This window comes from Arvicola amphibius, chromosome X (genome assembly GCF_903992535.2).
Source record: "Arvicola amphibius chromosome X, mArvAmp1.2, whole genome shotgun sequence".
Classification (NCBI taxonomy): Eukaryota; Metazoa; Chordata; class Mammalia; order Rodentia; family Cricetidae; genus Arvicola; species Arvicola amphibius.
In genome coordinates, this window is record NC_052065.1 from 106,478,054 (window position 1) to 106,764,635 (window position 286,582).

General features: G+C 37.9%; 2 protein-coding genes and 1 long non-coding RNA gene across 20 annotated transcripts; 1 reads left to right on the forward strand and 2 right to left on the reverse strand.

Moving 5' to 3' along the window:
- Positions 1 to 24,122: 24,122 nt before the first annotated feature.
- On the reverse strand, positions 24,123 to 154,744 carry Stag2 (stromal antigen 2). 6 transcript variants are annotated; one of them, XM_038316052.2, is made up of 34 exons: positions 154,531 to 154,744; positions 105,087 to 105,227; positions 100,237 to 100,315; positions 93,717 to 93,881; positions 84,858 to 84,954; positions 82,586 to 82,662; positions 80,413 to 80,617; positions 78,657 to 78,808; positions 76,190 to 76,263; positions 74,753 to 74,876; positions 73,718 to 73,816; positions 73,551 to 73,630; positions 69,535 to 69,642; positions 68,767 to 68,878; positions 67,060 to 67,177; positions 66,321 to 66,424; positions 59,268 to 59,360; positions 59,058 to 59,147; positions 58,171 to 58,374; positions 55,884 to 55,954; positions 55,586 to 55,673; positions 55,412 to 55,492; positions 52,774 to 52,866; positions 51,656 to 51,830; positions 46,933 to 47,072; positions 44,747 to 44,848; positions 42,651 to 42,799; positions 40,882 to 41,010; positions 37,583 to 37,806; positions 34,855 to 35,044; positions 34,655 to 34,765; positions 31,618 to 31,744; positions 30,112 to 30,189; positions 24,123 to 26,045 (listed from the first exon to the last, which is right to left on the reverse strand). In XM_038316052.2, exons 2-34 carry the CDS (start codon positions 105,128 to 105,130, stop codon positions 26,022 to 26,024), a joined length of 3,807 nt encoding a protein of 1,268 aa, XP_038171980.1. In that variant the 5' UTR covers positions 105,131 to 105,227; positions 154,531 to 154,744; the 3' UTR covers positions 24,123 to 26,021. The 6 variants fall into 6 exon arrangements, with proteins under 6 accessions (XP_038171980.1, XP_038171977.1, XP_038171978.1 ...); XM_038316049.2 differs by lacking the exon at positions 154,531 to 154,744 and adding an exon at positions 154,455 to 154,503; XM_038316050.2 differs by lacking the exon at positions 154,531 to 154,744 and adding an exon at positions 153,918 to 154,027.
- Positions 154,745 to 209,121: 54,377 nt separating this feature from the next.
- On the reverse strand, positions 209,122 to 250,631 carry LOC119804616 (X-linked inhibitor of apoptosis). Of its 12 annotated transcripts, none has more exons than XM_038316076.1 (10): positions 250,472 to 250,631; positions 250,096 to 250,210; positions 248,700 to 248,805; positions 230,881 to 230,979; positions 229,315 to 230,220; positions 228,029 to 228,128; positions 225,309 to 225,387; positions 224,143 to 224,185; positions 221,784 to 221,984; positions 209,122 to 214,135 (listed from the first exon to the last, which is right to left on the reverse strand). In XM_038316076.1, the coding sequence occupies exons 5-10, from the start codon at positions 230,186 to 230,188 to the stop codon at positions 213,942 to 213,944; spliced, it is 1,491 nt and encodes a 496-aa protein (XP_038172004.1). In that variant the 5' UTR covers positions 230,189 to 230,220; positions 230,881 to 230,979; positions 248,700 to 248,805; positions 250,096 to 250,210; positions 250,472 to 250,631; the 3' UTR covers positions 209,122 to 213,941. The 12 variants fall into 12 exon arrangements, with proteins under 12 accessions (XP_038172004.1, XP_038172005.1, XP_038172006.1 ...); XM_038316077.1 differs by having other exon boundaries at positions 250,091 to 250,210; XM_038316078.1 differs by lacking the exon at positions 248,700 to 248,805.
- On the forward strand, positions 250,105 to 259,683 carry LOC119804618. 2 transcript variants are annotated; one of them, XR_005283828.1, is made up of 7 exons: positions 250,105 to 250,303; positions 251,611 to 251,752; positions 253,715 to 253,773; positions 253,997 to 254,093; positions 254,175 to 254,233; positions 258,488 to 258,725; positions 259,613 to 259,683. It is a non-coding gene; the product is annotated as an uncharacterized LOC119804618 (long non-coding RNA). The 2 variants fall into 2 exon arrangements; XR_005283829.1 differs by lacking the exon at positions 254,175 to 254,233.
- The last annotated feature ends 26,899 nt before the right edge of the window (positions 259,684 to 286,582 follow it).

The window sequence follows — 286,582 nt, forward strand, 5'->3', positions numbered from 1 at the left end:
TATATATATGTGTGTGTGTGTGTGTGTGTGTGTGTGTGTGTGTGTGTGTCTGCTTACACACTGAAATCAGCTGTTTAGACAGAACATGAAAAAGGTGTCTATGATAAGTTGTAAAGTCTAAAATATTTGAAAGTTTTGTTAATAAAAGTTGAGAAAGATGTGCTTGACAAACTACAAGCACCAAGCTTAGACTGTGGAAATATAACTTTGACTTAATGTCAACTACTCCTCTATGGCAAAAAGGTTTGATTGGGCCCTGAATGGATCTTTCAATTTCATATATGCAAAGCAAATATCTCTCCTTTCTTCTTGATGGAAAGTGAATGAAATGCCTTTAGATTGATGAACTAAGTTCTCTTTGGTAATATAATTTGTTGCAAAATTCATGTTGCATAGTTCAAATAAAATTGCCTTATGTTTTTGCAGAACTTTTTGCCCTAGGGAACTCTGTCATGTTTTATAACTACTGCTTATTCTTTAGAGAAATGTCTTGCCCAATTTGACTGATCACACAGAGAAAATGATGAATTGAACTAGGAAGAGAATGAAGGAATGGTGTTCATGTTAAGCAGTAGAGACTGAATTAAATACGAGCTTCCCAATTCTAGTAACTGAGGGCAAGCTTATTCAGACACTCCTATTAAACTAAAAAAAAAGTTGAATAAAACATAAAAATCACCATCTTTTTAAAAGACTTATTTTTTAATGAGTGTGTCTTTTGTGTTTCAGAGTGCTGGGTGTATATATGTGACCCTTACACCTGTGAAGATGAGAAGAATTAAATGGATCCCATGGAACTGTAGTTATAGGCAGCTATTAGCTAGTATGTGGGTGCCAGGAACAGAACTCAGGTGTCTTGCAAGAGCAGGAAGTGCTCCTAATCACTGAGACATCTCTTCTGCCTCCAAAGTCATCCATCATCTTAAAATCATGAAAGTCCTGACAAGACTTAGTAAGACAATATTACAAGGTAACTACTTTCGTGTGTGTGTGTGTGTGTGTGTGTGTGTGTGTGTGTGTGTGTGTGTGTGTTTAGGTACATGCCATAGTATGTGTGTAGAGTACAATTTTCTGGAGTCCCTTCTTTCTTTCCACTATGGGATCTGGGGATCCAACTCAGGTTGACAGGTTTGTGTGGCAAGTGCTTTTATCTGCTGAGCCCACAAGACAACTATTTACCAGAAAGCCAAATAGATCTAAATTACCTTTTCTGAGGATTTTAAAAAATAGTTCCTTTTTGATTTTTATTAAGAATAATTCACAATTGACAAGAGGCTAGAAGTCAAAGCTAGAGTTCCCACTTATAGGAGAGCCTCCCCTGAATAAAAACTCCAAATATTATATCTTCAGGAAAAGGGAGAACCAGAATAGAGAGAGTCATCACATACGGGTAGAGTCTGGGTGGGATTCTTCGAGACGTTTGGAAACTGTAAGCCTTGAGCTGAAAGTAAAGCAATGCCACATCTCTGGTGCCTTTGAGTGTCTACCATAAACAAGTGTATGACCTTTTCAGATGAACATACCTTTATCCTTGACCCCAAAGTATCCTTCAAAATGTTGCTTGAATATAGTGAGAAACACATGGTCAAAGTTGACTCTAACACTCAAGGAAACTTGATTCTGAAAGGAAGATGCCGTAGCAATAACCCACAACAAGAAATGACCTTCAGATATTTCAAATATTGGAATTCTTAACTAGATACAGACTAGGGACTAGTTATAAATATACTTACTATAACAGAATTTAAAATAAGCATGATGAAATCTGAAGAAAATAGGAAACTATGAGAAGCGACATAGAAAATGTCAAAAGGACCCAAATCAAATATAGAAAGAAAAAAATAACTGAAGTTTAAAAACCCAATACTTTAGTAGTCAAACGTTCCTGAAAGGTAAATTGGTGAACCAGAACCAATTTGGATCAGAACCAATTTTCTAATATTGCATAGAAATACAATCAATGAGACCTAAAAATGAGTAACCGTGGACTACAGAAGATAGATGTTCTAGCAGTCAATACTTGCTGTTGGTAAGAGATTTCTACATACATAAATGGAGACTGCTTGTCTTGTAAAAGAATGCTATAGGAGGGCCCAAGGAGATCCTTATTTATATGAACTACAGTTATAAAAATAATGTATTATTTTTAGCAAATAAAAAACGTGTACTAAAAACATGGCGGTCAGAAAAGATCTTATGTAGTCAGATTTTTTTGTCCCCCCTCAGAGCTTGTTATTTTGCTTATCATATACAATCACTGGATTGAGGTCCACTATAAAGGACATAACTTTGATTGAATTCTATCAAAGTTTTCTCCAAGTAAGCAATGCATTTATTTGTTGACAGAGGCTATTGTCCCGCTCAGTCTGGCAGCCATTCAGTCCCAAAGAAACACACAGAGATCTATCTACATTAATTATAAACTGGTTGGCCTATTAGCTCAGGCTTCTTATTAACTCTTATATCTTACATTAACCCATAATTCCTGTCTGTGTTAGCTACATGGCTTGGTATCTTTTATCAGTGAGGCATTCTCATCCTGCTTCCTCTGCATCTGAGTGATGACTGCAGACTGAGCCTTTCATCCTCCCAGAATTCTCCTGTTCTGGTTTCCTTGCCTCTACTTCCTGCCTGGCTACTGACCAATCAGAGTTTTAGTAAACCAATACAAGCAATAAATCTTTACAGGGTACAAGAACATTGTCCCACAGGATTTATTTCTTCATAATCTTAAAGTTTCTTTTCTTATAAATTTCTTTTTATCTTTTGAGATAGGATCTTACTATGTTGCTGTATCTGGCCTGAAACTTGGTATGATTACCAGGCAGGCCTTGAACTTGTAGCAATACTCTGCTTCCTGAGTGTTAGGATTACAGGGTGTGCCACCACACTGAGCTCAAAAGTTTACCTCTAGCATATGATCTAGTATCTGTAACTACCATCTAATTTTATAAAAACAAAAGCAGATAAGCAGATAATAAATATGTAGTTGGTTGATGCTCAAACCAATAATAAAACTCCACAGATTCGCTGTGTTTCTCATGAATGTATTTCTTAGAAGAGAAAGCTTATCTGGATAAGTTTGTAACAATCAATCCCAGAAAACTTCACCTCCAGGTTATTCCCATCCTCTGACTGATTTGAGCAGCTGAGAAGAGCAGTGGCTTTGTATATTTCATCCTCACAGAGTTATCCAGCAAGATAGGCTGGGAGCTGGAAATGTCATAGGTTAGAGTGGAAACTATGTGATGTAGTAATATCAGGCCTCTGCATGGTGCACTGTTCATAGTTTCTTGTTTTGTAGCTTATTTTTGTAACCTATTAACTTACAGTTTCACAGGATAGAACTATGACCCATATATTTTACCTGCCTTCACCCAGCTTTTTTCATATAGTAAACCTGATCTCATCACTCTGAAATATATTAATGTAAATCCTGATGGCCTCACTGTATCTTATAACGAAACCATGGAACACCATCTAGATACCAGACTTTGCTATTTTGTGGGTGGGAGGGTGATACTACACAGATGACTGGCTTTTCTGACAACTGGAGTATTGTGAGGTTCCTATTTTCTTCAGTACATTCTCAATTGCAGAAAGCATATGGTGCATGTGCAAAAGGTATCTGTGGAATAAATTATACAAAAATGACCAGGGACAGTGACATTGTATAGCTTAGTTCACCTACAGGTGCAAGAGGCTCTGAAGATACTGGCCTTAATTAGGTAACTGTTGTACGATGTGGTAATGATTTTCTGGGAAGTGCCTCTTGTACCCTGCCTTCACAAATTAAACTTTTACCTAACCTTTTAACCAAGTTAATCATAATGCCCTGTGTACACAGTTTGTCTAAATTAAACTTACCTTTAGGAAAAACAATGTAATCTATCTTATTATACCTTGGACTCACCTTGTAATCAACTTTTACACACTAAGCTGTATGCACTGCTTAAATCTTAAATTATATTTCCTATATCTCCCTTGTGACCCATCTATCCTCCTGATACAGAATACTCTGTGTGTGTGTCTGTCTGTCTGTCTGTCTGTGTTTTATGGTAATTAAATTTAATATCACTGCTGAAAACAACCATGTTGAAAACAATGTGTAACTAACTATGAATGTTGAAAGCAACACAACTTCCTTGTAAAATTCGGTAAAAGATTAAGACAAAGCCTGGCATTTGTTTTCCAAACCATGCTTGATATGATGATCAATCTTCATTTAAGAGGTTCAGGCTCATTCATGGTTAAATGACTCTAGAGACTCACAGTATGAGTTTCTTCAAGCAACCTCCTGGCCAATACCCATCTGGTGTGGGATGTCCTTCTGTCTATGTGTTGCTTTTATTGGTTAATGAATAAAGGAACTGCTTTGGGTCTATAGCAGAGCTATAGGGGAAGAGAGCTAAGTGGGGAAACCTAAGCTGAATGCTGGGAGAAAGGAGGCAGAGTCAGGGAGAAGCTATGGAGCCACCACCAGAAACAGACATGCTGATACTTTGTTGGTAAACCACTGCCACGTGGAGATGGGTTAAATTAATATGTAAAAGATTAGCCAATAAGAAGCTAGAGCTAATGGGCTAAGCAGTGATTTAATTGGTACAGTTTCTGTATGATTATTTCGGGTCTAAGCTAGCCAGGTGGCCAGGAACCAACAAGCGGTCTCCTCTCACTACACCCATCAGTTGGCATTTTAAGCATTTCCCAAGAAAATGCACTTAGCATGTGTGATGCCCTGGATTCCACACTAGGTACCATAAAACAAAAACAAAACAAAATCCTCCTCGTGAATGTGAATTATCATATTTGAAACAGTCTTTAAACTACTCTTCTGATCTCAGCATTCTGGAGACAGAGGCAGGTAGGTCTCTGTGAGTTTGAAGTCAGCCTGGCCTACAAGAGCTAGTTCCAGGACAGGCTCAGAAGCTACAGAGAAACCCTGTCTCAAAAAAACAAAACAAACAAAACAGCTACTTTTCTGGGATATGATTAAAACAAAAGGGCTGTATATATTTAATATATCTATATATCTCTATATATATATTGATCATTTTGAGATCAGTATATGTCCATGAAAATATCAATATTATCTGCCTTCATACTAGATGAGGTAAAACAAACATAAATATGTAGTTGTGTCATTAATAAAATGGACCTTGAAAGAAAAGATAAATAGTAGGTTTTAAGTATAGAGATGGACTGATAGACTTTAATGCCTGATATTCTGTAGTCCTTGAAATATTAGTATTCTTTCTCATTGGCCCATCTCCTTAACTCAAGTAAGATCTGAGACTATATTTCTTTTTTGCTGTCCATATTCATAGCTGAACCCATGCATGGAGTAAGTAGTTAATATTAATTAGGAATTCTCAATATCTGATGGGTAGAACCTAAGAGCATATTTAGTGTCATATCGTTTGGATATGTAAATCTCACAATTCAATAAAATCTCTCTTTCTTTTCCCCTAATTATCACCATATTTTGTAATAGATAACTGTAATGATTAATGTGGTGGTTTAAATGGCAATGCCCACCTCACAGGGGCATTTGAATATTTAAATATTTGGTCCTCAGTTGGTGATGTTGTTTAGGGAGGCTTAGGAGATCTTGCTGGAGGAAGTATGTCACTAGTGGAGTAGGTTTTGAGGTTTGAAAGCCAAATGACATTCCTAGTTCTCTCTCCCTGCTTTCTGTTTGTGGTTCAAGATATAAGCTCTTAGCTACTGGCTCTAACCACCCCATGCTTCCCTGCTGCCACATTTCCCTGCTCTGATGGTAATAAACTCTCACCCTTATGAAAGCCCAAATAAACCCTTTCTTCTCCAAGTTGCTTTTGGTCATGTTGCTTTAGTACAGCTATAGAAACCAAACTAAAACCATTCATTTTAAATGCCAACTTGCATAGAATCACCTGGAAAGAGTCTCAGTTGAGAAATTATCTAGATCAGGCTGCTCTGTAGGTATGTCTAGGGTGACTGCCTTGATTATTAATTGACTCAGACCAATGCAGGTGGTACCATTCTCTGGGTAGGAGATCTAAGACAGTATAAAGATAGATAAACCAGTTGAGCATTAACACTAGCAAGCAAGCAAAGATTCATATTTTTTTAACTCTTTACTCTTGGCTATAGGGTATAATGTGACTAGCTACTTGAGTTCCTGCCTTGACTTCTCTAAGCTATTAACTATAATTTGGAATTGTAAGCCAAATAAGGCAATTCTTCTCTATGTTGTTTTCTGTCATTTGTGACAGCAACAGAAAATATGCCTTTAAGATATCTACCTGTATGGGTCTGAGCTAGGTCCTCTCCATGTATTATAGTTGTGTAGCTTGGTGTTCTTGTGGGACTCCTAACAGTGGGAGTGGGAGTGTTTGTGACTCTTTTGCCTGCTCTTGGGACCCTTTCCTTCTTACTGGGTAGCTTCACTCATCCTTGATATGAGAGTTTGTGCCTTGTCTTAGTGTATCTTGCCATAGCCATGGTGTCTCTTCATAGCAATAGAACACTAAGGCAAGCTCTATTCTTAGAAAATTTAAACTATATGATACGTTGTATATAATAAAGAGAGCTACAGATATTATAGTGTATAGTAGAACTCCAATATTTGTTTATACTGCAAATCTAAATCTCTATACCCTTTAACCTCCTGGTGTTTTACCACCATTCTGTCTGGTTCTCTGAGTTGATTTAAAAAAAAACTCTCACCATATAAATGATATTTAAAAGTATGTATTTGTCTTTGTCTGGTTCATTTCATTTTACTTAATGTAATATTCATCTATATTTATCTGTGTTGCTACCAGTGGCAGAATTTCCTTCCTCCATTGTACATATGTATCATAAATTTTCTTTATTTAGTATACATTTGTCATTATTTAGTATACATTTGTATTCCTCCCATGTCTTGGTTATTATGAGTAATGCTACAATGAATATAAGGTACACATATCTCTTAAAAATCCTGGTTCAAGTTTGTCTGGATATATACTGAGACATGAGCATGGCTGGAACATATGATATTTCTATTTTTAATTTTTGAGTCACCTTTGTGAAGCAAGATTAATAGAAACTCAGAGAGAGAAATTGTGGTTCAACCTGAAGATCCGAAAAGTAAAGCAGCCAGCCATTGGCTCTTACCTCGACCTAAGTCTGAAAATGGCGATCCTGCCTCCAAGAATCTCAGAATGCAACTATGGCTGAGAGGTGTTTTCTCCCATTTTATAACCCTCTCAAGGGCTAGGATTAGGTGTGCACCACTTGGAATAAAGGCATGCACCACCCGGTTTCTATGGCAACTAGTGTGGTTACTGGGATTAAGGGTGTGCATTACTATTACCTGGTCTATAAGGTTAACCACTGGGGCTATTCTACTCTAAGGTCTTCAGGAAAGCTTTATTTATTAAAATACAATTGAAATGCCACTACACCTTTGCAATGTTTTCCATAATGGCCATAGTAATGTATATTTCCTTCAAAAACTTATGACACTCTTTCCTCCATATCATCATCTCCGATGCTTTTTATCATTTGTCTTATAAATGAGAGCCACCATAGTGAGTGTGAAGAAATACCTTGTGGGGTTTTTTATTTGCATTTACCTTATTTAGTGATGATGTACATTTTTACATAGACTTCTTGGTCATTAGTCTTCTTAGAGTGTCTATTTAATTCCTTTGCCTATATTTAAGTGACATTTGTTTTTTCTATTACTTGATTGTATAGTTCCTTGTTGTAATGGAAAAAATAAGGTATAAAAAGATTGACTGTCAGATACAGCGAGACCAACAGAAGATTTACATAGATTCAGGATTGCAGAGAATACAGTTTATTGGAGACTTACTGACAGAACCACAGTCCAGGATAGCAGCAAGACCACTGGATACTTAAAATTCAGGTCAGAGGAAGTGGGGTTGTATAACGACTTGAACAAAGGTGGTTTGAATTCAACTCGAAACCTTTGGTTTTATGCCAAGTTAACATCAAAGACATAAGACATATCCCTGGTTCTAAGGTCCAATTGTAAAACTCCACATGCTAGTCTAATACTTTTATTTATCTACAGACAGACCATAATTAAACCAGGAAAAGCATGGCAGTCACAACTCATGGTCAAGTTGGCTCTCCACACTTCTATATTTTGTTTTTTTTTTGTTTGTTTGTGATGGGGGTCTTTTTATATATATGTAGCCCTGGCTAGCCTGGAACTCACTATGTAAACCAGGTTGGCCTCGAACTCACAGGGTTCTGCCTGCCTCTGTCTCCCCAATGCTGGGATTAAAAGCCTGTGCCACCATACCTGGTCACATTTGTATATTTTGGAATATTATTTCAGACAGTTCTGGGCATCAAAATAAAATACATTAGACTGCATGATTTCTGAACAACAGAAATGTATTTGTCATAGTTCTAGAGCCACTGTTCCAAGATCAAGGCATGGACAGATGTGTTTAGTGAGAGTCTATTTCTCATAGGTGACAGATACTGCATGGGCAAACAAACTCCCATTGGTCCCTTTCATATGGACATTTAATATTTTTCATTATGGCCCTTCCTTCATAAGCTAACAACTTCCTCCAAAACATCTGACTTCATACTATCACCCTGGGGCATATGTTTCAATATAAAACTGGTTAGGGAGGGGAATGTAAGCATTCAGATCATAGCATCCCTTATAAGATATATTGTTTAAGTGTTTTCCCTCTTGTTTTGCAGATTTTTTTTTTCAATTTTGTTGATTGCTCCCTTTGCTGTGCATAAGCTATATATTTGACACAAGAAAACTTGTTTTTGAAGCTATTTAATTTTTAAATGCTGATTTTGAAACTATGAAATGTATCAATGAAGAAAAAGCCACAGTTCATGTTTGTATAGAGAAAGGCACATAAGGTTCATTGTAATTCCTATCAAAGATGGCTGACGTGAACTCCATGTGAACTAAATAAGCAAATGGCTAAAGATTAAAGGATAACCTTGCTAGAGAAGGAGTTTGTATTTGAACAGTGCTATTTCATTGTAATATGTGTTTGTACTAAGATCATTTTTCAAAATTTAGTATCCTGAAGTGATTCATTCCACCCTGTTTCTGTGCTTTCAGTTCTGCTCCATCATCATCCTTTCCAGTGCATGTTTCTACTAGTCCTTGCACACAGCTCATCATTCTCTCTTTTTGGTTCTACCTTGTCCTGAGAACAATGCTTCATTACAAATGCTTACTAGTCTACCTTCAAATTCTGGCATTTAAGTTTTCTTCAGTCTGGGTGTTTTGTTTTTTATTTGGAACGACTTCAGATTTTAAACAAATTGCAAGATGCTATAGAGAATTCTCATATACCTTTGCACAGTTTTGCCCAAATTTAAAAACTTCTGGTTCCATGGCACATTTGTTAAAACTAAGAATCCAACATTGCTAATATTACTATTAAGGAGAATACGTACTTAGCATTCACCAGTTTTCCCACAAGTGTCTTTTCCTTGTACTAGAATCTAAACCACGACATTATATTGCATATGGCTGGTCTGGTGGTTTGACCAGAAATGAGAAATGCTCCCCATAAGTAGACATCTTTGAACACTTGGTCCCCAGGTGGTAGCACTGTTAAGGAAGGTTATGCAGACTTTAGAAGATGGAGCATGTCACTGACAGTGGGCTTTGAGAGTTTATAACTTCTCACCCCATTTTCAGTTCTCTCTCTGCTTCCTGCATGTAGATAAAGATGCCATCTCCCAGCTTTGCACTCCAGTCGCCTGCTGCCATGCCTTCCCCACCATTATGTTCTTCCCCTGAGGAATCATCAGCCAAAATAAGCTCTTTCTTCCATAAGTTGCTTTTGCTCATGGCATTTTCCCACACCAACTAAAAGGAACTAATAAAGTTAGCCTTCCTTTTAATCTACAACAGACAACCAGATGCATATTTTGTGGAAATATGGTATAATCTTCAAAGATGATAATGCCAGCTCTGTATTTTTGTATAAGCATAATTATTCAGATATTTAAAAGTTAACTAAGAAATAAGTGGTTAATATAAATATACAGCCAATGTTCAGTGACCAGATATACAGATAATCAGAACTCTTTGTTAACTGAATTCTTAATTTTGGAAAAAGGATCGTGTAGTATAGCTTAGACTGTTCTACAATGCATAGTTGCCAACCTCCTGGGTGAGATATAGGGATGTCCACCAGGTCTAGTGGAGGAAACTATTCTTTTAATTAAATGAAAAATAAAATTAAAAGTTGATAACCTTTTATTATTTTCCTTACAACTGTTTTTTTGCATTTGCATTTGTAAAGATGAATAACCTTTAGTAACTGTGCTTAATTTTTAATTATTTAATTATAACAGCAGGAGTGTTTTAAGGGAAAAATGTCTTACTTGGATATATTTTGTAGCTTATGAAAATGAAATAACATATAAATGTCAACTTTTCTAGTACAGAATTTCATGAGGAGTAAAAACTCCTAAAGCATCCACAAAAGCCATAATAAATCATGCTCCATCTAAATTTAGTTAACAACAAAGGTAACTGACTATACAGAAGCAAAAAGACAAGCAAGGGAGTCTAAGTTTGTGTGCTTGTCATTTAAACAAACATCAAAACAACAGACTTTATTGATTTGTTTCTAAAGATCTAAACAAAACTTGAAGTGATTCCACAAGCCATTGCAAGTAGCTGAAATTGATGGAAGTTTTTAGATTTACCAAAACTATGGAACCCAGGTAGAGCTCCTTTTAAAAATTAAATTACTGGAAATCATTGTCTGATTTTTAAATTTTTCATTACTCATACTATCAGATGTGCTACTTTTTAAAAAAAATGTGAATTGGACAATATGACACATAGAAACAACCAGAAAACTTTAAAAATATTACACAGCACAGTGGATCAATGTATTGGTTTTAGTTGCTTACAGTTATCTATTGCTATGTTGAAAAGTACTCTTGAACATAGCAAAGTTGGAAGATTCTTCTGGGTTCTTCTGTGATCCCTCATGTGTCTATACCGAATTATGGGCCATCTAGGCAACTGTGCTTTTGATGATTGACTAAATACATGCATGCAATGAATGTTAAATTGCAGATGGAAATTCACAGATGGCTTTTGTATTTAGGAATCCATTGCATTTTAAGTGAGTATGGTGTCAAATGTCCTTAACCCCAGAACACTGAAGACAAAGACAAGAGGATCAGGAGTTCAAGGCCAGAGGCAGCTACAAAGCCAGTTCAAGGCCAGAGTCACAGGAAACAACAGTCTATTACTTTTTGAAGAAGTGTCTATCAAATTACCACATTATCACAGCTTCTTTGTCTATAGTTTGAAGATAAATTGTTTAAAAACTAAGTTTGTTTCGGTAATGATGTAGAAACCCCTACCATGCCTCTCCCACCAAAGGCAACTGTAAGATATAGATACAATGAATGAAATGGATATTTGAGGACTCTTTTTTCTTTGTTCAAAAGAACAAAGTTATGTTGCTTACAAAAAAATTGATGTAACTGAAGATAACAGTATTAGTCAGATTAAGCAAATCACAGAAGACAAATCTCAGATGTGCTCTCACTTAGGATTCTCAGATTTTATGTAAATACATAAAATCATATGTGTATACGCACATATATCATGTCCCCAAAATAGGAAAACAGTCTAGGGAGATAAACCAAACAAATCAGAGGGGAAAAGGACAAGAAAAAGGAGCATTAGGAGTATGAGGGGAGATATGCTCACAATATAATGTGTGTTTCACACAGGCATATACAAACGCTTAAAGAAAGTAGATCAAACAGAAACATTTTCAAGTATCACAAAATTAGTTTTGGTTTGTGGTTTTTTTGTTTGTTTGTTTGTTTTGAGACAAGGTTTCTCTGTGGCTTTGGTGCCTGTCCTGGAACTAGCTCTTGTAGACCAGGCTGGCCTCAAACTCACAGAGATCTGCCTGCCTCTGCCTCCCGAGTGCTGGGATTAAAGGCGTGCGCCACCACTGCCCGGCCAAAATTAGCTTTTATAAACAATCCTGTACTGGCAGGTACAATCTTAAAAGTTCCTCTGAAAGAATTCAAAAATTATTTTCTTAAAACAGTCCACAAAGTTGAGAGAGTTAAGCAGTGTGTGCTCCTGGAAGGCAATGCTGATTAACTAGATTTAATAATTCTACATGACCATTACACACACAGCAAAATGACACTGCAAATTAAAATCTGTGATTATCAATTAAACTAACATGCACAAGATTTTAAATAAGAAACCTCATTTTTTAGAATACATGTTTTTTTTTCAATGAAAATGTAGATTTATTTTCCTTTCTCAGAAAATCACTAGTAAATACTGAATTTAGTACTTGGACATTTAATGTCTGACCTGTAAGTGTTTGCTGTCATTTCTAGTCATTAAAGAAGAGCAGAATCTACTGAAATCTCTTGTTCTTCCAATAGTCATGCATCTTGGCTCTTCCTAAATTACACCAATGTTTTTATAACTTAATATCACTTTGAAGTACAAAGACACACACATACAAACACACATAATGCTTCTGCCAATCTATGAGTAATACTTAACAGAGGGGCTTCAAAACAGTCTTTTAAAATTCAAAGTCACAAGGCCATGAGAGGGTTCAGTGGGTAAAAGTGCTTGCTGCCAAGATTGACAAGCTAAGTTGGATGCCCAGAACCTACATGATGAAAAACTAACTCCAGTAAGTGCCCTCTAACCTCTACATGCACATGATTATACATGTGCACCTCTGCACACAAAATAAAAGCTTTGATCAAAGTTACCAATCTGTGTACACATTCTCAAACATCTGTTAAGTTCAGTGGTAACAATCCTATTCAGTAAGTCAATTCATGTGTTTAAGAAGACATAAAATTTATACCTAGTTTTTGATTCATGGATAGCTCAACAGGAAATAGTCATTGCTCAGAGCCCCACTCTGTCCTGACACTGTGTATGGCTCTGATTTGATTACTTCCTTAAAAATTTGCAGAGAAATGCAGCTCATGCACCAGTCTTGGCAGCTCTTGCCCTTTACAAAGAAGTTTCTTTTTGCAGCACTGTGGTGGTATTTCATTTGTACTTTAATAAATAAAGCTTGCCTAAAGATCAGAAAAGTAAAACAGCCACACTGGCCAGTCTTACAGACCAGGCAGCAATGACAGTCACCTTTAATCCCAGTAACCACACTAGCTTGTCATAGAATCCAGGCAGTAGTGGTGTATGCCTTTAATCCCAGAATTAGAGAGGATTATAAAATGGGAGGAGACAGCTCTCAGGCTCATTCTGAGGTTTCCTGGAAGCAGTACTGCCATTTTTGGACTGTGGTCAAGGTAAGAGCCAGTGGCTGACTGCTTAGATTTTCTGGTCTTCAGGTTGAACCCAAATATGTATCTGATTTTCTATTAGTTGTGCTTCACAGCAGAAACCATTGTGGAAATCCCCAACTGGCAAAAATGTGAAGAACAGCTCACCATGGGGTGCCCAGCACTAGATGAGCAAAGGCTCAAAGAACACTGAGGAAGATGGGATAGAAACATTTTAAAAGCCAGAGGGTCTGCTGTGAGATTGTGTCTTCTATATATGACAGGGAAGATGCACCCATGAAATTGAAGCAGTATGGCTGCCTAAACAAGGCCTGTTAATGTCAACACCAGTAGGTGTGTCAACATCAACAGCAAATTCCACTAGACCTAACTTCTAGATGAAGACCTACAGGCAGTTAATGGCTGATGAGAGAAGTAAAATCTGCCTTCTCTAGGTATCAGCCCTGATATGTTATCCAATCCCAAGTAGTCCTAAACATTAATTGGACTCAGCAGTTGTGTGTATGTGTGTGTGAAACAATAGTTATAGAGAAATTGTGAATTTGAGAAGCGGGGAAAACACAGGAGAAGTTGGACAGGGAGCAAAGGGTGGAAATGTAGTATGCAAATACACTTCTCGTGTATGAAATTCTAAAGAGAAAAACTGAGATACATTTTAAAAGTCTACTGGCTTTCATGGTGATCAAAGGCTGCTAGGAAAGAAGCATCATCAATGAACTTACCAAGCTATGGAGCATATCAATCACCAGGTATTTCCACTGCTGCGATAGTGGTATGACTGTTATGGGGTAATCAACCACTTTCTGACTGGCTTTGAAGCCTGCTCCACAAAATATTCATGCCTAATACTGTAAACCTTGTTAAAAGTCAATGACTGTGAAGCTCATAGTCCCTAGGGTAGAACTTAATATTGAGGTCTTGCTACATGAATAGGTTCTCAAATTGCCTTCAAAATATTTATGTTTAAGGGAAGATGGGGAGAGAAAAGCGTGAAGGGGAGAATGGGGGAAGCTCGGGGGAATGGGATGCTTGGGATACAGGAAGGGTGGATATGGGAGCAGGGAAGCATATATCTTAATTAAGGGAGCCATCTGAGGGTTGTCAAGAGACTTGACTCTAGAGGGGTTTTCGGGTTTCCAGGGAGATGCCCCCAGCTAGTTCCTTGGGCAGCTGAGGAGAGGGAGCCCGAAAAGGCCAGTTCCTATAGCCATACTGATGAATTTCTTGCATATCACCATAGAACCTCCACCTAGCGATAGATGAAGAAAATGACTGAGCCCCACATTGGAGCACTGGACTGAGCGCCCAAGGTCCTGATGAGGAGCAGAAGGAGGGAGAACATGAGAAAGAAAGTCAGGACCGTGAGGGAACCTCCACCTAGCGATAGATGAAGAAAATGACTGAGCCCCACATTGGAGCACTGGACTGAGCGCCCAAGGTCCTGATGAGGAGCAGAAGGAGAGAGAACATGAGAAAGAAAGTCAGGACCGTGAGGGGTGCGATCACCCATGGAGATGGTGGGACCATGGAGAACTAACGGGAGATCACCAACTCCAGTTGGAATGGGACTGATGGAACATGCGACCAAACCGGACTCTCTGAATGTGGCCGACGGTGGGGGCTGACTGAGAAGCCAAGGACAATGGCGCTGGGCTTTGATTCTTCTGCATGGACGGGCTCTGTGGGAGCCTTCTCAGCTTGGTGGATCACCTTCCTGGACCTGGGGGGAGTTGGGAGGACCTTGGTCTTAACATAGAGTAGGGAACCCTGATGGCTCCTTGGCCTGGAGAGGGAGGGGAGGTATGGGTGGAGAGGAGGGAGGGAAGAGGGAGGAGGAGGGGAGGAGATGGAAATTTTTAAATATAAAAAAATAAACCATAAAAAAGAAAAAAATTATGTTTATACCCATAGATTCATGTTGGCTCCAACTCTGGTCAGAAAAGCTTCTTTTTGACATGGTAGCAGTCCATGTAGAGATTCCTAACTGGCCAAAATTCTTAGACTAAGTGACTATTGAGTGATACCCTAAAGTGATATGGAACATCTATATTACAAACAAACACCCAAGACTCAGGGAAGATTTGGGGAGAAGTGTAAATGAACTGAGAGTCAGGGAAGTGTATTGTAAACTGCTATATTCTGGACATAACATGGCCATTGTATTCACAAGTTCACAGACACTATAGTTGCATACACAAGAACTATCTGTACTCCTCACCAGATGGTGTATCTGTTGCAATTAGGAACCTAGTGCTATGGAACCTTATCACCCAAAGCCTATAATTACATGGAGCCCATTTTGGATTTGTGTATTGCAAGTCAGTCTTCTGGAGTAAGCCCAATGTAAAAGGACTAGCACATGGTTTCCAACAAATGACCAACAATATGTACCTACCATCAGAATATTATATAAACTAATCTTGCTGCCTCAATGTCTCAAGTGATCTCCTTCATCACTTTCTTCTTCCTATCCCTTGGTATCAAGTTATCCTTCTTACTGTCTTTATAGCTTTGCTTTTCTCCAGAATGTCAAATAGTTGGAAATCATGCAGCCATCCTTTTGCAAGGGACATATTCTGAAAGAGTGACTTTTTTTCTCTTATTTATGTTCAATTAAAATTCCTTTATCCTTTTCATGGTTTTATAGCTCAAGTTTTATTTTTGCATCTATTTATTTGTACAATATAATGGATTTCTTTTCAACATCTTCATAGATACATGTAATATATTTTTATCATATTCATGTCCCCCATTACTTTGACTTTTTTGGTATGTGTACATGTGGTATGCAATGTAAGTATGCAGGTACAAGTACCTGCACAAGTAGAGAGAAGAGGAAGTTGTTCCATTCTTTCTGTACCACTCTCTGCCTCATGTCTTCAAGACAAGATATCTGAATGGAAAGCTGACCATTCAGGCTAGGTTGTCTGGCCAGCTAACTCCTGAAATTCATCCAGGGTTACAGGCATGTATAGCTTTTTATGTGGTGCTGGTATCAAAACTCAGGGAGGCCCTAATGCTTGCACAGAAAGTGCTATCAGTCACCGAGCCATTTCCCCAGTCATCCATTACTTTCATAGAAGATGCTAATAGAGAAAATGTTCTAATTCATGGACCTCGTCTTCCAACCTTCTGCTTGATGTAATCTATTGGAGCTTACTTGACTGAGTTTCCCAAGACTTAAAACTGGTTACTTTGAAAATATGTGTCCTTACTGTCTTTCTCATTCACACCTTTTTACTGTCTTCCTTAATTTGCCCAACTGTTTCTCTGTATTGTCTTGGCATTAACTGATCTTTGAAAGAAAACATTACTTTGAAATTTGCAGGAAGGATTTGAGACAGTCTCAAGTAGCCTAAATTGGCCCTAAACTATGTGGCAGAAATTGAACCACTAATCCTCCTGACTCCACCTACCTAGTGCTGAGATTATAAGTGTGTGCCACCATATTTGATTCTTCTTTTAAAGATAGTTATTTTTTATTCATTTGTCTGTGTATGCATTTGTATTGGGGTGTCTCAGGAGGCCAGAAAACAGTGCTGGATCCCACTGGAGTTGCAGGCAGTTGCGAATGCTAGGAACCAAATTCTAATCCTCTGCAAGAGCAACAAATGCTTTCAATCGCTGAGCCAACCCTCCAGTCCCATCTTTTGGATTCTTCATCCAAATTTTATGCCTATTATTAATTTTTGCTGTGATTAAACACTACAACCAAGGCGACTTATAGAAAGAAAGGTTTACTTGGGTTTATGGTTCCAGAGGGATAAGAGTATATCATACTAGCTGTAAAGAAAAGGATAATCATGCTACAAACCAGAGATCCAGTGATGCTAAGCAATGAGGAAATTGGGGGGATGCATAGATCTCCCTGGGAAGGGAACATAGATTTCGCAGGTGGATTAAGGGAAGGTGGGAATGGGAACAGGAGGGATCCGGTTGGGAGGATGGATGGAGACAGTACTGGGAGAGACAACTGGAACTGATCCCTGGAATTCACAAGAGTAACCCTAGTGAAGACTTAGTAATGGGAGATACGGAGCCTGAAATGGCCATCTTCTATAACTGGTGAAGGGAATGGGACACCAACCAAGCCACAAAACCGTTGACCAACAAATTGTTCTGCCTGCAAGATATAGTAGGGTAAAGGTGGCCAACCAATGAATGGCCCAATTTGAGACACACTCCATAAAGAGGGAGCCCATGCCAGACATTGCCTGGGCAGAGAACTAGGATAGAACCAATCACAACTGGCAAAAATGACTATGAAATGATTCCTAATGATACGCTACTATACTTTTAGACAGGAGCAGATACAGAGACCCACAGTCAAACATTAGACAGTTTGTGGAATCCTGCAGAAGAATGTATGGAAGGATTGTAGGAGCCAGAGGGGTTAAGGACACCACAAGAAAACTGCCCATAGAACCAACTAACCAAAACTCATGGGGCTCAGAGACTGAAGTAAAAATCAGGGAGCATGTATGGGTCTGACATACATCCTCCCCATTACGTTATGGTTGTATAACTTGGTGTTTTTGTGGGACTCCTCTACAGTGGGAGTGGGGGCTGTCTCATTTGCCTGCTTTTGGGAACCTTTTCCTCCTTCTGGGTTACCTCATGCAGCCTTGATGAAAGTATGTGCTTAGTCTTATTATAACTTATGACACGTTCAGTTGATATCCCTGGGAGGCCTGCTTTTTTTTGAGAAATGAAGTGGATCTGGGAGAGGAGGGAGGTATGGGAAGACTGAAAGGGGCGGAGCTGTGGTAGGGATGTAATACACGAGAGAAGAAAAAAAAAGCCATACCTAAGATTCCCCCAAATAGTGCCACCAACTGGGGATCAAGAATGTAAGTGTTCAAAAATATGGGGGCATCTCATTCAAACTATTACAATTCCCTTCATTACCCTTGAAATTGGTTACTCCATTTTATCAGAGCCTTTGAAAGGACAAGGCTGTCATGACATAATTCCAGTTAGATTTTGTCGTAGTTTTTTGTTACTTTGTTTCAACATAGCACATACTGTGCCGAAACAGCCCTACTTTTTTGTAAATCTCTCAAGAGTAGGATTGTTCTAGCTAATCAGGCAACTGAGTTAAACGTAGAGAATATTGTTTATACCCTTTGTGATTAGTCTCCTAATAGACATCCTACTTGGATCCTCATCAATTGAAGGCTTTTATTTCCTCTACTTCTTTTATAATTGTTTGAGAATTTCATCAAACATATATAATGTATTTTAATCAAATCTACCCCTACTCCTTTGCCTCCAATCCCCACTTCTTACTTTCAATTTCAAGTGTTTCTTTCTTAAGCCACTGAGTCCATTTGGTACAGCCAGTGTGTGCATGGGTGAAAGGCTATCTATTGGAGCATGGGTAATTCTCAAGGGCCTTATCTCTGAAGAAAGCGAATTTTCCATTTGTTTTCCTACTCTTTCAATTAAAGTGTTTGTAGAAGTTTAAGCAGTGTGGTACTACATAAACAGATTTGTGAGACAGAGAAAAGTCTGCAAACACAGCAAGTACACAGGGAACATTAGTGAGTAATAAATATGACATTTACAATCAATGAGTAAAAACGGCCTTTTTAATAGTACAGGGTAGTCATTTGGAAAAATATGAAATTATACGTGTAGGTCACACCATACAGAAGCATAAATTTCAAATGGAACAAAGACTTGCATCAATTTAAACCACTTCAATCCCGAAAGATGACTCAGAAATTCCTGTGTAACCTAAGAGTAAGGAAAACTTAAATCATTACTCAAAAACTAGATGTAATTTAAAAGACTGGTATCTCTGACTACACAGAAGTTTTCAAAATCTCATTCTTCTACTTTGATGTTTCTCTCCCCAGCACTTCATGTATGTAAGAGAACAAGGGATATTTGAGTGTTTATTTTATTTATTTATTCGGAGTGTATGTTGTGTGAACACGAGTATCACACTGTCCATGTGGAGGTCACAGGACAATGTGCAAAAATCAGTTCTCTCCCCATGTTGGACCCAGAGTTCAAGAATCTTATCATCAAGTTTGGCATCTCACCAGCCCAAGAAAAATTTCAAGAAAAAATAATTTAAAGCTGTGATATAAAAAATAATCTTCTGAGACACAATATAAAGCATGTAAATTATAACAACCAACACAATACGAGGGTAAAATAAACCTAGTCTCTTTTATGTAATCCAAGGTAAACAGTACCAGTCTGTTAGATATCTACTTTATGTAGGCCTTATTGTAGCCACAAGACAAAGAGGCCACACTTCACAAATATAGCTTACACAAATTGAAGGTCTGTGGCAGTAATGTTTCAAGCATATCAACCTTGCTATTCTTTCAATGGCTATGATTATTAGCATTTTATCAGTATTTTCAATAATGACATATCTTTTTAAAGGTACAAAAAGTGGGCTAGTGAGATGACTCAGTGGGTAAAGCTTTACTGCAAAAGCTGAAATCCTGATTGCATTGGATCAGCTTTGACACATGTGGAGATAATAAACTTGTTAATTTTCCTCTGACCTCCTCACATGTGCAGACAAAAATCAGCTCTTTAAAAAGGCATAATGCATCGTTTAGACTACAGTAATAGTGCAGAGGTAACATTCTGTGAATAGGAAAATAGAGTATTTGATTTTTTTTTACTGTGATATTCACTTTATTGCCACAAAGAACCAAACCTTCAAGATAAAACTGCAGTAGATAGCCAAAAGATAAAAAGTAATGAGTCAAAAGATACTAAATAAAAATTCCTTAACAAAAAGATGGTAAGAAAAAATAAGGGATCTACAAAACCATCAGAAAACAAAATGATAGTACTAAGTCCTTACTATCAATAATTACACTGACAGCAAATAGGTTTTATTTTCTAATTAAGACATAGACTTAATGGGTTTTTTAAAAGACCCAAACCATATGCTGCTTGTGTTGTTTTCAATGACAATGGTACTCATAGGCTCATTTTGGACTCCCAATTGGTGGAAATGTTTGGGAAGGATTAGGAGGTATGGCTTTGAGGTTTCAAAAGCCCACATCATTTCTAGATAGTTTTCACTGTCTCATTCTACTTGCTGATCAAGATGTAAGCTCTCAGTTAATGTTCCAATGTCATGCCTATCTGTCTCCCTGCTGCCATGCTCCCCGCCATGATGCTCATGGACTCCTCCTATGAAACTGTAAGCCCCCTATAAACTTGTTCTTCTTCGTTGCCTTGGTCATGGTATTTTATCACAGCAATAAAAAAAAAAAGAACTAAGGCACTTCCTATAAATGACTCTCTTCACCTATAAGGACATAGACAGATTGAAAGTGAAGGGATGAATCACACATTTCATGCAAGGGACACCTGAATACTCTGCTTTCATTAGGTAGAATAGGCATTTCATAAACTAAAGAGACAAAGGAGGTTATATAAAGAGGTCCGGTCATCAAAAAGATATAACCATTTAAATATGCATCTGTAGCTCTGTAGTACAATAGTTACTTAGCATACATAGGCTACAGATTCAATATCCAGCTCTGAAAGCCCTAATTAGCTAAGCCCTAATTACCCAACCAGAGTGACAGGGTAGGAAGAAAAACAAACAAACAAAAAGTATCTCATTCCCTCCCTCCCCATCTATCTCTCTCACACACAAAACCTACATCTTACCCACTAATTAACTTTAAAGTAAAAATTATAAAGAGCACATTTAACAAAAGAGGTAAAAGACCTGTATACTGAAAACAATGTAAGACAGATGAAAGAAACTGAAGACATAATTAAGTATAAAGGTATCTTGTGGCCATGGTATGAAAAGTTAATATTATTTAAATGCCCATACTGCCCCAAAGCAACATAATCCATATGAAAATGTTCATGACATTTTTCACATAAATGAATGAAAGAACTCTGACATCTGTATAGAATAACAGGAGACTCCAAACAGCCAATGCAATCTTAAGCAAAAAAAGTACACTAGCTGATTAAAAAACAACAAACCATAGTATTCAAAATAACATAATACAGGCATGAAAACAATGAAGAGCCCGTCCAGAAATAAATGCACATTTGTAGTTAGCTGCCAAGAACACATACTGGAGATAGAACAGTCATTGTAGTAAACAATGTTGGAAAACCTGGATATTCTTTCACTTGAAAATGAAACTAAAACCTTACCTCACACTATATAAAAATAAATGTATAAACTGGGTTCGAGAGATGTTCACACACACACACACACACACACACACACACGAGAGACTTTTCGTTTGGCTTACAAATTCCACAATGTGTGAACACTTCAAAACATCAAGATAAGTGACTGACATCCAAATTATTAGATAAAGGTTATTCTCAAACTCAGAGATCAGCTTTTTGTGTCCCAAGTCCTGTGATTAAAAAGCATATGCCACCACATTTGTAAGGATTTGAAAAGTAAAAACCTGTAAGATTCAAGTACACAGCAGCTTTCATTTTTAAATCTTAGAATTTATTAGCTAGGCAACTCTTTTCCTGTTTCATCCAACCCACCTAGCTGTTACATACAATAGGGCCATTCACACTGTCCTCCTGACCTGAAATTATCATCCTTAGTTACTTTATTCCCATTTCATCTGGCCCACCTGTCAACTTTCAAGATTCAACTTAAGTAGCAGTGCTTCTTGTTTAAAACTGGCAGAAAGTAGATACAAACAAATGCTAGTGATAAACTGTTCTGTAATGGAATATTACCCAAGAGTAGAATGAACTGTTCACACAAATGTGCATAAATATGAGAACTATTTCAAGCTAATAATTTTATACACAAATATAATACTGGATGACTTCATTTATATGACATTCTATGACAGTCAAATCTAATCTATGATGAAGAAAAAAACTAACATGCTTCCTGTATAAAGGGATGCTTCTGAATTGGTAGTGATGCTCAATCTTTAGTAGGGATTTTAGACAAACACTAAGCATTTGTCAAAACAGCAAATATGAACCTACTTTGCAAATTCATCAAATATAATTTTGTGCCAAATAAAAATCAAGTATTAAGTGCTAAATGACACATAGGCTGCAGTAGTATCTGGGAGGCAGTGTACACGTTTGCCACTTGCTTTGAAATACATAGAGACCGCTTTTGAAGGTGGATCTGTACTAATGCCAAGTACAAAATGTGTTAAATCATTAACTTTTTCCAACTTTGTTGTATGTTCTAAAGTTTTCATGATAAAATGTTAGATGAAAGTCAACTGTCTTACAAAGTCTTTCTGAGCACATTTACAATGAGAGCCTCCAATAACACCCTGCACGATATACTTGATCCATTTTGTAAAAAGCATTACATCTGCATTCTACCTCCTAAGAACTGTAAAAAATGTCAAAACCAAGTCTACTTTACTGTCTTATGCTTTAGTGACTCAATTTTGCTGAATCATTACAGCGACCATAATAATCTATCTGAGCAGGACCCCTTAAAATTTTTAAATTTATTTACTGTGTTTATGCTTGCATGCATCCATATACATATGTGTCAATCAGAGAACACTTGGAGAGTTTATTCTGTCCGTCTACCATGTGGGTTCAGGTCAAACCTACGTTATCAGGCTTGGCTGCAATGGTCTTCACTCACTAAGCCATCTTGTTGGCCCATCCTATGATTTTTTTTCCCAATTACTCTTTGTGAGAAGACACTAAAGAAATCTCTCTTAAATTAGCCTTTTTATTCCAGTATCCCAACTTTTAAAACTATTATAAGTACCTTTGGAAAGCTCAGTGTTCATGTTTATACTGTATCAGTTATAGAAGCCAGCTGAAGAGCATATTAAATAAAGGCAATGTTTACACACAATATTCAGTTTTATAGATAAGCCTGAACCCTGCTATGTAGGCCAGGATGTTCTTGAACTTGCAATGACCCTCCTGTCTCAGCAGCTGAAATGCTGGGATTAGAAGCAGGCATTAGCCAGCACACCTGGTTGCACACACTTCAACATCAGAGTTTCAACAGTATGTGAGATAAAACACAGTTTGATCGTCTGGGTCTGAATCCCAACCCCATCACTTATTACCCGCTCATCCTTAGGATTTACTAACTTTGCTGTGACTCATTTTTTCACCTCCCCTTGATCTGTAAAAATAAAGAAGTGGGGGAAAATAACGTGTCTCGTGTCATGACAGTTTGTGAGTCATTACATATAAATTCCTTAAAACAATGGCCAGCAATATTACCTACCATTGTCTAAGTTTAGTTAAGAAGCACTGACGATATAAGACTCCTTTTATGATTTACAAATCAATGAAAATGAACAATGTATACTGATAGTAATAACTTTTAAGAGTACAATGCAAATTTTCACAAAAAAGACATAATTTTCAATAATAAATGCTGACTTGTACTGACACATCATGAGCCCATTATCCAAAAGATTTCTTTAAAACAGGAATCCTTGCTAGACTTTTGTCCTAGCACTTATTTCAAACTTTATTTTTTTACATTTAACTATAAGGGGGAAAGAACTTTTTCACACATCAGGCACAGTAGGAATTCAAATATATCCTGAATGAACAATGTAAGCATTTTAAAGTCTGTTTAACCTATACCAGATAAAAACGAAAGCAATCATAGTTACAGGTTTCTATTTCAAACAACCCAACTAGGGATTTAGTCACATTTAAAAACATATGTGATTTATTAAAAATATAATCTGGTGATGTGTTCTATACATAGCCCCATTCAAACACATCAATGTGTTATAATAGATATAATTTGTAAAGCATTTAGAATTACCCTCCCCTTTTGATTACAAGAGATAAAGCATACAACATACTGTAGGTTTATTTTTATTCAAAAAGTTACTGTCTCAAGACATAAATACAAATCAGAAAACAGTACAATTAGGACAATAGAATGTGGAGGACAACAGGTTAGAGTAATATATAAAACATTTTTAGCTGGTTGAAAACAAAGCTGTAAGAACTGCTTTCACAAAGAAGTATTCCTTTCAAGAGTGAGAACAAAAATCAACTTAGGTTTAAAATCATATATACAGTCCTCTCAGCAGTTCTAGGAAATGCAGTGGTGTGTAAAAGAACATATGCAATACGTCTGCACATAACAATGTTTGTAGATGGAAAGTATGTTAGACAAGTCTGGTTTTATTCATTAACCATGAATTAATAAAATTAAGTGTATTTTTGTGGTCTTTCAACTAACCTATGGTTTTTTGGCTACCACAGCCCAATGCATGTTGATTTCCTGACTCGAAAAACCAGAAGCCTTTTGGTATTCACACATTTGAAGATACTCTTGTATTGCAAGCATATTAAGGCATGGAATGATTAAAATAATATACCTCAAGAACTGAGAGACGACTGACAAAAGATAGATATACATGTAATATAAGTTAATATTTTGTTTTAAACGATGTCTAGCTGCCTAAGCCTCGCAGAATGAGTTGATGTCAAAATGGCAAGTGGCCACTTTCTGTTTTAAACTAATTCATTTGTGAAAGGACATAAAATAAAGTTTAAAGCTTAGCTTTCAAAGAATATTATGGGTTATGAATTCTATTATCCCATCTAATTTACATACAGAGGAAATGTACTGTAACCTGTTAGAAGTATCTTTAACCTGAAGACTGCTTGCAAAGACAGATAGATAAAACAATATAAAATACAAATTTAAAAATCATTTTAAAGCATGAACAGTCACGCTTTTCTATTTTTAAACATTGTTAAACTTTCAATATATTTCTGAAACCTCATAATTTTAAGTTGGAATTCAAAAGTAAGAAAAAAACTAAACAAACTGCGCAATTATAAAATCAGCACCAATTTATATATATATATAATTTTATTTAAAATTTAGATCCCTATTCCCACACTCTAATAAGCTGTATAATTTTTGTTTAGAATTTTTCTGCAAACATACTACAATAAGCTTCTTTTATTTGGAGACAAAATACAGTGGCACTACTGGAAGGAATATCACAACATTACATTTTTATCTTAAAGGACAAGCAAACTTTCAGGGCTGATATGGGAGAAGCATGTTTGAGACTGGATACCTTCTGGCAGTTCACTGCATCTGGGAATTTCTGAAAAGTATACAGAAGCTCTTGGATTTTAAAAATATCTTAAAATACATTTTAGATGAAAAAATTGTAAAAGTTCTGCTTATAAGTTTAACTTTTTTCCACAATTACAACATTTAAAACAAAGTTTTGTTGATTGATGGTTTAAGCATTTAAATTATGAATGCTAAAAACAATTCTATCCTACAATTTCGGGGTCAGGGAATAAATCCATCCTTAACTTTTGTTTCGCGGATGTAAACAGAAATCCAGCAGAGGTCATCATTATTTAGTACAACCAGTAAATAAATGTGAGAAGATTCTTATCTGTACCAAATACTTCTTCAGATTGTTATATATTTTTTTAAAAAAGCATGAAATAATTCATTTAAAAGCCAACTAACAGCGCATAAATAAAATATTTACTTTCTAAGAAAAACTGTAGCTTATCATCAAATTGTTTACTTGTCCTTTACTTTTTTCAGGCAAACAAAACTGCCCCTCAATGCACTTCATCTTGGTAAGCATAAGCATGTTATATTCTCCTTAGAGAAAAATCTGCACAGAATTTCACTGTATCTACCACACTTTAATAAATTTCCTCTTCCACTTAGAAAATGACTTCACCACAGATTTAAATGTGTACTGGTATTAAAACATTGACACTCCAAGAACCTAATGAGAGAGGGAAAAAATTTCGTTAAAATAGTCATTCATCTCTTATAAAATCTGTAAATATTATACTTTATAATTGTTATATTAAACAAAAAAATAATAAAACAACTCTGAAAGTATCTTTTCAGAAACAATTACAAAAATATAATTACTATTAATAAATAATAACACTATTCATTAAGATGTTAATTAACTCAAACATAACTAAGGAACAGGAACTCTAGCATGATCGTTATATAATCCCCTGAGGTCTGAACTCAAGATTTGTTGAATAAACAAATGAATGTACTTCCATGCATATCCTTCTAACTAGGGTTCAATGGAAAGATTTTAAGAAAGTCTTAGGAGCTGAGCCGTTTGTACCCTCAAGTGAGCTGCTTTTGTTTTTCTTAACTGGCATCCAGCTGAACATAATGACCCAAAGAAAAATCCAAAAACAATAGAGATATGCAAAAAACAAAAAGCTTTCATTAGAAAAATCTGTTCTGAATTAGTGACAAGAAGTATAAATTTTAAGAAATCAGTTAAGGTAAAATCTGAGCAAAATGAGTTATACTGGTGCTTTTTCTTCTTAGGCATTCCAGTTAGAAAAATAATGGTAAGCAAAATCTGATAATAACCAGTCACTAAAATGAAATATCTCCACCCTTTTAGGACATAACTTTAACTGTGTATGTATGTGTGCAAATATATACATATCTGTATATATAGTGCAATACATATATGTATATATACTATAAAATTTTATACTATGTAATACACATAATATATGTATATATAATATACAGTATTAGACTACTAAGTGATATACATTAAACTTTAATATACAGTAAACTTTATACTGTAAATTAGCAAGCGACACTGGCTAGCAAACCCAGAAGGAAGTGAGGAGTGAGATCGCAAAGGAAGGGTTCAGACGTCTCACTTGACGGGAAGTCAGAACCTTATGATTATTTTCATCTGAAGACATTGTTTATTTTTAAGCAAAAGGAAATTAATGTCTTGTTGCAGCAAATTATCAAGTAAAGTGTGTGGACTCTCCAGTAATAAAAACAAAAAAGAGTCACACAGTTCTTCATTAATCACAACTACTGCACTTCTCATCCCTTTTCCTTCTTGCTTCTCTAAGAAGTCTCAGGGTTCTCTTGCTGGTTAGCCAAGAGTTGGGTGGTTAAAATATTTTAATTAAACAGGCCTAGACTTTACATGTTTACAAGTTTCTTCTAGCCAAAATACTCATGACTTTGAGTAAAGAGTCCCAAGTACTGTAATAAAGGATAAAATATTTGTTGGTGTGTTTTGCCTCCATGTATATGTGTACCACATGAATGTCATGTCTGTGAAGACCAGTAGAAGGCATGAAATTCCCTGAAACCACAGTTAAATAGGCAGTTGTAGACCACCGTGTGTGCTGGGAATGGAACCCAGGTCCACTGGAAAAAAACAGCAAATGCTCTTAACCACTGAGCCCAGTAGTCAGTTTTTAATGTAGAGTGTGGTGCTAAGATAATCTCATGTATTTTTATACCATAGTGGCTAATCTGAAAGCACACAAACAGCTGACATTCATTTTGGTTTATACATAGTGGCTTACAACCAGATTCCCCAACTAGAATATTAAATTAGCCTCATTATATTGAGCTCTCCTTTTCTATTTTTATGCACAGATAATTCTAGTAAGAGAAGCTTACTACTACTGACATGGTTTTCTGAGTTAACACATTATACCTGTTTCTGATGTCAGCATTAATAAATACTCAAGCATGTATTTCAAAGTAGAAATATTAAGCTTTGGAGTGTTATGCAAATACTGGCAGGAAAATGACCATATCACAAGAGATAAGCCAATTTTATTTCCAGGTGTAAAATCAACCATATTATTAAACTAGAATCCTATGTGTATGTAACTCCAAAGTGATGTTCTCATATTCATATACTACCATTACTAGACAATTGTGAAACTCACATCCCAAAGATAATCAGGATTTGTTTAGAGTGGCCTGGTGTATTTATAAATATTAAGTGCTTTGAGGTACACGTCATTTAGAATTATAGAATCTTGGAACCAGGCATTAAGGAATTCAAATTCCAGTTTTACTATTTTGATCACATTTACCATAAGTAAGATTATTCTATATTTACTATAAGACAGATTTTATTTTGCATTTTAGTATCTTCTATTAATCCTGTTTCTTATGTTATGTTTAAGACACTATTCACTAAAAAGATACTTTTTAAAGTCATGGAAATTTAAAATAAAGAGTTGAAGACTTCTAAAGGTACCCAAACCTTTAAAGATTACTTAGCATTCAGTTATGTGACTGCTGCCATCATGTGGTAATGCTATAAAATTACATATATATGAGTACATGTGCTCACTTCCTTATTTCATTATCACAGGAATCTAAAACATTATAAAATTAACAAAGTCTATTTACTTTCAGTATTCAATATATATTAGAATGTGATAATTATATTACTAAAAGTATTGGTTCCCCATTTCTTTTTACATCATCAAATTGTAGTTTTCTCTGCATGTTAAATGCCAAAATGGGTACAGTTTCTATGGCTGTTCCATTATTTTAGTACTCTGACAAACATCTTTTTGTACCCATTATGTTATGAAGGAAACAAATGGCACTATATAAATACATAAAAAATAGAAAGCTCTAGCTTTTGACTATAATTTATTATTTCAACTTCCTAATCACATTTCTTGGTATTTAACACAAATAAGAACTGATTTTAGCTTTCGTTAAGTAGATATGACAGTAACTACTATCAAATTAATACGGGTGCTTTTAAATACATTTAAATACCACATAATTCAATATACATCTAAACTAAAGAATTATGGGTAAGTCAGGTTTTCTCTTTCTATAGAGCCATGTACTAAAAGAATGGCCAAAATCCTGAAGCTTGTTAAGGATGCATAACCCCAGGCCACACTCCAGACCCCCAAAGAAAACTATCTAGTTGTATTTTTAAAAGTTCTCTGGATGACTCAACTGCACATTAGAAACTGAGAATGAATGGTTTTAAAAAGGTCTCTCCCAAAGGGCTGAGAATATAGCTCAGTGGCAAGGCATTTGCCTAGCATGTGTGAGGCCCAACTTCAGTTTACAGCACCACATACTAAAAATGCGTAAGATGTTATGTTCAAAGCTTTCTGTGTAAGCTTTCATGTCAAAACAACCAAATATGAGTATACTACCTGACTTGGTTTGTCAAAACATTTCCAAGATCTGTCTGAGAGCAGATTGTTAGGTCAATCAGGGCAAGAAAATGGGTAAATAGAAGATAATACTACCTCAGAGGATAGAACTATAGTTACCCAAGTTAGTAATAGGGAGGAAGTAGCATGAATGAGTAAGATGGACAGATGTGCAAATTATTTGACAAAACTAAATAATTATCATGTTAGGCAGAATTCAAAACGAAGAGAATTGCCACTGCATCAAAGACTGCAATCTATTAAGGCCAGAACGTATACTAATCTATCTTGTTATTCCAGTGTGGTAATTATCTCAATGAAAGTATGAATGAAGTATTAAAGGAACAGAGAATAAAATACTTATCTGGTGAGATCATATCTTAAATCAATATCACTTTTCATTATCAAAACCCTTGTTTGGGTATTTATTTTTTCTTTTTGAAACAATGTGGTCATCGTTGGCCTTGACCTCATGATCCTCTTTTATAGTATAAGGGCATGGTGAAAACTGTCCACATGGTGTCCAAAGTGCAGCAATAACAGGTGTGTGCTACTAGTCTCAGTTATATGTTATCAGTTTTCACCATGCCTTTATACTATAATTATTCCCCTATTCTGTCCAGTCATAAAAACCAAAAAATTCTTGAGATACAATTCTGATTTATATCATCCAATTATTTGAAAACCTTCAATAGGCAACCCAAACCTACAAGAAATTTCTAAAGGCAACATTCCAATCCCAGTTGGTCAAGAATTCCAAAAGTACTTTTAACCTTTTATCACTACTGCACATCAGGTCATTGCCTAAAGTTTTGATTTAAAATTCCTGGGGCATATTTAAATTAAACCTACTGATTCATCCATAATTGAGGCTGGATCAAAGAAATCAGGCTTCAGTTCTGTTCTCTCTCGTCTATTCTTTGATGGTGGCTAAGGAAAGAAAAGAGAAAGTTGTTGCTTCTCTATACCTATACACCAGATAGTAAATGAAAATATCCATACATATTAATGTCATTAGTTCTCTGGTCTATGTGATTTTTTCAGGTGTACCTCAAAATAATTCAATCATTGCTTGCCAACCTCCCATGCCCCCCAAAACAAGAATGGTTATAAGTACAAAGAACTTCATTAGAAAAAGTCTTTAAGTAAAAACAAACATATTTTTCACTTTACTCTTAAAAATAATCAGCCAGTCATGGTGAAGCATGTTTTTAGTTCCAGCACTCGAGAGGCAGAGGTAGGCAGATCTCTGTGAGTTCAAGACCAACTTGGTCTAAAAAGCAAGTTCCAGGACAGCAAGAGCTGTTACACAGAGAAATTCTGTTTCAAAAAACCACACACATACACAATCATTTTAAGTCATTTTCCTTGAAAGACACCATATAACATTCCTCTAAAGGGACACAGTATTTCTTTTTTCCAAGGAGAATACTCATTAAATACCATGACCACAGAGACTCAGCTTGTTATAAATTTAGCTTTACCAATTATAAGATTTCTTCTCCTTGGGTAAGTTAACTTTTTATACTTTAATGTCTTTATCATCTCAATCTATCTCACAAAGCTGAATGAGAATGTTGTCAAAATGTACAAGCATACTACATACACTCTAACCATACATAACTTACTTTTTAAAAATCTTGTATGTATTTACCATCTTGCGTTTCCAATAATTTAACTTTACTTTTAACATGAAAGTTTGCCTCAGCAAAAGGTTTCTACCAAGATTGTAATATACTACATTTTAAATATATTATTTCTAATATACTATATTAGAATGTGATGATATTAATATACTCATAATACTTTTTAAAACTTAGTATGTAAACATTACACATTATTTTATTTTTGTAGTGAAAATAAACAAAATAAAATCCTTTGTACTCCTATACATTATTTAATTAACTTCAAATACAAAAGCACAATTTTTATCATTTCAAAATGTGATAATATTCTAAAAACCACTTCTTGCCTTCAGAAACTTAAACTTTGCAACCAAGTTAATAATATGCCTTAAGACAATTCAAAACAAATATATTTTTCTTTGTTTTCTCTCTGTAGCCCTGGCTGGACTGGAACATGCTCTGCAGACCAGGCTGCCCTTGAACTCCAAGGTCTTCCTTCCTCTGTCTCCTAAGTACTAGGACTAAAAGTTATGTGTCACCACTACCCAGCTCAATTGTTCCCCTACTGTGTATTCAGCCCATTTAACACATATGCTTCAATCCGTTCTCATATACTTAAATCCCTGAACATATTTGTAGAACTTATTCTTTTAATCTTTCTCTAAGAAATATCAACTTTATTTTCAAAGGATTTAAACAGGAAAACAAATTCTTATTTCTAGATGTTTCTTACCAAGTCTATATCCATGGTGTCAAAGTCCATTCCCTCATTAAGATCCTCAATCCTTCCTTCTGAGGACATCATAACATCTTCAACAATTGGCTCTTCATCATCTTCCATTAGGCTTGTACCACGCCGACTAGAGAAATATAAAACAAGGTAAAGATCTGAACCAATATCATGACAATTGACATATAAGTGGCAAGTATGTAGCTTTCTATATTCGAGTATAATGGAAAATGATGGAATTAAAGGTCAGGGAGAATGATTAGACATTGATCATGTCATCAATGGTGTCAAAATCCCAATGTTCACTTGTTTAAAAATACTAAGAATCTGTTTATTCTACATTACTTCAATACAGTTAGTTTGTTACTTCTGATATGCCATATACAATATTCAATGAGAATTTTCCACATGTGAACATAGCAGATACCTCAAATCCTTTTTGAAAGTAGGCAGGACACAAATTAATAAAGAAACATAAAACAGACCAAAGAAATGACATTTTTAGAATGCATATATTCTGATTATACATAGCACTGATGTTAATCATTAGGTACTCATTCATTCAATGCCAAATGTGTACACCAGCCACACATTCACTCACACATCACATGACGCCTACTCCATGACAGGCTTCCATTGTATCCTAAGGATGAAAAAAAAGTGAGTAAAACAATAATCCTGCCCTCAAGGAGCTTACAATATACTAAGGGAAGACAGATAAACTTGACAACATGATACACATTACAATATATTCATCAAATGCTATAAGGGTAGGTACACTAAGAAAATTAATTCTGCCTCATATAAAAATGAACACTTAATGCTCAAAGCTGATTTCCTCCATTGTGAAATTCAGTCAAGAATTTATATAAAAATGAAAAATAACATCAAGATCAAAAGCTGTGTTTTTTCACATAATCACAGGTAAAATAAACTAAGTTCACAAATTAGCACAGATCAGCATAAAGTAGGTAGACCAGTGGTGAATTTGCATGTGACTTCTTGCTTTCCAGTTTGGTTGACATTACTGTCTTTCATTTCCAAAGATCCCTCAGATCCCCAAAACAACTCACCAAAGCCTAAATTATTTAATTAAGTAGTTTCAATGTACACAATACTATAGTGGATCACAATATCTGATTCAGGCTTTATGAACAAATATGATATGTCAGGCATAATAATTCTGGATAATAAAAGACAATTTTATTATTCTTTTGTGAAAATAAAGGCAAAGGCAATCTTTGTGTTTTGCATATCATATAATCAAAAACCAGAAATCCATTCCGTATTTCCTTTACAGTATACACTGAAGGTATATACGATATAAACTATGGAGGAAAACGTAAATCAGAAATTATTTTAGTTACAGTATAGGTATCATTAATGAAAGAAAAATCATTGTAAAGCAAAAGTACTTTAATGTTTCTGGCAATCAACCATTTATGGTACAACTACCAAAAGAATCCTCTGGTGATAGCTATTCAACTCAGATAATCCCTTTTAGTTTTCTAGCGATTGCCTACAATCAAGAACCAAACCACATTGAAAACAAAATAATGAACATGGTACTGAAATAATGAGATATTCTAGACCGCAATGGTCCTGGTAACTGGTACCAAGTTTGTAGAGGACAAATATAAACCAAATAATTATATGGCGGAATTCTGAACTGCTTGGATAGTATTTAACTAGAAGCTAAAGAATTGGTTGTAGGGTCAATCAAGCATAAGTATAATACAAAATAAGGACAATATAGCAAGAGAAGCAGGACAAAACCAAGTGCTAGTGCAGACAATGAGCACAGGAGACAAGCCATAATGGTGCATATTTAGTGCATCCATAGAGGTTCTTAAAACCACTACAGAGATAGGGTGAATATTTACATGCCACCATTTGTGTGGTGAATTCTTAAAGTCAACAAAATAAAACAAAATATAAACTTTAAAAGAGGTAACAACCACTATCTTCCAAGTTTAAAAAAATACATTATGTTACAATGCTTTCAAACTTAAAATAATTAGAATAACATTTTTGCCATGTATATAAAGCATGATATCAAGTCTACTCGTCAGCAATTTCATGAAAATTTCTAATCAAAATTTCTGAAGTATTTATCAAGTTCCCATACAGAATCCAGTAAAAACAAAGCAAGAACAATTTTTAACACTGAACATTTACTTATTCCATGAACATTTGCTTAATGTTTTCTTTGTGTCAAGTTCTAACAAGCAATAAATGAAACCCTTGCTCTTGGGGAGCTCACAGTCTAGAAAATTGGACAAAATTGCAATACATAAATAATTACAATACATTATGGCAAATGCTGTAAGAAATACAAATATAACAGTTATGGAATCATAGATGACTACAGTTTCACTTAAGGTGACACTTAAGTCTGTTTTCACCATGTTCTATCAGTTTCCAGGTAATAAGATATGATATACTAAAATGGAAGCAGGAGGCAAATTTTGAAAGATCTTGCATGCCATGAACTAAGTAAAGAAATTGAACTTTATCCAGCAGGCAATGGGAAGCCATGGAAAAGTTCTAAGTAAGAAAGTTACATGGTAAGGTTTTATTCTAAAATTATAATTCTGGATGGTAGTGTGAATGATGGAGTGGTGGAAAGTGTGAAGGGAGAGGTTTGGTGAGCAGATAAATGGGGGGTTTAAAGGAAGAAAACCAGTTAGAAAGCTAATTATAATAGTTCAGGTGAAAGATGAGGACCTGAACTAAGATGGGAATATAATTAAGATGCAACACGAATGTATTTTTAATTCTGTGTACCAAAATAAACAAGGATTCATATTTATATTTTTCCAACAGATCAGTCTAAGTATGATTGGTCCTTTGGCTAACTAGTTAGTATTTGACTTAAAACATCTTATTTTTCTGTTGGAAAGACCAAAATCTAGTTCCTTGATTATTTCAGCATAGTTACTCTAGAGTTTGCTGAAATTTTAGATACGGCACACATTAAAGTATGTTAAAATGAATTAGTGAACTTCCTAGACTCAGACAATAAGGCACTCTCACTTACATGGCATGCTGAAGATTAGTTCGCAGTTTAACATAGCTCATTGCTGCTCTCTCCTGCTGTTGCCTTGCTTCCTCTTGTTGTCTTTGAGCTAACATCCATGTTACCTGCGTGCTTCAAGGAGAATTTTATTCTTCTTTTAACTTAACTTTTTCTATGTAATTAATAAAGTTCTAGTACAGAAACTGATCAAATATACTTACTTATAATCAAGAGGAGTTTGATGGTGTTCTGTCTGCATTGGGTAGACACTCATGAAGCTATCCTCAGGCCGTAATCGTTTAGGTTCTCTCATAATAGTGGAGGTGAGCTGTGGTGTCTGCATCATAACGGGGGTATGCAGTGTTTGCTCTCTGCTCAACCACATACTGTCACTACTACTGCTTTCTTCAGCTGAAAGAAAAAATTTACAGCAATGAAGTTTGGCTACTAATTGTAACTTATCTGGAGTCTAATATAACTCATTTAAAACAACAAATATTTGGGTTTTCCATATACTAGAGTATACTGGGTCACACAAAGGTTTATGTTCCTCCCTGGTCATACAGTCTGCTTGTGAAGAAAGAACAGGCAAGCAAATTACAACACAGTATTGTAAGTGCTACGAGAAAAGCGAGACAGAGGGCATAGGAGCAGTGACAGTTTAGAGAAAGCTACACAGAAGTAATAGTAAGGGCAGGTAGCATCTGCACTAGGAAAGAGTCTCTACATAGATCATAAAAACAACAAAGCCCAAAACAACAATGACCAAATCATATTAATCTGTTGATATCTGACCTACAAAAATGCCAATTTCGGATGGTTCAACCCAAAACCTTGCTACTATAGGAATGTGAAGATTAAAACAGCAAGAAAAGATGAGATGAATAAAGAAGCAGAATTCATTATATGGTCAAGTACATGGTAGATAAGCTGCAATATTCAGGATGAGGTGGAAAAAGTTCACAGTGAGATTCTGTTTTAAAAACCAATGCAATTAAAAAAAGGAATTAATGTTTGGAACATATTGTGATCTCAGTTAAGGTGACAAGAAACTGCTAGTAACAGTTTGAAGAAAGAGGATCAACTTGGAAAGTTACATGCTTTAGTCAATGTGGTAGTAGTATGGATGGTGGGCTTAAGAATAGGAAGGTTAATTGGTATAGGAGGATCTTCTGTCTAGGTGTTACTTTCATTGGTTAAATAAAGAGACTGCCTTGGCCTATTAAAAGTTTACACCTGCAAAATCCCCCCCCCCCAAATAAGTGTCCCCATGATTACAAATGACAAAGTCACATGTCACTGAGTTAATAGTAAGGTAAAACTAGTTACTATGAGTTATTTTACTACAAGACTAAGAGTGTGCACATGTACACTGTTTTAAAGAAAAGAGTTTTGAGGATAAATGTGCTAATGTCCAAGTACTCAAGGAATTAGACAAAAACTTCACATTATATAATATAGTTAAGATTATTTTGAGTTCTATTATGTTCAGGGTTATTTTCCATTGATCTGGCATTTATCTTTCATTCCACTAATTTATTCACTTTTGTTTTGGTTTTTGAAACAGGATTTCTCTGTATAAACACCTTGGCTGTCCTGGAACTAGCTTTGTAGACCAGGCTGATCTCAAACTCATAAAGATTTGCCTCCTCTTCCTCCCAAACACTCCCAAACACTGTCCAGCTCTTTCATGCATTTATTAATGGCAATTTATATACAGCTATACAAATACCTAAAAAGGTCATTTATATTGTTTGTAAAACTTTCATCTAATTTAATAATCTACTTGTCAGATAAAGGAGTAACTTGGTGACTCAGCACAAATTGTTAACTATTCAAAAAAAAAGTCTAAGATTTATAATCATATTCAAGAAACACCCTTTTAATTTGCTGACTTATCTATTAAACATGATACTTCTTATAAAACATCACATTTCAATTTCAGGGTTCTATCCTTAGTTGCAGTGGTGCTGGGACTTTATAGCAAAGTCTAAAATTGGACACTTCTCCAGTCCAAACGCTTGGAAATGTGGACAAGAGATTCAGAGTTCAAGACCAGTTCAGGATATATCACGAGGCTCTGTCTCATAAAAACCAAACAAACAACGAGTTGAGGGAATGCACCTTCTACTGATTTCCTGACCAACAGAATATTAAAGAAGTTTCCAGGCTGAGGCCTTATACCGGTAGCTTCCAAATCCTCTTTTAGAATAATATTCTTGAAGCTTAATGAAATGCTGATATGGAGACATTATAAAATGGTTTTTGAGAGACAATTCAGGTGATGTCGGGTATGTAGGTGAAGATGCTTCCATATAAATGTAGCCACCAGTCTTTAGGCCTTTCTAGCTTAGGCACCATAACCTTACTACACCAAGTCTTAAGATAATTTCTTTCTCAGCAATGATAACTACAACAACTGCACTAAGTTGTTTAAGAGCAACTAACTGAGAAAAGAGGAAAAATTTCCCTAGGTCCATACTGAGCCACTTTTGGGATGCTAGGAGACCAAAACCACAAAGCATAAGGCGTTCCTACCTATGACAAACATCACTTTTAATTTCTATTATGTTCTTCACAATTATTTATTTCTGAATAGAAATTCAGAGGTTATACATTACAGCTTTTTAAAACATGTTTTGCTGCAACAAAATGATCTTATCTCATATTGGAACCATTTTCATATACATAGAGTACATAATAGTGATTAAAAAGTAACAATCTGTCTGTTTTACTTCTCATCTGAAAAGGGAGAATATGCCTGAAAGAGCTGACAGACTGACTGCCATGTATGTAAAATGGTTAAAACAGCACATTGATGCATAATTGATACACTGTACAAGCTACAACTGAGTATCATATATCACATGAAAAGAAAGGAGACTCTTAATGACAATTCAGTTGGTCAGCAGTAAGAATAAATTTCAACAGTATTAACTATGTCCTTACGGAGTGCAAGTTGCATGCCTTCAACAACTTTCCGTTTTCCTGTAGATGGTTTTGACTTTTTACTCCGTACAGTTGACCCCCGACTGCTCATTCCACTAATGACTGACATGGTATCATCATCACCACCAGCTAGCAAAGAATTTCGGTAAGACATCAGAGGAAGCCATACATCTTCTCTTCGGAGTGACATCTGGAAGGTCATGAACTTTTCCAAATAAACATACCTTTAAAAATAAGTAGAAACCATTAAGCTGGATGCAGAGCTGCTAGTTCAAAACAACCCTTACTTGTAAGAACCCGAGTCTAGAACTTCATTACTTAATCTCAACTCCAGCAGCACAATGAAGAGAAAATGTCTATCAGAAACCTCAAATTAACTATTTGACAGTATTCCATTGTGTGGGAGGTCCTATCTATGTGTTGCTTTTATTGGTTAATGAATAAAGAAACTGGCTTGGCTTGATAGGATAGCACAGAGCTAGGCAGGAAAAACTAAACTGAATACTGGGAGAAAGAAGGGAGAATTTAGAAGTCATGGAGCCGATGCCAGAGACAGACATGCTGAAACTTTGCTGGTAGGCCACGACCTCGTGGTGATGCAGAGATTAATAGAGATGGGTTAAACTAAAATGTAAGAGTTAGCAAATAAGAAGCTAGAGCTAATGGGCCAAACAGTGATTCAAATAATATTGTTTCTGAGTGATTATTTCAGGAGTCTGGGCAGTCAGAAAACAAAACAGCGCCTCCTTACAACAATTCCAGCTTAACATTTGTTGAACATCTGCTATATACTTGGTACTAAATAAGTATATACATCTCTTATCTTCAAAACTTCAGCTTGGTGGAAAACATGTGTCTACAATTGAATCCAAATTATCATAAAGTTTTTACATAAAATTCTGTCATCAAAATTTAATATTCATATGATGACCAAGTGCCAAGCATTTTTCTTAAGTTTCTTTACAATTTTGTATGGAAAACATTCTCTCCATTTTAGATGAAGAAATAAAGACATAAAATAATGTGATTACAATCATGAAACGGATAATGTCATGACTCATTAGGATCTCAGGGTATGTATGCAACAACATTTAAAAAGTCTACATTATGCTTAAATTAACTATAGTGCATAATTAAAATATTTGAAGTAATTGGAATAAATAATTCCAATCAATTCAGATTCATCAGCATAAGGAAAATCAAGGGGGAAAAATCAAACTGTTTTGTAGTAACGATTAAATATATCTTTCTGGTTACAACATATTTCAGCCATACTACAGTATACTTCACACTAGCCTATGAACTGGCTGCCAGTCTGAAAACTAATACCAGTCTGAGACAAGACTCAATATTTGAGCCAAAATAAACTACTTGGTAGAAAAATTAGAGCTCCACGCCCACTATATCCCTAACAGAATATTTACAATAAGACTCTAGGCAGGGGACATGGCTCAGTGGGTAATAGTACTTGGCCAGCAATCATGTGGAGCTGAGTTCAAATGCCCCAGAACTCACTCACATATAAAGTTGGGCATTGTTGCAAATGCCATAACTCTAGCACTATGGAGTAGACACATGTGGATTATTAGAGACTGGTGGAAAACAGGGCTGAAAAACTTTGTCTCAGGGAAGAAAGAACGAGACAAATAAATAAGTAGCCTTTGTGGAAACTATTCCTGTTTCTCTGCTTCTCTGTCACTGGGTTTCCACTAAGCTGTCTATTTTATATATAAACCCCATGTACACATTTTGTGAGTACATATACTGGTCTATAAGCTTTCTTGTTTGTACTCAACATTATATTATTTAAATCAATCAATTTTGACTATATCCCATAACCTGAGCCATATTGGTACATATTTTAGGTAAAGGAGAAGTTATTTTGACATTTTCCATATTCAAACAATATAACATTCACTGTTTTTTAACAGTTCTTATTATAGTCACAGTTCAAAGATTATGTAGAGTATGTACATATAAATGAAGTGACTAGGCCTGGAGATAGATGGAAAGAAACCTTAACTTTACTAAATAATGTCAGATCATTCCAAAACTAATCATGTATCAATTTAGGTCACAAATAATATATAAACAGTTCTACTACTCTACATCCCTAAAAATATAACATTACCAGAGCTATTTAGTCTTGTTCAATCAGCATTTCTCTAATTCATGGTCTAAGAATTTGGTTTATAGATCAAAGTCTAGGGGTGGTGCCATGGACCATCAGGTAAAGAAACTTGTTGCCAAGGCTGAGATGATCTGAGTTCAATGCTAGTGGCCAGAAGAGTAAAAAAAAAAAAAGATCATTCAAAAGTTGTATTCTGACCTCCACATGTGTGCTGTAGCCCACATACATGTGTATACACATACAATAAATAAATATATTTTTATTTATACGTTTATAAATGCAAAGAGGTACTCTCACTGTGTTGCTTCGGCTGCTCTTGAATATTTCTGTCTGTGTCACAAAGAGCTAGAACAACGGGTACATAGGGCATGTCCAAGCAATGCAAAATTTGCTACAATAAATTCATATACAATAAAGTGCACAGAAACCAATTATACACTTGGATCTCTATTACAAATCAATGTACTCATGGAATCTATGTACTCAACAGTATAAAATATCCCAATAGCCCTTGGAAGAAACTTAGTGTTTCTCTTCCCATTCAATAAATCCAAGTCTCTAAGTAAACATTTAGTTTTGTCTTCTTTAGAATTTCATAAAAAATCTACAGTGAGTTTTCAGAAGACATTCAACTATGTGGTATTTCTAATTTTTTTATCCCCATATACTTTAAGGATCTGGGGAGAGGGCGGGCACTAGAAAGTCTCTCCATAAGTCACCATTTAAGGAAATTAATGCACAGGAATTTCTTTAAATATTAAATTGAGGAGAGAAACAATTAATTAAAGGAAAAAATATGTAGTTTTGTTTTCCATAACAGCCACATTTCAGGATACAGACAAAACAGGGTAAGTCTGATGGATTTTCAATATTACGGTCCTTTAAATGCTGCCTCCTTAGTTGGGCTACAGCGAGTATTTAGCAAAGAATTCACAAAGCATTGCATTTATACCTCAAAAGGTACACAAATACTGGGAGTAGAACTGTCAATACGACAATGCAGTATTGTTCACAGAATATAGACATTATAAAACCATAAAGTGAAGTAGAAAGATTTATATATTAATATAATGTTACAAATGTGTGTTGGAAAGAAAAATCAAGTATAACAATTGTTCTTGAAAATTTCAAAATGAAGTTAAGCTAGACATATCTAGAAAATACATACACTGTTCTTTTATCTTGTCGGAGCAGTTTAGAAGAAAATTCACTGAGAATATCAAGAAATGCCAAATTTAAAGGTGGATGGCTCTCCCCTTGTGGATTAGGCTCCTTAAATGCAAACTCTATGCCATCTCTGCAAAGAAAATAAAATAATGAAATAAATATTACAATGCATATTACCAAACATTTTAAAAATTAAAAATAATTTTAAAATCAAAGAGATTATCATGTCATTCTAACACAGAAACACACACATACACCAGTTAGCTAGCCATCAGCTAAATGTGGTGTGGTCTAATCTACATTCTTTTCTGGTTTTTTGACATGGTTTCCTTTTATAACATTGGCTGTTCTTGAACTTGTGATTCTTCTGCTTAGACCTCCCAAATTCTAGAATTAGACAAGTGTGCTGAAAAGCTCAACATGTATTCTTTACTTGAATACTCTTTCCCACAAAATAGTACAAATTCTTATATATTCTAATCAACATTTTCCCATTTTTTTTTCAGACTATGAAAGTCATACTGTAGCACATAGGACTACCCCACCTATAATAATTTGCTTAAAGCTTTTTTTAAAAAAAATAAAAAATTAAACTCTAACCAGGGCTCATTATAAAATTAGATTAAACTCTAATTAGGGCCCAATTTAACCACATTAGTATCACAATTTAAATATCCCAATTGATCAAGATAACAACCATCTTTGTGCTCTATCAAAATGTAAAAGGGTAGAAAAACAATGAAGACAAAATTGGGAAAGAAAGCAGGGTATGCTTGGGCCTGCACTAGGTCCTCTGCATATACTATGGTTGGTATTTTTTATTGGTGTTTACTTGATGATTTTGTGGGACTACTAACAGTGGGTGTGGGGGTGTCTCTTGAGTCTTTTTTAAGATTTATTCATGTATTATGTATACAACATTCCTTCCATGTATGCTTGTATGTTAGAAGAGGGCACCAGATCTCCTTATAGATGGCTGCCAGCCACCATGTGGTTGCTGGGAATTGAACTCAAGACCTCTGAGCCATCTCTCCAGCCCCGTCTCTTGAGTCTTTAGCCTGCCCTTTCCTCCTACTGGTCTGCCTTGCCCAGCTTGTTAAGATATGCCTTGTTTTATTGTATCTTATAATGCAATGATCAGTGAATATTCCTGGGAGGCCTGCATTCTGAAAGGAAGTGAAGGAGGAGAGTATATGGCGGAGAAGGGAGATTAGGGAGAAAGGGAAGAATAAAAGGAGGATAAAATCAGGTCAAAAGACTGAGGCCGGGATGCAACAAAAAAATCTTTTTTTAAAAGGAAAGCAGGATATTAACCACATTGAAAAAAATTATTTCTTACAATTACTCTATGTTTCTTAAATTTTACCTAAAATTATCACTAAAGGCATACAACAAAATGAAGTAAGAGAGTTAATTAATATTGGAGGATACCTAAAATAAATAAAAGAAGTAAGTTGTGTGCAATTCATATGACAGTGCACAAGAAATCCCAGGCTACTGCACAGAACTTATTTCAGAGGAGGAGGGTAGCATTCTGAATGATGACACTTGAGCTCAGTTTCTTCTGACTTTCTTAAGAAAAGGTGTGCCCATGCATACATGTGTGCACTTATAAAAGAAGAGGAGATCCCACATAGGTTCTTAAAGTTAAAAAGTTTACAAACCAATAATAAAACAAGACTAACTAGCTATTCAAAACAAGCAAAGGATAGACACAAATAAGATTCACGAAACTACAAACACTAAATAAAGTATTAGGAGATGGATTACTTGTGTAGCATGGCAATAGCTTCTCTTGTTTTCAATTGGTCAAGTCCAAAAGTTAAAGCAAAACGTCGAGCAAGTTCTTTTATGCCACTAAATGTTGAAGATGATCTATCAAAATTATATCCATTCTCTTGTATCATCTCATTAAAAAGCTGTTTTTAAAAAAAGAACGCAACGTCAGTATTTTTGATGAATATGGATTAATACATTTTAAGCATATTTTTCAATTAAAATATAAGTGATAGTACCTAAAACAAGGATTTTAAAAATTATGATACAAAAATGAGCACAACTGTGTCACATCACATATTTAAAATAGATATCATTATTTATACTCCAAACTCTTTAGGTTAAGTTGGTCAAAATACCAATCACTTGGTAGTAATTGGGAACAAACACATATAACAACATAAGGAAAGGAAAACTCATTGTAAGCTATTAGACAACTATATTCTGATTTTGTGGTGATGGTGCTGAAATCCAGGGTCTCATGAATGCTAGTCACTGTATTGTTTACCTCCAAGGGGTGAATTTCGTATCATGAACTTTCATCATAAAGTAGCAAAAGCTTTTGAACTTTGATATCCTGTAACTTAGAAATTCTAAGATTTTATTCAAAAGAAATATTTATGTACTATACTATGCACATATTTTGGTGTTATTTATAATAAAGTTATGAAGACCTCAATATCTGTCTAGAAATTATAATCCATCTATAAAATGGAGTATTATACAACTATTAAATGCCAAATAAGTCTAGATACTAGGGAAAATAAAATCATTATATCAAAGAGATAAACACTACTATGCTCACTGTAAAATATCATTAACAATGACCAAAGGATTGAACTAACTTAATTGTCCACACATAAAGAAATATGTCATGTACCACATAATGCATGCAAACACACAAAAGTATTATTTAGCCTTTAAAAGGTGGAAATTTATGTCATTTGCAAAAGAGTGGATGAACCCGGAACACAATCCTTTAAGTGAAATAAGGCAGGCATAGAAAACCAAATATCATATGCTCACACTTTAATGGAACAAAACAAAGTTGAAGCCAAAGATATGGAAACTAAAATAATTAGTGCCACAAACTAGGGCAGTGGAATAGGAATAATCAGTTAGGATGATTGGGTTCCAAAAAATAACTTACAATATAGTGGGTAGAGTTAACAATGAAATGGATATTATAGGGACAAGGATGAAGCTGAGTGACAGAGGATCTTCCAAACATGCACAAGGCCCTGCGACCAACTCAAAAGAAACTACACACATGAATTCTTTGTTCCACAAAAATATTGTATATTTAAACATTGCCATTCAGGTGCAGCGGTACAGATCTCTAACTCCAGCCCTCAGGAGGATGAGGCAAAAGGAATTTCAGATCAGGAGAGCCTGGGCTACACATTGAGACAACAGCAAGGTGTTTTAATGAATAAAGGTCTTGTCATCACATCTGATAATCTAATTTGATACTCTCACAGTGTAGGCGAAGAGAACCAACTCTCCCAAGTTGTCCCGTGGTCTGCACATGTACAATTTGGCACATTTGTGCACATGCACAAACACACAGAGGAAAATGAGGCTGGGAAGACGGCATAGTGGATAAAGTGCTTACCATGCAAACACAGGGATCAAAGTTCAAATCCTAGCTTCCATAGAAAGCCAAGTGAATGTGGAAGCCTGCCTATAATACTACGTTAAGCAAGCTCTTGGTTCAGTGAGAGAACCCACCTCAGTAATGGAAAACAATCAAAGACAATATTCAAGAGTCAATTTCAGGCCTCCACACTTATAACTGCATAAAGGTATATATACATGCATACATATTCATGCACACACACTTCACACAAACATTTACCAAGAAGAAAAAAGATTAAAATGATCTTATTTCAACTTATGAGGTAATGACTGCATCCAACAGCCAGACTCAATCATTTCACATATGTATATACATTTCATATACAATATTTTGTGAATATTTTGTATTGCTACTTTTAAGAATTGTCTGTCATGTCCTCTGCCCAGGTTCAATTATTACATTTGATGTATGACAGTTAATTATGTTAAGTAAAGCTGATACTCAGTCTTACCTGCTGCAAACTGAGAATAAGAGTCTTAGCACACTGAATTTTGTCAATTTGCCTCGTTTTACTCATTGTTTCTTTGATGATATCACCATAATCATTATAATACTAGAAAAAATTAATGCAAATTAAAGTTTACTCTCTGACAATAAGACTAAGTTTATGTTAATACTATAAGCACAAAACAAATTATGCATTTGTGATTCCAAAGATAGGAAATTTATAAGAGTACTAAAGATTTAAGGTAATTTCTAAGACATCATCTTTAACTTAAAAAATCATTTGGAAACCCCAAACTATTTAAACAAAGAAGGCATGAAATAAAGCAGTAGCTAGGTTAGATTGAGTTCCACAGGTAACACTAAGTTTTCTTTAATGACAATAAATATAAACAGAGTTACTCTCATTGTTAGTGAGATGTAGGCCAACTTATAGATTTGGTTTACAGAACAAATGCCTATAAAAACAACATTTAAAAAATACTGTGACTAAAATTTGCAGAGCTCTGGGAGTTCGGCTGAAGAGAGGAAGGAGGGACTATATAAGCAAGGGGGCGGTCGATATCATGGCAAGGAAAGCCACAGACACAGCTGACTCAAGCTTATGTGGGCTCACAGACTCTAGACCAACAGCTAGGGAACTGACATGAGACCAATGTCAGCCCACTAAATGTGCGTAACAGTTTTGTGGCTTGGTCTATTTGTAGTGCCCCAAGCACTGGGACTTATGTAGGATTTCCCTCTGTATGCTGTGATTACTGTTAGTTAATGAGTAAACAACTGCTTTGTGCCTATAGCAGAGCAGGGCAGGGTGGAGCAGACCTAGGCAGGGAGGACTGGACTGAATGCTGGAAGAAGGAAGGGCGGAGTCAGAAAAAAGCCATGGAGCCTGTGGGAGACTGCGCTGGAACTTTAACCAGTAAGCCACAGCCTCATAGCAATACATAGAAATGGGTTAAACTAAGGTGTAAGAGTTAGCTAATGGGTCAAGCAGTGATTTAGTTAATACAGTTTCTCTGTGATTATTTCAGGGCTGAGCAGCTGGGAATCAACAAGAGGCTTCTTTCTACAGTGGGACCTGGTGTAAGCGTTAGCTTTTTAGAGCCTATCTATTCCCTACAGTGGAATGTTTTGCTTAGCCTTGATATAGGGGAGATGAGCTTGGTCCTGCCTCAACTTGATGTGTCAGGCTTTGTTGACTCCCATAAGAGGTCTTACCCTTTCTGAGGAATGGATTTGGGGGGGGGGGTGTTGAAGGAAAGTGGGGGAAGGAATGGGAGGAAAGGAGGGAGGGAAAATTTGTGGCTGGTATGCACAATAAAAAAACCAATAAGAGATCTAACAACACACCCAAATATATATATGAGAATGATTTGTCAGTTCTACTGGAAAAATATTGCCCTCAATTCAGAATATCTAATCTAAAACTTTCAAATTTGCTTGAAAAATTTGATGTAATATTCATTCATCATGACAAATGATATAACTTCCAAACAACTTTTAAGTGATGCTAAACCTCTCTCACAGTAAAATATTCAAACCAGAAAAGTGAATTGGCTTTCACAAATCACTGCATTTTTATTTGTAAAAACAAGGAGTGCAGTGGCTCAGGCCTTAAATCCCACAGTCAGGAGGCAGATACTCGTGGATTAAAAGGCAGCCCAGCCTGGTCTACACAGTGAGTTCAGGACAGAAAGAGCTACATGATAAAACCCTGATAAGAGAGATAGAGATAGAGATGCAAAGATTTCAAAATAATATTTTTTAATTAAAAATATGTTTTTACTTGAGAAAATACTTAGAGCATCGCTTAACCTGAGCCATATTCTTTTAGTATAATTAACAATATCCTTTGGAGTCCTGCTTCAAAATGAGGGCATCTCACATGCATTTTTGAAAGTTATGAACAGGCTCTAATTTCTAAACGAATGCAATTTCTTATTCCAGTTAAGCTGGGATGGGTCATTTTCTAATATTCAAAATGTAAATGATCACAAACCAAAATGTCCATTAACTGAATTAGTACAGATGAGAGAAAATTTTACTCAAAATGTTAACTGCTTTAAGATAAATATTTGTACTACACAAAAGCAATTCAGTATTGAAAGACTTGCAATGGTCCCACATAGTCAAGCCATTATTAAAATTTCTTTTAAGCATGAAATACATATCTATGGTATATTTCAACCTCACCTTCATATACTGCTTGAAGATATCTGCAGCTGTATTCATCTCCACCACAGTATATACAATTAGCTTACAAAATGCTGCAAGTAAATTTCTCCTCTTGTGTAAAGCTTCAATTTTACTGGCTTCATCTTCTTGCTGACCATCTGGGGAGAGGGAGAACATTCCCAATAATCAGTCAATCTTGTATTTTATTCCAATTATATTATTTAAAAATATAACTTATACGGACCCTTTTATTGGGGAGTTTTGAAAAGGGAAGAAAGTATTAACAAAAATTAAATGTCACAAACTACTCAAAAATCCCAATATACTACAGTTTTTTAGACATCAAAAAGTCATCTGATGGGGGATGGTCATCTGTCTATGTGTTACTTTCATTGGTTAATAAAGAAACTGCCTTGGCCCTTTAATAGGACAGAAAATTAGGTAGGCGGAGTAGACAGAACAGAATTGTGGGAAAAAGAAAGCAGAGTCAGGCAGACATCTCAGGCAGTCGCCATGCTTCTCCTCTCCAAGGCGGACGCAGGTTAAGATCTCTCCTGGTAAGCCACTCCTTGTGGTGCTACATAGATTACTAAATATGGGTTAAAGCAAGATGTGAGAATTAACCAATAAGAGGATGAAACTAATGGGGCAGGCAGTATTTAAATGAATATAATTTGTGTGTTGTTATTTCAGGGCATAAGCTAGCCAGGTGGCCGGGAGCTGGGTGGTGTGACGCAGCCCACTGCTCCTTCTACAGTCGACATGGAAAAGAAACAGATGCAGCAAGTAAAAGGAATTGATTAGTCAAATTAAGCTCATCTTACTTGTTCCTGGACTTTTCCAACAGGAGGATTTGTCAAAAAGACCTGTACATTCAGAACCTGCTGGTAAAGTCTCCTTCATTGAAGGCAAATTAATCTGAGAAAACCTATCATTTCCAAAGATGATCTCACCCTCCACATTACCTCTGATTTGTTCTTATACATTCTTATCTATCTAAACAGGCTCTCACTATACAGACATGACTGACTGGTCTAGAACTTCCTAAGTAGACCAGGAAGGCCTCAAACTCAGATCATCTTTTGACTCAACTGTGTCTCTTAGAGGTGGAGACAAGAGAACAGATGCCAGCTAGCCTAACACTGCAAAGATGAACACAGATAGCTTGTTTCAAGGTGTGAGGACTGAAAGTTATAGTATGTGTGTGTATGCCCAAATTAACACAGATATAGTAATATAGGCAAATACACACAAAGAATTTCCCTATGAACAGATTTCAAATCTGAACTTAATTATGAACAAAACTATGATAGACAAAAGAAATCTAGAAGAACCCTACTATTTCAGTTTTGGTTGGTTCTTAGTTCTTTACAAAAAAAAAGCTTTTCAATATCTTTAATAAGCCATTTATATTTTGTGAAGAATTTTTAGTCTATATCTAGCTAGCCTTTCAAGACAAGATTCTCAATATCAGAACCTCCCCCTGTGACACCCAATAGGAAATTATCTACCTCAATTATTTTGGGTGCTAATGACTTAAAACAGAGCATAAAGAATGCTAAACCCACGTTCCATCACTAAGTTACACCTGAAAACCCTAACACCAAGTATCAATTTAAGATAGAACATCAGCAAGTTTTATCCACAGTATGTTCCAATATGTCAAAGCCATTTGCCAAGCAACTTAAAAGCTGCATCATTTGCATTTTAAGATTATTCTGAATGTTTTAAATTAACTTAATTATTCCCATTATAGCAGATAATTTTTACATAATATAATTTTCAGTCATTAGTGATATTATTAAGAACTTGAAGTATGGATTTCTTCCTACATACTAAAATCCACCCCTCCAATTTTTTAACCAGACAGTGGTGGCACACACCTTCAATCCCAGCACTCAGGAGGCAGATGCAGGAAGATCACTGTGAGTTTGATTGAGGCCAACCTAGTCTACAGAGTGATTTTCAAAACAGCAGGGCTATACAGAAAAACCCTGTCTTGGTGGAGTGTGGGGGAGAGGGAGACACAGGATGGAATAGAACAACACAACTGTTTAACGTGGTATGAATTTCAAATCATATATGTAATAATTTACAACACAAGTATTATATGACAACTGTATAGCAATGGAAGTAGTATGTTGGTAGTGGGCTTATTAAGCAATTGAACTATGTGACAACCTGTGGCTAAAATTATACTATACAAAACAGTATACAATCAAACTTCACTGTTAGGTTTATATATAGTAAAAGAACTTATACTCCTTTCCAAGTAAATAAGTATATTTGTTGTAACAATCTATAATTAGGGGAAATTTTAAACAATAAAAATGCCTTAACATTAAGAAATGTAAATGTATAGGAGTCGATTCTTATGATGCTCAGTAGTTGAGACAAATGAAATATGATTACATGTCAATTCTAAAAACAATCTCAAAAGTATGTTGTAAAACAGTCAACACAACACTTATAAGGAAGTTAACAGAAAATTTCTTAACAGAAAACTTCCAAGTAAAATCAAAATATATGATAAATGCCAAATTTATGACAGTGGTTATTTCTAGGTAAAAGAAAATAAATTTATTGGTGAAGAGACATGCATTGAGGTAAGTCTTTCCAGAATACACTACAAATACAGCTAAATTTGAGAAAGACAGGTGGTTGTGTACATATGTGTAATATTTTTTTCCATAGGAGTAGAGTATACTTCATTTAAATAGTTTAACACAAAAAAGCAGTCAAAGCACAGAAGACAGAAAACTTAATTCTAAAAAGTTGCTACAAAACTGAAGCTTACTTTCATTTGATTTGCAATGGTCTCAATGAAGTCAAAATAGTCATCAACAAAAGTTATAGAGCAAAACTTTCCCATGGTATTTTAGAGTGCAACTATGGTTTTCAAACAAATTTTAGAGACTTTCATATGCATTTCATATTAAAGTTGCCAATCAGTTGAACTTCCTCTACATAGCCACATGTTATACAAGCTTCCATTACCTAAAAAATACATTCAACTATTTGATTTCAGATGTTTTGGACTTTAATTCCTGAGTGAAAAGATAGCCTCATTTTTTATTTTTATTTTTTATTTTTTTTGGTCCAAGGCATCTAGCAACCTGTTGATCAGTACGTCTTTGTTTAATGAATAGCAAGAAGTATACCAACAGCTGCAAGTGAAAGGTGACAAAGTGGAAACATAAATGTTTGGGGGTATTCAACTTCTGACACTGTCATGTAAATACATGCACATTCATAACTATCCTGGGATACATGCAACTAGAATATCAAAGAATAAGACATACTTGATAAACATTACTAGAAGGATTTTTAATCACAGTTTTGGTTACTCTTTGCTTCCCAGTTGTATTCTAGGTATGTTCTCATTTTGTGAGCACAAATCATTATATTGCTTAATAATGGGCCTCAAGACAAATCTAAATTTTACATTAATTTAGGAACTAAATTCTATAAAATGGAGCATACCATCTGCCAGATTTCATTCCTTAGTGTTCCCTTTGGGTTACTTCCTGCAGGTAGTGGTGTTTGGTTGTATAAAGAACAAGTGGGCATTTCCTTATAATTTCCTTGGCTTGTTGACACATAAAAACTTTTTATAACATTTATTATCGACAGGATTTTTTTTAATGAAATTCTGAGGCCTTCAGCACGTTTCTACATTACCTTGTGATAGAGGACCTGGCAGACCCATATGGGATCAGATGTGTGTTATGTATATGGGATGATTCCTATTCCTGACTGTATCTTGTAACTGAATAAATAATAAAGTCAATTCTGTATCATCTGGTACAAATTTAGTGGTTTCAATATGTAAAACAACTCTTTCTGCATATTGTGAATCAGTAACTATGTTGAGAGGTTGTTTAAAAACCTTTAGTACCATTAGAATAGCACATAATTCTGACTTTTAGACAGAATCATAAGGGCTTTGATAGGGGCCTAAATTTTCTGATTTATACCCTGCCTTTCCTGCATCAGTATAGAATGCAGGAACTCCAGTTATTGGTGTGTCCCATATAATGCAAAAAAGGATCCAGTTACTTCTCTTCTTAAGTTAATTCTATTGCTTTTGGTATAGTTGTTGTTAAACTCTTCCCAAAACTTACTATAAGCTCTTTGCCTGAGTTCATTTTCTTCCCATAATTTGTCAATTTCATCATTATTAAAGGGCACTAATTAATATATGAATAGAAAGATTTTATTTCCTTTTAAATGTTTCTTAAAAATAAAAAAGCATAACTAACACACAATATACTATTTGGTTTTCCATGACTTCATATTCAAGTAAGGGACCTGACAGTGCAATATGGAGAATAAGAAATATGAAGATAACTTTAAAAAAGGCTGATCGGTTTAATTATTGAATTATGATTATTCTGGATTACCCCAAGAAAAAAGTTTCAAAGATCATTTCCAACATTCAAAAAACCCATGATCACAAAAATATGAAAGCCTACAATATATAAATATACAAAGCCACATAAATGTCTTATTCTCAAATTATCTGAATATGGCCTTATCAATTTTAATCAATTCACTCACAATTGTTAAAGAGATTCAAACTAGAAATAAGAGTTAGCACTAGTAAGAAGCACATATCTATCTGCAACACCATATCATCTTTATAGTACACCGATATTATAGAATGCAAACCTAATTTCATATTGAACTTTATAGTGTTAGTAAACACATACACACAATGAGATGACAAGAATAACATTACCTGCACTATTACTATCATCATCCTGTTCAATGAAGACATGATCCAAAATAAAGCTGAGCAACTCAGACTGCAATGAAGAATCAGGAGTATAAACTAATGGTTCTAACATGTCACGGCCTCCAGACATAATCTGATGACTGAAGATCATCAAAATATCACACAGAATAGTGAAGGCCTGTGTAGAAAAGGGGGAAAATGTTATCCAGGTACTTAGCAAATGTTATAAATAAAAGAATACATTTAGTTTAGGGGAAAATCTAATTTTCTGTATTTGAAATCATTAATTCAGTTAGTTGTTTTCTTAACATTTTAAAGCTGAATGAGCAGTGGTGTAACATGCCTTTAATCCCAGCACTCGGGCAGAGGTAGGTAGATCTCTATGAGTTTGAGGCCAGCCTGGTATACAGAGTGAGTTCCAGGGCAGTTAGGACTACAAATAAGAGAATACCTGCTGTTGGACAATGGTCTTGTACCCTGTCACTTGTATTGTTTTAATAAACACTGATTGACCAGTAGCCAGGCAAGTAGTAAAGGCGGGGCAACCGGGTAGGAAGAAGAGGCTAGGCAACAAGAACAGGAGAATTCTGGGAAGAGGAAAGGCTGAGCCTTAAGTCTTCATCCAGATGCAGAGGAAGTAAGATAAGAATGCCTCACTGATAAAAGGTACCAAGCCATGTAGCTAACACAGACAAGAATAATGGGCTACTGTAATTTCAGGCTACAGAATAAGAAGCCTGAGCTAACAGGCCAACCAGTTTATAATTAATGTAAGCCTCTGTGTGTTTCTTTGGGACTGAATGGATGTGGAATTGGGTGGGACAGAAAGCTCTGTCAACAAAACCCTATCTCAGAAACAAAAAGAATTAAAGCTGAAAAGCTTATTTGACTACTGATACAAGCAACAATTTCACATGTTCTTTATTTTTAGCGACATTAATTGGCTATATATGATATCATATATGCACATGGGCATATGGAGATGCAATATAAACTCTTATTAAATTATACTCATTTTATTATATATAAGTTCAACTTATTTTTTAATGCACAATATATACAGATACTAATTTTTTATGTTAAATAAGCTGCTTAGAAAACAAAATGTAGCAATTACTAACCTGTTCCTTAACAGTAGTATTCACGTTGGTCAAGTAATGCTGACATATCTGACAAAATACTCTCATTTGTTTCTTTAAACGCAGTAAGTCCTCCTTGAAAAAAAATTTATCATGAATGTTTTAAAATATTGTATAAACAACTCAGTACTTCTTTGAAATGCCTGCTAACATAAACATTATCATGGATAACTATATCAGCTCTACTTTAAATTTCAACTTAAATTTATTCTTCATGATTTATTACAAAGGAAGATGAATCATTTCGCTTTTTTTTGTCAAATCTCCACAAGGTGCACATCAAACTATCCAATTTCAACGTATAAGTACCACTCAAAGGACTTTAAGTGAGCATACTACAAAGAGAATTGCATATCTATGTTTACCGATACACTATTCCCATGATTAAGCAATGGAACCCTAGATGCCCAAGATCAGAAGAATAGGTAAGCAAGATGTATTATAACATTTATAGGAAAATGGGAGGTAGTGGAGATCATTGTGTTAAAGGAAATAAGCCAGGCTCAAAAAGACAAATGTCTAGTTCTTTTATATGCAGCATCTATACTTGTTACAGATATATTGCTTTCGATTAAGTACTTGTATAATTTTATGCATATATAATTTGTATAACTGAATTTATTTTGAGTATCAAAAATAACAGTGACACTGAACAACTACAGTACAAAGGTATCTATAATGAAATTATAAACTCTATACTGAAATAATATATGGATATAAATACATCTATGCTTAAATACAACTAACTGCAATTCTGATGGGGGATGAATAGTTCTAAAGAAGAGTGAAGAAGAAAAGATAATGCAAGGGAAAAGAAGTAGAAAAATTGATGTGCTTTTTCATATACAAAATATAGATTAAATACACAATCTATATACATGCACACACACAGACATGTACACAAAAAATCATGAAGAAAATTAGGAATATTTGGGGAAAGGAAAAGAACTAGATAGAGTGGGGAAAGAAAACAAGATGATGAGATTGGGAATGAGGGTATAAGAAAGTATAAAATTATCCTAGTTTGCTGTGGCTGTCAACCTGACTCAATTGGGGAACTGTCCAAATCAGAATGGCATAAAGCCATTTCGGTGAAGAACTGTCTTCACTAATAATTGAAATGGGAGGGCCTAGCCCAGTACTGTGGGTGGTGCTACCCTTTGGCAGGCTGTCCAGAGCTGTATATATTAAAAAAAAAAAGCTAATTGAGAAATTAACTAGAAATTAACAAGCTAGTGAGAAGTATTCCTCTGTGGTTTCTACCTTAGCTTCCTGTCCTGATTTCCTTCAATGATGAATTATGGCCTGGTTGTATAAGATAAAATAAACCCCTTCCTCCCACAAGCAGCTTTTGGTTATGGTTTTTATAAAAAACAAAAACAAACTACAATAATGATATACATGAATGAAAATGTCACAAGGAAATTCATTATCATGTACATTACATTAAAGAAAGGTTACCAAAAATCAGAGAATAGAAAACTTAAAAATTAATTGGTACGTTAATAGATAATATATCTTTAATGGTCTAGAGAAACTTTCATAATTAGATATGGCTAACTTTAAGAAAAACAGCAACTCAGAATGTTTAGGGCAAAAATTTATGATTCATGCTCATTTATTATTTGAAAGTGGGCAATTCAAGGAAAATAAATGGAATGATATCTTGTATTTCTTATTTGAAAGATAATCGTTATAGATCTTGAAAACTCAATTTCATGATGTTAACAAACTTCAAAATGTCCCTTAAACAAACACATAATAAAAGAATAAATGGAAGAAAACTGAAAATAGAAAAATTCCTTCTTCAGGAAATACTTATGTACAGCCTAATTTATAACTCTCAGAAACTTAATATTTAGAAAAATGATCCCAATTAATATTATTATCCTCAATTAAAACATGAAACTTGATCTTGGGGGCTAGAGTGATGGCAAAGTAGCTAAAAGCACTTGTTGAGAGGACCATGATTTGATTCCCACGGTTTCTCACAACCATCCATAACCCCAGTTCCAGGGGATCCAGAAAAGCAAGTGATGTGTATACATGCACACAGGCAACACACTGATGCACATACCTAAAAAAAAAAAAAAAAGACCTCAAAAAGATGAGCTTGAGAAACCTTGAAGACTACCAGTAAAGTGATCTCAGGACATAATCAGAGAACAAGATAGTATAAAGAAAGTTGGCTCATTATCTTCAGTGAATATAATCCACTCACTCTGTACAATTAATTTAAAGGTTCTTGGTGGAAATATCGTTTTGCAAAATGTATCTGCCTAGGACTGGTGTGATGAAAGAGCAGTTAAGAGCAGCTGTTCTTCCAGAGGTCCTGAGTTCAGTTCTTAGCACCCACATAGAAGCTTACAACAATCTGTAACTTTAGTTCCGTGGGATCTGATACCCGCTTCTGGTGTACAGACATACATATAGACAAAACATCCACATACATAAGTAAATAAACTACTTTGCTATATCTAGTAAGCAATTTTGAGAATGTGAAAAGTCAAATATAATGATAAAATGGTAAGTATGACTTCACTGACTTAAATTGCTCTTACTAAAAGTACAAATCTGATGAAAATAGTGACTAATATTTAGTAAGAAGACTACCACATACCTTTGTAGAACTGCTTTCTGTTATCTTAGCAAGCTGCCAAAGGATTACATAGTGAGTACACTGCAGCGCATGAATAACAATCTATAATACAGAAATAGAAGATTAGAAGTCAAATTTATCTCACTAACTTTCACTTGTCAAAGTTTAGTATGTAACATATAAATAAATAAAAACCTGCTCAGGCATATCTCCATTTTCAATTCCGGTTTTCAAGAGTTTGTAATTACAAGCAAACAAATCCCACTTTGAAAGATCATGGGCACTGTTAAAAACAAAACAAAAAACAAATTAAGCTCTATTTAAAGAGAAACTAAGATTGACCATAATTGTTTTAGAATATTATAACATGCCCCTATCAAGTGATTTCTTCTAAAAAGAAAAAAAAAAGAATTTGAAAACATAATAATCCATAAATTATGCAAAGTTATTTGCTATAATTTAAAAAAATCAGAAACTCAAAGATATAACTTACTTATGAAAAGCAGTGATCCTCTTCAATGTTGATAATACCTGATATGCATCATCTTCATCAGGTTCTTCTCCCTAAGAATATTAACCATACGTTAAAGAAAGACCAAAATAATAAGCCCAGTGGTGGTGGCCCACACGTTTAACCCCACCATTCAGGAGGCAGAGGAAGGTGGACCTCTGAGTTCAAGGCTGGCCTGATCTACAGAGTGAGTTCCGGGACAGCCAGGGCTACAAAGAGAAACCTTATCTCAATAAACCAGAAAAGGTGGGGGGAAGGGAGAGATTGAGGGAGTTGAGGTACGAGGAAAGGGAAGAAAGAGAGGAAAGGGAGGGAGAGAGGGAAGGAAGGAAGGAGAGAGCAATGAAAAGAAGAAAGGAAGACAGAGGAACTGACTAACCACCCTACTGAAATAAGCCGGGCATGGTGGTACCTTTAATTCGAGAACTGGGGAGAAGCAAGCAGATCACTGAGTTCCAGATCAGTCTCGTGTATAGTGAGACTGTTTCAAACACATGCACACAAACATGTGTATACACACAATCAATTTTGGTACAGATCATGGAAAGAACTACCAAGTAATAAAATCCTAGGCTATTAAAATGGTGATATAACCTTAGAAAAAAGAAAACCAAATAAAACCCACAAATAAGCTTCATCATTCAAGTCCTCTAGCTGCCAAATTTAATACAATATGACTGAGTCAACCTAAGACTGTAAACAAAAGTACATAATGAAAAACAGAGAAAAAGAGAATATGGTTCTTCCTTCTCCTGTTATATAATACAAACACAAAACTATTTTAAAGTTTTCCAGTTTTCCAGTAATAGATGCACCACCAATAAAGAAGCACATATTAGATGACAAGCAAGAAATCAAACAGCACCTAAAAAGCAAAAGCTAGGTAAATGAAAAACAGTATTCAAAAGAAAAATAACAAAGAAAACACATATAAATGGGAGAAATTCTATGAAATATACTAGTCCTAATTGCTCACATTTTGGAGAATTTGTATGAACCCTATCATTTATGGTACTGACATCCAGGTTTCTCAAAATTAAACCATTTTATACTTTAATTTTTTTTTAGGTAACAGAATTTAGTTAACAAACTACTGTCGATGTTACACTAACTTGTCTTAACTATAGTCTATTTAGTCAAGAGCAGAACAACTAAAATCTTTACAAGTGGTAACTGCATTTGAACATATGTATATAATCCTCAAATTAGTAAACCTTAAAACCTAGAATGTTACACATAAAATGCTAAATACTTTTATAAAACAGGAAATTACACCTTAATGATTGGCCATTAATAAAACTGGTGGTATGCAAAGAGTCTTGGAATGAAGTTCTGAATGGCCTCATATACACTATGAAATTTGAACAGGTCTCAAACTAAAAATAATCCTGTCTCTAGTTCTAGAGTGTTGGATTATAATTGTTAGCTACTCCATCTACCACTGTTGCCAAATATAAAAATGTTCACAATTTCTAAGTGATGTGAACAGTACCAAGAGTGAATGTCTTCAGGGCATACCTTTAATCTTAGCACTCCAGAGGCAAAGGCAAGCAGATATCTGTGAGTTGGGAGCCACCTTCTACATGGCGAGAGACTGTCTCAATAAAAAAAGGCTAAAGAAAGTTGGTTGTATTGGCATACACCTTTAACACAGCACTTGAGAGGCAGAGGCAGGCGATCTTTGTGAGTTCGAGGCCAGCCTGGTCTACAGAGCTAGTTCCAGGACAGTCAAGGCTACAGAAAGAAACAATGTCTTGAAAAAACAAAACAAAAAAGGCTAAAGAAAATAATTTGACAATTATGACTTGATTCAAATAAATTAAAACACCTATGTGTGTATATCTAGAAAAAACAAACAAAAATATGTTTATTTGAGTACCAATGCAATAATCCTTTTCGAAAGTACAACATAAGAAACTCCAAACCTACAGTGACTATAGTAGCAACTTAAAGGGGGGCTATGAAGACTACAATGGATTTGCCCTCAGTTGAATTCTATTATCTATATATTAATAGCCGCTGTTTCAACTAAAATCAGGTAACTACCCAGCTTCTTTAGAACAAAAGGCAAAAAAAATCTAGTTTTGTCTTCATCTTTTGAAAGTTGCATGTCTTTGCCATTTTCATATTTTAGTGGAAGAATAATAGCAGTTTGATGATTCACATAACTAAAAAGACTCACCAACACACCACTAGATTATCATCAGGACTAATACTGAGTGACTCAGTTACTGGAAGGGAAGGGTCCAAAACACTTGTAAATATATACCTCTTGCAGAAAATCTTCAAGAAGCCGGTTAAACTTATCTGCCAATTCATCTATCAGCTGACTTCTTGAAATATCTACTCTGTTGAAGATTGTGAACTCTTCATTACATAATGCATGGTAAGTTTTAGAACATGCTTCTAAAACATCAGTATCTGTGTGCTTCTCTACAATATTTCGGATCTGGCGCAATAGGGCATCCAAATGCTGCAAAATAAGATTTATTTCATTACAAACTAATAAGGTACAGAGAGAAGGATATAGCTTAGTGGTAGAAGGTATGCTCATTTTGTGCAGGCCCTATTAAGTATACAGTATATTAAATATACAGTATTAAGTATACAGTAGGCATAGTGTGACTATACCATACCACCAACTGTAGCAGTTTTCAAATATATTAAATGTGAAGTATAAGACATGTATGTTCAGACACTTTTATAGTTTGGGAAATAAATGAACTGATTGGTCCATATTTATTTCTGCAACTTTAATAGAAAAAAATTACCTATCTCACAGATATTTGGTAAGACTGTTAACAATTGTGAAGAACTTTCAATAGTTATAGGAACATACAAAAAGTATTACATAAATACTAGATAAATTTGCTTTGTAACTGTTACTGTCTAATAACTCATGACAAATATCCATAAATGATCGGTGAAATAGTCATACAATGTATGACTATTGTATAGTTATTGGTATAAAGCAAAATAGTTGCCCATTTATACCATTCCCTAAATCCAATTAGTCTAAAATATAGAAAGACCTAGTAGAAACAGGTTCACTCAAAATACTACAAAAACATATTTATAATATAAGAAAGCTGTATAATCGTGTAGATTAAAACAGCATTTTCTTCTCTAATATTTTATACACAGAAAACATCTTACCTTTTCTAATCGTCCAGTGGTATATATCTCTAAATCAAAGTACTGAGGTAACTGCAGCAAATTGGTCACCTTTTCTGCATCTACAGAGTACTTTTGGGGGGGAAAAGATCATGTTAAAAACATCATAATAACACTAAGTAAGAATGTGCTGTGCCACTTTGAAAGAATATGTGATTTAGGAGTGACATTAAGAAATCAATGTAACCTTACTTTTGCTAATAACTGTGGAAGGGCAACAGCAAAAAGTTCCGTGATTTTTGTTCTGTCATCTAACTGTGTCTTCTTCTCCTTTGCTGTTAGCACCTAAACAACACAAAGATGTTCCATAAACATCTACAAATCTCAATAACATTGTTAAATCCTCAATTTTTAATTAAGACAAATAAAATAATAATATTTTAAATGATGGATACAAAAATTTTGAAACAGAATCTTGCATTACTATAGCTCACACTGACCTCAGTTCATTTTTTAAAGCCTTTCAAGTGGTAAAATTATCAATTAGTGTCAACATGCCTTGTCAAAAATTCCCTAATATAAAACATCAGCTCTAAAAGTAATACTTAATCATAATTAAAGGGGGTAACATTAGGTGCAATGGTACACAGAACTCAGGAGGCTGAGGTAGGAGGAAATAATAAGTTCAAGACCATTTTTGGCTAACTAGCGAATACCTAGCCAGCTAGCTAGGGCTACATACAAGACACTGTAGCCAAAAAGGTACATAAATTTAGTGGAAAGCCATGTAAAATAAGTAACTACAACCACAAAAAATCAAATACTCCTAGAATAAAGACAAAAATTCAATTAGAAAAAAAATTGGTGGAATAAGAAAAAAATCCCTCATAAATCTGGAAAACTTTAAACCTGTGACTTTTTAAAAACAGGTGACAATTATAGAATGGCAAGGGAGGATACATGTGAACAGTAGACTTATGAGAGACTAGGTAAAATACAGAATTAATGAACACTACATTCATAAAAAGTATTACAGGACAGAGATCTGAACATGAATAGAAGTAAATGGCAAAATCCACTCCTATAAACCATTAAATCCAATAAACAAGAGAAAAGAAAGCTCCAGTAGCAAGGAGGGAAGAAAACCCATAAATTTTTAGATGAAAAAACAAGTTGCTTAAGGCTGCAGAAATTATCAAGTGCATTATCTTCTACAATGTACCTATGAAACTGGACGGTGAAGGAGCAGGTACCAAATCTCTGTAATCAATCTATTTATTTGGCTAGAGAGCAGAAAATACTGGACAATCATGTCTCCAAAGTTCAAAGACACCCCACACTCCAACAGAAAAGACTGGAACCAAAGAAGCAGGTAAACTATTCCACAGAAACTGACTTTAACTGAAACCCAGTGTAAAATGCAAACAGAACGTAAGTCTGTAGACAATGGTGGCTCAAGTCTTGATAAGAAGAAATTTCCAACTGCAATGGTAACCTCATAATATGAAAGGAAATGGGAGGCTCAGACTATGAGGTGACACCCTCCTCAGTAAAGGCTGAGTCCAGGGTAGAAGTTCAAACCCTATGGGCAACCTGTTTGAAATCCACTGAAATATATCCAAATGGATTTATCACTTTGAGCAGGTTTCAGCTGGACAACACACACAGGCTGATTACTCTCACACTGGCAGGGTTAAGTGCATAATACATCTTACTCTTCCATAGACTTAATCATAATTTTCTTATAATTTTAATGATCTTTAAAATTCACTTATCCAAACGATTTCTCAACTCCCTTCTTCTAGTTACTTGTCCCAACTCCACTATATTTTTGTTTCTATTAAACTAATTCCTGGTCTTACAAAGCTTATTTTCTTAAATTCCTGTCCTCAGTAACTAATACCCAACAGCACACTATTCTATCATCATTCCTATATTCTACAAAAGTTATTGAGTTTAAAAGACAAATTGCTTTCAACTATTACTTTACGTTCACACCAGGCCTGCTGTCACTAGACTGAGTGGCTGTTGAGGTTAGTGTTCTCTTGGAGAAGTGCTTCAGATCATGCATGCCCTATGTCCTGAGCATGTGGGCCGAATGGTACAATCTAGTCCTACTAGATAATTTTTTTTTGGTTTATCAAGACAGGGTTTCTCTGTGTAGCTTTGGATCCTGTCCTGGCACTAGCTCTTATAGACCAAGTTGGCCTCGAACTCACAGAGATCCACCTGCCCCTGCCTCCCAAGTCCTGAGATTAAAAACGCATGCCACCAGCACCCAGCATCCTACTAGAAGATTTTTTAAAATGTAAACTGAAAGAATAAAGATGATCTCACCAACAGCCTAATTCAAATATATAAACTCCAATGCAGAAACACAGTATGCATGAAAATCCAGGGAACATGACTCCCTGAAGTCACTGGTCCTACAGCAACGGCTTCCAAATACAGTGACTAAGATGAAAATCTGAAGGATTTAAATGATCTTAAAAATGATCAGCAAAATACAAGAAGACGAACATCAATTCTTCAATGAATTCAAAGAAAATAAGCAAATGAATGAAATAAAGATGACAAGAAATAAGAAAAGAATTCAATAAAGATAAAAACAATGAAAACATCAAATGGCAAGTTGGAAATGAAAACTCTGAAGTAGAAAACTCAGTGAAAAGCACCACTATATATACTGTGGATCAAGCTGAACATGCCAACCTCATTTTATGAAGCCACTCTTACTCTAATATCAAAATCCAGAAAGATAAATACGCAAAATGAAAAACTAAAACTCAGTCATATTGATGGACATACATGTAAAGATGAATACGATTCATTTCATAGGTGAAAGGATAATTTGATATGTGCAAATAAATAAAAGTAAAGGTCTATCACATAAATAGACTCAAGAACATAAATTACATGATCATATAAACAGATGCAAAAATGACTGTTGAAAAAGCTCAATATCGCTTCATGATAAAAACTCTGAAGAAACTAAGACTCAAAGAACACATCTCAACATTAATAAAAACAAATACACCAAGCCTACAGTTCAGGCTAGAGAGGCTCAGAAGGTAAAGTTGCTTGTCACACAAAACCACAAAACCTGAGTTCATTCCCTGTAATCCACGTAAAGGTAGAAAGATGTAACTGATTCTACAAAGTTGTCCTCTGAGCTCCAAGCATCATGGCATATGCTCCAACTCATATATATGCTCCAACAATAATAAAACAAAACTTGAAAAGTGATAACCAACAGTACATTAAACTGAGAAAATCACAAAGTATTTCTTAAAAAGAAAAAAACAACAAACAATGAGCCAAGGGCGTATACTTCCTCTACTCTTATTCAATATAATGCTTCAAAGTCTTAAAGCAATAAAAAAGAGAAAGAAATAAAGAGGATACAAATAGAAGTCAGTCAATGATCTGTATTTATATGATATGATCTATAAAAAACCCTAGACTTCACCAAAAAAACCTCTTAGAATTGATAAATACACTCAGCAATATAGCAGTATTCAATAAAAAAAAATCAACAGCCATCATACATACCTGTAACAAACACATTTGAGAAAGAAATCAAGAAAACAATCACCGCCAGACAGTGGTGTACATGCCTTGAATCCCAGCACTGAAGAGGCAGAGGTAGGCAGATCTCTCTGAAATCCAGGCCAGACTGGTCCACAGAACAAGTTCTTTGACAGCCAGGGCTACACAGAGAAACCGAGTCTCAAAATACAAACAAAAACAAAAGAAAAGACAGAAAGAAAACAGTCCCGTTCTTCATAGATTCAAAAAAGTACCTGTAATAAACCTAGCAAAGGATGTCAGAGACTTCTACGATGAAATTTGTTTTGACAGAAAATAAAAGAGCTAAGAATAAATAACTGTTAAATTTTCAGTCTGAAACAGGATATCTAAATCATTCTCCCCAAGGCTCAGGGAACATTGTAGAAGAGAAAAGAGAGTAAAGTTGGAGGAGGAGGAGAAGGGATGCTGTAAACTGTCTTTTTCTCAGCAGGCAAGGTCAGTGCACTAATATCAGCTATGCATACAAAGACTAGTTCTCTTGACATTCCCTCAGGGATTGAGGAAGGGCTCATAAAGCCCACTTCCTCCCAGGGGAACTACTCAGGGTAAAGAGTTGCTAAAGAAGATGGAGTGATATAACCAGTCGTTTAGGCAAATAACACCTTATTCGTATTGATACAGTAAACCCTAATGAATAAAATGACCGACAAAAAATTAGTATAAAAGACATGAAAGAGAAGGTAAATTTATTGAAAAGAGGAGGGAATCATTGAAAAGAAGTTCACCAAAAGAGGACTTGATATGAATATATGTGCATGAAATAAAAAATAATTTTTAGAAGATAACATTTAGCTGCATTTAAATGATCAACCAGAATAACTGTTCACAATATAATACAATGACAAATAAGTTCGAGTAAAATGGCAGAAATTGTACACTCACTAATTTAAAAAGGAATAGATAATAATGTATTTCAAGAATTCTAAGACGTAATGGTGAAAAAAGGGAGATTCAAAATGTGTAACTAGGACAATGGTGCCCAGAAAGCATGTAGGAAACTCAATAGACGGAAATAAATCCAATGTGAAAATGATTGGCTTTTTGACATGATCTGTGCTTTTATATGTGTTATTGTTCTTTAATGTATAGGAATTACTATTCTAATAAATTAGGGCATGCTTAATCCTAGCATTGGAAATCAGAGGCAAGACAATCCCGTTGTGTTAGAGGATGCCCCAGTCTACAAACCAACAAGCAGGGCTACCCAGTGAGACTCTGTCTCAAGAAAGGAAGGGATGGACGGAACTGAAAAAGACAGAAGATGGAAAGACTTCCTATGCTCATGAATTGGCAGAATTAACATTGTGAAAATGGCTTTATTAGCCAAAGTAATCTAGAAATTCAATTTAATTTCCAAATATTAGAATGACATTCTTCACAGAAACTAAAAAAAAAAACTTAAAATTCATATGAAAGCAAAAATGACATCTAATAGCCAAAGCAATCCTAAGCAAAGAGAACAATTCCAGAATTATCAATACATCTAATTTCAAGATATACTATAGAGGCATAGTAACAAAGACAGCACAGTATTAGAACAAAACAGAAAATGGTGTGGAATTGAGTACTCGAGAGAAAAAAAACACATCTATAACACAAAACACACCTATTATCAACTGTTTTTTTTTTTTTTTTAATAAAGATGCCTGGAAAAGAACAGCATCTTCAATAAATGGCACCGAGAGAAGCAGATATCTACATGTAAATGAATGAAGCTAAATCTGTATCTCTCAGTACAAAAACTAGTTCAAAATGAATCAAAATCATTAATTTCAGATCTCAAAGCCTGCTGCTATTAAAGGAAAACAAGAGAAAAGAGCTCGAGGTATGGCAAGGACTTTCTGAAAAGGACTCTAATGGCTAAGCATATAAATTCAAGAATTAGCAAATTGTATAAAATTAAAAACTTCAATGCAGAGGGAACAACCAAGTAAAGTGACACCCTAAGAATGGGAGAAAAGCTTTACTAGCTACAAATTTACCAGAAGACTAATATTAAAAGCATAACTCATTCAAAAGATTATGTTAAAAGGATGAGCAATAAACAGGCTAACTTGAAGAACACAGTCCTCAAATTATGAAGTACAAATAGCCAATAAATATGAAAAAAAATGTTTAGGATCCTTGTCCATCAAAGAAAGACAAATTAAAAAAAGATAGAGAATCTATCTCACCCTAGTCAAAACAGCTATCACTATAAAAAACAATTAGCAACAACATCTGGGGGAAGTAATGGGAATAATCGAAGTTGAAGTAGATCAAGGGATATGCTAAAGCTTTTGCTATAGTTGTATGAGAACACATTTATAAAAACTAATAAATACCAATTAATTTATTTTTAAAACTTCAATACAATTATTCAAATCTACTTACAGTTAGGAACAAGAAACATGACTTTTGGAACTTAGGCAATAATGATTTCAAACACTATTTTAACTTACTCCAGGTTGTGAGTCATGAGACATAGGTAACCAGTTCAGAATTTTAACTTGCTGCTCATAATTAGAAAAACAGAAATAAAACATAAAACTAAGACAAAACACATAGAACCTGGAAACAACCTAAATGCCCCTCAACTGAAGAATGGCTTAAAAAAAAGTGGAACATTTACACAATGGAGTACACTACACAGAAGGAAAAAAATGACATCTTGAAACTTGCAGGCAAATGGATGGATCTAGAAAACATCATATTAAGTGAAGTGACCCAGACCCAGAAAGACAAATATCATATGTACTCACTCATAAGTGGCTTTTAAGACATGAAGCAAAGAAAAACAGCCTACAATTCACAATCCCAGAGAACTTAGACAACAATGAGGACTCTACATACATGGATCTAATCTATATGTAAGGAAGAAAAAGACAAGATCTCCTGAGTAAATTGGGAGCGTGGATCATGGTAGAGGGTAGAAGGGGAGGGGGGAGGAAGGGAGGGAAGTGGAGAAAAAAAATATAGCTCAATTAAAAACAACAATAAAAGAAACAAAAAAATTTTAAAGAAAAATAGAAATAGGAGGTAGGGGTATAGCTCAGTGTGGAGCACTTTCCTAACATGCAAAATGTCCTGGGTTATTTCTACAGCACTGCAAAAAAGATGGTTAAATAATTAAAGAAAACAGTAATAGAACAAGAAAGACTGCATTATACCCTGGTTCAGTATTATTTCATGAAATATTAAAACATGTAGATATACATATATTTGCATGTCATAATATAAAAATGCATTTTGAAACATTTAAAATTTAACAAATTTGCAGACATTTGTGAACTTCTAAATAAAGGATTTAAATCTGATCCCTCGAAATAGGAATTAGTTCACCATCATTAATAACCTCTGCTTTATTACTAATTTCATATTAGAATAAAATATGAATCTATAAATATACTAAAATACACAAATACAGTACTCTACATATACACACTTCATTTGTTCTTGAAGACAATGTCATTCACTGTCATCTCACCTATCAACAAATAAAAAAGATCTTACAGAAAAAAATCAAATTTCTCCAATTGCTACTACTTTAGAATTTACTTATAACATATATGCATATGTATACACATATATGTGCACACATGTGTACATGCAAAAGTAATTTAAAAAGTACAACCGAGCTTCAAACATTTTTGTTCTGTGGTAAAAATGGCCTTTAAAAAAAACTACCAAATATAGAGAAAAGAAGTTTAGAATAACAAAAACATATTGGCATACCCTTTTTCCTGTCCCTCTTCCCACAGGAGGATGACATTCAGCTGCTTGTCTAATAGTACAAAGCATTATTTCAATCAAAGCACTCTCTTGTCTGTCTGTTAGAGCTATAAAAAAAATCAGAAAGAGTTAACCTATTTCTTTTCCATATATGCCTCCTGTAACTCTTATATAAGTTTCTTCTGCCTATGAACAGGAACTGACCTAATGTACTAAAGAAAATCCCATTATTGTCACAGAAAAGATCAGAAAAAGTTAAAATCTTACCTTCCTAAACTTCAGAATTCTAAGTAAATTCACTGTTTATATACATAGGTAAAAGAAAGTATGAATCCAACCACCACACACAAATTTTAATATATATTTTCTATGTATATATTGAGAAATTGTTTCAAAATATAGCCCACACTAGCATAGAACTTCTTATGTAGTCCAGGCAGGAATAGAATTCATGATCCTCCTGCCTCATTCCTCCAAGCATGTGTCACCATACCTGGCTAAAAGTACTATATTTTGATAGAAATTACATCTTTGTACATCACATAATATTCATATATATGAATATGAGGTAGGGAATGTGTTTTAGAGTTAGTGCTTATTCAACCATGTACAAGGCCTTGAAATTGATTCCTAGTACTGATAAAAACAATTACGCAAAGTTATAACACTAACAAAAACTAACAGAATGAGGAAAATCTATTTCCAAAACAGTATTGACAAACAATAACATAATTATCCTTACCTTCCTCTCCACTAAGTGGTTCTTCTAGCAACAAACTATTCATACATTCCCAGTCCTTCAGTAGCTCAGTAGCACAGTCCCACATGCTATCCACAAGGTATGCTGCATGCTCATGTAACTAAAATTTAAAACATCATGCTCTTAGACAAATAGTATACCAGACTTAGGACAAAAGAACAGATGCTTTGTCAATACCATGTCAAAATTCTTAAAAAGCAATCTAATTCTTGAGATCAAATAAATGAAAGAATAGAGAACTACTGTAGTTTCCTGTATTCCATAACCCCTGTTAATCATTAGTACCTCTTAACTTATTAAAATAAACATTATTTTACAAAAAGATCAAACACATACTTATTGCTTATTTGGTAATAAAATATATATTTATTTTGATCTAATATTACATCAGTTAACTGTTCTTAATTCTTAGTTATACTATGATTTTTATTTTAACTGAGTGGGAGTAATAATGGTTAATTAAAACAATTAAATACATTTTGCTTCTTGATTCAATTTATACAAATATCGTTCTCTTCATTCTGAAAGTAAAAGATTATAGTTTTTCCAGCTTGTTTTAAGGGTTGAAGTTAATCAATGGAAAACATTATTTATTTTTCAAACTTTAAAGACAAATATCTTTCTAAGGAAACATCCTCAATAGTTACCAAACTGAATTTAGTAATATACAAAAAGGATCATGGGATAATCAGATCTGATTGATACTATAAAAAATATAATTCTACACATTTATAAAAAGAAAGACTAAATCAAACAAATATGAACCCTAAATAAATCTGAATTTTGAACCCTTATAAAACATTAAACAAACAAATGCTAGCTTAGTGAAGACTAATGTAAATCTGTTTGTACATTAATATTATACAAGACATGAAGCTGGGCACTGAGGCTCACACTCAGCAGGCTAAGGGACTGCTGGGTGGTGGTGGTACATGCCTTTATAATAACATCATTCGGAGGCAGAAGTAGGCGATTTCTATGAGTTGGGAAAAAGCATGAATCCCAGGACAGCCAGGAATACACAAAGAAATGCTGTCTCAAAAAAATTAAAAAAAAAAAAATCCTAGTTGAGGCAAAGGAATATGGATTTGAATAAAACCATGGTTTGTCTGAGCTAGTAAGATCCTGTCTCAAACAACAATAACAAACAAAAACATTTGAAAACTTAGAATGTTCTAAGTCTTTCTTTTACAGGCATTATCTCAGCATTAATTTTAAAAAATTTTACATACTTTTTTAAATCAGGAAGGCTAAAAAGGACTGAGTAACTTGGGGCTCTCTAGAGATGGCTCAGGGGTTAAGAGCACTGACTGCTATTTTAGAGGTAACTGATTCAATTACCAGTACCCACATGGCAGTTCACAACTGTCTACAATCCCAGTTCCAGGGGACCTGACACCCAAGGCAAAACACTAATGCACATAAAATAAAAATATATTTTTTTAAAAAAAAGACTGAATAACTTGACCAAGATTACACAATCATTAATGAGAGGAATACAGTTGTAATAATTTCCAAAATATACATCTTAATTGTTGAATATCTATCTTATTAAATTAGAAAGCACTTGAATTGAAACAGATCTCTGCTGCATTCAGTATTTGGGTATCTGAAATATTTTAGATATACATCATTTTAATACCTTTTAAAAGTCTGAAATTAAGTATAAAATAAACAATAGCAACTAACCTCACTTTCTAAGAAGAAAAAAACCAAAGTCTTAACAAGGTTGGCATTTGGACCTTGTCTTCCCCTTCTCTTCATTATTCCATCTTCTTCTGGATCTCTACGGCTGAAGAGCCTATATGCAAAGAGAAGTACTTATTAGAAAACTATTTACTAAAAACAGAAATTAACTGCATATTCCATACTTAAGCACCTAACAAGAAAATAATGTAAACCTGGGTAAGTGAGTATTAAAGTATCAAGCAAATAACTGATTAAAAAACTTTTCATTTCATTTTTGATAGCCCCAAGTCCTTTGACTTCTCAAATTAGTCATGATGAATTACAAATGCTTTTTGGAAGCCATACATTATTTTATACAATTTCTTCCTTTCATGGGAAGTAATACAATTACTGACCTAAAATATTTATACACCATAATGCTACATATTTTTAACTAAAATGGAACATATCATTCACTTTTCTTCCAGGCACATTATCTTAACACAATGACCATAACAGATAGTGTGGCTCTTTTTCTTTAGAAACAACTATCTAATGTTGGATAACAATTAAGATAAAACTAGTGTGCTTATTTCATACCAAGTAAATATCCTATGAGTTACTATACCCCAAATAAACTTAATAAAATCTTAACAAAAATATTAGCCATGTTCTCTTTAAAAGACACTATAAAATATTTGCTTAATGGTTTCTGTGATCATATATCCGGAGATTTATCTGAAATGTTAAATAATACCATAAAAGTAAGAGAGTAACAGGAACATTTACTTTTTGTAGAGAAATTCTCCAGCTGCTACTGCTACTGGCCGGTGAGCTGAATAAACCAGATGATAGACATTTTCACAATCTTCTGCAGTAAGGACTTCTTCACTACTCCTAATAATAAAAAAAAACAATAATTGAGATTTTAGTAATATCATAACTATCAAAATTTTATTAACTTAATTTCACAAATTTCACAAAACTGTAATGATAACCAATTAAGAATGAATATAGGCTAGACATATTGGCCTTTGTTTGTTATCCCAGCACTTGAGAAGGACAGGCAGGAAGATGACATCCTCAGCTATACAGGAAGTTCAAGGTCAGACTGTATTACTTGAAAAGAGATGGGGAAGGAGGGAGGGAGGAAAGAAGATGGCAAGTACACAAAGCAAAATAAAAGTGACTACAGGAAATGAAAACTTTAAAAGGTTAAGAGAATAGTGTACATACACACTCTCTTCTATACATAAAGCTGTGTATCACAGTAAATGTGTGGTCATCAGAGAACAATTTATGAAAGTTGATGGAGGAGTGTCTATGTGTTAATTTCATTGGTTAATAAAGAAACTGCCTTGGCCCTTTTAATAGGACAGTAAATTAGGTAGGCGGAGTAAACAGAACAGAATGCTGGGTAAAAGGCAGTGAGACAGACGTCAGGCAGTTGCCATAGTGAGTCGCCATGCTTCTCCTCTCCCAGATGGACACAGGTTAAGATCTCTCCTGGTAAGCAACCACCTCGTGGTGCTACATGGATTACTAAATATGGGTTAATTAACTAATAAGAGGCTGAAACTAATGAGCCAGGCAGTGTTTAAAAGAATACAGATTCTGTGTAATTATTTTGGGTAAAGATAGCCAGGTGGCGGGACTCAGCCCACCGTTCCTTCTACAGAAAGTCAGTTCTCTGTATTTAGACAAGGTCTCTCTTGTTCCTTCTGTTTCACTACATATTGAAGGCTAGTTGGCCTATAAACTTCTGGCTGATTTTCCTGTTTCTGCTTCCCATCTCACCATAGATACATACTGCACACATGCAGCTTTGTATGTAGATCCTGGAGAATGAACTTGGGTTGTCAGACTTATGCTTTTACCCATGGTCCAAATTCTTAACCCATGATTTACTAAGATTTTGTTTGACTTTCTTTTTCTTTAAATAAAATTTAAATGAACATTGCATCTTGGTAAGATTTTTGTAACTATATCTAAAACTACCTTCTTTATAATTAGTGCGATGCACATTTCAAATAAATTGGAGTAATAAGCATCGCCATTTCGATACTACTATAGTCAATGAGATAATCTAAATTAAATACTAATGATGGCTACTTTTGATACATTAATTCAATATTTTTCTATTAATACTTAAACTCTACCACAAAGAATATATATTACAGAATATAGGCATTTCAAATTTTAATAGAATTTGCAAAGATATTCTTTGAGGAATTTACACCTGTCCTAGTTTGCTCTTGAAAAAATAATCACTACAGACCATTTATTCTCTTCCAACACTGTATATGAACTTATTTCTACATATGATGGGCATTACAATTTTTAAAATCTTCCCCAGTGATATTTTAAAAAAGTGGAGAGGTTGGCCATTGTGGTACACGCCTTTAACCACAGCAGCCCTGGGGAGGCAGAGGCAGGTGGGTTTCAGTGAGTTCAAGACCACTCTGGCCTACAGAGCTAGTTCTAGGACAGTCAGGGATAAACAGAAAAACCCTTTCTCGAAAACCAAAAGTGGAGAGCCGGGAAGTGGTGGCAAACCCACACTTTGGAGGTAGAGGTAGGTATATTTCTATGAGTTCGAGGCCAACCTGGTCTACAGACCAAGTTCCAGGACATCTGGGTCTATAAATATGCTATCTCTGAAAAAGGCTAAATATATTTTCATATGGAAATTTATTACCAGGATGTAAATATCTAATGTTTTAATCTAACATTTGCTTTCTTGGTTGCTTACAAAAATATTCTTAGTTTTTTTTTTTTTTTAATAAGCTGAATGACTAAGCTGTTTGGGGAACTGAAGTAAGTACATAACATACTAGGCAAGCATAAACTATGGAGCAACAATCTCAGCCTCTTTCTACTCATAGATGGCAGATAGTTGCTCCACCCTGTCTTACTCAACATCCTAAGAGCTGCAATTACAGGTCTGCACTTCCACACCAAGCTTACTATGTTCCCCATCCCTTGATACAGCATACTTGTCACACACACACACACACACACACACACACACACACACACACACACACACCCCATTTACTGACTATTTTTTTTAATCAAGGAACCCCTCATCCTACAATAGAATCCTGACACATACATTGTCTATATTTTTATTTTGTTTATCCAAGCAACATCAGAATTTTAAGGTAACTAAAGCATTGTAAGACAATTCTGTTCAGCTACTCCTTATTTATTTATTAGATAGAATTCTGCTTACAGCCCCCACACACAGACCTAAGAATGGAGCTCACAATCTTGCATATACTGAATAAATGCTCAAGCTCCTCCATTGAACTCAACCCAGCACCAATGTCTACTCTTAATAAAATTTCAAAAATCAATTATACTGATTTTCTTATTAAGAAATGTTTGCCATCTTAAGATAACTTAAACTAGAAATATTTAAGGAGACTATAGATCTTTAAGTATTGTTTTGTTTAAAAGGCTTTCCAGCTCAAATTTTTATGTTCTTTATTGAAATCGACTATTTTTTTTTCTGAGATAGGTCAATCTCCTGATGTTGCCCAAGCTGGCTTTCAACTCAGGTTCAAGAAATACTTCCTACTTCAGCCTAGGAGATATCTGTAACTAGTGGTGCACACAATTTATTTTAGATATATGCTATCTGTGTGTATAATGACTTTATTCATTTCCCGGTATTTATTTATAAAATGTTTCTGCTATTATCAAGAGAGCACACTGATTTTAAGCATACCAACATACCATACAAGTACTTGTTAAAATACAGGACATGATAAATATTCCAGAAAGCAATGGACAATCACTGGTGCAGAAGATGTGGAATTGAAGCTGATGAGAGTGTAACATAACCACTGCATAAACACTATGATGCTTCAGCAGAAAATTAAAAATGGACTGAAAATTTAGCCTGATAATACAGTATATGGCTTCCCATGTGACAAGGTATTCACTTCCCAGCAACCTCATCCCCACAAAGTCCCAGAGAATTACTATACCAGTTTCTCAGTACATGCAAAAGAACTAAAAGCAAGTTCCCAGACAGTTAAACAACTATGTTCATAGATACTTACCTGAACAGTCATAAATTGGAAACAGCTCATGGTTCCACCAACACATGATTGGAAAAATGCAACATGCTATATGCATAAATAAAATACAATTCAACAACAACAGCAGAAGCAATTCTTGATATATCTTTTTGTGTGACATGAGAAAAGGACAAATATTATGAGTCTACATCCATGAATGTCAATGAGAGGAAAATTCATTTGAGTAGAAAACAGAAGAGTGGTTTTGAGTATACGGCAGGAGAAGAATGAGGAATTATATATTTAGCTCCAATATAAAATGATAAAAAAATTCTACAAACAGACACAAGTAACAGCAGCCTAACAATATAATACCTACTGTCACTGATCTTTATGCTTAAAATAGTCAAAATGACAACTTCTATGTTATATATATTTTACTGCAACTGTTTTTAAAAAATAGAAAAGAGTTCTTTCTTCCTCTGTTTTCTGAACTTTACTTGAAGAAACTAAATTTCTAGCTGGGGTTGGTTTTGAGTAGTTCACACCTGTAGTCTCGGCTAGTTAGCTGGGAGTATAAAACAGAAGACATATTTGAGCCCAGGAGTCTAAGACCACTCGGGCAACATAAGACCTCTACCTCTGGTTGGTTGGTTATCTTATAATATTATGACTTAAGCTATTAAAATTTAGGCCTAAATGTATGTGAACCAAGTATATACTAATGTATTATCTAAATATCTGTACATTAGTAATATACAATAAATATATACTTACTGTAAAACAAGAGTGAGTAACTTGATTGCTTGTACAGCAACATCATATTCTTTGTCAAGAGTCATAGACACAATTCTATCCTAAGAACAAAAAAGTAAAGTATTTTTATAGGAAAAGAAAAGTATCTCAAACTACAAATATTTTTAAATACTTTAAAGACTACTAACCTTGAAGCGACTGGTAAATAGTTCCAGTTTGGAATTGAGTTCTTTGTTATAATAAAGTCCTTGTAGAGCAGTAAGACATTTGAGTCTCACTTCACCTTGCTAGAAGAAAGAGGAAACAATATGTTCAAACTATATACTTCCAAGTTCAAAACTGCAGGATATATTTTCTAGTTTAAAATTCAAGCAGCATTTATTCAGAAATACTTGCTAATGAAAAATATAAATGAGTACAAAAGATTAAGCAGTGAGAAAACTGTTATTTCTATAGGTCAGTTGATAATATTTTTTTCAAAATTTATAATAGCAAAATAAGCAGCCTATTTCACAGCAAGTAATATTTAGAAGAATTACATAGAATAAACTTCTCCAAGGCTAATGAGGTAGCTTAAGAATTATAGTTTAAGGGAAAAATATATACTAAAACTCAAATTGTAAGGCCCAATTTAAGCAAGATACATGTTTATGAAAACAATAAAAATTAAAGAGAAACTGAACTGTAAGCCTGTGGCAGAATACTTGCTTAGTCAGCACAGAGCTCTGGGGTTTCACCCTCAGTACTGTAAAACAAAACTTTAAAAAAAGGTGTAAATACATAAAACTCAAATAACAAAGATTTTCTTAGTGCTCTATGGAATACATCACCCATTAGCACTTACATATGTTTCAGCACAAACATAAAGTTGATACTGAGGATGAAAGCAGTGTCCAGGCTCAACAATCCAGGGGGACTTTAGGTTAGAGACCAAATTTTGTCAGAACAGATAGAAACAAAAAAAGGGGTGGGGATGTTCAAGGGATGTGGCCTAAAGTATGCCTACATAGATAACTAATTTTTTTTAGACTGGATGTCTCTATATAGTCCTGGCAGTATTGAAGCTCACTTTGTAGAAAATGCTGGCCTCAAACTCAGAGAAAGCCTCCTGCCTCTGCCTCCAGAGTGCTGAGTGTGTGTGGCTCAGATACTGAATTTATAAATGAGAATTGAAGACAATTAGACCAGTGTATAGACAGGAGAGTCAATGGGGCATATCTTACCTTATCATGCATAGTCCAACCAACATATTTTAAATAGCTGTCATTAAGAAAGGCATCACTATACATCTTCATCCAAATGCCAATCTCCTCAATGCATATAGCTCTGATTTCAGCTATTGCATCCCTAAATGGAGGAAGGGCAAGTAATATAATCAGTGCTACTATACTACCAGGGATGTAGTGAATCAAAAGATGTCATGTATTTCTCATCTACTATTAATGAGACCATGTTAACCTTTGTTGAGGATTAAAAAGATTTGAAAGGAATCATAGCTCCAAATATTAACATGTATACAGTCTAACTGGCAAAAAAAAAATAAATGTAAAAAATTTAAATTAAACAAAATTGCTTAATTGCACAGTTGGTTAAAGAACCTGTCTCATAAACAAAACCTTTACTTTAAACTCTAGACTTGTGATTCTCAACCTTCCTTATGTTGCAACCCTTTAATACAGTTTCTCATCTTGTGGTGAGCCCCACTCATTGCTACTTCATAACTTAATTTTGCTACTGTTATGAATCATAATGTAAATATCTGTGTTTTCCGATGGTCTTAGGTGATAACTGTGAAAAGGCTTGATTTCAGAAGAAAACAGGGAAAGTAATAAAGCAAAATCATAATCTTCCAAGTATAATTACTTTATAAGATTTAGGCCAAGACTAACTGAGTTTAGCTCATGATTCCTGTTTTTAAAGATAAAGTCTCACTTGTGATGCCCAAGCTGGTCCCCAACTCTGGGGCTCAAGTGATCCTATTCCTTTTTACTCTTGGAGTACATAGGATATGTCGCCCTACTTGTCTTTTACTAAACCATTTTGAGTTCACTTTTTATTAATGGCAAGTCATTGAAAGCAATGGATTAACTCAAAGAAGGTTTTAGGAAATAGTAATAATCAATAAATATGATTAAGATAAGGGAATATAAAGTAAGAGAACAGCAGCCAAAGATACAAAAACACAAGCGTTAATATGGGAATATTATTTTTAAAAAGCATTAAATGGATTCAGTAAGTACCAGTTGAGGAAATGAGGCTGAATAAAAATGGAACCAATATTGGTAAATACGTTATAAACTATGCTAAAATTACCTTTCTCATCTGCTAAAACAAAATAACAAAATGAAGCATCTTACATTAATCTATCCAAATTTTCCCAGTGAAATTAAATAGAAGAATAAGGAATTAGCACATGCAATCAAGCAATACAATATACCCTAAAGCAATTTTGTACCCTTACCAAATAATAATGGACTACGACAAGTCAGGAAGAGTACTGCCATTTACTCAGATAAGAAATATCAATGTCAGAGCAGTAAAATGAATTTTCTAGACTTTTTCAGTGGCAGAACTTAGTATCCAACATTTATTTTACTGTGCTACTCTTTCCCTTAATTTGTAATATCTAAACCACAAACAAACAAACAGTCTTCACTTACCGGTATCTATGTACAAACACTCCTTTAAATATTGCATTCATCATATTTTCTATTTCATCTTGATTTTCCTGAAGCTATAAAGAAGAACATACCATTTCTTTTGAATTACAAAGGAACACAACCAAAAGAACACTTAAAGGCTGTTGTAAGTAACAATGTATACAGATTCTACCAGTAATTGATGAATACATTTTTTTTGTTCTACTGGACTTAAGCAACCACAGAGAAAAAAATTAAATATCAAGCAAATAAAATCCCTTGATTCCTGAAATGTATGACTTAACATCTAAAATCTGGCTTGTAAATTATTTTTTCTACTGCATATGAATCTCCATTGTGCAATAACGGTTCATATATTTCTACCATATAATGAGTATTCACAACAAAAACAGGTAAGAAATTTTCATTCTTAGTCTGATGAAAAAGAAGTGTCATGTGAACTATGCTTGCTCAAAACACAAAAAAGGTAAAATAAGTAAATATAAAAAAACTGTATTGTTAATAAATTGTTTTCAGGAAAGAAATACTGACTTGAAATAATAAGTAACATTTCATTCTTGATTAGTTTATTCAGTTTTAGAATTAAGAGAATATTGTTTTATATTCTAAGGAATATTAATTCATAAACATAATATAAAATAAAATTTAAAATATAAAAATAAATTTATAATCTAAGGAATAATGTTTTATAGTCATATTATAAAATTAAGTTTTATATTATTTCATGTGATTTTATAAAATGTATTTCTCACTGCACAAGTAATATCTTCCAAATGATGTTTAAATGGGCATGTATTTATATTCATTAATACAGTCAAGCTGTCATTATCAATTTGTTTAAAATTTTGGCCATAGACTAACGATGTACATTAGCAACACAATATTTACCTACCATACCAGCTCTTACATGACAAAGCAAACAAAAAAAAGGGAAGGAGGACAGCCGTAAAAAAAAAAAAAAAAAAGGGAAGTAGGAGGGATGGGGAGAGGAAAAAGAGGGAAGTGAAGGAAGTGAAAAAAGCAAAACATAACAATGCTAATCTACAAAAGGGGGTAATTTGTGACTGAGTCCAAGGCTTCCCACATGTAACAAAGGCATTCATCAATGCGCTATCTGTGTACCCTTTGGCATATTTGTACTAAAATTTTAATTTCAAGTACTTTTCCCATTCATTCTATATTAATAATTTATCCAAGACTACAGGCATAATTTTGAGATAAAATATACTTCTTAATTGAAATGAACCTATCAAGAAAAATTAAGGTACAGATGCATCAATTCTTCATTTCAAATTACATGAAAAAATGAGGGACATAAAAATAACTTTGCCCTCCACAAATCTTTTGAAATTATTAACCTCAGTAATAAGTTTCATTAAGGCATTTTTATCCATGATTACCCCACAATTTGCCCCTGCACATTTTCACCCCCAAAGTTTCCCTTTCATTCATGTGTACTCTATTAACCTCATAACTCTTTCCAGTTTCATGACTCAACTATATGTATACACCAATATAAAAATTTAAGTAAGTAGTTGTCTTATCTTTTCTTTCTTATTCTTCTCCCCACTCCCGTAGAAAAAAAAAGCTTTCTCTTGAACTCACTCTGTAACCCAGGGTGGCCTCAAACTCACAGAGACCCACGTACCTCTGCCTCCCAAGTGCTGGAATTAGAGGAATACACTACTACTGACTGACTTGTCTTCACTTTTCTTAGCTTTATCAAATCAAATTATTTGAATAAGTAAGAAATAAAGAATTCAAAAAAAATCCAAAGGGTCAAGTAAATAATCTGTAGATTATCATGAAAGCTGAAATCAACATTACATTTTTTTCTTGATCATGCAAAATTTTAAGTCCCATTGTAAAATAGAAAAACATTTTATCAATATTGAAGAAAAAACTTAAGTTACAACTGAAGCATCAAGAGATTTCATTTATCAATGTTTAGGATAAAACTAGCACTGAATTTCATTTGAAACTAAATTTGGTTAGCAAATTCCAATAAGAAGCTTCCAGTCATTTTACAAATGGAATTCACATTAACTATGAAATCTCATTTAATTCTATCAATAAATTGAGGAAGACAGTCAGAACAAAAACTGTCAGTAACATGAATAATTCTTGGTCTTAGATAACTTTCCAGACAAATCCAAGTCATCTTACTCAAACACAATACTCAAGAGTAGCCTACATAGAAAATGTACAATGAGGTATAATTGACATGGATATTTAATAAAATTTGGAGTCAAGTGCATAGGCAACGTTTAAATCTTTCTGGGAACTCGGGTGCTGTAGCTCAGTGGTAAAGCATATACATGTCATTAATAAGGTCCTAGGTTCTATCCTCACCACCAAGAAAAAAATAATTAAGACTTTAAAAATTATCTGAAACTGGCAATTTATAATTAATGGTAACCAAGTTAGTTGCATATTAGTAGCCTAAATATTTAATATTAGAGTTTACCTCTTTACGCTTTTGCAGCAGGAGTTCTAGCCTCTCGTTGGCTCGTTTTCCAATCATTTTATTCCGTTCAGCCTCATACTGTCTTTGTGTATTATCCATATTAATGCTAAGATTTAGTGCCACATTTACCAATGCGGTCATCAACTTCATAGCTAGAGTTTAAAGGAGAAAATGTTGAAATTAGTATAATAGATGCAAACTTGTATTAACAAGATCAAATTACAAGAAATTGAGCAATATTCTGCTTTTTGACTGAAATAAAGCATACAACTTTTTCATAGCTGAAAGCAGCACATACTGTCTGGAATATTATGGGTCAGTAAACTTTCTACTTAGTAGCTATCATGAATTGGATTATCTACTAATTCTCACAAAATCCCACCAAAACAAGAGCTAAGGAAATTGAAACTCAAAGACATTAAGAAATCTGGCCTTGAACTGAAAAGCTGGTTCAGCAGTTATAAGCACTGGCTGCTCTTCCAGACAACCCAAGTTCAAGTACCAGCACCTACATGGCAGCTCATAGCCATCTATAACTCCAGTTGTAGGGAATCCAAAGCACTATTCTGCCCTCCCCAAGCAACAGACACACATGGTATACAGACATACATGGAAAAAAAAAACATGCATACACATAAAATAAAGTATGTTTTAAAAGAAAAAAGAAATCTGTCCTATGTTATATATGTAAGTTCAACTGGAACTCAGAATAATGTATATACTAAGTACAGAACATATTTACCAGCCAGTATTTTAGGAAGTATTTCTTACAATGAAGTTTAAAGATTGTGATTTATCTTCTAAGAAAATTAAAGTTTATATAATATTCATTTTACCATCCCTCTGCCTAAAGTAGGAAGAATCAAATACTATTTTTAAAAGAATGTTTTGAGATGGGCTCTTATCACTATTGCCCAGGCTAGCCTAGGACTGACTATATAGACCAGTCTAGTCTCTAGTTTCTACCTAATGAAAATCCTCCAGTGTCAGCCTCTGGGTACAAAGATTATAAATAAAAGCCACCATTCTCAAATTTAACTGCCTCACATCAAATCATTTTGGGTTAAGAGTTTCTTGTCCATGTTTAGTTTTCCTGTTGGATATCATCACAAAGACAATAATAAATTTGTCAAGAGACATTGTATGTACATATGCATGCATCACTTACAATGAAATGACAATTAACAAAAAAAGCTTTTTTAATGAAACGTCCTCTAGATCTCTACTTTTTGTAGTAACTTGAGAGAAGACTACTTTTGTCTGGTATTTTTAATGTATTAATCTTTAATACAAAAATCTAATTCCATCCTTTCTTTACCATATTCCAGACCACCTGCCATACAGTACATTAAATGATATAACAAAGCAACAGTGTAATTTGATTTGTGGTTATTGGGTATTTTTCTGTTGTAAGTTATTTAACACCTAGAGGAAAAAAAATCAAAAATAAAAATACCAATTGACTATCAATAGTTCACACTTGGCAGAAGAAAAGAAATATTGACTTAGGGGATACACACACAGACACACACACACACATACATATTTTTTTTAAAGTAGCACTCAGGATACAGAAGCAGGCAAGTTGTCTTTGAGTTAGAGGCCAGCTCTGGAGAATGAATTCCAAGCCAGACAGAACTACACAGTGAGATGTCTCAAAAATACTTAAAAGAAATTATTACTGTTTCCTCATTGATGGTAATCTTCCTTGTCTATAAACAAGAGGAATGCTCATAAAATATTTCAAAATACCAACCTGCCAGGGTGCTTGTATGTCGAAATGCTCTGACTTGTGAATCAGACAATCCAGTAAGAAGTGAAATGACAGTATCCATCATGTACTCATCATATATGATACTATATTGACACTGCCGTACTAATACACCAATGAACTCACAAAAACTGGACTTGAACTTCTTCCACTGAGGGCCAGCCATGGTGAGTGGATAATCCCCACTATCCTAAAAAAAAGTTTAAAACAGAAATTCATTTCAAGTTCATAGCTTAGTTCATTTACTTTTAATGTACCCCAGGCAAAAGCATAATACTATCTTATCTTACTTTCTTTTTCAACAATGAATTCTCAAAGAAAGCAAAAGAATATGTAAAGATAGATGTATTCATCTTTGAACATTGACCTTTTACTTAAGATCAAAGTAGAGACTTTAATAGACCTCACTTTAATCAATGAAATTAAATATCAATTTCTGGCATCAGTACTCCCTCATCAAAGTAGAACATTCTTTTGAAAAGCACAAATATACCTACTAAATTTCTTTAGACCAAACAAAAATTATACCTTCTGTTTTGAAATAATAAACTGTATTCTCAGCCAGTCAAATAGACTAATATATAAAACAAAAATCAGTTAATTTTTTTATTAGATTCAAGACACCAGATAGTCAACAGGCATAAGCAACCACATAATTTAACAAATGCAAAACAAGGAATATAGCTCAGCAGTAGGACACTTGCTAGAATGAGTAAGGGCTTTAATTTGACCACAAGCATCAAACAATAAAACAAAATTAAATAAATATGAGAAAAGGAAATGTAGCTACTACAGTCGCCCAAAGTTAGCACTCAGGTTTTCCTCTGTATAAAAATGGGGAGCATTCATCATTCTGAACTAAGAGTCTCTAGAAATTATTAAAAATACGTCCTAGACTGAGTTTTTAGCTTATCAGTAGAGCACGTGTCAAGAGTAAGGCCCTGGGTTTCATCCATAATATGTACGTACACATAAAAATATTTAAATGAATACTTAAAACAGATACCAATAGTTTGTAAAAACTGCAAAAGGGCTTCTGACAAGAAAAACAAAATGATTTAAAATCAATTTAATGTTTAACTTCATAATTAATTTATTTAACTCATGCTATAAAGAAGTCCAACTGTGCTTGAGAATAAGGTCCTGGAATACTCAATAAAAGGATTCCTTTCTGTTTATTTTTTGGACGAATGAGGATTAAACCCAGGGTCTAGATCGTGTTAAATGCACACTCTTGACACTGAGCTACTGATGAGCTCATTTAGTTGATTATATTGAAATACAGTTGTGAGCAAATTGGTTTGCTGAGATTTTTTAATCATATTTCAAGATGATTAACTCATACCCTAGTTTTCTTTTACTAAGAAGGTTCTCACTAAAACATTTATTATTGAAAGATTAAAAAAATACCATTGCTCATAAATACCTTCCTGCTACTAAGGGACTGATTAATAGCACTTAGTGGCATCAAAACCATTTTAACAACTCATCTGTCTCTTAGAATGAGAGTTGAAAGCTTTTTCATTAGACAGAGTAAGAAAAAAATGACCAAATAAAATAAGTGAGACAAGTGTTTCTACTTGAAAATGCAAGTCATTTTGGAAGCGTAAAACTCCTGGTGCTGGAATACAGCTATGAATTAAAAAAACACACAAATTTCTGTCCTGAAGAAGTTTTCAATTTAGTAAATTTACCAGTGATTTATTGGTAACAATACTTCAATGACATTATTGCGATAATCAATTGCAATATATCACTATTTTTTGTTCATAGAGTTGAAATATAAGGGTTTTTATGTAATAATCTATACATTCTTCATCTAAACTACCTAGTTACTCAAATACTTTAACAAATCTTCCTTTTCCAATATTTCACAATGTTACACTCTCAATTATTTGTTCCTGACTTTTATTTTTATAATAACAGTTATTAAGTTCTTGCTATATGCAAAGAATTTTAAAATGCTATGCAATTTTCAAACATCTTCAGAGCAGCCTTATAACAAAACTATTATCCCCATTTACAGATGAGACTAATGCTAAGACATAGCTATCATCTGATGAATATAATAAGCAATATCTACAATATAAGGACTTAAAAATATGTACATGTTAAGCCACAATTGTCATGAATAAAATTAAAACATTTAGAATGTTACCTCATCAAATTCTTCAGTCATTTTTCGAATTATCTCAGAGTTCTGCATATGTCTAAACATCTCTGCTGTGACAACTCCTGAAATTTCCAAGTATTAGAAGTTAATATAAGGAGGAAAAGAACTACAGAGAATATAAAATAGCACATCTATGTCTACACTCACAATAAAAGCATACTTCTTAAGCTGACAGGTATGATTCTTCCTAGCATGATCACTTTTGAACACTACTACCTGTATTACTTTACTCATACCATGACATACTATAATACAACCATTCCTCTGTATCCATGGGGAATGGGATAGCACAATTCTTGGGTACCCAAGTTTCTCATGTAAAATTGTGCCATATATGAATACAACCTATATATAGTAAGTAATCCTGAAGCTATGATACTGTATCATTGTTTAGGAAATAAGGACAAGAAAAAATTCTGTACCTATTTGGTACAGGCCATTTTTATTTTTTAAAAAAATATCTAGATATTATATCTGCTATCTATAAAAGGGTGACTATATTAGTTTTCCCTCTTTTGCATAAACAATGATAACATTTGAAATTTTGAGGATGAATGTGAAGACGAGGAAAAGTAACAGGCACAGTTCATTTTGACCATGTTCCAATACTGTGCACAAAACCACTATATACTGATACCCTCTCATCAGGCTATACAAAGATAAGGGTCAGAAGTTATAGGTCTAGTAGTTGTTGAAATATGTAAAGGTATCTTCAGTAATAGGTTCTAGAAGATAACTTGGAACATTGGCACCTGTAATACTGGGGGTTTGTGGGTGCTGCTGGTCAACAACACCAAAAGAACTAACCTATTCCTAACAATGGGCTTTTTATTTCTTAGCCTACGGAGCCTATGTTGGTTGTTCAGCAGAGGAATTGTTGCCCTGTTGTAAAGTATCTATCTCCATTTTAACTCGTTTTATATACTTGTGCAAGAGAATGGAAGCCTCCCTCCCTCCCTCTCTCTCTCTCACACTGTGTGAGTGCATGTAAAATTAAGAGGATTCTACAAAGTAGGTTTCCATTATTATTTTTTCTAAAAGCCTTTAGTGTTATTTATTCTTTCCTGTATTCCCTCCTTTACCATGCCCTCCCCTTCCCAACCAATTTAATCCTTTTTATCCTATTGCCTTCTGTCCTTCATACCATTGTGTGTATACTGTGTATACACATTTATACCATTGTGTATACCATTGTGAACCTGGAAGATTCAAACCTACTGCCTAGTTTTCAGAGTGCTACAAGGTGCTATGTATGTATACTATTGAAGGAAAAAAATAATCATCAGTCTTACCAGGCAAAATATAAAACCAATACCTGGCACCACTTATGGAAAAGGAACTGATGGCTAGATGGGTCATAGGCCTTAGGGGAGAACCTACTACTGTCATTCTGGTACATGGAGAGAGTCTTAATGTAACTTCTAATGACTTCTCATTATACCCACAGATTGATTATTTGGAGATGGTAACCACCATACAGAACTACCAGCCAAGGTACAGACAATAAGAGACTACAGAATGCCCAGTCCTGAATTGAACATATATACTGATCTCCCTCCTTCCAAGATCTGGGTATCATTATGGAAGGGCAGAAAGAACATGAGACAAAGAAGGTAGATAAGAACAAGAAAGCACTGTTTTCTTGTACACAACAAATTAGCTGCACATATGCACTCATAGTGTATTAGAAAATATTTACAAAACAAGGGAGAGGGAAAATTGGTTTCCTCCAAGATTGTAGCCTCTAATAATCTGACCACAGTCTAGCAGAAAGCCACAAAAGAACAATATGTTGGGTGGGTAAGGAAGAGGATCTGGGAGGAATTGGAAGGTGTTATAACCAAAGCAAAATGTATAACATTCTCAAAGTTCTAACATAACTAGAGGTTATTATTTATGAGTTTTAATCCCTAAACTCTATTATTCTATACCATAACATTTAAGCCTATATCTCTTTATTATTTACATTCTCCTTTTTCATTCCACTTCTTCATTGTTAAACCAGATGCCAAAAGTAGGAAATCTAATAAAATACCTTAAGCATTATAAATTGCTAAGTTTTTAGATAAAGTTCATAGTGAATACACCTTTGACAACAGACTTTCTCTCTTGCTTTGTTCTTTGCTTTTCTCCTTATACATTTTGCAGATATAATGCAAATAATTCACTACCTTGACATTATTTTCCATGAGAAGGGATAAAATCTTTAAAAACTGGCTATCTAAGAACTTATGATTCTAAAATAAATATATTTTACCTTTACAGCCCGAACACTGAATAAAAAAGTTGATAAGGTCAAGAAGTGCTATATCTCGGTCATGCTTGTATGATTCTATCCAGTCATCTACCACCGACTAGAGAGAATGAAAAAAAAATAAAAAATCATTAGTTTTTACTGATGATATAAGAAACAATTAACTCTAATGAAAGTCATAAAATTCGACCTGATATAATACCACATTAATTTTAAAATATTCATTTTAAAATTGAAAGTTTGATTTTAATTTTAATAGAATCAAATTTAATAAAGTAACTAGCTGACAATATAAAATAACCACCTACCTTCTATTCATTCATAATTATTTTTTTTAAAAAACTGGGCCAATGAGATCACTCAGTAGGTAATGGCCCTTGTTGCTCAGCTTAGAAACCTGAGTTCAATTCCCAAGAACAAAATAATATTAAGAGAGAACCAGTCCCAGCATACTCCTCACGAGTTGTATAATGACTACCACAGTCAAGTCATGACATACATACATGCTTGTGTGGCACATACACACACACACACACACACACACACACAAATTTTTAAACACTTAAAAATTTCAAAAACCAAAAACTATGTTACATCACCATTCTATGGAATCTATAATTATGTCAAGGATACATTGTAATATCCTAGAAAACATAATCACCCTTATATTTTCCATATAAAAAAGAAATTCCTTTTTACAAGTATCACACCAGTATTTTGTGTTTTTACCATGACAAAGGTAAGTGCTTTTGTATGTGCACATATGCAAAATAAAACATAAACTTTTAAAAATCTAGAAATTTAAGCAACAAAAACTAAGTTATAATGTTCAATTTTATTGTTTCTTTGTGACATTAATAATATTCTAGGGAATATATCATCCTAAGATTTTCTGTATTAAAAAAATGCCTCTGCATGTTCAGGGCGGTATGACCATAGACATATAATGAGGCTTTAGCTAGCTTCTGCCTCTGGTTGCATGTGGACAACACCCATCATGTAAGATCCTGGCTCTAGTATTTTCTGGTTGAATATCAGACCTGGAGGCATACACTTGAGATCTCTACCATAGGCCCTTTCCAGATCGTGAATTGTTAAAAACTGCTTTTTCTTGGCAGGCATGTATGTTTCGGTGTGTGTGTGGGGGGGGGGGGGTGAGGGGGTGATGATGCTACAAAGATGCTGACTGAGTTTTTCCCCAGTCCAGAGCATCATGATGTTGACTAGTCAGAGACTGACTGCACTGCAAAGAAAACCCTGCATCAGCCCAGATATGGCTAAGAGGACCAAAGGGAGAGGGGAGAAACTGACTGGGAAAGAAGGCCCAGAAAAGTGAATGGTAGACACTGATTGTAGGGGTATTCTGCAATGTGCCCTGAGTAGCCTGGCTCCTAGCAGTAGAAAGCGGAAAGCGGTGGGATGCTGTCAATACCTTGAGACTGATTAAGCCAAATTTATTTCTTAAGTGATAGATATGGGGCTTTAGCATTGTCACATTTGAAAACCAGTTATATTTGATTAAAGATAACTACTTTCCCCCACAAAAACAAATGCTGAACACTGTCTCTTCTCACCTGAATTTAAACAGATGACCAAGAAGCCTTGATACTGATCAGTGATGCCAGAGGCCAGACTAACACTCAAGATAAAAACAGCATTCTGGAGAGGGAATGTGAATGTTGGCATACTGCCTCAGACAAAGGCATATTGTAGTATTGGGTGTCACTGTTTTTACTTAACTGAAAACATATTAAATAGAGCTGCCTGCAAAAGTCCTTAATAGTGTAGTATGAATACTTAGGCAAAGCCCAAGTGTTGTGATCCATTAGTCTCCAGCAAGTTAGGCATTTAAAAGCATTGTCTGCCTGCCTTTATGACCTTAAATCAACCTATGAACCAGAATGAAGGGTTATTGTCAAAGAAATGATGGGGAATTTGGTATATGATGCTGACAGCATAACAAATATTTTCTTCTAACATTAAGAAAATGTTTTTTCTTGCTTGTACATCAGCTGATTGAGTATTAAAGGGTTTGGAGAGCAAAAGCAAAAAAAAGTCACACTTCTTTCTTTAGTAAGATTTTATAAATGAAATGAGTCAATTTAAATGCACAAAAGTGATCAACAATATTTGAAAAGAATGACTTAGGGTGTATAAAGACAAACAAAATTTGAATGGCACCTGTCACACAAATGCCAGAATGAATTCCACTATTATATACAATATGTCATATGCTAATCAAGGTTAAACTTTAAATTTAAATAGAAACAAAAATAGAAATTTTTAAAAAGAGGTAAAAGCCTGAATCAGTGAAGAGATAAAAAAAAATGCTTTTTTAATAGTGAGCCCTAACAAAACAATGCTAATTATTTTTTAAAAGGCAAATTAAATGCTAAATATAAATTAGTAAGATAATTCACAGATCTGGAGAGGTAATAGTACCAGATGCCCAATACTCCTAAACTTATCTCACTGTAATTTCTATCAAAATTTATCAAAATTTGTAAATATTAAAGCTAATACTGAAATTCATAACTACAAAGGGAACTAAATATTCAAATCAGTATTTTAAAAGGAAAATATCTGACCTGGGGAGATACCACAGTGGGAAAAACATCTGCCTCACAAGCTTATACATATACATACACAGTTATGGTACATATACTTACCATATATGGTACATATACTACTTAACTCAAATTGATCAGATAACTTTTTTTAAAAAAGAAAAAAAACTATAAAATCCTAGAAGAAAAATAAAAGAGGAACTCAAAAGTATAAACACAAGAAAATATTAATAAGTGAAAACTTCTTATATTTCAAAAGTTTCATCAAGAAAGTGAAAGGTAGTCCACAGAAAGGAATAAAATGCTTTTAAGTCACATATCTAACAAGGTATCTGTGCACAAAATATATAAAGAACTTTCACAATTATGTCATTTTTAAAAAGGCAAAGTGGAAGCTAGAGAGATGGCTCAGAGACTAAGAGTAATTACTGTTCTTCCAGAGGATCTGGGTTTGGTTCCCAGCACTCCCAGTTACTCACCTGTAACTCTAAGGGATCCAATACCCTCTTCTAACCTTAGAGGGCAAAACATGCATGTGGTGCACTTACATACATGCAGACCATAGACACACAGAGACACAGGGGAAGGGGGAGTGAGAAAGAGAGGAAGGGACATGAAAAGATGTCTAATACAAAGAAAAAGTAAAGAAAAAAAGCAGAAAGAGATACCATTTCATGCCCACTAAATGGTTATCATTTTAAAAACTACAGTAACATACATTGGCAAAGCTGTAGAAAGATAAAACACTAAAACACTACTAGCAAAAATATAAAATGGTAGTCATTTTGGAAAATCATTCGGCAACTCCTGAAAAAGTTAAATGTAGAGTAATATTATATATGTATTCTATTAATACTCAGGTATATATTAATCAAGATAAATTAAAACATATGTCTAACCAAACACTTGTACAGCACTGTTCAAAACAAAGAAGTACTGACAAAACAAATGTGTAAGAATGTAGGAATATATAACTAAACAGTGAATGTTCATACAATATAGCAAACCGGCAAAAAGAAATAGTCATAATACAGGCCACAACACAGATAAAACTTTTTTATATTTATTTATTATTTATACAATACTCTGTTTGAGTGTTTGCCTGCAGGCCAGAAGAGGGCACCAGACCCCACTACAGATGGTTGTGAGCCACCATGTGGTCACTGGGTATTGAACTCAGAACCTTTGGAAGAGCAGGCAATGCTCTGAGCCATCTCTCCAGACCCCAGATAAAACTTTTTATAGAGTTACTTTAAATAACAGAAACTACTCATAAAGAGTCATATGTTCTATGATTTCATTTATACAAACTGTCCAGAAGAGGTGAAGATACACAAAGTAGATGAGTGGCAGCCTAGACCTTACAAAGTTATTGCTAAAGGCCATGGACTATAAGGACCAGGAATCCTTCCTCCCTCTGCAAAGGTCCATGTGTTAAATGGGAAAGGCTTAGTCCTCAACTTGGACTTACTGGAAGGTGGTAGAAAGTTTAACATTTGGGGTCCTAATGGGAATCTGAGGCAGTTGGAGGCATGTCCTCAAAGAAAGTTATGCACTACCTTTGTTTTCTGACTGCTGTGAGGTAAACAAGTTTATCCCAGGTTCTCCCCACCATGATGTGACGCATGATTATAGCCCCAAAGAGGAGGCCGAGGTGACAAATAACCAAACTGAAAACTCTCAAACTGAGTTCAAATAAACTTTTCCTCCTCTTATGTTAGTCATGTCAGATATTTATTATAGTAATGGGCCTAAGTTTAAGTCATTTTCAATACAACAGCTTATATAGGGTAACCAAAAAAATTAAGTATTGAAACATTTTCCCAAAATGATCAATATAAGAAAAAAATGAAAGAATACATCATACACTGTAATAGTTTAACCTGATTAAAAACTGTTCCCCATTAAAAGGTGAGGGGTCTATGCCTTCTTTCCATACAACAGAGTGTAGCAGTTATGTTGAAAATTAGGTCATAGGAAGCCACACAGCTGCACTAGTTTCGTGGAATGCTAGGGGACAAGATACTACTTAAGATTCTAAACTCAGACAATATACTGTAAAAAGTTATTTATAAGTAAAGCTCTGGCTAACTCCAACCTCTGAGTTATCACAAACTATTTACCATGCCTGAGTAAAGAAGCTTTTAGATGATTAGGACAACTAATTGTGTTAATACCAGACATTTAATGTGTACCAACAAAAGTCATGGAGCAAAGGAAATTTTTCCAAAATAGCTCTGCATAAATTCTAAAAGCATTTCTATGGCTGGGTAGCACTATATTACCAAGAATAAGGGTATACTAAACAATATAGTTACAAAAATGTCCAATAAAATTTTAAAAAGAACATCCCAGAATAATTTGAAGTATTATTAATAATACTTGAGATTCAAGGACAACTTACAATACGAATGCAAGTCTTTTACAATTTAAAAAATGTAAAAAAAAATGTAGGCTGTTACACTAAAAGTGGTTTAAAAATTCTATGGAGGTGGATACTTGTTATATACCTCAGGCTGAGTTGGAATTCATTATGTAGCCCAACTTGACTCAGAACAAAAGATCCTTCAGACATTTTCACTCAAGGACTAGGACTACCATCACAAATAGGTAAATTTTCTTCTAATCAAATAGTACACTAAGAACATATATAGAACTGAGCATAGGGGCACAAGCCGACAAATATCAGCATTCACGAGACTAAAGCAAGATAGTCACTACTTCCAGGCCAGTCAAGCTACACATTCTGTCTCAAAGAAACAAAAGAGGGGGAATCAGAGCCAGATATACGTACATTACTATAATGTGATATTGTAAATGTGCTAATGGAATGTCAAGAGTAAGGTAAGTATAAATGTTACATTGGAAAAGTGAAGACAGTACCTAAGAACTCTTTTCAAAATAGTGACATTTAGAGGCTGAAGAGATGGATCAGAGGTTAAGAACACACACTGATCTTACAGAGGACTCTTGAGTTTAATTCTGAATATCCACTCATGCAGATCACAACTGCCTGTTGTTCCAGTTCTAAAGGAGCCAATGTCTCTGTACCACCTGGGCACCTGAACTTAAGTGAACACACCCACATGCAAAAACACATATATACATATAATTGAAAGTAAGCTTATAAAAGAATGAATTTTCATTCAGTCAGCCCTATTTGATTCGGAAGAAAGAAAAGGAACTATTCCAAGCACCTAGAGAAACATAAAGGCCTGAATACTGTGGCTGAAAAATAGAAAGTATGCCATAAGGAAATCTGGGCTGAAACTTTCGAGTAAGGGAAAAACCCAGTTTCTAAAAAGCAGGTTTCCTTGATCAAATTTGGCCTCAGGAAAGTAACACAAAAGGGAAATACACATAACAACTTAGAGGTGAAAAAGAGCTTTAGGGCAATCCCTGGGGAGATAACTAGAAATGTCCCTTGGGGGCAGGCAGAAACAGTTTGTTCAGGTTTTTATTTTCACTTTTTACTTATCTTCCTCATCTCATTGCTGGGGGCCAAACACAGGTCCTTGTGCAAGCTAGACTAGTCTAAAAAGATCTGATAACCTAAAATAGTCAACAAAAGCCCAAAAGACTAGAGAAAAAAAGAAGCATCTACTTTGCAGTGACTGTAAGTTGAAATTTCTGGTAATTTGTATACTTCCTGTCATTGCATTTGAGTCTTAGGAAAGTTTGGCAGGACTTTATAAGATGCTCCATCTATGAACCAAAAGGCCCTTCAGACATTAATAATCTTACAGCACCTTGATCCCAGACTTTCTAGATTCCATAACTTTGAGAGACCAATTTCCGTTGTTTATATGCTATGTAGACCAGGTCATTTTGCAGCAATGCAAATGAACTAAAATACTGAAATTTACAAAAACAAAGGACACCAGACAAAAAGACTGGAGTTGTAGCTTAGTCAGAGGCAAAGTATTTGCTTTAGCATGCAGAAAGTCCGGCACTGACCAAAAAGAGAGTGAGTGAGTGAGTGAGTGAGTGAGTGAGTGAGTGAGTGAGTGAGTGAGTGAGTGTGTTAATGTGTTCAACTAAAACTAAACTAAAAAAGAATAACAAAAATAAGAAAGTAATGAAATGGAATACAGTACAACAGAGAGAAACACATCTCACTTGATAAAACTAATGCAAAAGGAGATATTTACAGAAATGGGTACTTTTTAAACTAATAGAATAGCAAAAGAAAACAGTATATATGCCATGAATGACAGACAACTTATCCCAACACAGCAGAAACTCAAATAATAATTTAAAACATTAAACAACAAAACTTCTAAGTATTCAACATAACTACAGAAACATTAAACTGTGGAAGATAAATTAGAATCCTCTGAGTTGCTATAAAGGCACAAATGGCTAAGTATTTCTATTTTTCATACAAAACTTTTTTTACTAATTTCAACTTATATTTTACATCTTAATTACATAGTCAAATACTTACATAATTATATAAGCAAATTTTGCATATAAGTTGATCAATAACATAAAAAACCCAAATAACTACTTCTCAGAAAACTATCCTTGTGCATCTAATATTGATTAACATTAATTATATGAAGCTAATTCTCTTTAACATTAAATTAATACCTTTATAAAATATTTCAGGTGTGTATGATGGCATATGTCTATATTCCTACCTATTAAGAAGACTCAGCAAGATTGCTTGAGCTTAAAATCTCTAGAGCATCGTAACAGAGACCCCATCTCAAAAAAAACAACAAAAGATAGTATACACTTCTTAAGAATCAGTTAGCTAAGTGGCTAGTAATATTAGGTCACTCAACTAAGAATTCCATCTATGGTGGTTCTAATGATATTGGCCTGACAGGCTTCTGTATTTCAGTGTGTGCTGAATGTATGTCTATGACTGATGTGCACATAGTGACAGTAGAGGTAAGAAAAGGTCTTCAGATCCCCTGACAGTGGAGCTACGGGTATTTGTAAATCAACATGTGGGTGCTGTGAATTGAACCAAGGTCCTCTGTGTGGTGGTTTTAATAAGAATGGCTACCATAGGCTCATAGATTCAAATGTTTGGTCACCAGGGAATGTTAGGAGATGTGGCCTTGTTGGGGGAAGTATGTCACCGGAGGTGGGTTTTGATGGTTTCAAATGTTCAAGTCAGGCTCAGTGTCTCTCTCTTCCTGCTGCCTTCAGATCCAGATGTGGAACTCTCAGCTAGCATGCCTGCCTGTGTGCCTCTCCACTCTCCCTGCCATGCGAATAATGAAATAAACCTCTTGAGACCATAAGCAAGCCCCAATTAAATGTTTTCCTTTATAAGATTTGCTATGGTCACCATGTCTCTTCACAGTAATAGAACATTGACTGAGACACTCTGGAAGAGTAGTAAATGCACTTAAACACTAAGCATCTCTCCAGCCAGCAAGACTTCCTTTGCTAATTGCAGCTATATAAATCCTGGAGAACACGAACCTCCATAGCCAAACCCAATATCATATTTTCTTACCATTTAATTTTTTTGCCTCATGTCAATAAAACTTAGAAAATGTAATAGAAAATGACTCAAGACACAGCTTTGCGTTGAAGTTGTAATTGAATGGTAGAGGACTTGCCTGGTACATACAAGACCTTGAATTCAAACACCCAAACACACACACACACACGCACGCACGCACGCACGCACTCACAAAGAAACAGGGGCCTAGAGATGTAGTGATTAGAATACTTGCCTTGAATAGATTTGAATCTAGGTTTAAGTCCCAGCCACCTCCCAAACGATAGGTATTATAAATATATTCATAGTTTTGTATTTATTAAAACACAACCAGAAAAATAAAGGGACAGTGAAATAGTTCAGTGAGTAAAAGTGCTTGCCATGGAAGCCTAAGAAGCTGAGTCTAATCTCTGAAACTCACAGTAGAGAGAGAACCAACTGCTTGCTGAAAGCTCTCCTCTGACTTCCATACCAACAGTCGCACAAGCATGCCATACTTAGACACAATAATAACAAGTAAATTTAAAAAGAGGGTCAGCAAGATGCCTCACTGGGTAGAGGTACTTGCTAAGAAAGTCTGGCCATGTTAAGTTTGCTCCTCCAAGTCCCCATAAAGATGAAAGGAAAAGATTAAGTTCATCAAGTTCTAAACTCCACATATCCACCATGGAGCACATGCATTCACAGAAATGGCAACACACATGACACAGGAGGCTTGGAGAAGGATACACACAAGAAATAATTAAAGAAAAGAAAATCAGGGCAGCACTTTATATGTTACTGGAGTTTAAAAATACACAAATATACTTCAAAGAATTTCATAACTGTTACCTGCATAGCACTCTTGCCCATTTTAACGACTTCGAACAACATCATGTTTTCCACTCCATTCTGTTGATGATGACCATTCATTCGGTTTGGACCAGAAGGAGGTTTTCCTCCTCCATTTCCACTTTTACTCTTTTCTGCTGGACCCTTTTTGCCTTTTTTACAAGTCTGTACATACACAAAAAAAGCCAAGCTGATTAACTTATATCACTCTCACTATCCTTGAGAACTGAAAACAAAAATAGCAAGAAAGCTACTGATTAAGTTTTAACTTGATATATAGAAGAATGTCATTAAAATATAAGAAAGTTACATGACAGTTAAGACCTCTTTGTTTTCCATGAAGCTCACATTATTTTTAAATTTTATTTACCTACTTTATGCCTTTGAGTGTTTTCTGTGCATGTTTGCATATATACCGTGTTTGAGCCTGGAGCCTATGAAGATCAGAAAAGAACTTCAGATCCTCTGAGACTGGAGTTAGTTATGTGCCACCATGCGGGTACTGGGAGTTGAACCAGGGTCTTTGTAAGAGTTCTTACTGCTGAGTCAACTCTCTAGCCCAGAAGCTCATATTATCTTACAGCAGATCATAGTCTTTGATGACAAACTGCAGGTTGAAATTTCTACTCCTATTAGGCTGAGTGATTCTGGACAAGTTACTTATCCACACATTACTCCACATCTGACATGGTGGCACATGTTTAGAATTCCAGCAGCCAAGGGACTGAAACAAATTCAAGGTCAACCTGGTATGAGGCCTTGCTGTGAAAGAGGAGAAAGTAAAGAAGGAGAATGAGGAGAGAAGAGGAATAAGAAAGAGTACTAAAAGGAAAAGAGAAACATTTTCTAGATTGTAAGGCAGAAGATAAAAACTATGGCTACCGCACAGGGTTGCTGTGATAATGAAAACAGAAAACATTTATTACAAATATACTCAGCACATAATAAAGTAAAACAATAATTGCTATTATTATCACTTCTATCTGAGAAGAAATTCAGTAAATGTTACTTAGATCTAAATCAAATGAATTAAATCTACAGAATTTGATTTAATTTTGAAAAACAATGCCAAATCACAGCATTAAAAGTACTCAAAATATCGAACAAAGTTTGAAAAAACACCACAGAAATAAAAAACATCTCTTCAAGTTTATTTCTTAGTCTATCATTCTGTATTAGGGTACAGAAGAGAGTAGGTAGCTAGAACAACCTCCTGTAAAGTAATTCAGACTTAGTTCAACAACCTAACATAATTCCTGCTGCCAGCTTTATAATTCACTGCAATATTCTTTTAATTTTCAACTTTATTTTATGGGCAAGTATTTTTCTTACACATATGGATGTATGCCCACAGAGACCAGAAGAGCTTACTGATCTCCTCAAACTATTACAAGCAGTCGTGAGCCACCATGTAGGTTCCAAGAATCAAACACAGGTCCTCTCTAAGAACAGCCAATGCTGTTAACCCAGAGTCATCTCTACAATCTCATCATTACAGTCTCAAACAAGTGTGTAAATAAAGCTATGAAATTCGTTTTTGTCCTGAGTCAACCCTCAAACACCATAAGAATTCAATTAATGATCACTGCGTAAAAATGAAGTTAACTTATAAGGAAGCTGTCAGTATTGGAAGTAGGAGTTTCCTGAATCAGAGAAAGGTTCCCTATATAGAGCCACAGAAATGGCTCATAAGGTAAAATACTTGTTGCCAAGCCTGATGACCTAAGTCCAATTCCCAGGATTCAAATAGCAGGAATGAACAACTCCCATGAGTTGTCCTCTGACTTCTACACATACGTATGTACATACATACATACACACACATACATACGTAATTATGTGCATGAAAAAAGGTAAAGGCTCATTGCATAATTTATGCAAAATACTCCCACAACTTTTACACCTTATTAAAGAAAAAGAGCCTTCCCTACTACATTGTCTTATTGATTGAAAATTTCATACATATAGGTTTTGTTCAAATTCCCTCTCACCCCCTACCTTTTAGTGCTCCCTCTATTCCTCCAACCACTTTTCCTTCCTAATTATATCTGTTCTCTATTTTTCTTAACGCCTGGAGTCAACTTAGTGATGCCAGTATGTATGTGGCTACAGGAAAATATACTTAAACATGGATAGTCTTTCAGGAGCTGAATCCCTATAGAAACCTGATTCTCCCTTTCCCAGTAGCCATCAATTGCCAATAGCTCCTCAGATAAAATCAGAACATTACAGCCCCTTCTCAGTCCATACCGGCTTGATCTTTCACAGGTCTTTTGCAAGCTACCAGGGGATAAAAAAAAAATCAGTAATTTTACCCTAACTCATTTTTTAAAGTATATGAGCATTTTGTCTGTATGTATGTCTGTGCACCATGTGTGTGCCTGGTACCTGGGGAGACCCAAAAAGAGTATCAAGTTGACAGTTAATTCTAAACAACATAGTCACATAACCACATATTCTTTATTTTATAAGACATTAAAAATATAAGCAATATTGTCTGTATTCTGTCAATCATGTTTTAAATAAACACTGATTGGCCAGGCAGGAAGTATAGGCAGGAAAATCAGACAGGAAGTAGAAATGATGCAATGAGAACAGGAGAATTCTGGGAAGGAGGAAGTTGATTCCTCCCACTCCTGCCCAGACTCAGAAGAAGCAAGGTGTGAGCTGCCCTGCTGAGAAAGGTACATAACTATGTGGCTAGCATAGATAAGAACAATGGGTTAATATAAGCTACAAGAGCTAATATGTAGCCTGAGCTAATGGGCCGATCAGTTTTATAACTTATGGAGATCTCTGTGTCATTTTCTTTGGGGCTAAACAGCTGTGGGAACCAGGCAGGACAGAAAACCCCAACAAGCAGGCCCCCTCATGTTACAATAAGACATTAAAAATAAAAGCAATATTCTTATGTGATGGACAGTCTAAAAGCAAGCCATTTCTGTAATTTTCTGATCGAGAGTCCAACCTATAGATTTATTTCCAAAGACACTCTGTGTATGTTTACATATTACTTTACAGAGTTCTTTCTGGTTTTGGTTTTTTGTGCTTTTCTTTTTGATGTTTTGTGGTAATGGGGATGCATTCAGGGACTCATCCATGCAAGGCAAGCAATTATTAGTGAGGTACATTTCTAGTCCTTTTGGTTATTATTTTGAGACAGAATTTTGCTAAATCATTTTTTAGGCTGGCTTGAAGTAAACAAACAGCCCATCCTGGAACGAAAATGCAATCCACCTGCTTTAGAGATTAGAGACATATGTTACCACACCTAGAAAAACTACACTATGCTTAATAATTATTTCAATATATAACTTTCATAATATTTTGAGATGTTACCTGTTAGGTAATTTTGCTAAAGGAATCAATCTTTGTGAGCCTAAATCATTAATTCATAATTGTAAAATGAAATGCTTTTGTACTAAGTAAAAGAATTTCAGATAAGGCTAAAAAAACTACGAGCCTATTAAAATGTTTTTTAAAAGTTAACATTAACACAGAGCCATATAATTTTAAATTGTGTATCATGTGTGTTAATATAGTTGGTCAGTATGAAAAGTTGGTACAATTAAAATACTTCAATCCATCTGCTGTGCTTGAGGAAAACGTGGTAAAATAAGGGAAATGCAGAAAAGGTACAGATTGGTATAGTTACATACACTTGAAATCTCAACACTTGAAAAGGCAGCTCAGAGGCCAGCCTTGGCTGCGAAGCAAGTTCAAGGTACATGACACTAAGACTCTGTCTCCAAGAAAGATGGGACATGGGCAGAAGAGGAAGAAGAAAAAATAAAAGACATTTGGTGGTAGAATCATAGTAAAAAAAAATGGATTCAGATCATTTAACTATCGACTGTGTCTAGATATCAATTTCTATCTATAAAATATGCAAGTTTTATATTCAAGACTTTCTTTTTAAATTGTAGGCAGATCTGTGAGTGGGTAAGTAACATGGGTGAAGAGAAGGTGCCTGCTGAGGATAGAGGAACCAGATTCCCCTGAGACAGATTTACAGGCAGCTATGTGTCACAGGATATTGATTCTGGGAACCAAACTGATGTCCTTCAGAAAAGAAATACACAGTTGCAACAGCTGAACCACCTCTCCAGGCTCAGGTTTTGTAGTTTGATTTGATATTAAATTAGGTTATTATAATTATATAATTATATTCATGTATACATATATACTAATTGTTACCACGGCACATAAAACATAAACAGAATAATATTAAAATGTAGTTGCTCTTATTATTACAATAAATCCTTGATCTGGCCACTAACACTTCACCTTTAGCACTGATAAATAAGCTTATCACAAAAAGAAAAACTTTAGAGGGGCTTAGGCAATATCGCAACAGACAGAATGTTCAATATATGTGAGAGCCCTAGCACTACCAAACATAAGGTAAAAGAAAACTCAGAAAAGTATTTACTCTATTGAGATGCCATGAGGATGGACCCTAATCTGAACATATAAATGAAATCATAAACAAAAGTAGACCAGAGAAAACTGTTTAATAAAAATAATCATGGGCTGGAGAGACAGCTCAGCAGTTGAGAGCACTGACTGTTCTTCCAGAGGTCCTGGTTCAATTCCCAGCAACCACATGGTGGCTCACTACCATCTACAATGAGATCTGGTGCCCTCTTCTGGGGTGTAGGTATGCATTCAGGCAGAACACTGTACAAAATGAATGAATGAATGAATGAATGAATGAATGATCAATCATATACTGCTCACTAGAATTACAAATGTCTGTTTTCCACACTTACAAGTTCCAGTTTCCATTTACATCCTTGTGTTTCTGTCTTAAATTTCTATTTTTTAAGGAACTAAGCATAAAAAATGGTAACAAATTAATTATGGGCACTGTAAGAAATATTCCAAGGTCTTGTTAAATAATTCATGTTCCATGTATAAAATGTGATGTTATGAAATCACTAAACATTACAGTTATATTCATTGATAAAAGTTGAAGATTCTCATTGAGTTTGGGGTACACACTAAAAGTAATTTGCATAGTATGGTCCCATTTATATCAAATTCCATATGGAATATGCAAACACACACACACTCCTGGCTCGTTTTATGTGAGCTTTACAGAAGCTAGAGTCGTTTGAGAGAAGGGAACATAACAGAAAATGCCCCAACCAGATTGGGCTATGAGCAATCCTGTAGTGCATTTTCTTGATTGATGTAGGATGACCCAGCTCATAATGGTCAGTGCCACTACTGGGCTGCTAGGCCTGGGTGCCATAAGAAAGCAGCCCAAGCAAGCCACTAAGTAATACTCCCCCGTGGTCTATGCACAAACTCCATCATCCAGACACCTGTTATATCTGAGTTCCTGCCCTGACCTTCCCCAATGATGGAGTATAATGTAGAACTGTAAGCTGAAATAGAAAGTTTCTGTCCCAAGTTGCTTTTGGATATAGTGTTTTTTCACAGAAGTCAAAACCCTAAAGGCGTGTGTGTTAAAGGCGTGTGTGTGTGTGTGTGTGTGTGTGCGCACACACATGCACAAACATACACATTCAAGTTCTTTAAATGTCTGAATTATAAGTAAACTCTAGATCCCAGGATTATGATAAAAGTTCACTGCACAGTTCTATACAACTTAGACTTTTTCAAAAAATGGCAGTAGAAAAATCATGATTTAAGGCTGGAGAGATGGTTCAGTGGTTAAGAGCACTGACTGCTCTTCGAAAGGACTCAGGTTCAATTCCCAGCACCCACATTGCAGCTCACAACTGTCTGTAACTCCAAGATCTTGCACCCACACACAGACTTACAATGTAAGCAAAACACCAATGGAAATGAAATACAAGTAAATAAATTATTTAAAAATCACAACCTACATCATAGTATACATGTATAATCTCATCACTTAGGAAGAAGATTAAGTCGGAAATACCATAAATTCATTCCAGCCTGGGCATGCCTAAGCTACATAGTGAAACTAAGTAATAAAAAAACAAAAAAATCAAGTAAAATAATTTAACAACTTACTAAGCTATTGACAGCTATCTGGCTACCTATCATACTCTAAATTTGTGTTCTACTGACTAAAAACTCAACTTTGCTAGTTTTCATCTTTGACATTTACAAAGGATAAAGTGATTTTCACTAGTAAAATAGACATAATGGGTATATGTTACATGTTATACATTCAGGTTATATATTACATCGGTACGGTGTATCAGAATCAATTTACAGGCAAATCAAACCAGTTGGGATACCACATTTTGCTTAGCATATTGTACTTTATAAAATGACCTACTAGAAACAAAATTACAGCATTAATTTCAATGATAATATGCTATATAAATACTTAAAAGCTATTTGGGCTGAAAACATAAAGAACCATGTATACTCAGAAGGTCTGCAATAAAATTGAGACCTGAAAACAAGCCATATTTGAAGAATAAAAATTCTCTTTCAGTGAAGTGCACACATGCATGCATATGCATGCACACACATACACACACACCTTAAAAATAGTCACATAAATGATACATACTTTGCCTTTGCCTTGCTTCTGATTTTTTCCTTCAATGTCCTCGAAATCTGTGTCAGAAGAAAAATGAGTTTCTGACTCCCTATGACAAAAAGATAAGCAAATATTTTAAACCTTTCTTACAAAAGTAGGCGATGTTTCCAATTTTTTAACATCAATAAAAGAAAGGAATGGTTGAATTATAACAAATCATCAAGTCACAAGTAAGAGTTATAGATGTGGAAAATGGGATGACAGGAGTAGGAAGGAGATAAAAAAAGAGGATGTAGGACCAGGTGGTGCTTGTGGTACACAACTTTAATCCCTGCACTTAGAAGGCAGAGACAGGCAGATCTCTGTGAGTTCGAGGCCAGCCTGGTGTACAGAGTGAGCTCCAGGGCAGTCAGAAGTATACAGAGAAACCCTGTCTCAGAAAACCAAAATAAAAACCAAACAAAACAAACAAAAACAAAATAAACTATTTTGCCATTCAATATTAAATCATTAGTGAATCTTAGCAATATTTACATATCCTGACTTCTATTCATTCAAAAGATGTATACATAATATAAATACAAAAATATACTATAATTATATATCACTACAAAATGTAATTCTGAGCGAATATAGATAGAGAAAGAGAGAGATCTCATTAAAAACTCATACAAAATAAATTGAAACGTAATAGAGAACTATGCTAAATGCTCAAAAACCTTAATGAAGCAAACAGGCAGTAAACTAATAAGGAGAATCTGTTCTAATACTAAATAGCAGTGATCTTGCAGAAATAATATCTCAGTCTTCTCATCTATAACACGATATACAATATACACAGGAAGAATGAAATCTTCCAAGTCTCTTCAACTTCCAACAGATAAAACTATAGTACTAAAAAAACTGGCCCTTGTTTTTAGTGGGAATAGGAATAACTTTGCATAACCTGAATTTTCTCATACGCACAAAAGAAACTGATTTAAATTAAAATTTAAGCAGCATGCATGGTTCTTTATATCGTGTGTGTGTGTGTGTGTGTGTGTGTGTGTGTGTGTGTGTGTGAGAGAGAGAGAGAGAGAGAGAGAGAGAGAGAGAGAGAGAGAGAACAAACTAACCCTACCCAATTTAGACAGTTAAAGCAAGATGTGTGTGTGTGTGTGTGTGTGTGTGTGTGTGTATTTACATAACCATTGGGTTTCACAATAAAGCCACCATGAAAGATAACGGTATAGCCATTGAAAATGAGTCAGTTCTGCTTAAAATAAATGGAACCAAAGGGAAAGACTATCTTTATAAAGGCAATCCTTTCTATCTAGATTTCTTCTATTTCTGTTTTTATTCATATATTACCAGCTGTCCAGACACTGTTGAGGTAGGAATACTTTGTAAATCTAAAGTAACGGTTAACATACTACAAAGAAAAATTACTATTAATCTAAAGTAATGGTTAATATACTACAAAGAAAAATTACTATTTATAGTACTTACCTACAAAGTAATTAAAACAATATACTGAAGATAGTGTGAATCCTAACTGTGCCCTATCATGTTGATGTAATAAATACCAGTTCTGAGTATTAACTACTATTCAATTAACTACTATAACCTTAACCATGAAATTTAAAAGATATTGTTGCTGGACAGTGGTGGTGCATGACTTTAATCCCAGCACTCAGGAGTCAGAGATCTCTCTTTGAGTGCAAGGTCAGCTTGGTCTACAGGATGAATTCAAGGACAGCTAAGACTGTTACACAGAGAAACGCCATCTCAAAAAACAAAAGAAACAAAAACTTAAAAAGATGGCTGTCACTTATATTTTTCTATAAATAAATATAGTATGGCAAAGTAATTAAAAACCTTTTAAAATATTTTCATACATAAATTATATTCTTTCCTTCCCAGGTACTTGGGAAGCACCAAATCTTGGCTCAGTAACTGCTAAAAATCTGAACAGTAGCCTTCCCAATACTCTAATGGCCACAGAATAGCCAAAGGCTCAGGAACATTCTTATTCCTCCCAACAACCTAAACCACAATAAGTCACTAGAAATAAAAACTGAAACATCAAAATGGGAATTTAAATTAACCCCTACACAGAAAAAATTAACTAAATTCTACCTAGTCTGTCTAAATTACATTGTTTCATAGGTAAAATGACATATTTATTAATATGTTGACAAATATTGAGATAACCTTTCAATGGTTGGAAACAGGACTCATCTACTAATAACCAGACTGAATCTTCTTTTCTCACTGTCCCTTACATCTCATATCCCCAAGCAAATGCTGTTTATTCTACTCTCATCAATCCTAATTATCCATTATCCTATTGCAGATCCATATTAAAATATTCTACATTAATACTCTAATCTATAGTATAAACTTTTTGATGATCTTGAATCTTGATGTACATAAGAAATTGTATACTTAAGAAAAGGCATACCTGTCTTAATTCCTTACACTGTCCTATTCATCTTTATGAAAAGAATTTACTATTTGAGGGATGGGTTTTACTTTGGTAAGCAGGCTCTCATTATAAAGCCCAGTCTGATCGCAAACTCTCAATTTTCCTGCCTCCACTTCACAAATACTGAGATCACAGGTATGTATGCAGCACTAAACATGGCCCACTAACTCCTCTTTTTCAAAAAAAAAATCAAGACTCGGAGAAAGTCTCACTAAAGATGCTATTTTCCCATAGAAACCTTAATGTATAGCAACAATATACTGTGATTAAAATATCACAGATTGGGCTAAAGATGTGACTCAACATGATGCTTGGCTAGCATGCCCTGGATTGATTGAGTAGATCTGCATAAAATGAGCATGGTAATATATGCCTGCAACCCAAAAACTTGAGAAGGCAGAGGTTTCATGAATTCAAGGTCATCTTAGGCTACTACATAGGGTTTATGTAGCCTAACTTTTGGAGACCATATAACTCAATATCAAATACTAGTATGTATAAGGTCCTGTGTTAATCCAAGAACATCAAGAAAAAGCCATACTATGAGCAAAACCCCAATACTCATAATCTCCACCAAACAAAAATTATTAAAAATATGAAAAGCTATACATTAACAATGTAGAAACTGGCTCCTATGTAAAATGGCATCTATATAGTCAAAATTTTTATCCAAACTTTTCTACTAAATCAAATCTCATAATTTAACAGGATCTAATAAGAAATTGTGTGTATGTTAAAATAAAGCTAAGCATATCTACAGGCAATTTAAAGACTTATTTTTATTCAGACACCTCAAGGAACCATTACTTTATATAAAAACAAATACTAAGTGGTGTGTACCTTTAATCCCAACACTTGCAAGGCAGAGGTGGATCTCTCTCTCTCTCTCTCTCTCATAGGCCAACCATGGCTACATAGTGAGACCCTTTCACAAAAATTCACCCACATCTACATGTGTGCATATAATATGACTCTTACAGAGACAGGAGAAAGGGTCACTGTATAACCCAGAGAGACCTAGATCTCATTATATAGCTCAGGCTAGCCTTGAACTTTGTTATCCAGGCATGGTGGCATACATTTTACTCCCAGTGAAAAGGAAATACTGCAAGAGCTACTATTGCCCACCAAAAAAAGAAACTAAGAGAAAAAAAGGGGGAATAATTACAATAAAAGAAAACTAAAGGGTATAGGCAGTGGTTCTTAGATGTTTATTTTATAAGTATTAGTGCTCTATGTGCATGTATGTATACCTGTGAACCATGTGCATGCCTAGTGCCCAGTGGTGTCCCTGGAAACCAGAGTTATACATAAGAAGACTATGTGATTACTGGGAAATGAACCTTGTGGCTCTGCACGCAACAAGTTCTCTTACCCACTAGCTATCTCTTCAACCTCAAGAGTGTAGATAACTTTTAAAGACAGGATAGGGAAATGGGTGAGTTATCAAGCATTCATACATTTTTAGACCAATATGTATACAATTTGTTTCTGAGATGTCTTACCCTCATTTGATTTAAAAACAAATCTTGATATGACAGCCTAAATACTTATGTATGGTAATATTCCTTATTAACAAGATTTGACATTTAATAATCTTGATATTCTCCCTCAAAGCAACTAGTACTATGTGGTGGTTTGAAAGAGAATGGCCCCCCATAGGCTCATATGCTTGGTACCCAGTTACTGACAATATTTTAGAAGGTTTAAGAAATGTAGCCTAATTGAAGAAGATGTGTCATTTAAGAAGTTTCTCCTCTCTCTGCCCACTGCCTACAGATCAGAATGTAAAGTTCTCAGCTACTGCTACAGTGCCATGCCAGTCTGCTTCCCACCATGATGATCATGGACCAACCCTCTAAAACTGCTAAGTAAGCCCCAATTAAATGCTTTCTTTCTAAGAATCATGGTGTCTCTTTCATAACAGTCATGGTGTTCTCCACAGCAACTAAGGCACACTACAATACCAACAATGGACTCAAAACTTCCCATCAAAAAATTATAGTAGAGGCTGGAGAGATTTCTCAGTAGTTAAAAGCATGTAGTGCTCATGCAGTGTTCACTTCCCAGTAACTCCAGCTCCAGGGAATCTGATGCTGTCTTCTGGCTTTGACAGGCAACTGCATATACATACACATACCCACATATAGACACATGCACATACAAGTAACTAAAAATAAAATAAATATTTGCAAAGTGATAGTATAATGCACCATATGTAAATTTTAAAAATAGATCTAAAATATTACAGAAGTACTAAAAAATTCAATAACTACAAATTAAAATAAACTTTGAAAACATATACGCTAACTTATATATTAAGATCAAGAAGAAGTAATTTAATCAAAATTATCATTTCAATTTTGTGAGAAAAGACAAATCCTTAAACATTACAACAATACAAAATACTTACTGTAGTAGATTAAAATCAGTTGGTATTTCTGGAGCTGCTATCATTTCTTTATCATCTTCTGGAACACCCCAATGTCAGAAATATATTCATATATTTATGTGAGTTAAATGAAGAGTATGCTTCCTCTAAGAAAGACGGTTCCTTTAAAGAGGAGAAAATATTCATTATAAATACACTACAAGCATCAAGAAATATTCACTCAAAGCTAAATTCCCCAATGTCTCTTAATGTGTTTTAGTAAATAAGTATTTCTCTTCCATTTGGCTAGATGTTAAGAACTCTTACAGAGCTACAGTAATAACACAACAAATATGATTGTACCATACAGTTTTGTTTAAAATATTTCATGACTCTCTAGCCTTGTGATTGTTCTATCTCTCTCTGTGTGTCTCTCTCTCCATCCATTAATCTACCCATGTATATATACATACAACATGAACCACACGTAAACATCATGCATATACAAATAAATACATATTAAAAAGGAATAGAACAGTGCTCTTACTAAAGTCAAAGTCCCTAAGAAAAGTTTAAATCATAATATGCCTAAATCTTTTTATCTTTTTACTGATGGTATTCAGACATGGCTAAAGGAGCATTTAAAAACATATTAAGATTTAATTGGAAAAGAATATGTTTTTCTACCTTTGATACAGCAAAAGGTTTGGTTTACTAATAAACAGCTGTTGTGTTAACACCATGTTCTGCTGAAAAGAGTAAAAAATGTATAAAAAAGATTTTGATCTGTTCCCCTCTCAATGCCTACACAAGCAGTGTGAATAACATTGGTCAGCATGCTTTAGTGTGATTCCCAACACAACAAATAAAAACAAAAGTCACAGAAACACAAGAATGCTACTTGTTGCCAGGCAGTGGTTGGCTCACACCTCTAATCACAGCACTTGGGAGGCAGAAGCAGGTGGATATTTGTGAGTTTGAGACCAGTCTGGTCTTCAGAATGAGTTCCAGGACAATCAGGGTTACGTAGAGAAACCACCTCAAAAACACCAAAAGAGAAAAAAAGAGAGAGAGTGAATGCTACTTGTAGTGGCATACACCTATAACGCCAGCAGTCATGAGTTTGAGGCCAGCCTAGCCTACATAGCAAGAATGTATCTCAAATACTTTATACCAAATTAAGTATAAATCTGAGCATGAGCAAGGATTTACTTTCTAGATTTGAAGGTCACAGGTATACCTCTTAAACGAAAGAATGATATGCTATTAAATGACTAGCATATAACAGAGGGGGAGGGGGCCAACAGGCTAAAAGCTAAGGTCTGAATGTCTTACCATAAGAAAATATAAAATCTTTCTTATTTATTATATGACTATGTGTCACATGTGGAGGTCAGTGGACTTTGTTGTGCTGACTCCTTCCATATTTATGTAGGTTCCAGAGATCAAATCCAGGTTGTCAGATTTGAGCAGCAATGTTCATATCTGCTGAGCTATCTAACCGAGCTTGGTTTTTGGTTTTTTTTTTTGTTTTGTTTTGTTTTTTTTTTGAAACAGTACCTCACATATCCTATACTAGCTTTGAACGCCCTATGTAACTGAGGACAACCTTGAACTCTTGATCCTCCTGACTCATTTCCCCAGTACTAGGATTACAGATATATACCAGAACACTTGACCTTTTATAGGTTTCAGTCTTATGTTTCAGTTCTGATTGTGTCTTTAAAAGAGAACCTAAATATTTGGTGGTCCCCTAAAAGTGCATGAAGGCCTGTGAGATGATTTAAGTAGGTAAAAGCACCTCCCACCAAACCTGATGACCTGATTCAATTCCTGGGACACCTCAAACTGCCCAATGACCTCCACATATGCACCAAGACATGTATGCCCACACCAAGACTCATGTATTCCTACACACACATATAGGTAAGTACATAATTTTAAAGTAGGTAAAGCTAAGTATTATCTTATAAATGCTCAAATATACTATACTGGTGAAATTCTAATGACCTTTTCCAATAAAGGAACAAAAGGCTGAGTGTGATGTTACACATCTATACTTCCAGCAATCAGAAAGCAAAAGCAAGAGATATTCTAGTTCCAGGATAGTCTGGACTACACAGTGAGTTCTAGGTCCCTAGACAGAAAGAAAAGAGTGGGCAGAGAAAAGAAAATAAGGTCCAAGAAAAGGAGTAAGTCCATAAGAAAGATGAATTGACAAAAAAATGTGTTCAAATGTCCTAGCTTATACTGTTGTCGGGGTGAAATTTAAAAAAATCTTTACAAGTATTTATGTAGCATGAATGGTGGTGTATGCCTCTAACCACAGAACTGTGGAGTCAAGGCAAGGTCAGAAGTTCAAGATCATCAATGGCTACATAAAGTTCAAGACTAACTTGTCTACCTGAAATTCTGTCTCGGAAAAAGAAAAAGAATATTCTGTGGACAGCAACATAACACAGTGCGAAATCATTTGGTTTACCTTCTATCTAAAAGGTCCTCATACTCTAAAATCTTAAACTATACCTACTATTAGTATGGTCTTCCTTATACCCTAAATTACTGTTCCCCTCCAAGATCTTTAAATGGCAATCCAGCTTTTATCACTGTATCCTAAACAAATGTCCAATAGTCTGTATTTCCAAGGTTTGTCATCACATATAGAATATCTTTGTCTTCTAATATCCTATATAATGTTTAAAAAGTTATTTGATATTTTAAGGGAACTCTAAAGGCTCAGACAAATTCTGCCAACACTTCACAGTAAGTTTTTAAAAGTATATGGAAGCCATCTATGCTGTGTCACTGCATCTCTGAGCACTTCCAACAAAAACTGTGGGACATGAAGGATTGTTCAATGGTAGTAGTAAACAGAACAATGACCTTTCTTATGGAACTACCCATACAAGAAATATGAAAAAACACTGATTTCTCTAAGAAAGCATATACCTCTTAAACCTAAAAATGCTAAACTTCATATATTTTGGAAAGCCAAGGATGTATAGTGATACCTTGTCTTATATATATATATATATATATATATATATATATATATATTTGAGTATAATATTATATATAAATATATATTTGAGTATAATATAATATATATTATACTCAAAACAATGTCTCATATATTTGAGACAGAGTCTCACTATATGCCCCTGGCTGTCCTGGCATGATAAAGAACAAACTAGCCTTGAACTCACAGAGATCCACCTGCTCCTACTTTCCAAGTACTGGGACTAAAGATGTGAGTCACCACTGACCAGGAGTTTTTGCTATTTTAATCATCTGGCTAACTTATTAGCTAAACAAACAGCATCATAACAAAAATCACAAAGCTGCTTTGGGATTTAGAAGAGAACACAGTGGGTAAAGTTGCCACTGGGAATGTTTTCCAAAATCAAAGTTTTAGAAATCAAAAAGTTGAGAATGTTTATTTTAAATGTCTATACCTGCATGTGAATACAATTTGCTTTTTCCCAAAAACTTAGATTACAAAAATTATTAAATAATGCCTTCATTCAAGTCTGGTGGCATAGGTCTATAATCCCAGTACTAAAAGGCACAAGGCAGGAGGATCCCAAGTTCAAGGGCAGTCCAGACTTGACAAACTTAATGAGAGCCTGTCTTAAAATAAAAAGCAAAAAAGAGGACGGGGATAGAGCAGAGCATTTGCCTAGCAAGTGCATGGTGCTATGTTCAATCTCCATTACACTGCCTCTCCACCAAAAATGTCTTTAAATATACTTAGTTACATTAGAACTTAAGAACATACGATGCTTAAATAAATACATAAAATATTAAAAGGTCAATCATTTCTGGACTACTGCAGGCTATTAATTTAAAAAATATATATGCTCAAAGATCACAAGGTGGAGCTCTCACCCAGTATCAAAGAAAAAGTTTGAGGTCTTGATCACATATACGGATTCTCTGTAACTACTATAAAAGAGATGCTATCCCCACGACTGGGGAAGATAGAGCACAGACATGAAGTGTGCATTAAGTCTCCATGACTATTTTCCTTGGAAGGGCCATCAGCATCAACTAGCTTCTGTTCTTTCTTATTAAAAGGTTACCTATATTTAGTGTACATTTACTGGCTGTTATTCCAACTTAGATTATAAGTTAAATTTAATAACAAAAACATCTTCTGGGACTGAGTTGCACTACAAAACAGAGAACTTGGATTACATCTGAAGCAACCAACACACATGGAAGTGACTTTCAGTTTTAAACACATGAAGAAACTTTAGTGAAGTAAATAAATGTATATAAATAAAAATAATTACATCTTTAACTAAAAAAACTGAATCACTTAAATCATACCACAAAATTGAAGCAAGCAAAAAAAACTGATATTTTGTCATGCTGTTTAAAAAATAAGAGTAACTTTAATTTTTCCTTTGAGAAGAATAATTGTTGGAAATGACTTCTAATTCAATTACAAGCAGTCCAAACAGAGTGAACAGAGTCATGACTAACACAGTCGCTCAGAATCCATGTATTATTGGGGAATCTGGTAAAGAACACCTAAGCAGCTGATGCATTAATTCTATCACAAAAATTCTTCAGCAGCTAAATGCTGGTGAATTCATGCACACCACGTCGTCATCTTAGTGTCTCTCCCCAAAGTCACTCTTCTACTCATTAATATCATATCTAAGAAATGCATACACTCTTCCAAAATGCCACTGACATTATAATACAATCACTGAAAACTACAAATCACTTAAATGTTCAACCATGGATTAAGTGGCTGTACATCACTGTAAGTAATTAAACATTTAACAATGAAACTACTTATGATTTTGTATCAATGTAGATAAATATGATACATTTAAGAACAATACACTAGGGGCTGGAGAGATGGCTCAGAGGTTAAGAGCATTGCCTGCTCTTCCATAGGTCCTGAGTTCAATTCCCAGCAACCACATGGTGGCTCACAACCATCTGTAATTGGGGACTGGTGCCCTCTTCTGGCCTGCAGGCATACAGACAGACAGAATATTGTATACAAAATAAATATTTTAAAAAAGAACAATACACTATAAACTGTATATTAATAGTAACAAAAAAGAAAAAGTAGGAAATAGGAAAAAGGAAAAAAGGCGAAAATAGCCAACATCAGACTGACCAACATGTGAGTGGTTTTTCAATTTGTAACTTACAGTCTTATTGTTAGTACAAGAAAAGTTAAATTCTGAAAGAGAATTGTACTTCACAAGGTCCATACAGTGGCATAGCATGTCATTCTAGTACCGGAAAGACTGAAGCAGAAAAAAAACACGTTTAAGGCCAGCTAGAAAAAATTTAAAGCTGAGGAATTACAAAACTATGCGTATAAAATATGATTCATTCTAACTTCAGGTCCATAATAATAAAAAGTTAAGCATATAAAAACTGATTCCCATCATAAACTTTTCTTTCTTATACTTGCAAAGTGTAGATTATCAGGGAATAGAAACTTAGGGCACTGTAAATGCTATCAGAGGCAAGCATTGTACTGAGCTGCTATCTCCAATCCAGGGAACAGAAACTTCCTCACAGAGGGACTAACAGGAGCAAAGGAGGTTTCTTCATATTGTGTTGTGGTTGGTTTTTTAACTCTTTTCACTCTTTGGGGGGCCCACCACTCAGCTCTCAAATAAAACACATGGAGGCATATTATTACTTATAAATGTGTCGCCTTAGCTTGGCTTGCTTCTTGACAGCTTTTCTTAACTTATCCGGACTACCTCTTGCCTCTGGGCTTTTCTCTTTCCTATTTATGTATACCTTGCTTTACTTCTTTCTCCATGATTTGCTGTGTAAGCTGGTGGCTGGCCCCTGATGCCTACTCTCCTTGTTCTCTTGTTCCTCCCTTTCCCCAGATTTCTGCTCCTATTTGTATTCTCTGCAGGCCAGCTCTGCCTATCCTTGCTCCTGCCTCACTATTGGCCATTCAGCTCTTTATTAGGACAATCAAGGGTTTTAGACAGACAAAAAAGCACAGCTTCAGAGTTAAACAGATGCAGCATAAACAAAAGTCACACACATTAAAATAAAATTTCCCAACAGTATTAGCCTAGTTTTAATTATTACATGTGTATATGTGGGTATGGATAGGTCATGTACTGAGAGAGGATGAGGTTTTAAGGAAGTGGAAGGTTTAATAGAAAACGTGACACAAAACGTGAATAAAAGTAGAGTACTGAAAGTGGAAGGCTACAGATAAAGGACAAGAGAGGAAATGGAGATGGATTGCCAAAAACAGAACATGTATAAAAATGTCACAATGAAGCATACATTACTTTGTATGCTAATTCAGAAACAAAGAATTTGTTTTTATTTTACTCACTCCCAATAGATTACGTCGAAAGCATCTGCAAGTCCATAGACTCAATCCCTAGCACCACAAGAAGAAGCTAAAACTGAGGGCCATTTGAAAAGTTGTACAGAAACCTAACACAGTAGAAACTTCTGAAAATATATGTGTATCTGGGACTGGATAGATGGCTCAGAGGTTAAGAGCACTGACAGCACTTCCAATTCCCAGCAACTACATGGTGGGTCACAACCATCTATAATGGGATCCGGTGCCCTCTTCGTAATATGTGTATATATATATATATATATATATATATATATATATATATGAAAGTAATCTAAATGGAATCAATCACCAAATAACAGAGGACACAAAGCCCTATTTAGACATCTCAGCAAATGAAACCTACAGAGCCAGGAATGAGTTACATCTATTGATCAAAGGGGCCTTATGGAAAGCCCCAAACAACCCAGGCAATTGTCAAGGCTATTAGATTCTCTCCACAAACTAATGATAAGGCCCTATTGCTAACACAACACCTACATAATTAATTCAACACATGTCAAGCTGGTGCCTTCCTAGAGCCTTCACCCCTACTGACTAAATGTTCATGGTACTGAAAGTCACTTAGCATGCTATCAGAGGAGACAGGTTAATACCAACCCAGTTACCCTTCGATCTACAATGGTGACTTGCCTGCAAGATAATACTGGTGCTGGAGCTGGAGAGATGGCTCAGCAGTTAAGAGCACTGGCTATTCTTCAAAAAAAACCCAGGCTTGAATTCCCAGCACCAACATGGCATCTGACAACTGTCTGCAACTAGTTTCAAGGTATTTGATGTCTTCATACAGACATACATGCAGGCAAAACATTAATGCATATGAAATAATAATAAATAAATCATAAAAAGATGCATTGGTGCCAACAGTCACACAAACTTTGTGAAACTAACCAACCACTAGCTGACTACAACCACTATCTGAATGGATTTAAGTCCTACCCCACGAGATGAAACCTATGCCCAACACTGCTCAGATAGCCAAAAACCTGAGCCTAGAAGGACCATGCACCTAGGGAAAAACCAAATACTATTACTGTTCTGCTACAGGAATATAGCAATGAAATGACATTCTATTATACTCAGAGATGCTTCCTCTTGCAGTAAATGGGAACAGAGACCCAAAATTGGAAAATGTGCAGAAAGTGAGAGACCTTTGAACATTAAGTCCTAAGTGGGATGTCTCCATCAAATCCCTCTCTCCCTCAGAGCTCAGAAAAACTCTGCAGAAGAGGCAGAGAGATTGGGAGAGTCATGGGGATGGAGGACACCAAAGAAAAAAGGTCTTCTAACCACAACCGAACTGATGAACATATGAACTCACAGTGACTCGTGGAAGCATGCAGCCAGATGGGGTCCCAGCACTGAGAGGAGAAATAGACACAAGCCCCCACCCGTAACTCAGGAGCTATATCCCCAATAGACAACCACTCTCAATGGAAAAATTAGTTTTCTTCAGTAGAATCTCACTGGGTATTCAAACCCTTCTTAAGGATAGATATCACACATGCCCAGCAAAATCAAAGGTATTTTTGAGGGTTTTGTCTCATAATGCTCTGCCTGAGCTTTTTTCTTAACCTTAAAATCTTTTGCTTAAATATTATGGTTTCTGCCTTTGGTTTTTTATGGGATTTCTGTGCATGCAAATATGTATGTCTCAGCATTTGTATATGCTTCTTGTATTTTTCTTTGGTTCTTTTTTGTGTTTGTTAGTTCATTCTACTATAGTTTGTTTTTATCCTATTTTATAGAAGAGTACAGACTTGGGTGGGTAAAAACGTAGGAAAGATTTTGGGGAGTTAGGGGTGGGGAAACTAACCAGAATATATTGTATGAAAAAAAATCTATTTTCAGTAACAAAAAGAAATTGTCAGTTATTTAGTCAAGGTATTTATGTTAAGTTGGAAGCATAACCGCCAGCCCCCAGGCCTGAGAGTTGTATTGGTCTGGACTCCAAATCCCAGCATGCCAGGTCCTACCTGGGGGCGGGGGTTGGTCAGGACCATTCCCACAAGGTATTTAAGTGAACTCCCAAAAGAGGAACACATGGTCTCTTTCCTAGCATTAGCAGCCTCCCGGTTCCCCCTCGGGGCCACCCGAGAGCACAGGAATTCCATTAAACTTGGATATTTCTTGATTTGGCTTGTTTTGATTTGGCTTGATTGTGATTTTGCATCAGCAGAGAGCTCACGTTAGGAAAAATTCCTAACAATGTAGAAAATTTAATGGGGGCAACAAATACAATGAATTTTCTGTTTGGCTTGTTGTTGTTGTTGTTAAGACAGAGTTTCTCTGTCTTAAGAGCCCTGACTGTCCAAGAACTTAAAATGCAGACCAGGCTGGCCTTGAATTCAGAGATCCTCTTGCCTCTGCCTCCTGAGTGCTGGGATTAAAGATGTAAACCATCCCTGTCCCGTCCAGTTTAAATTCAATTCTTATCAAAAATCGGAGCAGCCAGTGCTTTTTACAAAAACAGAAATAGTTTTCCTAAAATTCACACAGAATTCAAAGTGCCCCCAGGCAGTCAAGCCAAGTTTTAAAAAGAACAAAGTTATGGGGCTCAAGGTGCTTGATTTAAAAAAATGCTAGTAAGCTGGGTGCATAACTATAATCACAGCACTCTGAAGCTGAGGCAGGCAGATCCCTGTGAGTTTGAAGTTAGCATGATCAGAGTCCTAGGACAGACATGGATACAGAGTTGAGACCTTGTCTCAAAAATATACTACCAAACACTATGTTATAATATGCTGTACAACAGTAACCAAAACTGCAGTACTGACACAGAAACAGAAATCCATGGAATGCAATATAGAACCTAAAAATAAACACTCATATATATGACATAAAACTATCTTCCACAAAAGTAAGGGAGTCAACAAATAATACTTGCAAACCAAGAACCATATACAAAAGAAGCCAGTTGGACACTTACTCATTCAACAAAAATCAACTCAGAATGGAACACCTATTGAGACTTAAAATGCAAAATTCTTTCTAGAAAACAAATAGAACATTTCACGGCATTGCAATTAGAATTATTTTTAGTGATGCTAAAGTAAAGTCAACAAAAAAAATTAGACAACAAGAACTTTCTTAAAATTAAAACTTCTGTGCAACCAGAGTGAAAAGCCCATCTATAGAAGAGGAGAAATTACAAATCATGCTTTTGATAAAGGGGTAATCTCCAGAATATGTAAATAATCCTGCTACTTAATAATACAAAACATGACTCCAGTTTGAAAATTTGGTAGACTTCTAAATAGACAGTTCTAAAAAGATAATAAGGCCACCAGGATATGCAAATTTGCTGAAATCACTAATCACCAAATTAAAGAAAAACTAGAATGAGGTATAATTTCAAACCAATTAGGACAGCTACTATTTAAAAACAAGGGCTGAGGAGACAGCTCAGTCAGTATCTGCACAAGCGTTAGTATCTGAGCTCAAGTGCCAAAAGCCACATAAAAAGGCTGTGCATGGATCTGCAGAGGAAAGTTGATGACTAAAATACTTGCTCTTGCAGAGAACCTGAGGTCAGTTCCCAGCACCAACATTAGGTGGCTTATAACAGTTTCTAGCTCCAGTTCCAGCCAACACCTTCTTTTGGTCTCTGTGGGTCCTGGCAACACACAGTGCACATACACACATACACACTCACACACAATTATTTTAGCTAGGCATGGGGATGGCTGGATAGTTGTACCAGTCTGACAACTCCAGTTCTATGGCTAGAACCCACCTAAAGATGGGGAGAAAAAAGAATGAACTCCACAGAAGTCTCCTCTGACCTCTCACAACACATGTTGTGGCACACACAATAATAAAATTTTCTAATTTTTAAAAAGTTGGGCATGTTGGTATGCACCTATAATCTCAGTAATGGGAAGCAATGACAAAGACTTCCTGTCGTGTTAACATGGACAACCTGGGGACCCTGTCTCACAAAAAGGAGCACTTGCAGAATAATGCCTGAGGCTATCCTCTGCCCTCCCTATGTATGTGCACATATGCACTTACATAAATACACACAAAAAATAAACATTTATTAGTAAAAATATGTAGAAGTCAGAAACCCTTGCACTGTTGCAGGGACTGCAAAATGTTGCAATCTCTGTTTTAAAAAAAACTATAGAACTTCTTTAGCATTTGAAAACAGCTACCATATGATTCTGTAATCTCACCGAGTACAAACAAAAAGCAGATGCTTAAATAAGTATTTGCACACTCACATTCATTGTAACACTACTAGCATTGCTCAAAAGGTAACACAAATGTCCTTCCACACATGAATGGATAAACAAAATGTACTGCATAAATACAACAGACTCTTTAAAAAAGGAACTGTCATACAACATACAACCAGAATGAACCCTAAGGATGTAATTATGTTATATGAAATGATTCAGTCACAAAACAAATACTGCATGAGTCCATGCATAAGTTAGTAAAATCCACAGAAACAAAAGGTAGAGTGGCAGTTACCAATGATAAAGGAAAAAGGAACGGGGAAGTTACTTTGTGGGTTTTCAGCTATGGATTACAACATGTAAAATTTTCTGAAAATGTATTTCCTTACAATGCAAATATACTATGCAAGACTGTCACAAAGCCACATTAATATAATTCAAAAAGGTTAATTCATTAAAAAGGTATTAAAATATTATGTGTGTGCTTAGATTATTGCTTCTAAACCGCACCAGAGACTGTACATTTTATGTTGAAACCCATTCCATTTTCACTGCCTATCTATATCCATGAGTATGTATTATGCAATTTCGTATATGAAAGCAAAGCACTCCCAACATCAGATTCTAAGATGATTGGATTTTTGAAAACCTTCCTAGAGTATCTAAAACCAAAAGGCTGTCTACTTCTAAGCTACCATAATACAATAAATTAAAGCATCTTACAAAACATCCTTAAAAGGACTAAATGTATTCTAAGAAAGGAAGCAAAATAACAACTCAGAAAACATTAAATATTTTAGAACACATTATTTAAAATAAATATACAGTAAAACTAATGTGCCTATGCTTTGAATTAACCTAAAAGCACACAGCAGTGAGCCCGAAACTACAACCACGGAAGATTCTCAGTTATCTGATATTATGACATCCTTCAGTAAAAACTGGCTTGTTTGCTAAAGTCATTGGTCAGGAAAAGAACCATCTGAATTAGAAACTCTTCTACAGCAAAACAAGTGTTGTAATGATCCTACTACACGTGCACACACACAGTTATTAAATAAGGTAACAATACATATAAAATAAATAAGGTAAAAGTAAATATAAGCAGATTCTTCATATGTAAGGATCTCTCATCTTGTTCTAGTCAGTCTGTGGTTCTGACTTTGGTCAAGGTATTCAAAATGCTTTTATCATGATATATAATGCATGATATACTATATCATATATATAATACATGATACACATACTTTAATATCTATGTATATAGCTATACATAGATATTAAATACATATATATATATCATTTATGTAATACATGATACATATACAATACTTTAATACCTTTTTAATGAATTGACTTTTTTGAATTATATTTGTTAATGTGGCTTTGATCAGTCTTGCATAATTTATTTACATTGTAAGGAAATACATTCAGAAAACTTTATGTTGTAATCCATAGCTGAAAACTCAAAAAATAACTTCCCCTTTCTCCTCCACCCAATGATAGTGCTTAGCTCTACTGATTAGTAATTCTCAATTAAAATAAAAAACAAAAGTTTTTCTTCTCCAATTGCTTCATATAAATTATTCTGTTTACATTTACCAAATATGTCACTTATGTATCATTTTCCTGAATATGCTTGATTATGTCTCCACACAGGTTAATTTCATGTAACCTCCTTTGGCTAACCACATCAATTTACTACTTTGTGAATGCTAATCTTGATTGTCAACTTGATTGGACAGAAAAATGTTAAGAAGATTAGCAATCATGCCTCCAGGTGTGTATGTAAGGGCATTCCAGAAAGAATTAACTAGGGAGTGGGGAGGCCCACCACGAAGCAGGAGGCAACAAGCAGACTGCAAGTCCAATAGGAATAAAAGAGGAAGAAGGAAACCCACTAGAGCAGACAGTCTCTCTACCATGTAGACAGAAGTTTCTGTCCTTCCCGGTCGCACAGCCATTTGGTCCCAAATAAACACACAGAAGCTTATACTAATTATTAACCCTTTGGCCTATTAGCTCAGGCTTATTATTAAGTAGCTCTTATAGCTTAAATTAACCCACAATTCTTATCTATATTTAGCCATGTGGCTTGGTGCCTTTATTCTCATCTTGCTTCCTCTGCTTCTGAATTGATGACTGACAACTCTGCCTTTTGTCTTCCCAGAATTCTCTTAATCTGGTCACTCTGCCTATACATCCTAACTGGCTACTGGCCAGTTATTATATTAAACTAATATAATAGGAGTAACAAATCTTCACAGTGCACAAGAGCATTATCTCTGTTTTCTAGTTGCAATAAGGTAAGCTCCTATGCTTCTTTATGCCCTTCTTACAATTATGTCCTGAAATTTTGGAAACAAAAAAAACTTTCCTCCATTGTTTATGTCATATTATTTTGTCACAGAGATGAAAAAGAAACCAACACATGTTAGCAACTTCTCATCTGTACATTTCTCTCCCAAAATTTACTGAGCAACAAGAATTTATTCACTAGTATGCACATTTTTAACTTAGTTACCAGAAAATCTAGTATTTTATAAGTGATTGTAACTTGTAGATCATGAAATAATTCAGAAAATAAATTCAGTAGACTCAACTACTTTCAGGAGTTCTACACGTATATCATTTAAAAAAAATCAACCTCCTGCAGATCTTCTGCTAGGTGGTCCAACATCTACTACCAAGTTTTCATGAAGCAGTGTTATCAACATACTAACATTCACAAGGGAAAAGGCTATGAAATAACAATGTGTGTGCATGAATGGAAGTATCTGCATTAAATAAAATTCTGAGTGGAGGGTGCTGAGATGGTTCAGTACAACACCACCTGCTAAGCCAAAAGACCTGAGTTCAATCCAGGTTCCCCAAGACCAACATGATGGAAGGGGAGGACCTAGGACAGCAAACTGTCCTCTTAACCTCAAAGGCCACGGCATGCATGGGCATGCAAGAACTTCTACACATGCAATTAATAAAAATTCAATTTAAAACAAATGCTAAATGTTTAGAAATTTAACTCAGCAGTAGTATAACTTGACTAGAGCCACAAGGCCCTGGGTTTGATAACTAGCACAACCCAGAAGAGACAAATTAAAGAAAGCAAAAGAAGGCTGGGTGCTGGTGGTGTACACCTTCAATCCCAGCACTCAGGAGTTAGAGGCAGGGGAATCTCTGAGTTTGAGGCCAGCCTGCTCTACAGACCAAGTTCCAGGACAGTACAGACCAAGTTCCAGGACAGCCAGGGCTCTTAAGAGAAAGAAATCTTGTCTCATATCAGGAGGGGGGAGAGAGAGAGAGAGAGAGAGAGAGAGAGAGAGAGAGAGAGAGAGAGAGAGAGAGAGAGAGAGAGAGAGAGAGAGAGCGCGAGAGCGCAAGGGAGGGGGGAACACTAGAAGAACTGAATAAGAAATATTTTACAGTGACCTGTAGGGAATGATAACATGACTGATGGGTGCAGTGTCTATGCAAGACTTCTATATATACTTTTCTGTATAATTTTAAAAGTTCTGAAATAGGAAAACCAATTTTTCATTTACTTTTCTGTATAATTTTAAAAGTTTTGAAATAGGAAAACCAATTTTTCCTTCAATAAATGAAACTTAACCGTACTTAATTGTGTGTATCAAATTAGATCTTACATGAGAACACAGAGAAAGCACATATTATATCAAATGACATTAAATGCAACATTTTTATCCTTGGTGGTATGATTTCTAAGGCCAAAAAAATGAGATTAAATTAAAGCTGGGGATGCAACACATGTAAGGTCTTGGGTTTCTCTCTCTCTCTCTCTCTCTCTCTCTCTCTCTCTCTCTCTCTCTCACACACACACACACACACACACACACACACACACAGAGGGAAGAGTAAGAAGCAGGAAAAAATTAAGCCTCATACTATAGTTTTAATATTCTTTTCTTTTAACTTTACTTTTATACCATAAGAGAAAACGAATAATTATGGTAATACAAAGTTTTGAGCTGGGATGTAGCTCCGCGGTAGGATGTTTTCCTAGTATGCTGGAAGTCTTCAGTTTAGCATCAAGCATTATTATATAATCAAACTTTAAGTATGAGACAATTAGCAATGAAATGGTTTAAACACGCTAAAATTGAGGAGAAATGCAAATTAAAGACAGAGTATCACTATGCCTCTCATAATTACCACAATTAAAATGTGACATCAAATCCAGAAAGATACAGAGAAACTGCCCCCAACATATTTCTGTTGAAAACATAAAATGGTAATCACTCTTGCAAAGAGCTTAGAAGTTTCCTTAAACACTGGTCATGCATTTACCATAGCAACCAGCAATCTTACTCCAGAGCATTTATCCACAGAAATGAAACCCACTGTTTTACAAAGCTGTATGCATGTAATAGGCAAAATTTGAAAGAAGTCATAATGGGCTGAATTATGTCCCACAAAAGTTCTGTTGAAGACAAGAGTGTTGGTGAAAATCTATAATATCAGCACTTAGGTAGGATTATAAGGAAGGAGGAGGAACTCAAATGCTAGGCCAAAAGAGGTTACAGAACAAGACTTTGTTTCAAAATAAGTCGCAGGTCCTAACTTCCAGTACTTTGGTATGTGAAATCATTTAAAGTAGGGGGAGGGGAGGTTACAAAAATTACCAAGTTAAAATGAGGTCATTACTGTGAGCCTTAAAACAATGAATAATAAGAGTTCTGACTAAATGGGAATTGGAAAATTACACAGACAAAGTACCACATGAAAATAAAGGCAGGTCCTTTTACATTAATAATAAGCACTTTGGAAAAAATTAAAAAAGAAAATGAATGCAGAGAAGCAGGCGATACTTCTATAAACTTAGAACACCAAAGCATACTAGCAAGCTGCCAAAAACAAGGAAAGAAGGCAAGAACACAGCTCTCAGAAGAAACCAACTGTGCCAATACCTTGATCTTGACTTCTGTACTCCAGAATAAATTTCTCACATTGAGTCATCTATGTAAATGTGTAGGAATTGTTATGACAACCCTAAAAACTAATTTAACCACTTCAACAAGTGAATGGTTAAACAAATACTTTACAGGTATACCTAGAATATATCTAAGCAACGGAAAAAATAAAATGCTGAAATATAATAATCTCAATAGATCTTAAGGGAATTATACTGAATTTTAAGACAAAGTTTAGATTGTCTGCTGAATGATTTCCACTTATCTTACTATCCTAAAAATGTCAAATTATGAACAGATTACAGTGGCTGGCAGGGACTAGGGGTAAAATAAAGACAGGTAGATGACTGTAATAAATGAGTACCACAAATCATAATCACGTATCTACATATGTAACAAACTTGCATACAAATGTGGTCAGAACGTAGCTCAGAAAAGAGGACTTGCCTAGGTGAGGCAAGGTCCTAGGATAAATATTCAGCACTACAAAAAAATATTGTGCCGGGCAATGGTGGCACATGCCTTTAATCTCAGCCCTTGAAAGGCAGAGGCAGGCAGAACTCTTTGAGCTCGAGGCCAGCCTGATCTACAAGAGCTAGTTCCAGGACAGGCTCAAAAACTACAGCAAAACACTGTCTCGGAAAAAGAAAATATTGCATAGAAAGCAAACTGGTGAAAGTCACACTGGTGAAATGAGTATTTGCATGATACTGGGACATTTGGGTCAGCTCCAGACACTTACACACTGCAACAATTTCAATTACTGGTATGTTTTCTGAGGGGGTAAGGTAGGTTCTCACTAGGAGTTCTGACCTGGCTGAAACTCTATATGGCTCAGCGGGTAAAAGGGAGGGACCTGAATTCAATCTGATCTACACACAGAGAGAAACACCATGACACCAACATGCTTGTGGGCACATGCACACATACTAAAGAAAATGCAGTTTCCTTTTGGAGACAGTCTTACTGTGTAGCTTCAGCTAGCCTGCAACTCACTATTTATTAGATCAGGTTTACCTTCAACTCAGAGATCTACCAGCCTCTGCCTCCTAAATGCTGAGATTAAATGTGTATTATATCATGCCCAAGTATAAAATGTAATTTTAAAAAATTTCAAAGAACAATACTGTATTTTTAAAAGGTTAAAAGCTTTGTTTAAAGCTACAGAGATATTCAGAAACAAAATTTACCAGGTGTGGTGGTACATTCTTGCAATCCCAGAACTTGGGATGGTACAGGAAGATAAAGAAATATAAAGCCAGCCCAGGCTATATAGCAAAGTCGTGTCAATCAAAAGTTTTGGGGAATGTTTGGGAGTTTTTGGTGATATGGTTTCAGAAGGAAAAAAGGAGCCAAATTTCTGGATTAAAACCATTTTCTGCACATTTTCTCCCAAATTTATCTGTCTTATTAAATTAATCCACATTAATAGCTGTTCAAAACATAAATGGGATTATACTCATAAAATACTCTGAATCACTCAATGTCCAATCATAAAGGGTTCCATTTCCTTCTGTTGTATTTAGATTCTAAAACTACCACACAGAAATCCCTACATATTAAGATCTTCACTGGATGCAATAAAAATTTCATAGTATCAGTGCAAAAAAGCAATAGTTTCTTCAAAATCGCATACATAAAAAAACTCTAGTAAAATCTTGAACAAAAGTCTCAACAGCTGTATCTTACCATTAATTTTATTGTAAAGTAATAATTTGTATTCAGTAATTATACTTACTAAAGTGGATCTGTAACTCTCCCAATCTGTAGGTCTCTTTAATGACTAAAGGAAGGAAAATTAATATCTCTAAGAGAGCAGCTCTCTTTGGCCGGGGTGTATGTCTACCTCACTGGTAGAACACTTGCCTAATATGCACAAGGCCCTAAATGCAAATCCCTCCACAGGTGAAAGGGGATTGTGGTAGTGTGAATATAATCGTCCTTCATAATCTCATAGGGAGTGGCACTATTAGGAGGTATGGTTTTTTGGAGTGGATATGGAATGTTGGAAGAAGTGTGTCACTACGAGGGTGGGCTTTGAGATTTCCTACACGTAATATACCACCCAGTGTCAGTGTCTCAGCTGACTTCCTGTTGCCTACAAGATGTGGGACTCTCAGCTACTAACTACAGCATTATGTCTGCCTGGACACAGCCATGCTCCCTACCATGATGCTCCCTACCATGATGATAATCTATTGAACCTCTGAAACTGTAAGTGAGCCACCCGAGTTAAGGGTTTTCCTTTATAAGAAAGTTGCCATGGTCATGGTGTCTCTTCACAGCATTAGAAATGTAACTAAGACAGGGATATTCTCGAAAATTCTAGTATATAAAAGAGCCATATGAAATGTGTCTTAAAATAGTCACCAGCAGCCAGGCAGTGCTGGCAAACGCCTTTAATCCCAGAATTTGGGAGGCGGAGGCAGGTAGATTTCTGTGAGTTTGAGGCCAGTATGGCCTACCAAGTGAGTTTCAAGACAGCTAAGACTGTTACACAGAGAAACTCTGTCTCAAAAAACAAAACAACAAAACAAAAAAGATAACCACAGGCTCCACATCCAGGTACTCACTCTGTAAATCAGTAAATTTCAGCATCTATATTATACACAAACTCCTAAGGACAGCTTCCTCAACTGTGGGCTGCATAAAGGAATGCGGAGGTCCTGAGGAAGTTGGCAACAATAAACTATTTCCAAACACTTAACAATGAAAACTTAAATCAAAGTCAAATGTGTAATGAATCCAAGTGCCCATGCCGCAATACAAGACTTCATGGTAGCCTGGGTTCTCAAGATAAAATGTGCACTTTGCACAGTACATGCACTAACGCCATGCAACATCAACAAAGCACTTGATACCATCTCAGGTTAGATTTGATACTGCGACTTATGAAGTGCGGTCTGTACTTTTACAGAAACATTAATTATAGAAAACAGACAATATTTTTGTACTGTTATTCCTCAGCATGTAAGTATCAAATTAGCATGTATTTGTATTGCACTGTGGTACAATGTTTAATTGTAAAAACTACTGTTGGAGTTACTAGCTTTTCATTTTAAAAACTTAAGTGAATTCTGCCTTGAGATTAGGATGGAATTCCTAACAATTTCTAAAATTTCACTATTTTCTAATTCTGCCACTTTGTGGAATGTATTTATGCAAGCAGGCATTCTCAGTATTGATTATTATAAAATCAAAATACTGATCAACTTAGAAAAGCAGTGGAGATTTTCTGTCCTCAAATACCAGAATTCATTCAAGATTTAAATCTTTTGTAAAAATAAACATATCCTTCCCATTAGTATGTTAATTTTATGTTCCTTAATAAATGGTACATGTATAAGAACTTGTTAGGGGTAAGATTTATTTAGGGTTAGGAGGAGGATATATTTAGTTTTATGTGTATAAGTGTTTTGCCTGAATGTGTATCTGTGAACCACGTGTGCCTGGTTCTAGCAGAGGCCAGGGAATTCCCTAGAACAGCAGTTCTCAAACTGTGAGTCCTGACTCTTTCACATAACAGAAGCCCTGTATATCAGATATTTACCTTACAATTCCGAACAGTAGGAAAACCAAAGTTATAAAGTAGCAATGAAAATAATTTTATGGTTGAAGGTCATCACAACATGAACTAAATTAAAGGGACACAACATTAGGAAGGTTGAGAAGTACTATCCTAGAACTAGTCATAGAAAGCTGTGAACTGACATGTAGGTACTGGAGATGGAATCCTGAGTCCTGTACAAAAGCAGCAAGTGCTCTTAGCCAGTGAGCCATCTCTCCAGCATACTCCCCCCCAACAACTGATTCAAAATAAATCTTTATGATTTATTATTAGTGAATGTTGGACATTTATACCTATTTTACATATCTACAAACCCAGAGTCAGATAAAAAGAGGTCACAGGTAGGAAGATGTTAAAAAGCCCACCCTACTATAGATAGATCCAACTCTCACATTAAGAAAAAGTACTGCAAGTCATGGAATCAGCAACCTATGATATATAGGATGACCCAGTTCTAGAGACACTGAAAGCATGAATAGGAAAAGAAGCAAACACGCTTCCCCCTTTCTGCCTTGGGCCACTTAATCATCTGAACCTTATTCACTCAAATGCCAGGAACCCACAGCTCAATGATGCATTTCCCTAGAACATTCTTACGAGGCTTCCTAAAGATCAACCCACCAAGAGCCAGGAAACCACTCTTCCTCCTTTAAGATAGAAATATGCTTTTCCTGGACTGAAAACCTCCTGTCAGACCCGGGGGTGTGATGGCACATGTACAATCCCAGCACTCAGGAAGCAGAAACAGGGCTGCCACACGTCTGAGGCCAAACTGTTCTACGTTCTGCATGTTTATACAACATATATTAATCACATTTTGAACCACCTTACCCTAGTGTTCCCCAGTGCATCTTCCTCCCAATTCACGGCCTTTTTTTCTTTTTGAAGCAGGGTCTCACTTTGTAGGCCAGGCTAACCTTGAATCCTCTGCATCTTCCTCTCAAGTTCTGAGATTACAAAATGTACCATCATGCCCAACTGCCATTTTTAAAGGTCTATTTGAAACCTTGGCTATTGGATCAGTTCCTGGTATTCTCTCAACACAGCTAACCCCTACCCTATGCCAAACCCCATTGCCTGGCTGTAATTCTAATAATTATAAAATTATCTCTGTTCCATGAATCTATCTTTACTCTAGCCCCCATGTTACTGCTCCTTTCAAAAGTATTACGACGGTCAAATACACAAAAATTAGAATTTCAATTTAAATATTAAGCCCCTCTATAAAAGCACTGGTAGTTGGATTTTTAAAAATCCACAATCTTCTAAATTTAAAAACATAAACCGAGATCTTAATGGTGAAGTCTTCAGAAATGAAGTACACTAATGCCTGCAACTTACAACTTACTATGAAGTACATTTAAAAAGAAATAGACAGTAAACCAGGTGTAGTGGTATACGCCTTTAATCCCAGCACTCTAGAGGCTGAGGCATGCAGAGCTCTATGAGTTCCAGGTCAGCCTGGTCTACATACTGAATTTCAGAACAGGCAGGACTAAGTGGAGAGATACTGTCTCAAAACAAAAATAGATGACAGAAGCCAATGCCATATGAACAAAATTTTTTAAAAGTCAATATCGGCAAACCTAAGAGGTCAAACATAGGTGGTAAATACAGGAATGTTCACTGTACTCTTTTATTATTTTTCATAATAATGTGTTCGGAGAAATTAGTAATCATTCTTCTCTAATTCCATGAGTACGGCGACAGTCCTAGACAAGCAATTATTATAGAGTACACAGGCATAAATATGCATAGAATGCCCCAGGTTACAGAGAAGTGGCTCTAACGGGAAAGGGGAGCTTAGGAATGGTTCCAGGTGACCCCAATCTAAAAATAGAAAGGCATGTACTGTTAGGCTGTCAAATGTATATAAGAGCATTGAAAGCATTATAAACACTACAGGCAGAGAGACAGGTAAACAGGTTGGCGTCTTCAGAGAATTCAAATTGTTGGCTCTAACCACAATTTCTGGGGGAAGAAAGAAGGTAGGATGATTGGTTTGAAATGGCCTGATAAACTCCTACTAAACCTAAGTCACTAAATCCTCTGTGAAATACACATCCCTAAGTGTCAGATAATCATCTCTTTCTTTTGATATATTTTATATAAAAATCCATGTTACAATAATTCTTTAAGCCAGGAGGTGGTGGTATACGCCTTATAGCTCCAGGTAGAGGCAGTCAGAGGCTAGCCTGGTCTACAGAGCAAGTTCCATAACTGCCAGAACTACACAGAGAAACCCTGTCTCAAAAGTCCAAAATAATAACAATAACAATAAAAAATCATTTTGGGTTTGTATGAAGACTCTGGAACCTGAGATCAAAAATTTCTTAATAATCCTGAAATGACATGCTGACATTAAAATACATGCTCAGATGCTGGGCATGATGACAAACAGCTTTAACTCCAGTATTGGCAGAGAGAGAGATCTTTGTGAGTTCGAGGCAAGCCTGGTCTACAATGCAATTTCCTGGCCATTCAGGACTATAGAATGAACCCTGTCATTACATGAAAATCATCGGCTGGAAAGGTGCCTCAGAGGTTAAGAGCACTGGTTGCTCTTCCAGAGGTCCTGAGTTCAATTCCCAACAATCACATAGTGGTTCAGAACCATCTGTAATGGGGATCTGATGTGCTCCATCATGCAGACCTACAAGAATACAGAGTACTTGTATATGCAAATAAATAAATCTTTAAAAATATACATGCACAGTTGTAGTTATTGTTAACATAAAGCATTCATTAAGTAACATGCCCATGAGCTTCCTTTACAACAAAAAAAGACCCACACTAACTTAAAGAAATTAAAAATGTTGAGCATGACGGTGGATACCTATAATCTCAGGACTCAGCATGTCTGAGGCAAGAGATTCATGAGTACTAATTCAACTTGGGCTACAGTGTGAAACCCTATTTCAAAGATATTTTGTAAAACCAAACAAAATACTTAAGTTTTGTCACTTACTATGTTCTTCATATCTTATAATTTCATATTTTATTAAATAAAACTCATTTTTTCCCTTTGGAAAAAAAGATGTTTAAAAGAAAGAATAAAATGGTGATATATTCATAACTATTGTTCTACTTCTTTTCATTTAATGATAGATACTAACTTTGTAGAGAAGGGAAAGAATGTTATTGGGGCTTGAACCCCAGAAATTTTACCTTAGGTATTTATAATATAATATCAGCACATTTTTATGCTACATCTTTTGTATTTATAAGTGCAATCACCTCTCTCAGGGTGACTACCTGTGAGAGCTTGGAATGGGAGATCCGGAATTTATCACTTTATACTTCTTTATACTGAATTTTTAACATGAGTTATGATCATTACATATCCACAAGTAATAATACAGTTATCCCTTTTTTGAAGTTACATACTCTAATATCTGAACATCTTTTAAAGAGATGAGGACCATTATTCAGAAGCTTTTATATCTCCTGGATACTCTCTTTTATAAAATACACAACTCAAGAAAGACAAACACTTCAAAGAATTCCATTACGGGGAATTCAATAGTTTCACCTACAATAGAACTTCCAAAACATTTGTTGGAAACAAATGAGATAGAAAGAGAAAAGAGAAAACAAAGGAACGGGCAGACACAGACATAGACACAGAGATTGGGAAAAAAAAAACTCATCCGTTTAACAAGATGCTTAACTGTAAGTCAACTGGACAATGAAAAAGTACACAGGTCAATTTGCAGACCACAAAGAGAACATTGGACTTAAACCCAGGCAAACTCTTTTTAATAAAGTTTCTTCCAAATTCAAAATACAAATAAAGCAGAGAGTACTGACATACACCTTGGAAGCACACACAGCATTTAGGGGGCAGAGGCAGAACTCTCCATGAGTTCAAGGGCAGTCTGCTCCACAAAGGGAATTACAGGCTAATCAGGGTTAAACAGACCCTGGCTCAAATAAAAACCAAAGCAGAATACAAATAAACGACAGAAGAATAAACCAAGTTCATACTATGTCTAATAGTACTCACAGATGAATAGAGAAGACAATCAAACTAACTAACTAACTTTTAAGGAAGCAATGACAGAAAAGAACACAAATACTATAAAAATAGATCAACAAAACACATGGAGGAATTTGAAAGGAAATAGTAAAAATTTGTTTTCCTTATTGACAGAGACAGGCTACACGAAAAAGGAACGGGCTGGAAGAGTATATAATGGATGCGTCCCTGCAAAATAATTAAGTGGGGCATATATCTAGGACTTAAAATATGTTTCTTTGGTGACTTGAAAAAATGAAAGTTTACAAAAATACTGACACAAAAATACATAATAGATAAGTCTACTTATTAAGGTCATAATTTTTAAGAAAAATAATAACCATAAAATCCCTCATTACCATAGGAGTGGAATGATAATGTTTGCAAAGAGTTTATCAATAAAGAAAAAGCCAGTTCTTAAGACTATTAAAGTGTCCCACAAGTACAAGAAATAACAGTGTACAACATCAACTAGATCAAACCTTTGAATATTTTAATGCTTAATATTTTCCAGTGTATACTATAGAAATAATCAAATTTAATTTCCCTTTCTTTATTATAAAACTATCAATTTGGAAAAGAAAATCAAAAAAGTCTGAGACTAGAGTTCAGTGTCCTTGGCTAAACTCCCAATACACACAAACGCACATGCACACATGCATATTCTCTCTCTCTCTCCCCTCTCTCTCTCTCTCTCTCTCTCTCTCTCTCTCTCTCTCTCTCTCTCTCTCTCTCTCTCATGCACACAAACCACACAGCATTCCAATATTCTGAAAAAGCACAGAGCATTCCAATATTCTGAATATTTCACTTATTTTCATTTTTCAGCCAGCCTGTGCTTATATGCATACACTTGTCTCTAATACCTGTCTTTCAAAAGTGTAAACACAAGCTAAGGATACAGATCATCGGAAGAGCACTTAACCTAGAATGCACAAAGCCTTAAAAACTATAGTTACAAAGTGAGTACAGGATGCAATTTTTTTCTATCCATGCGGATTTCTACTATCTCTGCAATTTTCCTAAGAATCTCGAAAGAAATTTTATGAAATCCTACCAAATGTGATAATCTACTCATATACTATCAAACATTACAATCACTTATACTGTATATAAATTTAATGAATTACTTATTTTCATTAGATCAAAAATCAAGCCACATTTGTTCTAAATGACCTATTGGATCATCATACCAAATAAATTATTGCTTGCAAGATCACTGTCTAAGGATTTAAAATGACAGATATCACATACCTAACTTAGCACCTGGCACTTAACTCAATAAATGGAAGCAACAGTACTTAAAAATTTCATTTAACATTCAAACTGTTATTCATATCACTTGTGTGAACACTACCTGGAATTGTAAAACTTTTGATCATATTTGCTGCAAAAGCCGGGGTGTTAATTATGACTGTCAAATTGATTAGATTAAGAATAGTTAGGAGATTAAAGCGGCACATCCTGAGTATGTCTAAGAAGTTGTCTTCATAGACAATAAACCGAGGAAAGAGACTTACCAGGAATCCTGTGGTAACATTCCCTGGGATAAGAAACCAAAGAGAACAAAAAAGGAAAGAGGAAAAAGCTAGCTGAATGCCAGGGTACCCTTTTCTCTCCTTCCTAGCAACCCAACATGAATTGTTCTGCTCTGCTACCTGCTCTGCTCTGTCACATCCTCCACACACAATAGTCTGAAATGTCTGAAACCATGAACTAATTAATAATTAAATAAGCCCTTCCTCCCAGAAGTTGGCTATGTCAAGTATTTTGATTATAGCAAAGAAAATATCAACTAGAACTGCTTTCCAAAAATGTTCATATTGCTTATCCCTTTTATACTGTAATCAATCGTTTCATCTCTGCAATATTTTATAAAATCATAATGTCAAGCATAGATATTATCACATACTCAATATACTATCTGTAATTATTTCAGAGTAGGTGATATCCTGCTCATTTTTAAGATGAAAAACAAGTATATTAGGTAATTTCCACAAAGTCATAGTAAAGTTGTAATAGCTTAAGGTCATACAGATAAAAATGTCATAGCTGGAGGCTTATACGTAAAGACCAGTATTGACGATTCTAACTTAAATTTAGTTGGCTCCAGAGCTTAAGTTCTTTAAACTATTTCAAACTTACTAAAAATAAATTCATTTGTTTGGAAGCTATTCAATATTATAGGTATAAACATATAACAGAAAACTATTCCATAATTACCTTAGCTATTATTTATTTAATTCATTCCATAGCATACACATATCCAGGATCAAGGCATAAAAGATTAGAAAGAATGAATGGTTGGAATCATGGCTCTGTCTGTACATTATATGTACTATATATATATATATATTACATATATATATATGTACTATGTCTGTACATATATTAAACTTCTCTAATTTGTGTGTGTTATACATAAATAGAAGGTTAGAACAGTCTGTAAGGCTTTTTTCCTATCCTAAAATTCTAGTTCTCAAAAGACTAGGCCCAGACCCCAGGAAGCACTGGATATATGTCTAGGGCTTTATTTGTTTTCTTTTCTTTTTTTTAAAAAAAAAAAAAAACAACATTTCTAACCCTGTAACCTTGAGCCAATTTTGAATATCAAGATCTCACTCCCTAACGGACTATTATTCCAGCAGATTGAAAAGTGTTATGTAAAGTCCACAGTGTTTTGAACTACAGTTGAAGGCCAGGGAAATAAAAGAGTGAGTAAAGGCATTCGTGCCCAAACCTGAGTTTGATTCCACACTCATGCTGTAGTGGAAGAACCAATTCCTGCAAAAGTCCTCTGACTTGCACACATGCATTATAGCAGGTAAACATTCACACACATGCACACCCATATTTAATTAAAAAGTTAAACATTATGGTAGGATCTACTACATTTGATTAAAAGCCATAATGAGCAGCATAGTCAGTCAGATTTCTGAATTATGCACTACACTACCTTCAACACTAGAGAATACAGTGCAAACATAAATCCTCACCCAGTCTTGCAAGATAGTGGCCAAAAAAAGCAATACACTTTTAACTATTCTTTTCTCACCACCTTCCAACAGCCTAACTTCTTCAACTTGGAAAAGAAACTTGTCTATGTTTGAAAATACTACACTTAATCAGTTTCTTAAAATAAGAGTAAAATCTTTTCATAAGGAAAATGCTAATCACCACGGTTCAGATGAGTTTAGACATAGTTAAATAAAGAATAAGATTTATTTAAGCAATTCTGGATTGTAATGCTATTTTTTTCTTTGTATTTTGTTTGTTTTGAGACAGGGTCTCATGCTGCACAGGCTGACTTCAATTCATGATATAGCCAAGGTTATTCTGGAATACCTGCTGCCATACCACACTGGAGACCAAACTTAATGCCTTTAAGCAAACATTGCAAAGCACTCTGCCATCATGATACATCCCCAGCCCTTGGCTTTCTGCAAGTCTCACTATGTAACACAGGTTGGCACTAAACTAGAATTATTTCCCCCATCTTTTCCTCTCAAGTGCTATGATTAGAGATATTGGTCACTTCATCCAGATGTTTTATTTTTTTAACCTTAGCACAACTTTTTACACTATCTAGTAACAAGTTCCTCATCATTTTTTTTTCTGCTTCTCAAACTGACTTAAAATTTTGGGGAGTTCTAAACCTTCAGAAATTTGGCTACATCATAACCAGAACTAAATTTATTTCAGAATATTTTAATTCTTTTTTTATAAGATTTATCTATTATGCATACAACATTCCTTCCTTCCGTGTATGTTTGCATGCCAGAAGAGGGCACCAGATCTCATTATAGATGGTTGTGGGCCACCATGTGGTTGCTGGGAATTGAACTCAGGACCTCTGGAAGAGCAGTCAGTGCTCTTAACTTCTGAGCCATCTCTCCAGCCCCCAGAATATTTTAATTCTTATTCACATAAATTTACAGGTGAAACAATTCAGTCATTCAACCAACAGTTATTAAATAACTGCTACATACCAGGCACTGTTTGAGACTCCAAGGTTAGACAATAAACAGAAACATTCCTGTTTAGAAGTTTAAGGTAGACTGGAGAAGTCAGAAGTACAAAGAAATACCAAACACTGGCAAATACAAACCAGTAAGTAAAACACAGTGACAGGGTCGAAAGGTACAGATCAAAATAAGTAGCATGCTTATTTTTAAGTAAAGCTATAAATAATGCAGTTACATCTCCTAAATATCCTCCTTCATGACTGAAAATAATCATCATTATCAAGAAACAGACTAGATTAGTACCAACAACTTCATTTCACCATAGCCTACATTACTAAAAAGACCATTTCATTAAAAAGAAAAAATCTGGGTTTTTTTTCCCATTCATGTTGATTCTCTTAAGTTTTATTTATAAAACATTTTAATTCACCTCATTCCTTAACTGGCTGCCCACTAACTGCAACTTAGCATCAGTGGACTAAACAAAAGAATGGGTAGATTATCACAAGTTTCCTAACAGACTACTGTCTATAAAGGGAAGTGAACTGAGAAAACCACTAATAAGGTAAACAGATATTACAAAATGATATGCGACCCCAATTTAAAATAATTAGATACACATGCTTAATATCACACATTAACTCCAGTAATTAACCAGAAAACTACTATATACTCTTAATTAAGAGGCCCTCAGGTTAGATTGAAGTGTTGGTCACACTCAAAATACTCTGCTGAAAACCAGGAAATGCCCATTCTAGCTAGTAAAGAAATATAAGCAACTTTGGGGTACACTAACCAACAATGTTTACAAATAACAAACCCAGGGGCTAGAGAAATGGCTCAACTGTTAAAGAGTGTGCACTGCTCTTGCAGTGGACCTATGTTTGGTTCCCAGCACCAACAGCAGTGGGCTCACAACTCTCTATAACTAGAGCTAGAGCTCCACAGAGACCCTATGCCTCTAGCCTCTGTACCTATAACTAGAGATTCACAGAGACCCTATGCCTCTAGCCTCTCTAATTAACTGCATTCATGTGCACAAACCCATGCTGAAACCCACACACAAATACACATAGTTTAAAATAATAAAAATAGGGCTGGAGAGATGGCTCAGCAATTAAGAATATAAACGACTCTTGAAGAAGATCCAAATTTGGTTCCCAGCACCCACATCAGATGGATCACACTGCACTCATATTAAAATACCCAGATGCACACACGTACAAGCAATTCAAATAAAATCTTCAATAATTCTAATAATAAATGTTTTAAAATGAGCATCCCTGTTTTGTTTTACGCAGGGGAAAACCATATCCACAGCAAGAATAACATGCTTACAAGCAAGGTAAGATGGGTGAAAACCTATTAAAGAGCTCAATTTGAGTAATCAAGAGCTTTAAAAATATTCAAACTTAGCCAGGCAGTAGTGGTGCATGTCTTTAATCCCAGCACTCGGGAGACAAAAACAGGTGGATTTCTGTGAGTTTGAGGCTAACCTGATCTACAAGAGCTAGTTCCAAAGCTACAGAGAAACCCTGTCTCAAAAAACCAAAACAAACAAAAAAAATCAAGCTTGCTTATGCATGGTGACACACTCCTTTAATCCCAGTACTTGGGAGGCAAAAACAAATGGATTAGTCAGCCTAAGCACACAAGAAAACAGGTCAGTTGTAGAAGCAATGCTATCTCAAACAGATGACAGATAAACACTGTGATATGGTAGCCCTGTGATATGGCATAAACAAAAGTGTGTGCCTCACATGTACCTTCAAAAGTAAACTTTAAACCTGGATGATGGGTACATATCCCTGTAATACCAGCAGTCTGAGAAACTGAAGCAGTACAATTCCAAGTTCAAGGTTACACAGGATGTTCAAGATCAGACTAGACAACTCAGTGAAACAATGTCTCCAACAGAAAAAAAAAAGACTAGGGAATACAGTTCAGTAGTAGGGCACCTGCCTACCATGTTCAATCCTCAGAACTGAAAATTTTAAAAATGGAAACTCCGGAGATGCATTAAAAGTTTAAATATAGAAGGAAGAAAGGCAGAAGGTATTTCCAAATTTCCAAACTGGAGGCAATTATTGGAATACTGAAAAGCATTTGAACATACACATGACAATACTCATTTCTCCTTCTAACACTTAGTTATCACTTAATTAGCATCTTTCTGCCTACGACAAAATACATTCTACAAGAGGAGGAACCAGGCCCTTGTCCATTGCCAAATCCTCTGGGCTTACTGTAGTGTTTCTCACATACTATCTAATCAACTATTTGTTAAACAAATAACATTTCTTGGAATTAACACAACGAAATAAAAGCAGGAGTGGGGAGGACTGAAATTAAAGTTCATTTAGTAGATTGGTTAGCAAAGCATACTCTAAACTCAAAGTCTTAACCTCAGTACACACACACACACACACACACACACACACACACACACACACACAGGATGGGCTATGAAAATAGGAGTAGCATTCAATTATGGAGTAGCATTCAACCTTAAAACCATGAAATCTGTATACATGCTACACCACAAAAGAACTTAGACATCGTAACATAGTCACAGGAGCTGACAAATACAGAATGACTTCAGTAATAAAAGTGCCTAACATAGTTAAATGCAAAAACAAAGGGAAACAGCTGCTAAGAGAATGAGTAGGAAGTTATATATTGCTTAATAAATACAGTGACAGTATTCAGGTTTGAGTTTAAGATTTATTTTAAGTGTTTGGCCAGCGTGTATATGCACCATGTACATGTCTGGTGCTCAAGGGATGAAAAGGGGGCAAAAGATCCCGTGCAACTAGAGATACAGATGTTCGTGCATCACCATGTGAATACTGAAAACCAAACTTGGGTCCTCTGCAAGAGCAACAAGTGATCTCAAGTGCTGTGCCATCTCTTCAGCTCTGGATTGATCTCTGAGACAGTCTGGCTGATCTTAAAGTCATTATACTCCTGGCTCAGCACCTCTAACCTCAAGTTCTAGAACTATAGGCATACACTGTCACTCCTTGCCAGGTACTTTTATGATGGGATACTGATATAGCCTGGACATAGACGGTGATAACGTTTATGTAGGAATGCAAATGTACTTCATGGCACTGAATTATACATTTAAAGTGGCTGAAATAAGCCAGTAAGATGGCTGAGTGGGTAAAGGGTGTGTGCACATACACAAAGAGTAAAGAGGTGTAATAGTTCGTGGTGATTCTAGGCAAGTGTTCTACCACTAAGCTACATCCCTAGCAATTTTATATATATTTTAACAAAATTATTAAAATTGGAGTAAAGAATTGTGAATGACTTTTCAGACTGACAATATCTTCAGAAAAATAAGCTTTTCTTCACAATTTATATTTAATTACGTACATAAGTTTATGTAGGGTAAGTGCATGTGAGTGCAGCACCCTCTGGGTCCAGAAGAGGATGAGAGATTCCTTGGATCTGGAGTTACACGTAGTTGTGAGCCATTCTTCCTGCTATGGGTGCTGGAAACTAAATTAAGATGCTCTTCAAGAGCAGCAAGTGCTCTTAACCTATAAGCCATCTCTCTAGGCCACAGAAAAATAAAATTTCCTAAGACACTCATCACTAGCTTTATTTCAAAAAATAAAAAAAAGCTTTCCTCAAAAACTTTCAAGTTTTTTTCTCAAAAAACTAAAGTGGTTTTCACACTTATTTCACATGGATTTACAAAGGGAAAAAAACTGTCTTTCATTTTCAAAACAGACTCCAGAAAGTTCAATCATATTTGTGAGAGCTAATCTGAAGATATCAAATTACATTGCATTATCCTAATACCACTCGTGTATTCTTAAGTACAATCAATTCTTGGACTATACACACTAATAGAAATGTTTCACACAAGGTAATTCCAACAAAATTCAACTTGACATTTAGAATGCATTAAATCAGATACAGCCTCCCTTTCTATTCCTGACCATGTTTCAATGTAATTCTTTGCAGTAACCTGGGATTCAGTCTGGGAGAACCCAACTCCCATTAGATGTCACAAGGAAAACAATCTCCATAAGGGTAACTGTTAATTATATCAACTTTAAAAGTAATTTTAACTTGACACAATTTGAAGAAAAGTCTATACTGTATACATTTTAAAAGCATCTCCCAGATGGAAGAACATGCCATCTGTAGTCCATTCAAATCTGAGATGCTTATGGATTGGATTGTACATTACATTAATCCTAGACTTTCTCACATTCTCCTGCTCGGTTATAAAGTTTATACCCCTGGCACTCTGTTCTTTAAGTTCTCTCCTCTATTAAGCAATGTACTCTATAGATAGCAAAACCCCCAATAAGTATCTCCTCCTCTTATCTATAGTGAAATTCTGCCACACGCTATCAGTTTAAGATTGACATATTAACATTTTCTCTCCAAAATATAAACACTAAGATATCAGAGTGCAGCACAGTATTACTAACTTGTACAAACTATAAAAACTTTAACAAAGACTGTTTTGAGGGCTGGAGAGATGGCTCAGAGGTTAAGAGCATTGCCTGCTCTTCCAAAGGTCCTGAGTTCAATTCCCAGCAACCACATGGTGGCTGACAACCATCTGTAATGGGGTATGGTACCCTCTTCTGGCCTGCAGGCATACACACAGACAGAATATTGTGTGTGTGTGTGTGTGTGTGTGTGTGTGTGTGTGTGTGTGTATAAAATAAATATTTTTTTAAAAAGACTGTTTTGAGCCAGGCAGTTGTGGCACACGCCTTTAATCCTAATACTCAGGAGACAGGTTTCTATTGAGTTCAAGGCCAGCCTGGTCTACAGAGTGAATTCCAGGACAGGCTCAAAAGCTATAAATAAACCCTGAACCCTGTCTAGAAACACACACATACACACACATACACACACACACACACACACACACAAAAAACTGTTTTGAGAAGCACAAACACAAAAAAAAAGAAAAAAAGGTATATCAACAGAAACATGCAGATCTCTATAAGCTCAAGAGGCCACACTGGTTACGTAGTGAGACCCCTGACTTTAAAGACACCAGGCATTGATGGCACATCTTTAATCCGTGCACTCGGGATGCAGAGGCAGATGGGTCTCTTGAGTTGAGTCTACAGAGTGAATTCCAGGACAGGCAGGGCTACATAGAGAAATCTTGTCTCCAAGGCCCCTGCCACCCCCAAAATCCTCTAAAGACATCAGCATACTGTGCTATCAAATATACACATTTTTAATACACACATTTTTAACTTCAGCATATTATATTTCTATAATGTACATGCATATTCAAATTATCTAGGAATCTATGTCTATATGTTGTTATTTTCTACTAAGATATCCTATTTAAAGCCAACCCCACTTGTTATACATTAAGCTCAACTCTAGGTGCATCACAAATACACTATAAATGATTATACAAACAATCTTTAGACAGAATGGCAGAATGAATTAAAGTTATGATGGTATAGAGAAGCAGCTTTAAGGCAAACCTGAACAAAGAGTAAAAGGCTCCACAGAGCCTAGGAACTGAGCTGGCGCCAAATCCTCCTCATGAAACTCAAGGCAATTCATGAGACTAGGAAAAGTTAACTAGTAAGAGTTAGCGATCTTCCCACCTCTAGCTCAAGAAGATCAAGTATCTGCATCAGGCCTACTAAAGATTCAGTTAATTTACTTCAAGATCAGCTTGAAAATAGTCTTGTGTGTTTCAGGAAACTACATGAAGCATTCATTCAACAAGTACTAAAGACTTGCTTTGTCCAAAGCCCAGTTCTAAGTGTTAAGAGTTAAGACAACAAACATGACTGACAAATAACTTTGATCTCATAGAGTTTGCATTAATGTGAGAAAACAGATAACCCATGTAAATGTATGTTTGATGTTGACTAGAGCTACAGAAAGGAGAAAATGGAGGGCTAGGAGCAAGGGACATTAATTTTTATGCTATGACTAAAGGGCTTTTCTGAGTTCAGAAAAGGGCACTGGCTACCCTAAAACTAGAGTTTATGGATAGTTGTGAGCCACCATCAGGATACTGGGAACTGAATTCAGGTCTTCTGTAAGATAGGTAAGTGCTCCTACCACTGAGCCATCTCTCCAGTCCCATTACTTAATTGCTTTAGCTCTGTTTTCTTAACTATAAGATGAACATATTACTCTATCATATAACAAAATAGCATCTGATACAAGGAATATACTGGATAAATGAGATTAATATTCATAATCTCAGGGCTTATGCCAACAAATCCCTCAGCATATTATCTGATAAAGGTCAAGGATTCTTTTTGTTTGTTTTGTTTTTTTGAAACAAGGTTTATCTGTAGCTTTGGAGCCTGTCCTGGAGCTAGCTCTTATAGACCAGGCTGACCTCAAACTCAGAGATCCATTACCTCTGCCTCTGCTGGGATTAAAAGCGTGTGCCACCACTGCCTGGCCAGATCAAGGATTCTTACCTCACTGCTATAATAACCTCCAAGGCAAGTTAAATAAATCCCAGGCGCATATGAAGAACAAGACAATTCCTTTAAGGATGTCGAAACACTCTTCATAGTTAACATAGGATTTAAAATATACTGACAAGAAAAGTATACACATGAATATCCACTTATCAGCAGAACCTGAGTTCATCACTAGTAAATATGAAATAGTAGCAGTACCTACATCAGTAACTACATCAGTTGGAAAGATTAAATGTCCCATACTTTCAGTGTCTAACATAACTAGTGTTAAAGGCATAAAAATATAATAGGGGAAGCACCATCAAATACTTGAAAACTTTAGAAAATGTAAAAAATTCTGGAGGTGGAAAGGAACAGCAAAAGAGAGGCTGGGGCTAGGGGCAGGGCTGAGAGTGCTTGTCCAGGATGCTCAAAGCCCTGGGTTCTTCCCCATCCCGAGCCAGAGGGTAGAAGAAGCAAATGAGGATAAAAAGATAGGCTAAGGGAAGATGAAAAAACAAAAACAAAACCTGGTACCTTCGTGTTACCTGATTTAGACCAATTTATCTAAACAGATTATTTCCAGAATTATTGTCCTTGAAGGAACCAGTCTGAGTTAGGACCTGAAGTACTGGAGAAAGCAACAGCAGAGGGGAATAAAAAGGAGCAGGGAGTGTGATGACAAATATGAAGATGTCATGATGAAACCTACAATTTTTATATGTATGTTAGTCAAAAAATACTGTCCTTTAGTGGGAAAGCCACACTTGCATGGCAATAATTGCTTCGTTTTAGCTTATGTTATAAAAACGTTACTTAAAATTAGTTCAACTATTATTTTACTAAAGACTAAAACATGAATTTTACCATCTCTTCTACTCATAACTCTTATTTACATGCCAGTCATCTTCATGAAAAATATAATACATGTACAACTTTAGACAAAGAGCAATTTATCCTCACCAAGTCTCAGGAGAAAATAAGCCTTTCTCCTTCCTAAGCCTCCTAAGTTGTCTAACTAGTCAGAGGTGTTTAACCCTCCTCTATTTAGGGTCCTTGTCTCCTTTTATTATCTTTCTCCAAAGAAGGAATCACCATGAAATCTATAAATCATCCCACTGGGAGGCAGTGTATCACCATGGGAAGATATGTTCTGAAATTCGGCTGAACTGGATTCAAAAGTAAGCACTTCTTAGCTGAGTGATCTTAGGCAAATCATGTTAACCATTCTGAATTTGAGTACGTGAAAAGCCATCAACTACTTCACAGGTTATTGTAAGAAGCCAAAGTCCAATGTTAGGGAACCTACTATATACTCCCATGTACTAAGATAATGCTGTGAATGATACCTTGTCAGATAAAAATTATCATTGCAAAGCCAGCTTAGAGGAAACTGATAATTGACTAAATCCTTTATAATATACAGCTATTGGATACAAATAACAAGAACTGAGAACTATATTTGTAGAAGACCTAAAATTTTAATTCAATTATCATTTGAGAACCTGAATAACATACCCTGTATATTGAAACAATTATTTGAAATGAGATTTAAAAAACATAGCTCAAAAACTGACCAAGGCAACAATCTAGCTGTAAGAAATAAACTTGGATATTCACCAACATTGAACATTTATACATACCATATTTACCAATATACAATTACCTCATTAGATTTGCATTCTTTCTATAGCACTTTGTTAATTGCCTTGGTCTCATTTCAAAGGATTAGGAGCTCATTACCTATTAAAGGAACTTTAAAAATCCCACCATATCTAACTCATTTCCTCTGCGATTTTCAAGAACATTTAGAACATCCAAATCTTAAGGGTCTACTAAATATTTTTCAATGATAGGAAGTACTTTATGCATTGATAGTCTAAACTCAAGAAAGTACATATTCTCCAGGAGGAAAAAAAATCCATGTCACTGAAAAGTTTGCTTTTCAAAAATGTAACAGCATATTTCTACTTCTCCACGAGCCATGGCTACACCACCACTTTTTCAATTCTCCTGCCAGAGCTAAAGGAATGTCTTCTGGCCTGAATGAGTGGTGGAAGCAGGAAGAAACATATACCAGTGAAAAAATATTAGAGCTTTGCTAATGTTTCCCATGTTTTCTCTCCTGTAACATAGAATGGAAATTCTCAAACATCCCTCCCTATCCCTAATACTATTTCTTGAAGACATGAAATATTGTTTAAATAAGGGAACATTAAATGGGTTCTTTGTAGCCAAAGTCTAACTGCCATAAAGTTTGAAAATCAGCTACAAAGCAGAAGACACACTGCTAAGTGAGTCTCTGCTTTAAAAAAATGAGGGGGTTTAAAAGATATTTAAGAAAGCAGGATATCATACATCCCTATTCGAAAATGAAAAGATCTAAAGGGCTAAAAAGATGGTTCAACTCTTAGCATTTGCTGCTCTTCCAGAGGACACAGGTTTGATTCCCAGCAACCACATGGTGACTCAAAATATGCTGTAATTTCAGTTAAATGGGAACTGATATCCTCTTCTGGCCTTGAGGCACCAGGCACCAAGTGATACATGTACAAACATGCAAGCAAAATACATACATACATACATACATATATATATATATATATATATATATATATACATATATATATATTAAAAGAATCCTAGGAGATTATCAAATACATGTATGTATAATATATTGAAAGCAAATCTAGTATTATATACTCTACTAAAGAATCTCAAAGTTAACGTTATAAGAAACCAAAGTGAAAAATGAAAATATAAAATGAATACTCGGGTAGTGGTGGAACACGCCTTTAATCCCAGCACTTGGGAGGCAGAGGCAGGAGGATCTTTGTGAGTTTGAAGCCAGCCTGGTCTACAGAGCTAGTTCCAGGACAGCCAGAGCTGTTACACAGAGAAACCCAGTCTAAAAAAAACAAAACCACAAGAAAAAAAGAGGACTGAGGACTTTTCTCAGTAGTAAAGTACTTGCCTCGAATGTGCTAGGCAGTAGGTTCAATCTTGAAAAATGATTCAAAACCATTTTTAAAACCATTACTCATCCATCTTTAAAAGCCAGGTGTGGGGGACATGCCTGTAATCCTAGCACTTGGAAGAGAGACACAGGATAACCAGGAAACCAGCTACACCGCAATTTCAATGCCAGCCTGAGTTACTAAGACCATGTTTCAAAAACAGAACAAGGGGCTGGAGAGATGGCTCAGCAGTTAAGAATATTAACTGCTCTTTCAGAGGACCCAAGTTCAATTCCCAGCCCATATGGTAGCTCACAACCATCTGTAACTACAGTTCCAGAAGATCCAATGTTCTTCTCTGGTCTCAATGGGCACCAGTCACGTACCGAATGCACAGACATACATGCAGGTAAAACGCTCATATATATTTATTTTATGTATATGAATGTTTTGTCTTCATACATAAATATGCATCATGTTCCTGGCGCCCACAGAGGTGAGGAGAAGGTATTGGATCACCTGGAACTGGAGTTGAAGTTGGTTATGAGCCACCATGTTGGTGCTGGGAACAGAAACCTGCAAGACAGACAGACAAGTGTTCTTCTTGAGCACGGAACCTTTTCTCCAGCCCCAATAAGTAGAATTCGTTTTTTACAAAAACAGGCCAGGCAGTGGCGGCACACACTTTAAATCCTAGCACTCAGGACACAGAGGCAGGAGGATCTGTGAGTTTGAGGCCAGCATGGTCTACACAGCAAGTTATGGGACATCCAGGGCCACACACACACACACACACACACACACACACACACACACACACACAAAAATCCTACCTACAAAAAAACAAATAAAATAACAATAATAGTTTTTACCAAAAAAAATGAAATAAGACTGGAGCAGGAATGGGGATACAGATTAATGGCAGAACGTTTAAAGGTCTAGTGTCTTTGAAGCCCCATGTTCAAGTCCCAGAACTGGGGAGAAAAGAGGAAAAAAGAAACCACAAGCATGTTTTAAATTTCCATTTTAAAATCACACAGTATGAAGATGACATAAAGCCAAGTAGGGTGTCACATGTCCTTAATCCTGGCACTCAGAAGACTGAGGCAAGCAGCGCTCTCTGTGAGAGTTCCATGAAAGCCTAGTCTACATAGTAATGTCCTATCTTTAAAAAAAATTAAGCTGGGAAGTGGTGGCTCACACCTTTAATCCCAGCATTCATGAGGCAGAAAGAGAAAGATCTTTGAGTTTGAGGCCAGCCTGGTCTACAGAGTGAGCTCTGGGGCAGCCAGGGCTGTTACAGAGAACACTGTCTTGAAAAAATAGTGGTTGCTGTTGTCATAACTAGCCTCAAACTTCTAGGCTCCTAAAATCCTCTTGACTCAGCCTCCCAAGTGCAGGCCCAAGTCATTGCACCCCATGAACAAAATTTTCATTGCTTATTGCTTTTACACAAAGACATAAAACCAATTAGAAGACCTCAAATGTTTGAATGGTAAATGCTATAAGGAACAATCATGGCATCTATTAACCACCAAAGATGAGCATTCCAAGTTAACATTAGCATCCTCTTGTTACTTCTAAAAATTTTCATAGCAAGCTGCATATTTTAAAAATAACTGTCACTCTTTCAAATTAAGGATACTCTGTCAAAACTATATTAATGACGGGGTGAAAATATAGCTCAACGGCAAAATGGTGGTCTAACATACACAAGTCCCTGAGTCCTATCTCAGGCACTACAATACAAGAGAAAAGCAAGGAATGGCAACACATTCTAATATTGGCACTTGGAGGACTGAGACAGGAGGATCACAAAAATTGAAGACAAAAGGGGTTACATAACCATATACTCTACAGGACAATTTTTTTAAAGAACTTTGACCATGTATGATGGCACACACCTTTAATCCCAGCACTAAGGAGACAGAAATGAATCTCTAAGCTCTACGTAGTTCTAAGCTAGCCAGGGATAAACGGTGAAACTTTATCTCAAATAAATAACATTTTTATACATTTTATTGTGACAAAGTCCAACTAATAATATTAAGGGATTAAGATAAATCTCCACTAATTTAATAGCAAATCTTTGAGGACATGATGAAATGCACACATAATATCTTATGTTGTGTGCAGGAGGCCTTGGATCTAATTTCCAACATCACAAAAAAAGCACATCATGTCCCAGTACTAGTGAAACTGTACTATACATACACTGAGGCTTATGTTTGTTTGCTTTATTGTTTTTGTGTTTGTTAGACAGGGTTTCTCTGTATAACAGCCCTGGCTGTTCTAGAACTCAATCTATAGGCCACGCTGGCCTCAAATTCAGAGAGAGATTTGCCTGCTTCTTCCTCCTAAATCCTTGTATTAAAGGTAGTGCACCATTGCCCCACCACCTGGCTACACACAAGGTTTAAAAGCTAAAATACATTTTGGCTGCATTATTTTAGATACCTTAAATATTTACCTTTAACTGGACACGTTGGCGCACACCTGTAATCCCAGCACTAGAAAGGCAGAGGCAGGGGGACCTCTGTGAGTTTGAAGCTAGTCTGGTCTACAGAGCTAGTTCAAGGACAGACAAGAGTACACAAAGAAATCCTGTCTCAAAAACAAATAAAAAAACCTTTGCCCCCAGGTCACAATGCAGACAACAAATTCCTTGTCTGATCAGAAATGTCATCGTTCTTCCAGTTGTTTTCTTGTACAATTTCAACAAACTAAGCAAATTAGTATACAGAATAGTAGCTCAATTTTATTGGTCAGTTAGTGACTGCAACAAAATCTACAAAAATGAATTAGTTAAGGTAAATAAGCAGTCAATGAAATATTAAACATTCAACTATGTAAACAAAATTGAAACCTCTTAAGATCTGACCTTGAGGGGCAGTGGTAGCACACACCTTTAATCCCTGCACTTGAGGAGCAGAGGCAGGCAGATCTCTGAGTTGAGGTTAACCTGGTGTACAGAGTCTTCCAGGACAGGCAGGACTATTCAAAGAAACCCTGTCTCAAAAGACAAACAAACAGAAAAGAGGAAAAATTACATCAGATCTCATATGGTGGCTCATGCCGTTAACCCCAGAACTTGGTAAGCAGAGACAGGTGGATGGATCCCTGCATTCAAGGCCAGCATGGTCTACATACTGAGTTTCAGGATAGCCAGGGCTATGTAGACAGACCTTATCTCAGAAAAAAAAAAGACCAAAATAAATTTTAAAGCAGAAATATCAAATATTTACTACCCACACTCAGCAAAAATATGCCTTGGCCACAACTATATCCAAATCATTTCTCTACATTTGAATTCATATTCAGTTCTTTGGCAGGAAGATACCACATACACAAACAGTCCAGAAATATAAAATCAATGCAAAAACAGTCATAAAAGTAAGGAGTGGTAGGGTTGAGGAGGGGGGCTAGAGGACTGGGTGTTGAATGCGTTAGAAATGTTAATGGCACCAGCTCTACCAGGCATCCCATCCCAAAGAGAACTATCTTATTTCTGAAGTGACACATTCTTCTCTGTAAGTCCTAACTCTCAAATTATGTTACAGGATGAGGTTAACTTCAGGCAAGTCTCTAAACTAGAGCATTTTCTTTAATTTTAATACCATTTCTCCCTAGTCCCAAACATTGCCATTCTTTTATCTATCTTCTCAGAAGAACTCTATGAAATATAGCATCAATAGTTAATACAAAATAATAAAGGAAATATAAATAATACATAAAGAAATTAAACTCAGATGCTGCTATGTTGGTGTTTGACTTGTTTCACTCAGGTAAAACTCAAGAAAGTTGCTTTTTAACATTAAGTAAGACATATATAATCACCCTAATCTAATAACTTCAAAACAGTATGCTAGAAATTCTCCTGGATTTTAAAAAGCAGTGCTATCTTGCTTTAACTAGTACCCCTGTACCAACAAAAACTTACCCCAAAGAATAAAAATTAGCAGACTCTCTGAGAATAGCAATTTATAGTAATTTAAATCACTTTCATACCCACACAAATCTCTATAGGGGTTTAGAATCCCTTCTTACCAATAAGTAATTGGGCAAGTTACTAGGCCTTCATGTTTCCTCTTCTGTAAAAGTGTCATCATATACACCAGTTTTTCTGGGACAGTCCTAGTTAATGCTCTTATCTCAGCAAGCTGTCTGAGTAATGACCTCTCTTACTCTCAAAAGTACCCTAGTTTGGCAGGGTGTGGTAACTCGTGCATTCCAGCATTCAGGATGGTGAAGAAGGAAAAGCACAATGTTCAAGGACAGCCTGGATTAAACAGTAAATTCTAGGCTAGTGGAGACTACATAAAATACCTTGTACTATAGGGTGGGCATGGTAACACAAACCTTTAATCCCAACACTTGGGAGGCAGACACAGGCAGATCTCAGAGTTCCAGGCCTCACGCTACAGTGAGGTCCAGAACTGCCAAGGGCTACCTCGACTCAAAAAAAAAAAAAAGAGGGAGGTGGGGAGAGGGAGGGAGGAACACAGAGAAAGAAAGGAAGGAAGAAAGAAAGGCAAGAAAGAACCATGTAGTTGTAATACCTTATCGGTTAATGAAATTGATTATCATTACACATGAAGTATTTGTAAGTACCTGGCACATAAGAAGAGTTCAGTTACTGTTAGTTTCTATCAATGTCTTTTTTTGAAAAGATTTTTAATTATGTAAAACGCTCCTACAATATTCCTTCTTACAAATTAAATTATGCATTTAACTTCCCACATTCAACTTTTTCTGTTTGTTTTTTGAAACTGGGTTTCTCTGTGTAACTGCCCCAGTTGTCCTGGAACTTGCTCTGTTCATCAGGCTGGCCTTGAACTCATAGAGATTCACCTGCCTCGGCCTCCCAAATTCTGGAATTAAAGGTGTGCCACCACCGCCTGGCCCACATTCAATTCTTTAAAACAACTCAGCAGCACTAACTGCTTGAAATCAAATACTAAACAATTTACCAAAGAAATGGCAGTATCATCAACTGTACTCTTATTTTATCACACGTTAAGTTTTTAAGAGGCTATATCACAATTCTTAGCAGGCAAATAATATGAAAATAAATCTGCTTTCAGTCCAATCAAGCTCCGTTATACTAGTAACATTTGTAACCTCGGTTCTTCAGGTTAACTACAGAATTCAGAAAACTGAGGAACATTTCTGGCACCTAACTATCTTTTTTCAAGACAAATAGGAGAAACAAATAATTGCATATAATGGGCACCTTGGGCTATAATTCAGTCATGGAACATTAGTTGTTGGTATTAATGGAATACAAAGATAAAATATGGATGAAAATACTCAATATTGCAAGAGTCTAGGTCAAAGAAGACTGCTTGTCACCTCAAAAAAAATATTTCCTGAAGATGAAGTTTAAGGGAATGATCAACAGATGTGCATAAATTTGACTCATGGTCAAGAAAAGTATGTGCTGACACACACACACGCATGCACACAGAAAGTACATGCTATCTATATATATTTAATCTTACCTTATCTCCACTATAATTTCTCCAGATAAGAAAAACTCTCAAGCTTATGAAAAGATTAGATTATCCTCATGTTTAAATTTCATTTATTCATGTTTATTTATTGCATGTGTCTAAGTGTTTTGCCTGTATGGATGCATGTTCACCCACCGCATGCATGTCCACTGCCCTCAGAGGTCAGAGGCCAATGTCAGAATCCCCAGTTAAAAATGGTTATGAGGCACCATGTGGGTGCTGGGAACCAAACCCAGGTCCTTGGTGAAAGCAATGAGTGCTCTGAGCCATTTCTCCAGTCTCCTAACCTAAGTTTTTAATTAAAATCTAACCACTAAACAAGCTGAATGACTCAGAAACTATCTTTAGACATACACGGTATAAATAACAAAGAATCTTTTTAAATGTGTAACTATTCTATGCATCATAGAAAATAGAAACCTTTGCTCGCACCAAGACTTTAACATTCCATAAAATTTGGTGATCATACTCAAGCAATATTAAAACTCATATTTCAACTACTTTATTAGCTTAAAAATATGGAACTTCTTTAATCTTTTTATTTAAACCTTTACCAACAGGTATGGTGCAGTACATGGGAGTCAGAGGCAGGTAGGTATCTGTGAGTTCAAAGCCAACCTGGTCTACCCACAAATTCCAGGACAACCAGAACTACATAGTGAAACCCTGTCCCCAAAAAACCTTTTTACCTTTATCTACTTGGGGGGAAGGAGCACATAGGGCTTCACATGGTGCATGCATACAAATTCAGAGGACAACTTGCAAGAGCCAAGTCTCTCCTTCCACCATGAGGACTGCAGAGACAGAAAACAGGTCAGCAGCCTTGGGAGCAAGTTGTCCTTACCCACCCAGACCTCAACAGCCCCATTGTAGAACTTTTGCCTTGTGTAGCAACTCATCTGACCCTGAACAAAGATCTCTGATTGTCTTATATAATATATGGTAAAGTCTTGGTCTTATAAATAAAATTAAAGCAATGAGGATTGCAGACCTAAACTCGGTAAGAGAAACACCTGAGTTTTCACCATCAAAAAAAAAAAAAGGAAGGATTTGAGGTCAAGTTAATCAAGGTGTGATTTGGGGAAAGTCACTATTACCTAGAACCTCAACTTCCACATCTGTAAAATATTCTTTAAAACACATATTTCAAAGTTTATGAGAGAGTTCATATTAAAACATGGTTTCTGACACTCAAAGGGAACCCAAGGGGCTAAAGAGATGGCTCAGTGGTTAAGTGCACTGGCTGCTCTTGTACAGGACCCATGTTCAATTCCCAGCACCCACATGGTACCTTACAACCTTCTGTAACTCCAGTTCCAAGGGATCCCACAATTTTTACTGGCCTCCTTAGGTACCATGTACAAGTAGTAGACATACTTACATGCAGGTAAAACACCTAGACACATAAAATACTAATGATAATAATCCAAAAAAACCCAAGATACATTGAAATTATTTTTTAGATTAGTTCAGGTTTCAAAAATTACAAATCACACTCTATTGCAAAGTTATTCTTGCAAAAATATAAAGAGAGCTCAACTTTCCAGCCTTACACATTCAATGAAAATTTACTTGCGGCTGGCTCATGTCTAAAAGGAATTTTATTTTGGAATTTTACAAGAAGTTATTGAGAGCTAATAGAAATCTCTTTACCTTGTCAAGGCTAATCATGTACTTTTCAATTAAAAAATACAAGCATGGCAGCAAATGTCCATTATCCCAGCAGTAGAAAGGCTCAAGTAGGAGGATCACAAATTTGAGAGAGACCTGGGATACAGAAGGAGATTCTGTCTGGGGGGGAAAAAAAACAAACAAGCAAAGAGACCATTGTATCCACCTTCTCTGGAGAGGAGAACAAAGCAGTTTGATTAACCTCTTAACCAACTTTCTCTTCTTTCAAGATAGGATCTCAGAAAAGTAGCCCCGGGCTCGTCTGACACTAGTTTCCCAAACTGACCTCAAATTTACAGCAATCCTTCTACCTCAGCCTCCTAAGTGCTCCAACAGCAGGTGTGAGCCACTATGCCTAGCAACACTCATTTCCTAATGTCTGCTAATCAGTATCAAAGAAGTACAGTAAACATGTATTAATAACCCTAATTCAGGGGAAACTTTTCTGGTAACAGATTAGCAAAGATGCTAAGATGTTCCTTTTTTTAAAAAAAGAATACACATAAAACCTAGTCCACAAAGCCACATTACTTATACAGAAAAATGTATTTAGTTAAATTAAATGCGAAAAATGCACTTCAGGAGACTGAGAAAGCAAACCAACAATTTTATTTCTTCTTATCTTTGCCACCAGAACATGGAAAATCTACCACTTGTGACAGACAAATACATAAAGAATTACTATACAGGCACAGTATGGAACTACAAACGAAAAACCCTGAGCATAAATAAATAGTAAATGTAGAAAACTAAAAAGAAAAATGCAAAGTACTTTTAAACAGTGTGTAATTTTATAGTTCCTTTTAATTCTCCAACAATCGCATTTCAATATATACTAATAGTTAATGAGAGCTACACTAACAGTGCATTGCTAATTGGGACTATTCCTTTTCTTTCCTATTTATTATCCCAACTCCAAAATAGTGCCCCTCTAAATAACAAATTGTCCATTTTAATATAAACCTTATGTTCAAAAATTATCTTTCAACATCAAAAACTGAAGGGTTGCATCTATCATAAAGAACTGGAAGCAAAATAAAAATGCTACCACTGTTTACAACATTCCTACAGTGCTGTGCTGATCATGATAAGCATGCAGAGAATTAAACATTACTAAAGTGACCAGGGCATATTTTCACCTCTAAAATATGTATTTTTCTTGTATCTCCAAAGAAAGAGATTTGAGCCTGATATTAGGCCAAGTCCCCAATTTTACTCCATACAAACGATAAAAATAAATGTCAAATTTAATTTCATTAAAATTGTTTTCATATTTGGAGTTTAAGAATTCAGAATCAATTTCAAGGCTGCCAAAACTCAGAATTTGTTGGTTTGGTAGTTTAGCTACTCCTTCACCGCAAGAAATCAAATCTGATGCAACATCTTCACCATCTACTTAAGGATATTTGCATAGGAGTAAAAATTTGAAGCCAGGAATCTGCCTTCTCTTAATATCCTTGTAAATAATGATAACAGTTCAGAAAGGTTTGTTCCCAGACTGGGAAAAAATTTTCTATAATAATTGGGGAATACGTTTTACCAAACACAAAAATAAAATATTCATCGCTTTGAAGTCCCTTCAGAACTTTAACAGCTATTAAAATGCATCTAACAGGAACAAAATAAGCTTGACATAGAATAATACCAAATTTCAGAAACCAAGGCAATTACCTTGGACTTTGGAAGCAAATATACTATTTAAAGGAGAACAAGGGTCTTAGTTTCATTGCTGATTACAATATTGAAAACGTTTTTAAAAGAAACCAAGGTAATAGCTTTCGTATCAACTTTGAAGTAATTAGAAGAGCAGATTGTTGGAGAGGGTACATCATTTTATATGTAAACATCCAATTTCCTATTGGTTTCAAGAGAAGAACCCTCTCTACCCTGCCTGTCAGTCTCAGATACCTTATAATACTACAGTTACGTCACAGTGGGAAGGAATGGCTAATAAGTACATTTCTTTTCCAATCCACTTCTCTACCTAGTCATTAAACACCAAACACTGAAACTGTATTCAGCCATGTCAATCTTCCTACTGGGAATACTCCCTATGGCACCCCAATCCCTTCCACTGTCGCTTACTCCAATTGCCAAAGCCCCTCCTATTAATAGTAAATCCCTCTCCTACTGACTCACTGCAACTCCAAATTAATGAAACAGACCCAAGAAGAATTTTTTAAAATCAACAAATGGAATTTCCTATTTTCAAGAAAAAAAAAAAACAAATCAGAAGGAAAGTAAAAGCAGAGCACACTGAGACTAAAGCTACCTTTCAAGTCTATCTAACTTGTGGGGATTTACCTTGTTTTCCCTATACTGCTTGTGTAAATATTTTTGAAAGTTGGTATGCTAGGCATTACGTAATTACCCACACACAAGCCTAAGCTTCGTGTAAATAACTTAGGTATGTAAATATAAAGTCAGCACATCAAAATGTAAAAACTTGGAAATTTTTCTTGAAAATTCTACCTCAACTACAGAAATTTTCAAGCACATACAAAAGTAGACTATGTTACCAAAGAGCCCTGCTGACCTCAGATAGCTACAATAATCAGCTCACAGCCACTTCTCTTTTCGTCTGTCCTCCGACTCCTATCTTTAAAGAAAATGAGACAAATAAGTCCTCAGTAAGGACACCGAGAATAACCCCGAGGCAACAAAACCTAAGTAACATGTTAAAGAGTCGAACGTCTTACAATGTTACTGTAAAAGAACCCTGCACAACTAATAGCTAGTAAAATTCAAGAATTCAGTTAAAAACATAGAAATGATTATCTCTACGAATTTTAATCAAGCCCATAAGACCCAAGAAGTACATTTTAAATTATATTTTTAAACGATAAATAGAAATGAAGTGAAAATGAACTTAAACATTTGCAATGAGCTGGAATCTACGCAGCACTTAATCTCAAAACCGAAAAAAAAAACCCAGACTATTTAACATAATGTGTCATGAAATTACAATTCAACCACTTGAAAAACCGCTGAACACTTATGCATTAACTGGTCCTTCTGATCCCTAATTATAGATTGATATCAACGTAGAAAGAAAACCAGGCATTTTGACGCAAGTGGTTTAAAATGTTCAAAATTAACCCCACCGTTCATTGAGAAATATAAGAAAGCAAGACGAAACTACCTGAATTGTATGTCGTCTAAAAGAAATGCATCCACTTCCCAGGGCCATCCAAAAAAAAAAAACATAATAAGTTCACATATACCCTTAAACGCAACGCACTGGGCTCCAGACAGAATTAGGAGACCGCCTCCTGCTTTTGCTCCTAACCAATACGCAGAGAGAGAAGGTTGGCAGGAAAGTGCTGCGAGGACAGTAACAAACACCAGCAAGCTCCGAGCAGGCCCTGCTCGAGCCAGGAATGACGCACTTCGGTAACCCGACTCTTTCTCCCCTCCACCCCCCGCCCCCAGCAGCGGTGCTGACACCGCCAACAGCCCGGAGTAGAAAAAAAAGACAACAGAAAAAAAAAGGCAAAGCTTGGACCGCACCAGGTTTCATTAAGAAACCTTGATTATTCCTCTTTCGACACTAAACACCAGGACTAAACAGGAAAAGAAGCTTCGTGCTTAAGCAAGTCCCATCATGGTGGTTTAAGTCACTAAATTAAGCTGATAATGAGTCCAATCCACAGAGACATATATACAGGGTGTGGCTGCTGTGAAATACGGCAGTCCGTGGGAGAAAGGGGGTACGGAATTTACACTCCAGTGTGAAGGGAAGAGGGGGCTTTACCGGGGTCGAGGAGGCGGCCCGCGCATTTTAAGGAACCATTGCAAACCAACAGAAGCGTCTCCTTTACTTAAACCTAAGACCACAGATCAAAAGTTTCATTTAGACATAGCACAGAAGCTGGAAATAATCATTTAATCAAAAAACAAGACCCTCAATTTAAAAACTACATCTAGAAGAAAAGAGGAGGGAGAGGAAGGGGGGTAGGCAAGAGCATAAAAAACATCCTAGGCCACAGAGGAGAAAGTCTCCCAGACCGGATGAAACTACTAATGCAATATTAAAAATTCAAGTCGAGCACCAAAGCACGAAAAATCACACGATAACCCATTACCGTTGAGGATTAAAAATAAAATGACATATAACACCGGAGAGGAGCAGAAACTAAATGTCGAAAGTACAGCGGTTTATTAAAAAAAAAACAAAAACAAAAACAAAAAAAAAACTAAAGGCAAAATAAGACATTCTCGCGGCGGGAGGGAAAGGGGAAAAAAGGGCCGAAATCAACAATACGTTTACGATTCTAGGCCAGAAGAAAATGGGAACGGGGCTCAAAGTTTTGCGGAACTACTTGATGCTGTTTCCCACACCTTCTCTCTCCCATGGCCCATCCGACCCTTTTCCTCCTAAAATTGCAGCCCACAGATCTCCAGATCTGTGAGAGAAGAAAAGAGAAAGTCGCCCTCGAGCAAGAATAAAAGTGTGGAGGGAAAACAGAGGCTGCCTACCTGGGGCAAGGATCAGCTCAGTTCTTGCCTTGAGAAAGACAGCGAGGGTGGGGGTGGGAACGAAAAAGCAGCACTAAAACTAAAACAAAAGTGGCGCCAAAACCCCCCAACAAACAGCCTTCCACTCCCGCCCTTCCCCCCCCCCTCCGCCCATGCCAGGCAGGCAGGGCCCCCTTCGGGGCAAGGTCTACGCGCAGGGGACCAACGCCGCCGGACCCCAGCCTATTTCGAAAATTGGTGCCCTAAGAAAACTGACCGAAGTCGGGGCCTCGGAAAGGATGGAGAGATCGATGCCAACCGCTTTGCCCAAGCAGTTCCCCCACCACGCGCTGGAGATGATGGGGCGGGGGAGAGAAGCCGAGGGGCCCGTCACATGAATGTTGTTCCCTCTCTAGGAAGGGAGGAAGAGAGGGAGGGAGAGAGGGAGAGAGGGAGGGAGGGAGGGAGGGGAGGGGGGGGGAGGGGAGGGAAGGAAGGAGGGGAAGGGAGGGGGGAGGGGGAAGAGGGAGGGGTGTGAGCAGAGTAGATTTTCCCTCGCCTCCCTCGGTCCGAGGCCCAAATAGACACAAGCGAGCCTGCTCGCCCTCCCCTCCCCCCTCCCGGGTTCCCAGCACCACCATTTTGCTCGCTTCCTTCCCCGCACCACCACAACGCGCCCTCCTCCCCCCCCCCCGACACACAGACACACACACAGACACACACAGACAACACACACACCCGGCCGCGGCCTCCCCGGTTTCGCCTTCCCGCCGCCCCCCCCTACGGATGGCACCCCCACCCCACCTCCAGTTTAGGGGCTCTCTTCCCCCAGGCTGCTTAGGAGGAGGCCCCCGGAGGAGAGGAAGCCACCTCGAACGCTACGCGGAGGCGCGGAGCCTCCATCTTGCGCCGCTGCGCGTTCTCCATTTTGGGCCACCCATTGGGGAGGGGGGGGGTCCTCGGCGGAGGCCCCGAGGGAGAGTTGGGGCGAGGGAGGCAGGAGAAAAGCTTCAGCGAGGGTAGTGGAAAAGAAGCGTCCTGCGCTAAAAAGCGGCTCTGGGAGGCGGTAGGCAGGAAGGGGGTGGGGGGAGCTGAGGGGTGGGAGAGAGCCTGGAAGTTCCTTGCAAGTGTTGGGGTAGCGACTTGGGGGCGGAGAAGAGAGGCAGAGGGAGACGCGGGGGCGAGGCGAGGACTCGCTCCCCGCCTGGACACAGCCGCTCACTTCATGGCTGCCCCGCGCCAAGCCGAGGCAGAGGGCCGCGAAACTGCGACGGGACGCCCGGCCTGTCGCCTCCCTCCCCCGGCGGCACGCTCTCTTCGCCCGATCGCAAGCACACACACCTCACGCTGGGCCGCGCGCCCTCCGGGTGCCCCTCCAAACTTCTAGAAGCTTCGCCTCCGCCATTTTATAACTTACCTCCCCCCTCAGCGTCTACAGAGGCAGCCAGGAGACTGTTGGCCTCCCCCACTCCTTCCTTCTGTCTCAGGCCGGGGGCTCCTTCACCCCTGGGCTGGTACAAGAATTTTTTTTCCCCTTCCTCTTCTTTACACCTTTGAATTCTACTCGGGGACGGAAGCTCCCGCGGTTCTAGACCGGTGGGGGGGTTTTGAAAGTGGCGGTCGGATCCGGCGGGGTTTTTTTTTTTCTTTTTTTTTCTTTCTTTTTTTTTTTTTTTTTTTTTTTTTTGGTGGCGCTTCGGGATTGTTTGGGGTGTTCGCTCTTCGGCGACTTAGAGGCGAATGGAACGCGCAGGCGCCATCTGTCGGCCACGAACCCGCGCCCAGCTCCTGTTGGGAGGGAGCGGCATCTAGCGGCAGCGGGGCGCCATGGCAGCGCGCGCCCCCCGCCCCTCCCACCCGGCATCCTCCTCCCTGGCGGCGACCAATCGCGAGCGAGCGCCTCCCGGCTGGCTCCAGCTTCCCTGACGCCTCCTGTGAACTGGGCGCCCGCAGGGGCGCGCCGCCGAGTGGGGTAAACAAGGCGGCGTGCCCGCGCCTCACTTACTCATTCGTTGGGACGCGCTTTCCTCCCAGCGCGGACTGAACGGGGCCGCGGCAGCAATGTCGGCGGGCGCCAGGGAGGAGGTCACCCGGAGGCCTGGAGCTGTGTCCGCCTGAGTCGGGCCGTGGGAACTCCGACGCTTGGCGACCCGATCGCCCCACTCCTCCTCCCCTGCTCGGCCCCAGGGGGGCAGGCCAGCACCCTTCAAGGCTCTATTCTCCAACACACCCACCCCAGCGAGCTCCCGCTTCCCCCGCCTCCCTATGCCCACTACACTTCCCACCCAAAGAATCCAACGCGCCCAACTCTGCCACCTGATCCCAGCGGGATTCAGTGGCTCACATTTTTATTTTGCTTTTTTTTTTTCTGGCTTCGCGTATGAGATAAAGGGTGCTCATTCTCTACCAGGGAGATTGGGAGATAGGCATACACACACACACACACACACACACACACATTTCCTGCAGGTTCCAAGAAAACGTGTCTCTATCCTCGAATTCTAGGAGACTTAGGGAACTAGGCTACTAGGCTAGTCCAGCTGCTCAACCAGTTTATTGGCAACTTTGGGGGTGGAAGAGGAGACAGGACCAAAGTGGCATGAAATCCACAGGCAAGGGACAGGCTTAGCAGCATCCCTGTGAAGACTACCAGACTCTGGCCTTCTGTGGAGGTGGCCTTGCCACATTGTTAACAAATAAGTTCCTTATCTCTGCTCTTATCCCTCCTACAAATATTTTGAAGTGCACAAAAGCCTTTTGCCCTCTTTCCAACTCGCTTGACCCTTTATCACCCTTGGATGTTTATTCTAAGGACTTTCTTTTTTATCGCTTCGTTTCCAGTCCACCCTACTGGACTTTTGAATGCCTAGAACTCTATCTGAGGGGGAGAGGAACACTCAAGAATGGCCGCCTGTCCCTGCCAGGCTCCCCTTCTCCTTGAACAGAAAGAGAACTATTAATTACAGTGTTGCCATTGCCATTGCAGAAGTCCCTAGCCACCTAAAATAGCATCAGATTAAAAGTCGTTTCTGTTTCATTTTTTTTCTGTTTTATTTTTTATATGTTGATTAAAATATCTTCCTCAGTATTCAGTTTCAAACATATTTAGTAATAAGAAAAATGAGAAGTATTACAAGCTGAGTAAATAGTGGCCACCCCACCCTATCACAAATCCTAGGGCTTTCCCTAGGACTGCTTGCGTTCCTAACATTTGATTCCTTCCACATCTGGGTCTTAGGTCTTCTAGCCGCAGCGCCTATTATTCATTTTCCTGCAACTATGGTCTCTTTAATCAAATGAACAATAAAAGCTAAACAGAAGCATCTAGATACCAATCAAAAGAAACAAAGCCTTAAACATTTTTACTTACCAGTAAAGCATCAGGGAGTGGAATGCCATTCAGAATATATTTCCATTTCTTTTCTAGACCTTTTTCGGTAGAACTTGATGCAGTTTTTCATAGATTCAAGTCTCTGAATGATGCAGCTAGATTATTAATAGGGAGCAGTGGAAATTTTACAGTTACAACAGACTTCTACCTGAACTAATAGAAAAATTGGACGGTGTGCCAAATAATTTTACACTAATTAGTAGTTCACTTGTGTCGGTTATAAGGAAATGGTTTCCTGATTTATTTTTTACTGTTTTAGTATGAAGTGAAAACGATGTTCTCCTCAAAGCAGCACATAGCACGTGGTACACTTTCTCCTAAATTTTAGAAATTTAGGTGCTAATTTGGCTGTGTACCAGTGAAGCTATTAAGAACACTTCTGTTGTTTAAATAAAATTAAAAATTCCTCTTGCAAATTTGCTTTCATTTTCTGGAAAATACTGCTGACAATTAGTAACTATAATACCAATTGACTGTAGCAAATTTATACTAATATCTAGCAGCACATGTTAATGATGTAAAACTGTCTGTTATTATGGGGGTTTTTTGGTTTGGTTTGGTTTTTGTTTTTCAAGACAGGTTTCTTTGTGTAGCCCTGGTTATCCTGGCACTCACTTTGTATTTGTAGACCAGGCTGGCCTGAATTCACAGAGATCCACCTGCCTCTACCTCCCCAGGGCTGGGATTAAAGGCGTGCGCCGCCACCACCACCCGGCTGTCTGAGCTTTCCAAGTACTAGGATTATAGGTATATGCCACCACACACAGCAGTTTGTCACTTTCTTATGGTCCTAGCATATGACCAGCAAACTTTCTCCAGAGCATTTATCCTAGAAAAATGAAAACTTTGTTTCCATGAAAACATATGCAGATGTTCATAGCGGCTTTATCTGTGATAAACAAAAGAGGCAACCCAGATAGCCATCGAATGGTGAAATGGTTGGTTAGCCAAAGTGTGCACACACATATGGAATATTACTCAGGAGTCAAAATGATTGATTCACACAGATATTTAAGTGATTCTCGTGGGCATTATGTTTAGTATAAATGTGCAAATCCATTTTCATAAAGCTACAGGCTACCAGGTGGGAAAAGATGACTCAGCAGGTAAAGGTGCTTGCTGCCAAGCCTAATGACCTGAGTTCAATCCTCAATGCCCACATTGTAAAAGGAGAGAACCGCCTAGTACAAGATGTCCTCAGCCCCACCACACCTGGGCTGCACCATGTCTACACACAAACAATGCAAAAAATTGAGTACTTTACCATTGTAAAATGTTCTTAAACTGACAAAATTCCAATTCACAATAGGTTCATTGCTGGCACAGATTAGATGTGGGGAATGGGAATACCTATTAAGGGGTTTATAGCAATTGAACAACTATATAACTTGACTTGCTGATGACTCTAATATAAATACATTTTTTAAAAAAAGCTGGACGGTGGTGGTGCACGCCTTTAATCCCAGCACTCGGGAGGCAGAGACAAGTGGATCTCTGTGAGTTTGAGGTCAGCCTGGTCTACAAGAGCTAGTTCCAGGGCAGGCCCCAAAGCTACAGAGAAACCCTGTATGGAAAAAACAAAAAAGAAGTATGTAATAAAATTCTATGTTGCTGCACACATTTCATGGAAATATTGGTGAAATTCAAATATATACATGTGCTGGCAATATTGTACCAAAGTTAATTTCCTGCTTTTGACAGGGCACTGTTGTTATGGTTACTATTATCATTAAACAAGGCTGTGTGAAGGGTACTTGAAATGTTTTTGTATTATATTTGCAGGGGTTTGTGAGCACTATTTTAAAATTTTTAAATATAATAAAAATATTCAGCCAGACACAATGGTGCATGTGTCTGCCCAGGAGCCTGACAAAGAGTATTCCTTGAGCACAGGCGTACAAGTCCAGACTAAGCAACACACGAAGACTTTGTCTCAAAAACAATTCATAGTGATAACAAAAGGGAAAAAAGTCTCTTGTTTGTGAAAAGATAAGTATCCTTATCAAAGAAATGCATCAAATTTCTAGGTTACAGTCATTTTCATGACCTTAGATATGACTAATTTCCAAGATCCGTATCATTCCTTGTTGACTAAGATCCTGATGTTGCAATACTTAGAGCAGACCTTTGACCTGTGGCATCAACAGGAAATAGCCATACCTATAAACCTGATCTAAACCAGGTGGTGACGGGCGGTGATGGCACACGCCTTAATCCCAGCTCTCTCAGGAGGCAGAGACAGGTAGATCTCTCAGTTCCAGACCAACCCGGTCTGCAGAGTGAGTTCCAGGACTACACAGAGAAACACTAAACAAAAAGCCTGATCTAAAGCAAATTACATCTTTTAAAGACTCACTGTAAATCCACAAACCGGCCCTCAAACCTACAGCTGTCTGCCTGCCTCTACTGCCTGAGGACTGGAATTAAAAGCATGCACCGCCTCATCCGGCTCAATTACATAATCTCTTATTGGCCCACGTTGCTTACAGCCCTGCTTCTACAACATCCAGGTGATCTCGAATCCCCTGAGGGGACAGGTGTAGTTGCAAATACCTGTAATACTGGAAAAGTGGAGGCAGGAAGATCAGGAGCTCAAGGCCCAATCTCAAACCCTATCTCAAACACTAAAGACCCGATCTCAAACACTAAAATTTTTTTTTTAAAAAAAAAAAAGGAAAATCTAGGGATCTTCCTTAAATGCCAATTTTGTTTTTAGTGTGGGGTTCCTGTGAGACATGCGATTCTACAGCTCCAGCAAACTTCCAGAACACACCTATGCTGGTAGTTCAGGCTTTGAGAGAAGGGAAAATCTGAAGAACAAAGTATGAAATCTTTTGGGTAGCTTTTGGTGCTTTCCACACTCATCTAAATTTTATCACTCCTCACAGTGAACTCAGATGGAGTAATATCTCTATTCATGGTTCTATTTCCTTTACTTAGAGAAAATAAGTTGTTGTCTGGAAATGCTACTGTGGACGTTAGGAAAGAGGAAGCTTGACACACTGCTTGGTGGCAATGAAATCTGGTGCAGCAACTACGGAAATCAACATGGACATTCTTGATAAAACTAAAAGTAAAACTGCCATATGCTGCCGCCATAGTACTTCTGGGCATAGCATAAATCATCCCCAGTTCCATCCATTTTCCAAAGGATTAAGTCATCACTCTAAAGATACGCTTGCATATCCATGTTTATTACTGCACACTGTTCACTTTAATTAAGAAATGGAACCAGCCTAGATGTCCATCAACAAATGGACAAAAACATGTGCTACATGCACATGATGGAGTTTTACTTAACCATACATAAGTATGAAATTATATAATTTGCGGGAAAATAGGTGGAACTTAAAATCATTATGTTAAGCAAAATAAGCCAGATTCAGAAATCAAACTATCATGTGTTTTCTCTCATTCAGAGAATCTAGATTCAAGAATGTATGTGTGTGTGTGGAAGTAATAGTGCATGCCTTTGATCCCAGCACTTGGGAGTCAGAGGCAGGCAGATCTCAGTGAGTTCAAGGCCAGCTTTGCCTACATAGTGAGTTCCAGGACCACCAGGGCTACATAGTGAAACTTTGTTTAAAATATGTTTTGTAATGATGACAATTTGTATAACCATGTTGACTGATGTGGTAATCACATGTCACTACTGAATACTTATAATGTAGCTAGAGCAGCTAGGGAATGGAGTTTTTATTTTAATTAGCTTTAATTAAGGCTTAAATGTAAATAGTCACATGTGGCTAGTGGCTACTGCATTGGACAATGTCTATCTAGAGATTTCTGATTCCCGTTGGATTTTTCATTCAAAAGTATTCACTGAGTGCCCCATGTAGCCCAGATACACAGTACTTTGGGGGTTGTTAATAGGAAAAATACTTGAAGAAGGTGCTTGACCTCAAGTAGCTTGGAATCTGTTAAGAAAAGGGAATGAGGCTCAAATTAATCCAAACAAGAGTTAGAGAAGATTGACAGCAAAGGAGAATGTGGCAGAGTCCCACAGGAAGGTAAGAGTTGAGATGGCATAGTATCCATTAAACAAACGAAAGATAAAGCACTTGCCCAGGAAGCCATGCGAACAAAACTGTAAAGTGAAAACTGAACGTCCATCTTCTCCTGGAAGTATAAGACGTATAGTTCATTCGGGCAATGGGGATCAGAAGACAGGGAACACTGTTAAAAGAACTGGAGGCAAGTACACAGTACTAGTGGAAATGTATACAGCTTTATATGTTGTTGCTGGGAATGTAAACTAGTCAGCCACTACAAAATAAGTGTGTAGATTTCTCAAAAGAAATTAAAATTAGATCCTCCATATGGTCCGGCTGTACCACCCCTGGGTATTTACTGAAAAGACCCGAAGTCAACAACACATCAGAGGCCCAGTCACCAAGGTTATATGCAGCCCTGAGGAAGGAATGTGGTATCCTGAGAACAATAGCTCAGGAAGTCAGATGTTTAAGGTATCATTTTAGAATGTTGGTTCTGTGTGATGCTTTGGAAAGTTGAGACTGAAGTAAGCAGCCCTGTAAGAGGATTTGAATGAGAAATGTGCCCCGTAGGCGCAGGGATTTGAACACAGTGATGCTGTTGGGAGCAGTTTACGAGTTATGGCCTTGTTGAAGGAAATGAATCGTTGGAGGTGGCCTTTGAGAGTTTAATGCCTTGTCCTGCTTTCCAGTTCACTCTGATTCATGCTTGTAGTTGAGGTTTGATCTCTTAGCCTTCTGCTCTTTCTGCCATGCCAGTCTGTCATGATGAACTCTTAACCCTCTGGAACCATAAACACCCCCCCCCAAAAAAAACTCCTCTTCCTATAAATTGCCTTGGTCCTGGCATTTTCTCACAGCAACAGAAAAATAACTAATATGTGATTTTAAAAAAAGTAGTTATAGTTTAAATATTATTTTATAATAACATATTATACTTCATAACATGAAGATTATGAAGGTTGAGGTTGTAGTTCAGTGATAGAAAACTTGGCCAGCATGTGGAAACTTTGCATTCCACCCCCAGCACCAAAAAAGTGTTCGGCGGTTGGAGAGATGGATCAGGGGTTAAGAGCATCTGCTTGCTTCTGTTGCGAAAGATTCAGCACCCGCATAGTGGCACACAACTGTCTACGGATTCAGTTCCAGAGGATCTGACACCCTCTTCTTACCTTGGGAGGGCCCAGGCACAAATGTGGTGCACACACGCACACACATACATACAGCCAAAACTCTCTCTCTCTCTCTCTCTCTCTCTCTCTCTCTCTCTCTCTCTCTCTCTCTCTCTCACACACACACACACACACACAAATAAATAAATAAATAAATAAATAAATAAATTTATTTTTGAGTGTACAGTAGAGGTAGAGATTTTAACAAGTGAACCTGTCTCTAAGAAGTACATCCCAAACTTATTCACTACTGGGCATTTAATAAAAAGAACTTCTGAATAAATGATTTGAGAAAGACTAGACTAAACAACTGACTCCTATTAGCACCTTACACTTTAGTCACTGACCCTACTTCTCAGTATTAAGTAGTTAAACACAACATGGGCTTTACGTCTGTAAAAAATGACACGTCCATTATTTTTAGTGTCAGTTTCCAAGGTAAGAAGACGGTGTCAGATCTTCTGGAACTGAATCCGTAGTATTCAGAATCCGTAAACAGTGACCAAGGGAAGACCTATCAATTCAAGCTCATCAACTACTTTAAAGGTACTATTTTGACACAGTCAGTTTTTTTTTTTTCAAAGTAGGTTCTAGTACAGCCCAGACTGCCTCAAATTAACTATGCTGTTTGTTCTTATAGAAATTGCAGTCACAATATACAAATGAAAACATGCTCGACCTTATTAGCTGTCAGAGAAATTGCAGATCAAAATTACATTGCGATTCCATCCCACTCCAATAAGAATGGCAGTTGTTAAGAAAACAACACATGCTGGTGAGTTTGTGGGCAAAGAGGGGACTCTTAACACCGTGGGAGGGAAAGATAATCTAGTTCAGCCACTCTGGAAGGCCATATGGGGTTCTTGAAACAACTTAAAATAGATCTACCATGTGGTCCACTTGTGGATTATTACTCAAAGGACCCCAAGTCCCACGTATCCTAGAGATTCTTGCAATCAATGTCTATTGCAGCACTATGCACAATAGCTCTGTTATCCAGCCAACGCAAGCATCCAACAAAAGAGGATACATGAAGAAAAGGTGTATGTTAGATCAAAGAAGCTTCCCTGTGAGGAAGATCTCCTGCACCTTACATATCCTAGCTACAGCCTATGCGAAACCGCTAAACTCCTAGTTTGTAACAGACCCAAGGTAGGGTGGGACAATAGGATTAACTTCCTAAAGTACAGCTTTATTTCCTAGCTAGTGACTTCCCTAATCTGCTAAATTTAGAGACTCCTATCCTCCAAACGAACAGACCCTTTTAAAAACAGAACTTTTAAAGCAGTGATTTTGTAAGCATTAGAGCAGTGGTTCTCAACCTTCCTAATGCTGGGACCTTTTAAATACAGTTCCTTGTGTTGTGGTGACCCCCAGTCATGAAACTATTTTCATTACTTTTTCATAACTGTAATTTTGCTACTGTCATGACTACTAATGTAAAAATCTGATATGTAACCTCTGTGAGGGGGTCACGACCCACAGGTTGAGAAAACACTCTTGTAAAAACTATGACCATAAAGAATTCTGACATTCTGAGAGGTGCTGAGGAACCCCTCCCTACATTCATCCACTTTCCTCCTATGCAAGGGGCCAGTGTTATTAAAAGATCTGGTCACCTGAAAACCATCTCAGCACATATCGCTACTGAACCTGGGAAGAATCTTTATTATTTAAAACTCTGTGTGTGTGTGTGTAGTGTGTGTGTGTGGTGTGTGTGTGTGTGTGTATGTGTGTGTGTAAGTTGGGGGGGCTTTTTGTCAGCCTTAAGAAAGAATGATGTTGTGTAGCTTGCAGAAAAATGGGACTAGAGATAATTGTGTTAAATTTTAAAAAACCAGCACAGAAAGATATATATTTTCTCTCACTTGTAGTTCCTAGATTTCATAGCAGTGCATAAATAACATGCACATAGGACATGAAAGTGGAAGGAAAACCACTAGGGTGACAGAGGAATAATGGGAAAGAGAAGGCTGACAAAAGAAAGGGAGGGAAATGTGTTCAATATACAATATTGTACAAAAACATGAAAAGTATTTTTTAAAGAAAGAAATAGCAATCAATTTGAAAGCAAAATCATATGTTATTCTTAGGCAGCAAAGGCCCTTGTCACCCCACAATATGAAAGGGATTTGCTTAAAATTAGCATGTCACAGGAACCGCCAGAAAGACTCTATTTTATTGGCACATCGACGAGCTTACAAATCAAAGATCATATTAATAACTAAGAGGGACACCAAATAGCTACAAAGACTACTTGAATTTAAGTGCAATGTTTGTTACACGTTAACTACCAACATTAACTAAAATGTTCAAACACCAGAACCACTGTCAGCATGTTTGCTGTTTGATGATAACACCTCTAATGTTAGACACTGGAAATTAATGTTGTGGAAAGATTAAGAGGTGTGAAGAGAGGAGGACTTGAGTATTTGCCAAGACGTCTAGAGATAGAAACTTCTGAGAAAATATTTTCTTTCCCAAATACAGACAATACTCAATTTTATTCTTTGGGGGGGGGGCATGTTGAGGGAATGAGGTTGGTTTTTCAAGACAGAGTAAAAAGCCCTTGCTGGCCTGGAACTCACAGAGATCTGCCTGTGTCTGCCTTCCAAGTGATGGGACTAAAATTGTGTGCCATCACCTGGCTTCGATTTATTTTTAACAGCTAGCTATTCAGGACATTCCTAGGGAAATGGGCAAAACTTGAGTGACTTCTAGTGGATTGTATTCCTGTTGATGGTTGTCTTTGTGGTTATGCTAACTGGTGTGTTTGTTCTTCAGAAATATGAACTCAAGAGCAAGGTACTGTACACTGTAGTCTCAACTACTCAAGAGGTTGTGGCTGGATCATTGTTTGAGCTCAATAGTTCCAGGCCATCCTGGGCAACCTTGTTGCAAAAAGGAAAGGAAGCCAAGAGTGACAAGATAACCCTCTATTCCCCGCATTTCAGAGCCTGAGGTAGTTGGACAGCAAGCCCCCATTTCAGAACAATTTTTTTTTGGTTTTTTTGAGACAGGGTTTCTCTGTAGCTTTGGAGCCTGTCTTAGAACTAGCTCTAGTAGACCAGGCTGGCCTCGAACTCACAGAGATCCGCCTGCCTCTGCCTCCCGAGTGCTGTTGGGATTAAAGGCGTGCACCACCACTGCCCGGCTCAGAACAAAATCCCCCACTTTTAAAAAAAGATTTATTTATTTATTTATTAAGCACACAATGTACTGCTGGCAAGGAAGGCACCAGATCTCATTATAGATGGTTGTGAGCCACCATGTGGTTGCTGGGAATTGAACTCAGGACCTCTGGAAGAGCAGCTAGTGCTCTTACCCTCTGAGCCATCTCTCCAGCCCCTCAGAACAAAATTTTTAAAAGAGGAAATACACCCTGGAGTATTTAAGGCTAGCGGAGCATTATTTCTTTAAGTTACATACAAATGATTCAGAAAGAAAGCGTGAATATAATCCTTGTGTATACTTTACACTAGTGCACTGGTGTGCAAAAGCCTGCTAGCGCACGCAGCTCGGAAGAGCTGATTGTGCACTGGTCTTCCTAACTCTGGCTCTATGATCGCACATTGATACAGACCTCCATGGAAATCAGCAAGCACAGTGGATCAATGCTACTCATACTATGCATGGCCAGTGATTAAAATAGTCATAAACAATATCCCTCTCGATTCTGATTGGTGGCACATGCTGATAGCCTCTGCACTGAGTAGAATGGAGAGCTAGTTCAAAAAACAGACTGAGGCCCTGTTTCAAATTCAAAACAAAACAACCCACCAGTGCGGCTCAGTACGCAACTAATAATAGTAATATGCCATCCTCTAGTCATCTGAAATTAACTTCGAAATGTGTCTGCCTGAGAAAGTAAATATATGCATTATCCTAGCTTTGTAGCAGTTTATTCTATAATGGCTTTGTTCAGCGGGGTGGTGGTGGCACACGCCTTTAATCCCAGCACTCACGAGGCAGAGGCAGGTGGATCTCTGTGAGTTCAAGGCCAGCCTGGTCTACAAGAGCTAGTCCCAGGCCAGGCTCTAAAACTACAATGAAACCCTGTCTGGAAAAAAAAAGGCTTTCTTCAAGCATACTGCTTTCCTTGCACGCCTCCATTGCTTCACAGGACTTCGAAAAGGCCTCTGTTGAATGCATTCCGTCTCTTGTCCCTTCATTCCAGCCCCTAGAACTGGATGGAAGATGCATAGAAGGGCATCTAAAGTTGTCCTGCTTTTAGAGAAATTCAACACTCAGGAAATGAACTTCTCAGCAGGCGGTGGTGGCCTCGACTTCAATCCCAGCACTCAGGAGGCAGGGGCAGGGGATCTCTGTGAATTTGAAACCCACCTGGTCTGTGGAGCGAGTTCCAGGACAGCCAGGACTGTTATACAAAGAAACTCTACCTTAGAAAACTATAGACATACTGATGAATATCTTGCATATCACCATAGAACCTTCATCTGGCGATGGATGGAGATAGAGACAGAGCCCCACATTGGAGCACCAGACTGAGCTCCCAAGGTCCAAATGAGAAGCAGAAGGAGGGAGACCATGAACAAAGAAGTCAGGACCACGAGGGGTGCACCCACCCACTGAGACGGTGGGACAGATCTAATGGGAGCTCACCAAGACCAGCAGGACTGGGACTGATGGAGCATGTGATCAAACGGGACTCTCTGAACATGGCGGACAAAGAGGGCTGCTGAGAAGCCAAGGACAATGGCACTGGGTTTTGAACCTACTTCATGTACTGGCTTTGGGGGAGCCTAGCCTGTTTAGATGCTCACCTTCCTAGACCTGGATGGAGGGGGGAGAACCTTGGACTTCCCGCAGGGCAGTGAACCCTTACTGCTCTTTGGACTGGAGAGGGAGGGGGAGGGGAGTGGGGGAAGGGGGAGGGAAATAGGAGGTGGGGAGGAGGCGGAAATTTTTAATAAAAAATAAATTAACTAAATAAAAAAAGAAAACAAGCAAACCAACAAATAAAAAAATTAATTTCGCAAACATAGCATGATGTCCTGGATAACACTCAGGAAATGCACCCCTCTTTTTTTCTTATTATGAAGGAAACATTTAATTGTGGTGGCTCACTTACAGTTCAGAGATTCAGTCAATTATCATGGTGCGGAGCATGGCGGGAGGCAGACAGGCAGCATAGTTGGGGAGAAAGCCAAGTAGCCTACGTCTTGCAGGAAACGGGAAGTCAATTGACTGTCAAACTGAGTGAAGCTTGAGAAAAAGACCTCAAAGCCCACCCCCACAGTGACACACTTCCTCCAATAAGACCACACCTACCCCAACAAGGCCACACTTCCTAATAGTACCACTTTCTTTGGGGACCATTTCTGTTCAAACCACCACGTTCTACTCCCTGGCCCATGTTATGCCCAAATCCGTGGGTCCCCACAAAAGCCAACAAAGGAAACGGAGTCCCGTATGTAAAAGCAAAGAGCCTTTATTTTAATCAAGTTTGCAAACTCAGTCTCTCCACATGTCAAACATATTGGAATATCCGGAAAGCCCCCGAGCTCAATTAGAATTCGGTTTTTATAGTAGTAAAGGTGGGGATGAGGGGGTCTCTGTGCTGGCAGGTGTTTTTATTTACAGTCCTTGGAATGCCAGAAATTTTCTTTGAATGGTTTGCTCTTGGGTGGGGGTCAGGTAATCTCCGCCTGCTAGGCATTGTCTCAGGGTAAGCTATTGAGACTCCATTTAAATTTATCAATGGCCAGAGTCCCAGGTGATAATAGTTGGAGGAAGTAAAGAACTTCCTTTCTGCTGAGACTTAGATTGTCGTGGCTGGCCCTCACAGCCCACAAATGCTTATAGCCATGTCATAATGCAAAAATGCATTCAGTTCAACTACAAAAGTCCCCAGAGTCTATAACAGTCTCAAACTTATTTCAAAGTCCAGAGTCTCTTCTGAGACGCATTACAATCTCTTAACTGTAATCACCGGTAAAAATAAAAAAGATGACATACTTCTAACTTATAATGTCACAGGATACACATTACCATTCCAAAAACACAGGGAAGGAAGCATAGCAAGGAAATACTGGACCAAAGCAAGACCGAAAACCATCTGAACAAACTCCAAACTCTGCGTCTCCATGTCTGATGTCAAAATGCTTTCCACATCTCCTTGGCAGGTATTCCACAACTCTGGCATCTCTCATATCTTGGCTTCACCAGGGCAACCCATGCTTCAACTTCACAACTTCGTGCAATGGCCTTGCTACTAGGCCTCCATTCAGAGACACTCCTGATGCATGCCTAGGCTCAGCACCTTTCTTAAAGGCTGGAGAAAAATTGCAAAATCCATTTCTCCTTCCTCTTCTTTTACTTCTTCTTCTTCTTCTTCTTCTACTTTATCTTCCTTTTTTGAGACAGGTTTTCTCTGTGTAGCTTTGGTGCTTGTTCTGGAACTAGCTCTTGAAGACCAGGCTGGCCTCAAACTCACAGAGATCCGCCTGCCTCTGCCTCCTGAGTGCTGGGATTAAAGGCGTGCGCCACTACCAGTCTCAAAATTTCTTCTATAAACCACATGACCAATGCTGCCAAATTCTGCTGCTTCCTGGTCCTGGAACATGCCCCCCTGTTTAATTACATCTTCATCAGCTTTCTGTTTTCCTTCACTGCCTAAGCTTGGATGCCCTTGAACTTGTTTTTTAGACCAAGCTGACCTCAAACCCAGAGATCTGTCACCCTCGGCCTTCCCAGTGCTAGGATTAAAGGTGTGTCCCACCACATCTGGCTCTAAACTTTTCTTTAATTCCTTTCCACAAGTTTGAAACTTAGCTGGGTGAGATCTTGCCCTGTGGTCAGCACTCCCTATATTCCATTTCTTAATCTGTTTATCTCCTTGAACACAGAATTTACCTTCATTTCTTATTCTGGTGCTCTTTCTCTCAAATATTTTTCCATGCTGAGCTTGCTCCTTTTCATTATATATCTTCATTAGAGTTAACACTAGTAACCACACCACAGAATCTATACTAAAGTGTTTTTTGGATTTCTCTGCCAAGGGAGTCAATCCAAAACTCTTCACTTTAGCCTCAGGCAAACTCTTCAAATAAGGACACATGGTAGCCACATTCTTCACCAAAATATCACAGGAACATACTAAAATTCTCTGCTGAAACCTCTTGAGTGAGCCCCTCATATTTCAAATAAGTCTTAGCACCACTGTCTTCCATGTTCCTGCTAGTATGGCCCATTAAGCAATGCTTAAAGCATTCTATTGCTTTCTAAATCCAAAGTATCACAGTCTGAATTCCTCCAACCAAAAACATGGTCAGGTCTATCACAGCAATACCCCAGTCCCTAAAACCAACTTCTGTCTTGGTTAGAGTTACTATTACTGTGAAGAGGTACTATGACCATGGCAACTTTTATAAAGGAACAAATTAATTGTGGTGACTGGCTTACAGTTCAGAGTCCCAGTCCATTACCATCATGGTAGAGAGCATTGTGGCAGCTGGCAGGCATGGTGCTGGAGAAATCGCATCCTCTTCTTTTTTTTTTTAAATTTACTTATTTATTTTTTAAGATTTATTTATTTATTATGTACATAGAATTCAGTCTCCATGTATGCCCGCATGCCAGAAGAGGGCACCAGATCTCATTACAGATGGTTGTTAGCCACCATGTGGTTGCTGGGAATTGAACTCAGGACCTCTGGAAGAGCAGTCAGTGCTCTGAGCCATCTCTCCAGCCCCTCGCATCCTCTTCTTATCCCTTAGTTTTCCCTAAACCCTTCAAGAACAGATTTTTGCCAGGCACAGTAGCATACCCCTTTAGTTCCAGTACTCAGGGGACAGAGACTGGTAGATCTCTGAGTTAGAGACAATCTGTTCTGAGTACTGAGCTCCAAGGCAGTCAGGGATACATAGGGAAAACCTGTCTTAGAAAAAAAAGGAAAAGAAAAGCAACAACAAAAGAACACATTTTCCAGACTAACTTCAGATACATGAACATCCTCTCCTCTGCACCCTGGCAAAATTTAGTATGTTTATTCATGTAACAAATAGGAACATCTATCTAATATAGTAGATACAAACATAAAATTCCACATTCAATAAATCCTTGCTATGACTAGTAGTTTAGAATCTCTTTGTTCAAAGATGTTTCTGATTTACCAAGCTATAAAAATCTGCTATGTATTTTCTTCGAGTTGTAAGTAAAGAGCTGGCTACCAACAATGGAAGTAGAGGGTTCTGGTTCATTTCACAGAGGGTGGTAGGCACCCAAATGCCCAGGTGCCAAATTATAAACTTCAATCGGCCTTGGAGTACCTACTGAGATTTCATCCTTTCAGATTCAAATAAGGCTGGGGAACATTTTGCGAAACAATCTAAAGTCACCTTATAGAATGAAACTCTGTAGTTAGCTTTACTTAGAGAAAACACGAATCTGTAACACAAGGAGACAGAGACAACACATTTAGACTGCTAGAAGTAACTAGGTAACTAGTCCCCATTTTCTTCAGTACTGAACCCAAAGCCTCCCACATTCCAGACAAGCACTCTAGTACCGAGATATGTCCCCAGCTTAGTCCTTGTTTAAAAATACCGTTTTGGGAGCCATAGAGATAACTCAGGAATAAAGGCACTTGCTGCCAAGCCTAACAAGCTGAGTTTGATCCCCAAAACTCACGTGGTGAATTGAGAAAACCAATTCCGGCTAGTTACCCCCTGACCTTCGTTCGGGATCATGCTGTGACAAAGAGCACATGCCTGTGTATGTGTGTGAGCACAACACTAAATAAAGAAATAAAGAAATGCCAGTAAAGGTTTTGAAATGACACTTTCATGGGCTGGGGGTAAGATCAGTAGGAGGAGTGCCTGCTTACAGAACCCCAATGTGGCAAAATATTAATAAGTAAATAAATAAATAATCTCTTTCATCACATCTTTAGGAAAACTATAAAATTTGAATATGACACAATTTCAAAAGGACTACCAGAAGAAATTTAATGAAGCTAGTAGTCTATTTAAAGTCTCAATCATCAGAGACATTTTAACTGGGGTCTTTATTCCTTTATGAGTTGCTGAAACATTCTTAAGGTTTATAGCCTACCATTTAAAGCGAGTTAAGACCAATAAAACACCCACTTGACAAACTCAGGCTTATTTCCCAAGAAGAAACAACAAAACAGAATTTGAAAAGGCATTCATTTTTATGGCTGTTGTGACACAGTGCTCACAAGCCTTTGAAGTACAATGATCAATCAGTATTTTTCTACATGATATAAAAATGGTGTGCTGATTGATTGGAGGTCAGGTTCTAGCCTTCAATCTCCAGGTGGTAGCACATGAAAATCAAAAGGCAATCGAAGATTATTAAGACCAGAGTTTGTTAAGACATCGTTACTCCTTTCAAAGTGGGATTTTAATGCCCAAGAGGGTGGCTGCACACCTTAGAAACTTGGAAACACTACTGATTTTGGAAACATTAGAAAAGACGAGACCCAGTTTCTTTGCACATTAAAAAAGAAAACCAAAGCCATAATTTTTAATGTCTTACTAGCAATATCTAAAGAAAGCTGGAGAAAATGTTATACTCATGTGCACATAAGAACATGTTCAAAGATGTTCATTTCAGCACTTTCATCATGGAGACCACCTAAGTGCTATCAAAAACATGACTAGATTGACTATACTGCATTAAGATTGTAAAATAGATTAGTGGCACATGTATCAATATGGATAACATTCAAAAATATTAAAAAGCTAAGTATAAAATAAAGGCTAACACATTGTGTTTAATTTTTGATATCATAGATAAATGAATTTATATATTTTACATATTTTTCTCAGTCTTCCCAGTTTCTAGGAAAAATGAAGTGCACAAAGATTAAATAATTTCCATAAAGTTATAGAGGTAGTCACATATACAGTATGCACTACCGACCAGGTCTGGCTTTAATATTTGTGTTCTAACTCTCTAATTTTTATTGCACAATATTATTTATATAAAGGTCAAACTATTTAAAACCGTGTCATATAAAATTTTTGGTTAAATATTTTTGTGGTAAAATATGAAAGCATTTATGGAAGCTAAGGTATCATTATTGTGGCTACTTCTGAGAAGAGGAAATGAACGGGAACAGGAAGTTTTGATTCTTATCTACAAAGTTTAATTTCCTTTTGAAAAAGTTCTCCTGTAAAAATGGAAAATTTTAAAAATCTAACAATGCTGTGTGGAAGGTATATAGAGGTGTATAATAATATTCATTATTTTTTCTTACAATATCTTTTATGATTTTTTTAAAAAAGAGGAGAAATGAAAAGGTATGATTTTGTTTGTTGCGACAGGGTCTATGTATCCCTGGAATTTCCTATATAGGCCAGGCTGGTCTTGAACTAATGGACATCTACCTGCCTTTGCCTACCAAATGTTGGAATTAAAATTGTATACCCACACACCCAGGCTAAAAGGTATAATATTAAGCCAGAATATTTGTTTTGGATCTCAAATGTAATGAACATCAGTTCATTACATTTATTGTAATTTAAATATTCATCAAAATGCAAAATAAAAATTCTATGACAGTCGGAAAAGCCTTTGTATTTCAGTTAAAATGTACTTGGCTATTTAATAAAAGCACGATGGAGCCTAAGAAAAATCAGATCCTACAGAGAGAAATAAAGAAAACTTCACATTAAAATCTTATTAGAACATGTTAATGTAAGCACTACATATAAAGTCTCTTGAAAGACCATGCCCAAATTCAAACCAGAAGCCCACCCAGGAATTTTGGAATTACTTGATTGCAATATTACTGCCCTACACGTGAATATTCTATCGCTTAAAGAAAATCATATCAAGGAAACAGAAGCATTCTGAAAACAGTTCGGAAGTACACTAACAAACACCCAGCTTCCATAAGTGGCACCATTCTCCTGTAACAACCAATAACATTTTTAATTTAAAGGTCAAACAAGTGATTTAATCTGAGTGAGAATAGAGACAGGTTCTTCCTCTATGTTTCCAGACGTTCAAGTAGTTACACAAGAAGCCTTAAATCTAACATACAGCTGCTGCCACTGCCACCGTTGCTGATTCTTTTTTTACTTTGAGCCAAGAGGACTGTAGAAGGGTTGCTGAGGTTCTTGGGGTGTGACTCAGTAACAGAGTATTTGCCCGGCATGTGTAAGGCCAACCTGAGCACCCAAAGAAGACAAAGACACAATAAAAATTGCTCTTCACAGCTGAGTGGAAAAAAAAACACATTTTATTCCTTCTTTTTACTTCTTTTAAGTAAAACGGAAAATCCTCCAAATTGATTTTCTGTCAATATGTACTTCCTGAGAAAGACAGTCAAGAGCGCTCTGGATTTTATAAACGTTCCTGTGAAACTTGTTCGTCCTGCTACAGTTTGTGTGCTTTCCTCTCACATGTTTTAATGCATCTTTCCCATCCAGAAGAATTCTCCCTGGCCTTTAACCTGAGTGGGAGGAATTTGCCACCTCAAATGCCACTGTGTGCCACTGTGCCCATAAATTAACTTTCTAATGATTTCCAACATAAGTATTCACACCACACTCCCAGGGGCAGACAACTTGGGGGCACATTCCCAAATCTTGGAAGTATCATAGAGTTAATTACCACGTTTCGAAGAAGTTCGTGGCCTCCTCTCTCCTCCTCAGTGTGTGTGAGCTTACCCCTTTGGTGTGGCGATCTGGGAAAAGGAGGTGAGGAGGAGGCATGGAGAAATGAGAATACCTTTAAAGGATACTTCCTAGTCAGCAGTTCCAAAATGTCATAATGCAGAATTTCTCTTACTCCTCTTAGCCTATACTATATATGGAGGATTAAAGACTGAAGTAACTTTGCAGTTTTATTGCATTTTATTTGGAAGTAACAATACAGGCCTGATGCACTGTTTTATGCCTTGAAAATAGATTTTGTTTGTTTGGTTCTCCTTTCTCCTTTTTGTGTTTTATTTAAAGATTAAAGTCAATAATATATCTAATACATGAATCCACTATCCCTTTAAAATGTCAAAACATTGCGTCTGGAGAGGTGGTTTAGTGGCTAAAAGCACTGACTGTTCTTCTAGGTGACCTGGGTTCAATTCCCAGCACCCACATGGCAGATCACAACTGTCTGCATGTAACTCAGGTTCCAAGGGATCTGACTCCCTCACAAAGACATGGAGGCCAAACATCAGTGCACATAAAAATAAAAAATAATAATAAATAAAACAGCAGACCGTGGAAAGGAAGTAGGTCGGATGACCTGCCTACCATGTACAAAGCCCTGGAATTGATGCCCAGCATCACATAAAACCACATGTGTTGGCAAATGCCTATATTCCCAACACTCAAGAGGTGGAAGAAGGAGGACAAGGAATTCAAAGTCACCCTCCCTTAAAAGCCAATATGGGCTACATGAATCTTCTCCCCGAAAAAGAAAGTCAGACCATGAAAGAGAGGAAACTGTTTCGTGCAAGAAGGTCCAGCAGGTCAGAGTGTTTCTGCTAAGCCCGACCTGAGTCTCATGGCCAGAACCCACAGGGTGGGAGGAAAGAAAAGACTCCCCAAAGTTGTCCACTGACCTCCACACAGGTTCTGTGTATTTACAGAAAACACACACACACACACTCACACACACACACACACACACACACTCACACATGTGTGCAAACACACACACGTGCACACACACAAGAAATGAGTGTTCAAAACAGGTAGTGTGTAAAAGGTGCTACTGCCGCGCCTGACAACCTGCATTTGATATCTGGGGCACACATGCTGGAGGGGGAGAAATCACTCCACAAGGAATGCTGCAGCATGCCCACTCCAACACACACAAATACATAAGTTAGAAAGGAAATAAATAAGCACATTTTTTAGACAATGTTTACATAAAAAAAAGACAAAGCTGAAGTCTTTCTATTAGTCATGGCTCTCCAGAGGGAAGAAATCAATGTGGTGTATATATGTTCACTTGTTTGTTTTTAATTTCTTATATCCAATGGATTACATGATCACTGAGCACTTAAAATCTCTGCCTACTAAGCTAGAAACTCACGAAACCAGTTGTACAAGTCCATTCTGATGATCACTGGGCTCCAGATCCAGAACCAGTGTGTTGCCTCCGGCAGTCAGATAGGAGGAGTTCCACCTATCAGCCTTCCTGATTCCTGTGGTCTACTCCCCTTAAGCAGGTGAGTTACTTTTTGTCACTGTGGCGAATACGTGAAGCAAAGGAAGGAATGATTTGTTTAGGTCATGGATTCAGAGGTTTCAATCCATGATCTGCACGCTTTCTTGTTTCTCAACCACTAGAAAGGCAACACATCACATCAGAAGGATGTGGAGAAGTAAAGATGCTCACGTCGTGGCAGGAAGCAGAAGGACAAAATGGGGCTGGGGACAAGAAAGCCCCCAGGACACATACCCAGCAACCTACTCCAATCACACCACCAAGTGGAATTTCCAGCACCTCCCAAATTATCAGCTTATGTCCATGAGGGACATTTCATAGTGGAACCATAACAGGAGGATAGCCACCGTCTTTTATCTGTCAATTCAAATGCTGTTCTCATCTAAAATCATCCTCATAGACCTCACACATAGTGTTTGGCCAGAAATCATGATCCTCTTTGGCTCAATTGAGCTGACGTAAAAATTAACTATCAGAATCCTTTTGACAACTACCCTAAGCCACCCCCCTTTCTTCCTCCCCTATATATCCACTTTGGGGATTGGCGCTTATTCCAGACAAACCCCTTGAATGGTTTTTATACATATTTTATTGATATTTATTGGGATCTGCATTTTTCTCTGCTCCCCTCCTCTTCAACCCTCCCCCAAGGTCCCCATGCTCCCATTTTACTCAGGAGATCTTGTCCTTTTCTACTTTCTACTTCCCACTTCCCATGTAGATTGGATCTATGTATGTCTCTCTTAGTGTCTGCATTGTTGTCTATGTTCTTTGGGATTGTGATTTGTAAGCTGGCTTTCTTTGCTTTATGTTTAAAAACCACCTATGAGTGAGTACATGTAATAATTGTCTTTCTGTGTCTGGGTTACCTCACTCAAAATAATGTTTTCTAGCTCCATCCATTTTCCTGCAAAATTCAAGATGTCATTATTTTTTTTTCTGCTGTGTAGTACTCCACTGTGTAAATGTACCACATTTTCCTTATCCATTGTTCGATGGAGGGGCATTTAGGTTGTTTCCAGGTTCTGGCTATGACAAACAAAGCTGCTATGAACATAGTTGAGCACATGTCCTTGTGGCACGATTGAGCATCCACGATTGATATATACCCAAAAATGGTATTACTGGGACTTGAGGAAGGTTGTTTCCTAATTTTCTGAGAAATTGCTACAACATCATGGTTTCAAAATCTTTCTCACTGGAGAGATAACCAAGTGAAAAAAATCAGATTGTTATATTTTCCCTTTTTTCCCCTTTTGAGGTACTAGAAATTAAAACCAGTTTACTCAACATGCTATTAATGCTTTTTTCTGGTTTTGTAAAACATGCTCTACTATAGGCCAGCCTGGTCTCAAACTATGTAGCCAAGGATGACCTTGTATAACCTTGAACTCCTGATATTCCAATCTTCACCTCCCAAAGTACTGGGTTTATGAGTGTTCACCACTATGCCTGGCTGTGCTGGAACATGCCTTATAGACCAGGTTGGCCATTAACACCACCCAGCCCAATATATTTTATTTGTATGAATCTTAACCATTAGATCATTCCTTCTGTAGTTTAAGAGAATGCCCTCCACCCTACCTGCTTCCAATATCCCACAACTTTTGTGATTTGGGGGCTCCATATTTGACTCAGCATGATGGCTACTAATCAGTCATATGATAACTCAAATCACATACTTACTGGATGAGGTAGACGTTTACAGTGGCAGATACTAAATAACAAGGCTGGAATTTGGACCTTGTACTTGACCCACGGGCCAACTATTGCAATTGCTATTTATAGCCAGGCAGTGGTGTCACACACATCTAATCTCAGCACTTGGAAGGCAGAGGCAGGCTAATCTCTGAGTTTGAGGCTAGCCTGGTCTACAGAGGGAGTTCCAGGACAGCCAGGGATACACAGAGAAACCTGTCTTGAAGAAAAAAAGAAAAGAAACTGTTACAAGTACTAAACTCTCAGGCATGACACTGATAATGTAACTGTCAACTTAGCTTGAGGTCTTTTCCACCTACTGTGAATACCAATGAGAATAGGAGTTACTCAACAGTCATCTCTCTCTCTCTCTCTCTCTCTCTCTCTCTCTCTCTCTCTCTCTCTCTCTCTCTCTCTCTCTCTCTGTGTGTGTGTGTGTGTGTGTGTGTGTGTGTCTATCCCTCTTCTGTACAGGAAATAGAACACAGGGTTGTGAGCTACACTCTAGCACCACATATATCTTTTATCCTCAGAACCTAATCTTACAGGTGCCCTCTACAGTGTGTTGAAAGCTGGGTCTGTAGTTCAATGGTAGAGTACTCACCTAATATGTACAAGGCCCTGGATTCCATTGCTAACACCAAACAAAGAGTAAGACAAAACAAACAGAGCCAGGTGGTGGTGGCTCCTGCCTTTAATCCCAGAACTCATGAGGCAGAAGCGGGTGGATCTCTTTGAGTTCGAGGCCAGCCTGTCTATAAAGCAAGTTCCAGGAAAGCAGGACTGTCTTGAATAACAACAAAAAATCAAACAAATGTGTTATTGCTAGATACATAGATGAATTATAGAATGGTTTCCAATTGTATAGGTAATTTTTTTTATTGTTCTGTTGCTTTAAACTATTTGGGGGGGTTGTGTCAGGGTTTCTCTGTGTAGCCTTGGCTGTCCTGGAACTCACCCTGTAGACCAGACTGGCCTCCAACACACAGAGCTGTGTCTGCCTCTGCCTCCTAAGTGCTGAGATTAAAGGTGTGGGCCACCACCACCCAACTTGTTTTAAACTATTTTTAAGGGTAAAAATGTTACTATATACACTCTTTGATGAAGATTCAAATTATATTAAGGAAAAGAAAAGATGAATGTTTCTAAGTGATTAACTTATTGTTTCTTGACATACTGCCAGCAATTGAAAAATGCAAGGCAAATCATTATATTAACGAAACTTATATGATGGTGGAATGCAGCGGCAACAGATAGCAGTGAGACTTTCTTCCTTCAACTCCTCAAAACTATAAGAAGCAACAGAAAACCTATTATGCAGAGAAACTAGAGAGGAATGCAGTGAGTGTCTGAAAATATTTTACTTTTGTTGTGTGTTTTTGTTGTTGTTGTTTTTGTTTTGTTTTGTTTTTGAGACATAGTTTCTCTCTTGTAGCTCTGGTTGTCCCAGAACTTGCTCTGTAGACCAGGCTGATCTTGAACTCAGAGATTTGCCTGTCTCTGCCTCCAAAGTACATTTGATTTCTATTAAGGTAGAAATAAGATGTCGGGCATGGTGGTACATGCCTTTAATCCCAGCACTCAGGAGGCAGAGACAGGCAAATGTCTGTGAGTTCGAGGCCAGCCTGGTCTACAGAGGGAGTTCCAGAACAGGCTCCAAAACTACAGAGAAACCCTGTCTCGAAAAACCAAAATAAATAAATTAATTAAATGTATTGGAATTGTCTACAGTCAGCAATGATGATCTTCTTGCTAGTCTTGGTATTCCTGGACCCAAAACACTCCATTGCCTCCATGGTATTCATGCCTTCTTTCCCCTTCTCAAAGACCACAGGCTTGCCTCCAACCACTCAGTATCGGCAATACAGATAAAAAATTGAGAACTTTTGGCTCACCATTTGCAATGGAGAAAACAGGCCCTTTAAGCTTCAGGATAAAGTACTTGTCCTCAAATGTCTCCTCTTAGATGAACTTGCCACCAGTTCCATTATGGCATGTACAATCACCACTCTGGAACACAAATCCTGGAATGATTCTGTGAAAGGAGGAGCCCTTGCAGCCAAATCCTTCTCCAGTAACCAGAGCACAAAAGTTTTCTTCTATTTTTGGACTGTATGTATGTATGTATGTATGTATGTATGTATGTATGTATGTATTGCCAACAGCTGAAAAGAGACATGGCCCAAAGGCTCACCCTTGACCATGATGCTAACATGTTATATGTTATATGGCTGACAGCAAGTGACTAAAGGGGAGAGCAATATCTGCAAATCTTGTGTGTGTGTGTGTGTGTGTGTGTGTGTGTGTGTGTGTGTGTGTACCTGGGATGGGGGTCTCACTAAGCAGCCCAGGCTAGCCCAGCCTCAAACTTGTAGCATTCATCCTGATTCCCCCGTTTACAAGGATTCGCAGTGAGTAACACTATACCTGTTTCGCTGCCCTACTTTTGTTCTCTTTTGCATTTATTCAGACAGGGTCTCATGGAGCTCAAGGTGGCCATGTTCTTGCTCTGCAACTGAAAATGACCTTGAACTTTCAGTCCTCCTGATCCTCCAGCCTCAAACTTCCAAGTGTTGGCATTAGAGGCATGTTGTCATGCACAGCTCATGTGTGTGGGGCTGGGGTACAAACCAATGTCTTAGAGCATGCTAAGCAAACAGTTTAAGATGTGAACTGCAGCACAGCCCCCCCCCCCCCCGCTTACTTTTTTGACGGCACAATACAATTTCTTGGCATAGTTTTCAAGATCCTTCATGACCTGGCTACTACTTACTTTTCTCACTGCTCTGATAACTGCCGTGATCACAATACCTGACCCAAACGACTTAAGGAAGTGTGGTGACTTCAAGGAGAATGGCCCTTGTAGGCTCCTATGTTTGAATGCGTGGTTCTCAGTTAGTGGAACGATTTAGGAAGGATTAAGGGGTGTGGTCTTGTTAGAGGGGGGTGTGTCACTGGGGGTGGGCATTGAAGTTTTAAAGCCCATGCCAGGCCTAGTCTCTATCTGTCTGTCTTCTGCTTGTGGATCAGATATATGCTCCTAGCTACTACTCCAGCACCATGCCTACCTGCCTGCTGTCATGCTCCCTGTTACAACAGTCATATACTCTCCCTCTGAAACTGTAATCCAGCCTCCAAGTAAATGCTTTGTTGTATGAGTTGCCTTGGTCATGGTGTCCATTCATGGCAGTAGAAAAGTAACTAAGATACAAAGGGTTTATTTTGGCTCAGAGTTTAAGGGTATAGTCCATTATGACAGGAAAGAATTTACAACAGGAGTGTAAAGCTGATGGTCATATTGCACCTGCTGTCAGAAAGCAGAGAGAGATGAATGCTGATGCTAAGATCACTTTCTCCTTTCAGTCATCCCAAATGCCTACCCCATATGGGATGGTACTACCCACATTTAGGTTGGTCTTTCTTCCTCAGTTCATATTCTTAACTCTAGAAATACCCTCACAGAATGTCAAAAGTTGTGTCTTCTAGGTGACTCTAAAGTCAGTCAACTTAACAGTGATGATTAATTATCAGTCACATCTGGATCCAAAATTATATTTTTTTCCAAGACAGAGTTTCTCTGTAGCTTTAGAGCCAGTCCTGGAACTCACTCTGTAGATGAGGTTGGCCTTGAACTCACAGAGATAACGTGGGATTCCCCTCTGTATGCTGTGAATACCATTGGTTAATAGAATCTGTCTTGGCCTGTGATAGGGCAAAAGAATAGAGTTAGGTGAGGAAAACTAAACTGAATGCTGGGAGAAGGAAGGTAGAGTTGAGAAAAGCCATGTAGCCCCGCCAGAGACAGATGGCAGAACTTTATCCAGTAAGCCACAGCCTCATGGCAATATAACGATGAATAGAAATGGATTAAATGAATATGTAAGGGTTAGCCAATATGAAGCTAGAGCTAATGGGCTAAGCAGTGATTTAATTAATACAGTTTCTATGAGGTTATTTTTGGAGTCTGGGCGGCCGGGAAATGAACAAGCAGCCTACTACACAGAGATCTGCCTGCCTCTGCCTCCCAAGTGCTGGAATTAAAGGCTTGCACCACCACCACCAAGCTCAAAATTATATTTCTAAATTACCTAAATTTCATTTTCCTGGTTGGTGAGATGGCTCAGTGGATGAAGATGCTTACTGCCCAGCCTGATAACCTGAGTTCTATCCTAAGGACTCGCATAGTGGAAGGAAGGAATCAACTCCCACGCGTTTTTCCCTGGTCTCCATATATGTGCTATGGCACGTGAATGTCCACTCATATACACACATAAACAAGATTTAATAGAAAATCTTTAAAATAAACCAAGTATAGATTGTCTCATAAGAAATTACCAAACGTTGTCTTTTCAGGGTATGTTTTCCTAATCTTATACTTCCTTTTGGGCATTCGGATGTCAGGAGCATTGTCAAACTATAACAGGGGAAACAGACATAGGAAGAAGCAATAGGAAAGTTTGATGAATATGTATGTGTACACATATATCTGTACATATCACAAATGATGAATAAAGAGGTAATAATGAGCTATGTGTTTGATAGAAATGGGTCCCATAAACCAGGTGTGGTGACTCATATCTGTAGTAAGGAGCTGCGGGCTGCATTCCTGCCTGGCTCCCAGCCGCCTGGCTAGTTTATGCCCCAAAATAACAACACACAAACTATATTCTTTTAAACACTGCCTGGCCCATTAGTTTCAGCCTCTTACTCACATCTTGATTAACCCATATCTAATAATCTGTGTAGCACCACAAAGTGGTGCATTACCGGGAAGATTCTAGCCTACGTCCATCTTGGGCTGGAGCTTCATTGCGCCTGACCTGGTAGCTGGCTTCATGGCAACTGTCCCAGAGAGGAGAGGCGGGGCATTTGTCCGAGCCATCTACCTCACTTCCTTCTTCCTGTTCTGTCTACTCCACCTATCTAAATCCTGCCCTATCAAAAAGCCAAGGCAGTTTGTTTATTAGCCAATGAGAATCCTCCATCACATATCTGTAATCCTAGAACCTGGAAGTAGAGGCGAGAGGTTCAGAAATTCAAAGACATCCTTTGTTCCACATCAAGTTCAAAGTCACGCTGGACTACATCAAGACACTATCTCAAAACTGGACCCAAGTAAATTACTTCTCTTGATGTCTACACCCCTTCTAAATCTGACTCTGCTGCTCCTCATGTTAAGAGACTTAGTTTACTCTTCCTCCTGTTGAAATTTGACTGAACATAACAACTAAAACATAGATGTGACACCCTGGAATTTCTGAGACCACGAAGGCTTCATGCAAAGTAGTAGCTTCTGCATTTGTCTTTGGTATACAGTAGCCATAAAAACAAGTGCAAGCTATCATGCTGAAAGGAGGCCTTGCAAATATATTGGCCTCCCTGTGACAGTCCCATCTGAGCCCCAACAGTAGGCTATCCAGCAGTAGCAGGCTGCAGCTATTAAGTCCAGGAAAGATCAGCAGAGCTGTCCCGCCATTCCACAGAGTCTAGAGAAATAAAGCAAGTTGTTTTAATCCACTCAGTTTGGGAGATCTTTGTTAAATAAGTAGTAGGTAAGGATGTCAAGCTGGCGATGGGAAAGTGAATAGGAATTCTCCAGGAAAATAATGGGGTAAAGAACTAGGCTGGAAAATGTTATGTACCAGGATGCAAAGGAGTGGATGCAACCTCTCAACAATGACAAATTGCATTGAACAGTTAAAGAAAAAAAAAAACATATAATGCAGAGTGAAGAGGAGCTGAGAAAGTAGGGTAAGGTGGATCTAAGACTGGAAGAAAAATGTTACTACCATATGTAATTTGGTGATGAATTTGCACGTTTCTCCTTTGCTGTTCCTCTGCCTGTAAACTGCTTTCTTCCAACTTCTCCGAAGGACAGATCACTGGTCCTTATGTAGCTCCCTTCAGTTTCATTACATAGAGATCAGTAAGAATCACATTCAGAATTTAGTCAACTTCCAGAAGGTGGATTAGAGTTGGCATTCATTTTTGTTTTTCTTTGCTGTTCATTTATGAATACTCAAACATTGAGTTCCTAGCATATGCCAGGTGTAGCACAAATAATAAAAACCCAGAGACAGATATTGGGATTCAAGCTAAAAATCAGAAAAGCAAATCAGCCAACCACTACAGAAACCTTTCGATATCGCTCCTGTTTCCCCCTCCCTAGTGCTGGGATTAAGGCATGTGATCCCGAGTGCCAGGATCACCTTTGTGTGAGCTCTGTTTCTCTTTTAGACAGATTCAGCTTGTGTAGCCCAGGGTGGCTTGAACTCACAGAGATCCGTTTGCCTCTGTCTCCTGGTTCCTGGGATAAAAGGTGTGTGCCACCACTGCCTGATCTGTATGGCTGACTAGTGTGGCTGCTTTGCCCCAGAGGCAAGCTTTATTTATTAAAACACAAATACCATACCACTATAGTCAGGCACTGGGTATTCAGAAAAAAATAAGCCACAGTTTTTACTTTTTAGAAGTTTAGGTATGGTCTGATGAGACTGACACGTGCAGCATGCTTGACCCCACAGAAAAACAGAAAAAGGAAAGCTCTCTCTCTCTCTCTCTCTCTCTCTCTCTCTCTCTCTCTCTCTCTCTCTCTCTCTCTCTCTCTCTCTCTGCACATGTGTGTTTGCTCATGAGTGGGGGTGGGTGAAGGGGTGTGTGAAGGCCAGAGGACAATCTCAGGTTTCATTTTTCATTCCTCAAGAGTCATCCATCTACAGGTGTGTTTTGGGAAAGGGCTCTTTGGTACCAGGTGCTCACCAAGTAAGCTAGGCTGGCTGGCCAACAAGCCCCAGGGGTCTACCTGTCTCCACCTCCCCAATACTTGGAGTACAAGCCCACCTAGCCTTTGAAAAAGGAGCTGATTCTGGGAATCCATCTCAGATCTTCATGATTGCAAAGCAAGCTCTTTGCCAACTGAGATTTTCTCATAGCCCAGAAGAGTTTTTTCAGGAGAAAATCTTATTATAAAAGACAAGAGGTCTTTCCTGAAAAAACGTTCACCAAGATTCCTCTTTCAAGCCAGGTGTAGTGGCTCATATGTGTAATCCCAACACTTCTGAGGCAGAGGCAGAAAAACGTAGAATAACAAGCTAGCTAGCCTGGGTCACAATTTTGAGATATTCTCAAAAAACAGGAGGAGGACATGGCAGAAGGATAATTTTATCTGTTTCTGCAATAATAGACTCTGGATTTTGTTTTGTTTTGTTTTTTGAAACAGAGTTTCTCTGTGAAACAATCCTGGCTGTCCTGGAACTCACTCTGTAGATCAGGCTGGCTTCAAACTCAGAGATCCACCTGCTTCTGCCTCCTGAGCACTGGGCTTAAAGGCATGCACCACCACTGCCCAGCTAACTCCAGATTCTTAATTGAACAGGCTGATTTGCTCTCCACAGCTTAAGTTGGACATCACCTGAAGTACTTGAAGATCAGCATAAACCTTGCTCCCCCAAAGTCACATTACACACGGTTAGACTTCCTTTTAAGTTCTTATATAATGTCTTTTGAAGAGCTCACTTTCAGAGTTCTTATAATTTTCCTTTCATTTTCTTATAGTTCAGTACCAGTTTTATGTTTTATACAATTTTTTTTTGCTTTGTGTCTAATTTCACAGCCATTTGTAAGTTTTGAAGTACATTTCATGATAAAAATTGTCAGCTTCAGAGTCTCAAGGTCATGGCTTCTTTCCACCTAATTTGTTTATTTTTATTTCCTTCCTTCCTTCCTTCCTTCCTTCCTTCCTTCCTTCCTTCCTTTCTCTTTCTTCCTTTCTTTCTTTCTTTCTTTCTTTCTTTCTTTCTTTCTTTCTTTCTTTCTTTCTTTCTTTCTTTCTTTATTATTTATTGGAGCCCAAAGTTCCTATATAGCTGAAGCTTACCTTGAATTCCCAATCCTTTGGCCTCTACCTCCCACATGCTGGAACTATAGGTGTATATCACCAAACCTACTTTTCCTCACTTTTAAAATGTTAATATTTTCTTCAGTACTCTTCACCCACTATTTCTTTTAGGTCATTAAAAATTATAGTGTGTAAACATCTATAGCAGGATAATCCTGAGGCTGCATTAGTGGCACCATACCTTGGTGGTAACCAACAGTTATCTAATCAGGCATAAAACTCACTGAACCAAAGGGAAATCATGCCTGATACCAGAAACTTAGTCAACTACTTGGTGTTGTGAAATCATGGTTACTGGAGGAGAATCTACAACTGCTAATTACTAAACCAGCATAAGCCCTGGCAACAATCTATAAACATTTGTCCTTTTACCCACAGATAAGTGTATTTGCCCCTCACCAAGGAAACATCTCTTTGCAACAGATGGAGGCCATTACAGAAAACCACAGCCTATCAAATTGCAGAGTTGTGGAGTCCGAGTCCAGTCTTTACTGATACATCTACAAAACAACTCCCATACCTAAGGCTCAAAGAACATTGAGGAAAAGCAGGCAAAAAGATTGTAAGAGTCAGAGGATCAGCGTGTCTGCTGTGAGATTCTGTCTCCTAGGAATGTCAGAGGCTACACCCATGAAGTCTCACTAACATGATGGCCTAAACAAGAGCTTAACATGACAACAACAATAAGGGTGCTATGTGGACATGAGCATGCATTTGGGGAAGAGAGCCCAGGGGGCCTCAACACTACACAAAGGAATGCTGAGAGAGTGGGAAAATTGCCTTACTCAGGGAAGAGCGCATGAACTGGCTGGCTATCCAATACCAAATGGTCAATCCTGAAACCATATAATTACAGGTAATGTACACAAATCAAGCATGATGTATTTATATATTTAATACACACACACATGCTTTAAAAATTTTAAAGATGTAATTACAGTATAGGGACTGGGAAGATGGTGCAGTCAGTAGATTGCTTGCTGTGTAAGCATGAGGACCTGAATATGATACCCAGAAGCCATGGAAAAAGAGCCTGGCACTGCAACATGCACGCACCTGTAATTGCCATGTTGGGGAATCAGAAGGATTCCTGGGGCTTGCTGGCTAGCCAGAATTGCTTGATTTGTGAGTTCCAGGTTCACTGAGATACACTCAAAAAATAAAGTGAGAAGTGATTGAAAAAGACACCCAGTGTTGACCTCTCTCTCTCTCTCTCTCTCTCTCTCTCTCTCTCTCCCTCCCTCCCTCCCTCTCTCTCTCCTTCTCTCTCCCTCCCTCTACCTCTCTCTCTTTCTCTCTCTCTAACACAAACACACACCTGCACACATCTGCATACATAGACACAGAAACATGAAAATAAATAAAAAATAAATGTTGAAATTACAGTATTAGTCTAGGGTGTAGCTCAGTGGTACAGCTTGTGTTTGCAGCCCTGGGTTCCACGCTCAGTGCATGTGTGCGCACATTCACCTAAAATATAGCCCTTTATAAGTTTCTGCAGTGCAAGGGACCCAGCTTACAGTTAAGCACATGCACTACCACTGAGTCACTGCCCCCCATTCAGACTTTCCCTTTACTTTACATTTTTTGATACTATTCATTTTGGGTGACACTTTTCAATTCAGGGTTTCTCCATGTAGCCCTGGCTGTCCTGGAACTCCCTCTGTAGACCAGGCTGGCCTCAAATTCAGAGATCCACCTGTCTCTGCCTCCAGAGTGCTGGGACTAAAGGCATAAACCACCACCTAGCATGATAGTTTTCTTTTTCAATATATAATTTTACTTTAGTTTTATTATATTTAACTCTCATTTATTTTCAGGAGTTAGTCCTCTCCGTATGGATCCCCCATGTGGGTCCTGGGGTCAAATGTGGGTCATCAGGCTTGGCAGCAGGTGACTTTATCCAGCAAGCCACCTCATTCTAGATCAGTCCTTTTGCCCTCTCTCGTTTCTCCATTTAGTAATCTTAATCCTGGGCTTGTTAATTCATGAGCCCCCTCATATTCCAAGATAGTGCTAAGATCTCTAAGACTCTAGAAAATTATTTTACTTCTTGCTTGAATAATATCGCTCAAGTCTTTGCAGGATGGAATATATCATCTTGTAGGTCTTCAGGGTGTTGCCTAAAAGACTACCAAGGGCCAGGAATGGTGGTGCATGCCTTTAATCCCAGTACTGGGGAGATAGGGGCAGGCAGATCTCTGAGTGAGACCAACCTACATATCGAGCTCCAGGACTCCATAGAAAGACCCTGCATTAACCCCATCCCTCAAAAAACATACTGCACAAATTGGACTTGGTGGGTTAATTTAAAAAGTGATGGGGGTGAGGAGGGGAGGGTGGAGCTGGGAAGAGTTAGGAGGAGTAATAGGAGATGAATACAATCAAAATACATTGCATGAAATTCTTAAAGAATAAAAATATTTTTTTAAAAGAATGCGTATTCTTCCAGGAAAAAAAATGCTGTTTACAGGAACCTCTGCGCATTAGTTGGACTTTCAGCTTATACATTATTCATTACTCAGCCACACCTATTCTTGCATATCAAACCAGCAGGATACAAACCAGATTTGACTTTGACCTGCAATTCTTTTCAGTTCTATATCAAGGTGTTAGCTTGATCCGACTTGAATTACCTCATTATTGACTCACACAGAATATTTTAATTAGAGAAGGTTCCAGTACTTAAACTATGGGCTAGCAGATTTTTCTTTTTACTCTCTCAGGAAAATAATTCCCCAGCAGAATATCAAAGGCTAAAAGTCACATTTCTTATGTCCCATTGATCTTATCCACGGGCCCTTTTGTGGCTGCTGTTGCTCAAGTGTACATTCATGGTCAGAATATGGAATGTCTCCCAGAGGCTCCTGTGTTTGAGCACTTGGTCCCCAGCTGCTGCTGGTATTTTGGAAGGTCCTTCAAGCGGAGTCACGCTGGAAGAAAGGGGTCACTGAGGACAGCCTTGAGGCTTGCTGGCCTGGCCCCACTTACTATGTGCTTTCTGACAGAGAAAAAATGTGAGTAGTTAGTCATCTCATGCCCTTGGCATCATGCTTTCCCCACCATGGTGGTGTCTATCTCTTTTTAAACCATGAACCCCCACCAAAAAACCCCACATTTTCCTGCATTATGTTGCCTCTTCTTAGGTATTTGATCATAGCAACAACAGAAATAACTAATATAGTATTCAAATCCTATACTTGTGCTAGGATGTAACTCAGTAGGGAGAGTGTGCCCTAGTCTACCAGAAGCCTCAGGCTGATGATCCCCAGCACTGCCTAAAACTGAGTGGTGGAGGCACAGCAGCCTGTGATGCAATCCTTACCATAACATCAGTGGAAGCTGGAGGATCAAGATTTAAATCTCATGCTGGGTTTCAGTTGGCTAGAAATGTAGACAAGTTTTCCTCTGATCTCCTCATATAATCCATTCATGCACATCCTACACACATCACACACACACACACACACACACACACACTCACGCACACTAAACATGAGACATTTTAGACTCATATCTTCATTTTTAAATAGAGCTGTAGGTAGCCCAGGCTGGCACTGAGTTCATTACATAGCCAAGGATGACCTTGAACTCCTGACCCTTCTACTTCTACATCCCCAGTGGTGGGATTATAGGTATGTGCCTAGTTTTTGTGATGTTGAGGATAGAATTAGGGCTTCATGAATGCTAGGCAAGCACTCTATCACACACCCAGTTCCTGTTTCATTTTTTAAAAACGTTTCCTAGGCTAGGCATGGTGTTGCACACCTTTAATTCCGGCATAGGTGGATCTCAGTGAGTTCAACATAGGGAGACACTATCTCAAGAATTCTTTAATTACAATTATTTATTTCAGTGTGTGTGTGCGCGCGCGCGTATGTATATGTGTATGAATAAATGGCAAGGTGTACATATGGAGGTCAGACTAGAAAGGGCAGTTCTTTTCTTCCACCATATGAGTCCTAGAGATAAGCATTATACCCTTTGAGTCACCTGACTGTACCAGGCTTTTCCTTTCGGTTCCAACCACTTCCCAAATCATGATGGGGAAACTTCTTATTAGTTATGAATGTCCAGCCTTATCTTATGCTCATTTCTGGCTAGCCTTTTGCCTTTAACTTAAATTTATCTGTTTCTCTTCACCTACATTTTGCCTTGGGCCTTTTAACCTTTCTTTCTGTATATCCATCCTACTCTGTGTCTGCTGGCTAGCCGCTGCCTGGCTGGCCCTGAGCATTTCCCTCTCCTCCCTCGTTCTCACTTCTCTCTCTCTTCCTCCCTCTTTTTTGGAGTTTCTCTGTGTAGCTTAGGCTGTCTTGGAACATGCTTTGTAGACCAGGCTGGCCTTGACTGCACACAGGTCTGCCTGCCTTTGCCTTCCAAGTTCTGGGATTAAAGGTGTGGGCCACCACTGTGTAGCCTCTCTTCTCTCTTTTTCTTCTCTGATTCTTTCTCTCTGCCAACCGGCCTTACCTATTCCTCTCCTGCCTAGCTATTGACTGTTCAGATTTTTATCAGACCAATCAAGTACTTTAGGCAGGCAAGGTGAAACAGCAACACATCTTTTCATAATTAAACAAATGCAGCGTAAACAAATGTAACATACCTTTACATAGCTAAAGTAATATTACACAACATAAACAAATGCAACTCATCTTTGTATAGTTATTTCACAACATCTGATCAGCCCTCCTGGTCATTTTTCATAGAAATCTTTATTGAGATAATTATAAGTTAGCCTATAATTGTGATACAACAAGGAAAATGCGTACATTCTGTCTAATTTTCCCCCCAAAAGTAATATTTTGCAAAACTATAGTATCATGAGCTGAGGAGATACCTCTGTTGATAAAGTGCTTCTATTTAAGCATCAGAAACTGAGTTTGACCACAGAACCCACATCAAAAAGCTGTGCATTGCAGCATGTACTTGTGATCCCAGTGATGGAAAAGTGGAGACAGGTGGATTTCTGTATATAATTCATATATCTACCACCCATCAAGATTTTGAAATGGGCCATTAATGCAGCTCAAAGAAGAATGTACTCTTGCCTGTCAAGAATTCCATGTAGGTGGGATCTGTACAGATTGCGCATCACAAATAATGTTCCTGTTAAGGGATCAACAGAAGTGGGAGGGGGACAACAGAGGATAAGGGGAGTGAATGTGCTCATAATACAATGTGCACATTATGGAAATGACATGAAAACCCATTGTGTGTATAATATATTATAAATTAAACCGTTAGGGGCTAGGGGTGTGCTTTAGTGCTTGCTGCACAAGCAATAGGACCTGGGGTTGGATTTTTCAGAAGCCATATAAAACCTGGGTATGATGGCACACATCTGCAGTGCCAGAGATGAGAAGGCACAGAAAGGAAGATCACTGGGGTTTGCAATAGCCAGCTGACCTAGCCAAATCGGTGAGCAACAGGTTGAGAGGCAGATTAGATAGATGATAGATAGATAGATAGATAGATAGATAGATAGATAGATAGATAGATAGATAGATGGATAGATGATGGATAGATGGATAGATGGATAGATGGATAGATGATGGATAGATGGATAGATGGATAGATGATGGATAGATGGATAGATGGATAGACGGATAGATGGATAGATGGATAGACAGATAGATGATAGATAAGAGAGACCCTGTCTCAAAAAGATGGTTAGGGGGCTGAAGAGATACCTCAGCAGTTAAGAAAGCTTATTGCTTTTCCAGAGGACCAGAGTTTGAGTCTGAGCAGCCACACTAGGTGGCTCACAAACAGCTTAACTCCAGCTCCAGGGCATCTGAAACCCTCTTCTGGCCTCCAAAGTCATATACTCACACACATATACTTGAATGAATTATTTTAAAAGATTGTTGGGCTGGCAAGGTGGCTCCATGGATAAAGGCACCTGCCACCAAATGTCATCACCTGCGTTTAAGTCCTGGGACCCACAAGGTAGAAGGAGACCACATACTCCCATAGGCTGTCCTCTGATTTCCATACATAAGCCTCTACAGAAAAAATCAATAAAATGGAAAATATAAGGAAAATGACAAAGACAACCAATGGCCTCCACACGCAAACACATACACGGGCACATACTCAATAAAATCTTTAGGGAGGAAAGAGAATTTTCCTGCTGCCTTTATTGTTGCTTTTTTTTTATAACTACACTCACTTCCCTCCTTTGAATCTTCCTTAACCCTCTATTTCTTAATTTCTATTCTTAAGAAACTTTCAGACGTTTTCTTCGTACATGGGAAACACACATAGTGATGCAGAATTGCAATTAAAGTAAATAAATGCCAACTTACTTCATTTGAAGAAAAATATTTTCGTTTGTTTTAATTTTATTTATGTGTATTGTGGTGGCCAGAGATGGTGTTGGAATCCATGGAGATAGAATTACAGGCAGCTGCAAACTGCCTGATGTGGGTGCTGAGCACTTAACTCAGGTCCTCTGGAAGAGGAGTAAGTGTTTTTTAACCACTGAACCATCTCTCCAGCCCCAAAATATTTTCTTTAAAGAAAATTCAACTGAGTTGAGTTACAAATTCAATTTAGTAAAGCTGACCAACTCAGGATGCCGTATTAGTGAGAATTCGCTGGAGGAACAGAACTTACATTGTGTGATTTATTAGAATGGCTTACAGGTTGTGGTCTGTCCACTTCAACAATGCCTGTCTCTTGATTGAAAAGACAAGAATCTGGTAGTTCAGTCCATGAGGCTGGATGTCTCAGCTGGTCTTCAGTCTACCTTGGAATCCCAAAGATGTAGGTTCTAATACCAGAAAAAGAATGCTTCAGTGGCAGGACAGAAGAACTTGGCAACTAGAGTGAAGGCAAGCAGGCAAAAAACCACAAGTTTCCTTTTGCCCTGTCCTTTTATGTGGGCTGCCACCAGGAGGTGGGGTCCAGCTTTAGGGTGGGTCTCCTTACCTTAAATGATCCAATCAAGGAAATTCTTCACAGGCGTTCCCAGATGCTTGGGTTTTAGTTGGTTTCAGAGGTACTCAAGCTGACAGCCAAGATTAGCCATCACAGACAGTTCTAGCTGGTAATGGCTACTGGAGCCCTTTAGCAATGGGAACTGATTTGGGCAGTGGTTTCTAGTTAGGCGTGATCGCAAATCTGTCATCCCAACACTTGAAGGATAGAGGCAAACAGATCAGAAATTCAAGTCCACCCTCAGCTACATAGCAAATTAAGCTCCCTGAGACCATGTCTCAAAACACACATACAGAAAAGCAGTAGGCACTATGAAAGGACACCAGTTCCCTTCCCTTGGATACTTTACACAGAATTTTGGGCTGGGGAGAAAGAAAAGAAAGTATTTTGCTTTTTTTTTTTTCTTTTTCGAGACAGGGTTTCTTTGTGTAACCTTGGCTGTTCCGGACCTCACTTTGTAGGATGACCTCAAACTCAGAGATCCACCTTCCTCGTAGGTGAAATTTTGTTTGTTCTCTAACAAGTAAAGCTTTCCTGGAGATCAGAGTGCAGAACTAGCCACTAGTTAACTATAGAGGCCAGGCAGTGGTGGCACACACCTTTAATCCCAGCACGTGGGAAAAGGAAAGAGGAAGTAATTTGGTTGAGTAGAGAGAGGAAGTGATAAGGCTGTGCCACCACAGGACACAGGAGCTCAGCCCTTTTCAGCTGAGGAGTTGGCAAGGGAAGAAGTGCCTGTGGCTGGCTCCTTTGTCTCTCTGATCTTTCATCATTTACCCTGGTATCTGACTCCAGGTTTTTATTATTAAGACCAATTAGAATTGATGTTACATGCCTCTGCCTCCTGGGTGCTGGGATTAAAGGCGTGCATCACCACTGCCTGGGTTTTGCCTGGAATTCTTTTATTGAAGTGTTTTCACACATTGATTCCAGACAGCTGAAACTTAGCTTAAAGAAAAGTCATGATTTCCCATTCTATTTCAATATTTTTGAGGGGACCAAACAATCTAATTTGGAGGAGAGTCTGTTTAGAGAGGGTGTTTTCCTGGAATGCATCCAAGCACATTAAGAGGAGTAAGCTTCAGAAAATTTTTGCTTGTCCTTGGAAGGGATGCTATTCTTTTACATTTCTCTGAAGTGGAAAAATAGTAAAAGGTGCTCATGGGAAGGCTGCCTGAGTTAAAGGTCAAAATATTCCTTTCCTTCTACTAGAAGGGTTCTAGGTCTCCCTTCATAGAGGCTCTCATATTATCTGAAGTTCCTTCTTTTGTTATCTGATTCATGAATCTCAGCCCCTTTCTTTCTCCCACTCAACATCTCAATATTCTTATTTCAGCACCTCTTTTCTTCTCCTGCTGTGATGTTATCCACCTAAAGAAATCACTGACTGTGGGTTCCACAAAAACAAGAATAGAAAAAAAAAGAAAAAGGAGACAAAACAGCCCAGTAAAGAACAAAGCTAGTATTCTGCAAAGACATGGAGGACATTTTACATTCTTTTTTTTCAATTTTTAAAATTTTTTTCATGACCAAAGTTCTTAGCTCCAAATCTTTAGACATGAATATACAACAGGGAATGAACACAGAACCTAGGAAATGGACCATTGCCAAGGTAGAGGGTGGGGGAGCAATAGAGAGGGGAATAGCAAGGTACACATGATCTAATTGGGGAAATGGGAAAAAGTGGGGCCTCAAATTAAGGACGGGAAGGTAAATGAATACAGAAGGAAGGAGGAAGGGGAGCAGAAGCCAGGAGCAAATCCAGTCCTGGGAGCCAACCCAGTCCTGGGACACTGGCAGACGAGGATTGAGCCAACAACCAGATGCAGAGTCAGTGATCTCCACCAGAACAGGTCCAACTCCAAGCCAGGGTCTTCTGCAGGAGGAGATCCAGACCAGGATTTACAGAAACAGATCAAAGCCAGCAGCCTAGGCCAAAGTAGGGCTGAGACAGCAAACTCCAAGGGAGCAGAGCAAAGCACAGGAGCAATGAGCTATCTCCAGGAACAGGAGTAACCAACTGGGTAACTAGAACTGTGACACTGACTGTACCATGAGGAACAACCATCTGAGCTTTGGATTCACTGACACCAAGAAGATTATTCAACAGAATCTCAGACAGCCCCAACCACACCTATTAGAGGAAAAGATGAGTAGAAAAGGTAAGATCACATGCTACACCACAAAGGGCAACACAATATCAGTAAAACCTAAAGACCTTACAAAAGCAAGATCTGAACAACCAAATATGGATGAACCAGAAGAAAATGATCTAAAAAATAACCTCAAGAGAATGTTTAAAATTCTTAAAGATGAAATGAGAAATTTCCTTAAAGAAATAGAGGAAAAAACAAACAAAAAATTAGAAGATATCAGCAAATCACTTAAAGAAAACCAAGAAAAAGAACTCAAACATATAAAAGAAACTATTTAGGACTTGAAAACTAAGATAGAAACAATAAGGAAAACACAAGCCGAAAGAATTATAGAAACAGAAATCATGAGAACAAGATCAGGAACCACAAATGTAAGCATGAACAGCAGAATACAAGAAATGGAAGAGAGAATCTCAAGCACTGAAGATACAATAGAGAAAATAGACTAATCAGTTAAAGAAAACATTAAATCTAATAAAAGCTGAACCCAAAATATCCATGAAATATGAGACACCACAAAAAGGCCTAATCTTAGAATAATAGGTATAGAAAGAGGAGTTCAACTCAAAGGCACAGAAAATTTATTTAACAAAATCATAGCAGAAAACTTTCCCTACCTAACGAAAAATATGCCTATGAAGATACAAGAAGCTTACACCAAATAGACTGGATCAAAAAAAAGTCCTCTTGCCACATAATAATCAAAACACTAAACACACAGAGTAAAGAAAGAATATTAAGAGCTACAAAGGAAAAAGGCCAGTAACATATAAAGGCAGACCTATCAGAATTACACCCAACTTCTCACTGGAGACAATGAAAGCCAGAAGGTCATGGTCAAGCATTATGCAGACATTAAGAGACCAAGGATGCCAGCCCAGACTACTATACTCAGCAAAACTTTTGATCACCATAAAAGGACAAAACAAGATATTCCATGACAAATCTAGATTTCACCAGTACCTAGCCACAAACCCAGCCCTACACAAAATACTAGAAGAAAAACTCCAACCCAAGGAAGATGGATACACAAACAAAAACACAGACAATTTATGATCTCATTACAACAAATCCCAAAGAAGAAGCAAATGCACAAATTAACATCACCAACACTGAAAACTAAATTAACAGGAGATAGCAACCACTGGTCATTAATGTCCCTTAATGTAAATGGACTCAACTCATCTATAAAAAGGCACAGGCTAACAGATTGGATACAAAAACAGAATCCATCCTTCTTCTGCATACAAGAAACACATCACAACCTCAAAGATAGACATTGTCTCAGAATAAAGGGTTGGGAAAAAATATACCAATCAAATGGACCTAAGAAACTAGTGGGTGTAGCTATCCTAATATCTAACAAAATAGACTTCAAGCTAAAATCAGTCAAAAGAGACAAAGAAGGTCATTTCATATTAGTCACAGGGAAAATTCATCAAGAAGAAATTTCAATACTGAACATCTATGCCCCAAATACAAGGGCACCCTCATATGTCAAAGAAACACTTCTAAAGCTTAAATCATATGTTAAACCACACACACTAATAGTGGGAGACATCAACACTCCCCTCTCACCACTGGACAGGTCAATCAGACAAAAAATGGACAGAGAAATAAGAGAACTAACAGATGTCATGACTCAAATGGACTTAACAGACATCTATAGAATATTACATCCAAACAGAAAAGAATATACCTTCTCCTCAGCACCTCATGGAACCTTCTCAAAAATTGACCACATACTCAGTAACAAAACAAACCTCAACAAATACAAAAAAATGGAATAACCCATTGTACCTTATCAGATCACCATGGTCTAAAACTAGAAGTCAACAGCAATACTAATTCCAGAAAACCCACAAACACATGGAAATTAAACAATGCTCACCTGAATCATCAATGGGTAAAGGAAGAAATAAGGGGAAATTAAGGACTTCCTAGAATTCAATGAAAATGACTGCACAACATACCCAAATTTATGTGACACAATGAAAGCAGTGTTAAGAGGCAAGTTCATAGCACTAAAGGCCTTCATAAATAAGCTAGAAAAATCCCACACTAGTGATTAACAGAACATTTGAAAACTTTAGAACAAAAAGAAGCAAAGAGAACTAAGAGAACTAGACAGCAGGAAATAATCAAATTGAGAGCTGAAATCAACAAAATAGAAACAAAGAAAACAATACAAAGAATCAATGAGACAAAGAGTTGGTTCTTCGAGGAAATAAACAAAATAGACAAACCTTTATCCAAACTAACCAAAAGGCAGAGAGAGAATATCTAAATTAACAAAATCAGAAATGAAAAGGAGGACATAACAACAGACACAGAGGAAATACAGAGGATCATCAGGTCATATTTTGAAAACCTGTATTCCACAAAATTGGAAAACTTGAAGGAAATGGACAACTTTCTGGATAAATATTACTTACCAAAATTAAATCAAGACCAGATAAGCAAATTAAACAGACCTATAACTGCTGAAGAAATATAAACAGTCATCAAAAGTCTCCCAACCAAAAAAAGCCCAGGACCAGATGGTCTCAGCTCAGAATTCTACAAGACTTTCAAAGAAGAACTAGTGCCAATACTCCTCAAATTATTCCACACAATAGAAACAGAGGGAACATTGCCAAACTCTTTTTATAAGGCTACAATTACCCTGATACCCAAACCACAGAAAGACATTACTAAGAAAGAGAATTACAGACCAATCTCACTCATGAACATTGATGCAAAAATACTAAATAAAATACTAGCAAATTGAATCCAAGAACACGTCAGAACCATCATCCACCATGACCAAGTCAACTTCATCCCACAGATGCAGGGATGGTTCAACATATGAAAATCTGTCAGCGTAATCCACCATATAAACAAGCTGAAAAATAAAAACCACATGATCATCTCATTAGATGCCGAAAAAGCATTTGACAAAATACAGCATCCCTTCATGATACAGGTCTTGGAGAGAACATTGCAGAACAGGGGGGCAGAAAGAGTGTAAGGGCCAGTGGATCAGCGAGTTTGCTAGGAGATTCTTTTGCCTAGGAACGTCAGAACTACATCTGTAAGGTCTCGCCAACATAATTGCCTAAATATGAGCTGGAAAAGAATAACAATAGACATCATAAAATGGACAGAGACGAGTTCCAGAGGCATCAACCCTACACAAAGAATTATGGTCAACAAAAGAATGCTGAGAGTGGGTGAAATAATCTCCGGAGAAGAGCACATCAATTGGTTACCCACTAACAAACAGACCTGAAAACACATACACAACTAACAGACTACGCAGGCTGTATTTATTTGGGAATATATACCTTTTGAACACACACACACACATATATAACAACAATTAATGAGGAAAGAAGCCATGGATTTTAAAGAGAGCAAGGAGTGATATATAGGAGGATTTGGAGGGAGGAAACAGAAGGGGAAAATGATACAATCTCAAAAAATTAAAAAAAATGACTTTTAAAAAACAAGGTGTGGTGATCTTTTTTATTATTTTTTGTAATATTTATTTATTTAGTATACATTCTGACTGCGTGTATGCCTTCAGGTCAGAAGAGGGCACCAAGCCTCATTACAGATGATTGTGAGCCACCATGTGGTTGCCAGGAATTGAACTCAGGACCTTTGGAAGAGCAGCCAATGCCCTTAACCACTGAGCCATCTCTCCAGCCCCTGATCTTTTTTTGAATTTTATTTATTTCTTCTTCCTCTTCTTTTCCCACCCTCCCACTTCATCTCTCACTGATCTACTCCTGTTTCCCTTCCGAAAAGAGCAGGCCTCCCAGGTCTATCAAGCAAACATGCCATAACAAGTTACAATAGGAGTAGGCACAAACCCTCATATCATGCCTAGATGAGGCAACGCAGTAGAAGATAAAGAGTCCCAAAAGCAGGCAAGAGAGTCATAGATAGCTCTCGCTTCCACTGTTAGGAGTCCCACAAGAACACCAAGCTACACAACCATAACATACATAGAGAGGACCTAGTTCAGACCCTCAGACCTAGTTTATGCTCTCTGATTGCCGCTTCAGTCTCTGAGCCCCTGTAAATCCTGGGTAGTTGATTCTATGGGTTGTGTTCTTGATCCCAGTGGCGTCTACAAAGAGATGTCCCCTGTAAGTCTCAGGCATTTGAATACTTGATCCTCAGGTGATTTGGGGAGGGGGAAGATTAAGAAGTATGGCCTTGCTGGAGGATGTGTGTCACTGTGGGCAGGTTTTTAGGCTTCAAAAGACTTGTGCTATTCCCAGTGTGTTCTCTGCCTCCTGCTTGCGGTATAAGATGTGAGCTTTCAACTCTTCCAGCTGCTATGCCTTTGATCTGCCATCATAGACGCTCTGGAACTGTTACCCAGTTAAATGGTTTTTTTTTTGTTTGTTTGTTTGTTTTGTTTGGTTTTTTTGTTTTTGTTTTTGTTTTTTTTTTTTTTTTTTTTTTTTTTTTTTTTTTGAGACAGGGTTTGTCTGTAGCTTTTGGTGCCTGTCCTGGAACTAGTTCTTGTAGACCAGGCTGGCCTCGAACTCACAGAGATCCACTGCCTCTGCCTTCCGAGTGCTGGGATTAAAGGCGTGCACCACCACTGCCCAGCTCCAGTTAAATGTTTTATAAATTGCTTTGGTCATGGTGTTTTATCACAGCAATAGGAAAGTAACGAACACACAGGCTTTCAATGTATAGCCTTGGCTAGCCAAGAACATACAGACCCGTCTCTCTCTGCCTCCCAAGTGCTAGGATTAAAACCATGAGTCACCCATGCCCGTCTCCTTAAAAATGTTTAAAGACAACATTTATTTATTTGTATGTGTGTGGAGATCAGAGGTCAGCTTGTGGGAATTAGTTCTGTTCTTCCACTGTGTTGATCAGGAATATTAAACTCACGTACTCAGGCTTGGTCACAAATAGTCTTTACTCGCCAAACCATGTCACTAGTAGAGGTCATTCTTTAGCAGGCATGAGGTCCCAAGTTGCATCCCTGGCACTGAAAAACTAAAAATTACTTAATTTTTCAAAAGAAGAAGCTCTGCCTTAGAGTTTCAATGGAGTGATTGAGCTGATCTTTCGTGTCCTTTGGAGCCTTTTCTCACAGAGCAGATGGATGAACCAAGTTCAGTGGAAAAACTGAGAAATGAGAGGAATATCTGGAAAACTATGATCAGCCAAAGGAAAACGAAAAGAGTTAGTGATCCTTACCATTATTCTGGTCTTCATTTTATTTTATGGTGTGTGTGTGTGTGTGTGTGTGTGTGTGTGTGTGTGTGTGTGTGTGTGTGTGTATGTGTTTGAGAATTGTCTCACTACATAGCACTTTGGCTGCCCTGGAGTACCCTGTGTGATTCAGGCTGGCCTCAAATTTGCAGTGATCATCTTCCTTCAGCCTCTTGAGTGTGAGAGCTGCAAGCGTGTGACACCATAAACTGCTACATATTATTTTAAAGATATCTGGGATCAGTGGCTAAATAACGTAGTAGTCACTTGAGAACAGGAAAACCTACCTGAGCCGTGTTATTTTGAATACCTATTAAAGAGGAAGCAAGTCTGAGACTCACTGCCGTGTGTAATTATGCCCTTTGAAAGCACGATTCATCCATGGATCTCAAAGCGCATTACCAATCTTAATTATTTTTCATAACACTTCCATGAAACCATTATTCCCTACAGACCAATGAGAAAATGGAGACAGAAAGGTTACGAGGAACCTTCATCATCATGAATCACTCCACTCTCTCAGTTGCTACTATTCCCAATTTGTCATCTGAATTAATGAACCATTTCAAAATGAAGGAGTGTTTCGAACTGTGCTTTAAATGAATTTTGGCCTCTTTTTTGTTTGTTGGTAGTGGTTGGAAGCAAGGGAGGCTTAATTCTTCCTGCGATGAAATTTATGGAAATGCATTTTAAATACTGAAGATACATGCCAGCACACATACACAAATCTATACTGCACGTATGGGGTTTGTTGTTTTCCATCATTAACCTTACATAGGAAACAAAACAAAATAACACACACACACAATAGTAATAAGGTTTGGTATGTTCTCAGATCCCTTTGCTTTGATGGCATTATTTTTTATCAAATTTCCTGCAGTTATTGGCCCACAAAGTCATTTGCCTTGTTCTCCTGTTGTGACAGTCTACACAAAGGTTTCTTCATCTCTTCCCACTCATGACCTATGACATTTTTTTATGCAGGAAATTTTTACATAACCTTGAGAATATAGGAATATTTAAGAGGCACACAAATCAAGCTTTCATTGATAATAAATCATAAAGAAATGTATTAAACAATAATTCTTTGATATACATAGAACAAAATTTGCATACCAAGATGATTGTGTTTATATTTTTACACAAAAAGAAAATACCTTGCTGAATATTGAATGGTGCAGGACATAATGTATATTCAACTTTTCAGCGCTGATTAGTGTTCTGATTTTATATCTTTCATTGCTGATAATGCCATTTCAAATAAATATAAAGCACAAAGTACCAGAAGCATGTTTAAGGTCATTTTGGAAATTGTTCGAAATGTTTTCCTAATGTCATGCCCTCATGCACTGAATGACATTTTAAAAAGATTTGTTTTTTATTTTTAATATTTATTTATTTATTATGTATACAATATTCTGTCTGTGTGTATGACTGCAGGCCAGAAGAGGGCACCAGACCCCATTACAGATGGTTGTGAGCCACCATGTGGTTGCTGGGAATTGAACTCAGGACCTTTGGAAGAGCAGGCAATGCTCTTAACCTCTGAGCTATCTCTCCAGCCCCCTGTTTTTTTTATTTTTAAAATTATGTGCATGTGTGTGGTTTGTACATGATAGTTCAGGTGTTCTTGGAGGCCAGAGGCATAGGATCCCCCCTGGAACTGGCATTACAGGCAACTACAAGATACCTGATGTGAGTACTGGGGATTGAACTTGGGTTCTTTGCTAGAGCAGTAGACACTGTTAAAGCCAGGTCTCCAGCCCCCTAAACAATTTTTTATGTATATCAAGTCAGCAACTCTAATATTAATTTTTAAAATTAGTTTTTCTATAAAGATTTATTAATCCCTATTTTATGTAAATGAGTGTTTTGCCCGCCTGCTTGTCTGTGCACCCCAGGTGTGCCGTGTGCTGAAGGCCATCAGAAGACGGCCTTGGATCCACTGAAGTTGGAGTTCAAATGACTGTGAGCTGCCATCTAGGCCCTGGCAGAATCAAACTCAAGTCTTCTGGAAGAGCTAACCAATGAGTCATCACTTCAGTTCCCCAAATTAAACATTCCAATGCAACACAATACAATGATCTACTAATCTGATACTCGATAAGGAGTGATGGTAGGAAAATACTTTTTGTTTAATAAAATTATGCCATTACATTTCTAAAAGAGCAGAAAATTTTCTATGTACGGTAATAACACTGATTCATAGCCCAATAGTTTCAAATCTGAGTCAGGGTGTTTCATGCAATGCTTATTGACTTGAACAGTGCAAAACTGTTCAACAATATTGTATGCTCAGAAGCACGGCTGCAATGCAGTCATATGATGCAACGCAGGTGAACAACACCCACTTGGATTCATTGCACATTCATTTGGAAATAATTTTTTTGTTGTTGTTGAACATTCAGAAACGCTTTGCTGTTGCTAAATTTTCCATGACTCACACATTTACTTATATGATCCCATATGTGCTTGTTACCCACAGTATAAGAAGCTAAGGTTACCAGGCGGTGGTGGCACGTGCCTTTAATCCCAGCACTCGAGAGGCAGAAGCAGGTGGATCTCTGTGAGTTCGAGGCCAGCCTGGTCTACAAAGTGAGTTCCAGGACAATGCTCCAAAGTTACAAAGAGACCCTATGTCTCAGAAAAAAGAAAGAAAGAAACAAACAAACAAACTTTGACTCTTCTTTCTTCCCTCCCTTCATTCCTTCTTTCTCTTTTTGCACAGCAATGAGAATGAAGCCCAGGATCTTGTGTGTTCTAAGCACATGCTCTACCCCAACCCTCTAAGACTTCTTTTTTCTATCCTACTTTCCAGAATTTTCAGCAAGCACATAATACACAGTTTGATTTAATAAGATTAAAAGACTAACAATAGTTTCATTAAAGATCAGTAGACAAAGTAGCTTAACTAAAAAAATTAAGGTTTTTATTTTTTTGTTCAGGCATGGGGTTAATGTCTCTAATCCCAGCATAGGATGTATAGACAATTGAACCTCTGTGAGGTTGAGGCCTACCTGCTCTACATACTGCATTCCAGGCCAACCAAGGTGGCATAATGAGACCATGTTAAAAAAGAGATTTATTTTTATTTATGTGTACATGCATCTGTGACTCTCTCTCTCTTCCCCTCCGTGTGTGTGTGTGTGTGTGTGTGTGTGTGTGTGTGTGTGCCACATGTGCACAGGTGCCCAATGAGGTCAGAAGAGGGCACCGTCTCCTGGAACTGGAGTTGCAAGTCGATTGTGAGCCACGTCATGTGGGTGATAGAAACCAAACTTGGGTTCTCTGGAAGAGCAACAAGAGTTCTTAACAACTGAGCTATGTCTCCAGCCCCAAAGTAGTTTTATTTAAAGATATATTTCAAATAAAGGGGAACTTATGGAAGGCTTGTGTAATTCATACAGCCCTGGTTGAGACTACATGACAGGTGCCAAGTGAATGAATATCTTTTCCTTATGTTTTAAATCCCAAAAACAGCTTGAGAAAATAACTAGTTTGTTTCTCTGAAGTTCAATATACCTCATTTAATCTTCGTTTCTTGAATGTGGCAACAAGGGAAGAGGCAATCAGAGAAAATTTATCTTAAACAGATATCCCAAAAGATATAGCGCATATAGAGAGCCTTAGGGTTGGAGACACAGCTAATGGAATACTGTGCTTTCCCAACATATGCAAGACCACTGGTTCCCAGTCCCAGTACTACCAAAAAGAAAACTCAAAATAGCCTGGAAGATTCTCAGTAAATGCCTTCAGACCTCTTCGAACTTCCATTTTTAAGGCTGGGCACTTGTAATGCTAGCTACCTTGGAGGCAGAGGAGGGGGAGAGGCCTGCACAGGCAGTATAGTGAGATCTTGTCTCAAGACAAATCGTCCCTTTTTTCAGTTCTTCCGATAGCCCAGCTTTCTGATTCTGAGCTCCGCCCTGTTTCCCTCCAGCCAGAATTCTTTTCCTCCAGGACGTTAATGCTCTCTTCTTGGAACACTTCCATCATACCTTCCCCCACACTGTTTGAACTAGACAAACCTTTTGCCCTTCAATGCTCTATGACAGGAAGTCTAGAACACAGCCTACTGGCACACGGTAGATGGCTTATGTTTGTTTTAAAAAGAATAAATCGAATATGTCAGAGTGCCTGCAATCACTAAATTCCGGAGGCAGATGCAGGATTGAGACTTCCAGGCCAGCCAGGGCTACACAGTGAAACCCTGTCCCCCCTGTACTGTTTAATCTTCATGTTCTTCTCTAGGAGACACACCTCTGAGTGTCTATAAAAAGTATTTCCAAAGGGCTTAACTAATGAGGGAAGACCTAACCTGAATGTGAGTGGCACCATCCCATGGACTCAGGTGTGGGACTAAATAAACCCAGAGAGTAGGACATAGCAAATTGAGCATCAACGTTACCTTCTCTATGTCCAAATGGACAATACTCAATACTCCCAGTGGTCCAAAGAAATCCTTCCTTAAGTTTCTTTTGACAACAGCAAAAAAAAGACACTAATACAATTTCCCCAAAGAAAACAATTTTTTAAAAGAAAAAATCAGTATGGATTTCAGAAAATATATTTATGTAATTTTCATTCAACACATTTTCTATATGCTGAACAATAATTAACTCAGTGTTCAGTGATGACCAACTAACGGACTAGATAGCGTCCTCAGCACTGGGGACACAGAGACTATAGAGAGATAAGCAGCAGCATCCTGACTTCCAATGTTTGCCTTGTTGATGCAATTACAGAGTTCTTTTTCCTTTTTTTCTCTGGCACTAGGGATGGGACTTAGTGCCTCAAACACATTTGGTAAGCCCTTTGCCACTGACCTACTTACCTTCAGCCCCCACTTCCAAACTCTTTTTGTTTGCTCTTACACAGTCTCACTATGTAGCCTAGTCTGGCCTCAAATTCCTGATCCTCAAAAGGGTGTCACCAATGTCAACCCTCCCAATTGAAATTAGATACACACTTACATAGTTTGGATTAGAGTCATTTGATCAATTTAAGTTTAATCACTTAGATGGGTGAAGGTTTAAATTAAACCAGGCAGATTAAGGACTCCACATACCCATTTATGCACCTATAATTTTGTGGCTTGATTTCATATGACTAGCCAGGTCTTGTCATGAAAAACAAAACAAAACAAACAAACAAACAAACAAAAAAACAAAAACAAATCCTAGATTTGGATGCACACATGTCAGACAGTGAGGCAGTCAATTCAAAACAAACAAAACAAAACAAAACAAAACAAAAACAAAAACAAATCCTGGATTTGGATGCATACATGTCAGACAGCGAGGCAGTGGATTTAGCTAATTCATGCCAAACATTAGCTAGAAACAGCTTTACTACCTATAAGAACAGCTTGACTGGTGATTCACCATATGATTTAGGTGAGTCATGTAACCTCTATGTCTAGGGCTCCTCGACTGTAAATTACATAGATGGTACAAGTATAAGGAATGAGACGCACGATGGCAGGGTATTAAGAGTACCAGAGTAACCAAGTAAGGGCTCTTGGGTGGCTGAAATGACTCAGGGGGGTAAAGGTATTTGCAGCCAAGCTTGACCACTTGAGTACAAGTCCTGGATTGCACATGGTGGAAGTAGAGACTAATTCCCCCAAGCTGTCCTCTGACATCCACATGGCTTCTGTGGCATGCACACCCACATACGTATGAAATAAATGAAGAATGCAACAGGAGTAAAGGCTCTTGTGACTTTGCCTCTATTTACCTGCATAAGTTAGGCAAGTTACCTAACTTCCCTGTGGCCTTCGCACTACTTTCAAAATTATAAATAACTGTTCATTTCAGGGGGAAGTTGTAAAACGAAGTAGGTAAAGCACTTTGAAAATTATCAAGAGATCCTGTGAGGACACAAATTATCATGCCTAAATGTTTTACATATTCTCATGATCATATGTTAGAAAAGTGATTTGACTCCCCCAAATTCTTACGTGAGAGGTCACTACTGGCTTGCTGCTCTTGTTATAGTGTTGGGAATTGAACCCAGGGCCTCAAAGCTGTTAGGCAAAGTACTCTATCACTGAGCTATGTTCCTACCTCCTTATGTGACGGTCAATTGAATGTCATGATTTAAGAACATAATTTTTTATGATTTTAGAGAGCAACAATTTCCCCCAGCCCTCTCCCCCGCCGAGCCATTACAGATTCTTCTGATTTAAGTGCAACACACGACCACTCTAAGAGAAAATAGATATAAAGCGTTTTGAGAGCTATGAAAATGGCCAGGAACGCATTTCATCGTCCTAGACCCCTGATTAATCAGGCACTGGTCCTCAACTGCTTCATTTTGTGTCAAACTAACCTGTAATTAGTTCAATACACTCTAATTAGAGGACGGATCCCTCAGGCTCACTGAGGGTTTATTCCTTTTAACTCTCTTTCATGTACAATTTTTCACATGGTCTTCACAATCACACAAGGCAGGAGGAACAGGAATGGTTATACCCATGTCTGAATATTTTTTGTTATGCTCATTTTATGTAAGTGAAAAAAATTGGTTTATAACTACTGTTAGCATTTGTCTTTTCCACCAAGCCTTATAGCTCACTTACAATATGACATATCTGAAAAGTTTAGAACAGAAAGCTAAAAAGTAGAGCATATTAATTTTAATAATCAAATAAAACGTAGTTGAAAGAAAAACAGGTTTTTCCAGATGTGTTAGGACATACTCTTAATGATTAACACAAACATTTGCTAATTTTTTTACCAAGAAAGCCATGATCCATGTTTGAATATTCTAAGAAATAAAATTTTAGAAAGTTTTTCCTTATTTCAGAAGATTAATTTTAAAAAAAGACAAGAGATTTTATGGGGGTGGGATTTGGAGTCTCTTGTTTTAATAGCAGTTCCTTGGGAGCATCAGTTGCTTTTCACACGCTCTCAAGTATTCCGTTCTTTCTTTTGCCTCAAGACAATTGTTACTGATCTTGCAGAAGCACAGCCTAATTTTCTCACAAAGTAAGTTCCAGTATTTAATGAGAAAAAAACATTTTTGATACGTTAGACAAAAATGTAACTCTATAAAAACTCCTAATAATAATCATCTAGTAATGTACTAAAGCTAAGCAATAACACTTGTGCTCGAGCACAAAGACAGACACACACACATAAGAAATGGATATACAATGAAAGTTTATTTTTAAAATGTACATTGGGAAGGGGCCTGGAGAGATGGCTCAATTAAGAGCATTGGCTCCTCTTCAAGAGGACCCAAGTTCAATTCCTAGCCCCCAGAAGGCAGCTCATAACTGAACTCCAATTCCAGGGGATCTGGCACTCTCACAGAAATATACATGCAGGCAAAATACTAATGTACATAAAATAAATAAATCTTAAAAGATAATATATGTTGGTGATTTTAAGTGTAAAATACATATTTGGGGCAGTAGGTGTAGAGTTTGGTGATAGAGTATTTTCCTGCTATAAGTGAATCTCTAGGTTTGATCCTGGGAAATGCTGACTTTTCTATCTAAATACATACATACATATTGACAGTAAAAGTTACTGCAATGAGATTCTGAAAGGCAGACTTTGTGGTACATGTATGCCTGTAATCTCTGCTGGCCAGCCTGAGCTTCACTGGATCCTGTCTCAGGAAGAAATTAGGTTTAGGAACAATAGCACTGATTCAATACACAGTATCTCAATTAGTTATAGTTTAGATTTTCCTCACTTTAAATTCTTCAGTAGAAAGAATAAAATAATGAAAATCTGATTCTCCTGGGTTATTTATTTATTTGAAACCAGTATTCTTCTAATATCTATATAGAAGCTTAAGGTTAACTAGTACAGGCCCATGCAAAAGATTTTCTGTGCTGTTGTCATTAGTTATGAACCATTACATTGTCTTGGAAATCTCATACAAACTAAGACACCACACTAAACTGTCATCTATCCTTATACCTATTTACACAACTCACTATCTACAGAAGACTGAGACCTCTTATCTGCTTTCTTTTGTGCCACACTTGAAATATTGCAAAACTGGAAAAGAATCAGAACTGTTAATTATTATGAATTAGAAAGGCCGACTCCTTCCAACTCTGAAATTCTTTCCGTGCAAATTAACGACTCTCATTTCACTGAAGTGTTGGCTCTGTAGAAGTGCAGTGCTGTTCTGTACAATCTCATCCGGTTGCTGTCACCCTCCAGCACTTAGAGCTGAGCTTCCAAATCCTTTCTTAACTCTTTCATTGCTTGATCAAAGGCTAGTTTTATAAAACCATATTTGTGTGTGTGTGTGTGACACATGTGTGCATGCACATACACATACACACATGTGCCCTAGTACGAATGGGGAAGTCAGAGGACAACACGCGGTTTTTCTTCTGCCCTATGGGTTCTGAGGATCAGTCAAGTCTTCAGGCTTGTCGTGCCTTTTACCTGGTCAACAATCTCGCCAGCCCTTGACCAGGGTAGCGCAATAAACAATTTGGGATCATTCTGAATTTAGTACTGAGTTACAATATTTTCATTGCCAAGTTCAAATATATGCTGTACGCAGAACATTTTTAAAAAGGGAGTATAGTGGTTCATGTCTGCAGTCTCAGTATTTATGAGGCCAAGGCAAAGGGATTGCTGAGTTTAAATCCAGTTGGGACTAGAGATTAAGAACCTACCTCAAAGCCGGATGTGCTGGTAAGTCTTCTGTTTGTTTTTTGATAATGTCAATGATTTTTAACAGTGATAATACTGTCAAAGTTTAACCAGTCCCTACACAGATGGCCTGAAATACCTCTTTTTGAAAACAGGTCTCATGTATCCTCATTTGGCCTTGAACTACCCACGTTTTTGCCTTCCACTTGCTTGGTTTAAGAGCATGTGCCATCACACCCGGCTGGAATATAATTCATTTAAGAACCTGTATTGTGGATTAGAAGACCAACAGTCACTTGAAATAGCTACTTGTGAATTTCTGCCTAGGGAACCTATGTCAGACCAAATTGCTCTCACATTCTGAAACTCTGGCTAGAATGTACCCTAGCTCACAAAAATCCCTCGTTGCTGCGGGCAGTGGTTCTTAGATTCCTTACTACTTGCTTGTTGAACTTTGGTTTTACAGTGACAGTATGATCTTTGAACACAAACAAGCTACTCTGTGAGGAGAGTGATGTTAACTATGTATTTTAAATTATTTATTATGTATACAGTGTTCTGTCTGCATGTATGCCTGCAGACCAGAAGAGGGCACCAGATCTCGTCACAGATGGTTGTGATCTGCCATGTAGTTGCTGGGAACTGAACTCAGGACCTCTGGAAGCATAGTCAATGCTCTTAACCACTAAGCCATCTCTCCAGCCACAACTATTAACATTTTAATTTTTTTGTGGTATTGGAGGTTAAACCTAGGTTCTCATGTATGCTACGCAGGTGCTATGCCACTGAGTGACATTTCTGGCCCTATTTTAACGTACTTTTTAAAAAAAGATTCATTACCACTTTGTGGTTTTTGAAGACAGTTTCTGTGTAGCCCTGGCTGTCCTGGAACTCACATATGCAACACCACTGCCTGGCTCATTACTTTTTTCATTGATTTTACTGAGCTACAAATTTTTCTCTGCTCCCCTTCCTGCCTCTCCCCTCCCCTTCAACCCTCTCCCATGGTCCCCATGCTTCCAATTAACACAGATCTTGTCTTTTTCTACTTCCCATGTAGATTAGATCCATGTATGTCTCTCTTAGGGTCCTCATTGTTGTCTTAGGTTCTCTGGGATTGTGATTTGTAGGTTGATTTTCTTTGCTTTATGTTTAAAACCCACTTACGAGTGAAAACATATAATTGTCTGAGTCTGGGTTACCTTACTCAGTATGTTTTCTAGATCCATCCATTTCCCTGAATATTTCAAGCTGTCATTATTTTTCTCTGCTGTGTAGTACTCCATTGCGTAAATGTACCACGTTTTCCTTATCCATTCTTCGGTCAAGAGGCATTTAGGTTGTATCCAGGTTCTGGCTATGACAAACAAAGCTGCTATGAACATAATTGAGCACGTGTTCTTGTGGTATAATTGCTGGCTCATTACTTTTAATTATGTGTACAATGTATCTCGAAGAGGACTATGTGTCTGTGTGGTTGTGTGGTTCAGTGTGTAAGGGTACTTGCTGCCAAGCTGCTGACCTGAGTTCAATCTACCTTAGTTGGTAGAACTTGGCATGCATGAAGTACTGCATTTAATCCACAATACTACATATATCAGCACTAGGGAAGTAGGGAAAGAAGGATCAGACGTTCAAGGTTATTCATCCACATACTGAGTTTAAGGCCAGTAGCCTGGGTTGATACATGAAATCCTGTCTCAACAAGGAAAATCAGATACAAAGAAGATATCATTTTAAAGAATAGTGCTTTATTGAATAAGTCTTATTCACAGAAAAATAAGCTTTAATCTACAACAAATGACAGATTATAGGGCAGAAAGCAATTTTCATAAATTTCCATACTGAAAGGTATCCTTTAAATGAAAGAAGCCATAAAATTATATTCACAAATATAGTATTCTGTCTCAAAATGCTTAACATAATTCTTCACAACACTAACAAAACAAAAGAATTGGTCATTCTGTCAGGTGAAGTACAATAACAAAAATGCAAATCCAGAAACAACATTAAAGCCATTATTAACATCAAATTTAAAATGCAAGCCTGTTGGTAAGTACTGACAGAGTGGTAAGATAAACTTAGACAGTAATCTTAAATGCTACACTAGTGATACATAAGCACATAGTAAATGTCAAAGATCTGTACTCATAGCTGCGAACTTCAGCCTCCAAATAGGAACTTTACCACTCAAGCATCAATATTATTCAGTTTATATTAGGGATTGTCCTACTGTAACAACTGTAAAACACCATTTACTGTGCAGTGAAAATTAGAGCATAGTGGAATAAATTGTTGAAAAATAAACATCTGAGACTTCCCAAGACAGGTAGTTGCTGTGGTGCAGGGATTTTCAACTTGAAATTATGTCCCAGTAAAGAGACTTACCTCTATGATAAAATGAGGGTGGTGGTGGTTCAAACAGGCTACTCTCTAAGGTAATTTCTAGCTCTGATGGTCTGTGATGTTATTATGTAAGGAAGAAATCTATGTTGTACTGAATGTTTCAGAGCCAAACTGAAATATTACGATGGGAATAAGTATTTCCATTAGAAAAACTCATCTGAATTTACTAAGAATATTTTTCTAGTTTTTGAAAAATGAATTTAAATATTTTAAAGGATTGATCTATTTATTTATTGCAACTTTTAGCTTCATTATAAGAAGCACCCAGAGAAATGAGTAATAGTGACTAAAAGTTAATGAGTCACTTAAGATTTAAAGATTATTTCATGTGTATATGTGCATGTTTATGTATGCATGCATGTAGGTACCCATTTCAGCCAAAAGAGGGCACCAGATAGCCTGTAACTGGAGCTGCAATTGTGAGCCACCATGTGGGTACTGGTAACTGAATTGTGGTCCTCTGCAGAAGCAGCAAGTACTCTTCGTGGTTATCTTTCCAGGCTGTCTTTTAAGCTTTAATCCAAGGTCCTCCATCAAAGCAAAACCATTGAAGGTCTAGGCTTGCCGGGCAGTGGGGTACACAGCTTTAATCCCAGCACGCAGAGAGGCACACAGGCAGATCTCTGTGAGTTCAAGGTAGCCTGATCTACAGAGTGAGTTCCAGGACAGCCAGGACTGTTACACAGAAAAATCCTGTCTTGAAAACAAAAAGGTTTAGCATGGGAGTTAAACTTACAGCATATAAGATATGCTCTTCTTGAGTTGAGTTCCATCATCTTGGAGAAGATGGTTAAGGTAACAATCTCATCTTACAGATGGCTATGTTCTCTTTTGTGTACGTGCCTAGGTGCAGGTAGGATACGTGCTATGATGCATGTGTGGAGGTTTGTGTGTTGGTGGGCCCTCACCTTCCTACCATGTTTAATAGTGATTCTTTGCTAATGCCTAAGCCAAATTAGCTGACCTTGGACTTCTGGACATTCTGCTATCTGATTCCTGTTTTGTGTAGGCATTCTATGATTACAGATGCTTGGGCTATTGCACCCAGTTTTTATGTGGGTTCTGGAGATTTGAACTCAGGCTGTGAAGCCTATACGGCCAGCTCATTTCCTCGCTGATGGCTATCTTTTTAAAAAGAGAAGATATGACTAAAATGCTATGGGCCAAATATTTCTCCATTTTCTTATTTCTCTAATAGCAATGACATATAATCTATTTCATTTCTCCTCTTCTCTTATTCAGTACCTAGGCAGTCAGAAGTAAAACAATGATTTAGGTCTAATAAGAACAATCAATACATGCAGCTAATGCTGGAGTGGTAATTTCCATTCAGAGAGCTTGAGATATAAATTTTACCTACTAAAACCTACTAAAATTAAAACAGAAAAATACACATTTTAAATACCAAAACAACAAAATGCCATAACATAGCCACATTATATTCACTTACTACAGTCACCTCACCTCTACCCCTAAGCAAAGGAAGAGGCAAAATCTAGCAGGAAAGGGAATACTAAGCCATTAATCAAATAAACTTTATTTATTTAATAAATGTCAAACACTCACAAAAGTTTTGATCAACACAGTAAATTACAAATAAAATTACCTATTTATTGCAAAATAACATCAAATTTTACATGACTAGTATGTAGTATTTTACTTCAAAATTCTAGAGTGAACTTTATACAGAAAAGAATATCAACACTGAGGTACTGAGAACTCTCAGGGGTGATTTGGATCTGGTTATATTTTGACCTTCCAAGTGAGCAATTTTTGCACAGCTATATTGGAAAGGATCCAGGGGCTTTTTTTCCCTAGTATGAGCTCAGACCAACTCTGGTAAGCCTCCAACAATCTGATTAGAATTGGAGCACTGTGATTTTAAGAACCTGAAGCAACAGCATTTTCTAAACAATTCTTAAAATAAACCTGTTAGCGCATCAGCTTCACGAATTCAATTTTGCAACTCATGAAGACAAAAAAAAGAGGTTTTGCTTAACTCTCAGCACAGAAGTTTTAAAAGGAGAGTTTTAAATGAACTGAGGCTCCCAGAACATGAAAAGCCTTATTTAAAAACAATTCAGTCCTTGAATCCTTGGCTAACAACTAGATTAAACAAACTACCTACGTGACTTGTACCTGAAGTGTCTTAGAAAAATTTTCTTAAAATTAACACTTTTATCCCCTTGTAGAATGCTTTAAATGCAAATTTAAATTTAAAACTTAGTCAATTTAGATCAAGCTCAACTTAATGACTACATAACTGAACCTAAGTAGGAGACAATACAAAGAACTAAGGATTTTCATGAAAAAAGGAAAGAGAAAAAAGGGTAGTCATTTACTTAATTCTGTTAATTTCTATTTAAATTTGTAATTAAAATGACATCACTTACCATAGTGGTCAACAGAGGTTAGGAGAACCTAACAATACTCTTTCTCTTAGAAAATACAACAAAAAGTCTAAATTGTAACAGTTTCACTCCCAAACTGTTCTCTGTAGTAAAATAGACCGGTCTCTATAAGAGGTCTATCATGACCTCTTATATTATTTAAGGTAAATCCTGTGTTCTATGAAGCATTTTAGCTTGATTTTATTCTTACTGACTCTTACATAAGTTGTTAAATCATATTTAAACAACTACTCTTGTCAGTATCCTACAATTTCCAAGAGGTTTTAAGGATCTTGAGAAAATAGTTTTAAAAGTATTTACTACCATTACTAGTCAAGAAACAAACAAATATAAAACAACCAGAGACTTAACATTCTGTACTATATACATCTTAATCATCCTAACAGTAAAAACTCACATGAAACGAAACTTTCAGGACACAAAATGACATGAGAATCTCAACATAAAAAGCTGTCACTAAAACTACAAGCAGCATACAAACATGCTTCTACTTTTACCTACATAAGCGGACAGATGTTTAAAATACTGGGTTAACAAAGATCTTTTAGTAAAGTGACTTAGGCAGGCTTAAATTAGCAAGGATTAAGGATGAATCCTTACTAATTAATTGGAAGATCTGAGACATATTTTATATTTCATATTACAAAATCAGAAATATTTATTTTGAAACAAGATAAGAAGACATGGTCTACCTGTCAGAAAACTACCACTCAGAAGTATTTTTCATCCACAAAGCAGGTAAAACAAAAACATTTAAATTTCACATTGGCACCAGAAAAGTAACTGGCCTGCCTTCTTGGATTAGAAAAACTAAAACTGAGCGATAAGTAGTTTTGCAGACGTTTGAACATGCCTAAGCCTTTAAATCAGTAAAATATTTTCTAAAAATTCTGATTATATAAAAGTAATACAGTGTTATATAAACTTCAAACAGAATAAAAAAAGGAAGGGCACCTATATAGCCCCTCTAAGACCCATGCCCCCACCCTCTCAAGAAAAAAAAACATATTTAAGAGTGTGATGCATATCTTTCCAAATCTTTTTTTGTCCTGTACAGATATAAAATTCACACACCTTGATTTGACTCAAACTATACATAGTGTTTTGCCATTTGTATTTTATATTTACTATAAATATACTTTGTTGTCTTTCCATGTTAGCATATGCTAGTTAGATAGTAGTCTATCATTAAATATCTTTTGGGAGATGGCAAAATCACTTTTAAAAAATCATTCATACAAGTACGTTTATAATTTTGAAAGGAAACAGACAAAATCCTAAAACACGGACAAACATCTAAAAACAATGTTTATCCTCCCACCAGTGTGGAACAGTTCTTCCCTGTTCACAATAAACAAATTAAGTGATTGGGCAGATTAACTGAAATCTCCCTGCTTATACAGAATACCCCATTTATTAAACTTATCTGAAAAGAATGAAAAAATGCATGTAATTAATTCACTTACATATAAAAATTAAATCAGTATACTACAAATACACAAGGTGAAATGCTTCTTTGTCTAAGGTTTCAACTGAGTAAATACTGGATAAACAATATAGCTAATAGCCCGAAAGATCCAGAAATTCAAAGTTTAGACTGCAACAGTGCTGTTAACATTTGTTTCCACTTGGGAGCAGATGCTAATGGAATGCAATGCTGATTACTTAAAGTTTGCTCACATCACACATTCAATTAGAGTAAGAAGAACATAACATGCCTACTGTGGCTCTGAATTAAGACATAAAAATTTTTTGCTTGAACGTAATGATTGTGTAGCACATGGGACATTTGTCGACTGCTTCGGCACATTGTTTACAAGTGACCAGATGTCCACAAGGAACAAAAACTACAGCAATATTTCTATCCATGCAGATTTTGCAAAGCTTCTCCTCTTGTAGGCGCCTTAGCTGCTCTTCTGTACTAATGTCTGCACAAAGAGAAAAACAACATATACTCGTTTTGGGGTTTGTTGTTTAAATTCATTGAAACACCGATCCCCTCCTGTGTGCCAGACACTCAAGTCTTGGGAGACATGAAAATGACTCACACAGGGCACACATTGTTAAGTAGCTTGTACGCTAGTGGGAGACGTTGTGAGCTACAGCTAGAGAGTAAGTACAAAGTATAAAGTAGTCAGCGCTATAATATAATAAAGTTCCATGCAAAGTGCTCTGGGGCAAGATGAACAAATTTTTCTGTCCAATTGGTTGAGGGAGGCATCGTGAGAAGGAGGGCAATGGCAGATTGACAATTGAGGACAGGCAACAATTTGCATGCAGAAAAGCAAGGAAGTAGTAAAAGTAGCAAGTTATCTGAAAGGCATTGGTAATTCCAGAAAGGGATCCATTTGATGGACACTTCTCCAGTTGGACAAATAGGACTTGGTGCTTAGATGTGAGAGCTAAAGAGAGGAGGGAACTGGAGAGATGGCTCAGTAGTGAAAAGCACTGACTGCTCTTCCAGAGGTTCTGAGTTCAATTCCCAGGACCCACATGGTGGCTCACAACTGTCTGTAATTCCAGTTTCAGGAGACCGACACCCATGGCAAATTACCAATGCACAGAAAACAAAAATAATTTAAAAAAAATCCAATACTACAATTTCTCTCTTTAAAAAAAAAAAAGAGGAACTAAAGTTGGGCTTGCTAATGTGTCAAGGAGACACTGATAATTACTGGAAATGTAAAAGGAGGTAGATGCTTTACATTTTCAGGTATATTTGAGATGTTAGCAAGGTTTCCAAAAACATATCTGGGTATGACTAACATGCATACAATACTGAAGTAGCTGCATGGGTAACTTTTGCCAAAACTGATTTTGTGAAAGTCTAACAAATATGCCATAAAACTGTGATTGTGGTTATAGATAACAGCATCAACAATCAACAGTAATAGAGCATAAATATTATGTGCTAGGCACTACAAATAAATACATATTTTAACTATCTTTGTAATCACTGTATATGAATGATTTACAAATTTGACCTCAAATGTGTATTGCTTGTTTTCCTTTGGTGTGTGTGTGTGGGGGGGGGTCAGCAGTGTTGGGTATGAAGTCAGGATATTGTATACCATTCACTGTACCACATTCCTACCTCTTGTGGCATTTTTTTAAAAAGCAAGTTTTATTTCTCTTTTAAAAAATTTATTTTATTTAATTATATTTGTGATTAGGGTGTGTACATTGTAGCACATTATATGAAAGCCAGAGTGCAACTTTTCAAGATCAAACTCAAGTCAGGTCTTCAGGCTTGGAAACAAGTGCCTTTATCTGCTGAACAATCCCACTATCCCTGCTAGGTTCATCTACTAACTCTAAAACTTCTAATGGTAGCCACACTGGCACATGGGAACTACGTGTGTGTGTGTTTGTGTACACACACAATGCATTTTCCTATTCAACTATGTAGTTCCTTTAAAAACAAGTTTGGTGTAGTGGAGTACCTCTTTAATCCCAGCACTTGGGAGGCAGAGGTAGGTAGATCTCTGTGAGTTTGAGGTCAGCCTTGTCTATAGGGTGAATCCTGGGACAGTAAAAGCTGCTAACAGAGAGAAACCATGTCCTGAAAAACTAAAAACCAACAAACAAACAAGCCAAAAAACAAACAAAACCAAAATGAAACAAACAAAAACAGGGTCTCACTATGTAGCCTGGTTGGCCCAGACTCAGAAATCTCCCGCCTCTGCTGCATGAATGCTGGGATTAAAGGTTTGTGCTGCATGCCTGGCATCACTTCTTTTTAAGGCACTTAATGTCCTAAAGGGAACGTTATTTATAAAACATGTTTGAAAAGCAATAGTTTAATTTCAGTGCGTATACAATGAATATATATGCACTTTAGGCATCCAATATCACAAACACGTAGAGAACATAAGTAAACAGGAAACTGTGATACACTGAATGTACAGTAGTTACCTAGAAAGAAGCACCTTGGAAGTCAGAGAAATGAGAGGAAGTCTTCTAGGTGAAAGAAATGACTAAACTGTGCTCTAAAACAGAACATGGGACTTGTAAGAACATAGGTAAAAACTGGTCACTGAATCTAAAAAAAAAAAAGAGACCAGGTACAAACGGCCAGCAAGAACTGACTTAAAGATACGGCAAAGCACCGAAGAGTTGGGACTTGATTCTGAGGGTCCTGAGAGCTGCTGGGTTCTAAACCAGAGAAGCACTGTCACATATGAGCTCCAGAGAAGTTTCTCTGGGTAGGAAGGGAACAAAGTATTGTTTTAATCTCTTTTTCTTTTAAAATTTAATTTTTATGTGTACTTGCATTTTGCCTGTATGTGCACCTGTGTGAGCATGTCGGATCATCTGGAACTGGAGTTAGAGACAGTTGTGAGCTGATATGTGAGTACCGGGAATTAAACCCAGGTCCTCTGGAAGAGCTCTTAACCATTGAGCCATTTCTCTAGCCCCTCTAGTCTCTTCTCAAGATCAACCTTCTATATTCAATGAAAGTTAAGGGCTCTGGCTGGGTATATGTCTTACCTATCCTGGCATGTATAAGATCCTGTGTTTGATCACCAAGACCAATTCTCCAGAGTAGCTGTATAATACAACAGTATGAACATATTTAACACTACTATAATCATACAAAAGGTTAAGACAGTCATTTATGTGGTGCTGGGAATCAAACCCAGAGTCTCCAGGTATATTAAACAATTACTCTAACACTGATATATATCCCCATTTATAAGATGGTAAATTTGATGTGCACTTTACGACTAAAAATAATTCCTGGCAACAGCTTATCTGCTGTATTTTTGCTCACTGAAATCATAGAGGCATAATACAACCTAGGTTGTTTTTTTGTTATTTGTTTTTGTTTTGTCTTTGAGATAGAGTCTCATGTATCCCAGGCTGACATCAAACATAGCAAAACATATGACCTTGAACTCCTGACCCTCCTGTTTGTACTTCCCAAACTCTGGGATTAACGGCCCCAGTTTATGCTGTGCTGGGGATGGAATCCTGGGCTATCCACATGGTACACAAGCTCTCTATCAAGTTAGCTATATCCTGAGACTACCCCTTTCCTTTTGAGGCAGAGTCTTGCTATGTAGCCTAAAATGGTCAACAAAGCCAGTTCTTTTTAGCTTCTAGAGTACTGGGATTATAATGCCCAGGAACTAATATTCATCTTGGGTTTTATTGTGATTCCGTTTTATAGACCCAATGGAATGAACTCAAAGAATGATATGATCAGTCACATACTGAGAATGCCCCTGATGAGGAATTTATCATTGGCAACTGCTTCATACCAAAAAGGTGACTATTGTGCTCTACAACCTTGCCTACTGCATCCTTTTATTATTGTTTCTGAATCAGGGTCTCTCTAAGGAGCTCTGTCTATTATGGAACTTGCTATATCAGGCTGGCCTTGAACTCACAGAGGTCTACCTGCCTCTGCCTCCTGAGTATTAGGATTAAAAGCCTGTGTCACTACACTCAAGGTTTTCTCCTTGTATTTTCCACAAGGCATCCTTTGAGTCAGGATGTCCTGGTACATAACAATAAAGGCTTGGTATCTAGATAACATGTGGTGACACTTTCTAATATTTTTAGTACGTTATTTCAAACTTTGAGACATGGTCTTGTTATGTTGCTCAGACTGGCCTTAAACTCCTAGGCTCAATGATCCTACCACCTTAGCCTCTAAAGCAGCTGAGAATATAGATATGCTGGGACTACTATGTCTCCTTTAGGAACTTGTATTTTCCATCTATTTTAAAATAATATGTGTGTGTGTGCATATATGTACATTTGTGCAGGTGCTTGTGGAAGCCACAAGAGGGTGTCAGATTCCCTGGCTCTGGAGTTACAGGTGGTTACAAACCACCCAACATAGATGCTGGGAACAAACCTGTGTCTTCTGCAAGAGTATTATAATTTTTAAAATCACTGAGCCATCTCTCCAGCTCCTTTTATGTATTTTAAAAAATTTCCCCCTCATGTATTAAAACAGAACAAAATGCATGTGTGCCTTTCCTTACCATGAGCCAGAGGCATGATTGTTTTTTGCCGTGCCTTCCCAAGGACTTTTAGAATCAATAGAGTACTGGCCGAGAAAGAAAGGGTAACAAAGTCAGGTACAACTCCAAGAGAAGACACTGGAGAAGAAACATGGTCATCCATCAATCCTATCAGATGGAGTTGAGCATTTTAACCCCTAGAGACTTGGTCATGTTTATACTGGGTTCTGATTTGCTTTTCTGTTTCATATAAACTAATTGTTTTTTTTTTTCAATAATACGTAGAACCTTAAAAAAACTATGTGTGTACATACGTCTATATTTGTGTGGCTGGTATATGCCTGTGTAATTAAGTGTGCTTGTTTGTGTACATGAAGGGTAGAGACTTAGGTTAGTTATCTTTCTCAATTGTTACACATTATTTTTTGAGGCAGATCTCTGACCCTGGAGTTCACCAACTGGCTAGACAGAGGACCTGTTTGTCTCTCTTCCACACTCCCCCAGTGCTGGGGTTACAGGTGCACACCACATCTGGCTTTTTATGTTAGATCCGAACTTAAGACCTCCTGTTTACAGAGGTGTAGTTTATCCACTTAGCTGCTACCCCATTTCAGTAATCTTTAAAAGCTTAAGTTTATTTCAACATTAATGTATTTTCTTTTGCTGATGTTTTCAACAGGTTTTACTATGCAGCCAGGCTAGCCTAAACTAGTTACCCTATTGCCTCTCCCTCTGAATATGGAAATTATAAGTGTGGATCACCATCTGGCTTTCTCTATGAAGCACACAGTATTAGTATATATTTTAATTTAAAGCCTACTTCATAGCATGACCCCCTTATGATTTCACATATGAAAAGTTGCAAACCACTTTAAAACCAAACTGTTTCAATTACAAAACTTAAATTCTACACACAATAAAGGCCTCTGTTGTTCTTTCTCTAAAATACTCTAAGCACACAACAGTGGTGATGCATACATTTAACCTCGACACTTGGAAAGCAGAAGCATGCAGGTAGAGCTCTGTGAGTTGGAGGCCAGCATGGTCTACAAAGTGAGTTCCAGCACAGTCAGGGCTGTTACAAGGTGAGATACCATCTCAAACAATCAAAAACATTATTTTAACTCATACTTTTAAAATCAAGGCTGGGGATATTTGTCTAGTATGCACAAGGTCCTAGGCTCAATCCCATGTACCTCATGAACTGGGTAATGTTGCCTGCCTGTACTCCCACAACTTGGGAAGTGGATGCAGGAGGAACAAAAATTCAAGGTCATCCTCAGCTACTAACAGTTCAAAACCAGCTTGTGTTAGAGACTCTATCTCAAAAACAAAATTAAAGTATGATTCCTGTATGAGATCTTCCAAGATTAGGTCAGTAAACATCCTGCCATGTAATGGGGAGAATCTCACAGGGCCCCATTCTTCCCTGAGAATTCATACACAGTTAATGGTTATTGGAGACATTTTATTTAATCTTACTGTTACTGAAAAAATTACCCATTAAAAAACAAAACAAAACAGGGTGAAGGGCACCTGAGGCTGACTTCTTGCCTTTACAACTATTTGCACACACACACACACACACACACACACACACAAACCATGTGCCCCTAATTAGGTCACATTGGGTGGGAGGGGGGCATGAAATAGCAGATTAGTAGAAGGAATGGGGGATAAATATAAGTACATGTACAAAAACACCATGAAACCTATCATTATATATAATTAATATATGCAATTGAGGCATTTAAAAATAAAATGAAGAAACTGGAGAATCTTACTTAGATCTTTATTAAAATGGATCAAGTGTAGACATGTTTTAAGAAACTGGAGAAATGAGGGGTGTGGCTCATTGGTAGAGTACCTTCTTAAAATGTACCAGGCCCTGAGCTTACCTTAGAGCACTAAAAATAAGGAAGGGTGTTAAAGCCAACTAGGTTTCTGATGCTTTAGAGAATTAGTTTATTCTGTCAAGTGTGATAAAAATGTGATATGGACTGAATATTTATGTTCCTAACATTCATATGCTACAGGCTTAATGTTCTACATAGTGATGATCAGAAGGGCTTTAGGTAGTAATGTGCTATTGAACAGTGCTTTGGTAAACCAGAAAGCATGTATTTGTTCCAGAAGATCAGAAGTGAACTGAAAAAATCCTATCATCTAGTGATGTTTCAGCCAGGCTAATGTTTTGGGATAATGCTGATATTAACTAACCTCCTGGGTCATAAGAAAGCATAGCATATAATTAAAACATGATAATGAAGAGAAGAAAACCAGCCGAGTGGTGGTGGCTCACACCTTTAATCCCAGCACTAGGAAGGTAGAGACAGGCAGATTTCTGTGAGATCGAGCCCAGCCTGGTCTACAAAGTGAGTTCCAGGGCAGCCTGGGCTGTTACACAGAGAAACCCTGTCTTAAAAAAAAAAAAAAAGAAAGAAAAAAGAAAAAACCCAACAATTATGCTACTGGCTTTTGTATTACCTTGCATACTTTATTATTAGAATATATTCCTTCATATAAACAAACTACCATGAAATAACATGCCATATCACATCAGCAGAAGCCTCATGGCACACATCTCATGTTTACAAAATATCTGGATTGCATCAAGAAGCCAGATCAATTGGTTAACATATGGCATCTGTGTTTGTGTAAGTATATTTGATGACATTCATTCAATGATGAGATTGTTTAACAATGCATTTCTCAGAACATATGTCCACTGTTAAACAATGCATGAATACAATTAGGTGTATAATAACTCATGAGCATGAGAACTCCTGGGGGAAATAACATTCTTGTAAGTAGAGGAAGAAAGACCTGATGTTATACACACTACTTTGGGAAGGCAACTATCTGCAAAAAGACCTAGATATTAGACTTCTCAGTTTGTGAGAAACAAATGCATTTTGTTATAGTAGCTTGAGAAATACAGCACTGAGTGCATACTTAAAAAATACCCTTGAATATATACTGAAGTATTTGTAGATAATGATACACAGGATGTCTTATATTGACTTTGAAGTGCTATGGTCAAAAAGAAGAGAATCAAGATGGAGAAGAGCTGCTTATTATTGAAGCTGATTTATCGTTCTTTTTACTTCTGTGTATGTTTGAAATTTATTGTAGTAAAAAAGTAAAACTGTTTATTTCATGGGGATTTTTTCATTTTTCTTTTTCCATTCCTTTTTTTATCTTATCAAAGGATCTTTTTTATTTTACATACCAATCCCAGTTCCCTCTCCCACAACCTTCCTCGTACCCCACCCTCAAACCACTGCTCAGAAAGGGTGAGGCCTCCCCATGGGGATATTATAAAAAAAAAGAAGAAAAAATGAATGGGTTGCAAAGTTGTTATTTTTGTTTCAAAAAATAAACAATGTGCCAGGTGGTGGTGGCTGCACATACCTTTAATGCCAGCACTTGGGAGGCAGATGGATCTCTTTGAGTTCGAGGCCAGCCGGGAACTCAACAGAGTGAGTTGCAGGACAGGCTTCAAAGCTACATAGAAAAACTCTGTCTTGAAAAACCAAAACCAAAACAAAACAAAACAACCCCCCCCAAATCAAACAAACAAAAAAAACCCCATCCATACCTTTCTGCAATGAAGTCTGACTTGATTCATCCTGTGTATTATCTTTCTGAGCACTCACTAGGTCTGCAATCAGAACCTCAACTGATAGATAGTTGCTCCCAGATGTTTGGATTTTTTCTTCCATTGTTTTCTTAATGTCCCTGAAACTGAATCCCATTCGTATAGCTTCTTGTACCATAGGATTCTGGAAGATGGTATCATCTGAAATCAAAGTTGGATGGAGAAAAGAACATAGCAGAAACAAGTATTTTCATTAACACAATTAAACAATTAAATAGGGCTTTAAGACCATGCCATCGCTGAGAAGTAGTTCACTGGTAGACTGTCTGCTACTATGTGCGTTGCTAAGGCTTTGATTCTCAAAGTTGAAAAGAAAAATGCAAGATAGGTTAAAACAGGTAAGAAAAGTATCCAGAGGATGAGGCTGTTGGAAGAGTGATTGCCTAGTAAGCATGCAGTCCTGGCACTAAATCTCCAGCAAAACATCAACCTAGTATGGTAGTGTGGGCCTGTGTCCCAAGAAATGACAAAGTAGAAGTAGAAGGACTAGGAGATCAAGGTCATGTTTAGCCATCTACCAAATTCAAGCCCAGTCTAGGATACACTAGATCCTGTCTCAAAATAAAGCAAAACAATAAAGAATGATGTAGTCAATACATGAAACTATAGACACAGAAGATGATTCTACATATAGTAAAATGTCTTAAGAAAAAAAACACCTGCATCTGTCAGGGCCCAGCAGTAGGAAACTGGAGAACAAATAGTGATGTTACAACATCAGGGAATAAGGACTCACCTGGTACTCTAAATTAAACTTTCTATTTTTGAAACATACTGCCTCAATGGAAAAATGAGATCTAAAAATACAAAACAAAAAGAACACCAGAGCTGGATACTGTAGTACATATCTTTAATTTCAGCACTCTGAAGGCAGAGGCAGGAAGGTGTCTGGGGTTTGGAGGCCAGCCAGGCCTTCATAATGAGTTCCAGTGCAGCCATGCTTTTTAAACAGAGAATCCCTGTTCCATAACACCAACAAAACTTAGATCTACAATGTGCTATGGGATTTAGAAGACCTTGTTTACAGTTCTAGATCTATTAATAATTTATAACGTCACACGCCTTTAATCCCAGCACTCAGGAGGCAGAGGCAGGCAGATCTCTGAGTTTGAGGCCAGCCTAGTCTACAGAGTGAGTTCCAGGACAGCCAGAAATACACATAGAAGAACCCTGTCTTGGAAAAATTAAACCCAAAATAACAACAAAACAACAACAACAAAAATATATAATGTGGTTGTGAGTAGAGCATATAACCTCCTTGTTTCTTCAGTTGAAAAGTAGGAATAACTGCTAGAGCTGTAGCTCAGAGTACTCATTATTAGAAAGGCTTTGGGCTCAATCACCAGCCTGGAAAAACAATAATAAACACCATCACAGAATCTGCTTTAGCTGTGAGTGAGGTTACTTAAAGACTGAGGCAGAAAGAGAGGTCAAGGTCAGTTTGGTCTACACAGTAGACCACTGAGATGACTCAAATGTTAAAAGTACTAGCTTTTGGAGAGGACTTGGGTTCAGTTTTTGGAACTTACATTATAACTTACAACTACCTATAACTGCAGTTCCAGGAGATCTGACATTCTTTTCTTGCTTGGGGGAACCAGGCACGCACATGGTAGACATTTGTGAAAGTTGAACACCCATACATATTGAATGAATGAATGAATAAATAAATGGAAACAAGTTTTCCTCCTTCCCTAGCTTTTTAAAACCCATGTCATGCAACCCAAACTAGCCATAGATTTGGAATTCCCCTGCTTTAATATCCCAAGTGCTAGGATTATGGATTTAAGCCACAACACCTGGCTTGCTTGCTTTCTTTCTTTCTGTCTTTTTCTTGCTTCAGGGAGGGGGGTGAGGGGTGAGGCTTCCGTTTCGGGCTCTTCTCATCAAGACTCCTCCCTCCCCCTCTCATCCTCCTCCTCTTCCTTCCTTCCTTCCTTCCTTTTCCCTCCCCTCCCTCCCCTCCCCTCCCCTCCCCTCCCTTTCCTTTTCTTTCTTTTTCGGTTTTTTGAGACAGGATTGCTCTATATAACAGCTTTGGCTGTTTTCGAACTCAGTCTGTAGACCAGGCTGGCCTTGAATTCACAGAGATCCACATACCTCTGCCTCCCGAGTGCTTGGATTAAAAGCATGTGCCATCACTGCCCGGCAATACCTGGCTTTCTATTAACATCCTCACTACAGAAATACATGGTATAAAAGTATAAGCACTTCATTAACTTCTGAAATTTACAGTGACCTCATTAAACATACTAATTTGGCCACAAAATTAAAGATTTATTTTAATAAGCATATTTACCGATTCTTTTAGTTAGTGAAGGTGTTTTTTCAGCAGTTTTTACCTAAAATAAAATTATGAATGGTAAGAATTCACTTTAGTAGAAAGCAATTATTTCAATTTGAAAAATTAATGAACTTAAAACAAATTGGCTTTATTCTAATTTAAAACATGACTATTCACAAGAACATAGTTTGATAGAATGGAAGAAGTTAGGAATATTTAATTCAACACTACTTTACAGACAAGAAGCTGAGGGCCAATGAGATCAAACGACTTCCTGGAGGAGAAACAAATACAAACTAAACTAAAAAAAAACAGTGGCAGAACTATCATGTTAATCCAGTCCAGGATTCTTCCCATATTTTACTAATGATTTGAGAACCTTGTCCTATTTATCTATTCAGATACATTTTACATTTTATTTTGTCCCAGGCTATTGTTTATGATAGCCAGATAAGGTGTAATTGATGTATATCTCCAGTCCTATTTTTGCGATTTTAAGTACTATGTGCTAAAAGGCAACTAAAGAGATGCTTCAGCTACTCATGCAGAAGACCAGAGTTCAGTTCCCAGAAACCATATTGGGCAACTCACAACTGCCTGTAACTGTAATGCCAGCTCTAGGGATCTGATGCCCTCTTCTGTTTTCCTCAAGCACTTGCACAATATATATAACACATGGTGTACACACACACAAACACACACACACTCTCTAAATCAATCGACCAATTGATCAATCAATCAATCTTTTTTTAAAGGTGGAAACTGCCAGGTATGGTGGCAGATTCTTTTAATCTTAGCACTCAGGAGACAAAGGCAGGTACATCTTGTAGGTTCACAAGGTCAGGCTGGTCTACAGGGTGAAATGCTTTTTTTTTTTAAAAAAAAAAAGATAGAAACAATTTGCGAGTTCAAAGTACATTACACAGAATTTCTGAAGGCTAAATGATTTCAGTATTTTAAATTCTTTATACCCATTCTGACCACAGTAATACATTATTTTACCTTAATCTCAAAAATTGTATTTGCTTCAGAGTTAAGAATTAAAAGCTTTCTTCAAGTATCTCTGCTTTAAAGTTTACTCCACATTAATTATGAGTATACCGTGCATTTTACTGGAAGAAATCATTAGAAAAACAAATGGTATAGAATTTGAAGCCATATATACATAACAGGCAACTTACCAAAGATTCCCCAAGCGAATGGGTTAAATGAATATTATTTATATATTCTTGCCCCTTCTCATCCAATAGATATTTACACCTAAAAGATTAAAGAAAATGAAACTCTACTAGTTGATAAATCAATGAAGTATTACTAAAGCCAGTCTCTCTCTGAATTCAACCCCAGGAACTCACACATTGGAAGAGAACAAACTCCTGCAAGCTGTACTACCCTTCACTCGTGTACTATGAAGATGTGCATCACCCCCATGCAATAAATAAATAATTGTAATTTTAAAATATACTTTTTCATTATTATTGTCTTTCTTTGTACATGGTACTAGGGATTAAACTCAGGGCCATGTGCATACAAAACAAGCATTCCATCACTAAGCTTTCTGTCCTTTAATAGGACAGAAAATTAGGTAGGCGGAGTAGACAGAACAGAATTGTGGGAGAAAGAAAGCAGAGTCAGGAAGACACTTCAGGCAGTCGCCATGCCTCTCCTCTCCGAGACGGATGCAGGTTAAGATCTCTCCTGGTAATCCACCCCTTGTGGTGCTACACAGATTACTAAATATAGGTTAAAGCAAGATGTGAGAATTAGTCAATAAGAGGCTAGAACTAATGGGCCAGGCAGTGTTTAAATGAATACAGTTTCCGTGTAATTATTTTGGGTGTAAAGCTAGCTGGGTGGCAGGACGCAGCCCGCTGCTCCTTCTACACACACACACACACACACACACACACACACACACACACACACAAATCAATTCCCACCTCCTTCCTTTTATCATGCAAGGTCTCATGTGATTCAAACTATGATTCTCAAACTTCCTATGTAGCCAAAGATGACCCTGGACTTCTAATCCTCCTGCTCAATACCTCAAGTGCTGGGATTATAGTCGGGAATAGGCATAAATCACCCTATTCTTTTTTTTTGTTTGTTTTTTTCGAGACAGGGTTTCTCTGCAGCTTTTTTAGAGCCTGTCCTGGAACTAGCTCTTGTAGACCAGGCTGGCCTCGAACTCACAGAGATCCGCCTGCCTCTGCCTCCCGAGTGCTGGGATTAAAGGCGTTCGCCACCACCGCCCGGCTTCACCCTATTCTTTTAAACATACAACTTTTCATTTGAGATAGGGCCTTGACTGTGCTTTCTAACTGAGACAGGACTTGAAATCTATTTTATTAGACTCCTAAGATTAAAGGCCTCAGCATCACTGTTTCTAGGGAGCCACAAAGCAAACTGCTACTCAGTTCCTTATCCAGTTGTCATTTCAAGGCTAAAACAATGCTCCTATTATTCATGCTAATAATATAAATTTTAGAACTTTCGATTTTCAAGCAAGAGTTACTAAATTAGGAGCCAATTTTGGTGGCATATGCCTGTAATTCCAGCACTTGGGAAGCAGAGTCAGGAAGACTGATATGAAAACCAGGCTAGCCTGGACTATATATAGCCAGACCCCCCCCCCAAAAAAAAAGTTGAAAAAGTTATTAGTCAGGTATGGTGGCAAATACCTGGAATTTATGCATTTAGGGGGTTAAGCCAATAAAATAAGAAGTTCAGCACTATCATTGGCTACATAGTGAATTCTTGCTAGCCTGAGCTCCAAGATATCCTGTCTCTAAATAGAAAGAAAACAAAAAAGACAGGCATGGTACCACACCTCTATAATACTCAAGAGGCAGAAACTGGAGGACTGCTACAAGGTTTAAGTCCAGACCAGTCTACTTAGGAAGCTGCAGGCCAATTAAGGTTACATAACAAGACCATATTTTTAAAACACACATACAAAAATCCAAAATTGAAAACAGACAAAAGAAGCTATTAAAGTAGTACTCCAATACTGATCTTTTTTGGGGTGTTGGTTACTAGATAGGGTTTCTCTGTGTAACCCTGACTGTCCTGGAACTCAAGACCTGGCTGTCCTAGAACTCCATAGAGCAGGCTGTCCTTGAATTTAAGAGATCTACCTGCCTTTGCCTCCTGAGTGCTGGGATTAAATGCATGGGCCACCAAGGCCCAGCCAACACTTTTCATCAGTTCAAAATGGTAATTTTTTTTAGCCAATAGTGAATACTTAAAAATCTTAGCTTTTATTTTCTCATTTAATTTTAAGGTTATTTAAGGAAGATTCATTTCAAATGAATCATCCAAAGATTTAAGTTGGATTATTTTTATAGTAGAAACTCATACAACTTATATAGCTGAGTCCTTTATTTTACAGAGGCAAGATGACAAAGGAACCTGAAACAACTAGAGGGTTTCAAAATGGAGGGTAGCCTGGAAGACATTGTGAATTCAGGCCAACTTCAGCTAACTTGAGACTTTGCTTCAAGTTAAAACCAAACGAAACACAAATAATAAATAATAATACTCAGGACTTCTCATGGCACCACGGGCTCAGGCCATTCTCCAAAGAGCCTACTTCTAAATGAAAGGCATACATTTTTGTATAGTATAATAAATAAAATGTACACATTTTTATAATTTGGTGTTTAGAAACAGACCATCTAAGTATCATATGATACAGGAACAGTGATTGTTTTTGGTTACCAGAAGTCTTAAGATTTTTTTTTTTTTTGCCTACAAAGTAGGTGACCCCATTTCTATAAACCTGGTGTGAATTTCAAGCCATAGTGAAGGCAAAAAATAGTTGAGGTGAAAAGTAATTCAAATCTTTCCACTGAACATTGTCCAACTTGCCTATTACTGAATGAGCGATTAAGAATCTTACCCTGGAAACCATCTAGCATGCTGTTCCCAAGGGTCTTCATTTGGCTTCCAATCTGTGAGTCCTCCTCCACAGTGAAAGCATTTCACTTTATCACCTTCACCTAAGAAAACAGACAAGTAAAACTATGTGTATTTGTGCAAGGAGACATTTTCAGAAAAATGCCCGTGCTAATAGTTAAGGGGTGTCTATGTTACATAAGAATCTCATGGCTTAAAAGAAGTCATTCATATTCTATCTAGATATGATCTCTGTCATTTGAGGGGAAATACATACTAAATTCACCATCTCAATATGAGGTGCTTTGTAGAAGACAACAAAAGTAAAATCAAACTTTTTAATGCTAGAAACTATAATTGTTACATTCTTTCTAGTGTATGTCATCTAGGTCGTAACTATATAGTTACTTCATCAAACTGAAATTTGTACAAGTTATATTCCAAATGTTAAAAACAATAAAACTCAGCATAAATTACAACTGTCTTCAAGGATAGACATGAAAAAGACCTTTAAGATTACTATGTTATATAAATGAAAAGATTTGAAATAATTTATATTTGAATTTGGCATTATTTAATATTAAAATAAATGAGTCAGGCATGTAGATATAAAATATTCCTAGAAGCCACCACAATACTGGCTTTTCTTGAGATATCTACAGGAACTGTTTCAAAATTGTTCTGAAGCAATAAGGCATAATACTGGGCAGCTTTCAAATATGTAGCGTATGCTTTAAAGGTAGATGGTAATTTTGTGGCTGGTTTTCTGAGAGAGGGTATCATGACAAAGCTCAAACTGCCCCAAACTCAGGCTGATCTTCCTACCTTAACCTATGGATTGTTGGAATCAAAGGTGTGTGGCACCAAGGTTAGCTTGATGTCAATTTACCATGAACCAAACTAACTTCTCTGTTAAATCTTTTTATAGGGTTGTAGTAAAGCTTAGAGAAAATCCATGTAATAGGTATTTGGAGTACATAGAGATGTTCAATAAATGGTAGCTATTATTACTATTAAACCTATTCATTATCTATCAGGAATGAATATCTTTTTTCTCTCAATTCTACCCCCAAACAATTATATGAACATTTCACTCATAATAGCATAGCCTTTAACATAAATTCAATAGTTACATTAAAGAGTTAACATATGAGCTCAGAAAATGATACTGATGAAAAACAATACTGAAAACTTATACCTAAATATTTATCAGTTCAGAAGACTAAAGACAATGATTTTCTTTTTAGGGGCCCTGCGACAGTTGGAAAGTAATGTATTGGTTAAGTTTACCTAAAGCATAAAATCCAGCTCTTGCAAGCTGCTCCTTGTTAACTGAGTATATCCATGTTCCAAAAGTAATGATCCGTGCTTCATATTCTGCCATGGCTGGATTTCTTGGAGAAATTGTCGAATTTGGGAAATTCCTATCAGAACTCACACCAGATTCACTTCGAACATTAACATTCCGGCCCAAAACAAAGAAGCAGTTGGGAAAGTGTCTCCTGTGTTCTGACCAGGCTCGGTCACAGGGCTCCCAATTTTTCAGTTTTCCACCACAACAAAAACACTGCACTTGATCATCAATCCCTGTGTAGTAGAGGCCAGCACTAGCTAACTCTCTGGGGGTTATATGGGCATAGTCTGGCCAATTCTGAAATGACTTCAGTCTGGCTTCTTCACCACACATGGCAGGGTTCCTCGGAAATATGGTGTCTGAAATATCTACAACCTGTCCAGTTCTCAAAAGATAATCTGCTTGAGTCTCAGATGGTCTGTCAAGAGCAAAATGATTTCTGTTTCCCACATAGTTTTCAGCTTTGTACTGGCCATTTTGGACACCAGGATTTGTAGACTGTGTGGCACTGTTTTCAAAATAAAAACCATTGATAAATCTGCAATTTGGGGATATTTTCCTATGTCTTCCAACAGCTGAGTCTCCATATTGCCATCTATCTACTGCTGCGTGACAACTAAAGCACTGCACAGTATCTCCTTCACCAGTATAAAGAAACCCTGCCCGTGCCAATGTTGATGCTGAAACAGGACAACTACTTGGAAAGGTAGCAAACGTTTTTAATCTATTAAACTCTTCTACAAATTCTTCATCCTTATTGGTGTCTGCAGGTACACAAGTTTTAGATCCTTCAAAACTGTTAAAAGTCATCTTCTCTTGAAAAGAGGACTTGACCACCTTTTCTAAAAAGAGAACATTGCATTAGGAAATCCCAAACACATAACATAAGGAACTTATTTCTGATACTAAGCACTAACAAATAATCCAGTGATTACATAAAAACAATGGCACAATCACTATGGCACACTTTAATTCTAAACACTAAAGCCTTATATTACCAAGCTACTTGAGCTTTAAAATCTGGTGCTTTTGGTTTCTCTTTTCAGTGGCAAGGCTTCACATAATGCCAGACACCTGCTCTAACACAGTTCCAGCCTGTTTCTCTCTCTTATTTATTATAGTCTTGGATATCCATCTCAGGGCTTTTTGCATTTTAGGCAAGTGCTCTCAACAAATGAGCCTCTATCTCAGTCCCATTTTCTCTTTTGATAGAAAACAATATGTAAACAAACAGAGCAGAATTACTAATCTTAATCACTCATTTTATATAACTATGTAAATTATGCACAGAAAAATTATAAATATTAAACCCGTGAAGCCACTAATTAGGAAAGACATGAAAGTAGCATAAAATATGCAGATTATTAAAGACTATGCATAATTGTTATAATGAATCATTTCAGATTCAAGGAATCAAAGTTCATTTTTACTATTTTAAAAAGAAATGAATGTTTAGAATGTTCATGGATTAATTTAAAATATATTTTTGCTTTCTTGCTTACCAAAAAAAAGGGTGTTCTAGTGAATGCCATACCCAAGAATATATAGGAAGCACAAATTTAAAAAAGGAAGACGAAGTCGCGTGGTGAATCTTGGAGGAGCTGGAAAGGTAGGTGACAATGACCAAAATGCAATGTATAAAATTCTCAAAGAACTAATAAAAGTATTAAGCAAACAAAGAAAGTATTCACAAAATTGGGTCCAGCATGGTAAGGATATTAAATGCTTCTTCATTTTCATGTGCAGAGCCCATTTTGCTGGAAATGGACCACTCCTTGTTTTATGTACACAAACACACATACACACCCCACATACCCAAAACTGCCAGGCAGATAATGGCTTAATATTTATGGATAGTAATTGAAATTACTTTTGCTATCAATTTCCGTTGGTAAGGAACAGTCTGTTTAAATGGGAGAGAATTTAGCAGCCTCATTAGAGTTGTCCAATTACAACTATGTAATGTTTAACCCAAATAACACACCAAAAGGAGTCAGCTACATCATGGGAAGAGTGGTAAGATAGTTTGTCCTCTAACCCAGTAAATTGTAAAACGATGCTACTATTAATTGCACAAGTACTACAAGTGGAAATCATAGTCACCTTAGGCGTAACAGTCAAAAGAACATATGGTCACCCTACCTACAAGACAAACCTGGTTCTGCTTCTCCAGAATCTTCCACAATGCCATACTGTCCTTAGTATGTTTGTTAAATGAAAAATAAACAATTGGCTAAAACTCAAATAACTGCAAAAATGAAAATTTTGATGTAAAAATGAATACATATCTGGATATTTCTCTAAGGAGGATTTACAAACAGCCAACCACCACATTAAACACAAGGAGAATGCAAATTAAAACCACAATGAGGTATCACCTCACACCTATTAGAATAGCTATTATTTGAAAGACAAAAAGCAACATATGCTGCTGAGGATATGAAAAAAGGGAACTGCAAAAAGGAATGTAAGCTAGTACAGCCACTATGAAAAACAAAATGGAGGTTCTTTTTGCTTTTCTTTTGTTGTTGTTGTTTTGTTTCAGTTTTTCAAGAAAGGGTCTCACTATGTATGTAGCTTTGGCTATATTGAAACTCACTCTGTAGATCAGGTTGGCCTTGAACTCACAGAGATCTGCCTGCCTCCCAAGTGCTGAGATTCAAGGCGTACGCCATTAGCACCCTTTTGATTTTTGTACAAATATGTGTGCCTGGCATGCATGCATGTGCATGGATATCTATTATTCTCTACGATTCTCTACTTTGTTAAGGCAAAATCTCTCACTGACTGGGCTGATCTAGCCAGCTTCTGCCTCGGCAATGCACTGGGCCATCTCTCTAGCCCCTAAATGGAGTCTCTTCAAAAACAAGACAGAGTTGGGGTTTGGGGAGGTGGCTCAGCAGTTAAGAGCATATACTGCTCTTGCAGAGCATTCGAGTTCAGTTCCCAGCATCTATATCCACATCAGGCTGCTCATAATCACCCGTAACTTCACTTTCACAGAATCTAATGCCTTCAACCTCCTTGGGTACCTACACTTAATGCCCACACCCACAGGTACACACACACACACACACACACACACACACACACACACACACACACAATTAAAAATAAGTTTCAAAACCAACTAGACAACGATTGGGATGTTGCTAATGTAGTGGAGTACTTACCTATCCCTGGGTTTAATTCTTAGCACTACCTAAACTGGGTGCGGTGGTACAATAACCTGTACATATATATTTCTGTACAGTATATATTTCCCATGTAGTAATCTCAGAACTCCTGAGGTAGAGGATCAGAATATCAAGCTCATTCTCAGCTACATAACAAGTTTTAGGCCAGCCTGTGATACACAATCTCAAAAACAAACAAAACAGAGGCAGCTCTAACTCAGGATCTAGCAGTCTCACCATTGGGCATACATCCAGGGAAGTGAAATCAGTATCCTGAACAGACTACCTGTATTTGCACATTTATTATAGTACTTTTTGTATGAGGAATCAGCTTTAGGTAACCATTGTTGAACAGACAAAGAAAATGTAGTATATGTATACAAAATACTATTTAGCGTTAAAAAGATTAAAATTCTACCACTGGCAGAAACATAAATAGAACTGGATGAAATTATGTGAAGTAAAACATGTTAGGTACATATGTAGAAGCTAAAAGGTTAATGGGCACAAGGGTATAGTTGAACAGAAGTAACTTTTTTCCATTTCGTTTGGAGACAGTTTCACTATATATCCATGCTGACCTCATATTTACTGCCCAAGCCTCCAGAGACCTGGGATTACAGGCATGTACCACCAAGCCCTGCAGGACAAGGAATTTCTTTTCTTTTTTTTTTCCTGTTTCATGTGTGTGGGTGAATATGCAAGTGCAGGTCTGTGCATGTGGAAGCCTAATGCTGGTGTTGGGAACCACCCCCAATTTCCCTTCCGTCTTATTTGTTGAGACAAGATCTCTAAATAAAACCTAGACTTACTGATAATGTCCAGTCTGTTAGCCAGCATGCCCTGCCAAAGCCTGTCTCCTCCTGGAATTAAAGGTATGTCGCTATGTCCACCCAGCATTTATTTGGGTCCTGGAAATCAAAACTCAGGTCCTCATACTTGCATAGCAAATGGTTTCCCTACTTAGCCAACTACTCAGTCCTGATTACTAATGTTCTGTAGTAAACTAGAAAAACTATGGTTGAAAATAACTAACCAGATACTTTAGTTAACAGACAAGTTTTGAATATTCTGAATTCAAAGAAATGTCTGAAATGATATGAATATTACTCTGATATGATTCAGTATATATTTCCCATGTAGTGAAACTCGTGACACTGTATCATGTACACATAATTACTGTGTCAATTAAAAATATATTTTAAGGGCTAGAGAGATGGCTCAGCAATTAAGAGCAATGGTTGCTCTTCCAGAAGACCAAGTTTCATTTTCCAGCACCTCACAGTTGTTTGTAATCTCATCTCTAGGGGATTCAATACCCTTATGCAGACATATATGCAGGCAAAAAACCAATGCACATGAAAAAAATCATTTGAAGAAACAAACTATGTATACATATATATTAAAGAATATATATAAACACACATATACATATATATTAAAGACTACAGAGGGATGAGGCAGGGAACACTGAATTAGAGACCAGCCTGGGCTATATAATGAGGCCCTTCTGAAAACACAAATACACACACACCTCAGAATGGTCATGATGTCTTGTGTGCCTCTAGACACTAATTTTTTGGAATCTTGGGAAGACTTATAGAACTTATGGGCATTATGTTAACACAGTATGTTATAGAACATTAACTTCCTTTTGAGTAATATTTAAAAAATGCCTCTCTTGAAAGATGACAATAAATTTCAGACTTGTGTGGCTTTGCCAATTTTCACTAGTATTCATATATCCCTTAAGAGTTGACTTTTATCCATCTCTGAGCAATTTTTTGGAAAACAATTTTAGATACTTTTGACTAGCATTTTCCAGATGTTTGAAAACATTCTGACAATAATGTTCAAAGTTCTTTCTTGACTCAGCATAAGCTAGATAATTAAGCAAGAAATTCAAAGAAACAAAAGGCTACTTGATAAGCTAGTAAGAAAAATTTTAATACAGAAATATGTAAAATTTATATATATATATATTTTAAAATTGTTGTATAACTAAGGAAAATGAAGAAATGATTTAGAATGAAGTCATATAAAGGCAAACTTCCAGTTTAAAACCTTGGGATTTTAGTTAATTGCAAATTCATTACAAGCCAACATTACATGGCTGCTAAAAAACTCACTGTGTTAGTGTCCAGATGTGGAACATTCACATCCAATTCAGCATAATGAATACTACCTCCAGTTCCAAACATTTTAGGAGGAACACTGACAAATTTTCATGTCCTCAGAAGAGCAATCAAGATATTATCATATGAGGAATAGTTGGAAGAGCCAAGACTATTTATCTTAAAAGGAGGAATGATTGGCATGTGGAAAAGCAATTCAAATTCCATGTATCTTTACCCTCACAGTGGAATTAAAGCCAATGGATATTTAATATTTTATTTTTTGCATTTTAAAATTTGCACAGACACGCACATGAACACACACACACACACAACCACACACACAGAGAGCAGGGTATGTGCCACAGGTCAGAGGACCACCCACAGGACCCGGTTTTCTCCTTCTACCATGTGATCTCCAAAGATAAAAATCAGATTATCAGGTTTGGCAACAAATGCTTTTGTGATGAGTCCTCTGGCTGGCTCATAACCAATACATTTTAGCCTCATATATAAATCAACTTTAAAACTAGCAAGTGTGGTACAAAATGAGTTGGGTTGCCTTGGAGATTGTGAGTCCTTCCCATCCGTAAGAGACCTCTTCAGTGTAGACCAGAAGACTAAGCATTTTCAACTCTGTAATTATCCTGAAGAATGGTCAGCATAAACAAAATCATGAAACTCACTGTCCCTGAAGTAATATTTCATATCTTGAGATGATTAAAACATATAAAATTAAAGATCTAGTCTTATTTAGCAATGGCAGAAATTTTGTGAGGTTCAATTATTTATCCCATTCCAAATAGTGAAACTTTGTCATTCTACAGGAGTATCTCTGTGTGAAGCTTCGAAGAGGAGACTTTAAGTGGATAATATAGTGGCACAATCTTGTAATCCTGGCATTCTGGAGTCTAGGGCAGAAAGGCGACGAGTTCAAGATGAGTTTAAGACCTTGTCTCAAAAAAATAAAAGGAGACTTCACTTTCTCAGGGATTAATTGCATGCTGTTGATTTAGGTTACACAGGTTTGAAAAGCCGGTATTTGAATGAATACTAAATATAACGTTAAAAGATGTAGAGGGCACCAAAATATGAGATATCAGATACGCTAAAAGTGACAGAGAAGTGACTCAAGAGAAACCTGGGGGGGCGCTAAAGATGGCTCAGTAGGTTTTATTTTTCCCGAGACAATGTTTCTCTGTGGCTTTGGAGCCTGTCCTGGAACTAGCTCTGTAGACTGCCTCTGCCTCCTGGTGCTGGGATTAAAGGCGTGTGCCACCACCACCTAGCATGGCTTGGTAGGTTAAAGTGCTTATCCCACACAATTCTGATAACTGATATAAAAGGCAAAGGATAAAAACAACTCTACAAAGTTGTGCATGATCATGCACTTTGTGTATGTCTCTCACATATGTGAGTGCAATACACAAACACACACACACACACACACACACACACACACACAAAACCCAGTGTTGGAAGAAGGTAACAGATAGTAAAGTAAGGAGTGACATGAAATAAAGGCTAGGAGGGACTGGAGAGAAGTATAAGTCTATAAAAGCAGAGAATTGTGAATATAGAAGAAAATTGGGTATATGCCTATTGGCGAAAGGTTACAGAATGGCTTTGGATGTTAATAAAAGAAAGAAAAGAAGGAAAAGAAAAATCTAAGGAGCAATAGTGTATGCTGAGATAATTTAAGGCTTCTCTGTATGAATATATTCAGGCTTTGTACTGGGTAACCAGAAATGGAGAAAAGCAGGGAGCACAATGTCAAAGAAACCTTTGCCAAAAGGGGGAAGGCAGTTGGAAATCTTGAGGGAAATAATGGTTGGGGAAAACTATACCATGGAAGTCAATAATGAAACGAAATGGAGCAGCAAGAAATGGTGCATGCTTTTATGATGGATTTGGAGTACTTTATAATGGTAATATAGTTGGTTTAAAACACACATGAAATGCTGGGATTAATGGCGCATGCCTGCAATCTTAGCACTTGGGAGGTAGAAGCAGGAGTTCAAGTGCAGCCTGTTACATGGTGAGTTCAAAATAAACCTGATTACATAAAATCCTGTCTCCCCTTCAAAAAGGTAAAATACACATGTGTACACAGACAAACACATCCTAGTCAGCTCTGTGAATAAAACTATGGGCAGGTGCTAAGAATAGAAGACTGCTAACCTGGAGAAAAAAAAAAAGGAAGGAAGTAGGTTGAGACATACTGAAACAAAAAACCTGCCATTTTACTGTTTACAGACAATAAAAAAGCTTTTTTTTCTCCTAAATTTTTATTAAGAGATGTAAAATAAAGGTTATTTGAATGGGAAAAAAAGAACAAAAAATAGGATATAAGCCATAATATTGCCACCATATTAAATCATACTAATGATCAAGACCTGGAATGTAGTAATCAATGAATTGAAAATAATGCTAGCTTTGTTCAGTAACAGTATCACGGCCAACAAAGTTTACTGGGACATGATTATTGCTAATAGAAAACTAAAGTGTTAGGAGTAGTAATGCAAGCCTTCAACTTTAGCACTTAGGAGAGAAGACAGAGGTGGGAGGATATCTATGAGTTTGAAGTCAGCTTGGTCTACAAAGTGAGACCATCTCAGAAAGAAAAATGTTATACTGGCAAGATTACAAATGCTCTTTATCTCACAAAAAGAAAGAAAACTAGTATTATCATTTGATTCAGAATAAATTATTCTTTCCTTACAAAAAATAGTATTATCACTTAAAATCTGTCAACTTGCCCCTACATGCTGGGTCAAGTGCCCACCAAATTGTGAGAGGGAGCAAAAAAGTAGATTGCTCAGCCCCCACAGAAAAGCAGCAAAACTTTGCTAACACAGCAGTGGAACTCAAGTCTAGACACCAGCTATGTCTTCAGGCACATGCATCTATGGGCTCATGGGTTACAGGTGCTTACAAGCCTATCATTCCTAAGGGAATACTCAACATGAACTGTAGTTGTGGAGCTTAAAAACAAGGCTTACCAGCTGGTGGTGGCACTTTTACGAGCTTTAAGTTTGGGTATGGTTGCTCACAGTTGTAATCCTAGCAGGCAAGAGGCTGAAGCGGGAGGACTGTTGTAATCTTGTCCTGAGATACATAGTGAATGAGTTCTAGGACAGCCAAGGATAGAAAGACTGTCTCAAATAAAACAAAAGTGGTCTTTTACTGCTGAGCCATCTTGTCAACCCCTATTTTTTTTTGAGACAGGGTCTCACTATGTAGTCTTGGCTGGTCTTAAACTCAGCTGAAATTAAAGACATGAATCACCATGTTTGGTTATATTTTTATTTAGTAATGTAATGATTCCCTCTCTAACTGTACAAGTCACTTTCTGAAATTTTCTTTTTCTAAGAAAGTGGCTGTAGGAGTAGTTTTCCATGCTATGAACCACTAAAGTTATGCTCAATTATGAAATCTGGCTACAGATGTTAGCAATGATTTCTATCCTAAAACTTGAGTACTTATAAATTAATCCCAAACATTTTAAAAAGCAAATTTCACCAGGCGGATCTCTGTGAGTTTGAGACCAGCCTGGTCTACAAGAGCTAGTTCCAGGACAGGCTGCAAAGCCACAGAGAGACCCCGTCTCAAAAAAACAGGCAAAAAAAAAAAAAAAAAGCAAATTTCACTGCCTGTTAATGAGACTCCTTTAATAATTTGTGTCCTTATTTTCCAGTCTTACTGGAATTCCCCTTGAGTGTGTCTATTTGCATATTAGTATGCTTTTTATTGTTTTGTGGTGCTGGGACTGAACCAATGGCCTTACGCATGCTACGCAAGTGATATAAGGCTGAATTATATCCTCACTTCTTGGGTTTTTAAGTTTTACCTTCAAAAATTATTATTTTGTGTATATGCTCAGGGGAAAGGCATGTGCAATCCATGGCATGTGTACAGAGGTCCGAGAACAACTTTGTGGGATTAGTTCTCTCCTTCTACTTCTACATGGGTTCTGGAGATGGAACTCAGTTTGTCAAGCTGGCATGGCAAGTGCTTTACCTGATGAGCCATCTCACTGATCATTCTACAATTCTAAGACTGGGTATCTATCATTCAGTTGACAGACTGACCTTGAACCTGCTTTGTAGTACAGGCAAGCTAATGAACGTGTATTTCTCCTCCCTTAACCTTCATAATGCTAGGACTACAGGCCTGTAGCATCATTTCAAGCTTCTAGTATGCATTTGTTTTGTGGGGACAAGAAGAATTAAAACAAGGTTTTATTATACAGCCCAGGTTTGTCTGGAGCTGTCAATGAACTCACCATCCTCCTGCGTCTGCCTTCCATGAGCTGGAATGTACAACTATGCCTAACACTTTTACATTCTTTTAATGAATTCCAGAAGCATAATGTTTTAGATACAAAATCTACCAACAGAAAAATAATTATACACAAATGAAAAACTGTTACAATCACATATACATACAAAAATGCCACAATGAAATCCATCACTTTGTATAGTAATTCAGAAATTAATTTTGAAAAAGAGAATGCACTGTGCTGGTAAAATGGGTCAGTGGGTAGAGGCAATTTCCACCAAACCTGACAATATGAGTTGGATCCCTGAGACTAACATGGTAAGGGAAGAACCAACTCCTAAAGATTGTCCTCTAACCTCCAAAATGAGTGACATGATATTTGGGCGTGTACACACACATACTCACTCTCTAAATAAATGTAATTTTAAAAAGGAGTATCTTGTCTGGATATGTTTATATTTTATTTGCTTTTCATACAAATATTAAATGGTCTCAAGCAAAAATAGATCTTATCAGTCAGTACCTTCTTTTAATCCATCATGGTTTTCACCAACAATGGTTTTAAGGAAACACATGGATTCACTCAGAATTCTACAAGAAAAAGTTGAACATCCCAACAGAGAATCAAAATATTTGAGAATAAAGATCAGCAAATGAATGCAAAATTACTGAATCTCATTTGTAATCAAAAATGAATAATTACATGATACTTTTTTATCCTATTTGGCAAAGATCACTATCACAAGTCAATATACCCATAAACATTGGAAGGAATTGGACAGAAAACCTGACACATTGTGCTTAGGGAAATAAAACGAATGGCTGACTTACCTAGGCTTTTACTGCTGTGAAGAGACACCATGACCACAGCAACTCTTAAGAAGGAAAACAATTAATTGGTGCTGCCTTACAGTTTCAGAGTTTTAGTCCATTGTCACCATGGTGGTAAGACTAGCAGGAAGCATGGCAGCATGCAGGCAGACATGGTGCTGGTGAAGGAGCTAAGAGTTCTATATCTTGATCCACAGGCAACAGGAAGTGCACTGTCACACTGGGCATGACTTGAGCATATATGAAACCTCAATACCCACCTCCACAGTGACACATTTCCTTCAACAAGGTCACATCTACTCCAACAAGGCCCTACCTCCTAATAGTGCCACACCCTATGAGCCCATAGGGGCCATTTGCATTCAAGTAAACATAGTGTAATCCTGCTAAATTGGAGGCCAGCCTAGACTACAGGAGATCCTATCTCAAGAAAAGTATATAGGCCAGGCAGTGGTAGCACACACCTTTAAAGGGAGACAGGACAGGTGGATCTCTGTGATTTGGAAGTTATCCTGGTATATAAAGCAAGTTCCAGGACAGGCTCCAAAGCTACAGAGAAACCCTGTCATAAAAAAAACCAAAAAGAAAAAAAAAGCTATCAGTTTGTTTAATAGCACACAGTGCACTTATCATAGAACCTGGGCTCAATTCTCTGCACCAGAAACAGAAGCAATATTTATAAACTTTCTGGGTGATAGTGGCACACGCCTTTAATCCCAGCACTTGGGGAAACAGAGGCAGGAGGATCTCTGTGAGTTTGAGGCCAGCCTGGTCTATAAAGTGAGTTCCAAGTCGGCCCAGGGCTGTTATACTGAGAAACCCTGTCTTGGAAAAAAAAAGTAATAATTATAAACTCAGGTTGGACAGATGAGGCTGCTCATCAGGTAAAAGCCTGGCAACCTGAGTTCAATCTGCAGCTCCCAGGTGAAAGCATCCTCCTAACCTCCTTATGCACTGTGGCACATGTGTCCCCATGCAAATCATTAAAAAAAAGCAAACCCCAGATTGTAGAGCCAGGGGTATTTTAGATCAGTGGTAAAACACTTGCCTGGTGTTCCATCCCCAGAACCACAGCAAACAACAACAAAAAGTCACAAAATTCGGGTTGTAGATGAATACTAAAGTACAGCAGACATGTTTTCATGATACTGTATTAAGAAGCTGTTTGCAGAGTTTTGGTGTAACTAAGTTGTGCAATGCCTGCTTAGCATGCATGAGGTCCTGAGATCCCCAGAATAGCATAATGATGTTGATACAAACTGTATAACCCCAATAATAACATATAAAATGGCAGTGTTATACACTGAAATTCTATTGTTGGGGGCATGGTGACTTACAAATGTATCTCCATATACAGGAGGTTGAGGCAGAAAAACTGCTCAAAGTTTGAGGCTAGCCTGGGATGCACAGTGATTTCCAAACCAGCTTGGGCCACAATGGGAGACCCTATTTAAAAAAAAAATCTGTTATCTCTGGGTAATGCTATTACTGATTTATTTTCTTCTTTGTGCTTTCTTTTTATCCAGCTAGTATTCTGAACTCTAATAAATAGAATTAGCAGGTAGACTCTTAATTTGTCAGGGGATCATTATACAACCCTGCCCACAAGAGTGTCATCTGGCTACTATCTATGTCAAAATGCTTCCTTCATCTGTGAATACATTAACCTAATAAACTGAGTATTGGGGCCTTGTACTGCCAGGTTTTGACTTTCCATTAAAGACAAGTTTCATAAATTACAGGAGAGAACAATACATTCTTTAGTTTGCTACCTATTCTAAGATTTCCTGCCAGTTTGCTACTTAGATAACTGTCTAGGAGGAAAACATACAAGAGAGGAGAAACTGTAAATTGATGTCAACACTGTTGATCAACAGGTTAGACAAGAGATGGAGAAGATAAAGGTGAAGTCTTAGCAATGGACAGGTTATGTTCCTGGTACTTGCCAGGAAACAAATGCCTTTTGATCCACTGGTTATGTAGAAATAACTCAGCTACAAAAAGGGAAGAAAACCCACTTAATCCTGATTGTCACTTTGCTGGAGAGGAGGGTAAATTTGTCAATTTTTGAGATAGATAGGATTTTACTCTGTACAATGAATGGGTTGGCCTACAACTCACTATATAGCTCATGATGGCCTGCAATATCTACTGCTTTAGCTTACCAATGCTAGTATTACTGGGATAAGCCACATTGCTATCTGGCTCATTAGTTTTGAGTTGAAAATAAATGGGTTTTGGTTGAAAGTATTTTTAACTGATCTCTAGTTAACCATTCGTATACTGGCATGTAAAAATAGCTAGGAGGACCTGATGATGCATGCCTTTAATCTCTCAGCACTAGGGAAGCATAGTCAGGCAAATCTGTAAATCTGAGTCCAGTCAGATCTACATAGTGAGTTGTAGGGCACCTAAGGCTACATACTGAGACCCTGTCTCAAAAAAGAAATTAAAAAAGGAAAAAGGACAATGTTTTTAAAGACCTAATAAGAACAAAGGATTATGCCTACCTCTAGCCAAAAATGTCCCTCATTTTACTTTCTTCCTCATATATCTTACAATGGGGCAGCTGATTGAGAAACAATTATACTGAAAATTAGAAATATTTCATTTTATAGACATTCAAAAGCAAACTTGCACACAATGATCTGGGCGTGGTATCCATGCCTTTAATCCCAGCACTTGGGAGGCAGAGGCAGCAAGCATTTGTGAGTTCCAGGCCAGTTAGAGGTACAAAGTGAGATAGTCTCAAAAGATTAAAAAAACTCCTAAGAGACTATGTGTTGAACAGGAGAGCAGAAATCGCTCCTTTCACAGATACAGATACTAAGGCACACAGAAAATTTGACCAAGGCCACATAGCTGATTACTGGCAGAGAATGACAAGTTATTCTGATCTTCTGTACTTGATTAGATAACTCAGGGATCGGGGTCACTATTGACAATCAGGTGATCTCACAATGCCCTGTTGGTGTTCATTTAGTGAACGTTTTGGCAAATGGGTTATATTACCTAACTTAGAAATTTCACAGAATAAATTATTAATTTGTTTGTAATGCTTGTGATGGAAACCAAGGCCAATGCATGCAAGGAAAACATTTTACCAGGCTGTACTTTGAAACCCCAGCATGAAATATTTCTTATGTTCAGGCTAGGAATCTCAAGCAAGTGCTAAAAAACCTTTTTTATTTGTTTATTTTGAGATGAGGCCTCACATAGCCCAGGCTAGCCATACACTTGTTTTATAGTGGGCATGGAAGGGTAGTCATGAACTTAAAAATATGAAATCACATTTACTTATTTATTTATTTAGTGTGGGGAGCATGTGCAGAAGTCAAGAATACTCGCAGTCGCTGGCGCTCTCATTTCACTATGGGACTTAACCCAGGCTGTCAGACTGGAGACAAAAAAGTTTACATACTGATCCATCTCACCAGCACGGTGGCACATTATCTGTAATCTCAGTACTCAAAGAGCAGAAATGGGAGGACCAACCACAAATTCACGACTAGCCAAACTCTACACAGCCACAGCACGCCTTTAATCCCAGCACTTGGGAAGGCAGATGGATCTCTGTAAATTCAAGGCCAGCCTGGTCTACTACAGTGTGAGTTCTAGGACAGACTCCAAAACTATACAGAGAAACCCTGTCGTGAAAATCCAAAAAAAAGGTTGATCTTAGCCTGACATGGATATATCAGACCTATAATCCCAGCATTCAAGACCACGGAGCTAAAGCAGGAAGATAAAGAATCCAAATCCCAGCTGGGTGACTGTGGTGCTTGCCATTAGGTTGATCTTGTGAGTTCAAGGCCAGCCTAGTCAATAGGAGTTCCAGGACAGCCAGAGCTATACAGAGAAACCCTGTGTCAATAAACAAAAACAAAACAACAACAAAAAAAAATTCAAGTCCTACCTACCTGGGCTACATAGCAGACCTTACCTCAAAATGTAAAAAGTCTAAACTCACTCACTCTGTTACTTATTCCCAGCCTACGATTAGTAATTGCTTTTCACCATGTCGTAAATTCTTGAAAATAACTATAAAACCAGATCATGAAACAGGTAGAACAAATCACATGTATAATCCTAACTCCTCATGAGGCTGAGGTAGGAGGATCCCAAATTCAAGGCCTCCAGGAGGTACACAGACTGGCATGGGCTACACAACAAAACATGCTCAAATATATATGAAGGTGTTCTAACAGGTTACAAGAAAGCTCATTTCCAGGAACTGGAGTTACAGGTAGCTGTGAGCTACATGATGTGTATGCTGGGGACCAAATGGTCCTGAAGAAGTGCCACAAGTGCTCTTAACTGATGAACACTGGGTTAATAATTATTTTTACCAAGAACTTCATCTAATATGATAGTCAATGTCTTTTTTGTCTCTGGGTTTTTGAGACAAGGTCTCATGTAGGTTTGGCTGGCCCAGAACTCACTTTGTAGACCAGACTGACCTCAAACTCAGATATCCGCCTCAATCTGGCTCCCAAGTGCTGGTATTAAGGGTGTGCACCACCATATGGGGTATTATGGGTATAGTCGGAATTTATGCATCGATTTTTGATGTTATCTCTACAACTGTTTGCCCAGAAAAGGAGTCTGTGAGCTCCTGGTGTAGGAGGTCCTTCTGTCTATGTTTTCATTGGTTAATAAAGAAACTGCCTTACTCTTCTTTCTTTTTAAAATCCCATTCTGCACTTATCATATAAAACAATACAGACCAGCAACTGCCATTTATACTTCCAAAAAATTCAAATTGAAATACTTATCATAAGAAGTTTGAAATTAAATGCCAAGGGGCTATGAGTAATCCCAGCACTCAGAAGGCAGAAGCAGGAGGATTTCAGTGCATTTACACCTAACCAGGACTAAATAAATAGAGATTGAATCTCAAAATACCACCACCACCAATATAACAATAAATAATATTTTATTATAATAAATATAATAAAATTATATTATAAAGTATATAATAATAAATACATAAAATTAAATGAAAGAAAGCTAGGTGTGGCAGCACCCATCTATAATCCTAGCACCCAGGAAACTGAAGTCTGAATAAGGCAAGGGGAGGGTTTTAGGTCACCCTGAAGATATACATTAGGGTCTTATCTATCTCAAAAAATAAAGTATGAACCACAAATTACTAAGGTTCTACTTTCACCTTGTTCTTACTTTCTTGTCTTTTTAAAATATAACTGATATTATTATAATACTTTTAAAAATGTCATGGTCTCACTGTTGCCAGTCTGTTCTTAAAATCCCAAACTCAAGAGATAGTTCAGCAAAAACCAATTGAAAATAAAAACATCCACCCCAAAAACATCTTTCTGCTTAAGACTCCAGAGTAGCTGGCACTATATAAATGTGCCAGTCTAAGCTACACAGCAAAATCTTGCCACAAAATGCAAAATAAAAAAAATAAGATTCAGGTGGTGGTGTGTCCCTTTAATCCCACGACTCAGGAGGTAGAGGCAGATGGATGGATATCTGTGGGTTCAAGGCCAGCCTGATCTACAGAGCAAGTTCCAGAGCAGCCAGGGCTACACAGAGAAATCCCATGTCAAAGTAACCAAACAACAACAACAAGAACAACAAAGTGACATTATTAAAAATACAATCGAATCTGAATCTTTGAAATCAAGGAGCTCAAATCTGTACAAATAGGTTATCAGATAAAAATTACATTTTCAGCCTTTATTCCCAGCACTGGGAAGCAGAAGCAGCTTGATCTCTGAGTTCAAATTTGGCCTGGCAGACAAAGAATTCCTGGACAGTAAGTTCTACACATTGAGAAACAGTGTCTCAAATAAAATAAAAAATAAAGGAGACCTGAGTGACACGGAGCTGCCTGGAGCTCAGCACTCACCCCTTTCCTCATGAATCAGACCCCCCCCCCAATATTACATTTTGAAAGACTGTGTGTGTGTGGGGGGGTGTTCGAGACAAGGTTCCACTGTAGTTTTAGAGCCTGTCCTGGAACTAAAGACTTTATAAAAATTTATTTAATTTATTTTATTTTAATTTCACATTGGTGTGAAGGTGTTAGCTACAGATAGTTGTAAGCTGCCAGGTGGGTGCTGGGAATTGAACAGAGGTTCTCTGGAAGAGCAGTCAGTTTTTAACCCCTGAGTCATCTATCCGGGCCCTTGAAAGGCTTTTATCACACAGGAAACACAACAAAATCCTGAATGAGAAAGTACTGAATAACAGGGCCCTAATTTTCTATCCTACCTCAAACTTCATAAACTTTCTAGATCATGCCCTTTGAAATACACAAAACACACTTTTTGTACTGAATTAAATAGAATAAACATATCTTTGTGAAAAAGAAAATAAACATGGAAACACTAAGAGTCACAATCCCAAAGCTAATGGAAATAAAGCCAAGACCCCTCCCAAAACAAACAAGTCCCATGGATCCAATTCAGGGTATTTTCCACTGTATATTATTTAAGTTCAGTATTAATTTCTTATTTTTTAATACTGTCTGTCTCCTTGAATCGACATGTACAATGACCTTAAACAATGCTAACAGGTTATATAATACTATTAACAGATTACCCCAGAGATAAAATTTAAGAATCACCAGCTTACCATAATCTTATTGCCTCAAAATAACAACGGCACTTTACCTTATTCATCTTTTAGTGCCTTTTTGAGGTGGGTAGTCTCCTCAAAAAAGCACAGGCTGTCCTAGTACATATTACCTTCTTGCCTAACTGTCCCAAGTACAAAAATTACAAATGTGTATCACTGTATATGATATCTATTCATCTCTAGATTCCCAAAGTGTAGTTTCTTGGCACATATTAGGTATTCAATAAATGTTTATCTTCTAAAACATAGCCTTTTCCCTCTTGCTAGCACTTGCTACTAGACTTAACTGTTAAATCAAACAAAAACAGTGAAATCTCACTATGTTACATTTGGAGTTATCAACCGTTCAATACAGAGGATGGGCTAAATTAATGCACACCATGAAAGGGGAAAATTTATGCTAAAATTCTAAGTGCTATACTAAATTAACTGGCATATTAATTATATTGCTTGTCCACTGAAATGTCTGACTAACCTTTAGCCAGCATTATTTTGTTGCCTTATCTGGCCTCACTGAATGAAAGCAATAAACTACAAGTGTTCTAGACTAGAATGTAGAGCCCAATCCAAAGTCTGCTAATAATAAGCAATATAACACTGAGCAATTCATTTTTTTCATCTTTGGATCCTTATCAGCCTATCTGTGAAAAAGAGAATTTCACACTGGGGATGTGTGCAGTCTTACCTGTTCTTTTTTAAGTTCTAGGGACTGACTACAGGGCCTAGTGAATATTATGCAAACATCTTAATCTCAGGGTTGTGGGTTCGAGCCCCACGTTGGGCACCAAATGTAGAAATAGAAGCGGAGGGCCGCTTCCCATCACCCGGCTAGCTTTAACCGAAACAATTACACAGAAACTGTATTTTTTTAAACATTGTCTGGCCCGTTATCTGTAGCCTCTTATTGGCTAACTCTCACATCTTGAATAACCCATTTCTAATAATCTGTAGCGCCACAAGGTGGTCGCTTACCAGGAGAGATCTTAACCTGCGTCTGTCTTGGAGAGGAGAGGCATGGTGACTGCCTGAGGTGTCTGCCTCAATGCCTTCTACCCAGCATTCTGTTCTGTTTACTCCGCCTACCTAATTTTCTGTCCTATCAAGGGGCCAAGGCAGTTTCTTTATTAACCAATGAAAGTAACACATAGACAGATGACCCTTCTCCATCACCAAACCCTTTAAAGCATTTATCCCCAATCCAAAATATTTACCATTTTAAAAATTGCATAATGTGCATGAGGTTGGTAAATATGGAAAAAAGGAAACACTTATGTACCAAATAATGCAATGCTATATAAAAATATTATTGATTGTGATTCTGTTTGTACAGTCTGATGCATCCAGAGCTGGCTTTGAGCTCTTCTTGTTCCTTTTTCTACCAAATGCAGATATTACAATTGTGAACATTGACTCTATTTTATAATTTTATGTGTATGGGTGGTTTGCATACAGTGCCCATGAAGGCCAAAAGGGGGCACTGAATCCCCTGGGATTGGAGTTAGAGTTGGCTGTGAGACACCATGTGTGTGCTGGGAATAGAACCCAGGTCCTCTGGAAATGAAAGCAGTCAGGAAGCTTAAACACTGTGCCATCTCTTCAACCTAACTTTGTTTTTGAAGCAGGGACTCACTTTGTAGCTAGCCTAGGTTGAACTTGAATTGCTGTTCCCTTGCACTGATTCCAGCGATTAAGCTGTCAAGTATGGCTTTCTTTTCCCTTTCTTCTATTGGCTTATATTCATTGTACGAAACAATGGATTATGTTATATTTTCACATATTATATAATGTACTCTGGTCAACTTTTAACCTTTTCTTTGAGATGTTCAAAATCAAATCCAAAGCCTTGCACATGGTAAGCAAGCACTCATTGTACCACACTGAGCTACATTTCCTAGTACAATCTTTATATGCTCAAAATTTTTAAAAAATAATTGTAATTCGGAAAGACCCTGTGATTCAGATTTATCTACATGTCAAGTCTGATATCTGAATTCTACAGTTTGTTACACAATTTGATAATCAGGAAGCCTACCATATTTTCTAAAAATATGAACTAACCTTTTACCATTTCACATGAACAGGGGGAACAATAAGTGATAGTCAAAAGAGAAACATAAATACCCAAATAATCAAACCTGCTCTGTTAAGACAACATAAGCCACACATAATTTTACAGTATAAATCACTGACATATGACTAGATATGGCAATAAATACCTATTCCAAATACTTATGCTAATACCGAGCTTTGTGTACTTTAAAACTTCTTAGCAATAAAATCAAAACTCATTTATAGCAAAACATTCAAACATACATTTAAGGCACAGGAGAAAAGCAAAGTGAAAAGTTTTCCAGCTCTCTTCTTCGAAGTATCCAGTGTTAATCATTTTTCCCATATATCTTTCAAGGATCCAGGGGACCTAGTCCAAGAAGACACAAACTTAGGTTTTTGTGTCTGTCAGAATTCTGTTTGGCCTAAGATGTTTTCCGTTCTTAAGTAATGGGGTAAAATAATCCCAGGCACAATCTTTACACATATGTTCAGTACATGCATACATGTTCAGTTCACAGAGAAAGGTGCAGGCGCCAACATGAAGTAGTATTAGGCAGTACAGAAATGTTACAATGAATAGAGTTAGATTTTGTACTCAGAGGATATATGAAGCTACAGGAGTCAGGTGGTCAGGAGCCACGGAATCTGAGTTCTAATCTTGTAACCTTAGGCAAGTCATGAAACCTTGAGCCTCAGTTTCTGTTTTGTAAAGCAAAGGACTGAGCCAACTCTAAAAGAGTCAAAGCTGATTCTAAGATGGCTGGCTCTTAATAGTGTTCTCTTGAACTGGCCACCAAAAAAAAAAAAAAAGTATTAAGGAGAAAATGAGAAGGACGAAGAATACTACAGCAATCCCCAGTCTTACAAGATTAAATCTCGATGACTCCTTCATTATCAGGGCACAGATGTGATGACTGGCTCATTATCAAGGTACGGATGTGATGACAGAAGTAGTGACATAATTGTGCTTGAAGGCAAAGTAGTAGATTAATAAAATCTGGGAAGTTTGTTCTTCCCAAAGTTTCCATGAAAACGTCTTCCTTTCAGGAGAGCCACTGCAGTCACCACTGCCCTCCCTTAGAAGACTAATACCCCCCCAACTCACCCCCCCCCCCCCCCCCCCCCCCCCCCGCCAACTCAGGCAAACCGTGGAGTTACAATAATGAAACTGAAAGTCAATTTGACATTTTTCTTTCAGAAACTATGCAGGGCAAGTGACCAGGGGTGGCAAGAATGATCAGCTATTTCCTCCTCTGGAAGCTCTTTGGCCCTCATTCTGGTTTTGCACAGCCTTGCCAGGAACACACTCTCCTGCCCCATACGTGAGACTGGGGGGATAGGGAGGTTGATCACTTTTTTTTTTTTAAATTAACTAGATTTACCTTAGGTGTCACGAAGTTTAAGGAGGCTGACCCGAAAGCTTGAAGCCAGCTACCCTACCCACGGCTTCCAGGAACAATCCCGGGAACTTTGGACAAGGAGCCCAGTCCAGCATTCCCCGCGGGCGGGCAGGCGGGCGCGGCCTTCCCGCCCAACTAGGCAGAGCTAGCCCAAGCGGAAGGGAGGGGGAAGAGGATGAGGGCGGGGAGGAGGAGGAGGGAGGAGAGAGGAAAGGGAGGGGAGGGCGGGAAACCCACAAGAACTGTACCCACCGTACCGAGTGAGCCCGTCCAAAGCGCCCTGAGCGACTGTTCCCGAGGGGAGGGTCCCGGAGGAGGGGCAGCCCGAGCCGGATCAGGAAAACCCAACTCCGCTGGGCGGCGGGCCACGGCCTAGGAGAAGGAAACGGAAATCGCTACGACTCCCTCCCTCGGCCTCCACAGGCCGGACGGTCCCCTCAGAGAAAACTTCGGGACCGGAACCAAGTGCGTCCACGTCAAAAAAGCCACCGGGTGCAGTCCTCCAGCTTCCCAGGCCAGCCCAGCCATTGGCCTAAGGCCATGTCCTTCCCACCCCCCTCCCCCGCCCCGGGAGCTCGGCTCCCGCCCGACAAAGCCCCTCCTTCTTTTCCGCTCCGCCATCTTCCAACCTACCGCTTGGGCCCGAGTGGCCCTCGATTAGCGTCGTGCCCGCTCGGGCGACCGCCAACGTACCGCCGCTTCCCTGAGCCGGAAGGGGGCATGGGGAAAAAAGCCAGTCCTCCTCATTATGCAGCCCGACCCCCCCTCCCCGCTCCAAGCCAGAGCCTGACCCAGCGGGCGCACATGCGCACAGGTCACCTCGCAGTCCCCGCCCCCAACTCATGCGTTTCCTCTTTTAGCATTCAGGGCTTCCCCCCCCCCCCATGGCCTTTACCTGGATTTTAGGGTGAGGAGTAGGGGATACAGGTAAGAGGATTAAAATCCGAGGGAGAAGGGTCAGAACATTCTGGGTCCTTACTGGATACCAGGGACTTTTATAACGTATTCTTTGTTGTTATTTTGTAAAGCCTGAATGGCAGGACAACCGTATTAAACTCCCTGTCCGGGAGAAACTGAGACCCAGAGAAAGTGAGAGATGTTTGATTTGCGAAGAGAAAAAAGAAAAGAAAAAGAAAAGAACGAAGATGGAAAAGAAACACTAAAAAGTCTTTGTACACAAAATGATGATCATGCCCCTAGGTTATTCTGATATGCTTGTAGGGTTGTCAGAGAAACGTGAATTTAGGTTTCAGGAATTTGGGCACTTAGTGGCTAGTGTAGTAAGATGGATTCTGAATCTCATTTTAGAGATCATGAGTACCATCTGCCTGGTTAAATAATGCTGCCTTTGATGAAAAGGAACTTGGAAAAGAAGAAGAATATTTTTGGCCCTTAAACTTTTACTAACATAAAACCTCTTCTGATGCCATCTTTTTTATTTTAAATGACTACACTGATTTAGTGTGTGAGGCCAGAGGACAACTTGGGGAGTCCATTCTCTCCCAGCACGTGGGTTCCAGGGATGAATCCAGGCCCTGGTGTTACTCTTAGAGCGCTGAGGATTTCATCTGACCTACTGTGATAATAGTAATTGCCAGCAAAGACTGGGGATGAAACTCATTGGTGGAGTACTTGTCTAGTGCGTGCAAGGTCTGGGATTCCAACCTTACCATTGCCAAAACAAAACTGTAAACAAATATTTATCTTATTTTTCAGAGCACTCTTACTTAAATATAAATTAGTAAACCCCCCCCCCGCTTTTTTTTCTATAGATGAAAATCTTACCAAGCCACCTTCAATTTCCTTGAGAAAAATCAGGAGTTCAAGGTCATCCCCAGCCTAAGATGAATGGGACCCCGTCTCAAAACAAAACAAACAAAAATTCACCTCAAGCTACCCTCCTTTGTCTTTATAGTAAGTTGGTCTGTCATCACCACATTTTAAAAAGGCTGAAGTAATTGTGCTAGTCTGTGTTATTCAACCCTGAATCTTCTGCTCATACATCTGCCCAACCATCACCCAGTTGGACTTCTGGTCTTAGGCTTGTCCCACTTCCCCCAGTCTAGCTTGCAGGAGGCTGAGTTAAATCCTTCCATTCTGACGTCAGGCTAAGAGTAAATCCCCTTAGCTGTGAGTTCATGCTCCCCTATGACAATGTATAGTGGCTTCTAAGAAAACTACTTATCATGCCCTGGCTCTTGCCAGTTTCCCTACCTTCCATTAATGTATTAAAACTGGCTCAACAGAAGCAGCGCCTTCTCTAACCCCTTACCTGAAGATTATGTTTTCTCATTTTCTGTTCTCATTTATTCTTTGAACTTAAAGTGTTTTTTTAGAGTCTTTATTGTTGTTAGGGGCTTTTGTTATTTTGTTTTTTTGAGATAAGGCCTCACTAAATAACCCAGGCTGTCTCAGAGGTCATTGTGTAGGCCAGGCCAGCCTGAAACCAGTGATCCTTTTAAGTGCTGGCTTGGGTTTTTTGCATCAAGGTCTCATGTATCTTATGTTGACTGCAAACTTGCTATGTAGCCGAGGATAACCTTGAATTGCCGATCTTCTTGCCTCAGAGTATTGCAGTATTGCGATTGACCCACCATGTCTGGCTTTATTTTGTGAGACAAGGCTGTGCTATGTAGCTTTCTCTGGCTATATATTCCAAGCTGGGCTCAAACTCATTCATGGCAGTCTTCTCTCTCTACCTTCTGAGTGCTGAGATTATAAATTCGAGATTATATCCCGATCAGGTATTGTAAAGCGTACACAAATTTACTATTTTAACCATTGTAAGTGAATGAAATGAGCACATGACCGCTCCAAAGTATGGCTGAAGAGGATTTACCACAACTGTGTGGGAGAGTTCAGTCAGAGGCATCTGGGAGGGTCAAGGCTGAACTAGGCCATGAGAGGGGGGGAACAAGAGAGGAACAGAAGAGAAAGAGAAAAGGAGAGGGGGCAAGAGAATCAAGAGAGAAGCCAAGGACCCAGAGTACTCTTGGAGAAAATGGCAGGTTTGTATAGGAATGAGAAGCTGGAAGAAGGGAAGCAAAGGTCAGTCCCTGAACAGGAAAGGTTCAGGATAGGGAGTTAGGTGAGAAGTGCTGGGTGGAGCCACAAGTTCCGTGAGTGAGCCTTGTTCTGGGTTTCTTTGGGATCTGGCAGGAAGTACATAGTTCAGTGGCATCGCGTACATTCCTGTTATTGTGCAACCATCACGCTGTCCTTTTCTAGAACTTTTCCATCTCACTTCATGATGAAAGTCAGTGCTTTGTTACAGCGCGCAGTGCGGTATGTCACACAATACAGCTGCTTATTATATAAATGTCTCATCTCTCCGATGGGGGAAGATCTATGTCAAACTCATTTTTGGAAAATCCTTAAAGTCATCTTTTACGAATTTTCAATTTATTCACGGGAGCAGATGCCATGTCACGTGTGTGGAGGTCAAAGGACAGCTTGCTAGAGTTGCCTCTCCCTCCACCATTTGGGTTCTAGGAATCAAAGTCAGGCCGCCAGGCTTATTAGTGAGTCTCTTTACCCTTTGCTTCCTCTCTCCAGCTCCTTCTTTGTTGTTTTTCAAGACAGAGTCTTGGATATCCCTGGCTTATTACATAGCTGGAACTTTTTTCTTTTTTATTAATGTGTGTGAGAGAGATGTGTGTAAGTACAGGCTTATCTGCTCCACAGGCACATGACAGACATGTGTATGGGGGGGTCAAAGGGCATATTTCAGTAGTTTTCTACCTCCACCATTGCTTCCATGAATCAAATTCAGGCTACCATGCTTGCAAAAGAGATACTTTTACCTGCTGAGCTGTCTTGTAGGCCCAATCTTGAATTTATCTTCCTTTCTCTACCTCCCTGTTGCTGGGATTATAGGTGTGTACCTCCATGCCCTGCTTCTGCTGTGCTGTTGAACTCGGGACTCTACATACTAGGTAAGCCTTCCCACAGCTGCGGCCCCCAACCCCTGGACACATCTAGACCCTCTCATCTCACATCCAACCCACCAGGAAAGCTTGCCATTGCTCTCTTCAAATAGGTCCAGAATACCAGTTTCCATCAACATTACCCCCTCCTTCATCAAGTCCATCCCTCTCCTGGCCCTGCAGTAGCTTCCTCATTAGTCTTCTCAGTTCCTTCTCCCCTTCGTTTCCACAGCAGCCAGTTACGCGTGGAAACCACAATATAGATCACTTTTCTGCTCAGATCCCTTCGCTGGCTCTCCAGTTCACTCAACCAAAGGCCACCTCCAAAGGTAACGTGTCCACTACTAGATGACATCCCACAGTCTTCATCTCTTACTAGTCATGTGCTTACATGTGTTTCTTCTGCATAGAATTAGTGCTGGCCCATGTGACTGATAGAATACAGAAGTGGTGATGCATGACATTTAAGGTGAGGTCATTAAAGGCCTTGTGGTTTCTGCCTTGCTCTCTTGGGTTGGTTGCTGTGCATTAAGCCAGGCATGTTTGAGTACTCAAACAGAAGGTGAAACTAACTGCAATGGTTCGGTACCCAATACTCAGGAGGCCAAGGCAAGTGGGTTAGGAATCTGAAGCCAGCCTAGTCTACATAGTAAGACCTTAATTCAAGAAAGAAAATAGACTGTTGGGTGGCTGGGGAGATGGCTCAGCGGTTAAGAGCATTGTCTGCTTTTCCAAAGGTCCTGAGTTCAATTCCTGGCAACCACATGGTGGCTCATAACCATCTGTAATGAGGTCTGGTGCCCTCTTCTGGTCTTCAGACAGAATATTGTATACATATACATAATAAGTAAATAAATAAATATAAAAAGAAAATAGACTGTTGGCACAAGCCTGTAGTCTAGTGCTTGGAAGCAGAGGTGGAGGCAGGAAGACCAGGATTTCCAGATCACCCTTAGCTACCTAGGAAGCCAACCTGGGCTACAAATCTCAAACCCCAACCAAAAGAGAGGAGAGAAGGAAAAGAATGAAGGGTGAGAAACTAGATGATCCAGCCCAGTATCTGAACTAATAAGGAGAAAATGAGTTCTACCCTTTTCCATCTTTCCTCCCTGTGGACCAGCCAGTTGACACACCTAGCTGTCACTTTGAAGAGGCTACTTCAAGCCTAAGATTACTACTATAGCTACAATCTCTTGAGGACTGATTGCCATGTAGCTCAATTGGTGGTACACTGCTTGCCCAGCATGCATGAAGCCCTGAGTCTGATCTCCAGCACCACGTAAACCTACTGTGGTGGTACATACCTATAATTTCAGCACCTGGGAGGTTATCCTCGGCAACATAGTGAATTCAAAGCCAGCTTGGGATACATGAGACCCTTTCTTAAAAAAATAAATCAAGCTAGGCAGTGATGGCACACACCTTTAGTCCCAGCACTCAGGAGGCAAAGGCAGGTGGATCTCTGTAGGTTCAAGGCCAGCCTGGTCTACAGAATGAGTTTCAGGACAGCCAGAGCTACACAGAGAAACCCTGTCTCGAAAAACAAACCAACCAACCAACCAAACAAACAAACAAATAATAAATCGCCTGCCTTAGTTAGGGCTTCTGTTGCTGTGAAGAGACACCATAACCATGGCAACTCTTATAAGGAAAACATTCCATTGAGGGGGCTCGCTTACAGTTTCAGAGGTTCAATCTATTGTTATGGCAGGGAGCATGGCGGCGGGCCAACAGATGTGCTAGAGAGTCCTACATCTTGTAGGTAACAGAAAGTGGTCTTAGACCCTGGGTGGTAGGTACACTGAGCATAGGAAACTTCAAAACCTGCCCTCACAGTGACACACTTCCTTCAGCAAAGCCACACCCACTCCAACAAAGCCACCCGTACTAATAGTGTCACTGCCTATGAGATTGTGGGAGCCAATTACTTTCAAACTACCGCATCCCCCAAACAAAACCGTATAACCTATTGAGAACCAAAGCTAGAGCTAACCAGATAAACCTTTCTCCTGAACTTGGGTGCATTGTTTCTTTTTCTTTTTCCTTTTGTATGTGAGTCAGACAACTTCAGATAATGTTTCTCAAGAGCTATGCTGATTAGATTTTTGTTTATTTGTCACAAGCTAAAGTCGTCTGGGAAGATAACCTCATTTGGAAAAAAATACCTTTATCATATTGACATATAGGCAAGTCTGTGTGGTGTTTTCTTGATGAATGATGTTGGAGGGTCCAGCCCACTGTGAGTGGTGCCACCCCTAGGCAGATGGGCCTGGGTGGTATAAAAAAGCATATTGAGCAAGCCATGAGAACAAGCCAGAAAGCAAATATTCCTCTAATGGTCTCTGCTTCAGTTCCTGCCTCCAGATTCCTACCTTGAGTTCCTGGCCTGACTTCTTTCCATGATAAACTGTAAACTGTAAGATGAAAAAAGCCCTTTTGACCCCAAGTTGCTTTTGATCGTGTTGTCTATTATATCAGCAGAGAAGCAAACTAAGACAGGAGCTGCAAACCTGGCTCTGGAGCCAAGGACTCTCGTGTTGCCTGGAGCTCACTGTGTGTACCAGGCTGACTAGCCAGAGAGTCCACCTGTCTCCACCTCTGCAATGCTTGGTTTACAAGGCCATGTGCTACCATGCCTATTTCCCCCATAGGTTCTGGGTGTTCAAGTCAGGTCTGATGCTTGTGAGGTAAGCATATTTCTTGAGCTATCCTCCCTCCCAGCCTTACAGCCTTACATCTTTGTTTTTTCAGAAGCTAAGGTTTAGAGCGATTTACTAGTGTATTACACACAAACAGATAACTAATAAAAAGTCCTCCACAGACCTCCTCCCTGTCATCCCCATGTCCTCCCCTCTCACCTTTTATTCCCTTAGCTTTCATGCTTCAGAGTCGTCGCTGCCCATGCTGCCTGGGAGCACTGTCTTCATGCCCAGTCTATCTATGGCTTGTCCTTCACCTCTCTTGTCGTCTTTGCTTAGTTGTCACCTTCTCCAAAAGGCCTCCAGGGACCACCATGTTTAGGACGTGTAGCAGTGATGTAACTATGGTGAGTCCCCAGGATTGTTCCCAAGAATTAAAATTATAATTGATCCAACCAATTCTCTCATTCTCCTTTCTCCATCTCTATATTTTCTGTTCCAACAGCATCTATTATTTCCTTTTTAATTTTTTTTGACACAGGGCCTCTCTAAATAGTCCAGGCTGGCCTGACCTGCTATGTAGAACAGGCTGGCCTCAAACTCAGAGATATTCTTCTGCCTTGGCCTCTCAAGTACTGGGACTAAAGGTATGTTCCACCATGATCAGCTATTTTTCCTTTTTAATAATTTTATACTTAGTTTAAAAATAATAGTTTTTTTCTTTTTTTCTTTTCATTGTTTTTCGGGGTTTTTTTTGTTTTTGATTTTTAGAGGCAGGGTTTCTCTGTGCAGCCTTGGCTGTCCTGAAACAGGCTCTATAGACCAGACTGGTCTTGAACTCGCAGTGATCCTCCTGCCTTGGCCTCCCAAGTGCTGGGATTAAAGGCGTGTACCACCACAGCCTGGCTCAGAATAGAAGGTTTTATTATGATATTTTCATACTTAAAATATCAGCTGTCTTGCTCATATTCCTCCCACTCTTTTCATTCATCGCCTGCATTTTCTGATACTCTATATAGTTATCTTATTCTTTTCTTTTAAAAATATTTATTTTTATTTTTAATCATGTGTATATGTAAATATCTGTGTTGGGGAGTATGTGCACGAGTGTAGATATCCAGAAAAGCCAGAAGAGGACATCAGATCTATTGGAACTACAGTAGTTACAGACCTCCCAGTGTGAACGCTGTGAACGCTGGGGATTTGAACTGAGGTCCTCAGGAACAGCAGTACCTGCTATTAACCATTGAGACATCTCTCCAGCTGTTTCTCTTATTTTTGATAGAATATCTTTTATTGCTGGATAGTGGTGGCACATGTCTTTAATCCCAGCCTTTGGGAGGCAGAGGCAGGCAGATCTCTGTGAGTTCGAGACCAACCTGGTCTACGGAGCGAGTTCCAGGACAGGCTTCAAAGCTACAAAGAAACCCTGTCTTGAAAAACTGAAAAAAGATTATCTTTTATTTATTCTTTGACAATTTTATATATGTAAACAATAAATCTTGATCATACGCACCCAAATTCCCCTCTCCCACTTCCCATAGGAATTCCTACCTCCTTCCCACTTCTCCTTAGGCAGCCTCAACATAATCCCATTCCATGTCCTCTCAGCTGTTCTTTTCTTGTTTTCTTATTTTATATGTATTAATTAATGTTTTGCCTGCATGTATGTCTGTGCAGTTTGTGCATCCCTGGTACCTGCAGGGGTCAGAAAAAAGCATTGGATCCACTGGAACTGAATTTATAGGTGGTTGTAAGCTGCCATGTGGGTTCTGGGAATCAAATCCAGGACCTTTGGAAGAGCAGCCAGTGTCTTAACCACTGAGCCATCTTTCCAGCCCTCGTCTGTTTTCTTTACTGTATATTTCTTCCTTTTATCCCTGCTATAATAAAACCTTCAAGAACAAAAGGATCAGGAGCTAGGCATGGTCCTGAACTTCTGTAACCCCAGCATTTAAGAGGGTGCTGCAAAAAACAAGAGTTTGAGGACAACGCCACTCCATAGTCAAACCTTGTCTCAAATAAAGATAAAACAGGGACTGGAGAGATGGCTTACTGATTAAAAATGCTTTCTGTTTTTGCAGAGGACCTTCACTAAGTCCCCAGTGCTCACATAGTGATTCCAAACCATCTGTACCCCAGTTACTGGTGATCTGATGCCCACTCTATGCCTGAATCATCAGGTAGTGTAAATGAACTCTTGCAGCCTCACATACAATTAAGAAAAAAAGAAAGGAAGAAAGAAAAAAAACACTACAAAGAGCAGAGGCCTTTCTGTTGTTCACAGATAAAGCCCAAGTGTTCACAACAACATCTGATGTGGTAAGTGTTCAGCAGATGTTTGTAGAATGGATGAACAAGCATTTCGTGACTAATTTAGACCCTTGGTAAATAGTGAGTTGTCCACTGGAAGATATGATTCTACTAAAGTATGATGTCTATGTTCTATGTCCAAGGATCCATAGAAATGCTAAATTAGAAAAAAATCTATTGAGAGCTTATTCTTACCTGTGCAAGGATATTTGCTTGGAATTTTCTAAGCTAAGGAAAATATTAGAGAAAAGTATACAAGATCCAAGACTGCAACCAGTGAAAGCAACAATGTTTAAGCTTGGGCATGATGCCACAAACCTGTAATCTTAGTATTTATGAAGTGAAGACAGGAGGGCCAGAAGTTCAAGGCCATCCATGGTTACATAGTGAGTTTCAAGCCAACCTGAGACACTTGAGACCCTAACTCAAAATGAACAAACAAGAAACAGAAAATCAAAACCCTGCCAGTGGCCCTCTAAATGATTAAAACCGAAATTTAGTATGCTGCCACATAGAAGAAAAAAAAATGAATGGCCTAAGAAGTCATAGGAAATGAGGAAAAGATAAAAGAATCAAGTACAAACAGAAGCATCTGCTTTGAGTAGGAGAAAGAACACTCCTTCCAAGACTAAAATGCATTAGATGCAGCTAAATAGAGGAGAATATTTGACAGTAGTCACCACACTTGAGTGGCAATTAGGTTTCATTGAAAGCAAAATTCATACTTACCTCCCGAGGGTAGTCGCAGTGGTTTAACATTGGAACTTTTTTGCAAGAAGTTTTAAGTTAGAGCCCAAATATAGTAGATCGAAAGCAGAACTCCCTTGATTGAAGGGATGTGGGTGGGGTGAGTCCAGCCTTTGCCATTAGAACTATTGTCTTATTCGTTTTTACAGGAAGGCGTACATACCTGCCAAGGATCACACTGGTATGTCAGAGAGGATGGCCTTCGTGAAGATCATTTATGGTAATCAATTGGCAACTACTTGTAGCATCTGCTTTTCTACCCTCTGGCTACTTCCTTTCCTCCTTCCTTCCTTTCTTCCCTCCCTCCCTCTCTCCCTCCCTCCCTCCCTCCCTCTCTCCCCCCCTCCTCTTTCTATCCTCCCTCTTTTCTTTCTTAACAAGGTCTCCTACTGTAGGCTAGACTGGCTTGGAACTCCTGGGACTCCTCCCACTTCAACTTCCTGTAATGTGAGGTGTGGGCCAGTCATTCCTGGTTATCCTGATATCTTTTTGCTCTGGTATCTCTATACCTAAACTTTCCCTCACTTCTTGCAGCTGTAATTTCCTGTCTATGTAATCAAAAGCTGACAAAGCTGCTATGTCTATCTAGCCCTCCCTTTTCCTTCTCTGCATTTATCTTCTAGGGACGGGGTCATAGTTTGGGGTGGGGTCAAAAGAGCACACAGTCATCTCAAGCTAAGAGAAAAGTCCATCCAAGCTTTCTTTTTTTATATTTATATATTATTACACAATGTTCAGTCTACAGGCCAGAAGAGGGAGCCAGATCAAATTACAGATGGTTGTGAGCCACCATATGGTTGCTGGGAATTGAACTAAGGACCTCTGGAAGATCAGTCAATGCTCTTAACCTCTGAGCCATCTCTCCAGCCCCCATCCAAGCTTTCTATATACTAGTCCAGTCCTATGGCTATACTCAGTCTCTGCAGTGTTCAAAGAGACAACAATCTCAAAACAGTCAAGGTCAGGGAATTGTCCCTGTGAGTCTGGACTGGGGGAAGACAAAAACTACTGGAGTTGAGGTCCAGGAGGGAAGCTGACTTGTTGGAGGGTCACTATGAATAATCAGATGTGTGTTTAGCTAGAAAGACTATGAACCAGAAGCCAGAGTGCTGAACAGATTCATATCTTAAATGTAGATAATTGCAGTTAGTGCCTGCCAAATATTCGTCACGGTCTATGTGTTCTTTTTGTTTGTTGTTGTTTTTTTATTTTTAAATTTTTAATTTTATTATGTGACTGATTGTGTATGTATGATGTGTGAGCATGGGTGTTTGTGTGCAGTGTTCTGGGTTTGGAGGTCAGAAGACAATTTTCACATGTTGATTCTCTCCTTCCATCTTGAAATCTGGGAATTGAACTCAGATCATCAGGCTTGCAAGGCAAACACATGCTTTTACCCCCGAACCATTTTCTTGGCCCTCGGAATTTGAATAAAAGGGCTGAAGATGTAACTTGGTGATAGGTGCTTATCTAGCACATGCAAGATCCTGTGTTCAATCCCTAGTACCTGGGATGAAGAAGGGGGTAGGGAGAAAAACCCGACTGCCCCAGAATCAAATGGAAAGGGCAGAGGAACTAAACTTCTCTCCAGAATCTAGCCCAGAGTGACTGAATCATGTCCTGGAATTAGAACTTTCCCGAAGATCTCCCAGTGCATCTGACTCACCACCAGGTTTCAGAATAACTGGTCTATAGATTAAAGCTCAAATCCATTCTAAGGCATGTGTGCACTCAGTTGTCTCTGCTCCAATGTGTGTGCTGGATCCCTATCTCCTAGTACCTTAGAATGTGACTGTATTTTGAGAAAGGGCCTTTGAAGAGGTATTTAAATTAGAGTGCAACTCTCAGGGTGGAACCTGCTAAAACCTTATTGCTGTTTTTATCATAGGACAGAAGACCATTAAAAGAAACATCAACTGGGCAGTGGTAGTACTCACGTTTAATCCTAGCACTTCAGAGGCTTAGGCAGGCGGATCTCTGTGAGTTCAAGCCCAGCCTGGTCTACAGAGCTAGTTCTAGGACAACACAGAGAAACCCTGTCTGAAAAATCAAAACAAAACCAAAAAGCCTACAAACAACAGCAGCCTTACTTAGAACTTGCTCACGCCTTGAGCTTAGAATTCATCCTTCAAAAACAACAAAAAGACTTTTAGCCTTCTGACCTGAGACCAAACAAAATTGTATCTGGTATTTTTGTTATAGCAGCTCAAATGGACTAGGACAAATTTGTTGGATCTGGTCCTGAAGAGTTCCCTAGAGCCCCTGTCACTCTTTCCATCCTCCCTCCCACTCAGCCCTGTTAAAATCTGAATCGTCAGTATACTTCTTGAGTCACCTCCCATATTCTGGTCTGGAAGATGGTGTTAGCAAAGTCTGCCCATCGTGGGGTTACATGGAGAACAAACGTGATGTTTCTTTCTTTCTTTCTTTCTTTCTTTTTTTTTTTTGATTTTCTGAGACAGGGTTTCTCTGTAGCTTTTAGAGCCTGTCCTGGAACTAGCTCTTGTAGACCAGGCCGGTCTCGAACTCACAGAGATCCGCCTGTCTCTGCCTCCAAGTGCTGGAATTAAAGGCGAAACATGATGTTTCTTAACATCCTTTTAATGATATCTAGTAAAGAAAGGCTCTCTCGTGATTGCTATAGTGACCACGGCAGTGAGGTTTGGCAGTAGAGGAAGGAAGTTAGGCTCAGCTGCGCGCATAGCAAGGAAGGACCGTAATATGTAGCCAAGGGAAAGGATAGGGGTCAACAGATGGAAAACTACCAAGAGGAAATGTCAAATTCTAGGGGAATTTTTGCTGGAGGCAGGCCAGTGTGATGAGCACAGAATGAGGAAATTTGATCAGATACTAAGGGTGGTGGTTGCTAGAAACTCAGATGTTTAGAAAAACTGGACTAACTGGACTTAGGACACAACCTTGTGTCTGAGAGGAGCCAGACCCCGGGCTTTGTCACTGTGTAGCACAATCAGCACATAGTGTGAGAACGGCAGGCATAGCCGGATGGTGGTGGTGGCGCACGCCATTAATCCCAGCACTCAGGAGGTAGAGGCGGGTGGATCTTTGTGACTTTAAGTCTAGCCTGGTCTACAGAGCTAGTTCTAGGACAGCTAGGGCTGTTACACAGAGAAACCCTGTCACGAAAGACGGGGGGGGGGGGGAACAGAAGGCATTAACTGCCATTCCAGCGTACAAGGGGTTTTGTTCCATTTCTGTGCCTTATTATGTTCTGTCTCACTGCTTCATTTACCTAATTCTTTGTTGTCCTTCAACATGGAAGTTTAGCAAGTTAAGGTGCTGAACACCTATAATCTCATCACAGGAATATCAAGAGTTCAGAGCCACAGCCCAGTTTAGTGGCACACACACACCTTTATTCCTATTATTCAGGAAGCAAAGTCGAAAGTGGGTCTCTGAGTTCAAGGCCAGTCTGATGCACAGAGTAAGTTCCAGAAGAGTCAGAGCTACATAATGAGACCCTGCCTTGAAAAAAAAGCTGAACAATAAAAAAGTGTCCTTAGCCAGCCTTGGTTATATAGCAAGTTTGAGGCTAGCCTGGGCTACATGAGACCCTATATTAAAAAACAAATTACTGCTGAAGTCTGGTGTAGCCTGCTTTGATCTGCATTGGGGCCTCTCTTGTTGCCTTCACCAGAGAGAAGTCACTGCAGGGGTGGGCTTAGGTAGATGGGTGTAGAGGCCTTTGGGTAGAGGGAACCTAACTTGAGAACATCCTGCATGCTTGGCATTCTTCTATGTTTGGGATCAGAACATGAATAAAAAGAATACCTGGAAGCCGGGCAGTGGTGGCACACACCTTTAATCCCAGCACTCGGGAGGCAGAGGCAGGCGGATCTCTGAGTTCGAGGCCAGCCTGGTCTACAAGAGCTAGTTCCAGGACAGGCTCTAGAAACTATAGGGAAACCCTGTCTCAAAAAATCAAAAAAGGGGGGGGGGGTGCTGGAGAGATGGCTCAGCGGTTAAGAGCACTGCCTGCTCTTCCAAAGGTCCTGAGTTCAATTCCCAGCAACCACATGGTGGCTCACAACCATCTGTAGTGAGGTCTGGTGCCCTCTTCTGGCCTTCAGGCATACACAAAGACAGAATATTGTATACATAATCAATAAATCAATAAATAAATATTTAAAAAAATAAAAAAAGAATACCTGGGGATGCAGATGTACTTTAGTTGGTAGAATGCTTGTATCAGTGTCATATAAAGCAGGTATGGGCCATCCCAGAATCTCGGAGGTGGAGACAGGAAGATGAAAAGTTCAAGGCGAGCCTGGGCTATGTGAAACCTTGTCTCAAACAACAACAACAAAACAAAATAAAAACAACTAAGGCCAAAGTGCTTTCCATGGGGCTGGAGACTTAGCTCAACAGTTAAGAAGCACTTACTCCGGGCTGGAGAGATGGCTCAGCAGTTAAGAACACTGCTCTTCCAAACGTCCTGAGTTCAATTCCCAGCAACCACATGGTGGCTCACAACCATCTGTAATGAGATCTGGTGCCCTCTTCTGGCCTGCAGGCATACATGCAGACAGAATACTGAGAATACTGTACACATAATAAATAAACATTTAAAAAAAGCACTTACTCCTCTTGTAGAGGACCTGAGTTTCCAGAACTCACATAGTGACACAACCATTTTAATGCCAGTCCCGGACGTTCTGGCTCCTTATTCTGGCCTCCATGAGCACTGCATGCACATGGTGCACATGCAAACACACAGACAAAACACTCAGAAACATAAAATAAAAGTAAAAATGTAAAAAGTGCTTACCATGCAAGCTAGATGGTTTGAGTTCAGTCCTCAATCTGACCTTTTAGTAGATGGAAAGGACTGACTTCCCAAATTGTCCTCTGGCCTAAACATACACACATGCACACACACATAATTTTTTTTAAGTTTGGAGACTAGGTAAGATGCCTAGTTTCAGCCTTTCTGGTTCAGCCTCCCGAGTAACTGAGAGCACAGGTGTATACCACCAGACTTGGCTGGCTTATGGTACAGTCAAGTTTTAGGAATACTTCTGTGGAGAAGAAAACCATCAAAAGAATCCATGGATTTATGCTTTGTTTTCTTGTATTTTATATTTTCTTTTTTGGTGGTTATTTGAGACAAGTTTCTCTGTGTAGCCTTGGCTGGCTTGGAACTCAGTCTGTAGACCAGGCTGACCTTGAACTCACAGAGATCTGCTTGCTTCATGCCTCCCAAGTGCTGGGATTAAAGGCCTGCGCCACAACGGCCCACTTTGTATTTGATGTTTTCTTGAGACAAGCAGTGCTCTAATTTGTGATCTATCAGCTTCAGCCTCTAAATGCAAAGATTGTAGGCTTGGGCCATCAAAAAAATTTTAAATCAAAGCTGGCTTTTAGAAAATCACTATGGGGCTTTGGATATGGCTCAATGGTTAAGAGCACTGCTTGTTCTTCCAGAGGACCCAGGTTCAATTCCCAGCACCCACATGGCAGCTTACAACTGTCTGTACCTCCAGTTCTAGGGAATTTGACACCCTCATACAGACATACATGCAGGCAAAAAGACGAATGAACATGAAATAAAAATAATTAAAAATAAAGATTTCTTTTAAAAAATATCACTATAAAGCCGGGTGGTGCTGATGCAAACCTTTAATCCTAGCACTCAGGAGACAGAGGCAGGTGGATCTCTGTGAGTTCGAGACCAGCCTGGTATACAAAGCAAGTTCTAGGACACATACAGAAACCCTGTTTCGAGAAAGAAAGGAAAGAAAGAAAGAAAGAAAGAAAGAAAGAAAGAAAGAAAGAAAGATCACTGTGGTAGCATAATATAATGAAAGGATTTGAGGGAAGAAATGGCAGGAATTTAGGAAACTACTGTAATAACCCTGGAAACAAGGAAGTTCCCAGCAGAGAGAGTAGCAATGTGTCTAGATGTGTTCTCAAGCTGAACCTGATGAAGCATTGTAAATGGAGACTGCTTGTTTGTTTCCTGGCCGCTCCAACCCAAATAATGACACAAAAACTATTAATTACAACACTCTTGGCCAAAAGCTAAGGCGTATTTCTAGCTAACTCTTACATCTTGAATTAACCCATTTCTATTAATCTATGTATCGGCATTAGGCTGTGGTTTACTGGTAAGGATCCAGCGTCTGTCTCCTTCAGCAGCTACATTGCATCTCTTTGACTACGCCTACTCTTTCTTTCTCTCTATATCTATATATCTATATCTATATCTATCTATCTATATATATATATATATATAGATAGATAGATAGATAGATCTGTTCAGATTTCCCACCTGGCTTTGCTCTGCTTAGCCATTGGCTGAAAGAGCTGTATTTATTAACCAATGGTAATAAAACATATTCACAGCATACAAAGGGGAATTCCACATCAAAATATGCTACAATTCCAGCACTTGGCAGCCTATGGCAAAAGGATGGTGAATTTAAGGACAACCTGAGTTATGTATTAAGTTCCAGGTCAGCCTGGGCTATGTAGCAAGACTGTTTCAAAAACAAGTAAGCAAAAAAATACCTTAATAGTGAAAAAGAAAAGAATTCAATTAAAAAAATGTATGAGAGGAATAAGAATGTCAGAGCGACCTTATTGCTTTTGCTTAAGTTGGCCACTCTGCCTAAGTTAGTTTGAAAAACACTTCAGAAAAACAGAGTATGCGACAAGGGCCATCTGGCAGTAGCTGATAATAATTGGAATGCTGCTGCCTCAAGGATAGCCAGGAATGGGCCAATCAAAAGCATGCTCATACGTTTATACTATGCTCCATTTCCGTACCCCAAGGGCAGCTAGGAGTGGACCCTTTCAAACCCTGCTCTTACCCATACCTCATTTGCATGATGACATTCTTCCCTTTGAATTTCCCGCCCTTTTGTAACAGTTTGTTGTTCCCAATTAGGTCTGTGCATGCAAATTAGGTGAAAGTTGGTGGACCTACTAGTTTTGCCTCTAAAAACCCAGAAGGGGAGCTCCTCCTGCCCTCACTGTGTTGAGTGTGCTGGACAAGTTCCTTGCCTGGCTTCTGTCACGCTCACTTTGAATAAACCTTGATCTTGCATCCAAGTTTCGGGTCCTGGTGGCCTCTCTGGGGTTGAGGGTCTGGGCACAAAGTGTAAAAGATGCCCAAATAGAAGTTTCTCAAAAGAAGACAGAAGAATGGCTAAAGGCACTTGGGAAGCAGAGACAGGAGAGTCTTTGTGAGCTTGACTCTAGCCTGGTCTACATAATGAATTCCAGGATAGCCAGAGCTTCATAGTAAACATGGCTAAAACATGTCTAAAAGTAGGTGGGAAAACTACATTCCACTAATCATCAGGAAAATGCAATCAGAACCATAACAAGATACCACTTCATACCCATAAGAATGGTTGTTTTAAAAAATATCCAGGGCTAGATTTGGGGCTTAGTTGAGTGCTTGATTTGCATGCCCAACACCCTGGATTCAGTCTCTGGCATTTTATAAAATTGAGCATGGTGGCTGAGCGGTAGTGGCATATCCCTTTAATTCCAGCACTCGGGAGGCAGAGGCAGGAGGATCATTGTGAGTTCGAGTCTAGCCCAGTCTACAGAGTGAGTTCCACGACAGCCAGGGCTACACAGAGAAACCCTGTATTGAAAAACAAAACAAAACAAACAAACAAACAAAAATGCCAGCACTGGAGTAATGTAGGCGTGAGAATCAGGAGTTTAATGTTATCCTCAGCTACATAGTGAGCCTGAGGCTAGCCAAAGATACTTGAGACCGAGTCTTAAAACAAATCCAATTTAACAGTCAATGATGGGAATGTAGAGAAAAGAGAATCTTTGTACACAGTTGGTATAGATGTTAACTAGCACAGTCATTGAGGAAAACCAAATGGAGGCATGGTCACTTATGCCTGTAATGCCAGCATTTGTGAGGCTGAGGCAGAAGGATGGCTACAAGTTTAAGGCCAGCCAGAGTTGCACAATCAGTTCCAGGCCTGCTTAATCTACAGACAAAAAATCTCATCTAATGATCTGGGCGGTGGTGGCATACTCCTTTAATTCTAGCATCCGGGAGGCAGAGGCAGGTGGGTCTCTGTGAGTTCAAGGCCAGCCTGGTCTACAATAGCTAGTTCCAGAATAGGCTCTAAAGCTACTGAGAAACCCTATCTAAATAAATAAATAAATAAATAAATAAATAAATATCTAATGAAAGAAGCAGTGTGAAAGTTCCTAGCATTCCTGGAGGCAGATGTCTGAGCTCAAGGCCAGCCTAGTCAGAGCTAAGATGAGAGACCCTGTCTCAAGAAAACAACCGAAAGTTCCTAACAGAATTTAAAGTGATCTAGCAATTACAATATTAGGTATATTTCCAATGAAAATGAAATCAGTTATGATCATAAGTCACCTGTACTCCATGTTCACATTAACTGCAGCAGTATTCATAATAGCCAAGAAACAGAAATAACCTGAGTGCCCATCAACTGATGTTTGGATAAAAAATGTGATTTGTGATGGGGATGGAATAATTAATAATTATGTTAAGTGAAATAAACCACACAGAGAAGACAGACATGATATCATAGAAGTTGACAGAATGGTAGTTAGCAGAGAAGGGAGAGAGTAAGGGGATGAGGGATAGGGAAAGGTTGATCAATGGGTCATTAAGTTGGATTTTGTTAAGACTAAGAACTTCTGGTGTGCTAGGCATTGTGGTATGCCTTTAATTCCAGAACTCTGGATGCTGAAGTAGACAGATCCTTATGCATTAGAGACCAACTGGAGCTACATAATGAGGCCCTCTCTGAAAATGAAACAGGCCTTTGAAAGTTTCACCAAAAAGTGAATCTGATAGAAGATAATAAATAGTTTAACCTGATTTGGACATATAAACAATGTATCTAACCATCATTTGATGCTCAATATATATTCATGACTCTTGTGCGTTCATTGATGGGTTAAAAGTAGATGTAGATGAGTGTCAAGACATGTACCAGTAGTCCTGACTCTCAGGAGGTAGAAGCAGGGAATTGCCTAGGCCCAGGAGCTCGAGGCCAACTCAGGTAACAAGGCAGTGTCCAGTCTCTGAATAAAAGACTGAGGTTACTGTTCAGTAGTAGAGTCCTTGCCTAGCATGTGGGGAGCCCTGAGTTTAAACCCCTAGTTCTATAAAATAAAGATATTTTTTGTTTTTATTCTGTTGAAGCAGGGTTTTTACTTTGCAGACCCGACTAGCCTGGCCTTAAACTTACAATTATCCTCCTGCCTCACATACCTCCCAAGTATTAACCTTACATGCATGCAACACCACACTTGGGTTCTTGTTGGTTTTATTTCTTTTGAGATAAAGTTTCATATAGACCAGGGTGGCATCTAATGTGAGTTCAATATGTAACCTTTAATGAACTTGAACTCATGATCCTTCTGCCTCTGCCTCCCAAGGGCTGGGATTACAGGCATGTGTCACCATTCCCTGCCTAATACTTTGGACAACATGGTACTGTTGTAAAAGTAAATCAGCTGGGCACAATTGGCCATGCTTATAATTCCAGCACTTGGGAATTGTGTGAGGCAAGAGGATCAGAATTTCGAGGTACTCCTCAATACATAGGAAATTTGAAGCTAGCCTGGGTTACATAAAACTATCTTTAAAGAAGCAAAAATAAGCCAAGCATAGTAGCACAGGCCTTTAAACCCAGCATTCAAGGGCAGAGACAAACAAAACTCTTGAGTTTGAGGCCAGCCTGGGCTGCATAGTGAGTTCAAGGACAGCCAGAGCTACATAATAGAAAAACATGGTCTCAAAATATTGAGAATAATAATAATAGCCAGAAAGTTTATATAAATTGTCTTTAATTTTAATTAATTTTTCCATTTTACTTACCCCACTGAATTTTACCTTAATGTAACATTATCTTATGCTTTAAAAATGTATGGATTGAATATTTCTTCCCAAAATTTATATGTTGAAGACATAATTACCACTGGGTGCTAGAATATAAGGTGTTTGAAAAATAATTAGGTTTAAACGAGAGGTCTGAGAGTGTGTCTTTTTTTAAAAGATTTATTTATTTATTATGTATACAACATTCCTTCCCTGTAAGCTTGCATGCCAGAAGAGGGCACCAGATCTCATTATAGATGATTGTGAGCCACCATGTGGTTGCTGGGAATTGAACTCAGGACCTCTGGAAGAGCAGTCAGTGCTCTTAACCTCTGAGCCATCTCTCCAGCCCGAGAGTGTGTGTCTTATATTGGGATTGGTGCCCTTGTACAAAGAGATCTTTGTGGGCATCCTGATGTGGGGGGACACAGGGATAAGAAGACTGTACGTACACAGTCCAGAGGAGCACATTTACCAACACTGTATGTGTTCATGCCTTCGTCCTGAACTGCCAACCACTGCCATTATAAGTGTAAAACTCTAGGATAACTTTGAAGCTATTTTTGACAACTCTGAGGCCATTTCTGAGGCCTATCAGCAGCAGTACTCCCCCCTCCCCTAGGAACCAAGGGCCTAACAACTTCACATGCACGTACTGGAATGTTGGGGATTTTCCATCTCCTTGTGTCCTTGTGGATGTTCTCCAGATAGAACTCAGTTATTGGAATTGGAGCAAGATAATCCTTAGATGTTGACTCAGTTCCTCGGCCTTGGTCAGGGGATATTGACTTAGTTCCTCAGATACGGTTAGGATGAAAAACAACCCCCAGACTCTCCCCTTGTTTCTGTGGCTTTTTGCTTTAAAAGTAGCCTGTACCAGCTATTCAGTGTCTATCTGGCTTCTTGAATGCTGAAAGACCCTGTCACAACAGAATTAATTAAATCCTCTTGCTTTTACATCAACTATGGTGTGAGAGTGGTCTCTTGGGGCGACTCCTCCTTGGTGATTGGACTTCAGGGTCCAACATAAGAAAATAACTTTCCTTTGTTCCAGTTAGCCAGTCTATAATATTTGGTTCCAGCAACTGGAGTGAGGACGGTCGTTACTGATTGTTTCTCATATTTCTTTTCAGAAAAAAAAAGAACCTAAAGCTATTCTTGAGAACATCATGGTAACAACACACACCTGGAACTTCAGCACTTGGGATGTGACCACAAGAGGATCAGGAATCCAAGGTCATCATCATCTGCCCTGTGAGTTCAATACTAACCTGGACTATATTAGATATACCAAAATAAGAGTACTTTGGAAAGTATTAGCAAACATGAGTTTTAACTTTTAAACATTTTTTCTTTCACATATGAATGGGTGAATACTTCTTTTGGTTAGAATATGAGAGTTTAGCATCAATTCTATTCTTATTTTTTTAAAGGGTATGTGTGAGTGTGTGTGTGTGTGTGTGTGTGTGTGTGTGAATATGTGTATATATAAAGGGACACTGTATTTCTTGAAGCTGGGCCAGTGGTCAACTGCCACATGTGGTTGATGAGATCTGAACTCTGAGAAACCAGTAAGTGCTCTTATTTTTTCAAGATAGGGCCTCACTATGTAGTCCTGGCTGTCCTGGGAACTCTCTCTGTAGACCAGGCTGGCCTCGAACTCACAGAGATCCACCTGCCTCTGCCTCCTGAGTACTGGAATTAAAGGTGTGCACTACTATGTCTGGCTTTGTAAGTGCTCTTAACCACTGCCCCCAGCCTTGTTTCTTTCTTTATTTTTATTTTTCACCTTTTAAAGATTTATTTATTTCTATTTTATGAGTATTAGTCTTTTGCCTGCATATATGTCTGTGTGAGGGTTTCTGGTCCCCTGGAACTGGAGCTACAGACAGTTTTTTCTTTTCTTTTCTTTCCTTTTTTTTGTCTGTTTGTTTTTCGAGACAGGGTTTCACTGTAGCTTTGGAGTCTGTCCTGGAACTAGCTCTTGTAGGCCAGGTTGGCTTCAAACTAACAGAGATCCGCCTGCCTCTGCCTCCCAAGTGCTGGGATTAAAGGTGTGTGCCACCACCGCCCGGCACTACAGACAGTTTTGACTGCCATGTGGGTTCTGAAATTTGAACCCAGGACCTCTGGAAGAGCAGTCGGTGTTCTTAACTACTGAGACATCTCTCCAGTCCTCTTTTTATTTTTTTTAAATTATTATATGTGCTATGAGTGTTTACCTGGATGTACATCTGTGGACCACATGCATACCTGTTACCTGTGGAGAACAGAGGTGGGCTTTGGATCCTCTCAACTGAAGTTACAGGTGGTTGTGAGCTGCATATGGGTGCTGGAACTGGAACATGGGTCCTCTCGAAGAGCAGCCAGTGCTCTTAACCACTGAACCTTCTTCCAACTCCCACCTTTGTTTCTATTTTTTAAAGATTTACTTATTTACTATACTTTGGGGGCTTACCTGCATCTTATGATGTGTCAGATTCCCTGTAACTGGAATTTCAGACAGTAATTCCTTGTGGGTGGTAGGAATTGAACCTGGGTCCTCTGGAAGAGCAGTCAGTACTCTCAACCCCTGAGCCATCTCTCCAGCCCCATTGTTTCTATTTTTATAGACATAATACATCAAGAGACCTGTTCAAACACATAAGAAAATGGGAATAGAGTATTGTAAAGGAAATGCAATTTAATTACTTGAAATTTTCTAGAGTCTTCTGGCAAAAAGAAAACGCAAAAGACATGCAGTGACATATCAAAAATGATATTTTGTGATCTATTTGATTAGACTTTCTTTTAAGTTTGTTGAAAGGAAATAATTGGAAACCACTGAAATTGAAAAATATTTTTCTCTCAATAAGCTTATTAAATGACCAATAGTTGTGCTTATCTATTCTGTCACTTAGAAGTTAGTTAATTCACTTGATATATTCAAATAGTCTTGGAAGATAAACTATTGTTAATTTGAAGCAATGTTTACCAGTGTAGAGTTTAAAATTAAATGTTCCTCTCTTCTCTTGTGCTTTGAACATGTTTTCATTAGTGTCTCAGAACTGCTTGTTTGCATTCATTAATTTATGGAGATAGTGCCCCATATAATCTCGCTGGCAGAATCAATCCTACTGTTGAAGAAGATCCTGTCAAGTGACATTGGGTTTTAGAAACTGACTTACTTTCAATTGAAATGAAAGCATTTTAATATAGTCTTTGTAAAGAACTATCATTATCTCACTTACAAAGTCTATTTTTCTTAAATTTTATGTATTTTAAAATTAATTTGAAAAAATGTGTTTTATTTATTTTATGCGTATGAGTGTTTGGTCTCCATGTCTATACACCATGTACATGCATGGCCTATGGGGGTCAGAAGAGGACATTGCGTCCCCTGGAAATGGAGTTACAGAAAGTTACTTGTTACCATGTGAGTCCTGGGAATAGAACCTGGGTCCTATGTAAGTGCAACCAATGCTCTTAACAGCTGAGCCATCTTTCTAGCTCCAAGATTAATTTTTTAAAGATATTTTTTTACAAGATTTATCTATTTATTATGTACATAGTGTTCTGTCTGCATGTTTGCCTACATGCCAGAAGAAGGCATCAGATCTTACTATAGACGGTTTTGAGCCACCATGTGGTTGCTGGGAATTGAACTCAGGGCCTCTGGAAGAACAGACAATGCTCTTAACCTTTGAGCCATCTCTCCAGCCCTTTAAAAGATATTTTTCAGAGTTTTACTATGGAGCCCTAGCTGGCCTGAAACTTGCTCTGAAGATCAAGCTGGCCTCGAACTCACAGATATTCACCTTCCTTTGCCTCTCAAGTGCTGTGATTAAAGGCATGTACCATCATCCCTGGCCTTTCAGATTTATATTTGTTTGTGTGTATATGAGTGCACTCACAGAAGGCAGAGAAGTGTCAGATCCCTTGGAGCTGGTGTTTCAGGAGGTTGTAAGCCCCTGACATGGGTGTTGGGAAGCACACTCTGGTTCTCTGGAAGAGTAGCAAGCACACATAACTGCTTAGCCGTTTCTCTAGTGCTCTGTCTCTTTCCCTTCCTCCCTCCCTCCCTCCCTCTCTCCCTTCCTCCCTCCCTCCCTCTCTCCCTCCCTCTCTTTCCTTTTTTCATGTGTGCACAAGTGCCATGTCTTATGGAGGTCAGAGCAAAGCTTTCAGGGGTCAGTTTTTTTCTTCAACTGTGTGGGTCCTAGGGATAGAACTCAGGTTGTCAAGTTTGATGGCAGGCACCTTTATGTGCCTAAGCAGTCTCCCTGGCTCTCATTTCTGAAGTCTAAGACAGATGTGGCATAGTCTTGCCATGAAATTGTTGCCTAGAATAAGGCTCTGCCACCTTCAGTATTTTTTACTCAAACTCTCTTTACCTTTGTTTTTCCCCGTGGGAACAGAAACAGAGAAAGACGCAAAGCTATGGCTGTGGAGAGGCTTTCTTGGCATCAGTACTATTTGTCCATTATCCCTTTGATAGGCTATTGTGAAACATTTTAAACAACTGGAGAAGTTGATAGGGTGACCTTGAACTCTTGAGCCTCCTGCCTCCTGTTTGCAAATGCTGGGATTAAGGACATTGGCCCTAGACCTGACAACACGTACACTTTTCACGTCAATATATTGATTGGCTCCTTTGTTTGGGTTGTCAGAGGCTTTCTTTCTGATTCAAGTGTGATTTAAGAGGTTTAACATGATTCCGCTTGTGGGGTAAAGATGCAGGCACACTTGTGAAAAGAAGGATGGGAAAGGAAACTAAGAAGGAGGACACCACGCAGGCACTCTTGAGGTGTTTCAGCTTCAGGCATGAGTAAACATGAAAAAGAGGAGTCTGAGATATAGCTCAGTTGGTAGAGCACTTGCCTAGCATTCACAGTGTACTGGCTTCTATGCCCAGTACCATAGAAAACCGTGCACAGCAGCACCTGCCTATTAAAGTCATTCTTACCTATGTGGCTAGTTCAAGGTCAGCCTGTGCTACTTGAAACTGTCTTCAAACAAATAAAAACCCTGCCAGATTAGACATGGAAATTGAGGATATGGAAAAGGTCCCTTAAAGTTATCTATATTTGCTTTGGTATGTTGGTTTGCTTGCTTGCTTACTTACTTTTGTTAATGGCCTGTGAAAAAGAACCTCATGTCTCAGGCTGGCCTTGAACTCACTATATACATACTCTAGGAATAACCACGGGCATCTGATCTTCCTGTCTCCACTTCCCAAGTGTTGGAACTGCCAGTGTTTGTCACCATACCCATTTTTAAAAAATATTTGTTAATATTGCACACTTGGAGTTCAGAGAACTTGTCATAGACTGTTCTCTCCTTTCGCTGTGTCAGATTCAGGGCTGGGACTCAGACTGTCAGGCCTGCCTGCAGTCACCCATTACTTGCCGAAGGAACCAATTCCCTGGCCCCAGTTTTATGCAGTTTGGGACATTGAGTGGACGACCTTGTGCTTTTTTGTTTTTGTTTTGGTTTGGTTTTGGTTTTGGTTTTTCGAGACAGAATTTCTCTGTAGCTTTGGAACCTGTCCTGAAACTAGCTCTTGTAGACCAGGCTGGTCTCAGACTCACAGAGATCCACCTGCCTCTGTCTCCCGAGTGCTGGGATTAAAGGGATGCTCCCCCACCACTGGGCACTTCGTATATTCTCTAGAACCTCCTATAACTTCAACTCTTGGGGATTTGATGGTTTTTGACTGCTGAGGACACTTGTACTCCTTTGAACATGCCCTATAGACACATATACATATGCATAATTATAAATTAAAAATAGGAGCTAGAGAGATTGCTTAGTGTATAAGAGCATTTGCTCTTCCCCTTCTCCTTTGTGCAGAAGGAACTAGGGCTGCCAAGGGTAATAAGACAAGTGAGGGGTGTGTGTATAACTCAGAACCAAATGGAGGTCCCAGGGTACTAAAGTATATCTTATGCTTGCCTGCTTCAGTCTGCTATAAAACTAAGCACTGTCCTATAGAATTAGGTGATCATGGTCCTTTTTTGAATTTTATTTTTTTTTGAACGTAGTCTTTGACATTTACCTAATGAATTGGAAAAGTATGTCCACACAAAAACTGTGTATGTATGTTTAGAACAGTACTCTTTTCTTGTTGTTGTTTGAGACAGGGAATCATGTGCATCCCAGGCTGCCTTAAATTCTGTATGTAGCCGAAGATGATTGTAAATCATGCTCCTTCTGTTTCTACCTCCATACTGCTGGGATTAAAGGCTGGTACTGCCATACCCAGAATTGTAAGGTAGTATTTTTTTGTAACTGTTGGAAGCAATCAAGATGCCCTTTTGTTTGTAAATGTTTTAGCAAAATCCAGACAATGGACTGTTTTTAGCACTAAAATTAAATATGCTTCCAAACCATGGAAAGACCTTGCAGGACTTGAAATGTATATTAAAGGACTACAGACTGTGTGACTCTGTGTGACATTGGGAAGAGGCTAAATGAGTGTAAGAGCAAAAGGTCGGTTAGCCCAGTGGTAGTTGGTGAGAGGGACCAGGAGGAAGAGCACAGATTTCGAAAACAATGAAACTCTTTTATGTGACAGCAATAATGGTGGATACATGTCACTCTGTATTCTTCCACTAGCCTAGACTACTTGTCCTGAATGAACCCTCACTTGGAATTTGCAGCAGCCTCCCGCAGGGAGGATGACTCAGAGCTTGTAAAAGTATCACTCCACCCTCAATCAGTCATGCCTTGGGCACAATTAACACCTGGCTATATAGAAGCCCTGAAGATTTGTAAAGTTCACACAGGAGACAAGGTAGAGCCACACCTTTTATTTTATTAAAGTCAATAAAGATTCAAGTCATTTCTAGACTTACAAATTTTAATATATACAACAACCCAAAAAAAGAGTCAACCTGGTGCCATCTCCCCGTGAGCCCTGTCTGCCATCCTAAAGAGGACTATGCTGAAGTGGAAGGGGCCAGGTGACTGCGACATGAACTGTGACACACTTCTTTGGAGGAAGCCATTTTAGGCTGCCTTTGGGGAGATCACAGTCTATGACTTTACATTCTATGGAATATCCACTTCCACAAATTTGTACTTTGTATCAGATAAAACTTTTATTTTAGTCAGGGGGTGGTGATACATGCCTTTAATCCCAGCACTCAGGAGGCAGAGGCAGGCGGATCTCTCTGAGTTTAATTCCAGCTTGGTCTACAGAGTGAGTTCCAGGCTAGCCAGGGCTATACAGAGAAACCCTGTCTTGAAAAAATGAAAACAAACAAACAAAAAAAAAGAAAGAAAACCCCCCAAAACAAACAAACAAAAACAACCACCAAAACCCCAAAAATCCCTTTCATTTTATAAATATACATATTCTTGTACATATTCTACATGAAAACAGTTTTGTATTCTGCAAAGACAGGGCAACAACAGCCTTTTCTCAGCAGAAGCTGTGAAGCAAAAAAGAAACTGGTCATGCTAGTCTCGTAAGGGACAAAGGACATTGAGTGGGATGGTCTGGTAATAGTTCCTTCCTGGCTGTTAGACTCTCCTGTTGCACAAGGGTCACAGGCATTCTGTCAGAACCCAGGTCAGTTGGGGGTCAAACCTTTGCTTGTGTGGGCACCTGCAAGGCTAGTGGGCTATGACGGAGTCATTTCACGACAAGTCGATTTCTTTTTGTCACTATTAACTACGTTTCTGGCCTGGAGAGGTGGATCAGTGTCTTGGGTTCTGTTCCTAGTGCAGAGATGGTAGTTCTCAACCTTCTTAAAGTTCATTCTACAGATGCCCTCTTTTGGTTACTGCAGGTACCAAACGCACATGTGGTGCACACATATGCATGCAGGCAAAGCTCATACACATAAACTAAACTAAATACATCTTAAAAAGTTCATTTCTCAGCCAGACTATGGTGGCGCACGCCTTTAATCCCAGCACTTGGGAGGTAGAGACAGGTGGATCTCTGTGAGTTTGAGGCCAGCCTAGTCTACAGAGTGAGTTCCAGGACAGGCTCCAAAGCTACAGAAAAACACTGTCTCGGAAAAAAAAATGAATTTCTTGTCTGGTGGTGGTGACACACACCTTTAATCCCTGCACTCAGGAGGCAGAGGCAGGCAGATCTCTGAGTTAGAGGCCAGCCTGGTCTACCGAGTGAGTTCCAGGACAGTTAGGGCTGCACAGAGAAACCCTGCCTTGACAAACAAACCGAGTTAACTTCCTAGTCAGTTTTGCGCATGTACACAGTGGACACCAGCTACTTTTACCTCTCATCTTCCTACCTCCTTGGAGGACTTCTCTGACTCATTTATGACTGTTTGCTTTGTGATCCACTGGGATTATCCAGGTCTGTCTGTGTGCCTATGGATTTGAGCTATCTCTTGGAGCCCAGTGGACTCAGCCGTAGGTACACAACTGCAGATGCTGGCACCCCTTCTTCCGGAGTCTTAGCAATAGCCAGTATTTCAAAGGTAAAGAGGAGGGTCCTTTGACCCCCTCCCCCCCTTGGCTTATTGATAGGGCATGTCTTCTATGCACCCAGTACAGGTAGCTTAGTTGATTATTAATAGCTAGTAGTTATTGTATGGAGTTAATAACTGCAGCAGTTGTATAGCATCTAGAGAATGGTAGTCCATACCCCTTCACTGTATCTTCCAGCTCGTACAAACTTCCTATCCTCTTTTCCATAGTGTTCCTGAGCCTTAGAGGGGATGCTATAAAAGCCTCGTTTAGAGCTGTGTCCATAACAAGCCTGTTTATTGACGATAGTTTTAGCAATGGCAGCTGCACTCTTGTGTGGATGGAAGGATGATTCAGACCTCCCTTGATTGATCATGATTTGCTGAATATACAAGGTCTTATTTTCTGACTGTTAGATCTTAGAGCCTTTATGTTGTTCTAGAAATTGATTTGCTTCCTCCAGCCACGTCTTGTCAGGGGAGAGAGAGGATTAGTGGCAAGTTAACGACATTGGCCTTTGAATTCTGATGATTTCATTTGTATCATATTGTTCTTTCCAGGGTACAGTTCCTTTTTCTCAATTAGTCTTTCTTATTTTTCTTACAAGGTTTTAGGCTGCAGCGTAGCTGAGCGGTAGAGTCTGTGCTTAGCATGTGAAAACTCTGGGCATTCCATCCTAAGCACCAAAGGAAATGTCGACAGAAGATCTTTCCTATGCTTGGGCGTTACCAATGGTTACAGCCATGTTTCTGTCCAGCTAGAGCAGACCAAATCACCAGTTCCTCATCAGGATGCTGTTTGGGTATGCCTCATGTTATAAGGCATTAGGAAAACTTAAAGCTAACATTTACAGTCAATACCCACAGGAAACCCGTTGACTGCTTAAAAAAATAAAATACCTGTTTGGAAGCCTGGGGGGAAATGTGTGCCAATGCTGAAGAAAAAAATACTAGGTATGTGGGAAATCAAATACACAGCTTGGTTAGCTGCAAAGTCAGAGAAGCTATTGTAAGAAGGAAAAAGATGTCTTTCAAAACCTGGAAATATAGTTTCTAATGGGGAGAATTGGGAAGTTAGAAAAACATGGCAGCTCAGCTACTAAGCAGAAATTACACCGACTCAAAAAGATTGACAACTTCTTTGCTAGGGCCTCTAATGCTCCTCTCTGAAACATATCTGAGAAATTGCCAACTAGAGAATCAGTGGGAGAAAAGAGATTAAAAGGGGATTTGATATGTGGCCAGAGTCTCGGAGTGGGGGGGTTTCAGGTTGCTGGTAGATTAAATGAATGGGCTACAATAAAGCTTTGAGTGTGAGTGGGGCTGAGTAAAAATGTTCCATCTTTCCTTCTCTCTCAGCCTATTCTTTCACCCATATGTTTCATTCTCCCCTTGGCCTTTTCCTAAGTCAGCTTGGCTTTTCTTTTCTGCTGTGAATGGCTTTTTTTTCCTGCTTCCTAACCTTATATTTGTCATTTCCAAATTATGATGCCTAGTCAGAAACTTTCAATAGGGCTTGCTGTACAGTCAGGAGAGTCCCCTTTCAGAAGCAGTCCCGTGAAGTTTCTCCACCAGAGTAGCTGGGACCAGGAGCAGGTGAGGTGCAAAAAGTCGCATCCCACTTTGCCTCTTCTTTGGTGCTGGACAGGACCATCGACTAGGCCACCCAGGCCTAGAAGGGTTTAGCTGTGGGAGCCTGACACCTGGTGGCCAGGCATCGGAGGTGCAGAAGAGTTTATAGTGGCCTCCTACTTTGACCATTTACCTACCATCTAATGTGAGCTATTTGTTTAAAGGGTTTATTTCATTTAAATGTCACAACAAGCCTTGCATGCTTACAGCACTCAAGAGGCTGAGGCAGGAGGATTGCTGAGATTTCAAGAGAAACCTGGGCTAAAGTATGAGCCCTTTTCTATAGAAAAACGGAGGGGGATGGAAATGTAGCTTAGTTGGTAGAGTACTTGCCTACCATGTATGAAGCCCTGGGTTCAAGACCCAGCACTGCATACACCGGGTGTGGTGATGCACACCTATAACCCCAGAACTTGGAAGGTAGAGGCAGGATCAGGAGTTCAAGGTCATCTTTGGCTGCATAGGGAGTTCAAGACTAGCCTGGGCCAAAAAGTACCAGTAAAATGTAAAAACCGAACAAAAATTCAATAGAAATAAATCAAAAGACATAAATCTGTCTCATAACAATCCTGGCAAGGCATGGTGGCTCAGGCCTGTAACGCCAATACTTGCCAGGCAGAAGCAGAACTGCCTGGAGTTCCAGGCTAACCTGGACTACAGACTGACACTCTTACCTCCAAAACCAAACCAAATCCCCCCAAACAATCTTTTGCAGTGGGAATCACCACAACAACTTGATACACGAATGTTTTTTTTTATTAAAATGTTAAAATAGCTTAAGCATCTCTGTATCCAGCTCAATGGCTAGGACGCTTGCCTGGCACATTTGCTGCCCTAACTTGAGCTGCAGCAGCATATAAGCTGGGAGCGGTGGCACACGCCTATAATCCTGCCATTTGAGGGGCTGAAGTGGGACAATCACTGAGACCTTGAAACTATCCTTGGCTGACATAGCGACTTTCAGGACACTTTGGGCTACAGAGTGAGATTTTTGTCCCCGAACCGAATTAATTATTTTATTAGCACAGTCTGTGAATGTTAAAAACTCAGCATGAAACCAGAAAGCTATGTCACCTAATGCTGTTCACTTGCTGCTACTTTAGACTGTCCCACCTGGATGGCTTCTCGAGATGGTTTTCCTTCATAAAAATACTGCAGTAAGGGCCAGTGAGATGACTCAGTCGGTAAAATGTGAGCTGCCTGAGCCTGGTGACATGCGTTTCATCTCTGGAACCCACAAGAAGGTGGAAAGGAGAGAATTAACCTCACAAAGTTGTTCTTAGACCCCCATGTGCATACGCTGGCATGCATGCCCACCCCACATCATGGGCATACATAGACAATAATAGCAATTAATTAAAAAATCAAGCAGGCCTAGTGGTGCATGCCTCTAATCCCAACAGTCAGGAAGCAGAGGCAGGTGGATCGTCTTGAGTTTGAGGCCAGCCCGATCTACATAGTGTTTTCCATATATACGCATGCCCAATATTCTGGTAAGGAGACTGTGAAGCTGGTGACATATTCAGTGATAGGCTGGCCAGGATGTTGTTTGACAGTTTTAGTGAAGGGCGGATGATAGATAGCATGGAACTCACAGAAGCAATGGTGAGAGAATTGCTGCATAGCGGAAGCAGTGATGAAGTGGGAGAATGGCAACTTCACCTCGGCCATGGTTCTATGACATACAGAGCATAAATAAATGAGCATCTTCCACTGGAGGGAGGTGCAGGAGGAGTGGTACCTTTTATTTAGGGCTCAAAAGTGGCAGGGTATATGAAGATGAAGGGATGAAAGAAGAACCATGACCAGTCAAATGAGATGTCTACAAAGAAGAGTGGTCATTAGCTTTCCTCTAAGCAGAGAGAGGCCCTTGGCTACCTCGGGGGATAGACATTTGGAGCCATCATTTTGACTCATGGGGAGGAGTCCAGAGCCACCAACAAAGAAGTAGTGGTTGTGCAGATAAAATCAAAGCCATTACTGTGATTAATTTCACTTGGTGGAAATGATGGCAATTAGAAAGCGAGGAGTACTTTTAAAAGGCTGAAAAGTAAAAGCGATTACACCCTAGAAAGGGGGCTGTTTTCCATCAATAAGCTACACTTTGGACCTCGGTAATTTAAAGTTGTGTGTGTGCCTGTTAGAGGCAGAAAGGACTTTGTGCAAAAGCATTCTACCACTGAGCTGCATCCCTACCTCTTACGAGGATTTCTTTGACTTTTAGCTCCCTTCATCCCTCCTCTCACTTTTTAAAATCTGAGCCTCAGGTGTCCCAGGATGGCCTTGAAATCCCTGTGTAGTCAAGGATGACTTTGAACTTCTTGTTGGAGGAGGCTGCTTGTTGGTTTCCCAGCTGCGTGGCTAGCTTAGACCCAAAACAATCATATAAGAACTGTATTAATTAAATCACTGCTTGGCCCATTAGCTCTAGCTTCTTATTGGCTAATTCTTACATATTAATTTAACCCATCTCCATTAACCTGTGTATCGCCATGTGGCTGTGGCCACCACTGCCCGGCTTCTTGTCTGTTTCTGATTCTGCCCATTTGACATTTCTTTCATAACTGCACTACAGGAAACAATGCAATCAAAAGCCCATAGGGATTTTGAAGTAGTAAGAGTGAACGTGAAATGACTTGTGTTGATTGGCCTTGTTCTTTTTCTGTAGGGTGAAGGATGCTATTGTTGGTGGAAAGTGAAGGGCCAATTCATCCCTATGAGGTTGTTCTGATCATTAAATGAGATAGCAGATATGAATCAGTTAGCATAGTGCATGGCTGAATACGGCAGAATTTTGACAAAGCATCCCCATGTCTGTTGGGCATGGTGGCACATACCTGTAATCCTGGCACTTGAGAGGCTAAAGCAGGGAGATTGAGAATTCGAGGCCATCCTGAGCTACTGGCATTATACCATTACAGACACCAGAAGCAGACCTTGTTGAAAGTCAAAGTCCTGTTTGGCATGGATGTAGTTTAGGCAACTTACGAAGGATGTTCAAGGCTCCATACCTGAGGATGAGCTATGGATGGAGCAGGTGTGGTGGTGTTGGGCATTATCCAGCGATAAGCGAACACAGAGAAGCAGAGACCTGGAGAAAAAAGAAGCTCATATAAAGCAGCTGCGTTTCATCACATGGATTAAATAGTTGATTTTAAGAGAAGCATGTGTGTTGGCAAAACTATTTTCTAGCCAGGTTGTTTTATTTCCCAAGGTTCTTTCCTGGGTAGGTCTTTGAGGATCATCCTTTATGATCCATTACAGAATCTAGAAGCCTAACTTTGTACGGAGTCTAGGCAGCTAAGCAGTATAATTAAGAGTTTCTTTCAGGGCTGGAGAGATGGCTCAATAATTAAGAGCACTGTCTCTTCTAGAGGTCCTGAGTTCAATTCCCAGCAACCACATGGTGGCTTACAACCATGTATAGCAGGATCTGGTGCCCTCTTCTGACATAAAGTTGTACATGCAGATAGAGCACTCATAGCCATTAAATCAATAAATTTAAAAAAGAGTTTCTTTCATAAAACATTAAAAGGAAAAGGAAAAAGAGAAATAAGGACAGCTGATGGGCAAAGAGAGTTAGATGAGGGAATTTAGGATAGTAGAAGGTCTAGTTTTGACTGTGAGTAGAGGCAAGTGCCTAAAGTAAGCACTTGGAAGGTGAAGACAGGGGGCCCAGGACAGCCTTGGGTACTTGATGAATTCCACGCCAACTTGACCTACATCAGGTCCTGTTCCCACCCCCCCAAAAATAGGCAAAAAGGGCATATTTGGGGGCTGGAGAGATGGCTCAGCTGTTCTTGCAGAGGACCTCCCTTTGATTCCTGTCAGGCCATCTGGAACTTCATTCCACAGAGTCCAGTGTCCTCTTCTGACCTCCATGGGCCTGTGTGAGTACACATACATACATGTAGGAGAAATGCTCATAAAGAAAATAAAAGGGGACATATTTTGTGTGTTTATGTGTGTGTGTGTATATGTGTGTGTGTGTGTGTGTGTGTGTGAGAGAGAGAGAGAGAGAGAGAGAGAGAGAGAGAGAGAGAGAGAGAGAGAGAGAATATGTTGAGAAGCAAAACAAAGGATAAGGTTTTATAGGCTAGCTTATAACTGTAAGTAAGAAAGAAGAAAGCTAGGTTTGCTGATACAGGCCTGTAACCCCAGCTACTCGGGAGGCAGAGGCAGGAAGATTGCAAGTTCAAGGCAAGACTTGGTAACTTCGTGAGAACTGGTCTCAAAATAAAAAGTAAATGAAGTCCTAGACTATAGCTCAGTATTGGAGAGCCGTGCTTAACATGAAGAAGACCGTAGGTTTCTTTCCAATTACTAAGGATTAGAGAAGAGAACAAGAGATTGAATGTGGGGTAAATATGATAAAAGTTCATTATTTGAATATGTGAATGCATCACAATGAAATGCATTATTTGGTATAGTTAATAAATGCTAATACAGCTGTTGAAAAAATATAACTGGGGCTGGCAAAATGGCTCAGTTGAGAAAATCTTTAAAAACTAATAGAAACAAGCAAAAAGATAGCTTAGTCAGTAAAGGCACTTGCTGCCATGTCAGACTACTTGAATTCAATCCCAGGACCCGCTTGGTGGAAGGGGAGGACCAACTCCTTCATGTTGTTCTCTGCCCTCCACATGTGTGCTTTGTCGTGCATGCATGCACATATACACAGAAAATAAAATATGATAAAGATTGTATCTATCTCTATGTTTAGATAGGTAGATAGATACCTAGAATCCACATATGTAAAAGCTGGAAGTTTAGTTCTAAATATGAACACTATAAATCTGTAAAGTAAGTATTTATGCATTGTGGCAAGGAAGAAACCTGCCGGGGAAACAAGAATACCTGATTTAAAAAAAAAAAAGACTGGAGAGCAGAAAATTCATTGTCCTGGAGGCCATGGTACATATCCCAGATACAGACTTTTGGAGTGGTTTAGATTCATTATTATGGAATAGCAAACAGATTAATAAGGAGAAATACTGGGGGTGCAGGTGACGGCTTTATTCAGAGCTGGGCCCATGCCCCTGGGCAGGTTCAGGATACAAGGAGACACACATGCCAGGGTGGATCCCTGTATCCATCCTATGACCCTAGTCAGGAGTAAGACAAGGACTCCATCGGACCCAATGTAGGCACTATGATGAGACAGCCTCCCACTCAGGGCTCAATGAATGTTACTCACACCATTAAGCCAACCTCAGTCCTCCCTAGATGCTGTCCTCTGGGTTCCCCACTGTTCTCCAAAGCTCTCAGGTTCAAACAACTTCTGTGGGCCTAGTTTGCTCATGCGTCCCCTACCACCCAAGAATAACCTGCCGTTTCCTCTCTCACACAGTGAGTCAAGGGTTCTCCTTACTTCCTGACTGATAGGAACCCCCTGGCACTCACCCCCAAGTTCTCCAGGCAGGAACACACAGAACTGGGCTCCTCCCCAGCCAGAGCCCTGTGTGTTTGGAAGATTCAAAGGGGAATGAGTAGCTGTGACCTGCACAGGCAACCTCCGGGCTCCCACAAACAGGCGGGAGAGGACACACAGGTCAGCACACTGTTGGGCAAAAGCTGAGGAAGGAAAAGGCAAGAGGGGCTGTGAAATCAGGACTGCTACCAGCAAATGGCTCTGCTAACTCCAGAGAGCAGAGACAGTGTGAGTTGAATTGGCTTAGTTGAGTGGGAGCAGACTTAGCCACCATGAGAGACCTGGAGGGCCCTTGAAGTCCTGCTGTTAGTGAGGGTAATTTAGCAGGTTTGAGAGAGCCAGGATGCCCTGGAGGCTGGAGAGAGTCACGCTCAGCTACATCTCAAATGATAGTAATGGCCCTCCAATTCCAGGTCAAGTGATGGCTTCTGAATGTCCAGAGCAATCAGGCCTCTCTCTGCATGCAGGGGCCCAGCATCCTTCTGGGCAGTGGTGTGGAGGTGCCCCATCACAGGGAGACACAGGGCCAGCCTTACCAGCTCTCTTGGGCCTGGAGAATTGTCTAGGAGATGGGAGCCAGGCTTTGCATTTGACATGTCAGGATAAGCCAAGCATGGTGATACAAGCTTTTAATGTGAGCACTGGGAAGCCTGCGGATCAGTAATTTAAGGCCAGCCTGGGCTACAGTGAGGCCCTGTCTCAAAAAAAAAAGGAAACTTCAGCAACAGAAACAGGATAAACTGTGCAGAGGGACACTTGGTCTCCTTTTCGGTGACACTGGAAAGCCTGACAGTGTCAGAGCAGAGGAAGCTCAGGAGGCTTTACTCTGAGTTATACTAGGGTTTGCCTTGGGACCTTTGATCCCATGTCCGATTCAGCCATGGAGGTGACATGTCTTAAGCCTTCACCTGGCAAGATGAACACCATAAGGGTTTTGTCTCAGCTCCGGTTTGGGGATATAATTTGGTTTATTCATAAAGGCCAGAGGCTGTGATGATACCATTCTGGGAGGTTCTCAGCTAGAATAAGTGTGTACCCCACAAGTGTATAGGAAACACTTTAATCTTGGTATAGTTACATACTGCAGACCGAGTCTGCATGGGTATGTGGTCACACCTGCAGCCAGTGTCATGTGTTCACTGGGGAGGTGATCATACGCTGGTCTCAGTGAAACTTGTTTACTAGTGGAGACATGAGCAGTATCTGAGGGAAGATACCTTTTTCCCTCCTTGTTTTTCAAGTAGGGTTTCTAAGTGTAGCAGCCCTAACTGTCATGGAACTAGCTCTGTAGACCAGACAGAGCTCCACCTGCCCGTCTCCCAAGTGCTGGTGTACCACCACCATCTGGCTTAGGGAAGGTGTTTGTGTGTCTAGCTAAAGGTTGGCCCGAAAGCCCTGGTCTGTTTAGGAAATGTTTTATCTGGGTGTGTTTGTGCATCATGTCATTGGAAGTGACGTTGTATCATGATGTCTTTCCTACTAGTGTTTCCCGAGAAATAAGAAAGATGAGCAAATGGGCTATGACTGTCCCCTGACACAATAAGAAGGGGTTTTTTTCAGCCGATTTTTTTCTAGACTTTGATATTCTTGGGACTCATGTTCTTTTTAATGACAGAACTTTTTGTTTTGTTTGAGACATGGTCCACAAAGCTACAAGTGCATAGCTGAGGAAGACCTTGCTTTCCGTATCCTCCCAATTCCAACTCTAGTCTGCTAGGATTACAGGAATGTGCCATCATACCAGACTCCCGAATTTCATCTAAAGAACTTAAGAGTG

Coding starts and splice junctions, on each gene's coding strand:
- Stag2 (XM_038316052.2), bottom strand. CDS start 105,130: ATGATAGCAGCTCCAGAAATACCAACTGATTTTAATCTACTACA. Junction 80,618..82,585: donor TGACTGAAGAATTTGATGAG/GTAACATTCTAA, acceptor ACTTTTTTTTAG/GATAGTGGGGATTATCCACT. Junction 47,073..51,655: donor TGATGATAGTAATAGTGCAG/GTAATGTTATTC, acceptor CCCTCTCCCCAG/ATGGTCAGCAAGAAGATGAA.
- LOC119804616 (XM_038316080.1), bottom strand. CDS start 230,188: ATGACTTTTAACAGTTTTGAAGGATCTAAAACTTGTGTACCTGCAGAC. Junction 228,129..229,314: donor AGCTGGATTTTATGCTTTAG/GTAAACTTAACC, acceptor CTGTTTTCTTAG/GTGAAGGTGATAAAGTGAAA. Junction 224,186..225,308: donor ATTCGCTTGGGGAATCTTTG/GTAAGTTGCCTG, acceptor ATTTTATTTTAG/GTAAAAACTGCTGAAAAAAC.